This window comes from Cydia splendana, chromosome 9 (genome assembly GCF_910591565.1).
Source record: "Cydia splendana chromosome 9, ilCydSple1.2, whole genome shotgun sequence".
NCBI classification, from domain to species: domain Eukaryota; kingdom Metazoa; phylum Arthropoda; class Insecta; order Lepidoptera; family Tortricidae; genus Cydia; species Cydia splendana.
Window position 1 is genome coordinate 4,650,319 of NC_085968.1, and position 212,608 is coordinate 4,862,926.

The 212,608-nt window shown below is 36.6% G+C and overlaps 2 long non-coding RNA genes across 2 annotated transcripts; both read left to right on the forward strand.

Moving 5' to 3' along the window:
- Positions 1-2,931: 2,931 nt before the first annotated feature.
- On the forward strand, positions 2,932-124,806 carry LOC134793412 (uncharacterized). The gene is made up of 3 exons (XR_010144541.1): positions 2,932-3,067; positions 98,464-98,597; positions 124,646-124,806. It is a non-coding gene; the product is annotated as an uncharacterized LOC134793412 (long non-coding RNA).
- Positions 124,807-141,247: 16,441 nt separating this feature from the next.
- On the forward strand, positions 141,248-141,580 carry LOC134793416 (uncharacterized). Its single transcript, XR_010144545.1, has 2 exons — positions 141,248-141,374; positions 141,456-141,580. It is a non-coding gene; the product is annotated as an uncharacterized LOC134793416 (long non-coding RNA).
- Positions 141,581-212,608: the final 71,028 nt, after the last annotated feature.

The following is a 212,608-nucleotide window of genomic DNA, read 5'->3' on the forward strand; positions in this document are numbered from 1 at the left end:
ATATAAAAACCATGGCTCTCAGACGAATTATGAAAGATAATAATGTATATATATTTTATAGCATGTAATAATATCAGATTAGTTTACGTATAAACTTTAAATAAGAAATAGAAATAAGTACCTAAGTTTAAAAAAAAGATGAAAGTCCAAGAATGGACAAACGACAACACTTACAAAAATATTTATACAAAATCCATTTCTACGACTGTAATGGAAATTCTACATTACAGGGAAAAAGCTGTTTCCTGTATTTTTTTCTGATCGTTTAGTTTTATAATTCTCAAACATTTTTGCAGCACGGTCAGCGATTAAAATCTCCATTAATAAAAAAAAGTGAAGCCATAGCAATAAGGAACAGAAAATTACATTTTTATTAACAACAAAGGACAATAATCGATTTTCAAAGTTTAATAAAAAGATTAATAATATTAATAAAAGAGAAAAAGTAACAGCATTTTAAAAACACTCTCATTATAGACTAGCAGTGCCATATGGTAGCATATTTTGTATGGAAAAATGAAATAAAACCGGGCAAGTGCGAGTCGGACTCGTGCACGAAGGGTTCCGTACCATTACGCAAAAAACGGCAAAAAATCACACTTGTTGTATGGGAGCCACACTTAAATATTTATTTTATTTTGTTTTTAGTATTTGTTGTTATAGCGGCAACAGAAATATGTACATCTGTGAAAATTTCAACTGTCTATCACGGTTCATGAGATACAGCCAGGTGACAGACAGACGGACGGACGGACAGTGGAGTCTTGACTTAGTAATAGGGTCCCGTTTTTACCCTTTGGGTATAGAACCCTGAAAATTATTAAGCTTTAAATGACCTTAAATATAATTACTTCAAGAACAATATAGGTACTTACCTACTAGAAAATTTTCCAATTCTGAGGCCGAAATAAATTCCGGCTGAACCGAAACCTTAGGAATCTAACGATATAATTCATATAATATTGGAAACCGTAACCTAAAATAAAAATAGCCAAGTCAGGCGAAAGACGATTATTTGATACAATAACGAAACTCTTATTCATTCTCCTTATAAAAATCAGCTTCATATAAATGGCAGTAATAACCCTTTATTACTGCTCCTTTTTGTTGTCGCAAATATAATAATATCTTCTAAGCGATCCTAAACTTAGACTCCCCTTCTTTCAAATTTGAACTTTAAAGGAACGGCTTAACAGCTAGTTTTCTACAAATTGGTGGGCCAAGATACGATGTGGTGATAGTTGCTGGTGTAGAAATTAAAATGAGACGACGGGTCAGTGTAAACAAGGGGCGATGGCGGCGTTATTTTCCAATGTTAGATCAATACGGCGAAATGGGACACAGGATATTGCTTGACGCTTCTGGGAAGAGATTTTTTTACCACTACGGCCAGACGTTAAAACGTGCCAAGTAAAAGAATCTTTATTACCTATCAAAATTGCGATTTGTAAAAATAAAGATTCAAATTAGAATGGAACGGAAGACCTTTTTGTAGGCCTCTGGGCGGCTAGAGGTAAAGTCTTCATAATTTTAACACAGGCTTTTGCCTTCTGCATAACGACAGCGTAGGATTATTGATAGAGTCCGCCTAAGTTAACTGTGCACAAATTTGAATGGAACACAGTTATATTGATATTGTAAACGTCATAGTTTCATAGAAACTTGACATTAATGATGACGTTGCCACACTGTCATTGCAATGAATGCAGAGTTAGCTTCCGTCATAACGCTAGCTCAGTTACTAAAGTTCCTTAATTCAAACACGATTTCTAAATGTTTCCAAAATCATGCAACGTAAGAACGTACCAGACATATTTATACCTCTAAACTAGCAGAAAACTAAAGTAAACTTTGGTCTGAAAGCGATTAGTGCAAGAATTCCTTCCCTCTCTAACTGAATGACATGAATACTTAAGCTCGTACTAATTGAATAGTATCTAATTCCGTTCTTTAATGAGTTCTTGGAATCAAGTCTTGCAAGTAGCTGAATGCTACTTTATGCTACTAGGTAGGTAGCAGGTTTTGAGAACTACAAATTCTTAGGGCCGGTACAGACGGACTGCAACCTGACTGCACCTTGTATGGGAACTGCACGCTGAACAATGATGATCCCTATGACAGTTCCTTCAAGTCTTCGTGGTTGAGCTTTATTAAAAAAAATATTGAAGAAATGTGTTTTACAGTATTTTGAGTACTTACTTATATGTTGCAATTCTAAATAAATTACTTTGCTAAGACTTCCAATAAATGTCTCATCATATCATCATCATATCAGCCTTTTATCGCCCAATTGCTAAGCATAGGCTTCTCTTCTGAGTACGTCACTTATCCCGGTCCTGAGCCAATCTCATCAGTAGTGACCCGCAATCTTCCGAATGTCGTCCACCCAACGAGCAAATGGACACTAGACACTTCTTTCGTCTGAAAGCGGCCACCATTCCGTTAACATTTGGGCCCACCTGCCATCACTCTGCCTGGCGACATGTCCCAAACATGTCTACAAACTGTTTACGTGACAGCTAACCCATATAAATATGAACTGTTATTAGCGACCATCATTCAATGTGAGAGGTATTCGCAAGGTGCACGATTGGTACTGTCGTCCTTTTGTAGGCTTTTTTACGATTTATGAAGTAAGTAAAGTTAGTTCTAACGGCTGCCGCTAGAATTAAAGGTTAACTCACGCTAGATCGGGCGGGGTCGGGCCGGAGCTTCCGGCGCTTCGTTTTCTATGGAAAACACCAAGTGATCACCGATCAGCTATCATAGAAAATGGCATGTTGGACGCCTCGCCTCGGTCTAGCGTGAGTCATCCTTAATGTGCCAATCAGCGCCACTTTTCCCTCCTCCAACTTCACCCCTTGACAATGCAAACGATTGCGATTTAGTTAAGCACCCTGGATAAACACTGAACAGCCATTTTGTTTCCAGGTGTCGAAGTCGACGTCGCAGAAGGTCGCGCTGCGTGAAGCGACGCGCGCGCTCGCCGGCCGGTTCCGTTGCGAAGTGTCAGCGGACGCACCTTCCTTCCACACGCAAGTGCGGTCCGCGTTCATCCACGTCGTAGGTGAGTTTAGAGTATAGACATACACGGAGCACGATTCAGATTTAAACTTTTGACCGTCAAAGACGTCAACTGACGCGCGCGGCTACAGCCCAATATCAACCTTCAACTCAACCAATCAACGATCATTCAATGAATCATTTCATTCAATGTCAACCTTCGTGCATTTCAGCAAGGTTCACGATGTCACGGCGCGCACGATACGCGCGGAGTTAAAAGGGTATAAACGTAATACGATGTTAATCTTATTTTAATACGCCCTTGGAGTCGCTCCCGCTGACTGGTCCGTGCGAAATGTAGTGAAGTCGTGCGTAAATGTGTTCGGATGTCAACTGAAATGAAATAAAATGGAAATAATATTTGACACATCTTAAGATTAACAGATATTATAAACCTATATGACATAGTTTTGTAACTTGTTGTCTCAAAGAGGATACCACTTAGCATGCAGCTAGCCTGCTACATTACTGTTGCGGCGCCGTTGTTGCCGCCATTGTACAGTAAGCTGTAGAGTTAAGTGACCTTCTCCCTACAAACAGATTCACATGCAGGGGGGTCACTTAACTTTGCAGCCTACTGTACTTGTCACTTTACAATAAAATGAGTGACAAAAGGAACGTCATAATCGCGACAGTAATGCGGCGCCAAGTGTCACCCGTTTTTTTTAAAGAAAATTGACAGATACAGCGGCGGCACCAACGACGCAGCAACAGGAATATAGCTGCAGTTAAATCACAATCGACCTCACAATGTTTATAAATACGCGTCGTTAATCGTGCTAATTTTGTCTTAGCGCAGCGTATATCACTTGTTCATATTCATAACTTAACGTATTGCACAAATCTCTGTTTTGACATTTTGCTGGGACATCAGTTAGCCGCGACCACGACCAGTGAAACCTGTGTCGAAATGTCGGTAAATAAAGGTAATTGAACGTTAGACCCGTCTATAAACGTGAGTAAAGTTAATATAACGTATAAATGTGAGTTAATATAACGTATTAACTCGTGCAAGAAGTAGCGTAGCGAATATCGCTGCATAAAGCGCTAAATCGTGGCGTCATGAGAAAGCGGTAACATTTTTTTTAAACGCTCACCGATTCCAGCGTTGGATTCAAGCAAATTTACTCGCGGCGTTATTTCCGTAGCCGAGAGGCTTTTTCTTCACTTGCGCAGTGTGGAGCCGTTAGTATGTCGGTGAGCTTTCCGGATGCTTTACCTTTTTCTTTAGCTGCTTTAGATTTTACCGCTACAAATAGTTCAATACACATTTCTATATGCATTTTATGCAGCGTGACTTAATTAACAATTAATTTCAATAAGCTTTAATGCAAAAACTTCAACCTTTTTTATTTTATTAAATTTATTGATAATAATGTTTACCTGACCTTACACTAACCAATGCGTCACAATACTTAGACTAATAATTTTCCTCAAGAACCCGTATTACATTCCGGTTTCTGTTCCACCCATGATGTTTCAATCTACGCCATCAAAATGCAGATTTCATTGAGTTTTTTCCGGTACAAAACTATCTTATATTCATTTCAGATTCACCCTCAAGAACCAAACTATGCGCATGCAAATTGTATGAATATCGTTCAAAGAGTTGAACCGTAAAAGAGCGAGTATAGTAACCCACTTATAATATTACGAAAGATTCATCTAGTTTTACTAAGGTAATACACATAAAGAAAGGCACGGCTTCCATAAATATAAACTTCTTATGTAGGTTGGTTTTACGCACTTACAAGATAGGTATAAAATATGGCCTTACATGATTGCTTTGGGAGAAAATATATGGAAACTCGAACAGAAATTGTCGGGTATAACATAACAAAATGACGTTGATTTAAAATAAGTCAACAGACGCAGGTATCAGCTTATGTTTATTAATATCGTAATACTAAAGCCGGTCAAACAAGTCTGTCAGTAGAAAAAGGCGCGTATTTTTTTTGGATGGTTTAATTCACGTATTTTTTGTCACTGGCAATAATGACATAACATTTTCGAACATCTCTATTTATAAAACAAAAACTTTTTGATCAAAATGGCGGTCTCAACATGCGGTTTCTGAACACACCATAAAGACCTTATAATATGTGTACATAAAGCAATGTATGCAATGTACCTACATATTATTATTCATAAACCCACACTCATATTTTATTGCCTATCATAATGCAGCAATCACAAAATCTGGGGCCCTACCGCGAACCACGTTCGACGTGTTGCCTCTCTGTCGCACTTGTAAATTCGTACGTAAGTGTGACAGGGAGGCAACACGTCGAAGGTGTTTCGCGGTAGGCCCTCTGATGTTACTGATACATCTTATACCTTTAAACTAACAATTCTTATATATGTATTTATTTAATTATATATATATATCGGGGATCTCGGAAACGGCTCTAACGATTTCGATGAAATTTGGTATATGAGGATTTTCGGGCGCGAAAAATCGATCTAGCTAGGTATTATCTCTGGGAAAACGCGCATTTTTGAGTCTTAATATGTTTTCCGAGCTAAGCTCGATCTCCCAGATATTGTTTACTGATATTGGATGTTTGAGACTCCTAAATTTTCATTAAGTATCCTTTAATTAAGCTGGTATAGTCATATACTATTCTGATCCCACTGAAGAGCAGCACTAGATAAGTTTGAATTCAAACCGTCGCGTCGCATTCAGTTCTTATTTAGCTTGCGGCCTTGCGCAAATACTACCATGTATTTAATTTCCGTACGCAAGCGGCACTCTCTATCCGTTATCGTCGCGACTTCAACGTTTTCACTTTTCTTTATAGTGTATTTTTGGGGTTCCGTACCCAAAGGGTAAAAACGGGACCCTGTTACTAAGACCCCGCGGTTCGTCTCTGTCCGTCTGCCTGTCTGTCACCAGGCTATATCTCATAAACATAATATAACTCTCCTATGAACAGTCATGTAAAAAAAATGCCGCATTCAGTTTTACGTTCTCATCTAAATAAACAGACTACCTAAATATATTTTATGGTCCTGTCTCAAAACAACTGAAAGTAATTCCTTTAGCCCGCCAACATGAATCCTGATTCCACACAGTAAGCAATCTACATGTCCGTCCATCGATTCCCGGATCCGCTGGCTCATCACCGAGTCCCTCATATCGGTATCCTGAGGGGCTACCCCGAAAACTGAAATTCACAAATTGCGGGGATCTTTCTCTTTTACTCCAATGAAGGCGTAATTAGAGTAACAGAGAAAAATGCCCGCAATTTGCGAATTTCGATTTTCGCGGTTATGGCCCTGCCTACGCTACGTCCGATATGTGGGGTAATTTGATGCAAGCTCCATGTAAATATGTGGGGTTGCACAGAATAAAGTGATTGGGAACAAGAATGTAGCGCTTTTAACGCTCACGAAGGGCTGCGAAGGGGGATCTTGTTTATTTTGTGGATTAAGAGAGATTTTTATTTAATAGCGATGTTGGTTGGAATGGACACACGATAACTCCGTTTTTAGGGTTCCGTGCCCAAAGGGTAAAAACGGGATCCTATTACTAAAACTCCGCTGTCCGTCTGTCCATCCGTCTGTCTGTTACAAGGCTGTAACTCATGAACTGTGATAGCTAGACAGTTGAAATTTTCACAGATGATGATGATGATGATATTTCTGTTGCCGCTATAACATCAAATACAAAAAAAAATTTTTTAAGTGTAGCTCCCATAATACAAACGTCTTTTTTTTACCGTTTTTTGCGTAATGGTACGGAACCCTTCGTGCGCGAGTCCGACTCGCACTTGGTCGGTTTTTATTAACTAAAAGCGTTTTTTTTTATGCAACTTTTTAAGCATTAACAAAAGTTGGGTCAGTAATTTATACACAAACTTGCTTATGCTTGGTATTAATGTTTTACATTTTAAGATTGGGTCACTTAATAAATGGGTATACAGCCCCTCTTGATATAAATGACGCTAAATATTAAACTCAATTACCTATTTTATTTCCCATGATTACTAACTTGACCATGATTACAAAAAAGGCGAGACAATGAGACGTAAAATTTAAATTCACAAGAATCACCCAAAATATTTCAGTATCACCCAGATTTTCTATCCATTCTTAATATACACAGCGTCAGAAATATATGCGCCTAATAAAACTCCGAGGTCCGCAAGTTACGCTTTAGATCACCCCGATGTAATGAGCAAATTTATTTCATCCGTCTGTAACCCAATTTTTCGGTCAGCCTTTTTGTGCGCCGGAATTTTTTCATGGGTCTTATTGCGGATCGCGAATTGAAACATCCCATTTCTTTGAATATACCTAATTTAGTGCCCTCGCCAACAAGCGAAACTTTTAGTGATACACTTTCGCAAGTTTTGCTAGTTCGCCGCAATCCATTTGAATTACAAAACTTTCCACTTGTTATGATAATAATTAACTATATATACCGCGAAATTTGGAAAGGAATTTTTCATTTAGAAATTTATGCGCGCTTTATAGCTCTAAATAAAAGGTATGCCGTAAATTCTGTAGTACCAAAAGTCATTAAAAGCCAGGGCACTCTAAAATTTTATATTCCGTTTTGAACGGGAAAGATTGTACCAAAATTTATTCCGTCTACGAAACCTAATGAAAATAAATTTAAAGGATTAAATTTGTTTAATTAGAGCAGGGGGGCGATTTCTGAATTTCGATCTGATTTCGATACGATTTCGGTGGAAATTGTCAAAATGATAATTTTTGAAATACGAGCGATATAAATTGAGAATCGAGTGGTATTGACCGCTCGTTTTCAATTCTATTAGTAGAATTTAAATACCTAGTACCTAGTGGAAATATTATTAAACGAAATACACGAAATCGAGCGGTTGAAATTCAAAAATCGGCCTGAACCGAAATTGATTATCTTTTCAGAGAAAGTTAGATAAGAGAATAAAAGAAAAATAACCGCTTCTGGTGACAAATGAACTCGCAGCTTTTGGATACCTACTGTCCTTACGGCCCGGCCACGGCTTTGTGCGACCGGCGACGGCGGTGGCGGCAACCATAGGCGAGAGCGAAAGGTCCGATCGCTGTGTCTCGCTTCAACCTATGGTTGCAGCCTACGCCGTCGCCAGTCGCACAATGTGGTGGCCGAGCCGTTAGTAAGGGTTTTACCTTAGACTCTCATTATGGTAAAGAAAAATTATCGACATATAGCTATAATTATCGACATATAGCTAGTATTTCAAAATAATCTTTACCCATCCCTAAGAACTGGACAGTTGTACTCCGACCTGAACCCCGTGCCTACATGCCCACCTGCGGGTGGCCATGCGCGGCCAGCTACTCCTGTCCGGAAAATATCCCGCCCATTACCGGCCACGAAGTTCATCTCGCTTTAGCGAAGATGAAGTACAGTAAAAGCCCCGGTGGGGATGGTATTACGGCGGAAGCACTTAAAATAGGGGAACCAACACTTTTACCTCGTATCACCAATTTCTTTACTTCTATTTTAAAATCCGGTAAATTCCCAATAACTTTTTGTCATTCCAACATCATCCTACTACACAAAAAAGGTGATAAATCTGATATCAATAACTACTGACCCATTAGCCTCATCTCACACCTTTATAAAACCTTTATCAAAATAATAGAACGTCGCATTGCTGGAAAATTTGACAGTCACCAACCCCCCGAACAGGCCGGGTTTCGGCCTGGTCTTTCTACCACGGACCACTTGCAAACACTTAACCAAATCATCGAAAAGAACATAGAATTCAAAATCCCCCTTTATTTAGCCTTTGTAGATTTCTCCAAAGCTTTTGATAGCATAAGTCATTCATCTATATTTACCGCACTGCAAGAACAAGATATAGAACCTACATACATACAGCTCATCCACAATATCTAGTTATGCCTCAAGTACTGCCTGCATAAAACTACAGTCTCCCGGACCATCTTTTGATATAAAGAAAGGCGTCAAGCAAGGTGACCCGCTATCGCCCAAGCTGTTCACTAGTACCGTTGAGCAAATATTCAGGAAGCTGGCGGCTGGATGGGAGAACAGAGGTATCGACGTCGGTGGACGGCGATTAACCTCCGTTTCGCTGACGACATAGTTTTGTTTTCCTCTTCAGCTACGGAGCTCGGTGCCATGCTACAATACTTAAGCACGGCAAGCCTTGAGGTAGGATTAATGATGAACATGTCAAAGACCAAGCTCATGACTAACAGCCGAAAAATAACAGTGGTAGTGGATGGAGAAGAAATGTCATATGTCCAAGAATACATTTACCTGGGCCAAATAGTCTCTTTCCAGGCACGACAGAACAAGGAGGTCGCAAGACGAACCGGAAGTGCCTGGAAGAGCTATTGATCCATGAAGGAGCAAATGAAGGGAGATTTCCCTATATCTTTAAAAAGAAGGCTCATGGACATGTGCATTCTTCCCATCCTGACCTACGGAGCTCAGACTTCGTCTTTGACAAAAGCTCAGAAATCCAACCTTAAGGTTTGTCAGCGCGCCATGGAGCGTAGTATTTTCGGCGTCAAGTTGACCGATCGCATCAAAAACACTGTACTACGCTCTAAAACTCAAATAGCCGACGTGGCTGAAACAGCCGCCAAGCTGAAGTGGGACTGGGCGGGACACGTTTGCCGTATGCCGGATGACTTGTGGGCTAAAACAACAACCAATTGGGTCCCACACCAAACCCGGGGTCGCGGCACTCGCGGCAAACCTCGACGGCGTTGGCAAGATGACCTTGACGCCTTTGATAGGAACTGGTGGGAGACGGGTAAAAACCGGGATACGTGGAAAGGGAGGAGGGAGGCCTTTGCCCAGCAGTGGGATACTCTATGCTCATATAAATAAAAATAAAAAAAGAACTTGACAGCTACCAATTTACACCTCCGATAGCGGGGTCTAGCCATGATAAAACACTTTGTACCTATTACGTTGTTGCATAATTTTTTTCCCACTTCAAAATTTTCTTGATATTTTCAGTAGTCTCGGGAATATTCTAGAATAAATCTAGTGTATAGTAGAATGTTCTCGAATCTTTCACGTAGGGTATAGAAGCGCGGGCTTGTTACAGGGATTTAGTTAAAATCGAAAAAATGGACCAACAACATCTTCGAGTGATTAATTATACGAACACCAATTGGGAACCAGTTCGAGGGAAACAGCAAATAAGATTAATACTGCTTTTGGCCCAAACACTACTACTGATCGCACAGTACGAAATTGGTTCCAGCGCTTTAATTAAGGAGACACAAGTCTAAAAGACATTCCTCATACTGGTCGCCCCGTCACGTTTGACGAAGTAGCATTGCGGCGCGAGCTTGAGTTGCATCCGGATTCCACCACCAGGGATTTAGAGAAAACTCTTAAATATCACTACAGTACCATAGATCGCCATCTGCAGTCGAGCTTCCTGGAGTCGATCATCACTGGAAACGAGTCCTGGGTCTAGTACGAGAGCGTTACACGAAAAGCCTTTTGGATGCCTTCCGATAAACGGCCACCAACACAGCCGAAAAGCAGTCCGCATGGCCAGAAACTTCTCCTGTCAGTTTTCTGAGATTCGCAAGGAATGTTGTTGTGGGAGTTACTGGACGACCATCAGACGATCAATGCCGAAGCCTGCGTGAATCAACTACAGAAGTTGGCGAACGCTGTTAAAGAAAAAAAGGCCAAAACGACTCGAAGTATCATTACTTCATGATAATACAAGACCACATACGGCGAAAATGACCTGTAAATTTCTAGAGGAGCTCGGTTGGACAACAATACCTCATCCACCTTATAGCCCTGATCTAGCATCTTCCGACTATCATCTATTTCGGGCTTTGAAACAGCATCTTCGTAAAAAGAAATTCGAAAATTCCGGCGACCTAAAAAATTACCTTGCCAACTTCTTTGTCTCTCCGCCACTTTCATTCTGGGCTAAGGGTATTGAAACTTTGCCTAGCAGATGGTTACATGTTCTAGATAATGATGTTTATTATATTGTCGATTAATTGTTTCAATAAATAATTATTACAAAAAAAAATATTTTATTCCAAAGTGGGAAAATAATTATGCAATATTTTATTTATTTGAACTTCGATGCCCGTTTGCAGGTAGGTAGTAGTTATTTCTGTGCACAGTTTGCGGTTTTCCTAGGTTGTTTTTATCGTATTAGATAGTTTCTTTGGTAGCCGGACTTCAGAAACGAAGTTTGTGGTCTCGGGCCCCGCGGGGGTAAATAGTTCTGATTAGCTCGCTCGAGCACGGGAAGTTGGTGCTGTATTAAAAATTATTATCTCCAAAGACCGGGCAACGTTAGAAGTTACGTAACGTTTAGGTACGCCATCATGATTCTGCTTACAAGTACCTGCCAGCCAATAACAATATTAATATTGCGGCTACGTATTAGGGTGGTTCAAAAAACATTTTTTTTTCCTACGGGGCACCCCCTTATTTTGTTACACTTATTATGCTGATAAAATACACCAAGTTTCGTAACTTTATCTCAACCACTTTGAAATGTTGTATGTTGTATGAAACCAAAAAAAAAGTATTTATGATTCAGAATTTTATTTAAGTAAGTATCTGTTTTCACACTATTTGCACATGTCATTTATAAGTTTTAAAGTAGAAAAACATTTTTATTTCTATTTTTGTATCTTCTTCTTTCTCTTCTTTCTCCTGGCTATGTTCCCATATCACTTGGGGTCAGCCCTCCTCGTACGTTTTCGCCACAACAATCTATTTTGTATTGTCCCTGCGTCTACATTATTAGCTTTAAGATCTTTTTCGATTGTGCTCTTCCAGGTGGCGGCAGGTCGGCCTCTGCCTCGCTTCATTTCCTCTATTTGCATCACTTCTATTCTATTTCATTCATTCTATTTTTTATAATTTTTCAAAAGTAAGATTTTTTGAATTTCACCTAAAAAAGTCATATAAATAGAAATAAAAATGTTTATTTACTTAATACCTTTTAAATCACACTTTTTAATAATATCAAAAGTACTACCTACTTCCATAAAAATCTAAAAAATAATATATTTTTTTTGGATTTCATACAACTTTGAAGCAGGCTTGTAGTTGAGATAAGATTATAAAACTTGGCGTATTTTGTCAATATCATCTTCTTCTTCGTCGGTATCACTCTTGACAGAGTGGTCGTGGTCATCACTTCAGGTGTTGGTGGCAAGCTTCACAACACGTCGCCACTCTTCTCTGATAGCCGCCTTCCTCGTGCATTCATGTAGTGATGATGAGCCATTTACTGCCGCTTTTATCTGGTCAGTCCACGTCATAGGCGATCTTCGTCGTGGCCTGGTACCCTCAACCTTTCCCTGGACCACAAGTCGCTCAATAGCCACCTCCCCTAGGCGGCATATCTACGTGACCAAAAAAGGTGAGGATACGAGACTGCACCAAAGATGATAAACGCTGCTTGATGCCGAGTTCTCGAAGTATAGACTCGTTGGTACGGAATTCAGTCCACGATACTCCGAGCATTCTTCTCCAGCCCCACATAGGTACATACCCGTTTCATAAGAATATTATAAAGTTAATCGCTCTCTTGAAAAATGGTTCAAACCGGATGTCGCATCCGAATTCGGCTTGTTATAACTTAGTCATCACCCTGCTTCTAAACCGATGTGTATAAATACATAAATAAAATAAAAAAATCTATCTATCAACTCTGCAGTTGTTGACTACTACTAAGTATTGTATTTAGTACAAAATAATATACGTCTGTAAGCTGTAACACATTTGAAATTAAATGTTTAAGTAGATATTCCAGGAATATTATAATTATGTCTACCAAGATTTATTAATTATTCCACTTCCTTAACATAATTCGAATATTAATTATCAAAAACATCAAGAAATATAATAAATACAAACATCAAACGCCTTTTACACGCGATTGCGAATAAGTTCGAATTTCTCTTTAAGGGAAGGTCAATAGTAATTTAGGTATTACATATTTTCCCTAGCGGTGGCGAAATAAAGAATAAACGCCGGGAGTCGGGACCGAAACATAACATTTTACTAGATCATTCGCCCGGTGGTGTTGTAAAAAATTTAACGAATTCACTTTTATGCTAGAAGTCTTCCTTTACGACTGCTGTATGGTACACAATCGGGTGAATAGTGCACTATAAACTATAAGTGAAAGCGTTATTGTGTTTAGAAGAGCAATTGATGTAAGAATTTTATGGTCCGATTTGGCGTCAGCTTCACTTCGTTACTACAATTGAAGTTTTATATTGTATTTTCTAGCGCTGGTTATTCGAAAGATATGTAGATTAGTTAACTTGTGTAGTATAAACAATATATTTAGTAATCTCAAGCAAGTACCTACGTAGCGTGCGGCTATCTTCACCGCTGCTTATGCAATATGTCGAGTGACTACAAATAGGTACGTTAGTTAAGCTGTAAAATTAGCTTAATGTTAGTATGACGAACTACAGTTTAAATTCGAATATTATACCTAATACTTATATAAAATAAACTTGTATTGTTCGTCACTTATTTTGACAATATTTGTGTCTATAGTTCGTTTTTTTAACATTAGAAAAAAGGTAAACAATCTTGACGTGTCTTTTTACTGAAAAACACTTTAAAATTAAATCACGGCAAATATGTAACAATTATGCATCATATACGATTACTTACATACTTTTTCTTTCACAAGTAATTGTAACTGCTTTTTTAAAAGCGTTTTTTAATTAAAAGACACATCTAGATCGTGGAGTCTGCAAAAATCAGTCAGTCTAGTGTGATGCAAAAAAAAAACGAACTATATAAAAATGATCGTTAAAGACACGATTTCTTGTAAATACAACTAATTTATTGGTCCATTTTGGAGTTTGTTATTGCTTAAAACGTGTAATTTTCATGAAAATGATAAATGATTCGCTTTAAAATTTGGTGTCTTGGCAAGATTGTAAATTAGAGGCTGCGGGAAAATTTATAGAGAGAACATTAGAAGGATTGATTAGTGGTCTAGATTCTGGTAAATTTGGTGATATTTTAGTAAGTCAAACTTGAGAATTAATAGTCCTGAAGAAAATCATTTATTTACATACAATATATATACAGTGGTACTACTAAACGAAATTAATAACTAGCTTAAATCAAATACAGGCCCCTGAGGCATTGTAATAAATGTTTTCATTCATTCATTCATTGTACCAAGGATGCTGGCGGCATTTCCTCGCTGTATCGCAGTAGGTACGTTGTGCGAGGAAGCCGCCAGCTCATTGGTCACCAGTTACGTCAACCAGACGCTTCACGATTTCTGCGAACAACTTATTATGCGCGCTGGGACCCCATGGACCTAGAGTTTCAACTCCAAATGGTACAAAATGGTACTCTCTACCGAGGCTCTTATATAATTATGTTACGTTTTAAAATTTCGGCGCATTCCGCCGCCCCGCCCGCTTTTACATTAGTCCGTTGGAAGTGGGACGGTGCCAGTGCGTCTACGCAGGTAGCATCCCATACTCCTTAGATTTCACGGGCCTATAAATCCCGGTCTTTTGATAGGCTTGCGTGGGGATATAGATCTAACACGTAGAGGCCCCTTGGAGAGTTTTAATGTCATGTAGAACGCCTGCTGGGACAAAAAGTGAACAGTATACAGGTCTATGGATTGATGTTTGGGTGGACAATGAGTATGTACTTATTATTAATTTGATCATTACTAAATAGGATAAACTGGACTTTATAAAAATAAACCAATTTGAATTAAACCAAAGTATTTATTTGTCAAAAACCGTTAAGAGTCACACGGAGCTTTCCACCGCCATACAGAAGAAGTGACGCTCTAATTTTAAAACGACATTCTGAAATGGCATAAAATTTGACAAAAACATTCAAGTAACATATAGCTATGTCGGGCTCATTTAGACGATGCGAGAACTCGCATGCGAGTTTCATTACATTGCGGGTTTTGATCGGTCTGTTGAAATGGGCTTTACCAACAGTCCGTAATGTGACTACAATCGCATGCGAGTTCGCGCGCCGTCTAAATCAGCCCTCTCGCGCGCGAGTCCATCCATACTTTGAAGTCGCGCTTGATGTATGGAGACGCGCGCAACTGGAGACCGTCTGGTTGTAATACAAAAAGAAATTGTAATAGGTTCAAATAAAATAAGAGCGGGTACGAGGGTTGCACTGAAAATGTCGGGAATAGAGAAAACTGTCGCATCTAGACGGTCAATCTTTATTTTAATACATACTTAAACTCAAACTGACCACGCATATAAATTTTCTTTTGAAAGTAATCATTCTGTAATGCACACGGCTCATAATCCCAAAGTCCTTTTTGTATGGCGATTTTGGGACCTTAGTGGTTTTGTATGAAATTCGTGGAGTAGCCAACGGAATTGAAGTTTTTTTACATATATATATATATATAAAAGATTTTTTTACTGTTGTCATATGAATATTTAGGAATGTCGAAATCTGCCGATATGCAACTTTTTTGGCAGTCTTTTTAATTAACAGCACAAATGCGATTTTAATTTTTGACGTCGCTTTGGAATGACATGCTTCTTTAAGATCACCCATGGGATAAAATGAAAGTGACTTTCATATTTAATTTTAACTGCAAACGAGCGTACGATGAACTCTAGTTCATAAAAAAATAACAGAAGCCCATTGTAACTTTTATTTGTTCGCTGAGGGCATATTGAAAACCGTTTAAAAATATGATCCGAAAAATCACTTGGCCAAAAATTCAAATAATGTTCGACAAACAATTTTCAAATTGCCAGTAATTCTTAAATACAAATGACAACCAAATGGAATATACCTTAAAAGTTTTATAAAGAGTTACATTTTTATAAATTATATGCCTGTTTCTATTATGTTATTTCTAAGTGTCCCATTCCCGAATCTTTCAGTGCGACCCTCGTAGAAGTTTACATACAAAAGTCCTACTAGCTCTTTTCTCTTTGCATAACATATTTTAGCAAGGAAAATTAGTAGCAGACATAGATATATGTTACGTAAATGTTATTGCCAAGTTTCAAGTAATTTTAGTTCAGATGTAATGTGTTAGTCAGTCAATCTCGGTACAAAAAGTACTGATGTTGATGATTTAAGTATAGCATGACAAATACGAACGTTTCCGAGTAAATACGATGAAAAACAATAATGCACCACATCTGTATGTGTAAAATGAGAGCGTAACTTCTTTTGTATGGGAGCGTCTTTTTGGCGGCGGGTTCATGTGACTCTTAAACCAATATCCGTCAATCTATTTATTGCTTATGGACATTAGGAAAACAAATCGACAAGGATGACTCACGCTAGACCGGGCCGGGGCCGGGCCGGAGCTCCCGGCGCTTCGGTTTCTCTGGAAAGCACCACGTGATCACCGATCAGCCGTCATAGAAAATTACATGTCGGATGCCTCGTGCGTGAGTCATCCTTAAGCAACCAACATGCGAATTCTTATACATTTTCATTTCCCTTTACTTTGACACCCCAAACTACTTACAAACTCTTACTTTTCCTTCTTAATTTAAGTTGGATTTACTACTTACTTGTTCAACGAAGAGCAGAAAAATATAAGCTAAAAACAGAAGAAACATCTTAAAGTGAGCAAAATAAGCCGAATTTGCCGAGCGAGGAAACGAGCTTTGTTTGCTAGTTGCGGACGGCTTGTGGTATACATCGGTTATTCGGCCGCCTAGAAATCTACATCAGACGTGGCTCACGCCGCAATTTCGTCGCGTCGCTACAAGTACATGCGGTCCACACCGATTTTGGTGTCTACACAGCTGGCGCGCACAGCTACGGAATTGACGCCTACTCGTGCTTGCGCTAACTAGCGGTCATATCTGCCGTAATAGACGCGTTTTGTTAGAGATCACTTTCTGTACCTATGCTATTATTTATTCTGTGTCTATACCTAAAATCAAAATATAAATTAAATAGGGAAATCCCATTATAAAACTCAGTCATTAATAATTATATCTTTATCTTCAAAATAGATCTTTCTAGAAAAGAGCTACTTACAAACTCTTACTTTTCCTTCTTAATTTAAGTTGGATTTACTACTTGTTCAACGAATAGCAGAAAAAATATAAGCTAAAAACAGAAGAAACATCTTAAAGTGAGCAAAATAAGCCGACTTTGCCGAGCGAGGAATCGAGCTTTGTTTGCTAGTTGCGGACGGCTTGTGGTATACATCGGTTATTCGGCCGCCTAGAAATCTACATCAGACGTGGCTTACTCCGCAATTTCGTCGCGTCGCTACAAGTACATGCGGTCCACACCGATTTTGGTGTCTAACCACAGTTGGCGCGCACAGCTACGGAATTGACGCCTGCTCGTGCTTACGCTACCAGTGGTCATATGTGTCGTAATAGACGCGTTTTGTTAGAGATTGAACCTTCTGTACGTAGTACTATTTTTAGTTGTGTTAGTTACTCAACTTAATGGATGTAAATTAGAATATAAGTGTTTAGTGAAGGTTATAAACAGCAAACGCTGAAGTTTAATGCTCATTTAGGATCGTGACTGGACCTGTGTATTTTATTTTTTCAATTGCAGTCGGGGACCTTGATGTTTTGAGCTGCGTGTCAAGTATGTCGGGCTACGCCCGACTCTTTTAGTATGAGGGCGCCCGGCTTTGGTAAGCGTACATAGCGCCACATATGTCGGGCTACGCCCGACACTTTGAGTATGAGAAAGTCGAAGTCGCCTGGCTTTGGACCGCGTGCAGCGTGCGTGCGTCTACATCTAAAATTAAATAGAATTTAAATAGGGAAATCCCATTACAAAACTCAGCCGTTAAGAATATCTTTATCTTCAAAAGAGATCTTTCTAGAAAGATAGATAGTCAGCAATTTGCACTTGTTCTAAACTCATCATACAAATTCCCTAGTGTAAATTTTATTCGACAGCGTGACGTGCGTTCGCGTTTGCGTTATGTCTATTTTTGTATTGGATTTTGAACAGCGTGCCAAGCGGGACGTTTTTAGAAACTCAAAATCCCATTCGAAATGACACTTAACGCAAACGCGTAAGTACATCACGTCACGCTATCGAATGAAATTTACACTAGGGATACAGAGTAGAGGGTTTGAACGTTCTTATAAGAGTCCATCAAGAAAACAACATTCAAAGATAAGGGCATTTCGTGGCACTTTATTCTTTCTACATTTTTCTTATACATATGTCTATTTTCTCGCTTTTATTTACGAATAAAAATATTTATACTTACTCCTCAATCAAGGCAAAAAAGGCTTTAATTTAAAGTATATTTATTTCATGATTTTCACTAGAAAGATAAGTCATAAAGGATGACTCACGCTAGACCGGGCCGAGGCCGGACCGGAGCTTCCGGCGCTTTGGTGTCCTTGGAAAGCACTACGTGATCACCGATCAGCCGTCATAGAAGATGACGCGTCGGACGTCTCGGCCCGTGGCCGGCCCGGTCTAGCGTGAGTCATCCTTATTACCCTTAACACTGGCGCATACTAAAATTGTTCATCATCCAAAATACTACCATAATCTTAAAGCATTTAATAATACCTATAGCACATGAACAGGAGTAGGTATAACTTTTTTATTTTACTTCTTACAGTACCTAATAAACATTTTACGAACAATCCCGACGTAAAGGAAGCCTCATTGCTATTCTATCAGCTGAAAACAAAAATGGCGTCGCATCAACACGTTTATTATGAACCTTTATGAGTCTGAGAACCCCATCCGCCACAGACATTCATGTATATAGACAATGCAAACGCCCTTTATTTGCCAGTTTACTAAAACACGTTATACGATTATATGTATGTATACATACACTAGCGACCCGCCCCGGCCAAGAATTACTCTATTGACAGGTGAAAACCGCGTGAAAATCCGTCCAGTAGTTTTTGAGTTTATCGCGAACATACAAACACAAACATACAGACAGACGCGGCGGGGGACTTCGTTTTATAAGATGTAGATTTTGTATTCGGATTTAATTTTGCTTTAAGCGATTATTTCTGCGAAATTGTTGGTCCTGGTTTCTTATCTCATTTAGGGTATTTGTTTGAGTGATAAGCTGATCTTTGTTTATTTGCTTATTAATACTGTTTTTTAATCGTTAAACGCAGATGTGTGTATTAATTAATGCTTAATGACTTTGTATGAGTATTTTCCCATTTGTGACAAAGTAAATGATCAACTAAAGTGTACCCACCCCATTACTAAATTATATCTAGTTTGTTTGAGACATTGAAGTCTAGTTTGTGTACAAATGGCGGTACAAGTAAAGTTACGAAATAAATTAGACTAACTAATAACGATGAAGTTGTAACAAATCAATTAGACTAATTGCTTTGTTCAAACAACTTTGTTCAAACTTAAAAATATGGTAAGGTTAGGTGGGGTAAGAGAAACTATGGGCATTTGCAGGGAAAATATAACAGAGACCCTGAAAAATATACAAAACCATGCTCATGCCGTAAACGCAAGCTCCTGATGACACTCCTCGGTACGGAGTGAAACATGTCGAGCGTTTTTCGACTTAAAATACTTGAGTGACCCGTTTTTAATATATTTAAAAACATGTTTTTTAGTTTTTTTAGTTTTTTGGTGGACCTTAAAATTACAGTTACAGGCCTATTCGGATTTCGAGATAATCACAAGATCTTGAGACGATTTAGAGATCAACTAGATCTACATTAGATATCGACTAGATGTGACTTGGATATCTAAATCATAACTTGTCAAAATCGTTCAAGGGGACCTCTTCTTACAAATATCTTTAAATTATCCGTATCGTAACTTGTTGAAGTCTAGTAGAAATCTAATTCATTTTCCGAATCGAGCCATTAGTCTATTTTAAAATATATGTCCGCGCCATGCGCGCTATCTGCGTCACTAAAGCCTCGTGAAGTAAAAAAGACTCATGAATTAAATATATCACGTCAGCTACTGACCACACCGCGTCCGGCGACCATCTTTTCACTCTCGCTTTATTTTATTTTGCATTCTTGCTTGGTTCCACAATCCGATTTGCGTCTTGAGAGTTTGAACCGGTGCATTTCCGTTTGGAACGAATCGAGATGCAAGTTGGGATTACGGATATTTTGTAGGCGTTCCTTTTTTAGGGTTCCGTATCTAAAGGGTAAAAACGGGACCCTATTACTAAGACTTCGCTGTCCGTCTGTCTGTCACCAGGCTGTATCTCATGAACCGTGATAGCTAGGCAGTTGAAATTTTCACAGATGATGTATTTCTGTTGCTGCAAATACTAAAAACAGAATAAAATCAATATTTAAGTGGGGCTCTCATACAACAAACGTGATTCTTCTTCTCTTCTCTGTCGTATCGCTCTTGACAGAGCGGTCGTGGTCACGTTGAAGCGTTCGCATCGGTAGTAGAGGCGGACACAGCTCTCCGCACGATCTCCCACCATCTCTCCCTGTTGGCAGACTGTCTGGCACAGTCAGATACGCGGTTTCCCACTGCGGATTTTATTTGGTCAGTCCAGCGCATAGGTGATCTGCCGCGCGATCTGGTTCCCTCCACTCTTCCTTGTACGACCATTCGCTCTATGGAGTCGTTATCTCGCCTAGAGACATAGCCAAAGTACTGCAGTATGCGCGACTGTACTACGGTCGATAAACGCTGTGTGATGCCGAGCTCCTGGAGTATGGACACGTTGGTGCGGAAATCCGTCCACGATATCCCAAGCATTTTCCTCCAGCACCACGTGATTATTTTGCCGTTTTTTGCGTAATGGTACGGAATCCTTCGTGCGCGAGAACGACTCGCACTTAGTCAGTTTTTTGTGGCCAATGCCTGGAAAAGGTGCTCGTAAAGCAAACATTACACTATTGTACCTAGTCGTGGGACTGTTTGTTCGTTCAAAGAAGGATGAAGACGGTTGTACCTACGGGGATTTATGATTCTGTTATTTATTTAGTTTAGATAAGGTCTCTAGATAGTAAAAAGCTTTTTGTATTTTCGTTTTAGATAAAAGTACCTAATAATTATTTATTATACCTACATTTTTCCACTCTAACCTTTTTCAGTATTGAATTTTTCGATCGCTATATTTGAGAAATGGATAAGTAGCTGAGTAATACCTACGCGCGGTTAAAACAAAAGCTTTGAGAATTATATTGACGTAGGTACTTACATATTTTAGGTACCTAATCTGTGTCCTATATATTATACTACTCTTTGCTAGTCAGCCACTCATTTTCTATATCAATGCAGTATACAGTGTTAGGCAAAAGGGCGGATCTTGTTCAAAAACGAAAACCTCACACAACGCCCTTCGTTGACAGGGCTTCAATCATTGCAAATGAGCTTTAGAATAACTCCTTTCCAATAATAAGTCGAATTACCAATCTTCAGTTCAATCAATCAAAGGTTTTTTTTAATAAATGCTCAGTATTTATTAAAAAAGAAAACTTTACAACTTAATACTTAGGTAGGTAGGTAGGTAGGTAGGTATAAAACCGGGGCCTAAAATCAAGCGAATATAACTCTATATCAAGTTTTGAAAATACCCATGTTATTGTGAATAGAAAAAAACGATTCCATTGGTTTTAAAAGTAAATTGCTCTGTGTCAGTCCCGTGGGGTACCTCCGTGGGCTTTTCCAATTATACTGCGTCTGTGCCTTCCGTGGTCCTTTCTAATCCTTATATTCAGAGCAAAGATGGTATTGCAATCTTTTTTGAAGCTTGCTTTGATAAACCAATGTAATTTGGTCTTATAACCCGTTTTCTGAGGGTTAGAATTTTTCTAACCTTAATAGTACTGGTAAGTAAATAATTTTTTCTTCCGAAATGCTAGGGTTCTTAATGGTATCTAATATTGCAATACAATAATAAATAAATTTAAATATTGGGGGGCATCTTACACAAATGAAGACTGAGACAAATTTAACAGAGGTTGCAAAGTATTATGAATAAGGGCGTTAGTATGAGGTTTCCACTAGTTAAGAGTTCTCCTATCCTGCTCTCTGTAATAATTAGGAATATAGGACCAGCTTAAAATGCCCCGTGGGTTCGCCTGTCCATTATTGGCGGGGTGATTGAATTTTTGGTTTGTCGGGCCCTATTTGCTACCGTTTAGTCCCCCAAAGGGTTTACAAAGGACCTTATGGGGAAATTAAGCCGTTTATGTTACCAATCATGATGCGAAAGCGATTAAAGGGTGAAGTCGGTCTGTCATAGTAAAATTACTTTTGGGTAAAATGTATCCTAAGAGCGCAAGAGCGCAATACAAGGAGCAGACACTTGTAATTATATAAGTGTTCATTAATAATTATGTAGTTTAGGTACAATGTTTTATCTCATTTTAACCTCATAGCGTCATTACAAGTGAAAATGTTAAATATCAATTGTTACGCATTTTTGGGCCAGCCTGTAGGTCCAATTATCCTTTTTAGGGTTCCGTACCAAAAGGGTAAAAACAGGACCCTATTACTAAGACTCTGCTGTCCGTCTGTCCGTCTGTCGGTCGCCAGGCTGAATCTCATAAACCCTGATAGCTAGGCAGCTGAAATTTTCACAGATGATGTATTTCTGTTGCCACTCTAACAACAAATACTGAAAACAGAATATATTAAATATTGAAGTGGGGCTCCCATACAACAAACGTGATTTTTATGCCGTTTTTTGCGTAATGGTACGGAACCCTTCGTACGCGAGTCCGACTCGCACTTGGCCGGTTTTTTTTATTTTTCGGGCAATATTCATAATTAAATTTGGTTCCGTAGCTTTTAGTAAACAGCGCCTTAAATTACGCTCTGGTAATACGAGGACCATTGAAGTTAACAGTGTACGATGTTTCATTGATTAGAATGAATTACTAGTACATTTGGAATACGCAATACCACTTAATTTAAGCGTTTGTCGCCTAATTAGAAACCGAAATTGGTTAAAGCTTTCTAGAGACTGAGCTGAAAGATTTTGTTTTCACTTAGATAACACTATACCTATCTAAGTGAAAACAAAATCATTAAAATGATTTTTTTTTATATCAGTGACAACCCTACATAGTTTTTACATTTTAAATTGACACAACATGTATTGTCATGTCATTTATCGGATCTACTTGCTAGGGTTGAAACATACCATATTTTTGCACTAACGTTTAACAAATTGTATCTCAAAAACCGGACAAGTGCGAGTCGGACTCGCCCACCGAGGGTTCCGTACTTTTTAGTATTTGTTGTTATAGCGGCAACAGAAATACATCATCTGTGAAAATTTCAACTGTCTAGCTATCACGGTTCGTGAGATACAGCCTGGTGACAGACGGACGGACGGACGGACGGACGGACAGCGGAGTCTTAGTAATAGGGGTTTTACCCTTTGGGTACGGAACCCTAAAAACGGTTAGAAATATTAACGTGTTTAATAAGTGAATAATACAGTACGTAGCCTAAACAATTTCCCGTTTGCATTAAAGTCCCTCATTCTGTTCCATCCGATAATATAATACAGTTTGTTACAAAAATAATATGTATTTGTTATATTCTGTATAGAAAACATTCCATAGTTAAAAAGACAATAGAGATACAAATTAAACTACAACAATTCTTCAAAGTTGATATACGAGGTGAAGAAATGGAGTGTTAAATCACCCGCTTTCTCACCTACATTGGATTTATTTGATTCCTTTGTGATTTATTTTTCTATCGCTACTGTGCCGATCACAATACTGCCCCTAAATCACTGAGATCGGGACTAACTCTTGGAAGTATAACGTCTTAGCACTCTTAACTATTAAAGCTATTTTCTTTAATATCTAGTATTTTATTGAAACGTTTTACGCGTGCAAAAGTAATCAAAGAAACAAAGTCCCCCGCAGCATCTGTCTGTGTGGGTGTTTGTTCGCGATAAACTCAAAAACGACTGAACGGATTTTAATGCGGTTTTCTCCTATCAATAGAGTAATTCTTGATAAATGTTTAGGTGTATAATTTGTTAACCCGTGCGAAGCCGGGTCGCTACTGTTTTGTATAAAGATGTCGCTGCCTCTTTTAAAAAGTTGTAAGCCACAGCGTAAACAAAGACGGGAACCAAATAAAACTAAGAATAAAAAAATAATGCCAATTCTACACGGATCGCAATAATTAATTTTATTACCATAAAAAAAGACCAAAATATATAAAAGAACAATAAGACGCTCGCTCCTGGAGGCCAATTCGAAGATACATTTTAATATCAAGACGATGCCATTTTGACGGGCGAATGATAACAAAAAGACATCATTTTGTCATCAAATGTACGTATTCGAATTGGCTTCCTGGCCGTAACTAAACCACATTATTCCCAATAATAAACATGTAATATTTATATCATTGATTGAATAAGAAATGAGCAATACAGTCAACAAAATGTCAACTCAGGGACAATAGCCGAAAGCCGTACTCCACATTTATTTACAAATGGGAGTATATTACCGCGTTATTACTGTGAGTTGTATTATTCTCGCACAGGATCGGATTAACCTCTGACATGATCATTTATTTTATCGCTGGATAAGAAAAGTTTCTCGAATTATTTGCTTCGTTATAATAAAAGAATACAGCTTTATGGATAGGATTTGGTTGTCTACAACGTTTCTTTTCTTCGATAGTAGCATAAAAAGAAATCATCGATTTAAATACATAGTAGGTATTACTAACTTTATGGTAAAATTACTACATATGTGATAATAACATTTTCATCACACTTGCTCAGTAAATGTGGAATTGCACGCAGGTTTAGCGGGAGTTATAGAAAAAGCGTTCTCCCTAGGGAGTTATGAAGTTTCTAGTGCCATAATTAACAGTTGTTTGTCTTTATACTTAATTTTTGTATCGCAAGTGTGATGAAAAACATTGTGTGTAACTCGGGGCGTAATAATATTGCAAACTCGAGTCTATAAATCGCTCCAGCAAGCCGTCGCGATTTAACTTCCTCTCGTTTGCAATATTCAACTTACGCCCCATGTTGCACAATGTACTATTATAATAAGTACCTGATATAATGATAATGTACATAGAGTGGCAATAAATTTGAAACGCGACCGAAGGGAGTGTTTTAAATCGACACGAGTTGCGAATTACCTTTTCGCACGTGTATTGTACAATGTATTAAGTACATATGGCTCTTTAATTTTTTTATAATTATACGCACGTATTGTCCTTAATGCCGGCCTAGGGCCGTAAAGTAGCACCATATGTACTGTAAATATCATTTTCGAGCATATGAGGAGTGACTTTTCAAAAGGACTTATTTTTAATGGTTTTCATAGATAAATAAGTCCCTTTCCTCTTAAAAGTCCACACCACAGTAGGTATGTATATAAGAAAGTAATTATAAAGACATTATTCCGGTAATCAACCCGCACAACCATATCTGTCCCCGGTTTAATATCCATTATTTAAATATCACTCGAAGCGGATCTCATCGAGACCCCTCCGGGCTTATCATTTTGACATCGACTGAGTGTTCAATCCGATTTATTGCCCGACAATACAGAATCCGCAATTTTCATGTTTAACGTCAATTTCGTCGAACCTCGGTTACGAATATAAATGTTATAATAATACATGTTACCCTAAAACCCTATTTAAACCCCATTTAAACCCCATTTTTAGTAAAAACTCGTTTTCCATAGTTAAAACTAGTCTTCCGAAACGCCTTGGTGAAAACAATTTTTCACTCGATAAAACTAGTTTTCTGTAACGCCTTTTTACAAACGAATGGTATACTTTGCTATATTTTCTTTATACGTAGGTACATATATAAATGTTATACTAAGTACGAAAACTAGTACATAGATATGTGTGAGTTTCGTGTTATTTAAGCATGTCGTTAAAAATAAGAGCGTAACTTCGATTGTACTGTCTTCGGCTGTTGTTGTCAAAACGACAGGAACTCATGACATAAAATGAATGGTTCTCTGTGCCGGTTGTATAATAGGGACCGTGCGCGTTGGAGGGTCTGCCATCTTGTAGCCTGAATCGGAAACATATGTGCACATGTACATTGCCAAAGCAAGTGCTACCATCTACCGTTCTCGTACGTACGTTTCCTTGTGCATTGTAGGTTCTGCCATCTTATGGGCTACATCGGAAGCATTAAACGTCACATTTACGCCTTGTACCAAAAATCTGACGGTTTCCTATGCTGCTCCCTATAGTTCATGCACGCCCCCTATATGTTAGTAATAATAGTTCAATGATAAATATTGAAAAAGAGCCTTCATCCACATAGAATACATAGATACATTATGTTGATTCAGCTTTTTACACAGAAATACCAGTACGTTTCTTTACTTCACAAGGAAGAAAATTAGAAGTGAAATAAATGACACGTGCTACAGGATGTTGCGCAAACAGATGTAAGCGGTTTATTGCACACAGCGAGAGCAAAACAACGTGCAATTTAGTTAATCGCACAAAAGTAACACCCGTTACGTGACATCACAGCTTGTACTTCTGTAGGTATATTTAACGTTATAAGGTCGTATCTTGGTATTGGTTGATTATGAAAATCAACTGTATGCTGTTTATAATACAGTTGGTTTTCTTGTATACAGCAAAATATTTGCTGAAGGTTTAAAATGTTCTCATTAAAAGCAGAATTATTTGCACTATTTCATAACTTAAATTAAATTTTATATAAAATATTACTTTAAATAAAAATATTTTGTTGCTTAAGTTTGTACATTAAAAAAGTACGGTTCACTACTTATGTAACATAATGTTTGTTGATGCAAGTTTTGAAAAATGTTGAAAATTTATTTTTTAGAAATACATATCCATATCCATATATCCATATATCCATATATATCCATATATCGTCGGGTGAGAATACGTTTGTGCCATACGCCACTTACATGGTATGCAGGAGAGCGAAAAGAAGCAAAAAAAAAATTATTTCTCGGAAAGTTTTACATTTAAGAAATATTTAACATTTAGGCAAATATGTTTTATAGTACCAAATAAATATTGTGAATACAGTGGTAATAATGAAATAAAAGCATTTTTATTTTTGCCATATCCGTTTTGATGAGTAAATGTTAAACGTATAATGTATGACATGACACAAAAGTTGTGGATATGTCACACTTTTGTGATAATTTTCTGTGGACAGAGTGTAATTATCCTATAGTAAATTGCGGATATGGCACAACATTTTTCAAAAATGGTTCTTCTCAAAAACCGATTAGTGTCAATTATAGCATCTTTTTTGTTATTTTAGGAATCATTAAAAAACGATTTTCTAAAAATGGATATGGCACAAACGTATTCTCAGCCGACAATATCCATATATCCATATATAATATTAATATTATAATAGGAAGTCTGTCTGTCTGTCTGTTACCTCTTCACGCTTAAACCGCTGAACCGATTTAGTTGAAATTTGGTATAGAGATTGTTTGAGTCCCGAGAAAGGACATAGCGAGTTTTTATCCCAGAATTCATCCCTTATGGGGGTGGAATTTTGAATGGGGAATGAACAACAACTGCATAACAAACTTTGTCGATAGGAACTGTCCCGCCCGCGCAGTGTAGCACCGCCCGAGCGCCGGCGCTGGTGCATGGTTTGGTTGAAATTTGTTATAGAGATAGTTTGAGCCCTGGGGAAGGACATAGGGTAGTTGTTATCCCGAAAATCATCCCTTAAGAGGGTGGAAATTATCTCACTTCCACCCCGAAAGTGAGATAATTAATGCATCGCCTGACAATCGATGTTTGTTTGAATGCTCTCGAATACTCTCGAATGGTCTAGCTAGACTGTTCTACAAATGTCTAGCCACCGAGACCCGAGACGGCTTCGAATGTTCCAGAATATTCCACAACATTCGAAAGTGTTCTGGAATATTCCACAATGATCTAGAATGTTCTCGAATATTCGACAATATTCCAGAATGCTCTGAAATGCTGTGGATTGCTCTCGAATACTCTCGAATGTTCTGGACTGTTCTAGAAGTAGAAATGTCTAGCCTCCGAGACCCGATACCTCACCAGGTACAAATTTTTGTAGGTATAATTATATTTATTTAAACATTATTGCACAAAATACAAATAAAATGTACAAATGGCGGACTTAATGCCTAAAAGTATTCTCTACCAGTCAACCATAGGGCTAAACAGAGATGTAATAAAAATGGTGCAAGAAGAAAAGTAAGTAATATATTTCACGATCTAACTTTCGTCTATTAAGTTAAGGTTCAACTTCAACTTTTCCAACTTCTTCAACTTCAACTTCTCCTACTTCTTCAACTTCAACTTCTCCTACTTCCTCAACTTCAACTTCTCCTACTTCTTCAACTTCATCGAGAAGATCTACAACCTTATCAACTTCTTCAACGTCTACTTCTCTAACTTTAACTTCTACTTCATCAACTCCAACTTCTCCAACCTTTTCATTTTCTACAACTTCAACTTCCTCAACTTCTTCAACTTCAACTACTCCTACTTCTTCAACTTCCACTTTTCTAACTTCAACTTCTCCTACTTCTTCAACTTCTACTTCTACAACCTACAACCTTTTCAACTTCTTCAAATTCTCCAACTTCTTCAACTTCGACTTCTTTAACTTCTTCAACTTCTTCTTCTCTAACTTCGAATTCTCCTACTTCTTCAACTTCAAGTTCTCCAACCTTTTCAACTTGAATTACTTCAACTTCTACTTCTCTAACTTCAACTTCTACTTCTCTAACTTCAACTTCTACTTCTCCAACTTCTTCGTCTTCTCTAACTTGAATTTCTCCTACTTTTTCAACTTTAACTTCTCCAACCTTTTCAACTTCGAATTCTCCTACTTCTTCAACTTTAACTTCTCCAACCTTTTCAACTTCTTTAACTTCTACTTCTCTAACTTCAACTTCTCCTACTTCTTCAATTTCAACTTCAACTTCTCCAACTTCTTCAAATTCAACTTCAACTTCTCCACCTTCAAGTTTTTCAACTTTTTCAACTTCTCCAACTTCTTTATCTTCCTACTTCTTCAACTTTTACTTCTTCATTTTATCCAACTTCTTCAAATTCAAATTCTCCAACTTTTTCAAGTTCTTCAACTTCTACAACTTCCCCAAATTCTTCAACTTCAACTTCTCGAACCTCCAAGTTGGAATGGAGGTGGAAGTGAAGATACAAAATTAATAAATAAATAAAAGAAAATAATATCTTAAATTAAAAAGGGCTCAAGCGACCTTTCGCAGTTCGCTACAAATAAAGAAAGTTCGCATTTTCGACTAATTAGTCATCCATTTTGGGGGTGAAAAGAAGATTGTAATAAAAAGCAGATTTGTTTAAAAATTATGGTACCCAAATTACTAATTCCACGCAGACGAAGTCGCGGGCAAAAGCTAGTATGATATACGAAGGAAAATTAACTAGAAAATGAGTAAACTATTTTAATTTTCCTAGGGCAAGGAGAGGCATTTGCCATTCACAAGGCATACATCTCTCTTTACCTACAGGTCAATTAGAACGTGCACCTGAAATCAAACCGATGTCGAATATTATTGGATCACTTAGCTTCATTCGCGCTTTCATTTCGCTCTGACTTGTCTGTACATGTCATGTATTAGTGCGAGCGAGACGCCCACGCGAATGACAGCTAACTGATATGATTCCAATATGATTCAAATATCGGTTTCATGTCAGGAGTCATGCTCATGAGTAGGTTAGCGTTCACTATTTCACTATGGCCGCGCGCCGCGAACCGCGTAAATTAAATCGTATTTAGTGTTTTTTTTTTTCAATGTTTACAATTATACCTACCTAATCTTAATTTTATTTATACTACGATCAATACAAACAAAGAATATGAATATTATTATTACGACTCACGACAGTTTAAATTGGAAACATTCCTACATTTAGAAACACCCCAAATCCTCCTAGTACATATACAGTTATTTTTCCAACCACAGAAACCTTATCGCTGTGTGTATAGCAATAAATAAGCGCGGTAAATCAAGTAAATGTTCCAGTAAATGAATTTTAATAAGCCCCTGGTAATCCGTTAACGGCCGACATAACTTAAACCCAGTGCAAAGAATTATTGGCTAACACGTACCGCGCTTAGTGACATGGTAATATTAGCGTTCCCGGTTATATTGCAAGTTTTGGGAAATTTGAAGTCGGAATATTTGAAAATACCCATGCCCTGGTCCTGGTAGTTTTTCACCAGCGATAATTTTGGGAGTTCAAAAGTGTTTAAAAGTTCCACTTTAAAAGTAGAAAATAAGATAAGATGAGAATTAACTCACAAATATTAATTTATGCTAGTTTAATTTTTACAACATATGGTAATTATGGTAAATATTCCATAAACTCCGTCTTTTTATTTACCTATTTTTTTAATATTCAAATCGATATTCGGGGTACCGATAATGTTACGAGAAAAAAAAGGTAATACTGGGAGTTATCTTTTGGAAGTGACTTCTTTAATATTATCATGCGAAAAATAATATTTCGGTTTGTTAGGATAACCTTTAAGTATAAATTGAAGTATATCTGACATTATTGAAATACTTACGCATTAACCTACTGAACACCAATATTACCCAATATTCATTTTATCAGGGAATAACACCAGATTTTTCACTTTATGTATATTTTTGGTCTAGCTAGAGAAATAAGCCGGTAACGCTAACGGCACATCACTATAGATACCCCGCTAAACATAATAATTATAACATTAAATTTTCTCGTAATAGGTATGTGTATGAAGGTAAGGTAAGTTGTATGTGAAGTCCCCAATCCGCATTGGGTCAGCGTGGGGACTATAGCCCAAACCCTCACGTGCTTGAGAGGAGGCCTGTGCCCAGCAGTGGGACGTATATAGGCTCTCTCTCTCTCTCTCTCTCTCTCTCTTTTTAGCCCTTTTCAATCTTTGAGATGTAGGCCTCCTTCAATTTTTGCCATTCTGATCTATTTTGTGCCCTTTGTACCCATTTTGATCCAGCTGTTCTTTTGATGTCGTCATACCAACGGATCTTTGGTTTTCCTACTGGGCGTGACTCTCCCCAAGGTCTCCACTCTACCAGCCTCTTACACCACGAGCCATATTTTCGGGCGACATGTCCAGCCCACTCCCACTTCAGTTTCGCCATTCGTCTGGCGTCATATATAGGCTAAATTATTATTATTTTACTATTAGGTATGTATAAGGAGAAAGCTTTTAATATCAGCAGGTACTTACATTTACTAGGTATTAGTAGAGATTTTGATTTTGGCCTCAATCAAATTTTTTGTCATTTAGCGAAAACGAAAGCTCTAAAATTAGAACGGAAGAGAGGAGATAGACATTAAACCTATTTATGACCCAACTCATCAATAAAACTTCAAAAACTCCAAAGCAATTAAATCTTAGTTGACCAAAAAAGTTTCTAACTACGTACCATCGCCCACGCTATTAACTGTACATCGGTGGACCTTATGCCTTTTGTAATAAGGTCCACCGATGTACAGTCAGGAGTGTTGCTGTTTGTACAAAACAATCCTGTTAGAGGACAAAGTGTGAATCCCGCAAACCGGCGTGGGACTGCGGCGGATGTGGGCGAACGGGCGGTTTCCGGTCCCCGTCGCGGTGGAATTAAAAACAAAATCGTGTTTCTGAGGTCTAAAGGCTTTTGGTAAGAATGGCTACAAGGGTGAATCTATTTCTTTGTCTCACTCATTGTCATGGTTACGCCTGTCTCAAAGCCCTGTTTTTATAGTGAGAGTATTAAGTTAGATAACCGATTTTGAATCTCGGCGGCGCTTAGAGCTTGATGCCAAGCGTGATAGAATAAAAGCCAGACCACCTGCGGCAATACCCTATAACTATATTAACGGTGTGCTCACATGCCCGCAATGTTCGCGAACTTTTACCAACAAGATCGGCTACATTAGCCACTTCCGAGCACATCAACAACAGCAACGGAGTTGACAGCAGCCGCCGTAGCCGAAGCCGGCCGAAGAGTTATTAAAAAAAATAGTATTTCATCTACACACATATATAGTCTAACAAAAAAGAGTAGAAATTAAAAAGTGGCAATACTGTAGGGTCGTCCCGTTTTCTTAGATTGTTTTGAAATGGACGACACTACAGTATTGCCACTTTTTAATTTCTACTCCGTTTTATCAGACTGTATGTATAATCATAAACCCTCAAAGATGCGTTCAAAAACAACAGATGAAGTTACTTGAGAAGGGTCTCAAGATTACTAATTAAATTTGACAACCGTATTGTGATCGAAAAAGCGCTACGAAATTTCAAAAACTCTGCTGGCTGAACCTACTGCATCTTAATAAAAAGAGTGTTCTGATATTATTTATACAATATGATATGATTTCTATAGAACAATATATTTAATTTAAAGATCAGAAGAATCCAATTCCTCAACTAGGATTTGCATATACAACTTTTCCACGCATTTTTATTAAAACGAGGTTTTCACACTTGCAGCTTTCTACTATTTGAAGGCAATTTGTTAAACACTCGGGTCATAAAATAACCAAAGTTCTAATAGTGAAACTTCCAATAAGTAATGACGGACGGTGGGGTAAGCGTGCCGGTTGAGAACCACTTCCAACTTGGGCGGTACAATCAGTGCGAAATAGTGCCGTAAACAATAGAACTGTGTGTTGCCAGTAACGACACACGGTACAAAGCCGTGGTCGCTCGCGATTACAAATAAAAATAACTCTAGACGAATGCGTTTAATGTTTTATATGGCTTCAAATTACCAGTATTGTAGTTTCAGCATCAGTAAAGGATTACGGTCTGATTCGAAATTTAAGAAACAAAAATTTGCTAAAGATACGATATGGATCGGATATGTCATTGTCAAAACTGACGTTTTTAGGGTTCCGTACCCAAAGGGTAAAAACTGGACCCTATTACCAAAGACATATCTAACTTCGTATAAGATGAATAAATTCTAAGGAAAAAACGTGCCTCGGAAATCAAGAAAAGGTCATTCTCGGATAGATGGCGCACACACCTTTGGCCTATGCTCGGCTAGATGGCGTGACGACACCGTTTCAAATTTAACAATTTTAACACATAGATATCAGTGAATGAACATGGGTCAAAATGATATAAAAAAAATAAAATCATTTATCCATATAATATACATTTTTTTGATCATTTTATACGTTTTCATTTTGAATTTTTTTTAGTCGTGTATCGATAGATGGCAGTAAATTTATTGTGACTACAAAATTTACTATGACAGGACCCCTCTATACTATCTATTCTCTTTGCTATTACTAAGACTCCGCTATCCGTCTGTCCGGCCGTCTGTCTGTCTGTCACCAGGCTGTAACTTGAGAACCGTGATAGCTAGACAGTTGAAATTTTCACAGATGATTTATTTCTGGTGCCGAAAATAAAACAAATATTTAAGTGGGCCTTCCATACAACAAACGTGATTTTTTTGTCGTTTGTTGCGTAATAGTACGGAACCCTTCGTGCGCGAGTCCGACTCGTACTTGGCCGGTTTTCGTTTGAAGAAACGTTATTATTCTGTTAAGCTACAACGCGAGTTGACATTCTCTAACTTGTGTTTACTTGTTTAGATTGTTTAGCGGTAAGTTCCTGTAGCAGTTAAGCGAAGTAAACGTGTACAAGCTGATAATAACGTCTTAGCACGTCATGTGAAGGGATCAGGTAGGTAGCAGGTAGGTAGCAGGTAGGTAGTCAAGCCAGAAGTTTCTGAGATAAAACGTCATGTGCATTGCGGTGGTAAGTAATTCTGCTTGCGGTTGCTTCCAAACGCAGCATCGCTTACTGACGTCGTTTTATAAAATACGTTGTTAAAATAATAAACGGTTATTGACGCTGAAGAAAAGTTTTATGGAACCATTTGCGTGCAAGCTTGATTTGCACTTATCCAGTTTTTATTCGTTAAGGAGCTGATCAAATCTAATTTCAGTGGCGTAAATATACTAAGGGGCGTGGCTAATTCATCGAATCAGGGCAATGACGGCCTGCCCTCAAGGCTTCTATAAGTTAATAAAGAAATGCCATAATAATATGTAAACCAATCTTCATAGCAATATAAATTACAAATGTAGAAACCAATTCGCCACTAACTGTAACATTCCCAACGATTGCTCAACAGCATAACAGAATTGAATCAGTGACTTAGATTACCAGGGCAAATTGGCCAATTAGTGTTTCGGTGGAGCAGTTCCGAGTCAAGTCAAACAGTATCATCCGGCCACTGGTGGGCCCTTTACTGTAAGAGGGGGCTTACGTAAAATTATTTTGTTTTATATTGACTTGTTACTCGTTTTTACAGACTCCATGCAAAATCTTACTAGGTAGGCTCAAAAAAACACAAAGCAATGTCAAATTGTCATTATATTTCAATTGTATATCGTTACCCTGCTTACCACAGTAACATAGTTTTAGTAGGTATAAAATAGCTAGTGATCTAACCGAGAGATTTGAAAAGCAAAATTTTCAACAGTAGCATACTTTCAGCGTTATCAAGATAAAACGTGAAAACTCGCGCATACGCCATATCTTTCGTCGCAAATTTTGCGCGTCGCGCCATATCTTTTGCTCCTTTCTAATTACCTGGTTATATGCCTAAAGTTGTAATGGTACGAAACAGTCTGTAAGTCAAAAAAAACCGGGCAAGTGCGAGTCGGACTCGCGCACGAAGGGTTCCGTACCATAATGCAAAAAAAAAAAAAAACGAAAAAAAAGCAAAAAAAAAAAACGGTCACCCATCCAAGTACTGACCACTCCCGACGTTGCTTAACTTTGGTCAAAAATCACGTTTGTTGTATGGGAGCCCCATTGAAATCTTTATTTTATTCTGTTTTTAGTATTTGTTGTTATAGCGGCAACAGAAATACATCATCTGTGAAAATTTCAACTGTCTAGCTATCACGGTTCGTGAGATACAGCCTGGTGACAGACGGACGGACGGACGGACGGACGGACGGACGGACGGACGGACGGACGGACGGACGGACAGCGAAGTCTTAGTAATAGGGTCCCGTTTTACCCTTTAGGTACGGAACCCTAAAAAGAAAACGTCAAGGTAAATAAGTATAAGCTTATAATACTTATTTTATTTTACAAATATAACTAGTAGAACTGGCTCTAAACGTAAATTTGCACTAACCGTAACAGTCCAAGCAATTGCGTTAGACCAAAGCGGAATGGAATCGGTGACTAAGATTACCAGGGTAAATTGGCCAATTAGTGTTTCGGTGGGGCATTTCCGAGTCAAGACAAACGGTATTGTCTGGCCACCTGCCCGCCCGTTCTTTAACCTTTACTCGTTGGAGAACTAACTATTATAATTAGACCCCTAGAAAAGCATTACGATTTAATATAATTTATGTAGTTACTGCTCCCGTCTTCGTTTGCTTGGTACAGACGAAGTGCATAATTTTTTTCCATCGTATTTTCTTGGAAACGTTTGTATTTGTCATGCTACTTAATGACACTGGGTCTACCGCGATATAATTTCATTGTTTTTACCTTTAATTCCGACGTTTCAGCTGAGTTGCACCAGCTGTGGTGTGTGGTGTGGTGTGGTGTGGTTTGTGTCATTAAGTATGTGTACAAAACGCGAGAGTTTAAAGTGTTATATTTGTCATGCTAGTTCAGTCAATGTCAGTACATTTTGTACAGAGACTGACTGAAATAGTCACAGTAGTAAACGTTCGTAAGTTTCCGTGAAAATACGATGGAAAATAATTATGCACTACATCTGTATAAGGCATTTTAACCATTAATTGTAAGGTATGGCTACTTAAGACTAACACTCGATTAAAGACTATTAATGTATGTATGCTAATAAATATTATTCACATACAGTTCTGAATTAAAAAATATTAATATATTCAATGATACATATTTCACGCTCGCCGATAACACTCTCATATAAAATTTCACTCCCAAGCTTACCTACTTTACATTATTATAATCAGTGATCGTACATTTTCCAGCATTTTTGGTGCACGAAGTGTTGTTAACGGAATTGGTATAAATAATTTCAACCCTAATGATTAATTAGCGTTTATTACGTTGATATTAACCTTAATTTACCATTTCAGTTGAAATGATCTATGCCAATTCTGTTAACACCACGCGAATTGATTTAGTGCAGCGGAGTGGTGTTAACGGAATTGGTATAAATAATTTCAACCCTAATAATTAATTAGCGTTAATTACGTTAATATTAACCTTAATTTACCATGTCAGTTGAAATTATCTATACCAATTTCGTTAACAATATTGTGCAATAAGGTTTAAATAAATACAATTTTATACAGTTAAAAGCTAGGAAACAACAGGCGGTCTTATCGCTAAGAAGCGATCTCTTCCGGACAACCTTTGAATGATTTGTTTCCGGAATTTAATTAACGCCCTTTTGGACACAATCTTGCTTCATTGAGTAACATATAAAAGACCAATACTATTTTTTGTCAAGCAGATACGTCGCCCTACAAATTTTAAAATTAGGAAAAAATTAAGACCAATAATGTATATTTGTCTTCCATTACTGTGTACTATAATATATACTAATGACTCATTAGTCATTACCACGACCAGGGGCCGATTGCATAACAAACTACAACTAATATTACAAGCGGAACTCCTTATTTAATAAGTGAAATTAGAAAAGGAGTTCCGCTTGTAATATTAGTTGTAGTTTGTTATGCAATCGGTCCCAGCACAGCACTACTCTAAGCTACGCATGTAGAGCTACGTGTATGTAGCTGATAACATTAAGTAAGCGAGTTCTACTCTACGCTGTTTAATTATTTAAGCAAACATGCTCCGTAGAGGCAAAACGACAAAATAAATGTCGTGATTAAATAGCAGAATTTGTTAATTAATAAATTAATGAGAGATATAAATATACTGTATATTGATTTTTTACTATCTGTTACAAAATATCATGTAGGTATTTCATACCGGGTATGGCCTGTAACACGAGCAAATAATTAAAATATAGATTGTACTCCTCAAACGGTGACACTTTTGTTAAACAACTTTTAAAAAATATGAAGTATTTAGACTCCCTATTTTTCATACAAAATAAATATTATCTTCAATGGACGCCATCACCACGCCATATCATTGTGATTGACGTTGCTTGTCACGCCTTAATCATAACAAAATTCGCAATACATTGCGTCATAGATTAAACTTTAAAGTGTATTAAAAATCCAACCACAAGTTACTTTTAAAAGTCGCTGAACAAATGTTGGTCAGTATGAGGAGTACAGCCTACAGTTTAATTTTTTGCTCATATTCGGCCACACCCGGTATAAATAAGCGCTCAAAACACTGGAGAATAGTGTGCAGCTGTGTACCATTTTGTGAATTACCGTTCCACTCTGTTCTCTAGTGCTGCGCCTAATTTGACTAGCTGGGCTTGCTGGCCGTAAAGTCCATGAGGTTACAGACAAAATTAGGCAGACATTCGGAATGAAAAGCTGGCTGAGGTTCTGCACAAAGCGTTTTGGACATACCAATCTTGGGTTAAACAAGTTAGGGTTTGAGGGAGAAAATGTTCAAAAATTCGTTGACAAAAAAGTCTTATGATTGGTATTGTCCGTAATTTTTGCAAACGTTTGCGTTTGTGTATCAAAGTTAAAGGAAAATATTTTGAAAATATAATACGATTTGTGTTAGTTAAATGATTGTAGTTGTATAATATTCCTAAAAAATCTATGTCAAGGTATTGGGCCAGGTAAATGTTCCAGTGCTCGTCAATGCCTATAGATGACACCCTGCTGTCACCTCTATTGACAATGATTTAAGTTTGAAGCTGACTTATACCTATACTGAGCTAGTGACGAGCACTCGAACGTCTACCTTAGTGTGTTCGGTCAAGTTCGAAGAAAAAAACCGTGAGATACCGTATTAATTACCAAGGTCCTACGCGTGCTGTAGAACATTTAGGTTTAGTTATTTATCTTTTTATTACAGTCTATAAAAAAATATTTATTTCATACCTTGGTCCATTTAGTTTTAACATAATATAATTAACGAGCAATGGATAAAATTAAGACAATGAGCACGAAAGCAATTTTCTTTGGATTTGGTCTCCGGAGTTTACCGACGAGATTGTATAACTAGGCCAATAAAGTATGAACTAAAACTTGATTAATTTCCGGCTCCGCTTTGACACCGAGTTTTAAAATACTAGAAGCAAAGTCTTTCATTCATTTCTAACATTCGACAAATAGATAAGCATAATTACATTTTCACCTCTCATTTCTCATTTCGATTGAACGTAATAGATCTTACGCTAAGATTTGTGAACGCCAATCCGATATATTTACTCACACGACGATATAGCAACTCGCGACAAAACTCAATTTTGGTAACGCATCCGATACTTTCCGCACTTTGGTAATAGTCTCACAAGACGAATTAAAAACAGTAAGACCTTTAGTTTGAGTTTAAATTTCATTCGATAGCCTGACGAGCGTTCACGTTTGCGTTATTTTATTTTATTTATTAAGTACAACCACATCGTATGTATTACATATGTTGCATTACAATAGAGCCAAAGTACTTCACCTGATACAATACGACAATTATGGAGTACATAGCGTTGTCTAAGCATAATATTGGGATCGAGATTTTAAACTATGAAACATAAAAAACATTAAATTTTAAAATAATTAACTAATATATACATTATTTACAATTTTACGACAATCCTTAAACAAATAGATACAAATACTAATAATTTAATTTAATACAGACTATACTTATTTCTTGGAACTAAATATGTTATGTTTATTTTTGTGTGGGATTTTGAACAGCGACGTTTTGGAAACTCAAAATCCCATACAAAATTATACTTAACGCAAACGCGTACATCACGTCACGCTATCGAATGAAATTTAGTACATGTAGTCTGCATCGGGTAGTAAACGCAAATGTAAACGATAGTCTCTAGCCTATTAAAAAGGGTTTTCATTACATTGTACTTGGAATTTTCATTTTGATAAATTAAAATTGCTTGTTTTGGCAAGTTTTAAGTTGCGGACGGCTAGATGGTATTTTTTAATATAATATAAGACTTCGGTCAATTGTTGACGCCGTAACTACGCTACGGAAAGTCACATAGTTTGGGAGGGCTGAAACTTTTCTATATACAAAGTGGCCCAAAAACACAGTGACAAAGATTTTAACAAACTTTTGGGATTGGCTGTGATCAAATTAAGGAGAATATTTCGAAGATAAATACTTTTTTTTATTTAAACGATTGTAGTTAAGAAAGAAAAATATTGTCAAAAAAAATGTCAACTTATTTTTTCATCCGTGGTTGTCATTGTAATTTATAACACAATGTAAGAAAAATATAACGCTAGCATTTCCAGAGACATTGCCTGAGATTTCAAAATGAATTCACTAACAACACAAAAAAAACGCAAAATTACTTAAAGTCGATATGTATGGATATGTGTGGCTGGGGGGTGAGTGCTTGCCTTTAGTGGCAAGTGTATCATATCTCAATAAATACTAATCAATCTGTAAATAGGCCCCAAATTCCACAATTACCCGTAATAACCTTACGTATTGTTTTCACTACGTGTCCTATGTAATAGCTTTCTGTAACCAACGTTTTTTCCACTCAGCCGTGCGAAGGAGACAAAAAGCAGGTCATTTAGGTTAATATCCTCCCGGAAAATGTATTGTCTAATTACAGAAAATACTTTGCTTTTTACCGTTTTCCTCACAACACTTTCTTTCGCTTCCACTATAACACCTTTTCTTTCACTTAGCATTTGTGTCAGAGAGAGGGAAAACTGTGATGGGCTGACTGCGGCCGTTTTTCGTCACTTTTTTTCTGATTAGTATTAATGTTGTCATATTTCTTTGGCTGTATACACGGAAAGTTACTCTATTATGGTACAAGGTAATAACTTCTTTGGACATAAAAAGAAAATATGAAAATAAAGTGCTATGTTTACTTTTTTCATAATTCCAAAGAATTTAAAAATAAAACCAAGTAATTTAATAGGTAAACTACTCAGACTGGAAATTGAGATATCTCGCGAGACGTCTGAAAATCAGTTATCCACCGAAATAGCGAATTAGAGCGTCCTTTCATAAGTTAAATTGACTAAGCTGGTCGTAGAATTGGCGGGTTTTAGGAGTCTCGGTCTTGGCAGGCCCTGGCTTGTTAGGCGATCGCCTGGCGTGTGGCCAAGTGACAGTTAACCTGACCGATGCCGTTATGGCGCGGTTGAGGCACGTTGCAAAGTCGGTCAAGTTTTCGAGCGTGGTAAGTTGACTTGGGTCTCTTGCCATAAAAAATATGTAATATTAAATCCTACAGATTATCGACGTCGCCGACGTCGACGCCGAAATGAGACCGGAGTGGCGTCATGACATTAAAGTCGGAACTTCAAAGCATGACGATGACTGGCTGGAGAACCTTAAGCGGAAAAGTCTTCGTCGTACTCTACCACCTCCTGCAGACTCGCGTTTTGAGTGCGATCGTTGTGGCAAGAAATGCCACGCTGTTATAGGACTTTATAGCCATCAACGGCGATGCGGGACCCCATAAACCCACAAGCGCCGCAACAAGCATCTTACAACAGATGATGTGGCCAATGATGATGATGAATTTCGAATACACATCATACTAACATAGTCCAGTCAATTGCTCGTAATAAAGTGGCATTCGACCATCATTCGACTATGACATTCACTTAATAACGACACGGCTTTATATTACCCACTGGACTCGAAACTCAAAAGAACGTTACAGTGTCATTCTGCCAGTTACTGCCACTCGATATTCGCGCAGCGCCCGCTTTGACATCTCGGAATCGGGCCAAAATTTATAGTTGGACGTTCTGAGTAATGTGCTCTGCGGAATCAAGCCATTGTCACTTTATTTTATACAGAAATGTTACGAACTGTTTGACTGTTCATGTGTGAACACGCCGAATAGTGGAGGACAGTTAGGGTGAAATTTTTAGAGGGGACAATTTGATATATCTGGTGTTAGTCACTTGATATTAGAGTTCCTATTTGACCCCTCATGCTAACTTTTCATTTGAATTGTCGCGCGCGACTCCAAATTATGTACAAGATTGCCTGACAAATATCAAAATTGCCACCAAAATCGGAATGAAATTGATGTGAAGTGTCACTGGAAGTACAACAGTCACCTGCAATAATATGTTACACAACGAAGGCCACAAAAATATCTGACACGATCTTACTTGAAGAGACATATCAGCTTTTTGTATTTTCCAGTCCGCTAACCTTACGATTGAAGTGGCCACTAGCGGCCGTTATGAAGCTCAAAGGTCGTTATGTCCACCGGTTTGAAGTTGAACGGTTAAAATATGCTTAGGTTAGAATAACAGTGAGCTGTTTGATAGAAACTCCCTTTTTAGGGTTCCGTACCTCAAAGGAAAAACGGAACCCATATAGAATCACTCGTGCGTTTGTCTGTCTGTCCGACCAGCCCCCCCCCCCCCCCCATCCTTTATCTCAACTACTCGGTCTACAATTTTGTAAAACATACAAAAATAGTTATTTACCTATAGATGACAGGAAAACGTATTAGAAATGTACAGTCAAGCGTGAGTCGGACTTAATTACTTAGTTTCTTCATTCACATTCCACATAAAAAAAAACAGCCTATAATACATATATGGCCGGAGCCCCACTGCTGCGCACGCTATGTACACCGCCCACGTTTTAATACAAACCGTGGGCAAGCCCACGAAATTTTGTATAGGAACGTGGGTCGTGTACTTAGCGTGCGCAGCAGTGGGGCTCCGGTCTATACGTCCCACTGCCGGGCACACGCAGAGGCCTCCTTTCACTCGAAAGAGGGCTTGATAAAAAATACATTTTTAAAAATTTGAACCCTCGGAACGCGAGTCCGACTCGTACTTGACCGGTTTTTTAAAGCCAGGCCTTGTTTGGCCTTTCACCTACCCTCTTCGTAAGTTTGGAACAAAATAGTCACTAATTTACCAGTTAAAACTATCCCGTCCAAGTCAGAGTGAGAATGTCCCTGTAATTATCTTTCAAGTCGGCCGTTTGAGTTGGGTTATGCGGGCAGTAAGTCCACTTTACAGATCACTGAGCTAACGACCTTCAGTGCCTTGGAACTTTTAAAATCTGATCATGATTTGATAACTAATCTAAGTTTATCTCGCTCGCTAAACTAATTAATAATATCTGGGAGACCGAGCTTTGCTCGGAAAACATATTATTATAAAAACTTAAAAATCACATTTGCCCTGAGATAAGACCCCTATATAGCAAATTTCATCGAAATCGTTAGAGCCGTTTCCGAGATCCCCGAAATATATATATATAAATAAACAAGACTTGCTCGTTTAAAGGTATTAGATTAGATAGATTTGTTTGAGTGGAACACCTTTAATTCTATAAATTGTTTATAACGTTACGAGAAAAATGTCAAATGCTACCGCACACCAGTTTTCCAAGTTAGTTAAATATAGCTTAATTAATTAATCTATGGCATCCTGGCTAATAAAACAAAATTATGACAATAATGTGGTCAATTGGATTTGACACTACCATAAAATATACTGAAAAATAATAGTACAGTGGAACCTGGATAATTGCAATCTCAAGGGACCGGCCATTTTTTGTCAATTAACCAGGTTTTTCATTTAAGCAGGTCGTGTCAATTAACGAGTTTCAAAAAATCGTTGTGTCAATTATAGAGGTTTTCATTAAGGCTGCTATTTAACTGATCATCAGATTTAGTAAAATTTAATACCAAAAAAATCTATTTTACCACCCTAAAATCATGAATGATCACCAAAATTATAACACCATTTTAATGTGAAATGATTACCAATTTTATTACATTTTACTATCCTTTTAAAGGAAATGACACCAAACTAATCATTATTAACCCAAAAACAGTCAATGATTACCAAATTTCAAACCCCATTTTAATGTGAAATGATAACCAAATTTTTACATCTTGCTATCCTATTAAAGAAAATGACACCAAAATAATCATTGTAAACCCAAAAATAGTAAATGACCACCAAAATTAGAACTCCATTTTAATGTAAAATGATAACCAAATTTTTAAATCTTGCTATCCTATTAAAGCAAATGGCTCCAAAATAATCATTGTAAACGCAAAAATAGTAAATGATCACAAAAATTGTAACCACATTTTAATTAAAAATGTGCAAACATTTAATATATCGTTATCCTATTAAATTAATTAATCCACTTCGTCACCTTTTTCTAATAGCATTTTATTTCTGTAACAGTCGCAGTTCTAACCTAACCTAACCCACTTTTCTAGTAGCATTTTGTTTCTGTAAGGGTCGCAGTTCAAACCTAACCTAACCCACTTTTCTAGTAGCATTTCTTTTCTGCAAGGGTCGCAGTTCAAACCTAACCTAACCCACTTTTCTAGTAGCATTTCGTTTCTGTATGGGTCGCAGTTCAAACCTAACCTAACCCACTTTTCTAGTAGCATTTCTTTTCTGTAAGGGTCGCAGTTCAAACCTAACCTAACCCACTTTTCTAGTAGCGTTTCGTATCTGTATGGGTAGCAGTTGAAACTTAACCTAACCTACTTTTCTAGTACCATTTCGTTTCTGTAAGGGTCGCAGTGCTAACCTAACCTAACCCACTTAACTGATAGCAGTTTAACTTACTTTTCTAGTAGCATAACGAAATGCTACTAGAAAAGTAGATTAGGTTAGGTAGGTATGCGGTGCGGGCTACGGCGGGTTGAACGGGAGGGGCTAGTAATTTTGGCATCAGTTTACTTTATTTGGTAATATGTATCAATTTTTTGGTAATCATAGTGGTTTATTTAGGTGAAAATATCGCATTAATTTGGTCTTCAAGCTTTGGTGATCATTCATGATTTTTGGTGATCATTCAATATATTTGGTATTTGAATACAATTTGAAGTGCAGTCGTCATTAAAGTGGTGGTACTTTTGTATTTTTAGGCCTTATTTATTTGGTGTTCAGTAATTTTTTTTGGTAAGCATGATTTTTTTATTTAGGGTACCAAAGTATTTTTTGGTGGTCATTATATTTGTAGCCTTTCATTAATAGAGGTTGCGTTCTGACAAATTTCTTTTATGGAGGTGCAAATAACCATTGAAAGTAGATTTACACGCTTACGTTCTGGGTTTCTGGTCTATATATAGCTTCTATACTTGCACTTTTACACTACATTAATTACTACTTTATTTTCTTATTAATCATTTGGGTTTAAAAAATTCCCTTGAATTGTAGAAGAAAGTTTTATTCGAATGTAAAAAGCATACTTTGTTTTTGATTTAATAAAAAATATTTCACCTACTACAGGCTGTGATAGATACCCAATAAATAAATTGAATTCTGGATGAAGATATAAATAAAATGATCATTGCTATTAAAATATTGTTTCTGCTGTCTACAACTACATTATTTCAATTACAGAGGTAATAAGTAAGACTCGTTTCAATAATAGAGGTAAAAAGGAGAGCAAAAATAACGGATTTTTTTAGCACAGTGTCAATTATAGAGGTCTTAGTTGCGACGTGGTCAATTACAGAGGCAAAATTACGAAAAGCCCTAAAATCTAAATTCCAATTATAGAGGTTCCAAAATTTCAATTATAGAGGCCTTTTGGTCTCAAGGGTCCGGGACCGGACTTGCAATTATTGAGGTTTTCCATTTATCCAGGTGCCAATTAACCAGGTTTCACTGTATTATAATAGATAATTTACCTATTTTTTTTCCTAGCCTAACTGACTGTCCCACTGCTGGGCAAAGGCCTCTCACCTTGATTGCCACGACTCCCAATTTGGTGTTTCCTCCGGTCAGTTGTTCAGGAACCTGTCCAGTAGATCTATTATAGATGGTTTTATCCACATGATAAAAATAACTGTCACTTTTTAACACCGCGGGATAGAAAGTGACGGACACCGTTGTATCACGCTGTCACGTAGACAAGAACGACAATCATTATGCGTACTGGTCATCCCGCCGTCTCCGTTTAGTCCTGCCCCGTCCACGATACAAAAAATTATAACTATATATTTTTGCTATGCAGTACGCCTTTGATAAAAAAAACCGTACAAGTGCGAGTCGGACTCGCTTTCTAATTAATGGTTTCGTACAGAAGTCCAACTCACGCTTGACCCTAAAAATCACACTGCTACGATTTCACCGACAAAGACCGCACTTAAATGGACATGCGCTGCCAAATGTGCACCAAAATCCTAAATCGTTCCTAATTTGGCAATTACGTGCAACGGATAATGCGCGAGGATTATTCAGATCTTTGAAATATGATATTGATTTTAATAGGTACTTCTGAATAGAAATATGACAGGTGAACACTCCACCAGACGAAGCCGAAACGTTCACCTGCAAGGCTAATGTGGTCGCCTTTTTATCATCTGTCACCATGCTTGTCACGTTCAAACAAGTATGTAAGTGCGAAATTGACGCGAAATGCGAAAATGCGACCATGATTATCCGTGCTGATGTTAGGTCTACTGTAACAGAAACTGAGATCGAATTACAAGCAGGCTGAAAAATAGCTGGACATATTAAGAATAAAATCAGAAGAATTTTTTAAGGCCTGTGCACGTAGTTTTTGATATTACCACGTAATTTCAATGATTTACCTTCAAAAACATCAAAAAAGGAAGATCTAAAGACTTTATATGAACGTTTCTCAAACATTTGCTTTAGACGTAAGACGATCCGATTTCCGTAGTCAGCAGGCATGCACAAAGACAGCGGAAACCGAAAACAAAAGACGACTTGTACAGTCTGCATCAGATATATCTAAGCGGCTGAGGTCCTCAAAAATATCTGTACATGCACTCTAGTAGCTTGACAATAGAGGCTAGTTTAGATGTATGTCAGCACATCGGCCGCTTTGATATATCTGATAATTTTACATAGTACCAGTTACGAGTGTACCTGGTAGGATAATATTACTTCTATCTCTTCTTCAGAGGTCCTGTTACGTACTCGTTGTATAGCATAATGGGGTAAAATATTTTTGGAATACATTTGGAACCATTTATTTTAAAAATATATGTCAGAAACGATGGAATTGGTTAAGAGAGCTGACCCAGGCTGAAATGGGATAAGAGGGTCAAGGGCCAGGGTCTTTTCTGAGGACAATACGAAAGTTGACGTGTTGGGTAGATTTTACTGACACAGTTTTAAATGATTCACGGTTAGTTTCACTAAACTTATATCGACCGGTCGATATAAGTCTAGATTTTAACAGCTTTTAAGAAGTTTAAGTTTCGAATATGCTTATAAGGGTCCGGCAAGAAAATTTGCCTTTAAACTCCATATATTTTATGATGTCCACAGGAAAGATGCATAACTTTCAGTCATACGTACTAAAAAAGTTTTTGCCCCAAGACGAGGACCACGGAGAGAGGATGAGCCCTTCTCCATACAAACGCAATAAGTACCCATTTTCCTTTCTAGAAACATTATGAAAAATATCTTTCACATTTGATGCATATTAAACCTGGCTAGCTGACCAAGAAAATTAAAAAATTACAAGACATGTAAGTTGCAAAGCTTTAAGAATTTATTTTTACTTTCAAAACGATTTTTTTAAAATTATTTTATGCTACGTTATATTGAATAAAATAACCTTTACACGGTTTTGGTATAAGCTATAAGACAACCATGAAGCATGCAAGCAATGCACTAACAACTTAGCTGCTCGCTTGATGCAGCCGAGTGCAAGCAAATACTTCTGTCTAGATCAAATGTATTATTCAAAGACTTCTGACAATTGTAACCGAATGTCCTACAAGTTAGTAAAACCACAGAATAAATATAGTACTAGGTACAGAAGATTCACTCCCTAACAAAACGCGACTGTTACGATTAGGACAGATATGACCGCTAGGTGGCGATACCTAGTATCGACAGCGCCACGCGCGGCTTATGGCTAGCCACCAAAATTGGTGTGGGACGGATGTACTTGCAAAGTGACGAAATCGCGGATTGAACCACGCCTGGTAAAACTTAGAGATTATAGAAAAACATTTGGTATTCTAGTACAAACCAATTTAAAGTTGGATAAAGTGACAATGATATGAGATCCCTGGCGGCTTTTGTATTTTAGGAGCAGCGGTAGGATGCGTAAAGTTTCCTTTGGCGGGTATACTTAGATAAGGGTAGGAATATGTGTCACTTCGTATATACGGAATTAATTAAAAAATATCGTATATTATTATATATATATGTATGTATTTAGTGTACTCGTAGTCATAAGGTATAACACAATTATATATAGTAGGTATTTATTTAGAATGTTGATATTTTACTTCGCTCAAAAGTTACGTTTTTTTTTCTGTTTATTTCTCACTGCACCCACATGGACTCTTTTCTGTTTCGCCCTATGGTTGACTGGTAGAGAATGCCTATAACGGCATTAAGTCCGCCTGTTGTACTTTTTGTATGTGCAATAAAGTTTAAAAATAAATAAATAAATAAATATTATTGCTATAGCTCTCTCTTAGTGCGTAGCTGCTTTTATGCGATAGACGTAGCGTTGAACGCATGGGATCACGGAATGTAGGGAAAATGACAATGCGCTTATCGCTGCGTTTACCGCGTAAAACAATATACGGTCATCAGTTTATCTGATTTAAAACGGATGTGCGGCAAACGCATCGCGTTTAACGCATAAACAACCGCGCGCTTAAATTTTTATTTAAATTGTTATCTCTAAACGCACGCCATTTTCCTCCTGTTAAATAGCTAAAGGAAACAATTCAACAAGCCTATTAACTCTATATGTAAACATTGTAACGTCACCCTTTACCGAATTGGAGTGCTTTTTACGGATTGTGAGCATAAATACAATTCTGAATTGGCGTATTATCGACCCGTGCATTGTTTTACTTTTCAAGGAAATCGGGACTTTCTTGTATAAAATAAAAATACTTTCGGTTTTCTTTTTTGTTAGGTATATCCCTTAATTTAAACTGACGGATACCATCATCAAAACATAGGTGACTATGTACCTAAACCTAAGAGTGCCAAAATATTAAGGTTTTCACTAACAACATACTATAATATTAAGCGGGGGCAGGCGTGGCTCACTCCGCGATTTCGTCGCTTTGCTACAGGTAGCTAAAAGTACATCCGTTCCACACCAATTTTGGTGGCTAGCTATACGCCGCGCGTGGCGCTGTCGCCATCTAGCGGCCATATCTGTCCTGATCGTAACATACGCGTTTTGTTAGAGAGTGAGTCTTCTGTACCTATATTAGTACTATTATTGACCGAAGCGTAGCGAAGGTCTACGTTTTGACTCGCGCATTTTGCTTTTGTATGTCCGGATGTTCTCCTCTACAGGTCGCAATTCTTAACCGATTCTCGTGAAACTTTGTAACCGAATTCTGTGACTCGGTAAAATTTTTTTGTCAAGCCGGTTTTTGGAAATTTTTCAAAATGGAAAAGTTGTGATAGCTCGCGCCTAAACAAATAGTCGTATCGGTATCATACGAGTGTTTTATTTTTGAGATATGTTTATAGATTAAATAGCCAAAAATTCAGAAAATTTATTTCGCTGGTTTCGGAAGTATTGAGATATTTAATTTTAACTAATTTTAATTTGAGAATGAGTAGCTAAATTTCGTCAGCTTATCTAAGTACTATTTGGTTCAGTTTGTGAACGTTCGCTTTTTTTGTTTGCACAGAGAGTCTGAGTTCGACCAGTATTTGAATGCTGGGATATAACTTTTTTTATTATTTTTTTTTTATTTACTATATTTAAAGCTCTTAGCACCATGTAATTTAAAGCTCTGCTCGCGAGGTCTACAGCTCACAGAGCCACTAGTTTATTCTGTGGCGGGGGCTGACGCAAAATTGTAGTTTTTATAATGAATTTTTATACGTTTTAATCTAGGGCAAATACCATGAAAAAATTCACATGGAAACTAGACTAAACCTAGAATAAATTTAAAAGTGGATAAATAACTGTCTTGGGTGAGACTTGAACTCACGGCCTCGGGATCAACACAAAATCCACAAAATCATGTTTGGTGAGTTTAAGTCTCACCCAAGAGAGTAATTTTTCCACTTTTAAATTTATTCTAAGCTTAATAGCGTCGTTCGCAGACGTTTCTGTTAAAAATTAAAATTAGACTAAACGTATTTGCTAGGGCAGACCCCCCTTCAAATTTTCTGGCTCTTAAAGTATCTGGGATATAGAAAAAAAGTAGATAAAGGCAATACAATATTCCACAAAAACCACCGTGTGTTGACATTACAAAATATATGCAAAAATACCTGTCCAAAGTTATAAAATAAGCGCTCAGCAAACGTCAACGCTCAACATTCGCACACGACATAAGTCAGTCGACGTCAAAGATTATGTTTACACTTTTTGCCTTATTACAAAGGAGTAAGGTGCAAAAGTGTAAACATATTTTTGACGTCGACTGTACGTGACATTAACACTTTAATAACCAAGATGTCACCGACAGGGCGGTCGGCATTTTCATAATCGGGCCCCGATATGCGCCGCACGCCTAAACTCACTTGAAATAAATTAAAATTCCTTTAACATACAGCTGGAATCGTGGTGAAACTGTGCTCGTGTCACTTTTGTTTTAATTATTTCGAGTAACGTTGAGGTAATGGTAATACTGCTGTTTCAATTGTTTTTGTTATGCTTCGTGTTGTTAGGTATCTTACTGTCAAGACGGGAAATATTTTAGTGATTGTACGGCTACCGCCAGTTTGACAGTGACATATTGGCTAGCGTGCGCGTAACTTACTTTTTATGGATCTCGCTAGTACTCGCATATTAGTGAGAGCCACATGTATACAAAGTAAGTTACGCAGACATTAGCGAATATGTCAGTTTGACATACAAAACAAACGCACAGCAAGACAAGCAAGACTATGTAGGGCAGACGTGGTAAGGTACTAGTAAACTCTCTTGTAAATATAACTTATTGGGTCGCCAATTATTAATTCCCTACCCAAAGTTTGCTTATTAGCCTCTTCTTGAGTTGCTGTATTCATTGTATTGTTGTCTGTATTGAGGTGTGCAATATAGAGTATTTGTATTATATTTTATCGCTACAAGCTAGCTGATTTAAATCTTGAAGCTTGCTTTGACAGTATATACGCATACAACATCACTTATAGCTTTTTTAGCGCTATAGGCACAAGCACTCAAGATGTATTTAAGTATTCAAGGCATTCAAAGGGATAAAATGCCTACAGTTAGTAACTAGATTTTGCAAAAATGTATTTTCTTTTTTATTATATTGGTAGTTGTTCACGGTTGGTGTTGAATGGTTTCCGTTTATACAGAATTTTCGAATTCTGGCGATATGCAAATAATATATTTTCAAGTGATTTTTTGATAAACAGGATGCGACGGAAGCCAATCTCGAATCTTAAAAAAATTATTAATTTAGCGCTTGCCTCTACCATCTTATTTACGTTAGCGCGATGCATAAATCACTATGCGCAAGAAATTAGGTCAAATACATACATATAATAGTCGCGCGCAGTGCCAACTATCACAAAATCAGATCAGAAGGTATGTAAATTTATAATCTCACAAACGTGCAGCAACATAATCGCGTCTCTCAGCAATACTGTGGCGAATTAAAGCTACAGGGACTCGCTCGTTCGTGGAAATTAACTTGATCATGCTAATTGACCGCATTAATCCAGTTATAAGCGGTAATAAGCGGTTCAAACCGGGCCGGTTGTCGCTTCGCGGGCGTGTTTTATTCATTAATGTTTGGTTTGAGTTTCGATGACGCCGCGCGGCGTGAATTTGAACGAGTCTGAAATATTGAATGTTTATTTTTCCGATTAGAGTGGGTTTTAGTTGTTTTTGGCAAACAACGCGTTCCATACTAGTATGGTTTCGTTTTGAAAGTATCAAATGTAAGCTTTTGCATGCGATTTGTTCAATTTACAATCGTATTCAAATATATTTAGTATTAGTAGTAGTAAAACACTTTATTGTACAAAAACCGGCCAAGTGCGAGTCGGACTCGCGTTCCAAGGGTTCCGTATATTACACAATTTTTAACAATCAGTGCCGGATTAAGATATTTTGATGCCCTAAGCATTTCTAGGTGCCCCCTCTCCCTAGGGTCATCAAGATTACATTGATTTTTTTGGTAAATTGAGAGAAGTTCATTGCCGCATTACAGCTGAGAATGGAAATCAGTCACATCATTTTATCACGAAAATTGACAGTGCCGCAGCGTAATGTTGCAACAGAGTACCTAATGCTGTTGCAGTCGCCACCCGAATGTCACCTTTATCATAGCTTAGAAAGTAATAGAAACGCGAGCGAAGCGCGGAAATTTTTCGATATAAAAACGCAATATGATAGACAGTTGTACATTTTTACTTTTAGTATGGAAATCAGTCACATCATTTTATCACGGAAGTTGACAGTACTGCAGCAGTAACGTTGCAACAGAGTAATGTTGCTGCAGTCGCCACCCGAATGTCACCTTTATCATACCTTATAAAGTTATTAAAAACGCGAGCGAAGCGAGCGCGAAAATTTTGCGATATAAAAACGCAATTTTAGTTTTAGTCCCAACCAGGCGCGAATCCAGGATTTCATACAGAGAAGGGATGGGACAGTTTTCTATCAGCCTAGCTTCGCATAGGGCTCGATATTTAAGGGTCTCAGCGAGGTTGTTTTCATGCATAAAATATGCAAGAAAGCAGAGCTTGGAATTGAATTGGCGAAGTGTGAGAAAGGCAGTAGGCCCAGCTGCGAAAGAGGAAAGCTTGGATTTGGATCCACGCCCAAGTGTAATTAAGGCAGAAGATCAACTTTGCCGTAAGGCAGAAGGCCTCGCATAAGACCTAACGCCGAACCGCAAAAGAGTGGGTTGAAATCGAATCTATGCATGTAATCACGACTCTTCTACTGCGACCGATTGTTTCCCAAAGAATTACGCGCCATTATTTTTGCAAATTAGCTTTTGGACAGCTAAAAAAATCGTGTGGTAAAAACAATGTGTCTGTCCCTAATTTTAAAATTTGTTCACCTTTTTCTAACTGGCATTTTGGTGCCCCCCCTGAACGTGGTGCCGTAAGCACGTGCTTGTTTTGCTTATTGGTTACAAAGTCTTTATTAATTCAACCATTAAAGTCGACGAGTACAAAAAACTTTGAGCTAGCTCTCAATTTAACATTTTTTTTAAACATTATTTTTAATTTGACCTTACAATTACTCGTAAGTAGGTAAGACCGTGAAATATTTAAAATGATTATCTTATCAGAAAATTATCACCAATTACTCTAAGAAAACTACTACTCTAAGTAATCCGGCACTGTTAACAATGTATTTTTTATGTGAAACGTGAGTGAAATCTCTTTAAAAAATCCGTAGGGGTCGGATCAAAAACTGTAATTAAGTCCGACTCACGCTTGACTGTACATTTCTAATAGGTTTTCCTGTCATCTATAGGTATAGACCTATTTTATGTATTTTTTTTTAAATTTAAGACTTAGTAGTTTCGGAGATAAGGGGGGGGGAATGGTCATTTTTTGCCTATTTTCTTGAATAACTTCTAAACTGTTTATTCGAAAATTATAAAAAAAATATATTTGAGATCCTTACAATAAGCTCTTTCATTTGATATGTAACATGATATAGTTTGAAAAATTAATTTTTTTAATTTTTTCATTTACCCCCCAGAAGTGGCCCCCATGTTTAAAATTCATTTGTTTACGTTACATGTCCGTATTTGGGTCACAAACTTACATATGTGTACCAAATTTCAACTTGATTGGTCCAGTAGTTCCGGAGAAAATCGGCTGTGACAGACGGACAGACAGACAGACAGACAGACAGACAGACAGACAGACAGACGCACGAGTGATCCTATAAGGGTTCCGTTTTTTCCTTTTGAGGTACGGAACCCTAAAAATCAAAACAAAACAGGAAAAATAACATTCGTCATTCGTATGTCGTTATATTTAGTAAGTACACTTGTTTTTCTTAGAATTTGATTTCCGGAATACTATTTATCACACTTACCATGGTAATATCTACTGGAGTGGCATTGTGAATTTACACTTACATCAAGATTTCTAAAATCACAATGTCGCTACTAATTATCAAATACTTAATTACCTATGTAACTTTACATAATAATAGTTGCAACTAACTGATACCCTCCTAGGACCTTTATTAACTCTATATTCTTTGCATGTTTTTAAGTCTTTGACTAAGTTTTTAACTGTTTAGTCACTTGTTTTTGAAATCTCAAATTCCTCAGTTGAAATACACCTTTAAAACCCATGTAGGTACTATGTAAAAAACACGAACGAGCTAACGTTGATTTTTACGCGCGAAGACCCCCGAAAAGGGACGGAATTGGCACCGTCACGACGCCAATAATTTACGTGCCAACGAAAAAAGGATGTTTTTGACAACACTTCTAATAGCTTTTCAGATCTACGGGCGATGTTACATACTTAAATAACGTAATTTGCGAATGAAACTTCGATTTTGTGCTGACATTTTATAGATGCAATGTAGAATTTGATAACAGTTATAACGAATAGGTACTTGTTAGTTTTATTCGTTTCAAATTTGTAAAAACAGATCGATGACAGTAATATCTGATTGTAATGAAATTTGGAATTTCTTTGAAAATTTAGTGACGATGCAAGACATATATCGTCATATTAAATCAGCTGAAAGATCCTTCTTATTTCCTGATACACCATCAAACAAACTATGTAATAATGAAGATGGAAAATTGCAACAATATCGATGTAAATATCTACAGTCATATTATCACGCTACATTTAAATAAACCATACCTATGTAGGTAGGTACTTACTGAATCCCCAATAATGACATTTATCTCCTAAAACGACGATCTGAATTTTAATAAAGAAAAGTACAACAGGGTATTTGAATTTTTCCAAACTCGTCTGACTAAGTATTACCTTCCAACAGTATTTCTTTTTACGTCTTAAAAATAACTTAGCCGGTGTTAAAGAAGATTATAATTTACAATCTGCCAAACTTATTCGCACCCGCGTGAACTTTCCTCATGAAAACTTGCGATGTTCGCGAAAGAATCGTAGTTGTAAAGTGATTTTCAGGGAAATTCCAAGCATCTTTGGAATTTTTAAGAAAAGTACGCGCTCCGTTAAAGTTTTGAGTTCTCTGTGTTCTTTTGGAGAATCGATGCATTCAATCAATGGAGTTTGGCAAATATTCTTTAAGTTTTAGCTGTACTGCATGCACGTTTTACACAAATACACATTCGAATAATAATTATGTAAGCTGGAGTAACATATTGGGATAAAATATAACCGAAAATTTTTACTGTAGTTTTTCGTGCGTGTGATCTCTACAAACTCATAGAAGGAAGCTGATAAAATAACTAACAAAACTCTTGGTGTTTCGGCTGATTACAATTGTATTTGTTTGATAATATATATGTGGCAATAAATGATTACCTACTAGTGTAATTATAATGGTGCTTAGTCAGTTTTTTTTTTCAAGATTTTGATCTTTAATGTGGTCGTATTATGTTTAATGTGGTCGATCTGTGAGGTAAAATTGAAATGCTTACTCTAAAATACCCCTACGTTTAATTCAACACTTCTGTATCTATTAGAATTTACAATGACTATCGCTCGGTGTTCAACTTTGGCATGCTTTCTGGCGGTTTACCACCATTGTGAATTCGAGCAAATCCCAAGTTAAAGACTTGCGTTTGCTAGCATAATAGGCCCCACTTATGAACTCTTTGGCGTTTTAATCCGTACGACAAAACGTTAGATCTACCTTTAAAATACTTATAATAACCGATTTTTGACACGTTTCAAAACTGGTTTAAAGTCTATACAGCGGAAAATTTGACCTCGTATTTTTGCTGTCAACTACTCAATGAAATGTGGTCAGTTTCAAAATTTGCCTCAGGTACAATTTAGCATCTGATATCGGTAAATTTTAATCCGATTCACCCAATTTAACCAGCAAGGGTTGTCAGAGGCTAGCTTTAAGTAAATTTCATTACGGTCTTCCAATCTCTAGCTAGTTTATTCTAGAATTTAGGAGCACCCTTGTTTTAATTCATTCAATTTGTCAAAGGGTCAGTCGGCCCAGTCGAGACCTATCAAACCAAATTAAGAGCGAATTCTCAAGTCCCAAATGCGACTTAACTCCCAATTTTATTTCGACTCGAATAGCTAATGGCGTCCGCTGCGAACAAAAACGCTTGATTAAAATCGTTTGTCGTAATAAAAGGAGCACTAAAAAGTTACAACCGATCGGAACCGGTAGGCGCGTAAAATCGATCAATTCGACGACAAAAATTTAACGTCGCTCGAGCTTAGGGAGGTTTAATTTAGTGTTGGAAATTAAACGCGAAATATTAAATTGGAACCAGACCTCTAGCCGGCACGGCCGTCTTCTGCCAAATGAGCCGTGAGCTGCGCCGAGTATATTTTATTAGCCCCCCCTCCTGACGTGTTCCCCCACCCTATTTACATTCACGACAGAACCAACGGCGTGTGAAATTTTATTTCTTCGACAATCTGAGATGAGATTAGCTGTAAATTGAGTTTATGATGGAATCAAATATGCATGCTCCCGGGCTGCGTTCATGGCTGATCGCATCCATAAATTCTGTATTTGCCTTTCTCACTAGTCGCGTCGGGAGCGTCCTGGATGCGAATGAAATATTATTCGAAATGCTTCATGGCCTTGATAATTTTCTAGTAAAGATTTTATTTCGCACGTGTCTTGTTTTTACAGTTGTATGTTCTCACGCATGATGCGGGTTTCAGACTGGACCGATGACGGATTTTTTTCAATAAAGCGTTTCCAATTTGTGGGCATTAAGTCATAATCCGTTGTTTGTTTGGTTTTGATATACCTACAGAAAGATTTTCCAACAATTGCAGATTTTTGACAATCCTTTAGGTACTGTGGGACTATGTCGATCTGTGTAAAATTGACCTATAATATTTATTTGCCGTTTTTTAGTGACGGCAAGAATTTTACAATAGATACGTACTTCTGTGGATGAAACCTATTTACATCCAGCCAGCTTAAATATTGGATTATATCGCACTACAAAGCTCTTCAAATATCTAACAATTGTTTGAGGAATATTTCAAATTGAATCAGTACCTATTATATGGGTGGAAGCCAAAACAACTTATTATTATTTGCATTTTACCGTAGGACATAGCGAGCGTAATCTCTCACTACCTATCACTTTTCCATATTAATGCGACAGAGAGTCATAATCGTTTCGTTCGCTACGGCGTAAACCATTGGCATCTTGGCTAGGCACCCAGATCTGCTCGACTTAACATTCACAGCTAATATTATATTTTGATATTGTGTGTCATCTCTTCAGCTCTAAATAATATTTTTTATCTTTTTCAGGTATGTACGCGTTTTACGGATATGAGTAGTATGCACACTGTTATGTATTATTGTAAGTACTTAGTTCTTTTTTAAATAAAGTATCTATATTTCCAGAGCATGTTAAAATGCCTCGCGGGAGGCCATAATCCTCCGTCGCAAGTTTCTCGTGTTGCGCCATATCTTTTATTTCCTTCTAATTTCCTAACATTATACGCTCCCTATTGAACAATTATTCCCTAACACATTTCCGTGCTCAAAGACAAATGAGAGTAATGCGTCCGCGAATCTAGTAATCCCCGGACACAGGCACACAGACTCCGCATCACGAAGCGTTTACAATAGAGCACGAGGTCATCACACACACTACAGTCGAATCACCTGATAGTAAGCTATTATCGCCGCCCATGGACACCTCGCTCAACACCAGAGGGATTGTAAGTGTTTTGCCGGCCTGCGCTCCTCTGCCTATGCGATAGACAGGCAGCTAATTTTTTTTATTCCTAGCCTATTTTGGTGTCCCACTGCTGGGCAAAGGCCTCCCCTCGTTTTCTCCACTCGACCCACCATCTGCATTATCCCACCATTTGGGGTAGAATGCGTCCAAGTAGTCCCGCCATCTCCTTTTCGGTATGCCTAAACTCCGGCCTGCACCGTCTATTGTGTTCCGTGGGTCCCACTCGGTAACCACTTTGGCCCACCTTTCTGGGTGCATGCGGCAGACATCAGCTAATATCTTATATTAATATCCGGGAGACCGAGCTATGCCCGGAAAACATATAAAAACTCAAAAATGCGCGTTTTCCCAGAGATAAGACCTAACTAAATCGATTTTTCGCCCCCGAAAACCCCCATATAGCAAATTTCATTGAAATCGTTAGAGCCGTTTCCGAGTTCCCCGAATATATATATACATATAAATTAAAAAATATACAATATACAAGAATTGCTCGTTTAAAGGTATTATATATATTATAGAAAAATAACCCCGTTACACCCCCAAATGCGAAATATTTGTTAATATATATCGTGTAAATTAAAAACACGAGTACTGGGCCGATTTTTGAATATTGAGCGCTCGATTTCGTGGAAAACGGTGAAATGCTATTATTAAAATACGAGCGATAGAAATTGGGAATCAAGTGGTATTGACCACTCGTTTTAGATATAATGAAGGGAGTAACGCGAAATAAACCGCTCGAAATTCAAATATCGCCCTTCTGGTTGTAATTATGAGCGCACCTACAATAAGCGGTCGCGCTCTCAAAATATAATGTATGGGAGCGCTTATGTATTGTTTAGTAGTCGAGGTGGTCTGTATCCCCGGTATTCACGGGATGACTATGTTGCATGCAACGTGCACATGTCTCGGCTGAGCTAGCCGGCTATCCCAACAATTTACCTGCTGCAGTGCTGCATTTGATGCCACTGCATTGCTGCTGCAATTGTCTGGAAGAGACACGTGCATAATAACATTTTGGTAATACTAAGTATAAATACCTAAGTTTTATTTTCTCCATTTTCTCTTATTTTTGACCTCTCTTCAAAGGTTATGGAATGAAAATGTATTTTTTTTTACTTTGGGAGCGAGTATCAAGATGTATTTATATAACGAATATTTAATATCAAATAAAGTCTACTCGTAAATGTCTGAATTGGGAGTTTAACTATGAAATGGCTCACAAAATACGTCCACTTTTCAAAATGTATTAATATAATCTAGATAAAATGGCTCTGATATAGGAATAAGCAAACGGAATGGACGGACATATTCGTAGGAGCCCATTTTCACTTCAAAAACCGGGAAAAGTAAATGATACCATTTCTTATGAAAACGCAGGATGAAATTAAGAATTCCGGTTTTGTAACTGTGAAACTCCAAAAGTGGCAACTCCAGTTGCCAAACTACATCCGTGTATATTATTCCGGATGGTGTAGATGTACTAATTCGAAGCCCGACTAATGGCTTCTGTGTCTGAAACTCTGATTTAGGATGAGCTTTAAAGTGTAGATATATCTACTTAGTATATTGATTGCATTTAGGTAAACTTTGAGGCATGATTGGAAATTAAGTAAAATTATATAAATGTATAAAATGTCAAAATGGCGAAAGAGGTTTTCAGCATAAATCTCTACTTGTGATTTCGTGAGTGTTAAATCGTTTAACATTAATTTTAATAGTTATTGCTCTTGGGTGTTTCAAATTAGGGCACTCGGTAGCATTTACAAGCATAACTATGTAACACAAAGTACTACTATAAAAGCACTGTCCGTATTCTTACTGCCTATTTAGGTATTTACGAGTATATTCATTTTACGTCAGATACGTAAATTGCAATCACCGCTTAAACTAAATTTGCTGGTAATGACAGCGTTGTTGTATCCCCTTTATATGAAAGCTAATTAGTTGTTCAATAGCAATATTGCCGCACTAGGGAAATAACGATCAGATTTCTGACTTATGGTTATTGTTAATTAAAATCACCGTAAAACAAAGGCAGATTTCGAAGTAAGAAACGAGGTTATGATATAAATACATAGTAACATATAACGCACATAACACACACACAACACTGACAAGCAGAAAGCCCGTACGTCACTCATTTTGCCATGGAGATTGTCAGCGGCAAAGCCCGTTGCCCGCTATTGTAATTCGGGGCAGTTATTCTTTTGAAAATGGAATGTAACCTTTTCACTACTATTTTGTAAGTTACGCATAGTTGTCTGTTGTTAAGGATGCATTGAGGATCGATGGCGAACTCATGTTCGCAAGATGTTCTAGTGGTGAGGAACTACTAATTGTTCTTTAATCTAAATAATACCATAAGACATAGTATATTTTTAATAGTTTATATACAATTCTTCATTTATTTACAAACAAGATATTTTAGATTTAAGCTTGTTATTAATTTCTTTTAGTAATACCACTGTATATCACGTAGTTGAGAACCATAGATAATACATAGAAGAAGAAAGACGTTGATCGATTGTTTTATAAAAAGTTCTTAATTTTTACTATTTTTGGACCAAGACCTTCTTAGCCTGACTTAGTTCTGCCATTATAGGTACAAACTATTACGAAAAAAGCCTGACTACTAACAACCAGCTAACAACACATTCAATTCCCTCTTCTTATTTTTTTTTTATTTTTATTTTATAGTCAGTCAGGTACTACTTTTTACTTGTAATCTGTCAATAATATTACTTGTACTTATTACTTGTAATCTGTCAATAATATCATAGACATGACTAGAGTCAGCAAGCGGGCTACTACTTATTACTTGTAATCTGTCAATAATATCATAGACATGACTAGAGTCAGCAAGCGAGCTACTACTTATTACTTGTAATCTGTCAATAATATCTTAGACATGACTAGAGTCAGCAAGCGAGCTACTACTTATTACTTGTAATCTGTCAATAATATCATAGACATGACTAGAGTCAGCAAGCGAGCTACTACTTATTAGTCTTATTACTTGTAATCTGTCAATAATATCATAGACATGACTAGAGTCAGCAAGCGAGCTACTACTTATTACTTGTAATCTGTCAATAATATCATAGACATGACTAGAGTCAGCAAGCGAGCTACTACTTATTACTTGTAATCTGTCAATAATATTATTTGTACTTATTACTTGTAATCTGTCAATAATATCATAGACATGACTAGAGTACCTACTTCTGACGTAATCTATAAACGAAATCAAAGAGCGTATTCTGTCAACTGGAAATTTGCGATATCTACGCACCCCTCCGGGATACAGACGTGGATAGATATATGTATATTTCAAAACTCATCAATGCCGTAAAGTGTAACTTTCCCTGCCCGGTTTTCCACTAGACTAACCTTTGATTGGGCACATCGCGCTGGTTATTTGCAATATCTTTATCCCCCCCTAAAAAGTAAGTTGCTCGGAGGCTTCTATCAAGATTAGGTGGGGTTAGGGAATTATTTGAAAAGCGCTCGTTAACTTTTGGAGTAGTTTGCACGTAGATTACATAGATTTATTGCTGATAGATATTATAATAAATCTATCGCCCTCCTACTAAATAACTATTTTGTGTTTTTAGGGTTCCGTACCTCAAAAAGAAAAAACGGAACCTTTATAGGATCACTCGTGCGTCTGTCTGTCCGTCTGTCACAGCCTATTTTCTCGGAAACTACTGGACCAATTAAGTTGAAATTTGGTACACATATGTTAATTAGTGACCCAAAGATGGACATGTTTTTTTTATAATTTTAAAATACATAGGTTCGAAGTTATTTAAGAAAATAGCCAAGAAATAACCCCCCCCCCCCCCCCCCTTTGACTCCGATATTACTGGGTCTTAAATTTTTGATCTTTACCTATAGATGACAGGAAAACCTATTAGAAATGTGCAGTCAAGCGTGAGTCGGACTTATGTACGGAACCCTAGAAAGGCGAGTCCGACTCGCACTTGGCCGGTTTTTTTACATTATTATAAGTAATACTAGAGTCGTATCAAGCTAACTTTGCACGGTATTCGCAATGACAAGGTGTGGGAATGTCATCACATCAAATTTTTATGAAAATATACCTAACGTTTATAATTAGTTCATTACCCACTTTCCTCCATACCCTATGTTTTGTTCAAGTAGCAGTTAGCTAAGACAGACTTCAGCAAAATGTATAATTGTGTATTTTATCACATAAGATAATTATTCAAAACCACATAAATGCCTTACTACGCATAATTATCAGCAATATTAGCTATTGAACATAAATTGTGGGGCAGAATATACAGACGTACATAACTACATGTGATAATACTTATATCTATAGGCATAACAAGTTATCTAAGCATTATTAAGAAGGCAATTTTCGTGAAACAACATCGACCAAAGATTTAGGAAATGAGCATTGTCTTTAGAATAACAAAGATACAGGCGGAAATCACGAAATTGCGAAAAGGAACGACTTTTTAACCCTCTATATGTCCCTGTCTTACATCGTCAGAACGGCATTCGCATTACGAAGCAACGATACACGAAATTTCAATAAAAGCCAATAGAAGGGGGATCCAGAATTGGCACAAGCGACTGAAGCGTATCCTGGGGTTGAATGGTGTTTAATAATGTTGGCTTGTGTAAGATAACAATTTGTTTGAATAAAGGATTTAGAGTAAATAAATCTCACAAGGCATTATAGTAGTAATTTATGTAGTAATTTTACGTCATTTCGATGAAAGTGGACAACTTCACGTCACCGCTTCTGCACACATATATAGTTGGTCTAAACTATGACACAAACGTAGTGCCCATTTTACTCTCTAATTATTAAAATTATGGAAAATATTTTATGTATAGCCAAAGCTGTGCCCCTGCGTTAGAGTTTTTTGATTTTTAATATTTTTTAGAGTTAGGAGCTTTTAAAAAAGTGTTTTTCTATTTAAATAGTTGTTTTCGCTAACTAATACTTATGATATAATAAAAATCGAAAAAAGTCAAATATATCGGATAAATACAATAAATAAAGTAATAATAATATTTTCTTTAATGTCAATGTCCAGGAAGGAATATGGGGACTACGTTATATTATTATTATTGTATCGAGAACTTGTCGAGAACCTATTTTTTGTATTATTGTCACCACTACTGCATTGAAAGAATAATTGACTACGATCGATATCACTACAACTTATAAAACAAAGTCCCCCGCCGCGTCTGTCTGTTTGTGTGTCTGTATGTTCGCGATAAACTCAAAAACTACTGAATGGATTTTCATGCGGTTTTCACCTATCAATAGAGCGATTCTTTAGGAAGGTTTAGGTGTACAATTTGTTAAGGTTTTGTGTAACCCGTGCGAAGCCGGGGCCGGTCGCTAGTAAAAAATAAGAGTAAATGAATAGACATCTACTCGGTAACTCGTGGCATTTAGGTAGCACTTAAAATATTAGTTTAATTAATTTCCGTTTTTTAGTGGTTTCTTTTTCTCGACTCGTATAGGAAGAACATTGTCACATCACTAGTCTGTGCCTGCTACCTAAACGCCACGAGTTACCGATGTGTGCTCATCACTAATCTTTTAAGTGCTACCTAAATGCCACGAGTTACCGATGTGTAATAAATAATAACTAAATAAACGTGTTAAAATCTAAAACAAAATATATTACCAATTCACTTAAAATATCATGCTACACTTTGTAATAAAATCCAAGCCTTATAACAAAACATTTTCGCTTTTAACTTACGCGAGCTATGAGCGAAAAAATATGGCCGTATATTTCAAAAGATAATTCAATACCTCTTGACCATAACTCAAAACAACACCGCTTTGCAAAAAATACCCAAATATTGCCGAATAAATATTCCTTATGCGCGATATTTAAAATTCTTTTTCACATTGCTGAAATTATTTAGCACTGGGCTTTTAATGAAATCAAATATTCCGAATATTCGTTTAAAATTTTGAGGTAATGTCACAGCTTGTTGCTTGTCAAGTATTTTTATGTAAAGGGGCCCACTGATTAACAGTCTGCTGGACGGTATCGGCCTGTCAGTTAGAACAAAATTTTGACAGTTCCGAACAATTTCCGAACAAGGAAATTTGTTTTAATTGGTTTGCACTTCAAAAACTGATAGCAAAGTTGCATTTTATTCACATGTGAGACAAAGTAATCAAATGCAAATTTTGAGTTGTTTTCTTATGTTTGCTGGTAGAATTGACTTTTAAATGATGATTTTGGATGATAAATATTTAATAACATTCATTTGGATTAGATTTTGTTTGATATTTTACATTTAATATTTGCTTCGGGTTGGTGTGGTGAAAAATGTTGTGTTTCACTCGGGGGCAAATTTTGTTTAACCCTCGTGCTTGAAACACTTGCAACGCTCAAGATTCCATTTTTTGGAATCTTTCGCTTGCTCGGGTATCAATGTTAGCACGAGCGGTTAAACAACAACTCTGCCCCCTTGTAAAACAAATAACTATTTATTCTTTTTGTCGCCAAAAATTTTCACAAGCAATTTATATATAAGTACCTACCCACAATAGCCTAAGTCTCTCCCACAACTAATACGAATCTACTGACATCTCAATAGAGTATGTGCGGAAAGAGAAGAGTCGTGAAATGTATGGGATCCAATACATTCTACGACTCTTCTATTTCCGCACAGACTCTAGTCGTACCTATACCTACATTGTAATCCGTCAAACGATGAAGACAGCCACATAAATTAGACATACATTTGATTGATAGCTACATACGCTCGAAAAAAACCGGGCAAGTGCTCGTCGGACTCGCGCACGTAGGGTTCCGTACCATAATGCAAAAAACGGCAAAAAAAAAACGGTCACCCATCCAAGTACTGACCCCGCCCGACGTTGCATAAGTAACTTCGGTCAAAAATCACGTTTGTTGTATGGGAGCCCCACATAAATCTTTATTTTATTCTGTTTTTAGTATTTGTTGTTATAGCGGCAAAAGAAATACATCATCTGTGAAAATTTCAACTGCCTAGCTATCACGGTTCATGAGATACAGCCTGGTGACAGACAGACAGACGGACGGACGGACGGACGGACGGACGGACAGCGGAGTCTTAGTAATAGTCCCGTTTTTACCCTTTAGTTACGGAACCCTAACAACCATTCTTCGAAAGTCGGGTAAATATAGACTACCAACACACTAAAAATATAAGTATTTTCCTCAAAGCAAGGATCCCCAAAAATAAATAAGAATAAGTCACATATTCTTTACACATCACCGTCCCCTGTCCGAGCCTTCATAATTCTGTCCAATGTCCAGCCTACGAAGCGTGGTTCCGGGATAAGAAAATATTTACAAAAGGACAGAAGGATTCGTTAGTTTCGTGACCATAAATCATTTCGGTCGCACGGTGCAAGAAATATGTAGCGCCTGAATGTATTTATGGTTTGGATCGCAAAAGAAAACAGAATGCCGCATTTGACAACTACGGGATTTAGTGCAACGCGAATTTTCGTTGGCTTTGCAGGTATTTTAATGATTGTTTGCTATCTCGCCTTTTTACATTATATTTCGCCTGGATCTCTTATAATTATACGTAAAATGTCAATCAATATCGGCCTCAGCCGATGTTATCTCAAATGAAATCCATTGGCATTAACACAAGTTAAGGCTGACTTAGAAGATTGCAGTTTTTAATCGGTCGGTCAAATTGGACGTAACCAACAGTCCGCAATGTAACTAAAATCGCAAGCGAGTTCGCGCGCCGTCTAAATCAGCCCTTACACAAGTGCCAAAATGTCATCGCTACAAAGGGCTATTTTTCTTTTCAAACACAGGTAATTCTATTCATAAAATACCTTTACATTTACAGCATATGATTTCACGACCTATAAAAATATAATATGATACTGCAGTAGCGTAGCGTGACTCGGTCTTTACGTCTAAGCCTCTTAAATTACGATGCAAATGTTTTTATGTGACGTCTCCGTGACACAGCGCAGTTTCGTGACTGTTTTATTACATATCGAATTATAAATCCGCAGACTCACATTGCAATCATTTTATTTTTCTAAATACAACCTTAATGTCTGTAAATAAAGGTGAATGTTTAATGCAGGAGCGTAAGCAAGTTTTGGGTTGAATATTGAGGATTTGCTGATTCTGTAAACAAAACATACGAAAACTTGCCAAAGCCGTTTTTGATGCATTGTTTATAGTAGTGTAATGTTTTATTTTCTAAAATTCGATTCTGTATATTCGTTTTTCTTGTGCCTTTTAACTTGTTTTCACATTGTTAATATTCGTTATTTGTAACGAAACGAGACAATTGCGTAAACACTCCCACCCATCCGCGGTATTTCTGGACCGAGACGATCTTCAAACCTTCAAGAAAAGAGTGTATTTACTTCCATCTCAAAGGCCGGCAATTCCTCCCAACTTTTCATCCCTCTCGTGTTACAGGTATATATGGCAATTGCTTACCATCAGCGATTCGTCTGCTCATTTGCCTTCTATATCATAAAAAAGAATATCGTAAGATTCTTGAAGGGTCGGGATAAATACGTAAAGTTCACGCAACAGATATTTGTTCTGTTTAATACATATTTATTAATATATGGGAAACCGAGCTTTGCTCGGAAAACATATAAAAACTTAAAAATACGCGTTTTCCCAGAGATAAAACCGAACTAGATCGATTTATCGCCCCCGAAAACCACCATATAGCAAATTTGAAAAAAATCGTTAGAGCCGTTTCCGAGATCCCCGAAATATACATGTATAAGATAAATATACAAGAATTGCTCGTTTAAAAGTTATTTAAATGAAAATATAGTTCATTATTTATTCGATGAAACATAAGAGAAAAGTATGGAAATCTACAGTACATTTTACCGTGCGGCGGTTGTAAATAAATGCCTCCTATAAGTTTTTGTCCACTAGATAATAGTTTTTGTCTAATTTTCTATGCAGGGTCTTTTCATGCTAATTTATTCATTCAAGAATAAATACCTAATATTGTTAACTGAATACTAGTCACTAATTTCATTAGGTATCTCTCTCATTAACTGCTATTTTATTGCACACAGCTGTACATATTCAATTGGTTACGGACTTGGTTTCCAAAAACGACATTCCATTATTCTAGGAAAGCACTTTCCCTAACTCATAACGCTAGGGCGTTAGAAATAGCAACAATAAGTGGATACTAAAACACTTAGCAGGCGAATTTTCTTTGTAATTTATTCACCGCGGGCTACGGAGATAATGGAAAAATTTCCCCATACATATTCATAAGGGGATGACTTCTTTGACTTCCCCTAGAGATGTTAATGACCTCGGTGTGTTGGTATGTTTGTTGAAACAAAAATAAAATATAATATTGACTAAGTAATGTGGGTAAATCCTGAATTTTATAATTCCTTGATGAATAATGAAACGGCTTAAAAATGGAGGAGATTCACAATTCGTTTTGTTTTTTAGGGATTCGTACCTCCCAAAAAGGTAAAAAAGAACCCTTACGGTGAGACTTTGACCGTCTATTTACTACTTACGCTATCGATTTGAAATGGAATTGTTATGACCAAGATCTCCGGAGTTTACTAAAGATTATAACATTTTAAACCCCCACTATTTTATTTATTACGAACAGCCAATTAAACCTACGCTCACTTTATGAAAAGTGACGAACAATATCCTTACCACGAGTTTGATATGACATTGCTAGCGACTGCGTAAACTACCTAGTTAGGTTAGTAATTGTGAGTTCACAATGCATCTCCCTCGTACTGACATTAGTGCAAGCAAGATGCACTGCGTTTGAGTTGACGCAGTCGCTTACGTTTAAGGCCGCGTAAAACTCAGAGTGAGGGTACTGGCTAAGAGCTCATTCACTAGTTAAGTATAAAGCCTTTTCATTCTTACTTACCGTAACTAAAGTAAGGCTTTAAATGTTATATTTTAATAACGTCAAAAAGGGCAAGTTTACCATTTCCTGCGGCTTCACGCGGATAAGGAAGTTTGCTTAGGTTTCGTGTTAAACAGTTACTTATCTGTATTTAGATGATCCCAAAAATCCTCTATTTATACAAGACAAAGGGTTCGACCACGAAGTTTGCATTAGAACACCCCAAGAAATGTTCCGCTCCAACTTGTTTAAAAATAGACCTTGTTATCGGCTAATAAGGTTTAAGTTTCAACAATAAATGAAGTTATATGCGACGCTGTTCGATTTGTTGATAGTCTTCTCCATCGCAGAACTACGCCAATTCTATATAGGTAGGTATAGGTAGTCCAATAATGTTTTTGCAAATTAATCTTTACTCCGTGCTCTTAAAGTTAAAGATCGAACAGAGCGTTCAAGTTAATACGACCTTGTGAAAGTAATATCTGATAGTTTCGAAGTTTGCCGGTTCGGTTTCCAAGGGTCCGAAGTTTGGTTGTTTTATTAATATGTTTACTGTAAGATTTAGGGCCAATTCTGTTTATGATGACGTAATGGGTTAATAAACGTATCAAACTCAATTCTCCATACTGAAGGGTTCTAATTTATCCTCTCTATTATATTAAGCAAGATAACGGATATTTTGAATATGTTGAATTATATTTTGCTGTAAAAAAAAACACTGCGACATGGAATGTGGCATATTTGACCTTAAAAAAGCATGTTAGACTGTTTGATTTGAAAGAATTGAAACATCTATTAACAGGATAGTGTAAGGTCTATAATGTACCTAACTTCAAAACGGGGTAGTTTTGAAAATCACTAATATGTACTAAACCAAAACACTTCATGCTTTGGCAAAACTTACGCTATTGTGATATTGGCTTACTGCATGTTGGTTTAGTAGAAAATGCTTCTAGTTAACAGATATTTCTTACTTTCAAAATTAGTTAACAAAAAATCTTGTTATATTTATATTTCTTTTTTAGTGTCGCACTGCTGGGCAAAGGCCTCCCTCCTCCTTTTCCACGTATACCGGTCTTGACCCGTCTCCCAACAATTACTATCCAAGGCGTAAATGTCAGAAAACCTTCAAATAAGTATTATTTTATAACTAGCTACCCGCCCCGGCTTCGCACGGGTTAACAAAATATACACCTAGACCTTTCTGAAGTATCACTCTGTTGATAGGTGAACACTCTGTTGATAGGTGAACACCGCTTGAAAATCCGTTCAGTAGTTGTTGAGTTTATCGCGAACATACAAACACTCAAACAGACTGACGCGGCGGGGGACTTTGTTTTATATGGTGTAGTGATTTAGTTAAAAATAATATCATTGTTTACACAAAACTAACATAACATCTCATTGCTAAGCAAAACAAATCACTCATTTAATCTCAAAAATAGCCACATTAGCCGACCAAAACGCTCCCCTAACGCTCGGAGAGGAAATTATTATAAATCTTCATGATATTACCATAGAGCAACTTAGGAACTTTGCTCTTTCGCGAGTCGAAAGTGGACTGTAACTCATCGGGCCTACCGGGTACGAGTAGTTTGCGAGAGCTTCTCGCTTTACGAGTGCTTGCGAGTTTGTGGAGTAGCGCAGCGTTTCTTATGCTTCGCTTGGCGTGGGATTTTTGCAGTGAAAAAAGCCAACGAAGGACTTGTGTACTAAGAAATACTGTTACGTTATTTGAAGTATTTCGATACTCTAAAAGGCATCATATCTTTAGTACAGACTCATGTAGCACCCGCGTTGCTCGGTTCAGCTATTGATTTGATGTGTGTAATAATACTTTTATATAAGCTGTATCTTTTGTCTAGACTGATACTTGAGTATTAAGTAATGATAAATTCCGCTATTTGACACTAGATGTCGACTACGAAATAACTCGCGTTTGGTAAGAAAACTAATGTATGGCGTTACCACTTTTTCTTTATTTATATTTTTATTTTTGTATGATTATATCCAAAACTGGTTTATTTTAACATAAGCACAACTCTAGTAAGGGTTTTATGAGTAACGCACGTCACCAACTATTTCCGTCGCGTGAGAAATAGCACAATCCAACCCTTATGGGGGTTCAGGTGAGGGATGACATACTGACTCGCCCGCACATGACTTGTGTGCCCGAAATTGGATGAGGTAGGAATGAGGTAGCATTAGCTGGGTCCTTTTTTATACCTACATATTTTAAATTTTTTTTGTCGCTGGAGGTGGCAGAACTCCTTGATAACTTTAAGCTAAACAAAACTCAAACACAATTAGGTGAAGTTCCTATGGCCATCTTCTAGCTGCATCATCAAAGTGCACGGCGCGCGGTTATCGTGAACGTTACTACTCGTAGTAGCAGTATAAAGGATGACTCACGTTAGACCGGGCCGTGTCCGGGCCGGAGCTTCCGGCGCATCGTTTTCTATGGCAATCATCACGTGATCACCTGTCATGTCATAGAAAGTAAGCGCCGGAAGCTCCGGCCCGGACACGGCCCGGTCTAGCGTGAGTCATCCTTAAGGTAGTAGGCTAGACTACCTCCTCAAAATACCTTCTTTAGGCGCTGCAACTATTATCTGCTAAGATGCTGTGGCCAATGATGATACTCATGCACTGTTAGTGCTTGAAACTGGAGACCTAGGCTCTCCGAAACATGCCGCGCGAGTGACTAAAAATATGAGAGCTAAACCGTAAAATTAGCAAGGTTAGTATGACTCATGCATAGGGTTTGCACGACGGATCTGAAATGCATGGGAAGTTCCGCGGATCCGGATCCAGATCCGGATAATTTCATACATTTCGCATCTGGATTGCAAACCCTACTCACGCAAGTAACATCAATGGAAACTTATGACGTATACTACAGAAGAGAACATCAATCGCTTCTGTACGAAATAAATCTCAAATACAAGGAAACTGGTCCTTAGCAAAATAAACCCAAAGCCTCCCTTAAAGCCAAAGTCGGCATTACTCTCTTTTGTCGAAACAAATCCAATACAAAACGCGGGAAACACATGACATGGACGGCAAGCGCGAATTGTGTAATAACTGTTAGTTCTGCAGCATTATTATTATTAACTCTTTATTTCAGATAAATTTTATCCATAGAAATGTTAGTTTGGTTTATGACTACGTTAGTTAAGTACGTTACGTACGTTAGTTAGTATATTGATTGTTAGTGTATTGTACATTCGGATGGCGACTGCAGCTGCATGTTGGGGCATCGTTGTTGCCGCCGCTGTATCTGTCAATTTCTTTGATAAAATGAGTGACTGAATGAACGTCACTATCGCGGCAGTAATGCGGCGGCGAAAGTCACTCATTTTATCAAGGAAATTGACAACAGTAATGCAGCTACTTGACATCAATACGTCACCTTAAGTGACAGTGACAGTTTTGCACCGTTGACTCGGACCATATCAGGGTCAAACACAAAACTGTGTTCACTTCTTTACTGTAGACATACACAAAAATTAAGGGCTATAAAGATTAATTTTCTTATTTAACCCTTATGCACATGAAAAGGTACACCTTTTATTTGGATTCGCGCGAACACACAAGAAAATTAACCTTAATAGCCTTTAACTTTTGTGTATGTCTACAGGAAAAACGCGAACACAGGTTTGTGTTTGACCCATCACTGTCAATATCCAGCGGTAATAACGGCATTCGTTTGTTATTCAGACAAACATCAAAAGCCTTGCGGAACTCAATGACGCTGACATTTGATGAAACTCTACTGACAGTCAGCGCAATAAATGAAACAAATAGGTCCGCGTCAAACGGTACCCTAAAAATAAACATTTCTCGATCAAAAAAGTGAACGAAGCGTTGACAGAACTAGGAAAATATTGTTCGTGAAACGGCGCTTTTACCCTTTGTGGGGTTTTTTTTTGTGCGAAAAGGCGTATCGGCCGTTATTTGGTGCAAAGTTAGGTTCTTTTGGAAGTGCCTAAGTTGGTTTCGGAATGGAAGCGAGGCTGGGTATCGGCAAACACGTACAAGTGGGTTATTTTATTAGTAGAGTTATTCCGATTCAATGATCAGTGAGTGAGTTGGAGATTATCATGTCTATTTTATTTTGGGTTGTAGTGTCGCTTAACGCACCTTTTCGAGTTCCATAGGTACCTACGTCCCAATACTGGGAACAGGACTCTTCTACTTATTCAATACAGGACTCTCCAAATATACATAAAGGTCGCGAATCTCTCAATATATTTTTGACTTCGAAAACGGTCGAAAAGCTGAAACTTATCTGTAAGATATCAGGGAAACTTATCCCTTCTCCATAAATATACCCCGTCCGCGACTTTGGATAAAAATTACCCAATACACAATTTATGAATTTACCACTATTAGAAAAAAGTTGTAGTTGGTTAATAAAAGTTTTGATTGGCTAAAATAAAATTCTATACTTACGAGTATGTCGAACCTCTTGCGCAGCATTATAATATTTGACGTTATCAACATGCGCGCACTACAGTCGCTCGCGGAACAATTCTCGTGGAGTAATTTTTTTAGGTCTAGTCCGACTTCTATGTACGTGATTTAAGACAGTTTGGAGAATATCCTTTATACGAGCTCAATTGCCGACACATCACATAAATATGTATAGCATTACATGTCTAAATCATGCATACAACGCATGATTTACCTCCTGGGCCAGGAGTCCAGGCCTTCAATGTTTTGATTGTATTACATAATAGTACTAAAAAATAAACATTTTGATGAGCAGAGAGCATTGCTAAGTAACAAAAAAGTTAAGATAGTTATTAAAAAACCTGAAATTCTGGGAAAAAGTCGTCAAAAAAGTTGTAGAAAGGAAAAATTTAAAGCATTTAGTGACCTTTTTATGTCCAACATCTCAAGATGCGATAAAAGTGCTGTAAATTTAATACTTCTGAAACCTTTTTGGTGCTCTTTCTTTCACGGCAACTGCACTACATTACTGTTTCCCTGCAAGCAACAGAACCTTGAAAAATAACCGTCTGTGGAGAGTACTTTATTTAAACTACCATTCCTTACCGCCAAGCGACTAAGCTACTAGAAAATTCTTCAAGTTATAACTGTTACCTTCTACCATACGCTTTTCTTTTCACTTCAACTTTAAACTGTATCGCCCTCACCGCAAGGTTGATTTTCCAAATACTTAAACAACTGAGATAATAGCTTACAAAGGTTGCCAATCTGGATCCATTCCAATGTACAACTTTTGCAAGATCTTATGTTATCGTCTAGCTGTTCAAAATGGGACTTTATTATTTTAGCTGCAAGGTTAAATTTGCTAGGACGGGTAGGTGAGGTAAGTGTCCGTGTAGGTAACCATCATGTGGTATTAAAGCGAACCGCGCGAGATAAATTCCGCCGTTCCATTAACGCCACTGTTGACAGTCCGCCATCGCTCAGCATTGCAATACACGCCAGTGTGCGCGTACCCTAATATTTTCGCTAGCTGTTTCTGGTCGTTTTGATTAAGGACTCTTCGTCTTGGCTAGCTGAGTCTTAAAACGTTCGTATAGCGTATTTTGTAGACTAGGAAAAATATTTTTGAAGGAAGTAACCCTAGGGAATATTTGAGTGAAATTATCTAAATGTATATTGTTTGTAACTTAGGAAACAAATGTAAAGTGGACGTCAATCAAACAAAGTTTTCATATTAGTCCTACTAAACTTTTAGCACGCAAGTCCGGCGTGAACAAAAGATTTCCTTTGGCAGGATTGGTCCTTAGGACCCGGAGATAGATTCGGAAGTAGACGCCCAAGATTTTTTTTTGTACATTTTTAGAGGAGGGGGGCTTTCAACTTTATCTTGATGTTTATATATTATTTAAGCTAAGGTAAGCTAAACTAAACTACCTAGGCCAAGTTTGGTATCGTTTTCGTATAAATGGGATGCCGAATTCATTTATGGTATCATATTGAAACCATTCGGAAATAAAAACATGTAAAAATCTTTTTTTTTTATTCCTTTTCACGCTTAAACCGCTGAACCAATTTAGATAAAATTTGGTATAGAGATTGTTTGAGTCCCGTGGAAGAACATGAGATGGTTTTTATCTCAAAAATCATCCCTTAAGGGTGTGAAAATGTGTACAAGTAATTTGAACAAGCAAAGGCCAATTCGAACGTTAATTAGCATCAGAATGATATTTGAGTTTATATTATTTCGTTATTGTGCGTCTCACCCGAGCCACAAATAATGATGAGATACATGATAACTAAATAACACGATTCAAATATCATTCAGATGTCAGTGTACGTTCGAATTGACCTGTATGTTGTTTTACGGTACTCATGAATTCTATTAGTTTTAGGTACAGTGATCTGTAATCTAAAAGTTTTCTATTTCAAATATTCATTGGTACCCCTAGCCAGAAACCCTCCCCGATTCGAACTTTAAGATACGTCAATTAATAGATCTAGAAACGATATGGATTAGATAATATATGTCAGTGTCGAATGTGACGTTTCTTCAAACAAAAACGTCACTTTTGACACTGACACATCTAATCCATATCGTTTCTGGATCTATTAATTGACGTATCATAAAGTTCGAATCGGGCCGTCTTAAGAGTACAACGGACTCGCTAGATTCATGAAACCCATAAAAGCATCGTCGTAGAAGTGTCGGTAAAGTGAGATCTACGACTGCCGCCATTACCGCTGACGACAACAGATGGCATTACCGTCACAATATACAGCTCTAACTTCAATTTAAATTCTCTTTGTTTTACCAAAAATAAATAAGTACGGTCAACTCAAGTAATTGTCCTAAAATATTTCCACTCTTGGTATCTTTTGACCTTCTGAATTCAATTTAGGTATTGGGATTGTAATTTTTTTACGAGCTTTAAGACGTCTTTTGGGCATTCAAGTTAAGTATTACCAGGCGTGGCTCACTCCGCGATTTCGTCGCTTTGCTACAAGTAGCTAAAAGTACATCCGTTCGGCCTCAATTTTGGGGAAAGCCATAAGCCGCGCGTGGCGCTGTCGCCACCTAGCGGCCATAGTGCTGATCGTAACAGACGCGTTTTGTTAGAGAGTGAGTCTTCTGTACCTAGTACTATTATTTAATTCTGTGGTATTACCTTAATATTGAGTAAGAGTTAGCGCGGCGCGCCAACAAACTGGTTACTCCAGTTTGGCGCATTTATTGTACATAATGTAACTTTGTAATTGTTTTACATGAATAAATGAATGAATGAATTAGACTTTAATTATAGAAACACAAGGAACTGTCCTTCCGTACGAGGGATTGACGTTCGACACTAATTGTTCATTTAGTAGGAAAACAAAATAAATCAAAACCGGTATATGTGGATGTATGCGGTATGTGTGATGAAAAAGAGCATTAAAATATGCAATATCCAAAAGGTACCTTTTGATCAAATATAGTTAAATGTATATTTCCAATAAAATTGTTCAAATTGTTGAACATTTACTAACGACCTGTATCGAGTTACAATTGCTAAAAAAACATTAAGTAAATCTAAAACTATTCGGACTCTTAGTTAGTTTTGTCCGACTACTTGGTTTGTTTCCTTGCTTGAGGCTTTTGGTGATGCCGCCCGCGACAAACCATGAGTTTGTAACCTATAATATTATTAGACATTATTTACTCAAGTTACTCTAGCATTATGTTAGTTTTCTAACTGTTAAGTCTTGGGGCAATAGCAGTGGAAACAAAGAGGTAGTATAATAGCCGCTCAGTCCACGTCCTAGAGAGCTTACGGCTGATCAGTCAACGTCAGACACGCTGCATTACTGGCGAAGGCGCTTGCAATTTTAAGATCATGATCAAATGGACTAAGAAAATAAAACCCGTTCATATAATGGTAAGCGTACTAGTGCTCGACATGCTAATGCCCAATAGATGACACCTTGATGTCACCTCTATTGACAAAGACTTAAGTTTCAATATAACATGTACTGGGACCGCGTCGAGTACCAGTACGTTTACCTATTGTAAAATCTATGAAGTATCAAGTCCCTTACTCAAAAAAGTACGCCTTCCCAATACAGCGTCGGCGACGTTTGAGGTTTACTAATTGTTTAAATTTAGGTTATAAATCAAGTTTGGTTTGGTATCAATTTCAGCAAAATAAAAGATTATTATTTAGCAGAGCGGGACTTAGTCGTAATTAAGTTTTTAAATTTACCTCCGACGTTTCAAATTGTAAATCTGTGTTTAATAAAATATGTAGCTTTCGTTTATTGATTCCCCATACAAGTCTATACCTCCCTATTCACTTTTAAGGCAAAATATTTAGGACAAAACTATCCTATGTTGTCTTCGGAGGACACAAACTATCATTATACCAATTTTTTTTAAATCGGTTCAGTGGTTATTGATTCCCGAACTCGTGTCGCCCATGTCCTTTCGGTCGTGTTTTAATTTATCGCCACTCGTTGCGAATTGCATCGCACTTGTATCCTTATGTACTGTTTTCACTTTGTTGTCTCGTCTTAAAACTAAACCGTCTTACATCCATGACGTCTTTCAAAATACATAGGTATAACACAGTTGAAAACTGAGGGGATCAAACATATTACAAAAATAACAAAATCAATCGCACTCCGGCCTACGTCATAAATTCGCATGACACAGAAAGATGAGAAATCAAATCTCCGAGCAATGGACCGCAAGAATCGACGACACCTCATTTTTCAATAATCCGTCTTAATTCCCGTTCCGCGGATAACGGCATAACTCCACAAAGGTCGGGAATTCTCATTGAGATTGCGATGTGAAAAATGTCCCTTTGCACAAAATTATGTTAAAGTGAGAGACGTAATCTGGAACACTCCCAATTCTATCATAAGAAAATTATAAGTATATGTTTTTTTTTTCATTTCATTGCATATCTATACCAAAGAGAATTTAAAATAGAGAGTTACTGTCATGGTAAATTATGTAGCTACAGTACATTTACTGCCATCTTTCGACAGACGATTAAAACTGTTAGAACGCCATTTGACTTTGATCATTATTCTTTCACTGATATTTATGTGTTAACTTGTTAAATATTAATATTAACACCATCTACTCGAGAGTAATCTGAAGGTTATGCCACTGTCTGCGCCATCGCTCGAAAAGATTGCACCATACCTTTGGCCTATAGTCGAGTAGATGGCGTTAATATTAATATTTAATAAGTTAACACAGTCATATCAGTGAAAGAATAAGGATCAAAGTCAAACAGTTCTAACAGTTTTATGTTCTTTCGAAAGATGGCAGTAAATTTACTAATTATGTAGCCACTGTAAATTTACTGCATTTAGGTCATGGCCAAAGACCTATTTTCGAATTGATGATGTGGCAATCACTCAATGATCACGCAATGATGTCGCCAACAACATCATGAACTATTAACTTAACGTAACCTAAGATCGGAAATCTGGGCATTACATAATATAGTAACTAACTGGAATCAGAACTTAAAGGAGGGGCTCCCCGGTTATTCTAAGATTAATGCAGGCAGTCATTTATCCGGGCAGCTGTCAGACTATCCAGCTCAGCAGAAAAGCTAGACCTCGCAGGAATTATTTCCATTTTCTTAAAATATTTACATAAAATTCTTACTGTCAAACCTCGAGGAAGATTTGACCTAAATCACACACTTTTTTATTTATTTCTTAAATTTCTAACAAATCAATACGGCGTAATTGACATCTGGATGCCGATAACCTATCATGTGCCATCTACAAGAAATATGTTTTAAGAGTCCGCAGCAAGCTCGGCCGAATTTCACCTTCCCATACAAACGGAGTTTCGTTCTCATTTTAAAACCACGTGTTGGATTGTAATGAAACTTTGCACATACAATGACATGAGTATACATCGGTAACTCGTGTCATTTAGGTAGCACTTAAAAGATTAGTGATGAGCACACATCGGTAACTCGTGGCATTTAGGTAGCAGGCACAGACTAGTGATGTGACAAAGTTCTTCCTAAGTATACGAGTCGAGAAAAAGAAACCACTAAAAAAAGGAAATTAATTAAACTAATCTTTTAAGTGCTACCTAAATGCCACGAGTTACCGATGTATAGACATGAGGTATATCTAGTCCTGTAATTAGTTTATATAGCTCCAGTTTATAAAACAAACAAAATAGAGCTAGCACACACAGTTTTTGTATGATAAATTTAAATTCGCTGTATTGATTTAACTATAGTATCTGAAGCTACATATTACAGGACTAGATATACCTTATCCTATTGTAAGTACAAAGTTTCAGAGCAATCTGGCTAGTCGTTTTAAAATGAGAGCTTTACTACGTATGTATGGGGAACCGAGCTTGCTGGGTACTCTTAATGCCACTTTTTAGAAAAGGGAAAAGTGTGAACTGAATGTAGATGTAGTGACAAAAATTGAGAAAGGTATGTTGAGATGGTTTGGATACGTGGAAAGAATGAGTGAAAGAAGGCTAACAAAGATAGTGTACTGTATAAGGGAGAAGTAGAAGTGGGAGTTGGAAGGGGTAGACCTCGGCGGACTTTCTCTGATCAGATCGGGGAAATCCTGAAGAGAGGCCAGGTCAAGAGTACCCTAAACCGGCGAGCGTGTATGAGGAATGTTATGAAAGTGAAGGAAGCGAAAGAGGTATGTCAGGATCGTAGCAAGTGGAAATCCGTGGTCTCTGCCTACCCCTCCGGGAAATAGGCGTGATTATAAATACATACGTATGTATGTTTAGAAAAGGGCGGGTAAAAAGAGGAGTCACCCTATACCGTCAAAGCGGAAGTTTCGATCGCGTCTAATCCTCCCGGTGATTTTATTTGATTACGAACCCGGAGCGTTTTGACGGAAATCCCCCCGGGCTGATAATTTATTTAAATTTATAAAGATTATTTTTAAAGGGAAATTTAAGGAAATGACGTTTTGGCAGCCTTTGCGTGATGAAAAAATGGATGCGAAGATATTCGGGTCAACAATCAACAAAAGTCTTTCTAAATGCTTATGTTATGTACAGTCGCCATCAGATATATCGGAGCGGCCAAGGTGTTCATAATATCTGAACACGCGCCCTAAAGCCCTGACAATAGAGGCGTGTTCAGATATTTGTGAGCGCCTTGGCCGTTCTGATATATCTGATGGCGACTGTACCTACCTATTGGTAGACGAAAAAAAAAATTAAAATATTAATATTAATATCATCTTATGCTAAAATATTAAGTTTAATTAGGGTTCCGTACCCAAAGGGTAAAAACGGGACCCTATTAGATACTAAGACTCCTCTGTCCGTCAGTCTGTCCGTCTGTCTGTCTGTCCGTCTGTCTGTCACCAGGCTGTATCTCATGAACCGTGATAGAATACCATCACATACACGTATTTCTGTTGCCGCTATAATAACAAGTACTAAAAACATAATAAAATAAATATTTAAGTGGGGCTCCCATACAACAAACTAAATTTTTTTGCCGTTTTTTGCGTAATGGTACGGAACCCGTCGTACGCGAGTCCGACTCGCACTTGGCCGTTTTTTTTTTTTTAATTCCGAGGCTTTGAAAACAACAAATGCTTAAAGATATTTTTATATGATCCCCTTCAGAGAAATAAAAATGAAATTATCGTGAAGACGTAAAAACCTTATACCATTTATATCTTAAGCTCTCGCAAATCCAGATTAAAAAAGGACTTACGTAAGTCCCAAAACCTTTAATATCAGATATCACATTTCATATTAAACTTACCAGCGCCAGAACCGTGTACCTAACATGAGAGAGAATTCTTTCTCACATGTGTCCCGGCATTTGCATTGCTAATGGCAGGGTGCCGCGGTGTTTTGCGGTGTCACATGCCTCGTGATAACTGTGTTTTATAGCTGAGAGAATATAATCAACTGTTCTACGAATATTTCCATTTCAAATAATTCTTGGGTCGCGTGCGCGGTTATTAAGTTTGTGTGTGTAACGTTGGAGGTTGTGTAATTGTGTTTATAATTGTTTGTGCCGGTACGATATATCAGGTAAATTAATCGGTTGAACTTGGAAAATAAGTAATATGTTTTTCTATATTTTGTGACCATAGAATTCAGAAGTTTAAATAAAAAAAAGCGTAAGTAAAATCTAAAAACGTCTGGCTTCTCTTTCAAAACGAAATCGTAGGTAGCTATAGAACATGCGAGTAAATTAATTGAAAAGAATTATTCCATAAAATTGAATAAATGAGAGTCATTATCAGAAACACTGGATTTCTTTGAATGGTTTTAATTTTAACTCGATACCTCCACGCGTTCCCGAGATAATGAGTCTTGACAGACAGGCGGGCGGACGGACAGGAAGACAAACGGACAGCAAAGTGATCCTATAAGGGTTCCGTTTTTCCCTTTTGAGGTACGGAACTACGGAACCCTAAAGAACCCTTTATATAAATTTCAGTGCATATTTCTCGTACTTCATTTGTGTTTGTTTTATGCTTTAGGTCGTCAAATCTTTATCAAATTATTGTTTAATTTAATCTAAATGCTACGTGTGTACGGCGTGGTTCGGCGTATAACAGGAAAGCATTTAACGACCTCCGCAATTTCTGCTGACTTTATGCACATTAAGCACTTAAACGCTACAAAAAGCTCATCTGTCACACACTGAAACAATCACTCTAAACGACGACATCACATGACATTGATTGCATATCATGCCCAAACAAAATCCAACTTTAACCCCCACTGACTAGTTCCATTTTCCAAAAGCGGTTTTTTTTTGTAACAAAACATTTGTCGGAAGCCAATCTGTCTGTCACTGCGTGCGAGACGCAAAGTCGGTGATTCTTCTTTGTAATACTGATTGACGCGTTCTGATAAGCTAAATTCGATGTTGATCCTTCGGCTTAGAGTGCAAAGTCGGGTGATTGATGTGCAGTAGTTAGCAGATTAGATACGTCAAGTAATTGAAACCGGTTTTAGTTTGCAAATCCTGCAGATTAAAATTTATCATAGAGTGGGTATATTTGAAGTAATAGTAGGGGTAGGAGAGAACCGATTTCTGAAGAGCCTCCCGACCAGACATTCAGCTGCAGACCTGCATATTGTTTGCAGAGGGGGTCAACTATATCTGCAGCTTACTGTACATTGCTTATCGTAATTTCTGGAGAGCAAACCATATACCTGTATTTATATATGATATTTATGCATCTATGTAGGATTATTCACAGTCATCCACAGTCATCCACAGACAATGTATTCTAAAGACATACATAGGATACATTATATTTATATTATATTTGAGCGTTCCGACTGAACATCTAGCCACCTTCACCAAGGAGGAGTTTTGGCCGAAGGGTGTCAAGTTCCGGCGGTTCCGCGGCCGGCTCCCTGACACTGCGGGGTTGCGAACTGCATCGCAGCCATAATTGTGTTTTTAGTTTTAAGATATATTTTGTAATAATATGTATGCTAGTTTTAAGGTATTTAAAACATTTATCTATGGGCCAATAGTTGCCTGAAAATAAATGTTTTCATTCATTATCTGCACAGTCATCTAAATACAGGGTGTCCAGCGTTAGATTTCCGATATGCAGGGAGAGGAGGGGTGCTTTAGTTTCGAGAGTATTGCGGATTGATTAGTATTTAGTTACAATGGATCGCCGGCCAGGCAGAGCATCGTGCATAATGTGCATATGATATTCTATTACCTACCTACCAAAGGATTTTCACTTAAAATTTTGTATTAATTTCGGTATATGTGGAAGGTTGAAAGGGTGCGTACGTTCCGGGAGGCGCAGCGTGGGTAGATCCCCAACAAGGTGGACTGATGACCTGGTAAAGGTCGCGGGAGTCCGCTGGATGCGGGTGGCGCATGACCGGTCATTGGGTGTGGTCGACATCCTCTGGCTGATATGATGATGATGATGAAGGAGTGCGAACGAACGTCGACATTTAGAGACAGTGATTTCCAAATAAAAATCATCTTCGTTTCATAAAAATATGCTTTATTATGACTGAGATGCTTTGCGCAAAACAATACTCAGCCTATAATCTCTTAAATGCTGAATTATATTGTTTAAACAATTTTCGATATACCAAAATATTTAGCATATTTTATCAATATAAAGTGCATCAAAATTAATTGTCTTTTAAATAATTATTTATTCTGAATGCCAACGCTCCACAAAAACCAATAAAAGTAACCACGAAATCATATTAACGCAAGCATCATTGGCTCATTAAACCGTTTAAATATTTCACACAATCGGCTCTTCACGGAACCGATAAATTCAGCGTCCATTACACAGTAAAGGCAGAATTAAAAAATATTGGAAAGAACTTGTCAGAAATTCATATCACGCAAAGTTGCATTGGGGGCAATAGTCACGGGCGCCCAGGGTTGCCGCATCCGGTTGTGGGTGACCGGATTTCGGGACGGATAACCGGGTAACCGCGGAGCGTGGAGTGATTGAAGCGTTTGGCTGGTTGTGTTTTGTTTGTGGGTGCACGTTACGTTGTTTAGTCAAAATCACTTTATCGAATTGTGGCAATGAATTCTGGTTGATTTTAGAACGCAGAATTATGTCAAGCAGGAAATATCATGTACGTTTTTCGTTTTGTCAGGTAAGCTCTCAGTATAAACGGATCTAGTAGTTCTTTGTCTTTGGAAATACTATTTAGGGATAATTATTTTGAAATAAGTGGAATGTGGTGACGTTGAAATTTGTATCACTTCCATTTTGAAATGCTGAGAAATGCTATACTATTACGTTTTCTCGTAAACATAATCCCATTACTTTTGATTATAAACTAGCTGGCAGCAGTGTCTCACGTGTGTCGTCGATTCGAGATTTAGGGATTACTCTGGACGCTAAACTCTCCTTTAATGAACATATAGATAATATTGTGACGAGAGCATAAGCATCTTGCGTTTAAGTAAACCACTCAAAAGTACGTTCACGTTAAAAGTCTTGTATTACTCTTTCGTCCGTAGTATTTTGGAGTTTGGTAGTGTTATTTGGAGCCCACACTTCGGTATTCATAAGTGTCGACTTGAAAGGATTCAGATTTTTTTTGTAAGTCCCTTGATTATAGAACCGGCCGCTATAACTGTGAACATCTTTCGTCAGCAGCTAGACATAGTCTTCCTCCTTTCGAAAAAAGAAGAGCATATCTAGATATTTTATTCTTATTTAAAATTATTAGAAATCACATAGATTCTAACCCACTATTAGAAAACATTTCCTTCAAAATTTCTCGGTTCCACTCACGTTCTAAACCTACCTTTTCTATTTCTTCCTGTGGCACACAGTATGCTAAACATTATTTCTTTAGGCGCACTTGTAATATGTATAATGATTCGCACAATGATATAGACATTTTTGTTCATAGTTTGTCCGTTTTCAAGAACAAAGTTCGGCATATTTTGTTTTCAACTAATAGAAAATTGTTTCTAGTAATATTTTGCATTGTTTTCTTACTTTATTTGCGTGTAGTATTCACAACTAAACGGGTAATTTATAATTAAGTAACCTACTTTTCATAGTAATAGTTAACCTAGTAACGTATGAAACTTTAGGCCTATTTTTGGTAATTTTTGTAAGACTTATTTGTAAAAGGCTGTTTGTTTTCTAAAAAAAAAAAAAATTATTTGCCTACCTTTAATTGACGCTAACGTAAATTAAAAAAAACGGGATTTTATTATTACTATGCTGCCTCTTAAATTATGATACTCGTTTTAATTATATATAAGAAAATCATAAAATCTCAAAAGGTATTTCGTTCTTTACTCCAGAATGAGACAAGTATAACCAAAGCAACACGTCATATTCCCCGCGGTATAGGCAAAGCCTAGTGCGGAGACCTGTATTCTTGAAAATAAATACTTTTTACTTTAAAAAAAAATGTGTAGGAGATAAAGTGTAATATGAATTTCCATTTCTACTTATTTAATATTATTGTACAACGATAGTCCACTGGAAGCGTTTAAAATAACAGTGTGGCTCAAAACAGGGACACCAATAATAGAAATATAAAATAAGTATTTGGCGTAAAACATTTTACATGAAAACAAGAATCAACAGAGTAATTAATTACAGATACACCAAATAGGGTGCCGCTCAGCATATTCCTATCTATAGACACGACACTTGGTTTTCAGAGTTAAAATGTAAGTGACACAGAGAAGGATGGTTGCTCTATTGAATATCCGGGTTCGCAGCCCTAGTCTAGAGCGGTAATAAAGGTGCAGCATGATATCGATTATCCGGCCCGGCCGGGCGAGACGATCGCATCGGTATAAATCATCCGGATCACATAAAATCGAATGACGGATGACTGAGATCTTTTAAGGAATATTTTTGAAAAACTTAAGGTCTATTTTAGATAAGTATTTTCTGTAAATGTACCTACACGGTCGTGTGAAATTCTACTGTATTTTTTATTGATTACGTACATTTTGGATGTCTGTCGGCGTATCCGTCTGTCAGTCAGCGAGCTTGTACTGTCTTGAACTGTATTGAGTAGGTACCTACATAATTTGTTAAGGTGAAGTGGATTCAGCCAACGGATTTTTCGAAAAATTGTAGCCTAGTTTTTTCGATTTGCCGTTGGTTGCCGTAAAATATGAATAGCAATCTTGACACCTTTCTCTAGTAACTTTATCGATTCGAAACCTGATTATAAAACTTTCACTCAATAGAAAAAAAATCACGCACCATTTTTTTTTTAATTATGCATTTTTTTTGAATAATTATACAGTAAAATTATTCAATGTTAGTATGTCTCACAATAGTTTAAACACGATATTTTTTTGCTTCTAAAAATGCAAAATTTTAATTTTGAAAGAACTCATCAATTACTGCTTATGTAAACGCACGGCCGTCCGCTCTGTACCCATTTAGCTGCGTTCGGAGAAGGACCTAAACTCACTGCACCTTAAGGTTGACGCCCTCATGAATGCTTGCCTTCATCAGTACGACTACCTAAAGTATTATAGAAAATACAATTTCGAGAAAATTACCTCCCTATTCAATCTTCTAAATTGACAACTCAGCTAAATCGTCACGCCGTTCTCTTGAATTTAACCGAATGTAACTCAAGAGCGTCCAATTTTTTAAATGCTAATTTAAAATCTTCAAATATTTTTTTGCAAATAAGTTTATTTACATAATGGTTTTGGCGCTGATTGGAGAAGCTAGTGAAACTAGATTTGTATTTTTAAGTTAATCAGATTTTTCAGTTTTAGGGTTCCGTACTCAAAGGGTAAAAACGGGACCCTATTACTAAGACTCCGCTGTCCGTCTGTCTGTCACCAGGCTGAACTCATGAACCGTGATAGCTGGACAGTTGAAATTTTCACAGATGATGTATTTCTGTGGCCGCTATAACAACACATATTACAACCAAAATAAAATATTTAAGTGGGGCTCCCATACAACAAACGTGATTTTTTTGCCGTTTTGTTTGCGTAATAGTACGGAACCCTTCGTGCGCGATTCCGACTCGCACTAGGCCGGTTTTTTTGTATTTGTGTGATTTCTGTGATTGAAACATTTATTTTCAGCATAAATTGGATAAAGCGCGATGTTTCTTTATACCGACCTTAATCAAAACCAATTATCACGGACCAACGATAGCGAACACGGCTTTCTGAGGGCCTTAACGTGAACACCGAAGTTCAATTTGGGCCTTACCAGTTTGTCCATATTCAGTGCCGACAAAGTTAATAAAATACTGCATGCCTTTGATCGGTGCAGTTTGTTTGAATATTACAATTTTTGAATCGTTTTACTGTTTAAAAAAACTACTTACACAATATTATTCAACGACATATTTTTTTTACTGAACATATTTCATTCCAACGAGTTATTTCTTCACAAACGGTAAAAAAGTAAACACGCGCCCAACCATCAGTAAAATGTGATATGCAATGAAAAATTCTATATTTACGCCCAAAACCTTACGTATAAGTCACAATATTAAAACCAGGGCGGAACTTACAAAGCACAGTAGGCGGTAACCACTTTAGCGTAGTAACCTCATATTTCGAATTTTGCGAGCGATAGAGGTAACGTCAAAGGTAGCGCCGCGAAAAGGCGGGTTGACTTTGTAATTCAAATCCGGACCTGCGCTACCGCGTTAAGGCGATGCGATATTTAAATTTGGAATATTAGATTGGCGAAAATATAAAACGTTAATATTCAGTTGGAACGGGAATGTAGTGCTTTCTGAGCTGGGGCGGAAAAGGCGAGATTACTGAATTGTTTTAAACATTAATTCTACTCGCGTTAGAAACTCAAATGTTTATTATATTTACTGAATTGAATAAAATAATCTAAACTCTCTCTTACCATTCATGCCGGTCACATGATAAATTACTGTTATTATAATCAGATTAGCTAAAATATCATATACCGTATTTTATTATAGGTTTATATTTGTGAGAAATTGGCAACAAATCACATATAACTCAATCCACGATAAAACTAGCTGTTAACTTCAACAATATTTGTAAACTTTGTTAGTAAATATCTAAATAGGTAACCAACTTGTAACATAAGTACCTATCTTTTAATAATGTTTGGCAACATCTACGTATACCTACATTAACGCTTATTTAGAATACTCTATTGAAAACTTATACAGTTTACGCAACCACACGCCCTCAAGTATTTTGTACGCCATTCTTGATATTTGATAGTTGAACTAAAATAGACATTCTATACAAATTGTTGCTCCAACGATCAAACTTGGAATAAGTCTTACAAAACAGAAAGCATTCAAGTTTAAGCCTAAGTCGTGCTTGACATAATCAAAGGGGATGGAGCCCTCAAGCGTTACTTAAGTTAGTTCATCCCTTGTTTACCCGAAGACCCCCCAATTAGCCCGCTCCATGCATCTTTACGATGTACAATACTCGTAAAAGCACAATCACATATTGTCCTTAGGTTTTGTATTGTATTGATTTGTATGATACATAATTTGTTTTATATTAGAAATTAAGATACCTGCGCCAAAGAAGGCGCATAGTATGTTTTTTATTTTTCTCTTGCTGGTATGTCTTTTTATATCGTATGGTTTGAACCTCCATACCCATATCATACGGAACCCTCCGTTATGCGTGGCCCGACACTCACTGGGCCAGTTTTTTAAATGTAAATAAAGGTCCTGGGTAAAGAACCTAGTGCTAGTATGACTTTGTGTGTGTGACCTTGAGAAATTTAAGAAGTTTTGGGGCTCACCGGATAACACAACATGTGTTTTGTTACTTTAAGATTGTCAATTTTTTTCCTAAATTATATAGTTACGAAACAGAATGCTGCGTAAAACAACTGATGAACAGCAGAATCAAAAGCACATCCATTTATGTAAACGAATTCTAAAACACCTTTCCGACCACAACCACCCATAACATATCACGCACGAAAACTCCACGACTCTGTATTACCTTAACTCCGGTTTTACAGCCAAACCTTTCTCCAATGTAAAATAGGTGAAATATCCGAAGTGGGTACAAGAAAAACACATTTGTGGGTGAAAGTTTCGCTAGATGGGCCGGCCGCGTGGCGTTTTACGAGTGAGTTTCATGGCGTGATTTGAGACGTTATTGAATCCGGCCCTGATTTAATTGAATTCGGAAGTTGACGGAATTTATGATGGCCGCCGGTTTGACGGTTATATTTTTATTTGTATACTTACGCAATTTGTTTAATTTATTTCACAAATTTAAGTTTTTTAACATTGCATATTGAACAAAAAAAAAACAATGTTTTTTTTGCGTTTTACATGTGAGTGTCATGTGTCATGGTATGATTAATGAATCCGGCCCTACTTTGTTTGAATTCGGAAATAAGTATTACTGCAATGTTCAGCCGCCAGAGTGCAGCACTAATTTGTTTAGTAAACCATAGAGTAACTTAAACGTAGCCTTAAACAGTTTTTTGACAAGTTTTCACTATGACATTGATGCATCAAGGCGGTTTGTTTACAGGTGACCAACCACGACACGTGAAAATCCAAATTTCTTTATCTTTTCTCTATCGATCGAATAGACAAGAGTGATAGAGAGGCAGAAACTGAACTTTGGATTGTCGTGTTTCACGGTAGTCCATATGATTGGCCTAGTGACGCCCTCTACGCGGAGTTTTGCGTAATATTCCCTATTGGCGGAAAATAATGATGGCCGTCGGTTGACCGATACTTTTTATTTTTAGGTTATTTTACAGTTTTAGTTTTTGTATAAATCAGACATAGAAGTTTTTGTGGCATAAACAAGTGTTTGAGAAAATGAAACATCGATAAATCTGTTATCGATAAGTCATACCTACATTAATATTTAAAATATAATATATATACGTATAACTTCTACTTGCTGTAGGTAAGTTACCGAGAAATTTCAATAATACAAATCAATTACAAAGCTTTATATGTATATTTAAATAGTACTTAAAAATTAAAACGTAAACTGTAGTATACAGTACTAAAATAGAAAACTACCAATATATCAAAAGAGAAGAAGATATCGAACGTGTTGTGTATTTCTTATTATAAAATGTAATAAATATCTAAGTTAATAAAGTTAAGGTAATAAAGTTAAGGTAACATCGATAATAGACATGTCGATTAGGGAGTGCTCCCGGTACTGGTTTTCTATACAAATACAGTACCGAAACCGGGAATTCCCGGTTCTCGGCATACAAATTCAGTACCGGTAGCATTTCCTAATGTCGATATTTCATTTTGTCAATCACTTTATTTTGCCACAAAAACTTCTATGTCTGGTATAAATAAACCTTTGGTTTTGTTAATTTTATAGTTTAGAGTCTTTGAAAACTCGTTTTTTATTATTTTTTTGAACACACAATACAGTCTTAATACTCAATACATACAGTTATGTACGTAAGTATACTGCTAGATAATAATATATGAAATGTAGATACGATATTGACTTACTAAGTACGTTGTTTATCATTCACGACTAATCGTATAATAAAAAATGATACCTATGTACTTTAAAAGTAAAACTTCAAAATATACTTGAAAAGTAAAGATCAAAACGTAGGTATCACCTGCTTCATAGATAAACAATGTTCCACTTTCAGAGTAGGTATCAGAAATGAAAATGTATAATATAGCAGGCACAGGTATGCAATTGTTAGGTTTTATTAAAATCTAGCATCAGCTTGAAACGTATAAAAATCTAAAATATATTATACAAAAAAATTAAAATGTTGAATTGCAAGCCGAAAAAACTTTATCAACCAACTCTCATATTTATGCCAAAAAGACATAAAAACAAGCAGTCTACTACGTTAATTCGAGAGCAGCGACTCGACCACTTAGAATCGGCCGGCGTGCATATCAAAGCCAAATTGAGGACGCTCGCTGGCCGGCTGGTGCGATATTTGAATTTCAGTCCTTGTGCCTTGGGAAGTTATGAGATGATAGCGGAATACTGTCATCACATTCATCAGTCTTTTATTTATAAATATCTTTGTACGTAGAACCGATGGCCATTGGGGCAGAATGGTTCTCGAGTGGCGACCACGTACCGGAAGGCCCAGCGTGGGTAGACCCCCCACAAGGTGGATGATGACCTGGTAAATGTCGCGGGAGTCCGCTGGTTGCGGGGGGCGCAAGACCGGTCATTGTGGCACTCTTTGGGGGAGGCCTATGTCCAGCAGTGGACGTCGTCTGGCTGATATGATGATGATGATGATCTTTGTATACTGCGGTCGGCGGAGCGGACGTGGAGGGCAAGATCTTTCTTTCATTTGACATGCACGGCCTGGCCACGACATTGCGCGACTGGCTAAGGCGAAAACCATAGATGAGAACGAAAGGTCAGATCGCTGTGTCTCGCTTAACCGAAGCCAGTCGCGCAATGTCGTGGCCAGGCTGATATTGTCGTTCGGATGTCAACTACTGTACAGCTGCAATTACTGTTGCGGCATCGATGTTGCCACCGTTGTATCTTAGTATCTGCCATAGTCTAACTGTCAGACATACCTAATATGTCTAGAGTTAGACCAATAAAAGTCTGCAGCGATTCTGATAGCCCACGCAGTGCAAGTGTTATTAATACGTCATAATTCATAGAAGTTTGACGTTTCAAATAACACTTGCACTGCGTGGGCTATCAAAATCGCTGCAGACTTTTCTGGATCTAACTCTATTTGTTAAGCTATTATAGAATGGTAGATACTTTTGACGCGTTTTGCACACTGCGCGTTCCACACTGCCTTACCATGAAAAGAATTTGACCCATATACCAACCTTATACTCACCTTATATAAACCTAAAGACTGGGCCGGCCATGTCTGCCGCATGCACCCACAGAGGTGGGCCAAAATAACCACGGTATGGGTGCCGCAAGATGGGCGAAGATCTAGTAGGCCCAGACGGGGATGACCTGGACGCATATCTCAACGACTGGCCGGAGATTACCCAAAACCGAGACGAATAGGCCTTTGCCTAGCAGTGGGACATTGTATAGGCTTATTATAATAATACCGACCATACTTTCCTCTTCATCTCACAACGTGCACCATCCGTCCGTTCCTTATTCCAACACTGGCTAACCGGTTACAGATCTCCTACATATATTCATCGTAAGTCCCGTTATCCGCCTGAATTTGTTTCGGGAGACTCAGAGCCTCACGGGTTTAACATTCCCTAATACCCTGCTTTATTTCTGAATTTTCTTACAAACCGTTTCAGTTATCGTGAATTTTTGGGGCTATGTTATAAGTAAACTTAAGCCTCTGTTGCGGTAAAAACGTCTAAGAAAACCGGTGTATTTATATTGCTTATTTTTTAGGATTTCGTACCCAAAGGGTGTCAACAGGGAGCTGCCTATGTAAACTGAGCTTTTGGTGTCTGTATGTAAAGTACCTACATATTATTTCTTCGGATAAGTTTAGTACTTAAGTACCCTATCGCCAACTATAGGCCCTCAGAAAAATTGTTCATTGATAAAATTAAAAAGTAAGTAATACCTAAATACTTTATTTAACAAAACAACTTAATAATGACGTACATATGTAGTGCATAATTATTTTTCATCGTATTTTCACGGAAACGTATGAATGTGTCTTGTTATTTCAGTCAGTCTTGGTACATAAAGTACTGAGGTTGACTGAAGTAGCATGACAAATACGAACGTTTCCGAGAAAATACGATGGAAAACAATTATGCACTACATGTAGCAGAGAGTAGATACCAACATTAAAGGATTACAAAGAGAATTACATTGGTAAACAAAAGTAATTCTCGTTTAAGTTTAAATAAAGACGATTCTTCCTTTTTATCTTCCGTTTATTCTTCTTCAAGTGACCTTCGAAATTGTTACAGACCCATTTTTTGTCAAAACGAGATTATTTCGTAAAGTATAAATAGGCTTCTTGGCAACTCTATGATGTCAACGACCTTGCGGATCTCCTCATTTCTAATTAGTTCTCCCAGTGCAATCTAGGAAACCATTCACAACTACAGTTTAAATAGCTATATTCACTATATTAAAACGCGTTACTCACGTATATAAAGTCGAAAATTGCTCGACATATTTACTGACCCGTTTTATTGTCTGGGTCTCACTGAAGTTTTGTTTTTAAATAGTAGGTACTCAATATTCTTGTCCACATAATCCAGTTTCCATCCACCCGCAAATAATCACGTAGTCCCCGGCGCGCACGTTATAAAAACATCATTTGAAGAAAATTCACAACTGCTTCAGAAGCAATATAAGTATGAGCTCTGATGACCCATGTTCCTTATGAGCGCCAAGTTCAAGTTGTGCTAGACGTGATTGGCTTAATGTTTTGTGAATTAGGTTATTGCAGAGACAGGCAGATGTTATAGACAACAATGAATATAAAAAGATATATAGAGGTTAATTGGAAGCGATTATCAAGAGATCCTGTACCATATTTGTGTCTTTGTGTGTTCTGTATAATAACCCTTTACCAGGCTAAGGGATATATATTTCCCACATACGGTACTTGAAACATGTGTTCTATTTTAGATGAGTAAGACTGACATTCGATTGTCATTTTTGAAATGTCAGCCTGGTAAAGGGATAAAGAGTTAATAGAAACATACATACACACCACGAACGCTGTAAAGGGTTCGAAACGTCGGGATGTATTATTAATTCATTATACGCGATAAAATCCGTTTTCATAGTTTTATTTCATGAGTAACTATCGCGGTAACCGAAGACAATATTATTTGTCGTAACTCTACAAAAGTGACGTTAGGTTCTTAATCGCAATTTAAGTAAACTTAGCAACTTCTTACTTGTTTTAAATTTTGTCTCTTTCTAACAAAAAGAAATTACAAAATGACGGATAGGGACAAACGATTATCAACGGTTTGTTAGATTTGACAGACGTTTACGAATGACACTATTAATATGTAGATTTACAGTCTTAATTTCTTTAGTCTCTGTAGCTATTCACATTATTATTCGTTTGTGAGGGGGAACCGGGATAATGTATCTGTTTTCGTGCATATTATGACGTCATAAATAACTCAGGTTGGCGACGCACGTCACGCGGTATGAGATCTTAATTCGGTTCATGAGTTATGGTGTTCTTTGGGCTGATAAATCTTGAGGCTTTGTTAGGTATGGAGAATTAAGATTGGGTGCCATTTTGGTGTTTTTCGGAATGACAAATGTCTTGGTGTGTTGCCTTAATGCGTTCTTAGTCTAGTAAACGGCCCCCTAGCTAAGTCGGTAGCGAGCGACCTACGAAGCTGGAGGTCTTTGGTTCGAATCCCGGTAAAGACATTTATCATGAATATTTATTAGGTCTCGCCTCGACTGGCGATGGCGAGACGAGTTAGCTCCTTTTTATAGGAATGGCCAGAGTCTGCACAGGATCGAGAAGACTGCAAAAAGTGGGGGGAAGCCTTTGCCCAGGAGTGGGACATTATAGGCTCCCAATATTAAAGCTCTCCAAGAGCCCGCTACGTGTTGGATCTATCTTCTTGATCGGGACACTCTTGACAGAGCGGTCGTGGTCATCATTGGAAGTCTCCCTTTGTGACACGTTTGACGGCTCGCCTCCACTCCTCCCTGACGGCTGCGCGTTTGGCGCATTCGTGCAAGGGGCCGTCCATTGCTGCCTTTATTTGGTCCGTCCACCTCATGGGCGACCTTCCTCGCGCTCGGGTACCTTCTACTCTGCCCTGCACCACCAGTCGCTCTATGGATACATCTCCACGTCGAGAAACGTGTCCAAAGAAGGTGAGGATGCGAGCTTGAACGATGGAGGATAGACGCTGCTTGATGCCGAGCTCTTGGAGTATGGAGACGTTGGTGCGGTGTTCGGTCCACGATACCCCAAGCATTCTTCGCCAGCACCACATTTCCAGGGCATCCACCCTCTTCCTCTCACTCTCCCGCAGGGTCCACGTCTCAGCGGCGTAGAGAAATATGGGGAATACAAGTACTCCAACGAGCCGGATTTTTGTGGCTTTTGTGATGTTACGATTCCGCCATATTTTTCGTAACTTGTCCATAGCGCTTCTAGTTATTGCCATACGACGTTTGATCTCGTCTACACATCCTCCGTTGTTGGAAATCAGAGCTCCTAGATAAACATACGATTTTACAACATCACAATTCGCTATTTGTGTGACTTCGGGCGAATTGTCGTTGACACGATCGATAATCATCATCTTGGTCTTACTGCGGTTGATCTTTAAACCAAATTCCAGGCTAACCCTCTCCATCCTGCGTAGCAGATCCTCCATATAACCAGCACCAGTAGCGAATAAGGTGGTATCATCCGCGTAACGGAGGTTTGAGATCTTTAGTCCTCCGATTGCAACTCCGTCGGTCCAGTCTTCAAGGGCAATTCTCATGATGAGCTCCGTGTAGATGTTAAACAGGAGTGGAGATATGATACACCGCTGTCTGACACCTGCACTAGGGTGGAAGTGACTCGACAGGACACCGTCCGTTCTCACCGATGCTGTTCCATCTTCATAAAGCCTACGAAGAAGGTGTACAAGATGTTTTGGTGTACCCATTTCCAGAAGAGTCTTTCAATTGGATCTATATCCCCACGAAATGCTATCAAAAGACCGGGATTTATAGGCCCGTGAAATCCAAAATGGAGTTACATAAAATATTAATTTATTAGGTACTTTATACGCGTAGTTTGATACGTTAATTTTGATGCTGACTGTACACCGGACTTGATAAAATCAAATTTACTCGTAAATACTGTAAGATGCATGTTAAGTGAACCACCCAAGTATGTGCTTTTATTCCTATTTCGTTAAAACACTGCGGAAATTGTAAGCTCTCGAATCAATACATCTGTTACAATTACCTTTCATTATATTGTACGCGTTAGGGCTGGAAGAGGGAAACCCAAGTGGATTTCCCCATAATTATGTTACGCTCTCCTTATTCGCAACTAAAGCCTGGTCTACACTGGAGCGGCAAACGCGACAACAAAACGTTACACACAATACCGTAAACTCGAGTAACTTTGGCCCACAACTTACAACTATGGTCCAAATAAACTGTGGAATGAACTGTCGCCTGCGGTATTTCCGGACCGATTATGACCTTCAAACCTTCAAGAATATAGTGTACTCTGGTGTTGCGGGTGTCCATGGGCGGCGGTAATCGGTTACCATCAGAATGATCCATCTGTTGGTATGCCTCATATATCATTAAAAAAAATAAAGAACGTATAAAATGTATACATATTTTTGAAATTAAGTTGAGTTTGTTGGCGTTCGAGTGCCAAACTACTTCGATTGAAGAAATACATATTTTTTAACTTTTTCGCTGCCACGTCAACGAAGTGCCATCTTCGCCAAGCAACAACCCGTTTAACATATCAGGTCGTGGTGTGTGGGGCAAGAAATGGCAGTCAATGGCAGCGAAAAGTTTAATGGCGCCATCTAGTGTTATCACTTTTTTAACCTTCCCTAAGAGATCACTCTCACTTCTTAGTGTTTGTTCCTCTCTCATTTTCTCAAAGGTTAGCTGGAAGAGATCTCTATTAGGGATAAGTTCGCCTTTGTACATTATACTTACATCTTTTACTCTGTTATTTCTCTTTTGTGTAAACTTGTTTATGTGTAATAAAGTGACATACATACATACACTCTAGTACAGTCGCTATATCTAGTATTTCCTAAAAAACCTCTTTCTAGTATACTTAAATCGCCAATCTGAACGCTGTACAGGCTCTAACAGGGTCCCCTAAACCTTACAACATAAATTAACTTCCAAATAATCTCGGATCGAGAGGCTGTAGCTTTTATTGAGATCGACTGAGGCATTTTTTTACGTGTCTGGGGAATTAGGACCAATTTTGAGCACTGTGATTTATTTTTTTCGTAAATTTTTAATAAAACCTCAAACAAGTAATCATTTTTTACAATAACCCATGGATCAATGGTGAATTGTTTGCTTGATTTGATTTGCTGGCTTTCTGATGTTATTTATTGAACATTTTATAGTATAATTAAACTGATTTAATTTTTTTTAATAAAGATAAAAATAATTTGATTTGTCAAACATGAGTAAAGTAATATAGAGATGTTATACTGTACAAAATGGTCCTTTATGTGTCGCCTCTCGGCTTACAAAATATAGTAAGGTCAATGCGGCCAATTCCGTCATACGGGAAATTCCGTCAACAAGCGTTTTTCTCTGAAACAGTACACAATTAGTAATTTCCTCGACAAAGCAGCGCTTCCTGAAGCTAAAAGCTATCGCTGCTTTGTCGAGGAAATTACGAATTGTGTACCGTTTTAGAGAAAAACGCTTGTTGACGGAATTGGCCGCATTGACCTTATAGGACCTATCTATAAAACAGTCTTATAGCAGTGTTTAGTTTAATTCATTAAGTATTTTAAATATGTTACGATTTCCTCGTTGGACATTAAATTGTTTTTCGTACCTAATTTTACAAGGATATTTATTCCAACTGTTGTAAGGACACTTTACTTACTTTATTTTCGTGTTTGTATTCGTTTTCTAGGTGAAGAAATTGTTTAATATCCATATAGACACTGTTTCCAGCACATTCAAAACACGACACATCCCCCGAGACGTTTAATATTTGCCATGACTCTCTCTGATTGGCTCGTTACTGCAGTTGTGTGTTTGCTTTGCCGGTTCGTTGGCTCCGGGGTGTTTTTTCAGGAGCTAACGATGGATAAAGTTATTGGAAGACGTGTCGCCTTGGAAAAACACCTTTGAAATGGCAGCGGCCTATTTTGTTGGCGGTAACTTGCGATTGCGATACACGTTCCGTGTAAACAGGGATTGATTAAAAGTTTAAGATTGAAAGGGAAATTTTATGGAAATGGAAATACAGATTTATTTGCTGTACCAACATAGGTACTTTAAAAATAATCTATTTTTTAAATAACATATCCGCAGCGCAGGATTAGTCAAGTTACAACATTAAATTAGAAACAGGCCTGATATTAAGCTAACCAAATTGGGAACAAAAATTGAATTTTAAAAATACCCACAGATTACCAGTTCGCCGGACGATATCAACCTGTCAGTTGTTCGGAACTGTCACCTTTTGCGTTTAACTGACAGGCTGATATCGTCCGGCGAACTGGTAATCTGTGGGCCCCTTAAAAGGTGGATTGACCATGTGAGAGATGATATGAAACGAACGTAAGTGATCGAATGATGAGATGACGGGCTACAAAGAAGTACTTATGCAAGAAAAAGACATGCTGCGCCGACCCCAAGTAAATGGGATAAAGGCAAGGGAATTATGATTATGTTTTTTTTTCAATACTAAACCCCGCTACTGCTAATAAATAGAAAGGCTGAAGCCAGCGAAATTCTATTTCAAATTATTCGCGAATTCTCTCTCAAATTAGAAATTCAATATGGTTAAATCAGTAACGTCATGGCATAACTTATTTAATAAGCAACGGAAACAAAGCATTTACAAGCTAGCATTCAATAAACAAGTTATCATAACTCAAATTGGGAACTTCTGGAAATCTCACAAATTAAATTGGCAGTTAAAAACTGGCGCCCGAAATACAATGCTAAATAAAGTTTTGTTGCGAACAAGCTCCTCAAAGGGCGCTTTCTCTAGGCCTAGGGTTGGCAACTGGAAGTTTGAGAAAAAACATGATTTTCATTTCAATAAACTACTTTCATTAAGAAACGATTCAGTAATTAAATACTTTTATTGATACCTACCTTTTTTATTAGATTCTGGAGGAAAAACTTGAACATTTTAGGCTCCTACCTTCTCAGAATTATAGGTTTTGCTAAAAAAAAATCTAAAATGTGTATGGAAATGTTAGTTTAAAACTATAAAACACTTTTTTCATGGTTGGACTAGAAATACTCTAGGCTAATCTTAGTGAGGTAAACCCAAAAAGCTAGCCCATTTAATTTTTTCGCACTAGTAATCTGGAACAGTTCTGTTTAAGTCACTTGTATTAATTTATAATTTTCTCACCTAGAACGTGAAGAAATATTTAAAAATATCAAAATAAAATCTTCGACAACCCTATAACTATAGTATGTTCCACATAATTTTCCTCGGTTCCTTTCGGGACGTGTTCAAACATTTCCTTCGATTTACCTTTGTTTTTGATAAACACACGGGACTGTTTCTGAGATCGTTGATTACAGTTTACCGTGCGAGGACAAATAACCTTTCAGATCTATCCTCAGAGATCTACTTATTGTTAGAATCGCATGAGAGATCATAGTGGTCAATACGTTGTGGGTATGCTATAGGTTTTTCCGTATGTTGTGTGTAGCGGCACGGAGGCGGATAATGTACCTACAGTCAAGTGTAAAAATATAGGTTCACTCATCATACTCAAAAATATGTCCCATAGCTCCTATGTTGGCGAATTAAGATCTATGGGACATTATTTTTGAATAGGGGAGGTAGGGTAACATTGCCCGGGTGCCTGAGACTCCCGACTGCCCAATGTGACTGTCCCCTACGTCCTCTACCTAAGTTGTATGCACCCATATTTTTACACTTGACTGTATGTGTACAATGGGAAATACCTACTCTGAAGAATTTTTTGAATTGGTGCGAGACCGCTTTTATCACCGCCCCTCTCGAAAATGGAGCAAAGCTTATTCTTAGATACATGGCACACCAAGAATAAACGGTATGTAAAATCTCGCGAGCAAAACCACGGACACGACTTTATTACATTAATCATCATCAGCCTACTCTCGTCCACTGCTGGACATAGGCCTCTCCTGTTGCACGCATTTCAGCACGATTTGCGGCAACTCTGATCCAGCTCTTGCCAGCCGCCTTGCGAAGGTCATCGCTCCATCTAGTCTGAGTGCGTCCTACGGTACGCTACGTTTGCCGATGCGCGGTCTTCACTCGAGAACTCGTCTACCCCAAAGGTTATCGGTTCTACGGCTAATATGACCGGCCCACTGTCACTTAAGTTATTACATTAATGTTTTAACTGAAATCTATCAGTACCGCGACAAAGTGGCGCGGTACATGGATTGCAAACTCATTAACGCAAATTCATCGGCCTTTCGTCGGAGCACGTAATGGTGATGGGTGCCGCTAAGCTCCTCGCTTATTCTGATTGGTTAAGTGTTTCTTAAAACCGGTATATTGTGACCTTCAGTATTTGCCTCTTACGTATACTTAATAATTTGACGATGGAAAGCTTCCAAAATTCAGGAACTGTTTTTCACATTTTTGATACGTTTAATGTAATTTTTATATTTCTAAAATAATAACTGTTTTAAAATTTTCGAGAACTTTTTTTAAATTTTTGAAATCTTACTAAAACTTACTAAAATTATAATAAATAAATAAAACATTTCTTTATACCTAATAATATGCATGAATCTAATAAACTTTCAACTTAGAAGGTACCTACCTACGTATTTACAAGTAAAAATATTACCAAACTAATACCGACAATTTTTTTTAAACATATTTTATCTGCAATTGTTTCACCTCCGAAATAAGCAGTGATCTTAGGTTGAAGCGAACACTGCCAACACTGGCCCAAAGCCTACCAACTGCTGTCAACATTGGCCCAACGCCTTTCGACTACTGCCAACTTTGGCCCAAAGTCTTCACAAACCAAATAGAGTAATCGCGTAGGTGCTGAAATTACTGCCACGGTGTAATCCTCGAGATTATTCTAAGAACGGCCTTGGGACTCTGCATACATTAAACTATCCCACTTTATATGCATACAGTATGTAAACTAACTATCTGTCGTTGGAGGGAGCTGAGAGAATCATAATATTTATTTCTTTTCTTCGCTAGTTTGATCGCCCAAACTAAGTGCTGTGAGAACACGTGTTGCTACAAAAATAATAATAGTCTTAGGAGACCTCCCATATACAAGGTGTCCCAAGAAGTAGGGATATACTGAAGCTGGGAGGTAGAGGACCTAGAGGGCTATCTGAATCACCCCCATGTATGTTCCGCGATTTTTCGTATTTTCGGAGTTATGACTAAAAAAAAATTTAATAATTTAATTAAATTTAATTTTTTTTTTTTTAATCATATCTCTATCAATTTAACTAAACTTTTTATACGAAAGTCTACCTACCTGACAGTCCTGACACCACATAAAATGTGTTCTATATTAGATATGGCTATCAAGGTCTGAAAAACCAGTTGACTCTTCTTCGGATTTTTTACCCGCAGCCTATATTAAGCCCTATATTCACTCGAAATTTCACTTGTCCACAGAACTACCTCCAGACAAACCAACAATAAAGGCGGAAAAGGGATGGTACGCATCGGGCGATTCGCTTCGTGCACAATGTTCATCCCCGCCTGCCGACCCCCCGGCGAATCTCACGTGGCTACTAAATGGACGGGATGTAAGTAAATTGCCGCAGATATCGTTATTCATCAGAATCGTCATTTTCAATTTTATTTTAACAAGCACTAAGAACGGCGCTATTAAGCTTAGAATAAAAAACACTGTCTTGAAATGATACTGTCTTGGTTGAGAGTTGAACTCATGGCCTCTGGATAGATAATCCAGCGCTCTGCCATCTGAGCCACTAAGACCTCATCCATATTAGCCAGCCAATCCAGAGGCCGTGAATTCTCACACAAGACAGTAATTTTTCCACTTTTAAATTTATTCTAAGCATAAATATCACATTCACAAATACATTAGGTGTGCATAATATGTGCAACGACGATAGCGCAAGAGCATATCCAACCAGTTATCTCATCGCATGCCCATCGCGCTGCACGCTGCGCGGTGAGTGACATTACGCGGCGCGCAGCTATCGCGACTCGTGACTGCTGCCCTATTCATCATCCTCCTAGCGTTTGTCCCGTACTGTGCTGACGGGGTCCGCTTTCCTACTTTTCTCCTTCCACTTCGCTCTATCCTGGACATCGGTTTCCGCTAACCCACAGGCGTTTAGATCTTTGGCGATGACGTTACGCCACCGCTGCCTTGGTTTGCCCCTCCTGTTTGGGCCTGGTAAGGCGAAGCTAAGGGCTCTATTGCCTACGTATTCAGGCGGCCTTCTTTTGACATGGCCACACCATCTCAGCCGACTTTTTGGAGCTTATCGGCGACGTCTCTCACTCATATTAGTGCTTGAAAATGGAGATCTAGGCTCTCTGAAGCATGTTGCGCGATTAATTAAAAATGCGTGAGTTAAATCGTAAAATTAGCATATCAGTATCACATATGCGTAAACGTATTACTTAGCACATACCTATATTCTGCGTAACACTTTGCTTAGAAGTTCGAAATTATTATTGAAATAGTTCAAGTTGACCTAGGTACTACCTACAATATTAAAACTATTTCGCATCGTTCATAAGACTTGTCTCATCCATTAGTTTAATATAACTTTAGGTATACGGACTAAAATTTCATGTACAGAAATCGAGATTGATTCTTTGTTTGCGATTCAGAGCAATGCTATTTCGGTTGCATTTTTCTTGGTTGGTTGGTTCTTTATACTACTTTCTTTGATATTTAATTGTCCAATACTTATTCATAATGTTATATGTATACCATGCCGTCACCTTGGTTTAACAAGTGCGCCTTCAAGTGAAAAATCTACACACTTGTTAAAAATCGGCAATGCGCAAATAGCAGGAATTTCATTTTACGTAGTTGTTCACTTAACACCACACGAGCCGCGCGCTGGTTCAAAAATACAACATCCAGCTCAACAACGATCGCTATTTACTAAATTTTCTCAATTGCATTTACCAATAGGTATTTTATTCAGTACTTTTACAGAGTAAAGTGAATTTTATAAAATGGAGCGGGTTTTTCAGCATTTCCACACAATGCCTCGTTCATGTTTGAACAAATTGGATTGAACTGAACTGAACAAATGTTCACTGCGTTGAATCTTTCCCGGGCAAAAATTGTATTATACTTGTATTATCGAAAACTGGAAATAAAAGTAGGCGAAGCTCTGGTGGCCTAGCGCTAAGAGCATGCGACTTACAATCCCGAGGTCGCGGGAGCAGACCCCGACTCATACCAACGACTTTTTCGGAACTAATGTACGAAATATCATTTGATATTTACCAGTCGCTTTTTGAAGGAAAACATCATGAAGAAACCGGACTAATCCCAATAGGTAAGCCCTAGTTTCGCTTCCGTAAAAACTAGTGCCTAAGACAGTTCTTGGGATTAGTTGCCAAGCGGACGCCAGGCTCCTATGAGCCGTGGCAAAATGACGCGAGGAAGATGAAGATGATTATTTACGTACCTATTTAATTCGAACGATCTCGATATGTTTTGTTTTGGTAAAGTTTATTTTCGTAGTCGTGTGATGTTTTAAATAAATTAGTCAATTTTTTAAGCCATGTTTTTCGTTTAAACATAAATTATAGCTGTTATTTGCGAAATACGACTGCGATTTATCCTGAAACTCAATCGAGAGCTAAGCTTGTTTTCGCCCAGTAGAGTATCAAGTTTTAAGGGTTACCACATGTATTCGATTGTAAAGCAATAGCAGATGCACTGTGTTTTATTAGAACTAAATTCTCCGCTTCGGTTGAGGTGTGATCAGCTCTGTGAAACCACCCACCCTTTTATCAACTGAACTATTGTAGGCCAACACGGTCTCGGCGAATATTGCCATCAAATTTTTTGGCTTCATGAATAACACTTGATAAAAGTACCTAAATGGCATGGTTGGTTAATTTTTGTCGTACCGTATTTTTCTAATACATAGTTTATACATTTAAGCGATTTTCCTTTGTTCAATTATTTTGAAACAATTTAGACTATAATACTCTTGTCAGACTCAAAATTGTATTAAAAAGGATTAATCACCTCAAGTTCAATTAAAAATGGATATTTTTCAATCCGTTTCGAGGATCGTCAGCTGGAGCATCACCGGTGATAATCAACTACCTAAACTCACATTATTTTAAAACAATTTGCGTCGTTATCTATGAAAAGGGACCTTCTTGTCGATGGCTTTTCAGCCTTTATTAACGATGCTCCGATATAGATACAATGCAGTGCGGCATAAGCGCCATCGACAATTAGGTCCCTTTTCATACATAATGCCACAATTGTATTTTAATACAATTGTGGCATGACGTTTACGTCGACACAATTAACGAAGACAAAGAGAAAAAGAAAAAAAGAGTGGTCAATCCCACTAGATTCCCAAATTCTATCGCTCGTATCGTATTTCAAAAATTAGCATTTTGCCGTTTTCCACCATTTTCGAGTGTCGAAATCGAGCGATCGAAATTCAAAAATCACCCCCCAGATCCACTCTCGGCCACCACCGCTTCCACACTCTACTAAATAAACTTTTTTTTTCGAATATTATTGTTTGAGCAGTTTCATTATATTATTTTCAATCATATTTAATGAAACTGTACCAAAGTGATCCCCTGGTAACGCTATAAACGCGGTCACTTTACCCATTTCGAGCGTTCAGTTGAAAACTTTTAAAACTTAATACAACGCCCGGTTATTTTTAACTCTTACGAACAGCTGACTGTAATATATCTCTTAACTTTTAAGAACTTTTAAAAGCTGACCTTGCAAAAGAAAATTAAGGATAAGTACCTTAGTAGAATTCAAGTTTTAAGTGCTGCTTGTAAACTTATACCTGCGTCGTTATTATTTTATGCATTGCTTTTATATATCTTACTTACATATTACGTTAGTACCTACGTATGACATACCTTTTATAAATTATAGCTCTGCAGTGTCCTCATAGATTGCTGGGCTCGAAGTCAGTTTTTAATAAGTACTACATTAGACAGAACTACTTAGATTAGAAGCACAATTTTTTTACCACACCAACGCGAGAATAAAATATTTTGAAGAATAAAGAGAGCCTTTAAAATCTGTTGTGGTCAAAACAAAATTATAAGCAACATAAAATATTATCCATAGACATAAAAAAAACCTGCTATAATATTTTTCAAACTCGAAGGGTAGGATGACACCTGTCATTTCCATATAATTTATAACCTTAAAACGCCAAATCTCGCAAAACTGTAGGTAAGGAAGTGACAGGTCATCCTACCCTTTGAGTTTGAAAACCATCATACAAAAACGGGTTGTTTTATTACGTCTGGTAACACTATTCGATTACCTAATGAAATTCCTCCGTTTGACAATTAACGCGCACCCTGTTGCTCTAGTTGGAAACGTTCTTTTGACGGGTCGCAGTCAAATTGTAACGATAAAATTTAGACCTTTGTCTGCGATGCTCAAACGGGTTACAGCTTCGTTTATCTTATCGCTAGACACCCCTGAATCTAAAAAAAGTTTTACAAACTGCACTAGAACTGCATTGAACTAGCTCTCTTGAAAGCACAAGCAAATAAGCTGTTAGTTATCTCCATTTTGGTATCTGTCATCATTTAACATCAGGGTCAATTGTTGGTCAAACACTTATTATAAATGCCATAACTCTGTCTGCCTGATTTTGATGTGGAATGGAGACAGTTTGATGGACATATGATAGTTATTATCAATCATTTTTATTTAATTTTTTTATTATTACACACAGGCGAAGTCGCGGGCAGACGCTAGTAAAAATTAAAAACAAAATAAATGTAAAAGCAAATATGAAATAAGCTTTACCCGCAAAAAAATCGAATAATTATATACCTTTTGAAAGCACACTCCATTCATCTTTAAAATACAATTTTAGCTAAAAATCGTTATTAAAGTAAAACGATCGAACCCTCTCATGCGACAATTATTTTGGGTCGGGCTGAGAGCTCTTGTAAAAAGAGATGTGTTCCGCTAAGTGTTGGGTACACACGTTGTTTGATGTTCGAGGAGTTTGTTGAACTTCCGCAATATGTGAATTTTGTTCGATTAATGATTTTGTTATATGTGACCGTACTTTGGGTTAAAGGATGACTCACGCTATTAGACCGAGCCGGGGCCGGGCCGGAGCTTCCGTCGCTTCTTTTTCTACGGAAAGCACCACGCGATCACCGATCAGCGTTCATAGATGCTGCCTCGGCCCGGGCACGGCCCGGTCTAGCGTGAGTCATCCATAATATGCAGATCAGGGGTCACCAATTAGTTTCTTCAAAGGTCCGGTTAAAATAAAATGACCATTGCGGTCCGTTTCTACTTTATTGAATAAGCAAGAAATAAAATAGGTAAATTTGGTGACCCCTGATGTAGATCATACTGAACAACGTTTACTATGGAGCCAACCATAAAATCGCGACAAAAATGTCTGCTGTTCCATAGAAAACATTAACATTATGAATATTATGATTCGTCGAAATGTATAAGACAGCGGAATTTCTCATTGGGATTTCAGAGTTAGCCCCATAGTAAAAGTTGTTCAGTAAGATGCTTTGATAACGGACCCCCCCTAAATGTTTGGAGTAGCTTTCCTAGAACCCGATTCATATTTAACAACATACGGTTTTGAACTGGTTTTGACACCCCCTTGAGGATCGTCTTCATCTACCATATTTGGCGCGCATCTTTCACTTCTTTTCACATACACTAATCAGCATTGCAGCATGTGGGATGCCACATGTGTCAGCACGTTTGCCGCCTCGCACATAGGCCGGACGGTCCGGACGGCAGGAGCGCCCATATAACCATTCCAGTCGCAGAATCACAAAGTGGTAACTAAATGTCAGATGTGTCGTAACAGAGTCCACACAATGTGTCTAGAACTGTTTCGAAACAAAGTGTCGTCGCCGTGTCTACACTTTTCCGTAACAAGGTGTCGACACATTTGTGTGCACTTTGCGTGCGGTTTGCGACTAAATCTGACAGCAAATTTGTGACAGCAAATGTCAATATAAAATACCTCTTGAAAACCAAGGTTTGTCAAACTACTATTAGTGTCTCGTGTGCTCGTAATTCTAGTAAGTCATCATGGGCAATGCAAATGATAATAATCGACCGAAACCATATAAACACCCAACACCCGTCAACCTTTTACAGAAAAGTTTTTAAAGAAATTCAATAAGCTACTTAGGTCAGGCAACGAATGCTCCAAAAGTTGTAGAGGGAAATGCTCGGAACACAATTTTTGACTCCGTAACTCGGTTTGACAAGTTAGGAGGTGAACATATCAAAAGTCCCCGGGCGTAGCCCTTGAGCGGGGGGGAGAGAGGGGGCTTCGAAGGTCCCATTTTCCCGTTTTTCGATTATATTACGGAAACTATGCATCTGAGCGACATGGCCACTTAGACAAAATGAAAGTTAATTTAATTTGTTACAAGTTTCTTCAGTCAATTTTTTCGATATGTTGAATAGTTTTTGAGATATCCGCTCTTGAAAGTTTATTTAGGGCTCTCAATTTTATCTTGATATATCTATATCAGTGAAGGTGCTAGGCCGTGTTTGGTATCGTTTTCGTATAAATCTGGGGTGCTGAATCCATTTAAGATATCACATTGACACCATTCCACAAAATAAAAATAAATCTTTTTAGGGTTCCGTACCTCAAAAGGAAAAAACGGAACCCTTATAGGATCACTCGTGCGTCTGTATGTATGTCCGTCTGAATACACAAAATAGTTCTTTACCTATAGATGCCAGGAAAACCTATTAGAAATGTGCAGTCAAGCGCGAGTCGGACTTAATGTACGGAACCCTTAATACGCGAGTCCGACTCGCACTTGGCCGGTTTTTTTGAAACTCTTCTTGACGCTTAACCGCTGAACCGATTTCGTTGAAATTTGGTATAGAAATAGTTTGCGTCCCGGAACAGGACATAGGATAGATCTTATAACCAAAATCATCTTTTGAAGGTGTGAAAAGTGGCGTGGAAATTTGTACGGGAAATCAATAACCGCTGAACCGATTTATATGAAATTTGGGATGGTCTACATCTTTGATTTAGTTAAAAATGATGAAAAAACATGACTTCAAACCTAAACTTAAACAGTATTAACTTCAAGAAGTCAATTCTGAATTCCCCCCTACACCTCATTTCACACCTTTAAAGGATGATTTTAGAGATAACTTATTATATCCTGTCTCGGGACTCAAAATATATGTGTACCAAATTTAAATTAAAACTGTTCAGCAGTTTAAGCGTGAAGAGGAGTTTAAAAGAAAGTATTTTAATAAGTTTATATTATGTTTTTACTTCGGAATGGTGTCAATGTGATACCTTAACTAAATTTGGTACTGCGAATTTTTACGAAAACGATACCAAACATGGCCTCGTAGCTTTACTGTTGTAGAAGTCAAAATAAAATTGAGAGCCCTAAATTCTTATTACTTGGCCAAACTTGTGTAGAAGGAAAAGGTAAAATAAAAGTCTTCGGCAGGAATATAAGACACAAATATATTTTTTTTTTGCGTTACTATTTCATTCATCAAATATAAACATACCTTGATTATACTATTCTAGTGAGATCCTCATAGATAAACAAAAACATTTACTTAAAAAATTACAAGGTCGAAATGTCACGGAACTTGTGAGAGTAATATGTGAAAAATAAAAACTTTTATGACAAAAAAAATCTGGACACAATTTAAGAATCACCCAATTGCGTCGAAGAATCATCTGTATTTTTGCTTGTTTTATTACCTCCTCGCTTCTTTTTTGTCCTTTGTATTCTGTAGCAATTTGTTAGATCTGAAAATAAAGATAACTTGCGTCGTCACGGATGTCGATTTATAGGTTTTAGGGAGTGCAGAATTCGAAAACGATGATCATTTTATAATCCAAGATGGCGGCTACGTATTTTGTCATAAAAGTGGAATCCAAAATAGTCATCATTTTCGAAATCTGCGCCCCCTAAAACCTATAAAACGATATCCATGACGACTTTTATGACATAGTGCATTGCCGCCATTTTGAAATTGAAAATGTTATCATTTTCGAAATCTGCGCCCCCTAAAACCTATAAAACGACATCCATGACGACTTTTATGACATAGTGCATGGCCGCCATCTTGGAATCCAAAATAGTCATCATTTTCGAAATCTGCGCCCCCTAAAACCTATAAAACGATATCCATGACGACTTTTATGACATAGTGCATTGCCGCCATTTTTAAATTGAAAATCTTATCATTTTCGAAATCTGCGCCCCCCAAAACCTATAAAACGACACCCATGACGACTTTTATGACATAGTGCATGGCCGCCATTTTGGATTCCAAAATGGTCATCATTTTCGAAAGCGGGGCCCCCTAAAACCTATAAAACGACATACATGACGACTTTTATGACATAGTGCATGGCCGCCATCTTGGAATCCAAAATGGTCATCATTTTCGTAATCTGCGCCCCCTAAAACCTATAAAACGACACCCATGACGACTTTTATGACATAGTGCATGGCCGCCATTTTGGAATCCAAAATGGTTATCATTTTCTAAATCTGCGCCCCCCAAAACCTATAAAACGACACCCATGACGACTTTTATGACATAGTGCATGGCCGCCATTTTGGATTTCAAAATGGTCATCATTTTCTAAATCGGGGCCCCCTAAAACCTATAAAACGACATCCATGACGACTTTTATGACATAGTGCATGGCCGCCATCTTGGAATCCAAAATGGTCATCATTTTCGAAATCTGCGCCCCCTAAAACCTATAAAACGACACCCATGACGACTTTTATGGCATAGTGCATGGCCGCCATTTTGGATTCCAAAATGGTCATCATTTTCAAAATTGGGGCCCCCTAAAACGTATAAAACGACATCCATGACGTCTTTTATGACACAGTGCATGGCCGCCATTTCGGATTCCAAAATGGTCATTATTTTCGAAATCGGCACTCCCTAAAACCTATATATCGACACCCATCTCGACTTTTATGACAAAGTGTTTTGCTACCATCTGCATGCAAGACATTTCTATTATTTTTACGTACAAAAATGGCCCCCTGTCAACTTTCAATCGAGATTTAATCGATAATTTATTCGATTAATATTCAGATTAATTCAATTTCAATCTATGTTAGGTCGACTAAACTAATCGCGATTAAAATTTGAGAATTAACTTTTTTTATTCCATTAATTAGTCGAATAAACAGTTAATCGATTAATGCCCATCTCTGACCACGGCATTTTTACACTTTGAGAATATCTGAAAACAAATCAACACAAGGAGCCATTTTGCAAATCCAGTAACATACCAGTAACTTTGTTATTACTTTTGACAGCGCGTGTCATGTGTCAACACAGAGTCGACACAAAGTCGAAACATTGCAACTACTTTGTGACTGCAATATTTCTCAGCCTTAAACCATATTTATACATCATAATTAACAAGTTTCGTAGTATGTAAAGCGTTATTTCTGTTATTTAAGTATAGTATACGCATCGAAGTACTAAAAATGCTTCAAATAATATAGTTATGAACACAGGCACTGAGAAGTAAACAATTTCATTTCCGGCTAAACTAAAACAATGTGGTGGCGCGTTGATTATATTACACTTAGTTTATCACATCACTCGAGCAGTTTAATTCCCCATAATAATTTAAGTCCTATTGTAATATAAATGCAAACAATATATAATTACGTCTTGTAATCCGTTTTAGAGATGGCGTATTAATGTCACTTATTTTTATTTAAGTATTTTTCCATCTGACAGTTTCCATTTGACAGGAACAAAATGAACGAATGAACGAATGATTTTGGCATAAAGTAGTCGCAAACCCGAAACAATGTGTGCACACGGCGACCACACTTTATGTCACTTTGTGTCATGTGTCGACCCTTCCCCATTTCTGGTAACTGTGTCGACACGGCGACGACTCTGCGACTGGAATTGTGACCGAAACAGACGGTGTCGACACAAGATGTGTCAACACCGCGTCGTAACGGCGACTGGAAATGGTTGTAATATGGGCGGCAGCTGAGTTAGCGGCGCTTCGAAAGCGCGATAAGTACTCGGCGCTGCTGACAAAATATCTTTTTGTCCCTTTAGCAGTGGAGACGTCCGGGTGTTGGTGTGCCGAGGCCAAAATTTTTTTGAGCGAATTGGGGCAACGTTTGAGGGAGGGAGGTCATGACCCTCGTTCCGGGTCATTCCTGATGCAGAGGCTGTCTATCGCGGTCCAGCGTGGCAACGCGGCGAGCGTGATGGGCACCTTTGCGTCTGGAAGAGCGCGGGACGGGTTGTTTGATTGAGTTCTTGGTTGTGGCTTAATTTTGCTTAGTTTTAATTTAGTTTAGTTTAAAGTTAATTTTAATGTAATTTATTAATTTGATAATTGATCGAGTATGTTTAGATATAAGTTTTAATTTCTAATTTGTATATGGTTTATGATGTAATCATTTATATTGTAATTTAGAATTAAATAAATATACTTAATCATTATCAGCGGAAGCGATCTTCAAGATTGTATCAAAATAACATCAAACCCGTAACAAGCTGTTAAATCCTTGAATCTGTGTTAATACAGTGAAACCTGGTTAATTGGCACCTGGATAAATGGAAAACCTCAATAATTGCAACCAAAAGTCCGGTCCCGGTCCCTTGAGACCAAAAGGCCTCTATAATTGAAATTTTAGAACCTCTATAATTGCAATTTATATTTTATTGCTTTTCGTAATTTTGCCTCTGTAATTGACCACATCGCAACTAAGACCTCTATAATTGACACTGTGCTAAAAAAATTCGTTATTTTTGCTCATCTTTTTACCTCTATTATTGAAACGAGTCTTACTTATTACCTCTGTAATTGAAAAAATGTAGTTGTAGACAGCAGAAACAATATTTTAATAGCAATGATCATTTTATTTATATCTTCATCCAGAATTCAATTAATTTATTGGGTATCTATCACAGCCTGTTGTAGGTGAAATAGTTTTGATTAAATCAAAAACAAACTATGCCTTTACATTCTAATAAAACTTTCTTCTACAATTCAAGGGAATTATTTAAACCCAAATGATTAATAAGAAAATAAAGTAGTAATTAATGTAGTGTAAAAGTGCAAGTATAGACAGAAGCTATATATAGACCAGAAACCCAGAACGTAAGCGTGTAAATCTACTTTCAATGGTTATTTGCACCTCCATAAAAGAAATTTGTCAGAACGCAACCTCTATTAATGAAAACCTCTATAATTGACACAACGAATTTTTGAACCTCGTTAATTGACACGACCTGCTTAAATGAAAAACCTGGTTAATTGACAAAAAATGGCCGGTCCCTTGAGATTGCAATTATCCAGGTTCCACTGTAGTAGATTGTACAACAAGGGCATAAAGTGACCAACTTTTACCCGAGGCAATTTTTTGGTCTGAGCGAAGCGAAGACCAAAATAGTAGACGAGGGTAAAAATGGACATTTATGCCCTTGTTGTACACTCTGCTTTTCACTTCGATTGCGAGGAAAATATACAAAAAATCAAATACTTTTAGGTTATTTTAACGTATTTATTCAAGACTAAAGAACACATATTGACAATACTTTAAAATTAAAATCGATAAAAAATTAAATTAAAAATTAAAATTAATAACATAAAACTTACAAATAACAATCTAATCTATATATTATTACAACTAAAATTAAATACAAAAATACTTAATAATTAACTTAACTATATTTTATCCTGGACAAAACGCAGGACATTATCATAATTTATTTTGGCAGGATTTAAAATCAATAGGTATCTTTTATTGACGCTTGCAACAAAGAGTTTTTACACATTTTACACAACCTACCTAATGTGATAACAATTCCAATTACTGCATTTTTTTTTTTAATTCGTATAAATGGCTTTTCTGCTACCAGGGCACTTTGCCAATGTCAAGTACATAATATATATTAGAGATTATATAACCGTAAGTCGTCGATATTCAGTCATCCGTCGAGGCCTTCACGATGCACTGGAGGATAGCTGGAGCAGCAGTACAAAGCATAATGGCGGCCGAGACCACGAACCGCCGAATGATGTCCAAGGAATTAGTTATTCGTATTTCCAGAAGAATTCTTCATTAACTGCACCCATTGCGCTTGCCATTCTGGATAATATCCTATCAAAATTATACATTAAACAGCAGAATGCAAATAATAAATTATAAAACCGGCCAAGTGCGAGTCGGACTCGCAAACGAAGGGTTCCGTACCATTATCTATAAAAACGGTCACCCATCCAAGTACTGACCCCGTCCGACGTTGCTTAACTTCGGTCAAAAATCACGTTTGTTGTATGGGAGCCCCACTTAAATCTTTATTTTATTCTGTTTTTAGTATTTGTTGTTATAGCGGCAACAGAAATACATCACCTGTGAAAATATCAACTGTCTAGCTATCACGGTTCGTGACATACAGCCTGGTGACAGACAGACGGACGGACGGACGGACGGACTGCGGAGTCTTAGTAATAGGGGTCCCGTTTTACCCTTTGGGTACGGAACCCTAAAAATGTCTGGAGCACTATCCGCCATGTTCCGTGGATCATTCGAAAGTTCATTACTGCAATAATTCCTAGATCTAATTCAACACGTCAACGCGCACGTCACCGCACGTCACACGTCACCCATCACACGTCACTTCGCGCGTGCCAGTGTCACGAGCACTAGCCGCTAAAATAACAATTGTTGAGTCCGGTTGTGAAGGCTTTTTTGCTCCTTATCCGTTTAGTTGTTGGTTTAAGAAATGTGTTCCTGTTGGACACATAATTTGCGGACTGGGAAGTTTCATAAACGTATAGCTTGGCTATCCTAGCAACACTCTTAGCAAGGTGAATTTAGTAGAGAAGCGGATTGTCAAAGTGTAAAGTAAATTTATGTATGGTGCCATCTTTTCGAGCGATGGCGCCATACCTTTGGCCTATACTCGAGAAGATGGCGACACTTTTTGACATTTAACAAATTTAACACATATCAGTGAAAGAACAAGGATCAAAGTCAAATGGCGTTCTTAAAGTATTGGCAGGCGGGCGAAACATGGCAGTTAATTTACTATGGTTACATACAAAAATTACTTTGACAATTCGCTCCTATATCAAATTATCTTTGTCCTTAGCTACCTTGTCCTTGCGATAGGGTCAACGAATCCCCACTAATATTATAAATGCGAAATAAAACTCTGTCTGTTACCTCTTCACGCTTATACCGCTAACCGATTTGGATACAATTTGGTATGGAGATATTTTGAGGCTCGGGAAAGGACGAAGTTGCGGGTACAGTCTAGTTTTCAGACACCGCTCTGGACTATGGCAGCGGTTTTAAAATTAGTTGGAGTGAAGGAAATGGTCTCGATTACCTCATAATTTCATTGAATAATTAAATTTTAATAGCACTCTTTTAAACTGATTAACTCGACGATATAGCTACAACAAAAAAAACTTTAATTTTGTAAAAGAATGTTTCAAAAATTTTCATCTCCCACAAAATTATTACTACTGAAACGAAAACTAAAATCTACTATTATCCATCGTACCAAAACTATATCTACCTACTTAATCATATCAGCGCCTCATCGTCCATCGATATCCACTCGTTTCACATCACTAGAGATCGGTTTATCGGCGAGATGGATGTCGCCGATTTATCATGTTACCTACTTCATTTTCTTTTTTATCGCGCCATGAACCAGTAAACCTATTTCTAATAAAAAGTTGCGAACGTTCCAGTGATCTCTCAATTTGTTTCCTCTGGTAACATATCTATTCGGGCTGCAACATAATATATTATATTACTAGCGACCCGCCCCGGCTTCGTACGGTTTAACAAATTATACACATAAACCTTCCTCAAGAATCACACTATTGCTAGGTGAAAACCGCATGAATATCCGTTCAGTAGTTTTTGAGTTTATCGCGAACAAACATGCAAACACACAAACAGACAAACGCGGCGGGGGACTTTGTTTTATACGGTGTAGTGATAGTGATAAACCTAGACGATACTCTCAGTATTTTTCACTTTTTTGGCTTCGAAAAACGGACCATCCGCCTACCGCGAATCACGTTCGACGTGTTGCCTCTCTGTCGCACTTGTAAATTTGTACGTAAGTGTGACAGGGACGGTAGGCCCTCTGTGTCTCCAGTTTAAAAGTGTTAAGGGTTAGGGTGCAGGGGTATGGCCGAAAAACGTTTCAAACCGGGTTTTCACTGCATTCTTTATAAAAAAAATGGTTTTTGTTTTTAGCTTAGATAGTTTAAGTGTTGAATAATAACATGTCATTTAAATTGTCCTGACTTTTGTGAAAGTAACAGAAATATTGCCTTTCAAAAAAAAACTTATATCTCTTTTATTATATTTAGGTAGAGTCTGTTCGGAAAGAGAAGAGTCGTGGAATGTCCCCCACACATCCCACGACTCTTCTCTTTCCGCACTGACTCTATGTTAAAAAAACTGCAACCACACACATAACAAAATACCGGACAAGTGCGAGTCGGACTCGCCCACCGAGGGTTCCGTACTTTTTAGTATTTGTTGTTATAGCGGCAATAGAAATACATCATCTGTGAAAATTTGAACTGTCTAGCTATCATACAGCTATCATATAGCTATGAGATACAGCCAGGTGACAGACGGACGGACGGACGGACGGACAGTGGAGTCTTAGTAATCGGGTCCCGGTTTTACCCTCTGGGTACGGAACCCTAAAAACTACGATCGCCGGTGGCGACATCTGCCCGAAGCGTTCAGTGTGTCACCTAAATTCATTGTTTATAGCTTTTATTGGCATTTAATAATTCATTTCTCTTATTGAAGTACGGTCAAAGAATTTAATTTCAGTACAGTCACCTGCAATAATATGTTACACACCGAAGGCAGTAAAAATATCTGACACGATCTTATTTGTAGAGCCATAAGAGCGTGTCACATATTTTTGCGGCCTTCGGAGAGTAACATATTATTGCAGGTGACTGTACCATTTCCTACAGTCACCCGCAATAATATATTACTCTTCGTAGGCCGCAAAAATATGTCACAGAATCTTATGACCTTACGAATAAGATTGTGTCAGATATTATTGCGGCCTTTCGTTGTATCACATATTATTGCAGGTGACTGTACATTGTCACAGAGGTAGGTAGGTAGTATAAGGTCCCAAGGGACTTTCATATTGATTGTCACTGTGACAAGGTACGAAATGGTACGTAAATTAAATTATTTGACTGTAACCACAATTTAAAACTTACCATAGTTCAAATATCAAATGTTTGCTTCAGTTTGTGATAGTGATAAGCCTCCGCTGTGGTTACATGTGCACTTAAAATGTCTATGTTCCAAAATAAGCCATGAAGTACACATACAAACGAAAGAAATTTGCTTCTTCTTGCCTAATTTCTGTCAAAAAATGTACTTCAAATTTAGGTATTACCGTTTCAAGAAATGTCGGTGACACACGCGCGGAGTCACGTTGCGAGTTGTCGTGACAGCACCTGTCAGCGAAATAGGGATGTCTCTTCCAGGGTTGTAATCGTATTTTATTATTTGTTCTTTTCGTCCTGTTGCCCATTGTAAGTAAGTAAGTAAGTAAATATTCTTTATTGCACCAATAATTATACATTTTACATACATGTAAAACTACAAAGAAATTTTAACGGAAAAATAGAACCCGGTAACAACAGGCGGTGCATTGTGGTGCAGGGCTCGAATTATATTCTTTCACTGACTCCGGTTCTAGGCGTTTGAAATATAGCCTGTCCAGACAACCGTCAAACCATTAAATAACAGTTGAATAAAAAAAACCTTAAATACTAAACCAGCTTATTTTTTAAATTAAAGTCCGTTAAAATTTTAAATACATGTACAGGATGGCCCATTTAGATCGGTCAGTATGGAAAATCTGAAACTATAAAATATACGACAATCTCTTCTTAGGAACCATGTCATCGATTTTAGTAAGGAGAAAGACTGCATTCTTATCCTTTTTCTTGTTCATATCCTTTAATTGATATTAGTTGATATTGTCTATTCATATTTTTAATGTTGCTATACCCTCTCAGGGTTCATGTTGAGACTGTACTAGCTTTAACCTATTTTAAATAAGCATCAAATGTATACATGAAACGCAATAAAATATTTGAAAAAAAATGAAATTAATTTATTTGACTAAGTTTTCGAAATGACCACCATTTTTTTCAATTTATTTTACATATTTTTTTTAATGTATGAATGCAGTTTTTCTTGTTACTAAAATCGATGACCTGGTTCCTAAGAAGAGATCGTCGTATGTCTTATAGTTTCAGTTTTTCCATATCGACCGATCTAAATGAGCCACCTGTATAATTGTATATTCATTGACTTCGCACGCCGAGTTACCACCGAATAAACTATAAACATTGTATGTAACAGGTATTATACTAGTAGGTTTCTTAGATATTATGACATTCATATTTGACAAGTATTATTAGCATTTAACACACAAAGCAAATAACATTTTCAATAATCATGTTCCCTAGTTTATTACATAATTGTACTCATACGTTAATTAGTACATACTAATAGCATTTCAGTTACAAAACGCAACTAGACAAATAAAGAGACATACATTTGTGGTAAGATAATCATGGCAATGCTACAAATTAATGTCGGATTGTGTGCAAGTGACAGCCCTAGCGGTGACCACGTGACGTCACGTCCATCGTGAACCTTTTGACTTATCTGCGATATAAATCAAGCGATATGAGCTTCTGTGACAATGTGATAGGAACTTTGGCCCATGCAAAATATTATTGTTAGGTACCTTGGCATCAACAATATATAGTGTGTAAATTCAAAACGGGCAAACCTTTAACTTTAAATGGTGGTTAGTATAGGACCTAAGAAGTGTATTGAGATAACTTTTGCTTAGTGTTCAAGCCGATATGGAGTATATTTAGTTATTTGTATAAATTCCCTACAAGATGTCGCTGTTCCATACGAAAACTGAGTAACGCTAGTTTAGCATAGAATCTTTAAAAGGAAACTGTAAATATGTGAATAAAATATTTGGTATTGGTAACTTAGCAACTTATTCAAACACTTAGAAATTTAATTAAAATATAAAGTTATGGAATAAAGGATATGGATTGTAGTCTATATTTAACAACAACAAAAAATAAATAATTAAAATATAACCATACAAAATAATTCGGCCCGCAATGTAAATCAACAAGTTACGAACTTTTTATACTATGTCATCGCTTGTTGACAGTTACTTTAAAAAGCTCGTATTTGCAATAATGCTTATAAAACTAATGAAACGAAATAAGATAAAATTAATGAAAAATTTTATAGCTCTTATTCAAAGCCTGGTTTGTTGACCGTCTGACAATTAAGATCAGCTTTGATATAAATTAACTTGATTTAGGGCCTAATATTAATAAAGGCATAAACTATTTTAAAAATGAGATGGCAGTTTAAAGGTTTATTTTGATATCATAGACGCAAGTTAAAGCAATTTAAGCACTAAAATCTTTTTTTAGAAAATTATTAGGTTTACTTCGAAAAACGGAACATTCATGTGTCATTATTTAAAAATGTAAAATTTTTCACAATGTTCAACCACTATTTGTTGGTATCCGACTAAGCCGGATATTGGAAAACTTTATGAAAAACTGGTGACAATTTATTAAGATGACACCGAGCTGACGGAGACCGGAGATGGCCATAGGATTTAGGTGATAAAATAAATAAATACATATTATAGGAAGTATAGGTAATAATGTAATGTAAGGATCTGGAAAAGTGGCGTGCTCTCGTTTCGGAGGCCAAGACCCTCTGTGGGTCGCTGAGCCATTCATCATCATCATTCATTAGTTAGTTATAGGTAATAATACAATATTTATTGACGACCGGTCTGGCCTAGTGGGTAGTGACCCTGCCTTCGAAGCCGATGGTCCTGGGTTCGAATCCCGGTAAGGGCATTTATTTGTGTGATGAACACAGATATTTGTTCCTGAGTAGGGCTTGCAATTCGAATATTCGAATATTCGAATATGTCGAATATTCGACCTGTTTTGATATTCGAATATTCGGCCGCTCAGGTTTCGAATATTCGAATATTTTTTATTACTAGGTAAAATCTATTTTCATCCGTTATAGTTACAGTTTCTGTGTATTTTGCCGGGTATTAACAGTGAATGAGGAACCGTAGGTACCCAAATGCGAAGGAAATAATGTTTTTACTGTATTCCTCTCAATAGGCTTCGTGAATACAGTTAAAACTCAATTTCAAAAGGAAACGAAATCAAAAAGTATGTTTTATTACGGTGCGGCTAATGCTTTTTCTAGGTACAAGTAATAGTTAGGGAGGCGAGGTAGCTAAATGGCGTAATTCAACGGCGCCGTCGAGACCTATCAAAATCGAAAGATAAAATAATTTCGAAAAGAAAAGCTCGTATGGCAAAAACCATTTTAGCGGTGGGTTTGGCGTGTACGGTTTTTCAAAAATGTTAAAAAAAACAGTTACTTGGGCATTCTCGAGCGCGTCAGATATTCATACTACGTATGCCCCGAGTGCCTCTGATAACAACGGTATACTAATCTGCCGGTTTGCGTGGTGGGGGTAGGCATATAAAGTAGTCAAAAATGCAAAAAAAAAAAATTTACTCGAGCGCGTCAGATTTTCGGAAGGGGTGTTAAGTAGGCCCCAAGGAAGCTTCCTTTAAAAAAACTGACGATTTCGGCGTGACGATAAGTTACGATGAATTTTTGAAAATGCAAAAAAAATAAGTTTTTTTGAAATACTCGAGCGCGTCAGATTTTCATAGGGGAGGTTTATCTCGGTATCCTGAAAGCATATTTTTTTAATCTGACAAAAATATTGGTGGGTTCTCTTAATCTGACCGAAAAAGGTTTTTTGGTTTTTTTTTTTCCTTTCTTTCTCCTTGATAAAACGGGGAATTTAAGAATGACAATAAAATTACCTTTTTTGTTTATTTAAACTTTTTTTTTGTAAAATGTATCGTTCGCGACTTATATGCCGCAACGCGTTCTTAGGAAGACGAAATGGCTCCTCCACACTTCCGGTCATGCGGAAACCGGCAGATTTTGTATTTTTAGTAAGTTTTAGATTATATTCTTCAAAATAAAAAATAAAAAAATCGCGCTCGAGAATGCCGGATTAACGTTTTTTTTTTACATGTTCGCGACCCTATAACTCGGCGGCGTCAAGGACTTATCGTCAGATTAGTTAAATTTAGTCTTTAAACACTAAAATCAACCCCCAATATATTAATCTGAGGCGCTCGAGTATTTCAGACTATCCATTTTTTTTTACTAATCTGATCGTCTATCCTAGGCGCGCGTCACTACATATAGAGCTAAATACTTTACAAGGTTGTTCTATTAGGTCTAAGGTATCTCTCATATCTTAAACTGCCACGCTCGAGTATTGCCGAAAATTCCCCTATTCGCCTCCCTAACTATAACTTTACGTAAGTTTTAAGATAAAGGATCATTTTGTTTATTGAGTAAAAGCGTACCTTAAGCGAATATTCGAAGTCTAAACCTTGCCCTTTATCGCAATTCACAAATTTGATCATACCAAACCTACCGAACTAGGTAATCTAACCATGCACCTTTAGCTAACGAATAATCCACCCCGTAGTCAGCCAACTTTTTCCCTTAAATATTCCAATACCAATTATATAACTTATTATATAACAGCCGACCATTAGGAATCAAAACTAAACTTGCCAAGACTAATAAAGTCAATAAAGATTCAAAATACAATGGAATTACAGGCCATTTTACAGGCTTCTTAACGACAAGAAGTTAATTTAAATCAGAAAATGATTAGTGATTACGTACTAAAATGTTTTCTCTCTTACATACGTGTTTGGATGGTTAAAGTTATATTAATTCACGCAACGACGCATTTATAATAAAAAGTTTTATCAAGAAATATTGAAAATGTCTAATTTTTGCGTTTTAGGTACTTACTTGCTTTTATAAACGTGGGTATTTCAGAGTAGGATGATAAAATCTAGTCAATAAGTGGATTTCTGCAAAATATCATTAATTTTAGCAATATGTGAAAAAAGCTTTTGAATAAAACGATAATAAACCGATTTTTCGTTCCTTTTCTTATTTTTTTAAAATATTCGAATAATTATTCGAATATTCGAATACCTGGAAGTTTCGAATATTTGCAAGCCCTATTCCTGAGTCATGGTTGTTTTCTATGTATATAAGTATGTATTTATCTATATAAATATGTTTATATTGTCGCCTAGTACCCAATAGTACAAGCTATGCTTAGTTTGGGGCTAGGTCGATCTGTGTAAGATGTCCCCAATATATATATAATTTACCCAAGTGTTTGATTTTGTATTTAAGAGTATATATTTTGCTATGTATTTTTCATACCTCCGAGACAAAAATATACCTACACGACAATGAAAGCTTGTAACAAAAATAATTGTTTACAAAAAACTTATGACAATCAATTTTAGTTTGCAACGTGTTTATACAGGGTGTTGCCTATAACAGAAGCAATAAATTAAGCTGTAGGCTTTACTCCTCAAACTGACCAACATTTGTTCAGCAACTTTGAAAAACAACTTATGTTTTGATTTTTATTACACTTTAAAGTTTATTCTAAGACGCAATTTATTGTTATGTTTAAAGCGTAACAAGCAATCCCAAAGACACATATTACAACGTACATTGAAAATAATATTTAATTTGTATGTAAAAGTGAAAATCTAAAGATTTCATAATTTTTTAAACTTGTTAGTCAAAAGTCATATCGTTTGAGGAATACAATAAGTATTATGGTTTAATTATTTGCCCGTGTTACAGGAATCAAGTGTATTAATAATTTTTCGTATGTTTATCCAGCTGGATTTGTTAGAGCTCATTCTACCTTATTGAATGTTTTTGTTCCTCCTCAGGCAATATATTGCGAGTTTTGTTCAACGCGCCGTGAAGCTGTTGTTTTAACAAATATTACGATATGCCGAGAAAACCCTTGCTAGAGAAGTTTCATTGAAAAATAAGACGTATTTCATTTCTAATTTCAAAGACTTTTCTTCTTGCTTTCTAAAAAGTTTGTCAAAACTGACATTGCTTCAAACAAAAACGCAGCATACCATGTTTTGCTCCATAAACAATAAAAAGTGAAGTCTACTTTAAATAAATTACAATACTTGAGTTCAAAGGTTGAGTTCTAGGGATTAACATAGAATGCAACTCAATCCTCCCTCCTCCTTGCATCGGTTTCCTCATCACTGAGGGTCGGGGCCACTTCTAGGGAACAGCTCCTCTTTGACAATTTGCCGCCACCGCTTTCTGCCTGTCACCAAATGCAACTGATTAGTGCTGATCGCGTTGTAGGTAGCATTTCGTCACCACTTTAAAAAAAATCTCGTATCTCGCACTGCTACTCAAAGTTAAAACGCAGTAACTCTGTATGCATCCCATACATAGTTACAACATTTTTCTTTTAATTGACAGAACAAGATACGAGTTTTTTTTTCAAAGTAGTCACGATTTGTGTTGCGACCTCGCGCTCTTTGCAAACGCTTCATATACCTGATTCAGGAGACGTGAGCAGGACTTACACTGCGCATTTCGTAAATTATAAGCAACTGTTTCGTATCAAGTATTAGTGACCAACGTTAATTTTCTAGTCGTGTTGAAAAAAAAAGTTATTAGGTAATTTATTTATGACATGCATGGTCACCCTACAATTAGAATACTGAACTACCGATATTCTGTGTCAAATTGAATGTCATCACTGTCATCACGGTCCGGTTACTTTTGAAAGCTCGTATCTCACTCAAGTTTGACAGTTTATTTTCTTCGTAATCAAAATGCTGTCATTACGGTTAAAGAGGTTTTATGTTTATTAATTAGGTCTTGTAGTGACCATGATTGTAGAGAAATAAATTTGCCCTCACCAAAAAGTTAAAAAATAGGAAAAAGTATGGTTGTTTCACCTAAATACGACGGTGATCGATCAATTATCAGTTACTGAGTGTGCAGGATTAGTCCTGCTCACGTCTCATGAATCACCCTGTTATTGTTACTTATTTTTATTCTATGATCTGAGACTATTTTAGTCTGTAGTTTCTGTTAAGGATGACTTACGTTAGACCGGGCCGTGTCCGGGTCGGAGTTTACGGCGCATCGTTTTCTATGGAAAGCATCACAAGATTGCCTGTCATGTCATAGAAAAGTAAGCTCCGGAACTCGGAGTAAATATCTATGGAGCGGCCATTAACAGGCGTTCCCCTCTGCAAAAAGATCGCGGCCGCCGGTCAAGGAGGTTATATAAAACTAGTTGCCACACGTCATACGCCATTCAGCAAACGTCAGTCTAAGCGGAATGATAGGAGCCGAAAATGCCGAATTGCAGCGTTTTCTCGTGCAAAATGAGATCGGAAACGTCTAGTCTACAAAAAGAACACGTTTCTTATCATATGTAAGTACTATTACATCTAAATATTATCAAATAGTGCATTAACTTTGCAAATAACTAAAAAACATTGTCAATCTGACAGTGATACCAGTGATATGATATTAGATCTAATTTAGGGTAATTCTAAAGAAGACTTTCTAAATATTAATTAGGTACGAGTAGAATTTCTAATAGGAAATATTATGCGAAACTCTGCGTAGGGGGCGCGACTACCACAATCCATCACAATCTGGGGGTCCGCCGCGGAACAAGAAAATTTAAATTTCGTTATCTAACCTCTCTATCACTATTGCATATTTGAGCGATAAAGAGAAAAGAGAAAATTTACTAGCTAGCTTAGTGCTACACTCTGGCGGCAGAACATTGCAGTAATATGCCCTATTTGCGTTGCTTTTTGTTATTTATAATTTATGTAACACATTATTTTTATATAACACCTTAGTTTCATATCAACCTAATCTATTTAATCAAATAAATAGATCTATAAGAATAAAGAAAAGGGGGACGGGGGATCAAAAAGTAGTCGAAAACATCTCGCGTGATTTGTGCACAACCCCTAAATAACGTAAAATTACCGATAGACTCTTTTTTGAAAATTAATTTTTCCTTTAGTTTCTACATATAGCTGGTCAAGCAGGCTCCAATTTCACCACGGTGACAGGTGCGACAATTGTAAAACATCACTGTTGCTGACGTCACAGGCATCCATGGGCTACGGTTACCGCTTACCATCGGGCGGGCCGTATTCCTGTTTGCCACCATCATTGTTTTATTAAAAAAAACTTTATTATATCGGAAAAAAACAGATATTTCTCTTGCTAAGTTTATGACAATTGTCACAAAAAACACTACAATTGTCACGAAATTCCGACATATAACTCATTACCTGTCAAGAATTACCTACAATTCTTCTAAATCTTGACAATTGTCAGAAACCTCGCAAAAGAAATATCAGTTTTTTTCCGATATAATAAAGATTTTTTAAATAATACAATGATGGTGGCAAACAGGAATACGGCCCGCCCGATGGTAAGTGGTAACCGTAGCCCATAGATGCCTGTGACGTCAGCAACAGTGATTTTACAATTGTCGCACCTGTCACCGTGGTGAAATCGGGGCCAGATCTTGTCAGTAGAAAAAGGCGGCAAATTTGAAAAATGTAGGCGGGAAGGGATATCGTCCCATAGAAAATTTTAATTTCGCGCCTTTTTTACTGACAAGATTTGCTTGACCAGCTATATATTTTTATTTAACATGTCAAATATTTTATTAATTTAAGGTATTTACGGCTGTCACTTTCCATAAATAGGCACTTTTAATTTATTACTCTGGTATCACCGTACCAATATTAGTGATGGGACACCATAAAAACCAATATCGGTAAAATCGATATAAACATAATGAATAATATACAGATGGTCATGATGCCTAGCGAACACCAGCCATATCGTACAAACCTCAAGGAGTGATATTCCTAGGCAGATGATGATCTGCCTAGTGACCACCAGCCATATCGTGCTAACTTCAAGGTGTATTATTCCTAAGCAGATCATGAAACGCCGGCATGTCATGATCTGACTAGTGACCACCAGCCATACCGTTCAAACCTCAACATTTAGGCATATCGAATAAGTAGGATGTCCTAATTTTAGCAAATGATAACCATTGAAATGGCTTGACAGCCTACTTATAGTACGTGTTTGGGTAGCGTATGATTTTAGTACCTACCTAGTACCTACGCATTCTGCTCCAAATGCCACATAGAATGCAGCACTAGCCGTGGCAAAAAATGCAAAAGGCAGATTATTAAATGGCGGCGTTTCATGATATGCCTAGGAATATCTCGATATGCCCGATTTTACGATCTACCGCCGATATATATACTAATTATCCCCTACTCAATATCCCTTAAATGACATCCTATGGCCGCGTTCCATCTCTGTCATCAGATCTGCATGCTCGATAGTATATTGCATTGCTTTCAGAAGTAAACCAACATGTAAAATATTAACTAATGAACTGATAATAAAAAATCATTCTATATCAGCTTGCAAGATTCGCCCTAAACAAATTGACAAACTATTAGAAATAACATCTAAACAATACAAAAATTCAAAGTTAGTAAAATGCTGGTACAAAGACTTGATATTGTATTATTATTATAATTGATAAAATCAGAAATTAAAATTCATTGTCAATTTTATCGACAATATTATCGGCGCGTCCCTCGCACTATCTAGGTTTACTTAGAACTGACGTCATCTCGTTCACGGACAGGGTTGTCTGTGTTTGTTCTTGTACTTGTGTGAATATAGTTTTTGCTAGTGTTTGATAATTTTGTCGTGTGCGTGTGTAGCGACGCATGGTAAAAATGCATTAGTGTTAACATTATTTGTGTGCGTTACCTCGTCCCCCGCGCCAAAAACGACAGAATTTTTCAGATAGAAATTAGTGCGCGTCTCTACTCCATAGATATTTACTCCGAGCTCCGGAAGCACTGGCCCGGACACGGCCCGGTCTAACGTGAGTCATCGTTAGGCTTAGGACTTTTCGTAGCATACCGTGGTTCTAAAATCCTTGGAGCCGCCATATGTGAAATTTTCGAAGTCAAAGTCAAAGTCAAAAAGTATGATGTCATATTAAATATAATGATTTATACATACTGTCACATCGTTACTGAGTTCATTTTAATTGAACGTAACTAATTTTATCATAAACCTATATAATAATACTAATTACTGATCACATGTGATGCTACAATTACTTATCTAGTTATACATCCTCTTTAATGCCCGTAGCCCCGTATTTAGTGAGTAGTGCAAATTAATTCGCAATTAAAAATATTGACATAATTAGTTGACACTTTTGATAAGAGACCTAGACTCTTTTTTGATAGAGTTGACCTAAAAATGTTTCATTAATTAATTTTATTATAGCCCCTAGAAGCTTCAGTTTAAGTTTGATTTGTTGAGTAAAGCTTAGCGAGTTAGCTTTTGTTTCGACCGATCGCGTTTCGTCTGCTGAAATTAACGTTATATTTTCTAGTTTGTTTTTTATATCACCGTTATAAAATGCATTGTAAATTAATATATTACATTACTTATACTGTTTACATTAAATGTTTTTTTTTTACTTAATTATATATTATTTTACAACAAAAAATTCCATAGAATCTAGAACCACGGTATGCTTCAAAAAGTCCTAAGCCTTTAAAATAACTTCATACTTTTTGACTTTGACTTCGAAAATTTCACATATGGCGGCTCCAAGGATTTTAGAACCACGGTATGCTACGAAAAGTCCTAAGCCTAGTCATCATTTATGGTGCAAACGTGTATCTTTGAAACACGTTTCTCCATTTCCCTATTATAATACACCTTCATTTTATCAGATTTTATCAAACATGTTTTTCGGGTTCAAGAAAAATAGCTACCTAATTTACTTGTTCGACTCGTGAAACGGACAGTTTGATTGATGGCTTCCAATTTCATTTCCAGATGCTATGACACGTGTGTCAAATAAATACCCGATACGTATGATATTTAAATACTGGGAAAAGTTGCGTTTGTATATTTTATATCTCGCTTGTTGAGGCCTGGTTGCGTATTCAGATTTATAAAATTAGATCCTTTGATGGATTATCCTGTGTTTGGAGACTGGAGTTCCTCTCACTCCGATATTGTTTTTACTATAAAAATTACTCAGATTATGACGTAGATTTTAGTTTTACTTATAAAGTATTTTTTTTTAATTATCTTTATTTTTTATTTTCTTAAATATCGCGTGAATAGCACCTTTTAAAAATAACATTCATATTTTTACACCACCGTAAGCTAGATCGAACTCATGGTTTTAATTATTAGTATAGTATTAGTATAGTTACCTGTACACTAAAAATTTAAAACTTGTAAATACGAGTAAAAGAATGCCCTAGGTCTCGTTAAGAGCTGGTCGCATTGCATTGTCCTGGTTAGCAATGCAGGACGATATACCTAGTGATTTACTCAGTTGATAAGTAACCAGAAGCAATAAAGCGCGTTGATACGACCAGAGAAGACTTGAACTAGGGTTTCAATCGCAAACTCCGCAAACGTGTAAGAAATATAAAATATGTTTCATTTTCAGATCCAAGGGAAGCCAGTAATCCAGCAGCGCATCCTGCCCAGCCCCGCCGTGTCCATAGACTCGCCGTACCGCAGCTCTCCGCCCGGAGACGAGAACAACAACATCATATTCAGCCCGTGGAAGGCTTTTGGTCCTTTTGTGGACACTGTACAGGTATGAGTTTATTACTTATGTCAGATCCAGGGGAAGCCAGTAATCCAGCAGTGCATCCTGCCCAGCCCCGCCGTGTCCATAGACTCGCCGTACCGCAGCTCTCCGCCCGGAGACGAGAACAACAACATCATATTCAGCCCGTGGAAGGCTTTTGGTCCTTTTGTGGACACTGTACAGGTATGAGTTTATTACTTATGTCAGATCCAGGGGAAGCCAGTAATCCAGCAGTGCATCCTGCCCAGCCCCGCCGTGTCCATAGACTCGCCGTACCGCAGCTCTCCGCCCGGAGACGAGAACAACAACATCATATTCAGCCCGTGGAAGGCTTTTGGTCCTTTTGTGGACACTGTACAGGTATGAGTTTATTACTTATGTCAGATCCAGGGGAAGCCAGTAATCCAGCAGTGCATCCTGCCCAGCCCCGCCGTGTCCATAGACTCGCCGTACCGCAGCTCTCCGCCCGGAGACGAGAACAACAACATCATATTCAGCCCGTGGACGGCTTCGGCCCTTTTGTGGACACTGTACAGGTACGAATTTATTATGTTATGTCAGATGCAGGGGAAACAGACCTATGGATTTTTTTGCCTTATTTGTGTTATTTCGCTTATACCCATCCTTATAACCTGGAACCTAAATGGTTCTTCTGCAAACTATTTGATTATATAATGTACTAACTAACGAGGAGAACTCAATAGAGTACAGTATTGGGTTCTTCAAAAAAAGTGTACCTACAGTGTGGCGCGTGGCGTTCGTTTAACTCTTATTGCTCGTGGCACCCTGTATTATTAAGGTACCCTGCAGTAATATGAATCAAGTTAAGCCGCATCCGTCTGTGCCAATCAACAAATCGTCAGGTGACAAGCAAAACTCACTAATTACAAAAACAAAATTAAACAAAAATCAACCTTTTTAGTGAGTTTTGCTTGTCACCTGACAAAATGTTTCCGCTATCCTTCTAACATTTCCAGATATCCCGTGTGATTGGAAAAGCAATCCTGTTACCCGTTTCCAAATTCGTTTATCTGTCACGTTTCACTGTAAAATTTACGGGCACTTAGTAGAATTAAAACCGTTAACAGCCTCCTTTTGACGACCAACTACAACAAAGTGAATGGATAGGAGTAGTTTATTTTTGGGATTGTGATATATTGCTCTGTGTAAAACAATAGTTACATATGTTACGGGTAATGTTAGAAGTTTAATTAAACTCAAGTTTACCCTGTTGTAACTAATAGTAGTCCGAAAAGTTAAACAACATTAGGTAATCTTTATTTGGCGTTTACCCCGTACACATCTAGGTTTACCCAACACTGGCTGGGTAATGTTACGTGTTGCATCATCAGTATCATCATTTCTGACATTACCCTTTCAGTGTTGTGTAGACCTAGATGTGTACGGGTAAACGCTGAATACAAATTAAAGGTGATTTAATTTCGGGCTTTACTCAAAAGGCTTGGGTAATACTAGGTGTCCAGGTAAACTTTTTAAGTTTACCTTACAACATTAATCCTGCTACTGTTTACATCACGTCAAATCATAAAATTTTCCTTTCTAAACATTACGTTTATTCATAGAGAAATATAGTAAGAATAGAGTGGTCACTCCATACATCAGTTTTGGTACCAAAAAGACTATTATTTTCGCAGTCGACATCTATCATCGAGTAGCGGAATTATCAGTACTGCTACTTGACATTAGATGTAGCGGCAACCGAAAAGTCTAATGCTCAACAATTTTCAGCTAATATTACAACCGGATTAACCGGAATTAACTCTATTTTCAACTCAATGTACTTTCTCTATGGTAAGTAAGTAAGTAAGTAAGTAAATATTGTTTATTGCACCAATAATTGTACATTTTACATACATGTAAAACTACAAAGAAATTTTAACGGAAAAATAGAACCAGGTAACAACAGGCGGTCTTATCGCTAAACAGCGATCTCTTCCAGACAACCTTTGGGTAGCAGGAAATGTAGGACTCAAACAAAAGTCGACAGGTAGTGCACGGAGCAAAATATGGAGACTATTAAACACAAACACACATATTACATACTACATAGAGGGGTCCTGTCATAGTAAATTTTGTAGTCACAGTAAATTTACTGCCATCTATCGACACACGACTAAAACTCAAAATGAAAACGTATAAAACTATCGAAAAAATTGATATATATGGATAAAGGTTTTTATTATTTTTATATCATTTTGACCCATGTTCATTCACTGATACCTATTTGTTAAAATTGTTAAATATGAAACGGTGTCGTCAACGCCATCTAGCCGACCATAGGCCAAAGGTGTGTGCGCCATCTATCCGAGAATAGCTTTTTCTTGATTTCCGAGGCACGTTTTTTTCTTAGACTTTATTCATCTTATACGGAGTTACATATGTCTTTGATACTACTATGAAGTACTACTACTTTATCTCAGAAGTAACTACTCGTTTCACTCTGCCACTAGCGCACCTGTAAAACCGACCCGGTCTAATTTGTATCTGCAAACACTCTACCTTCGGCTCGGGGTTTAGTTTGGCGAGTACATTTCCTATCGTATTTATTTAACGCTTTACGGATTCGGTCATTTATACCGTTGATTGAGATAGGATAGGTAAGTTGTTTATATCTGTGGAGTTTAAAGAAAATGAATTATTTATTTGCGGCACTTGCAATTGAAACTCTCGGTCCTTGGTCGTCAGACACCAAAAAACTAGTAAAAGAAATTTCTACCAAACTAGTCTGGGTGTCTGGCGACCTACGCGCTGGCGCATTTTTTGCACAAATCTCAGCCTCACTGTGCAGAGGGGGAACGCGGCCAGCGTCCTGGGAACAATGCCTCAGGCTAATTTAGGGCTAGATTTATGATTTATTTATTTAATATCTGTTTTATTAATATATAATTGATTAAAGTAGAGTGTTTAACTCAAGTTTAAAGAAATGGTTAAAAGGAATTGTGACAAAATAACTCCGTCAATGTTAACATAGTGCGGCGTCACGGCAGACCTCGAAGGAGATGACGGCATGATCTTGACATGTTTCGGAAAGATTGGCCTAATATTGCCATAGAACGCGACGCGTGGAAGAAAGAGAGGCAGGCCTTTGCCCAGCAGTGGGACATAACAGGCTAAAAATATATAAATAAATAATAATAATAATTGTATATTTTACTTTTATATTTATATTATAAAACCCTAACCTAAGACCTAAGATGATTAAAGAGAATAATAATAACTCCGTCAATGTGAAAAAATTACCAGTTTGTGTTTCTTGGGCAGTCTTTGGAAATCTACGTAATACAGTGAAACCTGTTTAATTGGCACCTGGATAAATGGAAAACCTCAATAATTGCAACCAAAAGTCCGGTCCCGGTCCCTTGAGACCAAAAGGCCTCTATAATTGAAAATTTGGAACCTCTATAATTGCAATTTAGATTTTAGGGCTTTTCGTAATTTTGCCTATGTAATTGACCACATCGCAACTAAGACCTCTATAATTGACACTGTGCTAAAAAAATCCGTTATTTTTGCTCTTCTTTTTACCTCTATTATTGAAACGAGTCTTACTTATTACCTCTGTAATTGAAATAATGTAGTTGTAGACAGCAGAAACAATATTTTAATAGCAATGATCATTTTATTTATATCTTCATCCAGAATTCAATTTATTTATTGGGTATCTATCACAGCCTGTAGTAGGTGAAATAGTTTTGATTAAATCAAAAACAAAGTATGCTTTTTACATTCTAATAATACTTTCTTCTAGAATTCAAGGGATTTTTTAAAACCCAAATGAGTAATAAGAAACTAAAGTAGTAATTAATGTAGTGTAAAAGTGCAAGTATAAACAGAAGCTATATATAGACCAGAAACCCAGAACGTAAGCGTGTAAATCTACTTTCAATGGTTATTTGCACCTCCATAAAAGAAATTTGTCAGAACGCAACCTCTATTAAACCTCTATAATTGACACAACGATTTTTTGAACCTCGTTAAGAGCCAACAGGAGTGGTCATTCCTCCATACAAACGTAGTCCTCGTTTTCCTCCGTGGTTTTTGAAGCTAGAGCAATGATTTTTTCAACACAGATTAATATTGTCAATATCTGTGTCGGACCGTTTTGCTTTTTTTGATATTTTTGTTTTTTAAGGCGCTAGAGCCCTTCAAAAACGGCCAAAATGGCCTAATAGACTATGCCGCAATGAGAGGCGTGGTATTCAAAACTGATATCAATTAGCCAAAAAAGCAAAACGGTCCGACACAGATAATTTCATAATCATTTAGATTTCCAAATTTGGTTACGATTGGTTAAGTTTTGGGGGAGGAAAAAGAGGACTACGAAACCTCGATTTTTGTCATTTTTACGCAGGATTTTTCGCCTCAGCTGCAGTTGTCCCTATCGCACTAATTTTAGGGGCGGAGTCAAGTTTCTAAATACGTACACAGCCAGAAAAGTGATGGGCAATAGTCGACATTTAATGTCGATAATCTAGTGATGTAAGAAGTTATCGATAAACCGTCTTGTGTGAAAATATCTAGATCCTAAGATACAAGGGGTTTTGGGTTGAGAGTAGGGAACACATTTTTGTAGTTATGATATACAATCTATTATGAACTTTTTGATTCTAATATTTCAAATTAGAAATCAAAATCAAAAATATTTTATTGCATGGTTAAAATGGGTTAACAAAATTTTTAGGTACCTACAGGCACGCTTCGTAATTGTCGAGCAATTTAGGGTCCTAGCTGAATTGGTTGTTCCATACTTACTCGTGCTCTATGGAATGTCCAATTTAGCTAGAACCCTAAATGGCTCAACAATCACGGAGCGTGACAGTACTAATGATTCATGTTCTGTATATCCTGCCCTACAATGGCGTTAATATTTGGTTGTCATGTCTATACTTCGTTTTTAAGCATTATTGAAAAAAAAAATAGTAAATACTAATATTAACCACTAAGTACATAACTATTATAAAAAAAGCTAAATAATTATACGATTGCATACTTAAAAAAGACACGTCACCTCACCTCACCTCACCGTCAGCATTAGAGTGAATGCTAAACAAACGAAGAATAAGAACTAACAGCGATAAGACCGCCTGTTGCTACCTTTATCTACATTGTAAATCGGTTTTAGGGTTCCGTACCCAAAGGGTAAAACACGGGACCCTATTACTAAGATTCCGCTGTCCGTCCGTCCGTCTGTCACCAGGCTGTATCTCACGAACCGTGATAGCTAGACAGTTGAAATTTTCACAGATGATTTATTTCTGTTGCCGCTATAACAACAAATACTAAAAACAGGATAAAATAAAAATTTTAGTGGGGCCTCCCATACAACAAACGTGATTTTTGACCGAAGTTAAGCAACGTCGGGCGGGGTCAGTACTAGACATGTGCGCCGCGCCGCCGCGCCGCCGCCGCCGACGATTTTTCCACGCCGCCGCCGCCGATAAATTTGACCGGCGTATAATCGGCGTGGAAAATTATGATACCTATCGTGTCTTATTCCATGTTGCGTAGTGAATAGATAGTATCAGAGGTACAATTTAAAGATCCTTATGCTTTTTCGCTTATTATTTGCCGGTGAACCAAATTAGCATCATTTTTGTCGTTGCGGTGTTAGCTGTGATAACGATTTAGTGTTAATTTAAACAAGATCTAGTTTCTGGGTCTCAGGTTATTATTTGATATTTTTTCACACAGCTTTTTTGTAGAACGTAAATGAAATTGTATATTGTGTGATAAATAAATATGATTTATTTATTTATCTCATAATATACAATTTAAAATATAAATAAATATGATTTATTTATTAATCACATAATATACAATTTCATTTAAAATTACACACGATCAATTCTTAGTAATTTTATGGTGATTATCAGCTTCTTGTACTTAACAATATACAGCGTGACCTTAGCCATTGGAAAAACCCTGAAATCCCACGTAGGGTTTCTTCTAAAGGGGCCCACTGATTAACAGTCCGCCAGACGGTATCGGCCTGTCAGTTGTTCGGAACTGTCAAAATTTTGTTCTAACTGCCAGGCCGATACCGTCCGGCGGACTGTTAATCAGTGGGCCCCTTAAGAAATGCTCTAACGGTAATATTTTTTTATATATAAGTTATTTCCAATAATCGACAACAAAAAGAAACATACTGTATTAATCATTGGCAGTGCTTTTGACAATTTGTTTGAAAATGTGCAGCAATGATGACATTGATGATTATCAAAAGTTCTAATACTCGGAATCTTATTAATGTCATAAATAAAAAAGATAATCAAAACGGTCGAAGGTTTCATACTATTTATTACCTCAGGAGCTACTAACACATACAGGTTGCTCCAAAGTAAAAAAAAAATGTAATTTGTTAATTTCTTCGGAACCGCTTCACCGATTGTTATGATAATTTGTATACTGGTTCTAAATACCCTAATGCATATGTACATTTCAGCTTTGTCCAATGGCTAGGGACACCCTGTATATTTCAATCAAAATTATAAAAATCAGTCTAAAGCTTCGCAATAAGCTATAACTATAAACTATAAACAATTATACCTAGGTACTTATAGGAACTTAAATCACCAACTATCATCACTAAGCTAGCAGTAAAGAAAACAAAGTAGACCTTAAATAGTATTCCATAAAACGGGACACTTCAAAGACATTCTGTTGAGCGAATTAACCTGCCAGAGATGTTTTCTTTCGAAAACGATGACATCTTTAATCTAATCTAAAATTACATTTCTGTTAAACTTCAGTTCAGACAAATGTAAAGTATGTAGTCCATCATTATTTCGTAACAAATCCTAGGTGAGGCGACAGCGGCTGGGAAAAGTCAATATACATAGATTTAAGACTTAACTTATAAAGATTTTTTTTGTGTTTTATTTGTATTCCGCTTACAAAGTAAGTAAAAATACTGCCTAAAATGTAGCGATTTAAAGTATCCTTTTTATTTTAATATTTAAACATACCGTTGGTAACCGTTAGGTTGGTATTGGTAATAAATGGTTGTCAAGTGTCATAATGGGATATAATTTTCGGCAATAATTTAGAAAACACACATAATATGTTTTGGATAGCCTAGTAAATACTCAGAAGGCTTTAATATAGAGTTTCTACAGCCACGTTCTCATGCAGTATGAAAAATTATGCCACGCCGATTTCACGCCGATCACGCCGCCGCCGCCGGTTAAAAAATCATCGGACGCCGCCGCCGGTTAAAAAATCATCGGACGCCGCCGCCGATGATTTTGCCATCGGCGCACATCTCTAGTCAGTACTTGGATGGGTGACCGTTTTTATAAATAATGGTACGGAACCCTTCGTGTGCGAGTCCGACTTGCACTTCGCCGGTTTTTTTTAAATTTGTTTTTATGTTTGTGGTGTAATAAAGAATATTTTAGAGTCAGACCAAGAAAAGTCTACAGCAATTTTGATAGCACACGCAGTGCAAGTGTTATTTATATGTCATAATTTCATAGAAGCGACGTTTGAAATAATACTTGCACTGCGTGTTCTATCAAAATCGCTATAGATTTTTCTTGACCTAACTCTACTTTAAATTACAAAGTAAGGCCTAAATTATAAAATAAGGCCCATCAATGTTTTTTTTTTGTGTTTATTAAACTTGATATTTTGTCTATAGTATTAGCGGACATGGCCTCAAAATTTAAACCCGCTTAAGAATCGGGCCTTATTTCGTGCATTATATACAATACTACCCATTTTTGTGTAGTCATTATTTATACTATAGAAGCATTGTTTGAGTAGCCAATTATTTAAACAGTATTTTTTTAAAGGGCAACGGTGGCAATATTTTAAGGTCTGGATAATAAGATACAGATCTTAATAAGGATATCAATGTAAGTGAATGTTACCATGACTACTGTAACTGGCCATATGCCTATTACGTAATATTAAGCTCATTTATCAATATAAAACTTACATTTTAGCGGTGAAGGAAAGCTTCCGGGAGCTTCCTTGCCGTTCGTGCGTTTACGTTCTTGATTTTCATTGAAATTTCTAAAAATGGTAACTCGAAGCACTTGATTTCATAGTCTAGTCTTTATCATATGTATCCACGATTAAATGAATTGCTAATTAACTTAGTAAAAACAAAATAATAACAAGAATTTGCTTAGGAAAACAAATATTGTAAGGTTGTTTACATTGACTTTGACAGGTATAGGCGCGGTGACGTCTAGGTATCGTTTTAAACCGCAAAATTCAAAAAGCGTGAGGTAGATAAAAGGTTACAATGATTAAATAATTAACTTCTATTATATGTTTAATACATTATTATAAAAATAAACATGAAATACCTCAGTACGGACGCTATATTTGGAATCATAAAGGGAAAGATGTTAACTCAAACATACTTTCGGTTGCTTTAGTGTGCGTAGGTATCTTTGAAAAATAGCTTCATCAGCATTAATAGATTATGAACGTTAAAGTGTAGGACATAAGGCTTATGTCAACAAAATAGGATTTAAATATTTGAATTTCGAATTCTGTCGCCAGTTTTATGATCGTATTGTTCGGGTATGGTTCCGTTGGGTTCGCCAGATTATGAGCCTTAATGAGTGGGACATATGACTTAGTAAACAAACAAGGATTTAAGATCTTTACTTCTAAGAGGATCATGTCGCTATTTTTATGACTGCATTGATAGCCTCCACCTTGCTAACATTAAACGATTATGAGTATTAATATGCAGGGAATAAGCACTTTCGAATAGTAAACAAACGGGGATATATGACTCTTCTTCTTGAAGCGTTGAAACGTTTGTCGCCATTTGGATATTATATAAGGCTGAGCGGGCCTTGCTTACGGACTTATTCATTCTCTAATCTTTGGCTAGCAATGTCCCTGGCTTTGAGCGTACATAACGCTGGTGGGTGAAGTTTCTCTGCTACTTTTTCTGTGTTTGGGTTTACCTGGAATTATCCTAGTAAATTTAAGCTTGGAGATTGTGTGTCTGTGCTTGATTGTACGAAGATAATATCTATCTTTGTGGAATTAAGTTAGGACTATGGCGGAGTTTCTTTGCTTTCTTGTGTGTGGGTTTCATCGTGAAGTTTTCTATACTGTGTTTCTGGGTTCAGCTTTGGGGGTACAATACCGTTACAAAGCGTGGATTCAGAATGGCAGTGTTTAAGGGAATTTCATGGTTTTGTTTTATTTTGCGTGCGGTTCTTTTTGTAAAAGTAAACTTCGATATTCTCATACCTTTCTAAGGTACCTATTTGCTACTTTTAAAGCCAGATCATTGCTTGGACTGACAGTTTGTCCGACTAAGCGCTTCCCACCTTGCGGTGTTAAAGGGGAACGGTTAGGAGTCTTTTGCTCCAAGTGTGAGAGAGCTTGGCATTCCCTTTTATACTTGCACAAGGGATGAGCATCTCACTGGTCTCAAAGTCCAGCTGTTGAGATGGATGTGGGGACGTCACGTGTGCGTCATCCGGAGTAATCTGGGCCCACTGAAGTCGGCAGTAATTGAGGCTAGGTCCCCGCTTAAATATATTTATCTATTTCGGTGCATTGGTACGTGCTTGTGCTGGTTGCAGGGCGTGACTCTGTCGTGATTGATATCATATCTCACAGTTTAGGTCGTGGCAGAGTTTCTCTTGTGATTGGTGCGGGTGTGTGCTAAGGGTATCGAGCGATTATATACACGGAATAGGGCGGCCTACTTCCTACCTCTTAGCCCGCGGGCGTAGGAAGGGGGGTCAAAAACACCGGCCTGTAGGTTGCCTTATCGGTTTCGCCTGCCGAACGATTACAGCTTCTCGTAGGGACAACACTTGTGTATATTACAAAGCATTAGGTCGATGGTAAGAACGAACTATGCTTTGAATATACTAGATTAGGGCCTACGTTTACGTTTAGGAATAGGGTAGAATCACACACTAAATATGGGGCTTCTGTTAGGTTGGTATATATTTCTCCTTTTAAGGACTTCATATATGGTATCATTATTTTAAGTCATGCGGTAAGGTGGTTAATCGTCTAAATCTCCTAATATTTTAATTTATCTGGGTAAAAAGGTAATATTTCAATTTTATCTATCACAATTCTGGTCTTCTGGGGTAGAAATGAAGTACTGGGTATTGTAATCAGGTTTCTAAGGTATTTACAAAACAAATTCTTTAATATCAAGCTGGGTTTAGGAACACAGACTTTTCTGAGATAGAAAATCGAAGAAAGGATTGTTTTAGGGACCCTTTGGCAGGCAGAAGTAATCCAGAGGATGTTTCGAGCTAAATATATCTACTCGTCTTGATATTCTTAGTCTTATAAAGTTTAATTTTTAACAAATAAACTTAGTACTTCGTTTATACCTCTAAAAATCAGATTTACTGTTTATACTCTTAGTTCTGGGAAATGGGATGAAAGGATTCGTATCCTTAGCTTTTGAATGTAAAAAAGATTAGTAATTTTGATGACTGATGGATACTTTGACACTTCTTTTCATCATCATCTAGGTGCGCTTATCTTACGAAGTGTTGGTCATAGCCCTTCCGGCTAAAATGGTAGGCTAGGTGTTTCGATTGATTTTGTAATCGGACTAAGAGTTCCCAGACTTGCATCGGACATACGGAGTAGCACGTGTGAATAAGTCACACATCGCTTAGAAGTTGATAGTTAACTGTAATTATCCTTAAAATCCTAGGGAGTAAATGAGCTTACCTCAGGAGTGCTACTTCTATGTTATCCCGGGGACTTAATAGGCGTAGCAGGATTTTATTAACAAATATTTTTATATTTATATTATCAATTATCATATATACGCTGCATATCTTCAATATCATTCTAGTTTTGGTTCTCTTAACATTATTTACATTACGCCATAAAACTCGTAGTATTTCTTATAATTAAATAAAAGGGTTTCATTCTATTTCTTAGCTACGTAATAAATTATCTTAGTATTTTAGATATTCCTTCATTAAAATCTAGGTAGGTAAAAATAATATCTAAAAACAGAGTCCAAAATTTAGCTAGTACTCATTAAAGAATCTAGGTTTCCGCGGTTCACTTCGATGGGGTCCTAACTGCTAGCTAGACGACCACGACAAGGCCAAATTATAGGGGTAATTATTAAGGGGGGGTTTATTATATGTATTTATAAAGTGGGGTTTATATATTTATTTGGGGAGGGTACACTACCAAACAAACAAATGTGATAGAATTTGCCAGCTGGCATTGTAACATTCAGACAGTTACCTATGTACCTAATCTGAAATATGAATAAATTAGTAATATTTTAAACAGGAAAGTAAACCGAATTTTGGCCTTTTGCTGGACACAATCACAATAGTAATTTGTTTTACAAGAGGGCAAAGTTTATCGCCACCGGTTGATGCATTTGCAGCACCAATGGTAGAAAATGCAAGCTCATCATCAACTGCATAATCGACGTTTGATATGACTATTGAATCCGAGCTTTTTGATCATGAATCATGATAAAACAAAATTTTAGAAGGTCGCAGAATAGTGGATTTAAAATATTTATTTTCTGTGATCTCAAATATCAGGCACGATCATACAAATTGTACATTTGCTGATCTTGCCTTTGTCATTGAAAGACGTAAGGGTTTACACAGAGAATATATATTTAAGTGTAATATGTGCAAAAAAAAGGAAACGATACACTCTGAAGACCCAAAAAGAAAATGTTAGTAAATACTGCTCCTCCCCATGGTTACTTGGTTCCTTATTCAACCTACCTGAAATTAAACGAGTAGGTTAGTAAATTATATCATTTTACATTATAAAGTTAAATGTTTAGGTATCTCAATCACTTACTCACTGGTGGACATGGACGCAAAATTTTTGCCCATCTACTTATACTATCTTATAAAAAATGAAATTTTGAAAGTTAGCACGCTTAAAGTTCGTTTTTTTTGCATTAAGGTAACAGATTTTGACATGTCTTATTAAAAATTACCATTGAAAAATAAGTCATAGCAAATATGTTAGAATTATAAATCATATTAATCATATTAACCTTTAACTGCCGACCTGGTTTTTACGTAGCACTTACACCGATGTGGTGTCTGAGAAACGTACATTTATTTATACTATTTATTATAATACAATTTAGATGCTTCCTTTTTTTTAGGTTTCTTATTGCGTGAACACTTATTAAACGTAACTAATTAAGGAATAATAAAAATAATACCAGCTTTATTTTGAGAATTAACAGCCTTTATTAAAGAGATCATAAAATCTTAGCACTAAATTTTAGGAACATTGTTCAGTCTCCATGTTTCATATAATATAACAAAAAAACATTATATTCTCTCACTTCTTGAACTAATTAACATATTGAAAACATAAAATCACTTCTAAACAAAAACATAAAAAAAATGACAACAGTCAGACTTGGCACATTTAATGGCCCAATTTGCAGTCATTGCATATCTGAAGGCAGCACGTAAGGCACATAGGTTTGTTGCATTTGCAACAAGAGTACTTCGTACGTCTTTTTAGGCGGCTTGGACATATGACACAAGTTTTGCGAACCTCTGGAGCCATATTTATGGCGTCTTTAGCTGGGGGCTCGGGCATATCAGCGGGTCCAATGACTCGCTCTATAGTGAGTCAAAAAAATCTTGGCTCTGATTCTGACGCTGACTTTGATCGACACTGTTCTGTGTTCTCTCAGCTACAGAATCACTTACGGGCTCTCCAATATCGAGGTGTGAGCTGCAAGAAAAAAAATGATGATGTAATTTATGACTCGTTTTTTTTTATTCAAAGAACCTTGAAAAAAAAAACAATACATACCTGCTAGGTTCTTGAAGAGCCCCCTCTGTTTGAGCATTCACAGTTCCCAACGTGTTCTGATCTTCCTCGTTATCAGATTGCTCTGAATTCGTATCGCAATCACTTTGTATGAAAAAATCTGGATCGGCATCACTGTCATCAAAGTTACTGCAGTCATCATCACTCTCAGCCACTAAATTTTCAATTATCTCTTGATCTTTTAAAGGCCTTACTCGTTTTGGATACCTAGGAGGTGCTGGAGCTGCTTTTCGTTTCCTAGAAATGCTTTGCTTTCTTCTAGGCATTCTGAAATAAAAAATATATACCATCAAAACCGACGTCACGTCAATAAGACACTATGAGTTTGTGCACTAAAACACCGAGGTGACGACTAACTGATGTGCGTATTATTTATACATTAACACCGTACTTACGTCTCTCAGACGGCGATAGCTCCGCTAGGGTCACGTACGCACTCGCCGGGCTCGTGGCGTCGACTGCCGGCTAGCAACGCGGAACGGGGAAGGTAGCGGGAGGGGGAGCACCGCGAGTCACGTAGTTTTAAAGTTAAGTTCAAAATAAAAGTAATGACGTCTGTGAGACGTATAGGTCGTCAGTTAAAGGTTAATGAGCAAGAGCACCCTAAACCGGCGAGCGTGTATGAGGAATGTTATGAATGTGAAGGAAGCGAAAGTGGTATGTCAGGATCGTAGCAAGTGGAAATCCGTGGTCTCTGCCTACCCCTCCGGGAAATAGGCGTGATTGTATGTATGTATGTATTAATCATATACTTTTTTATATTCTTTTGCTTTCATAAGTAATATAAACTAATTTTTGAAAGCGTTTTTCAATAATTATTAATAAAAAGACACGTCATGATTGTTTACCTTCTTTCTAATGCTAAAAAATAACGAACTATAATAACCGGGCCTTATTTGGTACAGAACCTTGATTTGATAGGTACATCGGATATTCTGGGCCCCTGAGTTTGTTACGTAAAGGACAAAATGGTGACATGTGGTTAGAGCTGATACTGTTAAACTAGTGGTTCTGTGCGCTAAGTATAAAAAATAAGCTTCAGCGAACTCATTAAGCCTAGAAAAAACCCTACACCCTACTGCCACTTAAGTCAGTCTCGAGTCTTTGAATCAATTTCCGTAGTAGTACTACTACTACTAAGGTACTAGGAGGTAATAAGGCCTATAGTAGGTATAATAAGGCCTACCTGAAAAATAATGTTCTTACAACAGTGTAACCGTGTTAGTTATTTGAGTAACATATATGTAAAAAAAACAGCAAACCAGTACATAAATTATATCTTATGTAAGTACTTCTTATGAATTACACTCTTATAAAGGTTTCGGCTAATTACGCTTAATTACTTGAATAAAGGTAGATGAATTGCGTGCGGTCCAATAGGTAACCACAACTCACGGAGTCCAAAACAATAAGCTGATCAGCAAAGTCAAGTAAACAAAGCCAAGTCACAGTAGTAGAAAGATTATCGAGTTCCGTAAACGTAAGCCGGGTCAAAAAATTCAATCGCAACACAGTAAGTAATAAGTGAACGCCTCGTGGCAGTAACGCACGAAAAATAACATTGCAAATTGTCGGCAATGAGGCGCGCGCGGGTGCAAGCGTACGCATCTGTGTGCGTGCATTACACACACAAATACAGTCTCTCACGCCCCGTCAGAGCGACGGGTATATTCAGCTTGAAATCTCAAAATTGACTTTTAGCTCAGCTCCCGTTTCGTCTTAATTGACACGACCTGCTTAAATGAAAAACCTGGTTAATTGACAAAAAATGGCCGGTCCCTTGAGATTGCAATTATCCAGGTTCCACTGTATTTATGATTTGGAGCAGTAAAAGGCCCGGTTAAGTTTGGCTACTTTCAAAATGTCATACTTTTATAAAGCCTGAAAAGCCTGACCAGGAATACAAGATCACGCGCCATGTTGGGGAATTTCACTGGAACAAATTTTTTCATACTATACTGAGCTATCACCTTGAGAATAACAGCGCTCTCTTGATGATGATCAATTGATCATATATTATATTACTGGTCAGGCTTTAAGTGTGCATGGATTCAAATTTCGCGTTCATGTTCGCTAGTACCATAAACATAACTGCAGGTTTATATTAAATACTAGCTTTTGCCCGCGACTTCGTCTGCGTGGAATTAGTGACAGCAGCTAAAGTAGGTATAGCGCCTGGATAATGCTAATAGCAATCATCCAATTCGCGCAATGCTTATTTCAATTATTAGGCAATTCATTAACTCTTTCAATTCCACCCCCCTTTGACCTCTCTTTCCGACATAAAAATTATCCTTTGTCTTTTCCCGGGACTCAAACTATCTCTATACCAAATTTCAACTAAATCGGTTCAGCGGCTTAAGCGTGAAGAGGTAACAGACAGACAGACATACAGACACACTTTCGCCTTTATAATATTAGTATGGATAAAAATAAGAAATATAATAATTGCAATGGGCTTTCTTTGGCGCAGGTATCAAGGTATTTTAATTGAACAATTGAATAAATTTGTTTGTCCGCAGGAAGGTGAATTGCTCCCAAGCCAAGACACAGTGGTATTGCCGACGCCGAGACAGCCTGATCTGTCCTTAGACGAGGAAGCCACGGATCCGATACCCACGAGAATCACGTCCAACAAGGTGATATATGTTCGCCACAGAATAATTTTATTTAAATGCCGCGCCGCCCTTAGTCGTCCTACCCCGTCGCCCCCGTACCGCGCAGGCGAGGACTCATTTAAGCGGTCGGTCTATAGTACCTAAAGACTCCCAAGCCTGACACAGTGGTATTGCCGACGCCGAGACAGCCTGATCTATCCCTAGACGAGGACGCCACGGATCCGATACCCACGAGAATCACGTCCAACAAGGTGATATATGTTTGCCACAGAATTAGCAGGAAATATTTATACTATCCTCAATTACTGTATCTTTAGGTGTTTTTAAAAAGCGTAAACATAATCTACGCTCAAATGGCTTACGAAGCCATTTGAGGTTAGATGAAAACATTACATGATCAAATAGTGTAGGTTTTAAGTCAGGTCGTTCAGTGACAGATCCAGGTGGTTTTGTATTTGGTTGGTTAATCAATAACCTACCCGAAAATGTACAAATTATTTGTTTACTTTTATTTAAGTACCTAAAGATACAGAGTATAAATGCAAACATGCATGATCTTATTTATGTTATTAGTAATTTTATGCATGTTAATAACACGCTGGTGGCCTGGCGGTAAGAGCGTGCGACTTTCAATCCGGAGGTCACGTGATTATTTCCAGATTATTTCAAATTGCAAAATAATTGGCGTTTTCTTTCAACTATCGTCATCTTGGCTAGGCCCCCAGATACTCTCGCCAGTTTCTGAAGTACGTGTCATACATAGCTGTTGGGCAAGCCCGAACCAAGTTGTCTTACTCTGTCTTTAAAACTTTTAAGATAAGATACACCACTACTGTCCCTTGCTATGTTATAGGTTTTGAAATTCCCTCATTATATATACACTGAGGACGCATTAAATAATTATAGAACTTTGATACCTAAATATTTTGACACAATAAAGCCTTTGCCGTACTCAGAAGAGTCATACCTAGTTATGTCTTGATGAACCTTAGAGGCTTAGATAGAGAGTAAAATTAAGTGAAAAAAAGCGGCCAAGTGCGAGTCGGACTCGCCCATGAAGGGTTCCGTAGCAGCAAGTAACAAAATAAAATTGCGGTTTACGATTTATGACGTATTAAAAAAAAAACTACTTACTAGATCTCGTTTAAACCAATTTTCGGAAGTTTGCATGGTAATGTACATCATATATTTTTTTTAGTTTTATCATTCTCTTTTTTTCGAAGTTACAGGGGGGGGGGACGACGACGACACATTTTACCACTTTGGAAGTGTCTCTCGCGCAAACTATTCAGTTTAGAAAAAAATGATATTAGAAACCTCAATATAATTTTTGAAGACCTATCCATAGTATATACCCCACACTAACACGTATGGGTTTGTAGAAAAACAATTTGAGTTTCAGTTCTAAGTATGGGGAACCCCCAAAATTTATTGTTTTTTTTCTATCTTTGTGTGAAAATCTTAATGCAGTTCACAGAATACATCTACTTACCAAGTTTCAACAGTATAGTTCTTATAGTTTCGGAAAAAAGTGGCTGTGACATACGGACAGACAGACAGACATGACGAATCCATAAGGGTTCCGTTTTTTGCCATTTGGCTACGGAACCCTAATTACCTATTTTGTCGTTCTGAAAACATTTTTTATCCACCAATTTTTCTCCAGGTGGCATCAGTAAGCCAGCTGTCCTTCATGGTGCGTCCAGACAGCTTCGAGCGCGGCCAGCTGCGTCTGACTTGCATCTCTTCTGTGCACTCAGTGTACAGCGAGCGAGCAGAACTAGTGATCAATGAGGAGCGACCCCAGATCGCGTCGGTGCTGGGCACTAGAGACCGAGCAGGTGAGTGTAGTATACTGTGGCTACTAGTAGCATTGGTCGGTTTGTACAGTCACGCTCCGTCATTGTTGAGCCATTTAGGGTTCTAGCTAAATTGGACATTCTATAGCGAAAGTATTAAATAACCAATTTAGCTAGGACCCTAAATGGCTCAACAATCACGGAGCGTGACTGTACATACTAGGGTTCTAAGGCTGCTTTTTGACTAGAGATGTGCGATATGTTTGTTAAGAACGAATAGAATCACATCATTTGTTTTCCTCGCTCAGCGATTCTATTGGTTCTTAAAAACACATCCCTCGCGCATCCTCGCTAATCTCTGGTCGAAACGCAGCCTTAAAATAGCGAACAGGACTAAATTAAATTAGATGTCTACTTGTAGAAATAAAGAGAATAAAAGATAAATAATGATACATAAACAGTAGGTACCCGGGTCAATTTCAACAGTACTAGTTTTTTGTGTCATTCCGGTGTAATTCTTTATTTACGTTTCTTCGATGTTTCTTTTAATGTCAATCGACACCTCAGACTGTTCTTTGATAAGCCTCTTACAGAGCACTTGATATCTTAAGCCTTTTGAGAATTATCGGAGATTAAAAAAATTTACTCGCACGTGAATGATAAGTATACACAGGAATGATATAACACTCCACCTGAATGACATTTTTCCACCGGAATGAAAAGAATGACTCGCACGTGAATGATAAGTATGCAAAGGAATGATATAACACTCCACCTGAATGACATTTTTCCCAACGGAATGAAAAAAATAAACACAGGAATGATATCTATACACTAAAATGAGAAAAATGCCTAAATCAGCCAAGTTCAATAATTAACCGAAAATTTATTTCGAATGCCCATGTTCTATCTAGCATATCGAGTATTTCTTTAAAAAGTGCCACTTTTACTAAATTATGGGCACAATTACAATTTATCGTACTTCTACTCGAGATAACAAGCTCTTTCAATTTAAAAACGAAAAAATTGTCCCACAAATTTAATAGGTACAATTTTAGAATTTCCATTTGAGTTACCGCAATACAAAGCCTATAGAAATAAGCAATACAGTAGAAAGTACAGTACGACGATGAAGCTCACGAATTTCCTGAAACTGCGCCAGTACCGTAGACCGGGGTGACTTTGGAAAATTTGGGGTTACTTTGATAGATTTAAAACGGCCATAGAATTACCATTATTCATTATTTCCTGAAAATGTTCCTGTAACTAGTTAGATTACTATATATTCATATTCACCTATTGTAAAAAATCTCGCATAAATATATATTATGGCTTAAAAACTAGAATTTTAAAGTCGCCCCTGCATTTGAAAGTCACCCCGGTCAATGGTAATAAAGAAGTCGTTTTACATGGATGATCTAATGGTAGGAAATGAAAACATAGAAGAAACGAAGAAAATGTGCCAAGAAATCAAAGAAATAATGAGAAGAGGAGGATTTCAAATGCAAAAATGGTCTAGTAATTCCGATGAAGTTTTAGAACATTTGAAAGAAGACAATAGTACAAGAGACACGCTAGAAATCAAAATGGACAAAATAATAAAGATTCTTGGTTTCACCTGGAATAGACAAGACGATACGTTTGAAATTACAGTAAACTTACCTGAGATGAGAAGTCCTATAACAAAGAGGTCTGTACTTTCTGATGTTGCTCGTCTGTTCGACCCTTTTGGGTGGCTAGCACCTGTAATAATAACTGCTAAAGTTTTAATTCAGAAGTTATGGTTGAGTCATCTGGGTTGGGATGATGAGTTACCATCGGACTTGACAGACGAGTGGATTTGCTATAGGGAACAACTGATACATTTACAAAACGTCAAGGTTCAGCGTTGGTTAAACATGACACGAGAAGATGATCACATTGAGCTGCACGAATTTTCAGATGCATCCACTCAAGCTTATACAGCCGTGACGTACTTGAAGGTTGTTAGAGGTAGTGTAGTACACGTCTCTATGATCGCGTCTAGAACTAAAGTCGCACCATTGAAGCAACTTTCTGTTCCAAAATTAGAGCTTTCTGTGCAGCCTTATTAGCAGAATTGATCAGTGATGTCGCAGAAATTCTGAAGATTCATAAAAATAAAATATTTGTTTGGACGGACTCAATGGTCGTACTAGCTTGGCTGCAATCTCAAACTAGTCGCTGGAAAACATTTGTAGCAAATAGGACAGCAGATATTACACGATTGATAGATAATGATCGTTGGAGACATGTGCAATCTGCTGACAATCCTGCGGACATCGCGACAAGAGGAGTCAAAGCTCAAGAATTAGCTACACAAGATCTGTGGTGGAGTGGGCCAGAATGGCTTAAGAGAGATCAAGTTGAATATGAAAAAAGAGAAATTGCACAAACAGAATTAGAATCAAAAACGACATGTCATGTACTTGTAGATGAAAAGCCTATATGGGAGAGATTTTCAACAATGTCACGAATGAAGAGAGTGCTAGCTTATTGTAGAAGAATGTTGACCGAAAGAAAAAGAGAACTAGAAGAGACTTAACAGTTAAAGAAATGGAAAAAGTGGAAGAACAATGTATAAGGTTCTATCAAAATTTAGTATATGGAAAAGATATAAACGATTTGAAGAAAGATGGAAGAGTTAAGAAAAGAAGTACCCTAATCACACTTGCACCATTCTTAGACGAGAAAGGTTTGCTAAGAGTGGGAGGACGTCTTCAAAATGCCTCAATGTCTGAAGAGACAAAGCATCCAATTATTATTCCACGCAACCAACATATTACAAAATTAATTGTTAATGAGGCCCACACTAGAACACTTCATGGTTGGAACCAGTTAATGATGACTTACGTGAAAACCAAATATTGGGTTATCGGCTTAAAGTCATCCATTCGAAAGTGCATTTACAATTGCAAGACCTGTGTTGTAGACAAAGCTAAAGTCAAGAATCAGTTCATGGGCCAGCTGCCAACAGTCAGAGTTAACCAAAATCGTCCCTTTTTAGGGTTCCGTACCCAAAGGGTAAAACGGGACCCTATTACTAAGACTTCGCTGTCCGTCCGTCCGTCCGTCCGTCCGTCTGTCACCAGGCTGTATCTCACGAACCGTGATGGCTAGACAGTTGAAATTTTCACAGATGATGTATTTCTGTTGCCGCTATAACAACAAATACTAAAAACAGAATAAAATAAAGATTTAAATGGGGCTCCCATACAACAAACGTGATTTTTGACCAAAGTTAAGCAACGTCGGGAGTGGTCAGTATTTGGATGGGTGACCGTTTTTTTTTTGCTTTTTTTTTTTGCATTATGGTACGGAACCCTTCGTGCGCGAGTCCGACTCGCACTTGCCCGGTTTTTTTAAATAGTGGCGTTGACTATGCTGGACCTATTTTAATGAGAACATCTAAAGGCCGAGGACATCATGCGACCAAGGGATACATTTGTTTGTTCGTATGCATGGCTACGAAAGCTATTCATCTTGAGGCTGTATCGGATCTAACTTCACAAGCTTTCATAGCTGCTTTTAGAAGATTTGTTGCGCGCAGAGGCCATTGTAAAGATATTTGGAGCGATAATGGTACCAATTTTATTGGTTCTGCTAAAGAGTTGAAATACATGTTCGAACCTGGGAAAAACAATTTAGCCAGCGAGGTGGCAGAACTGCTAGCGACTGAAGGGACAACGTGGCACTTCATACCCTCAAGAATGCCTTCATACGGAGGCCTGTGGGAAGCGGGAGTTCAGTCTGCCAAACGACATTTAGCCAGAGTAAATAAGGATACTAAACTGACTTATGAAGAATTAGCGACTCTGTTGACCCAGGTCGAGGCCTGTCTAAATAGTCGTCCTCTTTGTGAAATAGACAGTACCACAAGAGTCCCACTGACGCCAGGACATTTTTTAGTGGGTGAGCCCTTGGTCAGTGTTCCAGACTTAAATTACGAACACAAAAAAGTCAATATACTTACCAGATGGCAGTTAGTACAGAAGATGACACAGAACTTTTGGCGCCAAGGTACAGCCGGAATCTTATTTAGTCGGACTTGGCGGGGGCATGGCAGTGCCCCCAAATAATACTTAAACACAAAAGTGAAGCTACTTTTGATATCATTCCGGTGTTATTTTCATTCTGGTGGGTATTAAAGCCATTTTACTACACCGAAATCACCGGAATGAAATTGGTGGAATGATAAACCGAGGTGAAATAAAATTATAAAAAAATAACTAAATCCCACATTCTTTAACTATCGCGACATTTAAACTCACAAGTACAAAATACACGATCTGTAAATATTTGAAAAATAACAAATATGAAACAAAAAACATATAGCAAACTCCGGAATGATATTTTTTTTGTCCCCGTAACATCGAAATGACATGACTCACGTGTGTAGCGGATCTATTCGGCATCACGTCGACGTCTTCTTGCGGTGAGAGCCGCGGCACAACTGACTCTCAAAGTGCGCAGGAGGCGGGGGGGCGTACGAAATCAAACTTAGCCAATAACCGTCGACGAAATTTGTCCGCGGTAATAAGGATTATTTTGCCGGACAAATTTCTTTACGCATAATAAGGGGGTTTATTAAAGAGTTAGTAAGCAAGTAATATTTAAAAGGGTTCTTTATTGATATGGTATTATAATGAACTAAAAACTAATTTGATATCTTGTATAGTTTTAGAGTTATGCGGCATTAAACAAGAATAACTGGGTTCCGGACAACCCACCTGAATGAAAAATTGGGCCTTTATCTTTTTTTTTCAATGATTAAATTATTACATATTTTAATATTAGTTATTGCCCGAGGTCGATAGCTAAGAGATGTTTCCAAAAAAAAATAGTATATGACTATTTTGACTTTCTGCACCAGCGTTTTCAGTCTTGCCATCAAATTTTATTGCTTGGGATATTCACCCACCCATGATTTTTTCTCAGAAAAATAGGAACCCGTAATAACCCGTAATTTCAAAACGGGGAATAAATTAAAGCCAGCATAACATATCCGCAAATCTTCGAACGCCTAAATGGAACGCACAAATCCTAGCTACAAAATCACGTTCGGAAACCTTACTGAAACGGTGTAAACTCGGAATGCTGCGCCAGCCTCTAAATCCCGAACGGGCAGTCAATGTAGGGATTTCTGCCGAAGTGGCCGGGCATTTGCTATAAAACATCGATGTTGCACAACCCATGGCGTGGCTAAAGGTGAATGTTCACGTATGCACTGGACAACGTTCGTAATTTGTATATATGGAACTGTGTATATTTCACACTATTTTGTCGTTACTTAACTTATAACTTGTACTACCTACACATAGCTATCACACGCGTTTGTGTAATAGCTAGTATGTTACTTCGATTTATTCGATATTTGTTTCTGAATCGCTCATTTCATTTTTTCACGCATAAGTAACAACTTTACGCATAAGTAAGCGCGTCGTCGTTAGTCGTCGGCGATAGTTTCAGGCAACTAGAGTTAGACCAAGAAAAGTTTGCAGCGATTTTGATAGCCCACGCAGTGCAAGTGTTATTTATACGTCATAATTTCATAGAAGTTTGACGTTTAAAATAACACTTGCACTGCGTGGGCTATCAAAATCGCTGCAGACTTTTCTTGGTCTAACTCTATTTATCCTTATAGACCGACCTTAAAAGGTCGCCCGCGCGCGAAATTTAAAACATAATGAAACGTTATGAGCCTAAATATTTCCAAGAACAAGTGAAATGTTATAAACGCGTGTCACTTGTTTTGCTTTGTACTCGTAACCCCAATCGCACATGTTATTTCTCTCCGACCACATGGTCCGATAGCATAGTCCGACATGTCGGAGTGCAAGGATTAATAATTCCTCGTTCGACCACTCGGACAATAAGGAATTTTATATTCTACTTAGTTTGACCACCGAACCACAAAGAATTCTAAAGTTCCACTTAGTTCGAACATCGAACTAGGTTGAATTCTAAAATTGCACTTAGTTCACACATCAAACAACTGAGAGATAGCCTTAAATTGCTATTGCACCGCAGCTACACAAATAGACCTGCTTGAATGCTCTGCGCAGCTATTATCAGTCAAATATTTGCCGCCGGCCGCTGTTTCGCTGTTTGTTCTGTATATCCCAGCAGCGGAGGTAATATTTAGTGTATGGCGATATTGACGATGCGTCGTGTTGACTTGGCGATTCTATCGAACATGCGACTGTGGAATTGACATTTTGTGAACCGACACGAAAATATTTTCAATTTTTATATATTTAAAATAGGTAACTTTATGTTTTTTTTTTTTTTTTTTTTTTTTTTAATTTATAGTAACAGGAAAGAATTAAGTAACTTAAAATTAAATAAATTAGTACCTATAAATACAGTAAAAAAATATTTTTTTTTAAATTATATTTTTTTTTACTTTTGTCGATTTTATGAGTTGTAATTTGGAGGTCCGAGCGATGCGAGTACCAGCCTTACCAAGTGTTGAGAATATAAAAAATAGGTATTTTTGGTGATTTGACGAACTCGGCTTCGCTTCGCTTACTTCAATACTTTACGATATGTCTGGCCTAATGACTCTAAATGAAGTCGATATTCCTGACTTCGAATCCTGGAAAAGACATTTTTTGTGTGATTAGCTGGATGGAATATTAATTATTCCTGGGTCACATGTGTTAATTTGTCACTATCAAAAATCTTTACTTCCGTAACTTCCGATAACTTCAGTCCACATCAACAACTATGGTCCAAATTCAAGTTCGTGTAAAATATGCATACATTAAATAATAATAATACTTTCCACGGCCGATACGGCCACGGCGACTGCTATCAACTCCGTTGCTGTCGTTGGTGTACTCGCAAATGGCTGACGTAACCAATCTTGTTTGTAAAAGTTCGCCGCAGGTGGTCTGGCATTTATACATAAAGAGCGAACGTATCAAATCAATATCAAAACCAATTAAAACCTTATCACATATCAAACATAGAATCAGCTTCCTGATTACAAGTCAACACGTCCGACATGTCTCGACATGAGCCGCCGGGACGTGTCTACACGCGTGTAATCAACCGCATATTGTCTCATTTCACGGTTTACCCGCATAATTATGGCACGACCAGTCGGCGGATGAAACACCGCACCAAAAGTATCCGCACCATAGAATATTTTTCCAAATAGATTCTATAATTTTTCGGGTTTAATAACTGATATACTAGTAGTCGCTGCTCTCGTTAATTTTTTAGGGTTCCGTGCCTCAAAAGGAAAAAACGGAACCCTTATAGGATCACTCGTGCGTCTTTCTATCCGTCTGTCACAGTCCAAAAGTACTGGACCAATTAAGATGAAATTTGGTACACATGTAAATTCGTGACCCAAAGACGGACATCTTACGTAAAGAAATGAATTTTAAACATGGAGTCCACTTTTGGGGGGTAAATGAGAAAATTAAAAAATAATGTTTTAAAACTATATCGTGTATATCAAATGAAAGAGCTCATTTTGAGAATCTCAAATATATGTTTATTTGTAATTTTAAAATAAATAGTTTAGAAGTTATTTAAGAAAATAGCCTTTATCTCCGAAACTAATGGGTCTAAAATTAAAAAAAATATATTATAAATATTTCTTTACCTATAGATGACAGGAAAACCTATTAGAAATACGCAGTCAAGCGTGAGACGGACTAATTACTTAGTTTTTGATCCGACCCCTACGGGTTTTTTTAAAGGAAATTCACTCGCGTTTCACACATAAAATACATTGTTAAAAATTGGGTAATGTACGGAACCCTTGGAACGCGAGTCCGTCTCGCACTTGGTCGGTTTTTCTACATATACCTTAATGGATAACCTTCTAACCACCGACAGGGCACCTTAGGCTGGTAAAGAAAGTCTAGTAAAAGTTTCGTGGTTTTCGAGACAATCGAACCTTAATGTCTTTTACGTGTCACGCACGCGTCAATACATATTTTGACTGGCCGCTAATCATTGCTATGATATACATATTCACCGAAAACTTCAATATTATTTGCTTGGTTACCGAGATGCAGTCCCATTTCAACTGAAAGTTCCGAGGCAAATTGCAGTGCAAGTCGTTTGCGGCAAATATTTGAATTGTAGAGTGGAATTGGTTCGCTTTCTGCGTGTTCTGTGAGTGTTTACAACGAGAAATAAAAATTCCCCGCTGTGGTTTCTAAACACCCCATTGAGTCGGTACACGAGTACATACTAGGTACGAGACACCTACATATACAGGATGACCTTAGCCATTGGACAAACTATGAAATCCCACGTAGGGTTACTTCTCAGAAATGCTCTAATGGTAATATCTTTTTGATTAGAACAAAAGATAAAAAAATAAATTATGAAACAAAAGTTATTTCCAATAATCGAGAACAAAAACAAACATACTGTATTAATCGGTTACATATCAGAATACCGAAAGTTGATTTACCTAATGTCGAATCACCTATGCTCGATTCACCTATTTTTTTAAACACCTAATGGTTTATTAACCTAAGCTCATAACACCTAATGAACGAATTACCTAATGCACGTTTCACCTATATTTTTTTTACCTAAGCTCAGAATACCTATGGTCGATCTACCTAAACTTGATACACCTAATGCTTGAAATACCTAAAACCGATTTACCTAATACATGAAACACCTAAAGCTGACATACCTAATGGACGATCCACCTAAAGCTGATATACTTAATGAACGATATACTTAAAGTTGATTTACCTAATGGATAAAATACCTAAAACTGTTATACCTAACGAACGAAATACCTAAAGTCGATATCCCTAAAGGACGGAATACCTAAAGTCGATATACCTAATCCACGTAATACCGAAAGTCGATATACGTAATGTACGATATCCCTAAAGTTGATTTACCTATTGAACGAAATACCTAAAGTTAATATACCTAAAGCACGTAACACATAAAGTTGATATACCTATTAGGTACTGTTAACTGTAAAAATATGGGTGCACAAATCATCTCAAAAATATGTCCCATAGCTCTTATGTCAGCGAATCAAGAACTATGGGACATATTTTTGAATAAGTTGGCTACACCCATTCTTATCGTAGAATATCTAAGGACGGGCTTTACGGGCACTAAAAATGGTACTAGTTCAGCGGTGTTACTCACGAATTCCAGCCAATCATGCAGTCTAACGCAACTAGTTGCGACCAATAGCGCGCGTAATGTGAACTCATCAACCAATCGCGCGCATGATGCGAACTCATCAACCAATCGCGCACATGATGCGAACTCATCAACCAATCGCGTTGTAGCGGTTTCACACCGCTATACTGGCCCCTGTCATGCCTCATTATTATTGCCCGTAAAGCCAGTCAGTCCCTAGATATCTATGTCAATGGCTTCACCGATATTTTTACTGTTGACTGTATGTAATGAACGAAATACCTAAAGTCGTTATAAAAAATCATTTACTGCAGATAATGTAAGTAAATATAGCATTAATAATAAAAATAAAAATAATATTATATCTAATTAATAGATACCTATAATAAAATTATTAAATGATAAAATTCATACATTTATTGATTAAATTCAGATTAAAATTAAAAACTCTAAAAGAAAAAGCAAAATATAGTTTAAATCATATAATGTTTATGCGCAGTCAAAAGTAAATTAGAATGTGAAACTTAAAACAGGCAGTAAGAAAAAACGCCTCTTCTTTGACAGGCGTTTCGACAGCTATTCCGTTCCATTCAGACAACTTATTAAGAACGGTTTTTCAATATTCAATATTAAAAAAATAAACGTGTTATAATGATGAAGAGGTAAGTAATAAAATATGAAATATGTATATTTTCTTACATTAACAGTAGGTTTTTATGTTGATTACGACGTTTAAAGGAAACTAATATTAACACTCATCAATAAGTAGTCATGAATTGGACAAGTATAAATTAAAAAAAAATTTAAAAGCTCTAGTTCGCGAAAACCAACTTTCTGCACGCTAAACAGCTACGTAAAGTAGCACTTTTTGAGCTGTATATAACTGTATAATTGTATATAACTGTGTTTATTTTAATTACATGTAAACTTATTTTTTTATCGCGTTCTAAAAAAACTATGGCCTTCTACCCTGGAATTACCCTAACTACAACATTTATGGCCACAAGTTCAAACCCTTGATTAAGCAATAAACTATTAATACCAATTTTCTTTTTGCTGATGTTGTCTGAAATTTTTTCATCACTTTATGAAAACATTTTCCTTAAAACTCCGGCATTCAATAATAGTCACACCTGATTGAAGATATTCGAGTTTATTATGGCCCAAATTTTGGAATGTAGGTACCTAAATTTATGGTACCTACAATAATGTAGGTACCCTACCTGTTTGAAGGTATTAGCTATAGGTATTTCGTTCGTTAAAACATATACCAGCCTTAGGTATTTCGTGCATTAGGTATATCGACTTTATGTGTTACGTGCGTTAGGTATATTAGCTCTAGGTATTTCGTTCAATAGGTAAATCAACTTTAGGCATATCGTCCATTAGGTATATCGACTTTCGGTATAACATGCATTAGGTATATTGATTTTAGGTATTCCGTCGTTTAGGAATATCGATTTTAGGTATTTCGTTAGTTAGGTATAACAGTTTTAGGTATTTTATTCATTAGGTAAAACAACTTTAAGTATATCGTTCATTAGGTATATCAGCTTTAGGTGGATCGTCCATTAGGTATGTCAGCTTTAGGTGTTTCATGCATTAGGTATAATAGCTATAGGTAAAACGTGCGTTAGGTAAAATGTGCATTAGGTAAAACGTTAATTAGGTGTTTCATGCATTAGGTTAATTGAGTTTCGGTATTATAAACTTAGGTCATTCAATGTTTAGGTAAAATGATCGTTAGGTAATTAAAAAATAGGTGAATGGAGCATAGGTGATTCGACATTAGGTAAATGAATTTTCGGTATTCTGATATGTAACCGTATTAATCATTGGCAGTGCTTTTGACAATTTGTTTGAAAATGTGCGGCAATGATGGCATTTGTCAAAACTCAGAATCTTATTAATGTCATAAATAAAAAAGATAATCAAAACGGTCGAAGAAGGTTTCATACTATTTATACCTCAGGAGCTACTGGTTACATATCAGAATACCGAAAATCGATTTACCTAATGTTGAATCACCTATGCTCGTTTCACCTATTTTTTTAAATACCTAATGACCAATTAACCTAAGCTCATAACACCTAATGAACGAATTACCTATTGCACGTTTCACCTACAATTGGTTTACCTAAGCTCAGAATACCAATGCTCGATTTACCTAAAGTTGAAACACCTAATACTCGAAATACCTAAAGCTAATATACCTAATACATGAAACACCTAATGTTGATATACCTAATGCACGAAATACCTAAACTCGGTATTCCTAATGATCGAATTGCCTAAAGTTAACATATCTACTGCACGAATTACCTAAAGTCGGTATACCTAATGACCAAATTACCTAAAGTTAACATACCTAATGAACGAAATACCTAAATTCGATACACCTAATGCATGAAATACCTGAACTCGATGCACTTAGTGAACAAAATATGTACCTAAAATCAAAAATATAATTATTGTTTAGTAGAATATTATTAGGACATAAGTACTTACAACATTTGGTATAAATTTTTTAGCCAAATCATTCAATTGACTTACTATTTTTTATTATAATATAAGGTCTAGTCATTATAGCGTGTTAGGTTAACTGCGACCAAACAGTGCCAAAACCGACTTTTATTTCATCGTCATGATGTTAACTTACAAAAATTAAGTTGTTGATAAGATAAGATAACTAATTTTGTATTAGACTTCAGAAATCATTCTACTACCTACCTAAAAAGCGTTTCAAAAAGTGTATTTTTAAGTTGTTATCCAAACAAACAGTTTCTACTGTAAGGTTGGGAAATCATACGATTTATTGGGTGGAGTTGCCACTTGATCATTCGGCAAAATGATATGAATTTTGTACTAGGTATATAGACTTTAGGTATTCCGTGCATTAGGCATATCGACATTAGGTAATGCGTGCAGGAAGTATATCAACTTTAGGTATTTCGTGCGATAGGTTTAACAGTTTTAGGTATTTCGTCCATTAGATAAATCAAATTTAGGTACATCGTTAATTAGGTATATCAGCTTTAGGTGTATCGTCCATTAGGTATATCAGCTATAGGTGATTCGTGCATTAGGTACAATAGCTTTAGGTGAAACGTGCAGTAGGTAAAACGTGCATTAGGTATATCGTGCATTAGGTATTTCGTCCATTAGGTTATTTAAGCTTAGGTATTATAAACTTAGGTCAGTCAATGTTTAGGTAAAATGATTGATAGGTAATTTAAAAATAGGTGAATCAAGCATAGGTGATTCAACATTAGGTAAATCATTTTTCGGTATTCTGATATGTAACCGGAGCTACTAACACATACAGGTTGCTCCAAAGTAAAAAAGTCGTAATTTGTTAATTTCTTCGTAACCGCTACACCGATTGTTATTGATACTTTGTATACTGGTTCTAAATACCCTAATGCATATGTACATTTCGGCTTTGTCCAATGGCTAGGGACACCCTGTATAGTGCTTGACTTACTTGTGTTTTTAAATGGATATAAGTAGGTACACTTAAATAAATAAAAAATACTCGAATAGAATACTAAAATCGGCCCAAACACACCACGCCTTAAGCTCAATTCGTTTATATAATGTTTGTGCCATTTAAAAGGAAAAGCAATATTTAACGAAGTTAAGGTGCAAACAAAGTGCAAAACGGCAAAGTTTCGAAGTTGGACCTCGGATTTGCGATTTAAATGGTTACATATCAGAATACCGAAATTTATTTTACCTAATGTCGAATCACCTATGCTCGATTCACCTATTTTTAAATTACCTAACGATCATTTTACCTAAACATTGAATGACCTAAGTTTATAATACCTAATCTCAATTAACCTAATGGATGAAACACCTAATGAACGTTTTACCTAATGCACATTTTACCCAACGCACGTTTTACCTAAAGCTATTATACCTAATGCATGAAACTCCTAAAGCTGACATACCTAATGGACGTTCCACCTAAAGCTGATATACCTAATGAATGATATACCTAAAGTTGATTTACCTAATGGATAAAATACCTAAAATTGTTATACCTAACAAACGAAATACCTAAAGTCGATATACCTAAGGGACGGAATACCTAAAAATCGATATACCTAATGCATGTTATACCGAAAGTCGATATACCTAATGGACGATATGCCTAAAGTTGATTTACCTATTGAACGAAATACCTAGAGCTAATATACCTAACGCACGTAACACCTAAAGTCGATATACCTAATGCACGAAATATCTAAGGCTGGTATATGTTTTAACGAACGAAATACCTATAGCTAATTTTTACCCGACTACGGCAACGCAAAAGGAGGGTTATGATTTTGACCGGTATGTATGTGGGTATGTATGTATGTATGTATGTATGTATGTATGTATGTTCATCTGTTTCCTCATAACTTCTAAAGTACTCATTATATCTATTAAGATTATGCCTAACTACCTTCAAACAGGTAGGGTACCTACATTATTGTAGGTACCAAAAATCTAGGTACCTACATTCCAAATTTGGGCCATAATAAACTCGAATATCTTTAATCAGGTGTGACTATTATTGAATGCCGGAGTTTTAAGGAAAATGTTTTCATAAAGTGATGACACTGGGTTAACGGTTTAACCGCTTAACCTCGGGTTAGTGGGATGATGCAAGTGGCCCTTAATGGTAAAGTGTGCAGATAAATGAAAATAGGTAGGTAATACTTACTTCTGTATGAAGAAGATTTAAAGCTTTGAATACAAAATAATACAGTTGTCTATTACACAATTATTGAATTACTTGTATTAAACGGTTTTATACAAATAATTCAATATTTGTGGAAAATTCTTACTCAATAATTTTCCACGATTCATATTTTATTGACAGATACGGCGATTCATATGTTATGAAAGACGTGACAGATAGACGGACGGACAGAGTCATAAGGGTTTTTTGTACGGAACCACCTTTTTGGTACGAAACCCTAAAAAGCATAATATGTATTAGGAATAGCGCTAAAATATATGCATGTAGTGACTGTTTACCGTTATTGCCATTATCTACTAGAGCCTATGCGAGCTGTCTTGCGAGCCCAATGGTCACGCTATTACGAAAAAAAAGTGCATGGACTTGTAGTATGAAGCCATATGACATATGAGTATAATTATTAATTTGTTGTGCTAACGGTACTTTCCAATCGTAGTCTGATTGTGGTCGACTAAAACTACGATACTATATCGTGTCGTGAATCAATCAATGCACATCGTAGATTTCGACGTTACGGCGCCGCAACGTGACACGACGTCGTAAAATGTCCAGACACGACGTCGTACTGTGCCGCGACACGACGTCGTATCGCGACACGATACGACGTCGTAACGTTACACGACGTCGCAACGTGAGACGATGTCGCGTCGTCTCACGATACGGCGTCGTATCGTGGGTATGTGTGCCGGCCCTAAGTAGATAACTTATTCAAAAATATGTCCCATAGTTCTTAATTCGCTGACATAAGAGCTATGGGACATATTTTTGAGATGATTTGTGCACCCATATCTTTACAGTTGACTGTACCTAATAGGTATATCAACTTTATGTGTTATGTGCATTAGGTATATTAACTTTAGGTATTTCGTTCAATAGGTAAATCAACTTTAGGGATATCGTACATTAGGTATATCGACTTTCGGTATTACGTGGATTAGGTATATCGACTTTAGGTATTCCGTGCATTAGGTATATCGACTTTAGGTGTTTGGTTCGTTAGGTGTAACAGCTTTAGGTAATTCATGCAGTCGGTATGTCAGCTTTAGGTAATTCGTGCATTAGGTATATCAAAATTAGGTGTTTCGTGTATTAGGTATATTAACTTTAGGTATTTCATGTATTAGGCAAATCGGTTTTAGGTACTTCAAGCATTAGGTGTATCAAATTTAGGTAGATCGACCATAGGTATTCTGAGCTTAGGTAAAACAATTATAGGTGAAACGTGCATTAGGTAATTCGTTCATTAGGTGTTATGAGCTTAGGTTAATAAACCATTAGGTGTTTAAAAAAATAGGTGAATCGAGCATAGGTGATTCGACATTAGGTTAATCAACTTTCGGTATTCTGATATGTAACCATTTAAATGTAGTTGAGCACCTTTACTCAAGTTTATGGTACGAGATCCGATTTATGAAAAGACTATCTGTGTCATTATATAGGTATTTATGTCATACAAGCAATGTTTGGATAAGAAAAGGTTATTAAAATAGCAGTCTGTTTTATGAACAAAATTTAAAAAACGACCAAAAATTTCGGTAGATGTGATATATTGTACTAAATTTAATAAACACGATTTAATATTACCATGCATATGTATTCCAATGTTAATTGAGTTCTTTAGAAAATACCTTGGTAATAAGTAACCTTCCAAGAACTCATTAATTTAGAAAAATGTTTTCATTGAGCGGAAACGTCTGAGTTTATAACAATCATCGAGTTCCAGAAAACAGAAATTCGTAGAAATCTCATAAAATATTCAATTATACAATAAATATTACCAAGCAGAAAATATAAGTCAATTTTATGATATTCAGAAAATTGCGTATTCCCGTATTACGAGCCCCGATGCAAATTATTTCGTCTAGTTCCACGCAACAATTTTGTTTATTCTAATAAATTTTACACATGAACATAAAATGACCCAGTAATGGGAACCATAATAGTAATGTTTAATGTAGTTTATTTTGATCGTATAATAAAATTGCATGAGACTTTTATTGCAGAAAAAACGTACTTTTCAAAAGCGTTGTCCAAATCGTATTGTCCTCTCCTACAGCACTGCTGCATGCATGGGCTCGAAACAAAATTGTCAGTACATTGGCAGAGCCCTGTTGCTTTCCCTAGTAATAGCCATTTTCACATATGTTGCAATCCTACCCGTCAATAAAAAAAAATCGTTATCTTTTTTCTTTCAGTACAAGCGGTATTTTCTTGTATTTGGATTTAGTTATTGCAGAGTATTACCATAAAAAATTAAATTACATTAGTATAAGCATTAAATATTAGTAATTTTAAAACTAAAACATTATTTTTGAACAAACGCGAGAACCTCAAAAAATGGTCTCACTAGACGAAAACATGTGCATCGGGGCTCGTAAATGATTGTAACAAACAATCTTAGCTATAGGTGTCAGATCTCGGAGCATAGCCTTAAGTAGGGCCCAGCTAAGTAAGTACCTATTGATTAAACTCGTGAGTGATTCCGTATTGAGAAACTCTGTAATTAAAACAAACTAAAATGTTACCTATGTTTAATAGTGAAAACTTTTGAAATTCGAATTATTAGTTTTTCATCGTTTGAAAAAAAAAGCAAATTTACGTGTCAACTGAGTTCCTGCTTCAGAATTGGTATTTAGTCTTACAATATTATAGTAATACACAATATTTATACACGTATTTTTATATTAGGAAAGGGCCAATGCTTTGGCGAACATATCCTTTCCTTTCAAAGAATCTCTTTCCCTTAATTCTTAAAAAAGAAAACATAAATCGGGAGTATAAAATAAACTAACTTATGATGACACCACTTGTAGTGAAGTGTAGAAAATCTATATGAAGGCCATGCAGTCATGCTTAGGTAAAGATGTGCCGTAGCGAAAGGGCGAAATTTCCATATGGGAAAAATCGAAAACTTTCATACCTATTTTTGTAGAGGAATTGATAATTTCCATTTCCCTAATGAAAGTTCCCTTTGTTTAATGTGTTTGTTTCTGAATTTTCGTAGAACTATCCCAACTTTTTTTTGAATTTCCGTAACGTGAACATTTGTATTTAGTAATGCCACAAATTCAAATCAACTTTTTTACGCTCGACGATTCCAGCATCAGCGTAGAGCGAATCGCCAGAAACGTTTTTTCTTAAATAATATGTCATATTTTGGAGTAATAGATCTGGTCCAAGACAACGGGTCAGGGGTGCAAAGGCCTTTGATGATTTATTAAACTACTGTTGACAGTGGTATGGCCGCATTGTCTCAATACATCTTAAATGTAATAAACCTGTCAGCAACATTGTCAGCTATAGGTATTGAATAGACGTATATAAGCTTATAGCTTGAAGGCAAATGTTAGCTTGATATTTGGGGACTGTCTGACGGCAATCGATATTAGTCTCTGTATTAACGAAGCTTGTAGGATCTATGAGTACTTGTTGCCAATGATATCAGGTACAATGATACTCTTATACAGGGTGGAACATTTCTAGAGACTGAGCTGAAAGGATTGTGTTATCTAAGTGATCTACAATCGAGTTATTATAATCGTAAAGCTGAAGTAAAAAGTAAAACAAAATCACTAAAATGAAATATTTTTATATCAGTGACAACCCTACAAAGTTATTTACATTTTAAATTGACACATGTCATGTCATACAATAGTATCTACTTGCTAGGGTTGAAACATACAGATTTTTGCACCAATGTTCAACAAACTGTATCTCTAAAACGGTTAGAAATATTAACGTGATTAATAAGTGAAAAATAAAGTACGTAGCCTAAACGATTCCCCGTTTCCGTAAAAGTCCTTCGTTCTGTTCCACCCGATATAAATAGGCATTACTGCAGCATAGGCAGTAATGCAGGTGTACCTACTCTGAATCCGAAAGGTACCTGTATTGCCGAATATATACTTAGGTACTTACAAAGTTTCCAAACGGCTAATTTAAGTAAGTACGTTGAATTCACCTCGCAAGACTTCATTACAATTGTTTGTTTGAGACAAGTATAATGGTCCGGTTATATAGCAGAAATCTTGAATAGCATCTAAGTTAGTAGCCGCATGGATGCAGTAACTTCACATCAAACTATTGCGAACTGTTGAAAACAATTTAATTAATCTCACCCCCTTTACTACCCCTATAGAACTTGACTTGCATTCGGCGGAGTCTGTAGACTACCCCCTCTAGACATTATTAATTTTAAATAGAAAATTGAGACTTCGCAATATTGAACATATTAAATTTATTAAAGGGGCATTTACCTACGTACTAAAGTCAAAAAGGCATTCATAGGTCAAAATACATTTTGGCAAATGAACATTTATTCTTTGAAGAAGCTTCTTTAAATTTTTTCACCGTCGCGTCTGGGCTCTTCGATTGGATTTACGAAACGTCTTAATACAAATAAAATTCGAAAATAAGCCAATTGGATAAACATCTATACTTTATACCAGCGGTCGGCAACCTTTTAGCAGCCAAGGCCATAGTAGTTAACGGAGGTGACGCGGGCCGTACTTTGTTAATATTTATGACTTTATGAGACATTGTCGTTTGTCACTAATACATACAAAATAGCCAAGGCGCCTCTCGGGCCGCAAGTGACAGATTCGCGAGCCGCAGGTTGCCGACCGCTGCTTTATACTATAATACCTACTAATATTATAAATGCCAATGTAACTCTGTCTGGCTGTCAAAGTTTTAGATTCCGTCCATGCTAATTATGCATAGACGTGACAATACAACGAGAGCGGTATACTTACTTCGCGTCCCAATTTTAAGCAATATTTTTTTTTACGTTCTACAAATAACCGCTCTTCGTGGATATTTTTTAAAAGCACTCGTCACGGCCTTATGCATGCTCCCGCCAGTCGCCACAGAATGAGTTCAGGTCGTTTCACCATCTCATTTTTGGTCTGCCTCTGCCTTTTAAAACTACCTAGAAGCAACCCATAACATTCACATACATTCTACGCTATTTTATGCTTTAACGATTTATTTCACATCAGAACTCAACTTGTGGATGGTCAATAATTTTGTCCACATATTTGAGGATATCCAACGCGTGGTGAAATGACAGCGAGCTCTCTTCTATGCTTAATCATATGGACAAGTGATCTGAGCCGTGGCTATTAAGTTTGATACGTATACGGAACTCTGAACATAATTAGAGTGTGAGCAACCCACATAAGATCAAATCGGAAACTATATATAGGGGTCATCCATTAATTACGTCACACGTTTAGGGGGAGGGAGGGGGTCAAGAAAATGTGACATATTGTGACATGGGGGAGGGGGGAGACACAAACTTTGTGACGTCACTTTAACTTCATCAGTAACGGATTTTTTTTTTTTAATTATTTTATTCGCTGTACATTTAAATAACAAGTTTTTAAAACGATAATCGTTTTTATTCTTTTAATTTTCTTTCCTAAGCAGTTTTGGGTTATAAAATTACTAATATTTATATCGTCAAAAATATTTTGATAAAATATTAATAATACTTAGGTACTTACTTAATTCGATTTGGCGATTTCGTAGAAAAAATGTGACGTCACACTAGGGGGGAGGGGTTTGCCAAATGTGACCAAATGTGACAAGGGGGGGGGGACGGGTCAAAAAACCTAGAAATTCGTGTGACGTAATTAATGGATGACCCCATATCTCAATTTAAGCCCGAGGGAAATCGGCAAAATTTAACAGTGTATCCTCGTGGTGTTGCTATTGATAGAATCCAAGGTCTGCTTGGCAACCTACACACAAGAATAGGTACACTTTTAGTTAAGTACAGTCAGCACCAGAAATTGCTAAGCGGGCGAGGTGTCCAAAATTACCTAGACACGCTCTTATTCTCTTAACAATAAAGTCGCGTCAAGATCATTTTGAACACCTGGCCCGCTTAGCAACTTCTGCTGCTGACTGTACCTAAATGACTAAGCGTGCGTGCTATGGTTATTTTTTTCCAAAATAATCTCAATTTTACTACATAAGTATTTAATGACAGTATATAGTAGAACCCGTTTAATACTATCACTTTTATTACGATTTCTCGCGTAATACACCATTTTATACCGCTCCCTATAGGTTTTGTACACACATTAATAAATAATAACATTAATAAATACTCGAGATCTTCTATTGGAAGAAATTTGAACTTAAAATAAAATTGCATAAGGTTCGAATTCCTTCAATTTTTTCCCGCCAGTTATCATCTTCCCGCCGTGTACGGTTATAATGGCTACCTAATAAGCTTTCCCGCTTAAGATGCATCGTTGACGTGATCCCTTCAGAATCTTTTTAAGCATTTACACTAAATATTAGATAGTTTTTGCTTTCTATATTGTATACAACTTATTTATGTCTATGACTTAATCTGTAACTATTATCTATTATAAAAGCAGATTCATGTTAGAGTGTAGAACATTTAAACATTTGTATCATACGCATTGAGCACATCCGAGCCACCACACCTAGCCTCTCTGCCCGATTCGAACTTTAAGATACGTCTTAATAGATCTAGAAACGATATGGATTAGATATATCAGTGTCAAAAGGTACGTTTTTGTTTGAAGAAACGTCACATATCGTTACTAGATCTATTAATTGACGTATCTTAAAGTTCGAATCGGGCCGTATCTACCGGTATTTGCACGGACGTGCAGTTTTAGCGTTTGATAATTGAACGTGAAAGTCCGAAATTTTCATAGATTGACTATGTGCAACGATATTTTACTGGACCAAGCTCCGCTCAACACAAAAGCCCTTTCTAAATTGTTTTCCGATCTAACACAGCTCAGCATTATGCCCTGCTATTGAAAACAAAACCGCATATTTACGATGTACGCTCGCAGCTCGCAGGTCGCGTTTTAACTTTAAAAAATTCAACTTGATTTGATATTGACTCACACAAAAAAAAGCTAGAATCAAGGAATATTATTTGTTTCAAGATCTTTTCGAATTTCGGTGTAATTAGACTCGAAAATGTCTTCGTAAAAGTAATAATATGTCTTGTATTATAGATTTTGGGCCAAGAACTACTATCTTGTATCAAATAACAAAGGCACGTATTTAACCGGTCAACTAATTAATCAAATTTGGGTAGTTTAAAATAATAGAAATGGGTACTAAAATTAATAGTTTGGCAACTAAAACGGAGCCTTAAAATATATCAATATGAGTTGTATTTTAATGCCGTTAGCTTTTGTTTATTTTTAGGCAGGTACCAAATATTTATTTGGCAACTAAATTATTATATTGAAGACTATTTATGAAGCATATTTTAAAAACAAAACGGCTATCTATTAATTTAAAAAATGAAGTTCTTATAAAATATTTTGTTTGGTCACTACACGGTCAACCTAACACGCTCCTCCTCGCTTCGCTCGTCGTCGCACCTATCTTTTGACTCTGGCAGAACACAGTGGTAACTATTGAAATTAGTAATTAAAAATTTAAAGACCTAATGGTATAATGGCTATTAGGTGTTTCATGATTAGGAATTTCGACTATAAGTATAGTAGGGTACATACGTAAATTTGTGGCGTTTTGTGGATTAGGAAATTAGTCAATTTAAAGTAGGTATGCATATGTTTAAATTTAAATTATTTAAAAATGGAGTATTTAAAGCTTATGTATATAGGTATCTTAGGTATTCTGTTTATGTACAAAATATATAAACAACCAGTTTTTATGATCGCTTTACAATATTAGTTGCCAACTTATTATTTTAGACGCCAACCTATCAATTCAAGTTCCCTATAATTTTTCTGGGTGGCTTGATTTTGCTGCCTGTTTTTTAGGGTTCCGTACCCAAAAGGTAAAACGGGACCCTATTACTAAGACTCCGCTGTCCGTCCGTCCGTCCATCTGTCACCAGGCTGTATCTCGTGATCTGTGATAGCTAGACAGCTGAAATTTTGACAGATGATATATTTCTGTTGCTGCTATAACAACAAATACTAAAAACAGAATAAAATAAAGATTTAAGTGGGGCTCCTATACAACAGACGTGATTTTTGACCGAAGTTAAGCAAAGTCTGGCGGGGTCAGTTCTTGGATGGGTGACCGTTTTTATAGATAATGGTACGGAACCCTTCGTGTGCGAGTCCGACTCGCACTTGGCCTATTATTTTTTTAATAATATGATGCTTAAATTTGAGGCTAATATAAATTTATTGGTGCTAAAACATTAATGCACATCCAAATTATATTATTAATTATTATATTCCCAGTGAAAGTTCCTGTTTAATATTTTAGTTGCCCGGTTAATAATCATTATCAAACAAAAAAGGTTAGTTTTGAATCAATATGAAGATATACCTACATAGACCCAAGTAGTAAAAACTTTTAATCTAAATTTTGAAAATTTAACTTTTTTACCCTTTAGGGTCACTTGCACCATCCCACTAACCCGGGGTTAAGCGGTTAAACCCTTAACCCAGTGTCAATTTGTACTGGTAACCATGGTAACTCCAGGTTTAACCGGTTAACCCCGGGTTAGCGAATGGTGCAAGTGGCCCTTAGTGAGATTATCTTACTCCTAGGTTATCTTGTATTAAGACCAAGAGGAGTTTTGTACACATATTTAAGGAATTTAAGGTAAAAACAATGAAAGTATATCGCGGTAGACCCGTTTGTATAATTAAATATGTGGTTCTTGTTTCAAAAAAATGTTTTTCTGTGTACGTCACCTGCAATAATTTGTTACACAACACACGATCTTATTTGTAAGGCCATTAAAGGTTGTCACATATTTTTGCGGCCTTCGAAGAGTAACATATTATTGCACGCACCGATTCGTGAATACAAACGAGAGGGTCTTCGTCCAATGATGTGCGGCTTTTTACCGATATTGTCGGTTCAAATAAAACGGATAGGATACAAAGGATTCAGGAGCAAAAGTGATCCTGGCGTAGTATTTTACAAGTGAAAGAGCTTTGTGCTAAGGCATAATAGCTCTATATAGGGGTCCTTTTGTTTGACATAGTTTTAAGTTATAATTTATTGTTTGTGACATTATCAGAGCATTTCTCAAAAAGTTTGTACATTTCGATCACATCTTAGATTTCTATTAAAATTGGTATGCTGGTAAAGTACATGAAGCTGAACAACTTCCACCATATTTCCCAAAATGTCCCAGAAAGTTTATATGAAACATTCCTTTTTTGTTACCAGATTTCCTTACACATTTGGTAACAAAAAAGGAATGTTACATAGAAACTTTCTGGGACATTTTGGGAAATATGGTGAAAGTTGTTCAGCTTCATGTACTTTACCAGCATACCAATTTTTATAGAAATCTAAGATGTGATCGAAATGTACAAACTTTTTGAGAAATGCTCATCATCAGTTCTAAAACTGAAACCGTTAACTTTTCAGGATTTTCTTAAGGTTATCCTATAGATAGGTTAGGATAGGTTTGTTTTAAGGCAATCCTGAAAAGTTACGCGTTTCTGAACGAGACAAATTATGACTAACGAGAATGCGAACACACAATACATTATGACTTAAAACTTTATGGAAAACAATAAGTAGAGACCCAGCTCTATATAATTCTTCCTCGCAGTAAATCGCTCAGCAAGAATATCTGACCCTACCAATAAAGGGTCTAAAATAAAGCTCTTATCAATATTGCTTTAAAAAGGGGCTTTTTTCTTCATTAACGCTATTAGGCTAATGATTCCCCCGAAACGATTTTAATCACGAAACAAAACGTCATAATAAAGATTTTTTTCCCTCCTATTTTCCTGTGCGTGCAATTTCATTGGGGACGCGAGTGCGGGTGAGTCGGCTTCTTGAAATAACCATTGTACGTAAGAGTTAAGCCCAGAAAAGCCTGTAGCCTACGCAGTGCAAGGTACAGGTCTACATTTTTTAGACCTCCCGATATGACACTTTGATAGGGGATAGGAGAAAAGCAACAATATAGCGTGACAACCGAAATAAAAATTAAACTCAAGGTGGTTTACGGGTAAATCACCTATTTCTTGTAATTATATATTATGAGTATGTATGAAATATATGTAGCAGTTTATGAAATATATAATACTAGTATTTTTATTTGTGTATTCTATATGTAGTTTATCAGAATTATTAGTTCTAGTATTATAATAAATTCCTCTGTTCTCCTTGCACCATTTTTACCCGACGGTTGAGTCTGGTAAGTCCTCCATTTGTACATTATTTTTATATTTTGTGCAATAAAGTTTAAATAAATAAATAAATATTTATTTTAAAATGCAAAAAAACTAGGGTTTAAAGAGTGACCTAGGGGACCGTAACCATGACAACGAGTCGCAAGAAAAAGTTTATTCATCTTTTTGAGTAAAAATATTTAATATGGCGTCATTCATAAACGTGTTACTGGCCTGAATTAGCTATGAATCGTTTGTCTTTATCTGTCATTTTGACTTGTATTTGTAAGAAAGGGATAAAAACATAATTTAACTAAATCAGGCCCGTAAAATTGTATGAATATGGGGGTTATTCTGGTTCTGACTCCTCTGCTCGCCTATGTTTGATAACCAATTCGAATGCGACCTCCGTTTTTTACCTTCCAATTGTTTTTGCCGTCGTGATTGGCTGATTTAAACGGCTACAACGATTTCGGATTGTTTTTTGCGTGGGCGGTTTTCACAGGGTTATAATTAGTCCCAGGAAGTAGACACAATGAAAGGGAATTCACTGCGAAGATTAATTTTATTCGCAAATATTTTGATCACAGTAAATAGAAAGCCTGTTTGAATAGAGGTTTACCTGGGTATAGTGTTACCCAAGCCTTTGGGGTAAAGCCCGAAAATTAAATCAACTTTTACACCATTACCCAGCCAGTGTTGGGTAGACCTAGGTGTGTTCGGGTAAACCCCGAATACAGATTAATGTTGTTTAAATTTTCGGACTTAACCCAAAAGGCTTGGGTAATACTAGTTATACCCGGCTAAACATAAGTTTAATCACCCTTCTAACATTACTCGTAACATCTATAGTAAATGACTATGTTAGCTTCAAATGGGAAATTATAATATATTTCAATGTGTTTATTTAATTGTGTTACGTTACTAGAAACTAAAAATCGTAATTCATAATTCAGAGAATCAAACTTTGCAAGCAATAAAAGTAGAAAAAAATGTCAGAGGGGCTACCGCGAAAACCGAAATTCGCAAATTGCGGGGATCTTTCTCTTTTACTCCAATGAAGGCGTAATTAGAGTGTCAGAGAAAAATGCCCGCAATTTGCGAACTTCGATTTTCGCGGTTATAGCCCAGAAATCTTGTGTAAATTTCTTTAGATAGCGTGATGGACGTACGCGTTTGCATTCAATCTCATTTTCTCTCACGCCAAGGGACGTTTTGGAATTTTAAAATCCTATACAAAATTAGACAACGCAAACGCGTACGTCACGTCATGCTACCGAATGAAATAGGGGTACAGACTTAGAGCATTTAGTAATTGGAGTCGCCTTTAAGAGCTTACCCCTCTGCCGAAAAACTTGCACAATTGTGCAAACTTTTGTATGGACTGACATGGCTATTTGTACAGTCACCTGCAATAATATGTTACTCTCCGAAGGCCGCAAAAATATGTGCTCTTATGGCTCTACAAATACGATCGTGTCAGATATTTTTGCGGCCTTCGTTGTGTAACATATTATTGCAGGTGACTGTACGTTACGTACAAATCATGTAGAAATAGCAATACATTTGACGTCACCTCCCCCGCAATAATCGGCAGAATGTTTCGTAAAGAAAATGACAGCCATGACGTCTCCAGTTACTAAATGCTCTAAGGGCACAGATCAACGGAAAGTCGATTTTTGAAAGTTGATTTATTTATCAAACGTCGAATTCGTGAGTGACGTGGGTAATGTGATCAGAGAGAGCAAAATGATTTTCTTTTTCGACAGAAAACAATTTTCATTTCGCCATTGCGGAATTCATTTGTTTCAGGTAGATATCCAAATATACCTGTAGCGTATCTTGTTGTGTCGTAGATTTGAGAACTTTATTTAAGATAAGAGTGAACTGAAGTGTATTACTTAGGTCATTAAAGTTATGTTGACATTATTTAACTATAGGTACTTGGAAAAAACATTTTACTTTTGTCTAGAATCTTAGGGACAATAAATATATAATTTAACTTAGACATTTCTGAAAGTCTAACTCTGCCTAAGTTAGGTAATTAAGTTACCTAAATTTTATATACGGTGCCTATGTAGTTTAGGTAAACATTGTTTTACATAAGACATTGTATAGATATAATTAGCACAAGTAGTTTTTATTTGTACCAACAAAGTAATACATTTTTCAAAGAAAAACAATGAAAAGAAAGGGTGTCAATAACAAAACAAAAATAACAATAAGGGTGATAGTCGACAGTCCAGGTGTAGCAATTGGGCAAATACAGTCACGTGCAATAGTATGTTACTCTTCGAAGGCCGCAAAAATATATGACACGCTCTTAGGGCTCTACAAATAAGTGTCAGATATTTTTGCGACCTTTCTTGAGTAACATATTATTGCAGGTGACTATACAAGTGAATAAAGAAAACTTTTTTCAAAAAAAATGCTTGCACCCTCGCGATTTTAATTTTTTTACAGACAGATTTGAACAAACTAGAACAATAAAAGGTAGCAATGCTAATATTTGAACGAAACTTTAATGATGACTCACGCTAGACCGGGCCGGGCCCGGGCAGAGGCGTCCGACATATCATTTTTTATGACGGCTGATCGGTGAACACGTTGTGACCATAGAAAATGAAGCGTCGGAAGCTCCGGCCCGGCCCCGGCCTGGTCTAGCGTGAGTCATCCTTTAAAATCACATTTAACCATTCCGATTGCCGCCTGCCATTGATTTTGTTTATTTCCCTTTGTCAGTCACGGCAGAAATATTTGTTTCATCTGAACCAAAAATATAAATTAACATTGTTTCCAAGCATTCCTGAGCTGCAGAAATGAACGATCCTTAATAAAAATAAAATCATTTGTATCCTTCTTCGTTATTACTTATTATTGAGTTTCTTTATGACAGTTTCAAAATAACTGTTTTAAAATTTGATAACTGTACCTTTGGTATGTTCGTAATTTAGGGACAATAAGGGAAACTGGGGTAATACCATGGTAATACCAAGTAATAATATCGTTATCAACACCGAAAGCAGTAGGGGAAGGCGGGGTGTCATAGTATTTGTAGGTTAAGTATAATGCAAACAACAATTACTTTATTTTTATTTTATCAATTTTTATAACTAACACAGAACATCTAGTGTTCGCTTTAACAGTGACGTAGCTGTAGTCTCCATACGTCTGTCATTTTAAAATAATAACCGTAACCGATTAAACGCCGCATTATCACTCGTATTCACATTCCCAAATTGAAAATTGAAAATCGATCGTTCAAACGATTCGCATAAACAGTTTATTAGTCTAATAAAAGTTACACATGCACATTTAAATGATACGTTAGCAAAGCGGCACTTGTGGATGACTTACTTCGTATAGGTCGTATGTGTTGCTGAAATATTTGTAGAGTTACTATGTTTTAAAATGGCATGAATGGGGAATAATCGGGCAAATTATTCGAGCAGTGCATTGCGTCAACAAGTACAATAAAATTAAATACAGTAGGGTAATAGTATTTTTATATGCGAGGGCGCATTTCGCGGTATGTAACTAGTCGAAGGATAGATGAAAAAAATTGATTCGGCCCAGCAGAAGAATTAGGGGAAATTATTTACATTAAGTAAGTTTTTGAAGTTGGTTTTAAAAGACACATTGAGTACCCACATATCAATCAATCAATTTATTTAATTCAGACCATGTCCATAGTGTTAGTATACATTCCCTTAATATTATGTTAATTACTTAAACCTATACTAAAATTAACAAATTATACTAAATCATAACAACTTATATACTAAGCCTCTGGATTCAATTCAATTCAAAATCTTTCAAGTCAAAAACCACATGTAAATTTTATAATAAAAGTAAAATTATATCAAATACAAATATTTAATTAAAAAGCGAGTATACAGTACAATCACATACTTATTAAAATTATAACTACCTACCTACTCCATGTCAAAGTACAAATGTCAAAACTCTAATGGAAAAAAAATGAAAAATACAAAACTAAAAATGTAAATTTTTGATATGGATTGTGTGCCATAGATAGCAAGATAAATTTTCCCGTCATCGCATGAGTCGGAAAATAACAAGTAAAAACAAAAACATTTTTTCCGTGATCGCATCTGTCAGAAAATTCAAAGTTAGACAGTTAGTGGTACCAGCATTGACGATTAAAATATGTTACATTTATGAACCGACCTTTAAAAAACTTATGGAAATTCAAATGCAAAAGTACGTTATGACACAAAGACAAGTAAGGCCATACATTGAACCCCCAATTACGTATTTAATGACAGAAATGTCACCCGATGCGTAGGACAAATTTGCACGCCGCCGCTCGTCCGTACGGGGAATATCGACGCAAATGATCTGCAGAGGCGGTGCATTACGTCAACAGTGTCGCAATATCGATGCATACAGAAGACGCACGCAGCACACCTATTAAAAAATGTTTTTTTTTTATACTACATCGGTGGCAAACAAGCATTATATAGGCATATATTTGGTAGGCATACAAGACCCAGTACCCGTACCATGAGTCACTGACAGTGTCAAAACTGACATAATATATAGTTACGCTAACGTCTACGTAATTTACTTTGTATACATCTCGCTTGGACTAATATGCGAGTACGAGCAAGATGAAAGTAACGTTCTGGATAGCGTTTATGTCAGTGCCAAACTGGAGGTAGCCACACAGATTGGGCCCTCTAGATAGACTGAATAAGTAAAGGTACAAGTACATGTATACTAGCATAATTAAATAATAGTACCTACTAATGAAATCACTAAAGGTTTTATACTTTTATACTTGTAGTTTTCTATATGTATAAATACTATACATATCTATATATAAATACTTACATTAAAAACTAATAAGTAATAACTCTTAGATTTTAGATTAGTTTCCCCGATATCGAGGCCTCATATACCATTGAATAGGTCTCATCTCATGTTGACAAATTGCTTCGTAGAGACGTAGGTAACAATGTGGCGTTTGAATGATTTATTGAACTAGCTTCGATAGTAACTGATAAAACAACGCGCCAAAAGTCTCCGCCGTCCTAGAATAGTTAATGTTGATTTAAAACACGATTTTAACTCATAATTTTAATTGGAATACTTTTCCAAAAATACATATTCACCTTCCTTTCACAGTCTAATTTTTCTACATATAGCTGCTTTGTTACTGCACACCGTTGTATGGGGACCTTGCACTTTGAGACTATGCGCTGAAACTTGGCACAGTTGATTCTTAGCTGGTCTTGAGCAGATACAGATCGGGAGCCGTCGAGAGCCACCTCTCATTTAGTGAGGGGGGAGGGGGAAAGTTCGATGCTGCCGCGCTTCACTTGGAGCAACATTTCTCTAAAACTATACCTATTAAGGAATGTAATATATCATTTTCGGATAAATTAAGGATGAGGAATCTAGTTTCGGAACAAAAACAATGCACTTTCTAACAAAAAAAAAGCATAAAGTAGAAAAGACTAAAAAACTATTTTTGATTTTTTCATAATTACCAATTTTTTTTTAAAGTGTAGCAGGAATCTGAAAACAAAAAATACAGTCGTAAAGCTACACTTATTACGTTTAAGAAAATATATAGTTTAATATACAAAACTGTTGATAAATGGGAGATAAAAAATAATATTAAGCGTGGGTCAGAGTGATCTCAATACAAAATATTATGAATGTGGGAAAGTTACTTATAATTTGTTCTACAATCGTTTATTTTTCTTGTTTTTTCGTAAATAACTCGTAAACGGTAGCCCACAGCAAAAAAATATCTTTTACGTAAATAATCTGTTTCAGATTTCTTATAAAATAAGTACTACTGTTTTTCGGTACCATCAATATTAAAAAAAATATTGAAGGGAGAAAATAAATACTTAGGTCCCCTTTTTTAGTCATTCGTAAATAACTCGTAAACGAAGGCCAATAGCAAAAAAATTTTTAGTACATGAATAATTTACATAAAATTTCCTACAAAAAAGGTCATTCGAACTTTTTCGCTAGGATCAATATTAAAAACGATATTAAAGAGAGAAAATAAATTCTAAGGTCCCCTTTTTAAATATTGATCCTAGCGAAAAAGTTTGAATAACCTTTTTTGTAGGAAATTTTATGCTAATTATTCTTGTGTTAAAATATTTTTTGCTATTGGACATCCTTTACGAGTTATTTACGAATGACTAAAAAAGAGGACCTTAGTATTTATTTTCTCCCTTCAATATTTTTTTTAATATTGACCTTAGCGAAAAAAAAGGAGCACTTATTTTATAAGAAATCTGAAACAGATTATTTACGTACAAGATATTTTTTTGCTGTGGGCTACCGTTTACGAGTTATTTACGAAAACCTAAAAAATAAACGATTGTAGAACAAATTATAAGTAACTTTCCCACATTCATAATATTTTGTATTGAGATCACTCTGGCCCACGCTTAATATTATTTTTTATCTCCCATTTATCAACAGTTTTGTATAATAAACTATATATTTTTTTAAACGTAATAAGTGTAGATTTACAACTATATTTTTTGTTTTCAGATTCCTACTACACTTTAAAAAAAAATTGGTAATTATGAAAAAATCCAAGATACGTTTTTTTGTCTTTTCTACTTTATGTTTTTTTTTTTGTTAGAAAGTGCATTGTTTTGGTTCCAAAAAAAAATTCGTCATCCTTAATTTAACCGAAAATGATATATCACATGCCCTAATAGGTACAGTTTTAGAGAAATGTTGCTCCAAGTGAAGCGCGGCGGCGTCGAACTTCCCCCCCTCCCCCCCCACTAAATGAGACGTGGCTCTCGAGGTCTCCCGGTCTGTATCTGCTCATGACCAGCTAAGAATCAACTGTGCCAAGTTTCAGCGCATAGTCACAAAGTGCAAGGTGTCGTGCACTAACAAACTAGCTAATAAGACATAATATCTCTTTTTGTTAAATTATTAGAGAATGGTAGATACTCTTGACGCTTTGAGCCGCTATTTTTGATGCTGCCTGTGCCGCATTTTTTGAAACTGTACATTCGTTTTAAATTAATTCTTGCTCCAATTTATACATAACTTAAACGCTGTGAGCTGAAAAAAAGTCTCACCCATTTACTGATTTAATTGGTTTCCAATACCTACTGTCTTCACTATACTGTGTCATCGGAAATTAATTCTCGCGGGATGTGGCACCACCGGGTTATTGCGCGCGGCGAACGTTGCGTTATTGCCGTTTGAGTGGCCTCGCTGTTACGTTTGTCTGTGCCGGTTTACATACACATCGAGATGTTTGAGTGGCCCCGCTGTTGCGTTTGTTTGTGTACGTTTTATCAACCATTGCTAACAAACTAGGGAGTGGTTAGGTCAGTGACTTTTGAACCAAAATTTGTTATGTGTTGGTATCATTATTTTTGGTTGGTATTATGTTCATAAAAATAATAAAACTGAATAAAATGTTACTGCAAAAGCACTTCGGTGGAGTCAAAAATCAATTAATCAATATTTTACGCAATGCAATTGCAATTTAAATGCGGCAATATAGGGTGATTTTCTCATGCATGATCTTAATCTGAGGAGAGGAAATAACTTTTTTTGTGGGGTAAACTCAAAAAAATCTGCAATTCATAGAAAACTTCAACATAAATATTTATGAGACACTTTAGACAGCTAATAATTATTTTTCGCCTTTAGCGGCTAATACCGTATTAAAATATGTTCGGTACAACTCGCATACTATGTTCATATCTGAGCATGGCTGGATATAACAAAATCAACCTACTTACCTATATAAATTTTAAAACTTAATTGTAAATTTTCAATAAAGCCTCCAAAATACAATTACTAAAAATCTATAACATTTCAGTACAAAGATAAGATTATAAGTTATAAGAATTCTTCTTCTTTGTTCTTTTCAAATCTCGCGTGGAGACCAATTCAAACCTACGTTTTAACTTCATAATGATATCTAAATAATGTTTGTTTTAGATATCATTCGACCGTGTGTCTTGCTCACGCCAATACAGTACCTACGAGCAAAATGCTCGCGCGACTGACATCATATAAATATCATTATGATGTCACAATGTCAGTTAGAATTGGCCTCGTATTTCAATTGCTGAATCGTTCTAAACGATACGGCATCTAACAGTCCAAATCCGCAAAACAAGCCCAATAACCCCCGAATCTCACGCGCGATACCGCCAGAATTAACGGGCGAAAATACATTTTATATTTTTTATTTTCGCCCATGTAAACACTTGGGCATTATTGCCGCGCCGCCATGAAAAACGCGCCGCGAACGCGTCCGCCAGTTAGGTTATTACTTCCGTTTTTGCTCGCGAGAAATAAAAATGTATAGTCTACGCTTGTTAATAATGCTCATATATTTCCTGTAACTATTGTTCGTGTTTTAAATGTGAGGAATTTTGATTGCGTGTTTTAGTAAAAGATTGTTTTTAAGTGTTAAATTGATATCGTAGTTATTTTAATTAAAGTTGGAGTCATTTTGTGACTTGAACTATTTTTATATACTCGTAGTTTTCTGTTGGTAATTTGTACGAAGTGTTTATTATTGCATTTCTAAGGCTGGTTTCCTTTCTAAATTAAATGCGTGATACTTATATTATGTCACCGTAAAATTGTAAACACTCGTCAGTTTATGATATCGCTAGTTAAATTATAAACTGACGGTAGGGAGATTACAATCTAACCTAACCTAACCTACGTTAGATTATAAACTAACGGGTTCACAATCTTACGGTGTCATATACCTACAATACTCTTTAAGGCACACCTGACACAATTTACAAAGCAAGTACCTACAGAAACAAATAAAGGTAGAGGTAACAACAGGCGGTCTTAAGAGCGATCTCTTCCAGATAACCTCTTTAATCTATACATAAGCACTTAAAGCTCTATTAATAACTGTTAGGTAATATTTCTAAATAAGTATAAGTACTTATCATTTTAAATAACCATCATCATCATGACATTCATGACAGCGGTTTGTGCCTTTGAAAAACCAGTTTGAACTGCTGTTTTATTGTCCAAGAATTTCTTGATAAAAATTGAATAATATAACATACGGCTATTACGCCTGATTGGTAGTACAAATCGGTACTGTATATAAATTATCTCCGTGTTAGTCCAGTAAACTAAGATTTTTTTCCCACTATTTTATTTTTGAAGCAGCAGTTTTTTCGTACTATTTAAACTTAAGCTTTTCTGGTCCCTTTTTTTTACATTTAGATGGAGAATTTGTGTTTTTCTGATTCGCACCTATTCGGTATCAAAGTCGAGTTGTGAAGTGTTGGACCAGAATAGTAAAAAGGTTACCTGAGCCCTGTGATTTCGTTTGATTGGGAAATGAAAGTAGAATGTTCGTTTTTGGTTGTGCAATTTGGATTTTTTTACCTGGCGGCCTAGCTGTATTCTGTAGAAGGCAAGCGTCCTATAGATATATAAATTAAGATTCACTATAAGATGTACATACCTAACTTTAAGGATAGTGAACAATTATTTAAAAAGCCTCCATAAATAATATTTTTCATACCTACAATAATGATAGGTACGTTTTTTTTTATTAAACTTACGTCGACGATAATTTTAACTCAAGTCCGACGAAAATCATACTTTTTCTCTTAAGTATTTTTAGCTTTATGCCATTTCTGGTCTGATTATTGGGCATAATACCACTTACGAGTAAACTAGATAGCAGATGGGAAATCAACACCTTGGTACGATTTAACCGGCGGTACAATATAGCCGACTCTCCTCTACATCTCGCAAATAATAAATTGAATTGTCTTACCTTTAGTTGTATCTATTTCTTCTAAAAAATTAGGTCTATAATTTGATCCTCATTTTCAACCAAACCAAACCCCTCCAATCCGCAAATTACTTAAAATTATTCTTCATTAAATTCAATTCCGCTTCAAACTTCAACTAATTAGAGGTACAAAGTTGGAGTAAAAAGTTGGCAAAAACCTGCATCGCAGAAACGGGGAACGAATAAAAATGGCTACTTTTGACTAGTGACGTGCTAATTTTATTTTTGGTAGAAGCGTCCGCCTCATTCCGGGCGCTGTCTCGGCATTTTGCCACAGTTTCAGCAACTTAAGCCAATGAATTAGCAAAGACACTAGTTAAAAACTAGTGTCTTTGTTTATTCATGACACTAGTTAAAACATGACTGCCACACTGATCCACAGGAGAAACTGGGCCGTTGTATGTATTTAAAGTTCTACACTACACTTTTATACAGATTTTAATTTTTATGTTACTTTAACTCAGAATTTACGAGCTTTTCGTTTCTAATAGGAGAAAAAAGTGTGTTGCAAAACTGTTCAAAAATAAAAATAAATGTATTTTTTTATGGCAAGAGCATTAATGGTACGTCGAAAATCAAGCAGAGATTGAATTAACAATCAATGTCATGCTTATAAGAAATACATGACTAGTAAGTATACACTGTATCTATGATTTTAGCTTTAAAATTTTTACAAGATCGGTAGGTAGTTTTACGTTCCGTTACAAAAGTTCCTCTTGATGGCACATCAGTACATTTGACGTATAGCATAAGAATTGGAATTAGACAAATTCCGCCTTTAAATTAAGGCGATTTCGGTCCCGGAATTCGATTTGGGGTAAATCTCCCGAGGCAGCGTTCCCGTAACCGCGCTTCCAAACTTAAACGTCTTGCAAGTGATTGGTAAAAATAGAAAGTGTATTTACTTCTAATTTGGTTTTAAATTGGATACAAATGGATGGTGATTTTTTAACGTAATCCTACCAAGTGCGGCTGGGTAAATTATTCAGCTTAGGCCGGGGCGAAAATTGAATCAATTGATTGAAACAATATTAAAATTTCAGAAGGTTGTCGGGTTACGGGCTAACTGTGCTTTTAGTCGGATTATTGGTAATTTTGCTTAACGCTTGTTTCTGACTTCCATTTACAATATTGGCCGACCTCTCGAAATTTTCACTTTGTTTGTTGCGAGTTAGTTTAAAGTTGTTTTGTGTCACGTGACCCTAAATTGAGGGTTCTCTCCTGTATGTATATGAAAAGGTGTCATGAGTATGTGACATGTGTGAAAAGGGTATTTCGTTAATAATTCTAAGGTATCGCTCCGTCTCTAAATTATAATTCCGGTAAAAATCAGTTTTTTAATCTTTTCGACGCCGTGTCAAACACAAAAGCTGTCACTCGGACGCCACGTCACCGAAGTATCAAAACTTTATGCATATGCACGTAAGTCTATGTTGCTCTGTGGTCTGTGACCGATTAATCCGTCTTTGGCGTTGGACCTGCGGTGCGGATATATCGGTTATTGGCGTCCAAAAGGTTAAAGAAACCTAATATAAATAATAGTTAGGACGATTCGTATTAAGGTAACGTTTGGATGACAACTGCAGGTGCATTACCAGACATAATTATGTAGAAGTTTTTGTGGCAAAAACGAGTGTTTGAGAAAACGAAACATCGATAAATCTGTTATTGATAAGTCATAGGTAGAATGTAGATTAACATTCAAAATATGTAACTTCTACTTGCTGTGGGTAAGTTACCGAGAAATTTCAATAATGCAAATCAATCACAAAGCGGTACATAATTTCTTTATTACATTTATATTTAGTACCGTAGTTTCGTATCTTCACCTGGATTTTGACACTTTACCCAAAAAATCTCTCAAATTTGAAAGCATTTTAATCCGTTAAGACGAAAAAATGTTTTTTAGTACTCCCGACTATCAGTATACACCACTAAAACTTAGAATTTCATTGGTTAAGTTGATAATAAATGGCCCCAAAGGCAATAGGCGATGTTTGGGTATTTTTCCCAATCTTCGCCTATGGCATGCCTTGCCGCTAATACTTACTTTTCTGTGACTTACACATGTTAAGTCGTATCTCCTTGGAATGTGCTAATATACTATGAACCTTAACTACACCAGACTAGGCATATTTTTAAAAAACGGGGTAGTAGGCGAAGTTTGGTAACAGTCTGAAGTTGTTTTCATACATTTTCTATAATGAAGCTAGGGCTGTCAAAAATTAACCAACATGCCAAATAAAGGGGAGTAATGGTTTATAAGTTAAAAAAATATTATTATTAACAAAACTGTATAATTGTTGCAAAATTGTTGTTATTATCGTAATTGACAGCAAATCAACCTTATTTACACAAAGTGAGACATAAAAATACCTATTTGGTACCTACTCAACATCAGTAAGAGTAGAAATAAACATTTGCATATAGCGTAAACTAAAATAACCAAACATAAGATAATATTTAAATTTGGAAACAAGTAATGTCATCCACCAATGAATGTGGTACAATAAATTTGTCAACCCTAGGGGTAGGCGAAATTTGGCAACAAGATGGACGCAAAGTACCCTCACCAATGTTTTATCCAATTGTGACATCTAAACGTAAGCTAGCCATTAAATAATAGTTTCATATGAAAAAGAGATAGTTATAGGATATAATCATGTAAAGAGTTTATCATTACCGGGTCCAAATCACCGTTTAAAACTGAAGTTAAAACACTGGTTCAAAAAAACGTGTCGTCGGTGTCACGAAAAAACCTCAATAAAGGTCAACTGTGTGAAGTTAGCCGCAGATTGTTCGAAGAATGTTGACACCCGTAAAAAATACTTTGTATTTAGCAGTTTTATGTAAGGCTTAGATTAGAAACATTTTGTTAATGGCAACTTATGTCAAACTAGGCGAAAATAGGTAGCGCAGGCAAAGATACGAAACTCTACGGTACTTAAAAAATGAACCATAAACTGTAGTATACACTACAGTGCCAAAAGAATAGAAAACTACCAATATATCAAAAGAGAAGAAGATAGCTATCTTCTTATACAATGTAATAATTTATTACTAATTACTTAGATATTTATTACTAATCAATATCTAAGTATACTAATAAATATATAAGTATAACGTTTAAGGTAACATCGATAACAGACATGTCGATATTTCATTTTGTCAATCAATTTATTTTGCCACAAAAACTTCTATGTCTGTGCTTTACTGTTGCGACATTACAGCTGCGGCCTTGACGCTGTCACTGTCAATTTCATAGACAAAATGAGTGACACATTGCACGTAACGTTCTAACTTGTTTTCCGATCTATCTACCTACCACTAAAAACAAAATCTTAATACTGCGCTCGTACCTAGTGAGTCTAGTATAGAAAGTCTTGGATAGACTCCAACGCAACACAGTTTCATCCGACGGCTATGAATTAAACGCGTTCGTAAACATGCCCCGGGCCGTAGTTGAGAAACTTTTATAATATTGCGAATTTGCTGTAATTTAATATGATGTTAGTTATGTCCTTATGTTCAGCAGGCATATTTCATTATCGTCGTGTTTGTCACGCATGGCATGATATAAATATAAATATTACATATAAATTAATATTATAGGACATTATAACACAAATGACTAAGTCCCACAGTAAGCTCAATAAGGCTTGTGTTGTGGGTACTTAGACAACGATATAATATATAATATATACATATTTATAAATACTTAAATGCATAGAAAACACCGGAACAAATATCTGTGTTAATCACACAAGTAAATGCCCTTACCGGGATTCGAACCCAGAACCATCGGCTTCACAGGCAGGGTCTCTACCCACTAGGCCAGACCGATCGTCGTATAGAATATATGTTACTTTCTGGCATATAAATTCGACCATACTACGCCTGCTGAGTTCATGGTGCGTGATGCCATAATTTCATTCACGAATGAATTAAAATAAAAAGTATATAAAAGTATATTACTTCCCAACCATTAAATGAGTTTTTTTTTAATTATTTCATAGCTAAAAACTCCATAAATTTTGTTTATGGCTGCTATCAATGCTATCAAACACCTTTAACAACTTTACCTACCTATGTACAGTCACCTGCAATAATATGTTACTCTTCTAAGGCCGCAAAAATATGTGACACGCTCTTATATAGCTCTCTCTCTCTCTTATTATAGCTCTATAAATAAGATCGTGTCAGATATTTTTGCGGCCTTCGTTTTGTAACATATTATTGCAGGTGACTGTATAACGCCGATAGGAGCCTCATGACGCCCTAAAACCGCTACGTTAATGCAGTACATTTTTATATAGAACACAAGAAATAAATTACCCTTTTTACATATTAATAGTACATGCAAAAAAAACCCCTGTCCACCATTTTGAGATATATTGCCGAAATCGTAGAACAAACGTGACGCGATGAAAGGCCACTAATGCCGTATAAAATATCGTAGCTAGGAATAAATCGCTATCAGGCCGTAGTCCGTCAATCTTATTGTCATTCAATTTGAATTCTCGCGCTGGGTCGGTTTTTGCGATGCCTTGGTGTGCGGCTATAAAAAAATCCGTGAAATGGTTTTTTCCTTAATATGAAACTGAAGTTTACGAATACTGCAAGTCAGCTGGCAAAGCGAGTTCATACCTATAATTTCAAATGGAGGATGTAATTTTTTTACCCCTTGTTGCCTTGGTTCCGTTCTCCTGGGTCATTATTAACACAGTATTTTTTATCATTTGAATTAGCATAACAAGAAGACTCCAGTTGGAGCAAAACGCTATGAAAACATATAACAGGGTTTACTGGCCATTACGGGGTCAAAGGAGTTTTGGTCAAGATTTGCTCTCTGACAACACCGATTGTCGAATGTGTGGCGAAGAGGAAGAGACAGTAAAACACCTAATGTTTTATGAATGTCATGTAATATTTAATGAATGTCACGCCCTCGGCAGACAAAGCATGAAGAACTTTGGAGCAGGCTACTGGAACCAAAGGAATTAGAATATGTTTAGGGTCCTGATGGACTCCTTAGATCCTGCAGCGCGTCTGTCATGTTCCCCGACGCCACCGTAGAGTACTTCCACATCATAATGCGCAAAAAATCGTTTCCATCAGAAGCAGAATCCAGGGTAGGTAGTCCCAACCAGCATATTAAATCTGTTAGCGAACAGGCCAGTACGGCTACCACCAGTTTTGATATTGACACATTCGCTCACGTCTACGTAACTTACTTTCTATGTATCTCGCTCGTACTGGCATATTAGTGCAAGCGAGATGCACCGAAAGTAAATTACGTAGACGTGAGCGTTATGTCAACGTCAAAACTGGTGGTAGAGGTACAGATAGTTTTTTGCAAAGACCGCACTACCGTCCAACATATAAAGTCATTACGCAAAGTACCTATAGCTGGTGGTTAAAATTTCACCCTGTATAAGAATAAACTTCTTGACTCCCGCTCGTTCTGTGACCCAGCACGCCGCCACCGTCGGTCGAGAGAAACGTTACATTTGTCACTGCAACGGAATCTGTTGAATTAGACGCTCGAAGGGTTCCCAGAGCTGGGAAATCGAACGATTTTTGTTTTCTCTTCTCTCTAAACGTGCCTCGATTCCTTGGAGGAAATGTAATTTAGGATTCGAATTGTTAATTAACTGATTTCAACGCATTACCGTTTCTTTTTTATTTTTAATAAAGAAACAATGTTTTCGGTACTATCTACTGTATTCTTATTTAGATATTTCTATTTTTTTCCTTTCATTAATTTTATAAATTACAAATTTTGTTTAAAGTTCGCCGTGTTATGATTTTGAGAAGATTTGTGTAGTGGTTTTAAGATGCAATACGTTTAGCCATTGATGGAACTCATGGATGTTCGCGATAATCTCAAAAACTACTGAACGGATTTTCTTACAATTTTCACCTACCAATAGAGTGATTCTTGAGGAAGGTTTAAGTGTATAATTTGTTAACCCGTGCGAAGTCGGGGCGGGTCGCCAGTAATAAAAAAAAATATATATAAGGAAGTCTTATAAATTAATTAGTTCTTAATTATAAGACAATAAATAAATAAATAGAGTCAACAACTCAACAGCCTACCACTCAACCTCAACAGTTACAAATTGAAACACGATTATATAACATATTTGCTTTCTTTCAATGATGTAGGTAATAAATAACAAAATGAACGCAATTTCCCCCAAACAAATACTCAAGCTGCTTATAAATTAATGGAATATGTTACCAGTGCTTGCACTCAATTCCATTTGAGCATTAATCATATTAAACATTAACGGGAGCGGAAACAGGGTTTTCCTCAATAATTTGATTGCATTACTTTTATGCTTACACGGAAATTTATGATACACTCCATCAATCTTGCCTAATTACGGTAACGAAACTTCAAGTCAGCGTAAACGTGATCACAAATACGAAGTTTGGTGAAATATTCGCATGGAGCGGGCTCGGCATAATTAGCATTCAGCTATCAAAAGTTCAGCCGGGACTGAATCGCTATGGAAATTTGGATGAGCAAGTTTGAATACGGCTGTGCTTGTGACTCTGGTAGTTATCTAGTGTTTCTGGGTTGGCCTGGGATTATTGCCTTAGAATCGTCTTTTAATTAGAGCTGATTTCTGTTTTCCTGACAAATAAACACTTATTCATAAAGCTTTACGGGCCTAATTTACTTCAATTATGTTTTATCTCTTTCTTACAAATACATAAGTCAAAATGGCAGATAAAAACAAATGATTATTAGCTAATGAGGTTTGCAGCGCGTTTATGAATAAGGGGGTATACCTCTCGCGTCGAATGATTGTCCCTATCGGTCTGATTTGAACTTTAATATACGTAAAATATTAGGAGTAGATACGATATGGATCGGATATACCAGTGTCAAAAGTGACGTTTTTGTTTGAAGAAACGTCACTTTTGATACTAACGTATCCGATCCATATCGTATCTAGACCAAATATTTGACGTATACCTATTAAAGTTCGAATTAGACCGCATGATTTTTCTATGCAGTAGCTGTTACGTAAAATGTTTGTAGATATTTTTGATAAGTTTAGCACACTTAGTTATTTATAAATGAAACATTTAAGTTAAAATATTTTTTTTAATAAATCAACCAAACGAGACTTGAAGGAAATGTCATATGGACCATAATTCGACGCGAATGGTAACCTCTGTTTTCCTGACTAATACTCTCTAGGTATCTGCGGTTATAGCTGTAGCAGTGAGTTACATTTTCAACATTTCGGGTGCCTATTTTTCCATGCAATTCAATTACGGATTTTCGTACAAAAAACTTGTCCCTGTTTCCATGTCGGTTAAAAATGTAGTCTAAATCACCGGCATCATAAAAAAAATCGGGCAAGTGCGAGTCGGGCTCGCGCACGAAGGGTTCCGTACCATATAAAAAAAAAAAACAAAAAAAAAGCAAAAAAAAACGGTCACCCATCCAAGTACTGACCACTCCCGACGTTGCTTAACTTTGGTCAAAAATCACGTTTGTTGTATGGGAGCCCCATTTAAATCTTTATTTTATTCTGTTTTTAGTATTTGTTGTTATAGCGGCAACAGAAATACATCATCTGTGAAAATTTCAACTGTCTAGCTAACACGGTTCGTGAGATACAGCCTGGTGACAGACGGACGGACGGACGGACGGACGGACGGACGGACGGACGGACGGACGGACGGACGGACGGACGGACGGACGGACGGACAGACAGCGAAGTCTTAGTAATAGGGTCCCGTTTTACCCTTTGAGCCCTAACGAGTCAATTGCCAACTCACTCACCAAGGCTCAGTAGTTTTAACACTACACACACGCAGAGACATACCTACCCAGCCAGTCCCATATACTGCGGCCACACATATCGGGACTCGGCGAATATTCGTGATGGAGTCTCTCGCTATCCAAGGGAAATGAATGAAGATTTTTCTACGTATCCCAATATGTGTGGCCGCGCCCTATGCAAATACACCTAATAGATAAAATTATAATCCTTCCCGTAGTTTGGTAAAACTAAAAAGCAACCATCCGATGATAAAGTTAAAGGTTAATTTGAGATTAACCTTAAACCTTTACCAACATTTAGGACTTGGCTTTGCTCAAACTTTGTTAACATTTAGAGGATTTGCTTAGTAGGTACAGTCAGCACCAAAGGTGGTTTACTAATGTGTTGCAGAAAGTTTTTTGACATATTTTTGTATACCATAATGTTACTTGGCAGAAATGTCGTTTGGCAGAATTACCTTTCGCATATATCATTTAGCATACAATCATTTCGCAGAGTTTTAAAATCCAGAACCATGTTTTGGCATACTGTTGATGTTCATAATAGTCTTTTAAAGGTTCTCTTATTTATCGCCGAAAATGGTATGGCCGATTATCACTTCCCAACTCACGTTTGGCGGATTTTTATTTCGCCGAATTTTCATTTCCCAACTTTTCAAATCTTTTTTTTTCATTTGCCAACCGCACACTTACCAACTAAACGTTTGGTCTGTGTTTTATAATGCCAATTTTCAAAATGCCAACTTTCATATCGTAGATTGTTTTAGTTGGCATAATATACACTTAGTTGTTTATTGTTTACCAATTGTTTCATTTGGTCAGACTGTACTGTACCAAAGGGGGGCCGTTTCTGGGACTTTTTTTTTTTTGAGAAAATGAGAAAAACATAGGGGTTTCAAAACACTTTTTACATGATTTTGTTGAAATAATCACTTTTTTCTTAATAAACTTTCCTCTAAAATCAAAAATGGCCGAGATATTTGACTCGAAAGTTGCTGTGTACTTACGTTTTTTGGGTTGTTGAAAAAAAAATAACCTCGAAGACTAAGGCGGGAGCAAAGTCCAAGTCGGCTCTGCCCAGGAAGGTCTTGCTCGCTCGCTTCGCTCGCTCGCTGCCACTGGCTTCAAATATTAAAATATACATTATAAAAAGTACAACAACTCGGCCATTTTTGATTGCTTGGTATGTTTTTTTTTTCTTATTGGTAACTTGCCTAATGTATGAAAAGCGAACTGTAGCTCCAACGAAACGTTATTCGTCCAAGAGTTGTTCGACCAAGTGAAAGATTTGACAAATGATAAGTCTCCCAAAAGTATAGATGCGTTATAATAATCTGCTTTACAATAATTCTACCAATTGAAACGTTGCCATACAAAAATTTGCTAATCGTTAGTTGTCAAAGTGAAACGTCGGCGAAATGTTGGTTGGCAAATGAAATTCCGCCAAAAATAATTCTGCGAAAAGGCAGAACACCAAAATAATCACTAACTATAAAGTCCGTCGGGTAAAAAGATTATGAAATAAATTTCATAATCTAACTAATGATATTTTTCATAATCTAACCTATCTTAATGTTATGCTCTAACCTAATCTATTTTCTGGCATGTGATCGTTTTTGTTGAGTTCGCAGTTCTAACCTGACCTACTTTGCTCGCAGCCGTTCGTTTTTGTATGAGATCGCAGTTCTAACCTAACCTAACCAACTTTTCTGGCAGCTGTTCGTTTTTGTAGGGGGTCGCAGTTCTAACCTAACCTAACCTACTTTTCCGGCAGCCATTCGTTTTTATAGGAGGCCGCAATTACAACCTAATATAACTTTCTTTTCTGGCACAGGTTCAATTTTGTTGGGGTCGCGGTTCTTACTTAACCCATGCACTTTTCTGCTAATAGCAGAAAATATCACTATGCCATAATAAGAGTATGCTGCAGGATGATTATGGTACATAAAATTATGCTAAACTAAAGTCGGCGAAAGTAATCTTCTGCTAAATAATATCCTGCAAAATGTATTGTATGCGCAGTAATAGTAATGCCAAGTAATAGTTATGCAAAATTATCATTCGACTAAAAGTGTTTCTGCGATACATGTTATGCGAAGTGTATTTCTGACAAACAATATTATGCCAGAAGAGGGGAACCCACCAAAGGTAACGTCGTCAAACTATACGTCAAAAGAATCTACCATTATCTAATAGCTTAACTAAAAGAGATATATTAGGTCTCTAATATCTGGGAGACCGAGCTTTGCTAGGAAAACATTTACATATAAAAACTCAAAAAAGCGCGTTTCCCAGAGATAACACCTAGCTAGATCGAATTTCCGCCCCCGAAAACCCCCATATAGCAAATTTCATCGAAATCGTTAGAGCCGTTTCCGAGATTCCCGAAATATATATATAAATAAATAAATATATATACATACAAAAATTGCTGGTTTAAAGGTATAAGATGTATAATTATGTAGAGCAATTAGGCTGTGTCAGATACACTCGAACGCAAATTGTAACGATATATAACTATTTGGAAAGTATGTCAGGATGGCAGATACTTTTGGCGCGTTGTTTTATTTGCTACTTTTGACGCTGACTGTACCTACGTAACAACAGGCAAAGTTTTTATTTAATTGTAATTTATTTTACTAGTCAAATTTTAGGGTTATTCGCAGACGGTCTAGAACGCAAAATGACTGGTGTAATATTTTGCCTATATCACTTTTAGTCTACATCGCGAACGGCCCAGAACGCAAAATGCCTACATTATTTTCGTCGTTTTATCTTTACGTTAGCGATGTCAACGGAGCCCCGATGTCGCGGGGCTCTTATTCTGTGCCTGTTTGGCCTTCGGGCATTTAAAGATAACTACCGAACCTAACCTACCCTAGTGATATAAAAAAGTGGTCATTTTGCGTTCTAGACCGTTCGCGATGTAGACTAAAAGGGATATAGGCAAAATATTACACTAGTCATTTTGCGTTCTAGACCGTCCACGACTTTACCAAATTTTATATAAAATACCTATATAAGTAATTGTTACTGTATTTTGAATGTACATACTTGTTTTCGTATTTAATTAATGTATACAGGAAAATTAAATTATGATATTTCTCTTCTTTGCCCAAAGGCAACTTTATTATTGATGCTTTATTGTACAAGAACACACAAAGAGAGAAAATTAATAAATTCAAAGCCGCAGGCTAAAAGACTTATTGGAAAAAAAGGATAAAAGATTTAAATGACACAGATATTCTTTGCCGCTAGCATATCTCTAAAAACTAGTTTAATATCAAAATACTAAAGAATATAATATCCTCCATATATGAAGGATATATGTATATGTATAATTATGTCAACTTGGTAGGATTGGAACGCGAACAATATTACAATATTAAGGAAACCCGGATTGGATTACAAAATATCCTTATCCGGGTCTTATTAACGGAATCGGAATCTTTGGGGTCATGGGAATGAAGATGTTGCAGGAAAATATTGCAAAATATATTGTGCGTACTTTGGTTTGTTGTTATTTATGAAAACCCTCCAAATATTATAAACGCGAAGGTTAACCCTGTGTGTCTGTCTATCAGTCTATGTAGTACAGAGTTGTTTTTTTATTTATTTTATTAGCCATAAAAATTATGTAGATTGCACTAACCTTCGAGCAACAACGGGAAGGGAGACGGCATTCGTACTTCCCCTCTGCCGGAGAATCGCCATAGGTACAGTTGTACCTATGGCGATGCGTGTAGTGACTCATCCGTAAACAAAAAAAGATCGAGGTTTGCAAGATTTGTCTTTGACGAGTGTCATTTTCAATGCATTATACATGCGGTTTTCACCTATCAAAGAGTGATTCTCGAGGAAGGTTTAGGTGTATTAATTTGTTAACCCGTGCGAAGCCCGTGGGTAGCAAGTCATATTTAATTTTAACGTTTCTAATTTTAGATTCGCGAAACCGACCGACGTCCGACAAGGTCTCGCAATCACCCAGTTTGTCGTAACTCAACGAAACTCGGAGACGTCAGCTAATAAAGTAAAAAGTAAATTTGACCATTAGCAAGTTGGCGAGTAAATCAGGGAGGCAGTTGCCGGCACCTGACCCCACCGCCCGTTGAATTATTACATTCCGCCATTTTTTGGTTAGAACTAGAGTATGTTAGGGTGCAATGCAGATTGTCCGATGCGGTATGCTCGCGTGCATGGCAATTTTTAGATTGTGCGTTTACCAGAAAGCCACGAAACGCCCGCTCCGCACGTGCACGCTTGGCTAAGCGTACGCTGAGATGCAGACGACGCAGTTCCACGCAGCGCAGGGCACAGCAGATTTTGTAAAGTATGGAACGTCCCGCGTCCTTGCGATGCAGCGTGCGTAGCTAAAGGATGTTCTATATATGCTCTGTGCTGCGTTGCGTTAACTGCGTCGCTTGCGTCTCAGCATACGCTTAGCCTAACGCTCACTCCTGCTTCGTAGGCAGGGTCACCGCTTAGGAAAGGAGGCCTTTAATTATCAATATCTTGTTACTCCGAGATAATAAGTAAATATTTCGCGTGCACTGTAAGCAATATGGCCACATAATCCGACGTGGGCTTTATTTGCTTCCAATGCCACGGTCAAATAACTGCTTCACACAATTTATTTTAACTGTCCAAGTAGTACGAGTGGCAACAATTCCGGTGCAGATGAATTGTTATTTTGACGCGGTAATCTCTCAGTTTTAAGTTTCGCTCCGAGCTCCGTTGCATTTTATAGCGGCAATCTGTTTGCAGTAATGGCGGTGGTATACAATTTTATCAGTGAAATTGGAATAAGAGTTTTCCCCTCTTTATTTAACCTAGTTTTAGAAACAGAAGTAGCGGTAGTGAAACCTGAGCACGCTTTATATTTAGCACTTTTTGTGTGTGTTACAGCTACAGATTTTTCGCGCAGAAATTTTAATTTTTGTAAGCCGGTGAACTATATACTCGTACAACCTACGCCTTATTTTGTAAAGCCAATATACTTATTCTACGCCATGGTGTAACATGCCGAGTATACGAATACAAGCATACATAGACTTTAAATAAACAACTTTTATGAATATATTAAAAACGGGTCACTCGCGTATTTTAAGTCGAAAAACGCTCGACATGTTTCACTCCGTACCGAGGAAACATGAAACATGTTGTGAGGGGTGAAACATGTCGAGCATTTTTCGACTTAAAATACGTGAGTGACCCGTTTTTAATATATTTAATATGTCTGAGTCTCACGGAAGTTTTGTTATTAAAACTTTTATGAAATCACAAATAAATAATAATTTAAGAGTCACATGAACCCGCGCCGTAAAGCCGCTACCATACAATAGAAGTTACATTCTCATTTTAAAACGGCATACTTGGTACATGAAATATGACATGAACATTTACGTTGCTAAAAATAGTTATACATACAAAAAAAAAAAGAGCGAAGCAAAGAAGTTTTGTATGTAAAATTTCTACTCGCTCTAATTTCTTTATATTGAATTTTTTAGCAATGAAAACTAGTACCAGACATTGATATACTCGTATGTTACTTGTGAATGTTTATGTCAAATTTATGTTATTTTATAATGTCGTTTTAAACTGAGAGCGTAATTTCGATTGTATGGCAGCGGCGAGGTTCACATAAATCTTAATTTCACAGTCAGGCAGCAAAAAAGTTTTCTGAAGCACCATCCCCATTCATTATTTATTATATTACTCTTGTATTGGAAAACCGTCTCGTTACAAAACAAATACCGTAAGGACAGTAACCTCATTTTCTTCTAATACTCAGACGTTTCTATTGTGAAGTCATCTTCAAAGATATATACAATTTTCGCCTTTAACACTACTGGATAAGTGTTGCTATATATTTTTTTTATCTTTAGTTACGCTCTTTTTGGATGCTATAGAAAATTGAGGAAAATCCGTGACCGGAATGTATTGGTAACGTTCTGGTAATTCTAATTATTGTTATATGCTTCCTGTACGTGACAATTGTAGTGGTTGTATGGCAATTATCCTTGAGCACTCATGGTTAAACACTTGAATACAAGTACATAGCTTCACTTTAGCAGAAGCCGAGTATAAAGACAAGGTAAAGACATGAGATGTGAAATGATGGTTTAATTTTTACCTTTATCTATTGGTGTAACCATTTACTGTCAAAATCAGCTGTTTTGTGACCGCCATCTTGTAAATTAGCGTTAATAAACAGATAAAGAAGGGTCCGTGGCTCCATAACTTTCCGAGCTTTTGCTAAATAAATGATAAACAGTTTAGCGCTAATAATCGTTTATGAATCATGTTTTTGGACATCCGGTTAACAGCAACTGTTGATCTATGTTCTAACTTTTTATGAATAAGGCAGTTAGAATGTTTTTTACATAAAACTGCAACTTACATAGTGAAATGTTGAATTTACGAGAAAGACAACTTTGGAAGGATTGTACAAACATTTTGTAAGGGCACCAAACTGAAAGTTGTGGACTATTTTTTTTTAACTAAAATAAAGCTAGCCCCTTCCATTCGTGAACTTGCTTTGCGTAGACAGTAAACAGCAAAACTCCTAACTGTACATCGGTGGACCTTATTACAAAAGGCGTAAGGTCCACCGATGTACAGTTAAAAGTGAGGGCGATATTTTAATATTTTATAACACAATGCTTATTGCATAAAGACGCTCTAGAAAACTGAAGAATTATAACTACTTAACCACGAGACTCAGCAAACACAGCAAGGTTTAAGTAAATAATGTTTCTTAAAACAATTACCAAGTCTTTGTGTTGAATCTACGACTCATATTAAATTTCTAGAGTACTAGAAATTGTTCTTGTAAGACGATGCCAAAACCGCCTGGTATTATTTATTAAAATTGCTCAGTACGTAAGTGCTCACTAAAATGAGACATTTTAATATATGGCTTAACGCTGGCTTACCAGCTAAAAGGTTTTTATTTTTACTAACAGGGTTTTTTTATTGAAAAATATGCGAAGTTTAATGTCGCATAAAATGAAATCTTGGCTATACGAGGAATTTAATTACAGTCATAATATTATTATTCATTTGATTTTATTTCGGCTTCACCGTTATTTTTGTCTGCTTTGCTCGGCACTGAGTAATTGTGGTCCAACCGTTTATATACCTACTTGTAGGAAAATTATACCATAGTTAATAAACTAGTGCCTGCGTCATATCTTGGGATTAGTTGTCAAGCGGACCCCAGGCTCCCATGAGCCGTGGCAAAATGCCGGGATAACGCGAAGAAGAAGATCAGGAAAATTATTCCACAATGTGTTACAAAACTTAAATTAAATTTCGAAGTTTGGAGCCAATTTTGGAGCAAAGCAGGTAGATTTCCGTTTTGCGTCACGGCAAATTGACGACCATTACAAATGTAACTTTTAAGTATTAGAACTTTTGTTCGTTTTCCTAGTCCTTTTTTGCATTTTCACAGTTACGGCTACAATTTGCCTCAACCCGTCAGATCACATGAACTCGTAAAAAAACATTTAGCGTCCAAACGAGTCCAAAAAAAGGGGCCAAGACAAAAAGGAAACAAGCAAGCCTAATGGGCCAAGTTCGAGAAACACTTTGGCTAAACATTCCCTAATGGAAATGGAAGGCAGCCAGTAACCGTGCTCCGCGTATTCGGATCCCAAACCTAGTAAAAGTTAGGTAAATGAAGCAAACCAGCGTATCTTTGAGCTCCACTTTAACAACGTTGAGTAACTAATAGTAATCCTTACCACGTGTCAAACTGACATATTTGTAACTTACATTCGCACTAATGTGCGAGAACGAGCGAGATGCATAGAAATTAAGCTACATATGTAGTGCGTACTGCGTAATTGTTTTGTGTCGTATTTTCTCGGAAACGTTCGTATTTGTCATGCTACTTCAGTCAACCTCTCTACTTTTTGTACTTAGACTGACTGAAATAGCAAGACACGTTCGCACGTTTCCGTAAAAATGTGAAAGAAAATAATTATGCACTATATCTACGCACACGCTAGCGAATATGTCATGTCAGTTTCACAATGGTGGTAGCCGTATAGCTCTGTAAGCGTCTAGTGAGATGCGTTAGGAATATCGCCGCAGTGGTTGTTTTTTATACACGTTTCCCAGTTGCCAAAATGTGGCTGTGCTTTTTGTTGCTTGGAGCTAACGTATGAGTAAGTTATGCTGTTTTTGTTCGCGAAGTGAGAGCAGAGCGGTACGGGAGCGATATTATTGCAGTGATCTACTTTCAATTGTTTAATGTTTTCTGTCTGTTACGATTATATACGACTGCAGACTAGAGGGCCTACCGCGAGCCACGTTCGACGTGTTGCCTCTCTGTCGCACTTGTAAATTCGTACGTAAGTGTGATAGGGAGGCAACACGTCGAAAGTGGTTCGCAATCGGCCCTCAGTTGATCGAGAATAAAATAGATCGCAATTTTGTTTTAACTGATTTCAACCGAAAGATAAATTAAGCAACACAATACACGCCAAATAGATGGTGTCACGTAAGAACGTAGCGTTTAGTTAGACACATCTGTAATTTTATAAGAAAGAACACTTTAATATATAAGCTACGCCATTGAAATATTTATGGTAAAAGAAATGTTTTGGTAATATTTATGGTAAGCTTTATAGTTACGATGTAATCTTACCTAACCTATCTAATGATACCTACAACGCGATTTCGATAATTCAAACCAACGTTCATCGCAGAGGCATTCTGTCGATCAACATTATATGATAAAATATTTATCGCATTAACTATTCGTCGCACAATCGTTCATCGCACGTTTGTAATTCGTAGTTCAAAGATGCTCTTTTTACGGCGTTTGTAGCTCTGGAACCTAGGAAAGGAATGTTTTTTTCTGGCTGTCCGGAATGTCTTCTATCCGTGGTACTCACAATGGATAATTTTGGGCATTATGAGGATGTTCTAACACAGTTTCTCGTCCGGACAACAAAATCAATTTATAGGACTACAATTTTATTGCCTCCTGCTGTTTTCTACCACTGCATAATGATATTCTATGAGACTATAGTTCGTTTTTTTTAGCATTAGAAATAAGGTAAACAATCTTGATGTGTCTATTAATTAAAATACACATTTTAAAAATAAGTTACGGCAAATATGTAACAATTATGAATCGAATACGATCATTTATATTCTTCTGCTTTCATAAGTGATAGTTATTGATTTTAAAAAAGCGTTTTTAATTAAAAGACCTGTCAAGATCGCTTACCTTCTTTCAAGTTCTTTCTAATGCTAAAAAAACGAACTATACGATATGATAAAAGGAGTTTTTAAAATATCGTAAATGTACATTGTAATACCCTTAGCAAGAGTACATAATCGTTACCCATTTAGGCGTGTTAAATGTCTGATTGTAACCGACGCGATCAAAAACATCAGTCGAACGGATTTTTCGAATGGATTAGCTTCTCCTCAGTAAGTTGCGGCCAAGGAAGCAATAACAGTGGCATGCCGCAGTTGCCGCCGGGTTGTTATTGCACTGAATTATTTATGTGCAGGTCATTGACCTCTCATGAGATACGTGATAACGATGTAGGGTAACGCAATGTCGTATTCAGGTGCAGTGTTATATTCGAGTGATAAATTAGTTTGAAGTTTTAAGATAATTTGAATGTATAGGGTGTTCGCAAGCTAAATATGTAAGGTCTTTGTTAGGTATGACCAGTCATTACCAACTCTTAATTTATGAATTAATTCCCTATAGAATTGCAAAAAAAAGTCGAGGATTGATATATGTATTATTAAATTAAAGTATAATTAATTAGGTATTGCTTACCCCTCGTGCTAAAATCTAGACCCGAGCGAACGAATGATTCCAAAATTTAACATTTTACAGCGTTGCAAATGTTTAAGGGCACGGGAGGTGAACAAACTTTGCAGCAGAGTGAAACACAATTGCAGCCGAAGAAATCACTTTGTCTGTTACATTATAAAAAACAACTTAGCACACTGTTTTCAAACAATAAAAAGAGCCTTTCTGCGCGAGTGTGGTGAAAAAACGTATATTGTGTGCACTTATGTGGCCCATACGCTCCATTACCAACAAACCATTTGAATACAAAAATATCGGATCAAGACCGAATTCAATCTCATATTATTTATAATTTAGGTAGACTTTTATACAAATGTAAATTATCTTCTTTGTATAATATAAAATAGCGTAGGTATCAAAGAAAGTTAACCTGCCTCAAAACGGAGTAGAGGAAAAATACACTTTGCAATTTAAAAGTTTTCACTTGTTTTCGTAGAAGGATAATTTGGTTCATTTCATAAAGAACCTTAATACCTTCGCTGGTAGCTTGGAAACCCGGTGTTTATTTAGCACAGCATATTTCGCTTAAGCCCTGTGTAAACAGTAGAGTTGGGTGAAATCGAGTCCTATGAGTCTAAATTAGAACTCGACTCAGTTTTACGGGACTGTATATGTGTAGTCAGCAATACTATCTGACGACCGGTCTGGCCTAGTGGGTATAGTGACCCTGCCTGTGAAGCCGATGGTCCTGGTTCAAATCCCGGTAAGGGCATTTATTTGTGGGATGAGCGCAGACATTTGTTCCTGAGTCATGGATGTTTTCTATGTATTTAAGTATTTGTATATTACATATATCGTTGTCTGGGTACCCACAACACAAGCCTTCTTAAGCCGTGAGACTTAGTCAATTTGTGTAAGATTGTCCCTATAATATTTATTTATCTATTTCGCTTAGCAACTTTACATACAAACTTCTATGCAGTGGGGTACCTTTTCTCTGCAGCTGACTGTACTAAAATAATTTGTTAATTGTGAGCCGTGAGTTTTTGGAACATGAGACATAACTAAAAGACTCGAATCCTATAATAAAGACACTGTGATCTTCAAAGTTATAATATTTTAGACTCATGAAATAGTCGCAATAAGTCAAAAAATTATTAACACGACTCTATTATGTAAAGCCCTTCTCACTATGGAGCGATCAGCCGAACATGTTTAGCAAATTTCGACGTAAAAACGTGATTGACTCGTTTTCTTGCATCTGAGACTTCAAATCTGAGTCGAGTCCTATGAGAGCTCCAAATAACTTGGCAACACTAGTGAACAGTTCATATCTCTATTACGAGTCAAACATTAAGCCTACCAAAATAACCATAACATCAAGATCTTAAAGAGCTATACGTGGTCACAGACCAAGTTATGCTGGTCGTATAAAGCTTGTTCGCTTAGCACTTTAGAAATGATCGCACGATTATTTTCAAAGAGAAAATAAGCGGTGGTTGGAAAAAAATATGTTGCTTTATTTAACCATGCTTTTGTAATTTTAGCTTCATAACATTTTCGTTGGATTTGTACTTTCAGTTTAAAGTCGTATTTGTTTGGAGTAAACGTTTGCGAGAGCATATTTTTATTACTACTGCGACGTGAATTAAGTGCATACCGTGATTGGCGGGATTTATAAAGCATTAACAGATATACAAATATGTAAGTAAATATGTAAAAAATGCAATTCAATGTGGGATGTAACTAGGTGGGTAAAATCGTTACTTCCAGTGCTTATATGGATCAGCCGGCGTATTATGAATGGTTTTATCCACGGGATAAAATAACTGTCACTTTTTAACACCGCGGGATAGACAAAGTGACGGACACCGTTTTATCACGCTGTCACGTAGACAAGAACGATCATCATATCCGCACAGCATACAAAATCCATAAGGATAATTTATAGGTACATGCCTAGTAAACAATACGCCTGTTTTCCACACTCTTGTATCTAACTTTGTATGACCATTCTTAAAACATTCAGCAACGCGCATGTGACACCAAAGTGTTGCCAGCCTTCATAGACTAGGTACACTAGTCTTATTTGCCAACTAAGTTTGAAAATCACAGCCAAAACCGATGTCAAACGTCTCAAAGCAACAACGAAAAATACATTTGTAAACTGAAATAAATGTCATACTAAGAAAAAGTGACCGAGGCCTCCCAGTGCCCCAGGCTGGAATCGAACCAGCGTCGTCTGCTATCGCGGCAGGTGCCTGTGGCGATAGCAGCAAATTGAAATATTTTCTGAAAATAATTCAATTTGTTCTAATACTTCTAATAGTAATGAAAAATACATTTGTACAAGCAAGATTTGTCGAGTAAGAAACCTTAATAAGAAAATAAGGAGTTGTCGAATTCCTTGCGGGCCAGCCCTCAGATATAATTAATATGTCGGAGCCGACCCTTTGTCGCAGGTCTTGAAAAAACAGCGATGTCAGTAAAAACTCGTTGACATGAATCGACGTTCGTGGAAGATTTCTGAAAACCATAATTTTATTATTCTCTTATTAAATTATTAAAATAATGTATACATATACACATAATAATGTATATTGTTCAACTTGAAACGTTTTTTAAATAGTAATGCCCATTGCCTACTAAATATACCTATAGATAATTTTTCTTTTCCAAAACATTGACAGACGATTAGGAATAACGCCACAAAAAAATGTGGTGTGGCCATCTTTTCTGATCTGAACTGATCAGCTCAATACACTGATGAATAAACCAATAATTCATAAATGAATAAATATTATACGCCAATTTTACACAGATCGACCCAGTCCCACAGTAACCTCAATAAAAGTCAAACCAAAATCGACGGCTATATATATTAAATACATATATAAAACATCTATAACTCAGAAACACTAAATATTTGCCCTTACCAGGATTGCAACCCGGAACCTCCTGATTCGTAGGCAGTCACTAGCGACTAGGCTAGGAGGTCTTCAATGAATCAATTAACTTTACTAACGATGCATGAGCGTGTAAAAGCAAAATCACCGTGCTATTCTAAGTTACATGTACTATTTATTATACTGTGGTTACACCGATCCCAGAGGGGCTATGAGGGGCCTCTATGTCGCACTTGTAAATTTGTACGTAAGTGTGACAGGGAGGCAACACGTCGAACGTGGTTCGCGGTAGGCCCTCAGACCTCCCGCCCTCCAATTCCGCCATTATCTTACACGGTCTACACGCAATTTTATAGTAATTACATTTTTATCACCGTATCTTTATTCTATTAAAGCAAAGAGCTATGAATTGTCAGTTCCGGACTTATTAAATTCGTTAAAAAGAGGCGAAAAATTATGATTGCAATTTTGTCAGCAGATTACCGGGAAATGTGCTCTAATAATGTGACTGACCGTGTATTCTTAAAGCTTTGCGAGCGTTGGCTTCCCCTACCAGTATGTAAGATTTGTGATTACTATCATTATTATACAAATACAAACTAAAATACCATTTTGAAAGGTTTAGCTGCATAATAAAACCGCGAAAAAATTGCGCCCTGTCAAAACAAGGTCGGTCATATCAACCTATAGTCGAATTCGAAATGTGTGGAAGTATACGTACCTACCTACTTTAATCATTCGCACATTCGATTTTTTTTTTGAAATGTGATTACTTTTGTTAAGAATATGTATAATAAATTGGAAAAAATCTCAACAAAGTAATTTTTTTACAAATCACGGAACAATGGTCCGGACATTTGGGGGGGCGTGCGCGGAGCCAAAGCCACAACGTAGATGCCCTTTTGAGACATTATGAGATGTAGGTATATCAAATGATATTCCGCACATAGTTCCGAAAAACTATTTACGTACGAGCCAGGATTGGAGATTTTATACAGTGTCCATTTAGACTGTCCACTCACTAAAGTGCTTATCGCCCTACATGTCAGGCCCCGGATTGCATAACATAGTTTAGTTTAATTTAAGATGTTATAGCACTTTTATACTATGTATTTAATTTTCAAAATTTCAAAATTATCTATCTGGACATGCTTATATTATATTAACCTTGACATACAGACTTTAAATTTATATTTGTTTTTATTTTTATTTTATTTTTATTTTATTTGTAATGTCTAAATATGAATTTTGAATTTTTGAATTTTAATAATTTAATTTAAATTTAATTTTATTATATTATGACTTAAGTGTTAATTTCATTTAATGAATTTGTGATTTATTATTTATTATTTATTTTTAATTCTTTTTGTAATTTTTAATGTATGGACTGTTTGTCTGAAATAAACGTTACATTACATTTATAATGGTTTGCTTCAGTTAAAAGCTCAACTCAGCTATGAAAGCGATGGGATTAGCAACCCCAGAGGGGCACGATGGTAAAAATTGATGGGTTTTTTAATGACTTAACAAGTGAGCGGAGCGTTATGAGTTTCATTAAAGCGGTAATGGTCGCAGGTATCAAGTTTTAGGTCAGGTGGCGCAATTCTGGACGGTTATTCGATAACTCGTGACATCAAAACTTTATCTGGCTCACTTTTGCTTCCGACTTTCATAACGGCCTTCTATCTGACCCTTTCCAGTACAGCACCTGCCTACGAAGCTGGAGTCTTGGGTTCGAAACTTAATGTGCTAATGCTAGGTTGATTGGTGTAATATTGTTCCATTATATTTGTTCATTTAGAGTTTAAATTTTAGACTATGTTTAGACTGTCTTCACATACTAGTAGCCTGCTTTCTGCCTAGAGAATTCCAAAACACTTTAAATGTTCAGTGACTTTTTTCATTTTTTACACAGTGGCCACGCCAATTACCTAAGAGAAGTGAAATTTTCTCAGGACCCTTACTATGAGTCTCTGACAGTGTCAACACTGACATATACTTCGTTATTTACTTTCTATACATCTCGCTCGCACTATATAATATGTCAGTACGAGCGAGATGCATAGAAAGTAAGTTACGTTCACGCTAGCGTTTATGTCAGTGCCAAACTGGTGGCAGCCACACTGGATACATATATTATTTTTATGGATTTTCACCATGAAAATATGTAAAATATGTGTTTTAGATACATAACATACCCAACTCATTTGGATATGTATCTCTTTTTAAAAAATATCACACACGTGCGTATATTCATAATTTCACTTCGGTCAATCTAACCCTTTTCCTTATGGAATGCCCTCCATAAACCAACCTTTTTAAATTTAACATAGACCTCACCCTGTCAACTCATAAATATTGAAATTTCCATATTCATCAACCTAGGTACGAACAATTCAAAGCAAAAAGTCCCAAAACTCAACAGCCTTTCGGTGGATAATCTCTTAAAAGTCTGTATTTAAATCTCGGATTTATATTTGGAAGACACGGTTGGCACACGCACATTTGATTAGCCTAATTAACGCCTCATTATGCGCTTGCACACGATCTAATTACGCAGCCCTACGCGTTCCACTTGGGGCCTACTTACTGCGACCTTGTTCCAGCAAATTTTAATATTTTTATGTATCTGGGACACCAAAGTTACGTAAGATCTATCAGTAAAACAAATCACATAATTATACAAAGGGGTCATCCGTTAATTACATCACACGTTTAGGGGGGGGGGGGGGGGGGCAGGGGGTCAACAAAATGTGACATGTTGTGACGGGAGGAGTTTGACACAAACTTTGTGACGTCACTCTGAGTTATTCAGATTATTTAATTCGCTGTACAGTTAAATAACAAGTTTTTGTAACGATAATAATTTTTATTCGTTTAATTTTCTTTCCTAATCAGTTTTGGGTTATAAATTACAATTTTTTTTTATATTTTAATAAAATATTAAAAATATGTACCTGCCTACAACATACTTAATTCGATTTTCCGATTTCGTTGAGAAAATATGACGTCACACCAAGGGGAGTGGTTTGCCAAATGTGACCAAGAGTGACAATCGGGGGAGAAGGTGAAAAATAATAAAAAAACCCATCGCTTAAAAGAGCAGGTATAGTCCCAAGAGGAGCGCGCCAGTCTTAAACCGCGATTAACCGTCGTTTAGCGCGACACGTGTCCCGCCATCTTAATCGCGAGTCTCGGGTTTATGAGCTCTCGCGATTATGACTGATTTACGTACAGTTCAACCCGCCCCGTGACTGAGTCGGAGTCTTAGCTAATCCAGTAAACGTGTCGCTTTTAGGTTAAATTTAGAATCTAAAATGAGTTACTGAGGTACCTACTAGCTTAAAATAACAAAGTAATTCATATATGTTCGGTTGCGTTTTCAACCAGGCGGCCGATTTTTAGGGTTCCGTACAAAAACGGGACCCTATTAATAAGACTCCGCTGTCCGTCTGTCCGTCCGTCCGTCTGTCTGTCACCAGGCTGTATCTCATTAACCGTGATTGAATTTTTCACAGATAATGTATTTCTGTTGCCGCTATAACAACAAATACTAAAAACAAAATAAAATAAATATTTAAGTGCGGCTCCCATGCAAGAAACGTGATTTTTTTGCCGTTTTTTGCGTAATGATACGAAACCCTTTGTGCGCGAGTCCGACTCGCACTTGGCCGGTTTTTTGAATTTCGAGCGCTTGATTTCGCATGGTTCCCTTCAATATACTCGTATCTCCACTACTAGGCGTTTAAATTCTACTAACAGTAGGTATTTAAAAATGTTAAAGCGAGTGATCAATACCATAAGATTCCCAATTTCTATTGCTCGTATTTCATAAATATCAATTCACCGTTATCTACAGATTTTTGGAAAAATTGGCCTCCAGGGATGTGCGGGGACGCGTTGCGAGGGATGTGTTTGTTAAGAACTAATAGAATCACTTCATTTGTTTTCCTTGCTCAGAGTGCAATGATTCTATTGGTTCTTAAAAACACATCCCTTGCAACGCATGCTCGCTCATCTCTGGTCGAAACGCAGCCTAAAGGTCCGATATCAGGCAATATATGTTATATGTGGTTATGTAAAAACCTCTTAAAAGTGTACATTGGACCACAGCACTATATAAATAATCCCCAACGTCAGAATCAATCGCCGTCTAATACCCACAAGCCTTATTTATATTTATTTATTTATATATTATTACAAAATAATAGGGAACAGAACTTGAGCAATATTTGCAATGGTTACTGTATTGACAATGCTATATGTAACGTTTGCTCAAAGATACTGTTGACAGTGGAAAGTATCTCAATCATGGAGGGCACTAAGGATAATACAGTGGCGGACAAAGTAAGGGTATCATTTGTTTATTTTATTAATCCAACTAGAACTTATTTTCTTCCTTTTTTTTGCTTGTGAAGGAACTTGAGAGACGTCTAAATTTAATGCGAAAATTACTTGTGAATTCGTGCGCGTTTTGAAAATAAAACCATAGAGACACAGACATTCTGAAAGTATTTTTTTTATTTAACGACAAATTTCGTTTACAAAAATACCTACTATATTTTATTTCGAAAAGATGTCATTGGCACTAAAATTTTGAGCCCAGAGCGCCTACCGCGAACCACGTTCGACGTGTTGCCTCTTTGTAGCACTTGTAAATTCGTACGTAAGTGTGACAGGAAGGCAACACGTTGATCGTGGTTCGCGGTAGGCCCTATGGCCTAGTACTGTGAACACCGAAATCTCTGTAACTCAAATTACGCCTTAATAGGAGTAATAGAGAAAGATGCCCGCAATTTGTGAATTTCGGTGTTCGCGTTCGCTCTAGTCTTGAGTGATGTGAGCTTAAATGAGACTGTCTGAATTGCCAATTTTCATGGCCAACATCACACGCTACTTGTACCCGCTATTGTTTGTTTATCTGCTCTTGTCTAGTGGATAAGAGAGAGATAAAGAGTATTTATTGCGTGTTCAAAACGTAGAAATAAAATGACGTGATGTGTACTTGAGTCGATGGCGCATAGGTCTTTTTTGGAAAGAAGATCCACTCTCTTGTTTGCGTTTATTATAAAGTAGGTAGAAGTTTGTTCATTCAATCCTTGGCTGTCATTCCCATTGCTTAAGGCGAGTATTCCTTGGCAGATTTTGTATTTTTGGTCCGATTTTCTTTCGAACGTTATTTATATCCTTGTATCAACTGGATACATTACTAATAACGCGGGTGACGCGGGTCTAAAGAAGCCTATTTTATTTATGTATGTACAAATTATAAATTGTAGATACAATTTATTATTTGTATTACAATACAATACAATACAATACAAATACTCTTTATTGTACACCTCAATAAAAAAAGACAATACAAAAGAAAACAGAAATACGAGCAGAGGTAAATAACAACAATATTGTTGGTTTAATAGAGGAATTTTGAATTAGAAAAATAAATTATACGGCACTTTAACTAAGGCCGTTTATAATTTATCTTATCTGTTTTAGTGGTTTATATATTAATACATTAAATACATTTATTAAGGTCTTTTGGATTCTGCTTATTCAGATAAATAGTGCTTGCAAATACATATTTATTTGTCAACCGTATACAAATAAAGTACAGAAAAACGTCACGAAATCAGAGACACTTATTTGAACGAATGGACCGAAACTGATGAAAATTCTAAAAATGACTAACTAGTAAAAAGTCAAGTTCTGTAAAAAGTCTAAAACAGGTGTTAAGTTTTTGTAGGAAACAAGCATCTAATTTAAAATATGAGGCCATTTCGAACGTACACTTTGACACCAAAATGATGTGATCATTCGTACATTACATTTCCCTCGTACTTGTCCGTACATGTATTAACATCGTTAAGATATCATTCTGATATCAAAATGTAAGCTTGAATTGACCTACATACATATAAATCTTCAACAACCTCATCCGGTGAAGAAATGGACTGAAATGCACAATGATAGGAAGCAGACCAATTTAAATTCCAAGTCTGACTTTGGAGAAATATGTGGGGCTCTCCATCTAACTCTTGCCAAATCGTGCTATTAAGTAGGCATTGCATTGGCTTTTAGGATTTAATGTTAGTCTGTAGGTACCGAGAGGGCGGAAATGTGAAATGTGATAGCTTTTTGATTTCAATTGTAGTGGGTGCATTAAGGGGCCCACTGATTAACAGTCCGCCGGACGGTATCGGCCTGTCAGTTAGAACAAATTTTTGACAGTTCCGAACAACTGACAGGCCGATACCGTCCGGCGGACTGTTAATCAGTGGGCCCCTTTAAGCTCGGACATTATAGTGCAGGCCATAGACTAATATATAAAGACGGACCTCACGGGAGCTAAGAATGGTGCTAGTTCAGCGGACTCACGAATTTGTTAGTTATTAAATGATATAACAACACTTAATATATTTTCATATGATATATATTATCATTTTATATAATGATTAATTGATCTAATAACATTTAGCATAACATTCTTGAAGTATAATGCATATTTCCTATACCGAATTTATGATATAAAGTTATTTCATCTAAAGTACCTAGAATTGTTATAACCTTTGTTGATATTATGTATTAGATATATAATTCCACATTTACTATTACACACTACAAAAAACGATACTCTTTCTACGTATAACGAACTGCTATTTATAACTAGGTTAGGTTAGGTTAAGAACTGCGACCCCTACACAAAACGAACCGCTACCAGAAAAGTAGGTTAGGTTAGGTTAACACATTCACTGCCCCCGTCGCACATGTGCGTCCACCGTCATACAAGTTTGTTCCTAAGCCACGCCCCCTGGCAGTGAATGCGTTAAGAACTGCGACCCCTACACAAAACCAACCGCTACCAGAATACTAGGTTAGGTTAGGTTAAGAACTGCGACCCCTACACAAAACGAACCGCTACCAGAAAAGTAGGTTAGGTTAGGTTAAGAACTGCGACCCCTACACAAAAATACTATGTTAGGTTAGGTTGGAATTGTGACCCCTATATAAAATGAAAGGAAAAAAGTTTAGATTAGGTAAAGAAAATCCAATTTGCAAAGAAAAATTGATATATATATATATATATACATATATCAATTTTTAATATATATATATTTTTTTTTAATTAAACATTGGATGTTTTTTTAAGATTCAAATTGGAAGCCTCACGATACTTGTTAGTATGTACGTGTTTGCTGTAAAAAAAGTATCAGGCGTTAAACATTTACATATGTCGTCATAAAAATACTTATATTATACCGAATAATGCTTATATAATAATACTTGTATAATATATGAGCATTATATCACATGATCGTTATAATAAATGAGTGTTATATCAAAAGATAATTATATAAAATGGATTTAAACATTTTAAAAATATACCAAATGTATATTATACAAAATGAGTTATTAGATTTTCTGAAATTATATTAAATGTTGTTATATCTACAGAAAATATATTAATTATTTTTATATCGATCATTACACACCCGTTCGTGATTACCTAGCCTTCCCCTACTTAAAATATTCCTCAGATACAATATCTAAAGGACGTATCCAGTCTTCGATTTCGGCAAGATTTCATCATCAGATCCCGATGACACCTGTACTGGGAAGTAGACTCATTCAAAAACAAGTAGATTTTTCTAAACACGGCTTCAGAGATACATCAAAAGGATTCTAATGAATTATTCCTTTATCAACTCTGGTGCCATTTAAAAACGTGTTGCATTTTTATAAAGCGATTCTAGGAAGCCAGTTCTGTCGTCCTAACTGTTAGTCATTTCGGAAAGAGAAGAGTGAGAGAATGTATTGGGCCCCATACATTCCACGACTCTTCTCTTTCCGGACAAACTCTAGTACGAATATGAATCCAATAACATAAGGATCCCTCATTTCCTTGGAACAAATGGAAACACTATATTTCGGTACAGCAATATCGTACAGTCTAATATCTTTCTTGCTCTGACCGAATGTATTGTTCATTTGATCAACTTTATTAAATAAGGATCCTCGTGGCAACATTTGGTCCGGTCTCGTGTAAGCTAGCATACCGGGTGTTTTTGACGAGGCGATGAGATTTTCTTTCAGGATTTTTTTTTATATTTCTCCTTTTTATATTTGTATGATGGACGTTTTCATTCAATACAAGGAAACAAAAATTATAGTTTGTTTACAAATATTTGCGCATTTATTTTTCGGATTTCGTCAGATTTCAATAAAATTTGATAGAGTTCTCTATCCTGTACAATGTTTGCGCAATTTCACCGTAAGTACGAAAACGTATGGTATTTTCGTAACGCGACGGAAAATTACATACATTTTTTTCGAGCTCCTAGCCACCAAATTTTGCTCCAAATGTAACGAAAAAAAAGAGAGCTAAATAAAAATCGGACCAGATATATGTCATACGTTGTCGTCTTTTGACACATACAGTATGAAAAGGATATACAAGTCATTGTAGTGTGACCAGATGTGACATATTTTTTTTGTTCATAATTTAAGAAATATTGTTTATATATTGGTTTTGTGTCTGTAAGAGCTAAAAAGTATAATTTCAGTACGGATTTACGACTTTAGAACTCAATATTTTACCGGTATGAGGGATCTCAAGGCACAATTGAAATTAAAGACACCTACATAATAAAAAGCTGTTTTTGCCTATAGAGACCGCTCACCATGTATAACATATACAAAAATAATACACGATCCATGCTGTAACCTTTCTTGTGTAAGAAACAGAATGAACTATATTTTTTCTACGTATTTTTCCAGCGGTTAGTTTTCGTTTCATTACTGTATGCCGCGGGTTTGTGGGTTATTTCTGACGTCATACATGTAGTGATGTAATGTTTCTACTAATACATATACCTACCCCAGAATTATCCGAGGACTTTTAAGAAATTATTATTCTGTCACCATAAAACCAAGACCTAGACCTACCTATGCAAAGTTAACAATAAACAAAGACTAGACCAAAAATACTTTAACAAAAAATACTTAAGAAGGAATATTTTCTGAAAAATAATGTCCCCGAATTTTTTGGGCCGTTTGGTTACGTTTCCAATACAACCATCTATAACCGTAACAAAACGGACAAAAATTATGAAATTATGTGGACACTTTTCCTCCTACATATCGTAGTATACTTCTAAAACATGATAACTATCTGAAACATAGTTTCGAGAAAACGCGAGTTGAAAGTTTGATCCTCAAATAAGGGAATTTAGAAACGCGTTTTGACAAATTTACTTTCACACTTAAAATTTTTGGATATTAAAAATGTCTATAAATTGATAAAAGTGATATTTTTAAACCGAAAAATATATAATATTGGCTGACAAAAACATGGCATGTGTTAGTTATCATGTTTTACCTGTATAAAAAATGGACTGATTTTTGTGTATTTGTTTATAATCATATAAAAAATAATTACATATAATAAAAAAAATTACAGTGATAAAAAATACTAGTTCAAACGGCATTATAAGCAAATTTTAAAAACTAACGTAGAAATAAAAAGTAATAAATTACATGCAACGTGTTATTATTTACAGGTAAACAGTTATAAGTGATTCTAATATTATTATTTTTTATTTTTCCCTCCTTTATTGAAGAGACATATGACAATACACTCCTTATTAACTAAATTACTTCAAAAAATTATGATACTGGTTTTGTTAGCGTTTACCGAGTATATTTAAATCTGTTTTAAGTGAATTTAATATTATCTAGTTGTATAATAGATCGCGTATTGAAAGAAATGTCTACAGGTAAATAGTAATGAATAATGTTATAATGTTTTACCAGTTGCTATAACTAGGTTCTTAATTATAGGTACATTCAGGCAAAACATGTTAACGTTACTTTATATATTTTGCGTGACCAGTTTTATGAGACAATGTTATTTTAATTACCTTTATTATTTTTTACGTGTACACTATATTTAATTTCCTGTCTGTTAGTACTTTTTTACACTCTCTAACTTTGTAAATAATAAACATAAATAAAAAAATGTCACATATATATTTAAAACAATAAAATGTGAACAAAACTGTATAAACAACTCATTTTTGACCATTTTGTCAGTTATCATGTTTTGGAAGTATACCGACGATATTAGGATCGACAGAGCTTGTGATTCTGCGTGGAAATAATATAAAAATCCGATAAGTAATCTAAAATGCAAATTGGGGGTACAACTTTAAATAGAAATATAATATATTATCTTCAAAATATTCTCCTTTACCAGGCAAAATTCATAGATATACAGCCTGTGGCCTGTACTACGAGCAAAAAATAAAACTGTAGGCTGTACTCCTCATACTGTCCAACATTTGTTCAGCAACTTTAAAAAATAACTTGTGGTCTGATTTTTAATACACTTTAAAGTTTATTCTAAGACGCAATGTATTGCGAATTTTGTTATGTTTAAAGCGTGACAAGCAACGTCAATCACAATGATATGGCGTGGCGATGGCGTCCATTGAAGATAATATTTATTTTTTATGAAAAATAGGGACTCTAAATATGTACTTCATAATTTTTAAAAGTTGTTTAACAAAAGTGTCCCCGTTTGAGGAGTACAATCTATGTTTTAATTATTTGCTCGTGTTACAGGCCACACCCGGTATAACATTGATAATTAATTAGGCGTCAATATTATGTAGGCAATCTAAACTAACGCAACTAAGAGACTCCAAATTTTTTATACATTTGTTACAATTTCACACAATGCATTCCGTTACCACCAAACATAATGGGGTTAGATACTAGTAATCTAAAGATGGTAAAAATACCACATTAAAAACAAATCAGCTGCGATAACTAAGCACATTCATAAGCATATTACAATAACATCAAATTGGTCGTCAATAATATGTAATCTAAACTAACGCAGCCTAAATGCTGATTGGTTTGATACGCTCTATAAAGGCTGAATAGGGGCGAAGCGCCACAATCGCTATCGCAACACCTGTAGCTATTATGCGTTTCAATTACAAATATATTATCTCAAAATACCTGATAGTTTACTACCGAAATTACTAATTATTAATTATATTGAAGGTTTTCTGATAAATGGGGTGCGTTTCACATGATATAACGATGTAGGTAACATAATTATGTGTGTGTGTTTGTCAAAAATCGTGGGTTCAAACCTTGATTGTGTTGAATAGAGCAGAAAAACTAGTAGTGGAGAAAAATGGCTAAAAATTCGGTCAGGATTCGATCCGACAGACAAAAAGTTAGGGCTGATTTAGACGGTGGGCGAACTCGCATGCGATTTTAGTTACATTGCGGACTGTTGGTTACGTCCAATTCAACCGAACGATCAAAAACCGCAATGTAATGAAACTCGCATGCGAGTTCTCGCATCGTCTAAATGAGCCCTTAATGACATTTTCTTGGCAGTTTCGACCAAGAGGACTAAAGTTTTTTTTTTGCAAACTAGTTATATTTTTTTTTTTTCAAACGATGCATTGAAATATGTCTAAATTGAAATTATATGTATTACGTACCGTAAAACGGGGTGAGTAGGTTTCGCGGGGAGAGGTGGGTTATGAATGGGAAGAGAAGGTTTGAGAGGGGGGTGAGAAGGGATTTTAAGGCTACTGCTACAAAATAATGTATTCCAATTTAAAATGGAGCTGTAGTAATACGCATAATAAAAAAAAACGATCCAATAATCTTCCAAAATCACCTTTGTATGTACCCCTCTCACTCCAAATACGAGGCACTACGGGGTGAGGTGGGTTTTCCTCTTTATCGTCAAAGTTATGAAATGGAACTACCCAAAATAAAATAAAAACTAAAATACAAACGTCCGGAACACTTATTATATACACCATTCAGTTTTCATATGTAAAAATAAAATGTTATCGAGGTTTGAATTTCAGTTTTGACCCTACTCACCCCATTTTACGGTATTTATTGGCGTGTTGGCTATTTTTCTTACTATTCAATAAAATATTATGTTCATTAACATACAAGCTGTTTGATATATATTTATCTGCATGACGTTTTTGGAAATGAAATCGACTTTTTCTAACAGTAAATATTTTACTTGTACACAGGTGCGGTCGGGTCATCGTTGGCGCTTACGCTGTTTTGTACATCGCTAACTATTTACGAGATAATAATCAGGTGAGTTCAGGAAACATCATTATCATACAAAATTAACAAATTAAAGTACTCGTTATTGACCTCAATGAAAATGAAAAAAAAAACTGTAAAAACAATAGTTTAAATACATATTATTATGTAGACGCAGATAATGGGCACCGTGGCTACAAATCAATTTATTTCAGAGAAACTCTAGAAGTTAATCTCAAAGATGTAAAAATAATTTATTAAAGCCACTTCAACTTGCAGTTTCGTCTATGGTAGTAACGAATATGGACGCAAAATTTGAACCCATTCAGAATAAAAAAGTATAAAATTTTGAAAGTAGGCAAGCTTCAGAAACGGGCCCGTCTTTGGCGCATGAATCTCAACAAAACATCATAATTTATTATTTAAACTTTATTAATCAACTAAATTAATGAAATATTTTATTAACTAATATTACCGTACACAAAATATAGGAACTGCATAATAATTCATATAGGTCTGCGATTAAGTACATCTATATTGTATTCTGTAATTTTTCTGCTACTATACGTGTAAGAAAAATAATGTACTTAATCGTGACTACTTAGATCCAAGCAATCTAAAAGTGAATAAAAACGATGTTCTTTCTCCACTAAACCCGCAAAATAAAGGAGAGTGTTGGAGCTCGACATTCCCTCGTTCCATTTTCCTAGTGTTTCCGGATTTCTCATCTTTTATTTTAATATTTCAGAGTCCTCCGATGATGTCAGGCCCCAGGCGGCTGGACCTTCGCAGTTTGTACATAAAAGAATTTTAATAAGAACTACCATTATAAGAATCGGTTGTACTATAACTACTCTGCTTTAAGTTTAACATAGCCAGATGTTTGGACTTTTGGGGAAAAAATTAAATGACAGGTATGGATTTCCTATATCCATCAATTTAAACTTCTTCATTTTAAAAGGTTTTTTGAAACTTCACTTACCTAATTTTTCTTCAAGTGTGTCTTTCGGATTAACTATCCCATTATGGTGTTCCTTTTTTGGTACGCTTTTTATTTTCAATTGATATATTAATAACTATTTCATAATGCAATGGTACTCAGTCTGGCGTAAATTTAAAACTATGCTTTGTGTAACCTATGTACTTTATCATGATCTCCGAAATATGTAATACAAAAAACACTTCCAAACAAAGCTGGGAGCGATTATCGTGCTAGATTATGGGAGTCGCATGGGTAATTGAGTTTATCGATAAAGGAACTTTCTACTTCTCGTTTAATTTTGCCCCCAAAAATCCGATGTCTGAACGTAGCATATAGCCAAGCGATCTTCCTTTGTCCTTTAAAGTATTATGAACCAGAGCCTCTACCATCAGTTTTGACATTGACATAACGCTCACGTCTACGTAATTTACTTTCTGTACATCTCGCTTGCACTAATACGCGAGTACGAGCGAGATGCATAGAAAGTAAGTTACGTAGACGTGAGCGTTATGTCAATGTAAAAACTGATGGTAGACTACTGGTATTATAATTGGTATCGCTACGTAGAAAGCGGCCGAGTATAGACTTCACATTGTTCAGTTTAAATTGAAAATTCTCATCTGCATTATTTTATAGTTGTGTGCATAATTCTTCTGCTGCTTGCTGAATGACGATTTACATACACTGATTAATAATTACGGACTTGTCATTTCTTTTCCATACAATATATTATACTTTGTAAAATTAGAAAATAATTCTTGTGTTGTCCATTCCTGAGGTTTCACCATGGTTTCACTGTTCTAAAGAATAAATTACAATGTATCTTTGGAGTACCTAATTCGCCTAGTTGAAATAAAATTAGTTTTATTGTTCCATGGCACAGAAGCGTCGCTTATTAACATAATTTTTATTTTAATAATATGATTCCGAATTTGTGTGTACATTTTGAGTAATTTAGCTACATATCTGTTTAATAGAAATTTAATATAAGACTTAATTATTGGTTTAAATAGTACCGACCCTTCCTTTCGGCCTAAAACGAGTGTATAAATTAATATATTTTATAAGTAAAAATGTGCATCGACTTTATGTATAATTCTGTTTTTTCATCAACATTTGTATTTACATTCATTGAAATTGAATAGTCTTCCATTATGTTCTAACTATCTGACAGAGAAACTATACGAGTACATAGGTAGGTACTATAAATATATTTTGGGATATTTTTATTTATCATGTTTTTTCCTAATTTCCACGTGCCTAAATTGATATTTTACAATTTTTTTTTTTTTGTGCAGATGGAAAAACAATCACTCTATTCATTTGAGATGCTTCAAGATTCTTACCATTCAAAGGGTTCGCTTTCGTGTACTTATGTAGGGTCTATTTGACCCTAGTACTATTTAATGACCCTTTTCAGATTTACGGATAAATAACAACGAAATAAAATTTAACGAAGGTTTTGTTTTTAATTCTAGGTACCTTTATATTTACTGTTCTTGTCCATTTGTATAAATATGTACTAATCGCAATTTGTATATGTACTAAGTATTGTATATAATAATTATCCTTATTATTAACTTTAAACGTTAAAATTAACTATATAAGTAAATTAAATAGGACCATGGTGGTCATGATTGTTATGATTAAATATTAGATGAATATTATTAATTATATAATAAATATGTAAAATATTATAAATGTTCTCGTAAGTAATGTGTGATCTGTAGGTTTTATTTAGTAGATGAACAAGTAGAGTAATACAATTTAATAATTGTAATAAAACAATGAAAACAACATTACTATTGTGCCATTACTTCACATCAACTTCGTAAGGCTCAATATTTTTTAACATGATGAAATTGAGTAACCTAGAGTCCTGAAAATAGGACAACTGATAATAAATAATTGGGCTATAAAAAGGACTGTTTTTTTTTTTTAGGTTTGATCGTTGGCCGTTATTTTCATTTTGTCGTCCTCATAAAAGAACAATGATGGGCCTTAAGAGTGTAACTAATTTTACTTTTAGAATTTATAATGAATAACTTACTCCCAAAATAGTGAAATACTCTGTCACCAAATTGGAATATACTCGTAATGCCTATAGTGTTTTTATTAAAAAGTTCCACAGGATCTGTCCCCAAATTGCTAAAACCATATTACTAAAATATATTTACAACTGCGTTGTATTAGGCCATTTCAGAATTGGGAATTTGTATATTATTTCTACTCAGAATCACGAGCTTTTTCCATTTTTACTGAGAAAAAAGTGTTCCCATAATTTTTGGTCCGTATGGTTACGGTTTTCAATACAACCTTCTATGACCGTAACAAAACGTTTCCTTGTTTCGGATTAGGATCGAAAGAGCTCGTGATTCTGAGTCGAAAAAATATGAAAATTCCAAAATCTAAAGGGGCCCACTGATTAACAGTCCGCCGGACGGTATCGGCCTGTCAGTTAGAACAAAATTTTGACAGTTCCGAACAACTGACAGGCCGATACCGTCCGGCGGACTGTTAATCAGTGGGCCCCTTAAAATGCAAGTTGGGGGTACAACTTTAAATAAAAATGCCCATTAGCGCCCTAGTTGGAAAACCTACCTACTGTTGAATACGTTAAATCTATTCACCAAGCACTGGGGACTAATATTAAATACTTATCTCAGCTCATTCAGATTCCTTGTTTATTGTAAATTATACGCAGAAATTCATAGAATTGAAATACAGAAGCTCAGCTTTGCGCGTACGTGTCTTATCTTATTGTTTTCGGGGGCCCTTGCGGATACACTTCGACCCATAGGGATCTTTTGTGCAGTTACCCCCTAGAAGAGATACGCGTACGTGTTATAGAGATTTCTAGAATCTCCAGGAACTCTGTAGTTATATCCATTTCGGCTTTCCTGAAAGCTTCCAGTAACATTAATATCGAGTGTTCTCGAAGATAAACTAAAGAGACATCTGAGACTCTGAATAACGACGAATAAACTGACATAAGAGGATGTGTTTTTATATTTTACAATTGTAAAATATAAGAAAGATACTTATTTTTATTTTCATGGATCTCTGTTTTAAATTTTTACGCAAATAGGCTATTTGTATTAGTTTATTCTACGGAATTATAAATATACATATTAGCGTTTTATGCGTTTATA